The sequence below is a fragment of the Trachypithecus francoisi genome, unplaced genomic scaffold (genome assembly GCF_009764315.1).
Source record: "Trachypithecus francoisi isolate TF-2019V2 unplaced genomic scaffold, Tfra_2.0 Contig01676, whole genome shotgun sequence".
Taxonomy (NCBI): domain Eukaryota; kingdom Metazoa; phylum Chordata; class Mammalia; order Primates; family Cercopithecidae; genus Trachypithecus; species Trachypithecus francoisi.
The window spans coordinates 929,374-1,148,344 of NW_022681448.1; the positions used below are offsets into that span (position 1 = coordinate 929,374).

Below are 218,971 nucleotides of genomic sequence, written 5' to 3' on the forward strand. Positions count from 1 at the left end.
GCAGTCGGCAGGGGGGCGCCAGAGAACCTTCTCTGTCCCCGACTTCGACTCGGGCGCGCGTCTTCGGGAGTCTGGGTGGAGGGGAGCGCTCCAGTGGGCTTCCTCTCGCCCCAAACCACGCTGCTTAGGACGAGCCGCGCCATCCCAAGCCCTGCATCGGCTCGGGGAAGCGAAAGGCGAGTGTCTCACTCCACCGTCCGCAGCCCGCCGCGGAGCTGGGAGGGCCGGGCACTGGATGCTTGCTGGGCGCCCGGGGGCCGCAGCCGCTCCTTCTTGCTCTGCCCCGCGGGGCCGCACGTGGAAGCCTGAGCTCCGTTGCGCGGGCTCGGGTTTCTGCTAGCCGCCGGAGGCCTTCGCGCCCAGCGGGAGTCAGGGACAAAGAAACCCTCCTCCGGGGGCCGCCAGGGGCCCTGCCGGGCCCGCCCGAGAGACTGGAGGCGGCGCGCTCTGCACCCGGACAGCCTGCCTGCGCCCGGATCTCCAGTGGCGGCGGGCGCGGAGTGCGGCGCCCCCCAACACACACACACACACACTCGCCCACAGCCCTCCCGCGGGGCCCCCCTTCCCTCCCCCTGCTCCTCTTTGTTCACATTGTCTTAGAAACGGCCCGACTCTCGGGTCAAGATGGTGAAAGTTGCCGAGACTTGAGCGCAGCTCCAGACTGCGGGGCGTGCAACTGAGAAGCGAAGTCGAAAGCAGAGACTGAACCCCTGCGGCGGGGAAGCGAATCAAAACCTCTTTATGGGGGAGAAGTCGGACCCGCCTTAGTAGTCAGCTAAAGGCTGGAGATGCATAACTGGGGTTGGCCCTACTCCGGACGGGAGGGCTTCGCCTGAAGACGAAACGGAGCGATGAATTTGCAGATTTCGGGGGCGCTGGAGGTGCCAGCGACCTGGAGCGACCTTCCCCTGCCCTCCGGGGAGGAAGGCGTGCTCCGGCCCGGGCGAGGAGGAAGGAGAGAAGAGCGAGGTGGTCCTCCCCTCTTCCTTTCCCACCCCCCTTTGCCGCAGTCCAGGGTCATTGGGTGTCCGGGGCTGACTCGGTGCGTCTTGCTTACGTGTTTCTGAAGCATGAGAGCCCTGCCCCGTGGTATTCACAGCAGTCACATCCGCGGTGGCACAGAGCGGGCTTTAACGTTAACTGCTCGGCAGCAAATACAAGAAGCTGGGTAGGAAGTGTCACTTCTCCTAAACCACCCGAGTCGCTCGCATTAATCTCCCAGGCAGCCAGCAGCGATGGGTACAGCAGGGGCGTTCCTCGACCGGTTGGGTACAATACGCCGGGATGGTTACTTAGTGGGGGGAAAAACGATGGAAGAAACAGAGACAGGCCCAGAGAGAGACAGGGAGACGCTTCATAAGAAGAGAAACGAACAGCACGTGGACATTGGACATTTCCAGTGAAGGCAAGACTGGGACCATTTCCACCAGCTGTCTCCAGCCACATTCTTTCGGTCTGAATTTAGATTGTCATCCAATGAGCAAAGACCATTTCCGCTTCCGAATCCTGCAGCGTGTGACTGTCGCTTTAAAAAGCGTTGCAGCAGTGGGAGAGAGGGCGAAGTAGCTGATGGAGCACTTTCCCAGGTTGAGCAGCCTCCCCCACTGCAGTTGGCTTGATCCACATTTCATCCGCATCCCTAACTCCAGCTGCAAGAAGCTTTTGCTGCTTCCTCTCCCCTTTGCTTTCCCCATCAGATTTCTCTTGCTTGGTTTTGCTGGCTGGTTTGGTCTGGTTGTTTTTCTTATTATAGTAAGAGAAACAAGGTGCTTCCTTGCACTGGCCACATCACATTTTTCCTGTACTCACTCCACAAGCTAGGCCTGACATCCTCAAGGTACCTTCACAGCTCTGGCAAAACCATGAGCTCTCATGTCCAGTACTATGAGTATGTTTTACAAGTCTTCTTCAGTGAGTATACAGATGTTAGTATTCAAAGAAGACTGAGGCCTTGCCTTCTAGAGACACGTGGTGTAATTGGGTTAATAACTCCTGCCTGGAAAGACTGTTGTTAGGAGTAAAAGGAAAAAAAAACGCACACAAAACAAGCAGCACATAATAGACCCTCAAGACATAGTCGCTATCATTACACTATTCCTTATATAGTTCCCCCATGGATTATTACCCCCATGGGGGTATTCAGCAAACACTGTTATTGCTTTTAATCCCAAAGCTCCCTGAGGCTCTCTCTTCTCAAAACGTTTTAACTCCTCTTACTTTCCTTTCTTGCCCTTCCCTGTGTTTTCTATCATGTTTGTCATCTGTCTTTTCTGTTGTCAATTTAGTACTTAGGCCCCAATGGGAATAAATGGCAAGAGGGCTGTGAACAGGAATGAGCACTAGAATGGGAGTCCGCAAATCTGAAACACATCATCTGGCCCTCTGCCTACTCCCTGTTTGGCTACGGGCCCTCTCCTCACGGGTCCCAGCTCTGCTAGGAAGACTGGTTCATGTAGGTTAAAGTGGCCTATCGGCTATAAAGTCCCATGCAAATTGGAAGTGGCCCTTTGGAAAACATCCACCTTCCCCGCTATGTTCATTAGTTTGTCTTCCTTCAGTTTCCCTGGACCCCAGACACAAATCAGTACAGAGTCATCTCATTCCTTCTCTACAATAAAGGTGTCACTGGGCCTCTGCCCTTCCATCTGTATCCTTCCTTCTCCTCCTCCCCACCCCACCACCCTTCATTCTACTTACAGGCTTTTGTTTAGGAGCTGTAATGAGCATGGGATGGAGGGTAGTGGTTTGGGAAGGCTGAAGTCTCTTTCCAGTGTGACCCCAGGAACTAGGTTTGAGCTTCATGGTAAGAGGATAGAACCCTTGCAGCCACCATTTATTGACCACTTACTGTGTTTCCAACACACTGCTAAGTGCTTTTGTGTTTTATCTCCTTAATATTAAAAACTGTCCTATGAGGTATTACTTTATCCCATATTATAGATGAGGAAACTGTGGCTTACAGAAATTAAGTAGCATGCCTATTGCCTCAGTGCTAATAAATGGTGGAGTCAAGTTCATAGACGTCAGACCTTCATTGTGTAACACTGCCCTCAATTATAACAGGCATATACTTTTAAATTTTTTAATAGTATGTCTTCTCAAAATACACAGAAATAAATGATAGTAATATATACTTGTATATATCAACAACCAGTTACACTGAGTGTATATAAACAACTAGTTAGAAGACAAAATGAAGGAAGGAAAAGACCCCCAGTTACAATATGTTTTTTAAAAAGGAAAGTGAAGGAAGGAAGGAAGGAAAGGAGAGAGAAGATCCCTAGGCATAGAATTAACAAGAAGCAGCAACTGGGTAGGAAGTGTCACTTCCTATCTATATGAAGATCTATGTGAAGAAAAAAAATTTTATTTTTGAGATGAGGTATCTCTATGTTGCTCAGGCTGGTCTCTAATTCCTGGGCTCAAGAGATCCTCCCACCTTGGCCTCCCAAAGTGCTGGGATTACAGGCATAAGTCACTGCTCCCGACCAAGAAATACATATGTATGTTTTTTTGGTTTTGTTTGTTTGTTTGTTTGGAGACAGAGTCTCACTCTATCGCTCAGGCTGAAGTGCAGTGGCCCGATCTCAGCTCACTGCAACCTCCGCCTCCAGAGTTCAAGTGATTCTCCTATCTCAGCCTCCCAAGTAGCTAGGATTACAGGCATGTGCCACCACGCCTGGCTAATTTTTGTATTTTTAGTAGAGATGGGGTTTGGCTGTGTTGGCCAGGCTGGTCTTGAACTCCTGACCTCAGGTGATCCACCAGCCTTGGCCTCCTAAAGTTCTGGGATTACAGGCATAATAAGCCGCCGCGCCCGGCCTGACCAAGAAATATTTTAAGATATTTCTTGGAATACAAAAGATGCCCTGAACAAATTGAAAGGCATATCATATTCTTAGATAGAAAAATTCTATTTCATAAATATATAATCCTTCCTAAATTAATCTAAAAACAATAACAATAAAAATGTCATATTGTTTAAATTAGATACACTGATGCTACAGGTGATATGGAAAAATAAAACTGACAAGAAATTTTTTTTTTTTTTTTTTTTTTTTTTTGAGACGGAGTCTTGCTCTGCCACCCAGGCTGGAGTGCAGTGGCCGGCTCTCAGCTCACTGCAAGCTCCGCCTCCCGGGTTCACGCCATTCTCCTGTCTCAGCCTCCCGAGTAGCTGGGACTACAGGCGCCCGCCTCGTCGCCCGGCTAGTTTTTTGTAATTTTTAGTAGAGACGGGGTTTCACCGTATTAGCCAGGATGGTCTCGATCTCCTGACCTCGTGATCCGCCCATCTCGGCCTCCCAAAGTGCTGGGATTACAGGCTTGAGCCACCGCGCCCGGCCAAGAAATTTTTTTAACAAGAGAAATTAAGGGGTAACTAGCCATACAATATTTTTAAATATTTTTTAAAGCTATAATAATTAGAACAGAGTATCATATGAATTATTTATATTAGCCTATGAATAAACAGATAAAGCAAGAACAGAATAGAAATTATAAAGATAGATCCAAATACATATTGGAATTTTATATATGATCATCAACTAATGGGGAAAATAATGAACTATGAGTAAATGGTTTGAAACAACAGAATAAACAAATAACACAAGTAGTATTTACTCTTCATACTTTACATGAGGATAAAACCCAAATGCAAATATTTTAAATGTAAAAAATAAAACTATAACAAGTCCTAAAGGAAGCAATGGAAGAATTTCCTTATGATCTGAATTGTGAAGGCCTTTTTAAATGTATCATAGAATCCAAGTGCCTAAAAGAGAATATTGATAAATGCAACCACACACAAAACATTTTTTAACTGCATGGGAGAAAAACGAATTCAAAAGATAAATGATGAAATGGAAAAATGCATCTCATATAAATGACTCATTTTTCTAATATATAAAAAGCTAGCTGGCATGATGGCTCATGGCTGTAATCCCAACACTTTAGGAGGCAGAGGCATGAGGATCACTTGAGGCCAGGAGTTTGAGGCCAGCCTGGGCAGCATAGCAAGACCCTGTCTCTACAAAAACTTAAAGAATTAGCTGGGTGTGGTGGCACACACCTGTAGTCCCAGCCACTTGGGAGGCTGAGGTGGGAGGATTTCTTGAGACCAGGAGGTCAGGGCTGCAATGAGCTGTGATCATGCCACTGCACTCCAGTTTGAGTGATAGAGGGAGACCATATCTCAAATATATATGTGTGTGTGTATCTGTGTCTGTGCGTGTGTGAGTGCATACATTATTTTTATATGTGCATTCATCTGACCCTCTTTATATAAAGCTCCTACAAATCAATAAGAAAAGTTGGTGTCTGATCCAACATGTTAAGTGCTTGGAAGTCATCATTCCCATGCATACAAGGAAGAAGCTGAATAAACTGAAAATCAAGAACGCTTCTTAGATCCATCAAGAATTAAGGTCATAGGAAAACTGCTGCCCTGAAAACTGGAAAGGCAGACAGGCAGATACAGAGAATCACAGCTTACCAGAGCAGAAACAGAAGAGTAGGAGCCCACAGCCGGAGCTGCTATCAGTAGGAACACTTCAAACTGTAATTGCTGGAGGCTCATTGCGACAAGCTTGAAAATTAAGAATTCATCGAAAAACTCTCCTATGAGTTTTCTTACAGGAGTCCCCACACTTTCCTGAGTTTTACCTTCAGGAACCCTACCAGGTTCTCCCTGTGAAGATCTGAGAAAAATCCTCTTCTACTTCCCTCAAGAAGAGGGGAAAAGTGACTATTTCGAAATATGCCCAGGGTTCTCTCTTCTTAGCAAGGCCTGCCCTCAAGGAAAACTATTTGAGCAGAGCCTAACCAACCTGGGGAAGGGGAAATACACAACTCCAGCCCCTTCTAGCCTTAAACGTGGAGATAGAGAAATACCCAGCCCAGGCTCACTAACAGACTGCGCCCTAATCATAGTAATCTAGAACACATCTCCTCCAAACCTTATCACTACATCACTACAGCTAAACTACACTACACTAGAACTAAAAGAACTGCAAGACTCAGACACTAGGAATCTCTAGGGAATCCCAAAGACAACAGGGCAGACTGAAACAAGGGCATCAGAGGACATATTAGCCTCTGACACCTACAGTTACAGCAAAGAGTAAACACAGCCTAACCCCTAGCCTGGTAAATATAAAACCTCACACTAAACGCCTATCTACCTCAGTCACTTTTATTCAATATATTATGTCTAGCTTTCAACAAAAAATTACAAGACATGCTAAAAGGCAAAAAAGTACAGTCTGAAGAGACAAAACAAGCAAGAACTAGACTCAAAAATGAGAACAGAGATTTTGGAATTATCACACTGAAAACTTAACAATGATTAATTTGCTAAAGTCTCTAATGGAAAAAGTGGGCAATATGCAAGAATAGGTAGGGAAGGTCAACAGAGAGATGGAAACTAAAGAATCTAAAAGAAGTGGTAGAAATGGAAATGACTATGACAGAAATGAAGAATGCCTTTGATGAGATTGTCGGTAAACTGGACAAAGCTGAATAAGTGATGAGGTGATTAGGGAGCTTGAAGATATGTCAACAGAAACTTCTCAAGCTAAAATCCAAAGACTTTTTTAAAGATTGAAAAAATAGATCAGAATATGAAAGAACTGTGATATAATTATAAAAAGTATAAATATTCTAATGAGTATGCCAGAAAGAAAAGAAAAATAAATGGAAGAAAATTGGAAGTAATGATAGTTGAGAATTTTTCAAAAGTAATTATAGACTACAAACCATCAGCTAGGAAGCTCAGTGACCACTAAGCAGGATGAATACGAAAAAAATGTACACCCGGGCATATATTCAAACTGCAGACAGTCAAAAATAGAATATCTTGAAAGAAGCTAAGGTGGAGCGGGGGAGTGGGGGACACCTTTACTACTGCTATGGTTTGGATGTGGTTTGTCTCCACCAAAACTCATGTTGAAATTTAATTGCCAATGTCAACAGTATTGAGAGGTAATAGGGCCTTTAAGAGGTGAGTCGGCCGGGCGCGGTGGCTCAAGCCTGTAATCCCAGCACTTTGGGAGGCCGAGATGGGCGGATCACGAGGTCAGGAGATCGAGACCATCCTGGCTAACACGGTGAAACCCCGTCTCTACTAAAAAATACAAAAAAAAAAAACTAGCCGGGCGAGGTGGCGGGCGCCTATGGTCCCAGCTACTCGGGAGGCTGAGGCAGGAGAATGGCGTAAACCCGGGAAGCGGAGCTTGCAGTGAGCTGAGATCCGGCCACTGCACTCCAGCCTGGGCGACAGAGCGAGACTCTGTCTCAAAAAAAAAAAAAAAAAAAAAAGAGGTGAGTCACAGGGACTTCGCCCTCACCAAGGGATTAACGCAGTTCTCATGGGACTGGGTTAGTTCTCTCAAGAGTAGGTTGTTATAAAGTGGGTCGGCCCACTTCGTCTTTCTCTTTGCATGCACCTGCCTCCCCCTTCACTTCTCCACCATGTATGATGCAGCGTGTGGCCCACACCAGAAGGTGACCAAATTTAGCTGCCCAACCTCCAAAATTATAAACTAAACGTTTTCCTTTGTAAAGTACTCAGTCTGTGGTATTCTGCTGCAGCAACAGAAAATGAACTAAGACAGAAAATTGGTAACAACATTGGGGTTGATGCTGTAACAAATGCCTGGAAACGTGAAAGCAGCTCTAGAACCAGGTAATGGGTAGTGTCTAGAATTTGAAGGAGTCGGCTAGAAAGACCCTACACTGTAGCAGAGCATTGAGGGAGATTCTAGTGAGGGATGGGAAGAAGACAACGACTAGGGAAAGTCTGGAACTTCTTAGAGATTACTTAAGTGGTTGTGACCAGAATTCTGATAGAAGTATGGACAGTTCCTTAGCCTCCGCCATGACGACCGCGTCCACCTCGCAGGTGCGCCAGAACTACCACCAGGACTCAGAGGCCGCCATCAACCGCCAGATCAACCTGGAGCTCTACGCTTCCTACGTTTACCTGTCCATGTCTTACTACGTTCACCGCGATGATGTGGCTTTGAAGAACTTTGCCAAATACTTTCTTCACCCATCTCATGAGGAAAGGGAACATGCCGAGAAACTGATGAAGCTGCAGAACCAACGAGGTGACCGAATCTTCCTTCAGGGTATCAAGAAACCAGACTATGACGACTGGGAGAGCGGGCTGAATGCGATGGAGTGTGCTTTACATTTGGAAAAAAATGTGAATCAGTCACTACTGGAACTGCACAAACTGGCCACTGACAAAAATGACCCCCATTTGTGTGACTTCATTGAGACACATTACCTGAATGAGCAGGTGAAAGCCATCAAAGAATTGGGTGACCGTGTGACCAACTTGCGCAAGATGGGAGCACCCGAATCTGGCTTGGCAGAGTATCTCTTTGACAAGCACACCCTGGGAGACAGTGATAATGAAAGCTAAGCCTCAGGCTAATTTCCCCAGAGCCATGAGGTGACTTCCCTGGTCACCAAGGCAGTGCATGCATGTTGGGGTTTCCTTTACCTTTTCTGTAAGTTGTACCAAAACATCCACTTAAGTTCTTTGATTTGTACCATTCCTTCAAATAAAGAAATTTGGTACCCAGGAAAAAAAAAGAAAAAAAAAGTATGGACAGGAAGAACCATTCTGATGAGGGCTCAGATGGAAACGAGGAACAACTATTGGAACCTGGAATAAAGGCGTCCTTGTTATTCAGTTGCAAAGAACTTGGCTGCATTGTGTTTGTGCCCTAGGGCTTTAGGGAAGGCGGAATTTAAGAGAGACAACTAGAATACCTGGTGGAAGAAAAAGCTAAGCAGGAAAGTGCTCAAGACCCTGCATGGTTCCTTCTGGCCACTTACAGTGAGTTACAGGAGCAGCAGGAAGCAGAGTGGAAAGATTTGGAAAATTTACAGTGTGGCCATGTAGGGAGAAAAAGTCAGTACAAAGATGCAGCCAGACAATTGTTTGCTACAGAGATTAGCACAGACAGAAAGAAGCCAGGTTTTGTTCATCAGGACAATGGACGAATGGTCCTGAAGGCATTATAAAGATCTTGGAGGCTGCTCCTCTCATCACGGACTCAGAACCTTAGGGCCTTGAGGGCACCTAATCACTTCTAGACAGCCTTGCTGCCTAGGGCCACCTCCAGACTCCCGTTCCCCACATCCCAGGGAAGCAGTCCTTGCTTCCCACGTGACCTCAGGTGCAATTCGGGCCACTGCTCAAGAGGGCACACACCATAAGCCTTGGTGGTGTCCATGTGGTGCTAACTCTGCAGGTGTGCAGAATAGAAGAGCTTTGGAGGCATGGTTTTCTCCACCTAGATCTCAGAAGATGTCACAGAAAGCCCACGGGACCAGCAGAAACTTGCCACAGAGGTAGAGCTGCCACAGAGTCCCCACCATGTCAATGCCTAGTGGAACCATGGGAGTGGGGCTGCCACTGGGACCCCAGAACTGTGGAACCACCAGCAGCATGCGACACCTGCCTGAGATAGTTAGAGGCACTGGGAGAATGGCCACATAGTCTGTACCCAGCAGTCTGCCTGAAGCCTCAGGAGTTTACCCCAACCTGTATGTCCAAGAGGTGACATATGGTGTGAACGACTATTCTGGAGCTTTAAAAATTTCATGTCTTCCCTGCTGGATTTGGGGCTTGCTTGGGGCCTGTTACTCCCTTCTTCCTGCCTACCTCTTCCTTTTACAATGGGAATGCCTGTCTCACCATTATAGTTTGGAAGTAGATAATTTGTTTAGATTTTACAGGCTCATAGCTGGAAGCAGTTTGCCTTAGTCTCAGATGAGACTTTGGACTTTTGAGTTAATGCTGGAACACATTAAGATTTATGGTACTACTGAGGTGGAATGATTGTATTTTGCACGTGAGAAGTATGTGAGTTTTGGGGGTCTAGGGGCAGAATACTATGGTTGTGGTTTTTCCCCTCTAAAATTAATGCTGAAATTAAATTCCCAATATAACAGTACTGAGAGGTCATGGAGCCATTAAGAGATGTTTGAGTCATGGGGGCTCTGCCCTCATGAAGGGATTAATGCAGTTCTCAAAAGACTGCATTAGTTCATTCAAGAGCAGGTTGTTACAAAGCAGGTCAGTTGGCTTCATCTTTCTCTTTGCATGAAGCCCTCATCAGAGACTGACCAGATCTAGATGCCCAATCTTGGACCTCCCAGCCTCCAGAATCATGAGCTAAATAAACCTATTTTGTTTATAAATGACTCCGTCTCAGGTATTCTGTGACAGCAAAAGAAAGTGGACCCCTATATAAGAACAAGGGTAAGAATTACATCAGACTTATCCTCAGAAACCATGCAAGCAAGAAGAGAGTGGAATGAAATACTTATAGTGTTGAAAGAAAAATATATCAACAATAGAATAGAATAATCCGTTTACAGAAAAGGAAATGCAAACGTTTCTTAGACATTAACAACTATGCTTAACTCTGTTCATAATAAAAGAAATGCAAAATAAAATCATGTCAGTATACCATTTTTAGTCTGTAAATTTGACAAATATTAAAAAGTTATATAAAACAATGTGTGTTAGAGTTTGGGAAATCAGGCACTCTCATATATTACTAATGGAGATTAAATTGACACAGTCTTTATGAAGGGGCACTTTGGTAAAATCTGTTAAAATTCCAGGTACATGGACCCTTGGACTCAGCAATTTCTCTTCTAGAGTTTACCTTATATATGTCTATGCATGCATGTGCTGAAGAGTCCACACTGTGACACTCTATGCAGTAGTGAAAGATTGCAAACAGCTGTGTGTCCATCCAGAATGACTAAGTGAATTACAGTAAACCTATAAAATAGAATCTAATGTAGCTTGTTAAAAGAAAAAACAGGGAAGCTTTTTGGATACTGGTAGGCACTAATTGTCAAAGAATATTAAGGAAAAAAATACAATCCAGAACAGTGTATATGACATGCCTTATTTGTGTCCTAAGGAGAAACCTTTTATATTTACACATATCAGTAATATCTCCAAAAATATATACAAGAAACAATTACAACAGCATTGGCTACCTTTGGAAAAGAAAATTGCATAGCCGGGGGACAAGGGGTGGGACGGAGAATTTTCACGAATACACTTTATTGAATGTGTTATTTACAAAAATAATACAGTTTAACTTTTCACTATAATTACATATTCCTGTCTGAAAGGCATGGAAGTACCGTGCCTGATGCAAAGATCTTGTAAGCAACTGCAGAAAACGTCATAATTAGGGACCACTTTCGCCCGACATACCCTAGGTGTGCGCGCATGGAGACATTTCCAAAAATGTGAAATAGACAAACTCATCCGGCCTTTGGGGAGCTTGGCAAGGTCTGCTACTTTCCCGCTTTCCACTGTAACTCTTGTCTTTCCTTAGCCATGTCTGGCTTTTTTCCTGGTCGTTTTACTTTCCAGCCTCTCTCTATTTCTCCTGTCATAAAAGATGGCTGACAAAGCCCTGGGATTTTCTTCACTTGCCACTGTCCCCATATTACATCACATTGCTGGTTCAAACTGCCCCATCTCCCTCTCCGAGGCCAGCCTCATGGCCAGGAAAGCTGCCTGGCTTCCCGATGTGGCCACCTCCTCTTCATCTGCCTCTTCATTTCCATTGCACTTCACTCTTCTTTTAGTCTCACTCGAGCATAACCCATTTTAACTTTTCCTACCTTCATAATATAGATGGGGCATAAATAATATTAACAACAACAATTATATTTATCAAGCATACACTGTGTAAAAGAACTTCAAATATTTCATTTAACTTCATTACACTACAAGCTCAACAGTGTTATCTCTGTTAGTTAAAGTTGAGGACACTGGGGCTTTTTGAGAGGTTAAGATGCTTGACCAAAGTCACACAGCTAGGAAGTAATGGGCAGGATTCTAACACAGACCTTTCAACACCACAGCCTGGGTTCTCTGTTACTTAGTCCACTGGAATGTAAGAATGAGCTAAAACAGTTTTTTAAATCTATTACATAGCTAGCTTCCAATGAACGTGTGAGCGGAGAAGACCGTCTCCCTTTTTTGCAAAGTCATCTTTAATATTTACTTCTTTCGGCCAGGCACAGTGGCTCATGCCTGTAATCCCAGCACTTTGGAAGGCCGAGGTGGGCAGATCACAAGGTCAGGAGATGGAGACCATCCTGGCTAACACAGTGAAACGCTGTCTCTACTAAAAAAATACAGAAAATTAGCCGGGCGTGGTGGCGGACGCCTGTAGTCCTAGCTACTTGGGAGGCTGAGGCAGGAGAATGGCATGAACCTGGGAGGCAGAGCTTGCAGTGAGCTGAGATCGCACCAGCCTGGGCGACAGAGCTAGACTCCGTCTCAAAAAAATATATAAATATTTTTATATTTATATATATGTATATATTTTATATATTATATATTATATATAATATATATTTTATATTTTATATATTTTATATTATATATTTTTTATATATTTATATATATATATATTTGATCTCCTGAAATTAATGTCCAACTACGTACATCCACGGTCAGTTCTCAACCTACTCAATTGACCTCTCAGCAGAATTTGGCAGACTTAATCACTCTCTTGGCTTTCATATGCTTTTTGTTTCATCTGTCATCTACAGCAGATGAACACATTCTAGGTTTTCCTCCTACATCACAGATCTTTTTTTCCATTTCCTTGGCTGCATCTTCTCAATATCCAGCATTTGGAGTATCCAGCAGCTCTGTTTTCAGAGTTCTTCCTTTCCCTATACTCACTTCCCAGATTTCATCTACTCCCAAAGCTTCACATGCCATCCACTCACTGGGGTTTCCCACACTACATCTCCAGCCTTCCCTACTCCAGTGTTTACCCAGCTGCTTCCCTGGCATCTCCACTCCATATTCTAGGAGACCTGCAAAACCCAACAATACACACCTGGAGCACTTGCGGCTCCCTAGCCGCAACCTGGGCTGCAGGTGTTGACTGTCTCAGCAAACAGCACTGCATCCACGTAGCCACCCATCCAAACCCTAACAGTTCTGCTTCCAAAGAAGATCCAAAATCCAACCACGTTCTGCCATCTGCTCTGATCCCATGGTGGCTCTAGCCACCAGCATCTCCCCCTTTGGATTACCGCAATGACTTCCTCACAGTCTCCCTGGATAGGCGTCAAACCCACATGCCACACAAGATAAGCCCAGTCGCGTCGCTGTTACCCTCATACCGATTGCCTACAAGAGCATTCACTAGCTGACTCCACTTCCCGCCATTATTCCGTCTCCTACCACCGTCTCACGTGTTCACACTGCTCCTGCCATCATTCCGTCTCCTACCACCGTCTCACGTGTTCACACTGCTCCTGCAAGATGGGTCTCCTCGTTTTTTCTCAAGGTCTGGCACGTTCCCATCTGCTGGCAGACCTACTGGGGGATTGCTTTTCCCTCGACTGTCCATGCCTTGTTCCCTGGCTTCAGTAAGCTCTCTATGGAATTGTGACTGCTCAGAGAGGTTTGCTTTGGTCACTGTAAAATAACCCTTCACCTATCACCCACTATCACTATTTTCCTTCATATTATTATTATAATATATTTAATTATAATGATTATATATTTAACTAGTTATAATAATTATTACTGGCTGACATATTTACAATGATAAGACAGGCAAGGACCTCGCTGTTGTGGAGCTTACATTCTGTGGAGAGAAAGAGGCAATAAACAAGTCAACAGGATAATTCTAGATAGTACTGAGTGCTATTAGGAAAACAGTGCTGTGGAAGGGGCTGGAGCTCTGCTTTCTAGGGCTTTCCAAGAAGATGACACTTAACTTGAGACTTGAATGACAAAAAGGATCTGGGTTTGCTAAGATTTGAGTACAGTCGTTCACCCTTATCCCAGGTTTCACTTTCTGCAGTTTCCATCACCCACTATCATCTGAAGTCTGAAAACATTAAATGGAAAAATCTAGAAATAAACAATTCATGAGTTTTAAATTGCACACACGATTCTGAGTAGCACGATGAACTCTTGTGCTGTCCTGCTCCATTCCACCTGAGACATGAGTCATCCCTTTGCCCAGCAGATGCACGCTATATACACTCCCCACCCATTAGTCACTCGTAGCCGTCTTGGTTATCAGAAAACATGTAGTATATGTAGGGTCCGGTACTACCCACGGGGTCAGGCATCCACTGGGGGTCTTGAAACGTATGTCCCATGGATAACGGGGGGAACCTTTGTAAAGGGAATTCCAGTGGAGGGATTACTGAGCACAAAGGCCATGAGGCAGGAATGAGCTTGAAATGATTGAAGCATAGAAAGAAACAGCCGTGGCAGAATAAGTGAGGAGCCCAGTCGTGTGAAATGAGTCGGAGACAGACATGGACCTTATCTCGTAGTGCCATATAAGCCTAGCTCGGGAGTTGAGTGTTATTCTAAGCATGATGAGCAATGCTTGTGATGGATAACGATTCCCTTGAAAGAATCCACAGGCTGCACAATGCAGTTTCTTCACTTTTCAAACAGAACAAATGCTAAGTAAGCAGTGTTGGATAAAAATTATGAAATCCTCTGCCTGGGACTTGAGTAACTCTCATTAGAATCACAGTCTTTACCTTTCCTCACTAATTATCCTTTTCCAAACCCCTATCTCCCTCCCAACACCCCCCACACACACCTGGTTCCTCTGCTTCTACTTCTCTCCAACTTAAACCTAATTTATACTCCGACTCTCACTGAGTTATCTGTCTATATTCTCTTCTTCTCCATTTGTTTCCAACTCTTCCCTTTGTTATCCTCATTAATGAGGATACTAAGTTTAATGGAGCATTGGTCTGCTTTACTTCTTATAGTCCTATGCTTTTTTGTGATTCAATGAATAATTACCAAGTTACCATTTTTATAGGAAGTATGACCTTAACACGTAAGACATAGGAAGCATTGAAAAACTATAAAAGTATAAATTATGTTGATATGGTTTGGCTGTGTCCCCACCCAAGTCTCATCTTGAATTGCAGCTCCCATAATCCTCATTCATTATGGGAGGGACCCAGCAGGAGGTAATGGAATCATGGGGGCAGGTTTTTCCCATGCTATTCTCATCATAGTGAATAAGTCTCATGAGATGTGATGGTTTTATAAAGGGCAGTTCCCTGGCACACGCTCTCTTGCCTGCCACCATGTAAGATGTGCCTTTACTTCTCCTTCACCTTCCACCATGATTGTGAGGCCACCTCTCCAGCCATGGGGAACTGTGACTCCATTAAGCCTCCTTTTCTTTATAAATTATCCAATCTCAGGTATTTCCTCATAGCAGTATGAAAATGGACTAATACAATATTAAGAATAAAATAATATTAGATGTGACTTAAATGTGTAGAAGTCATATATCAAATATGATGAAGGATGAGTAAAAAAGAAAAATGGCAAAAAGAAAATTATTAAAGAAGAGCATATAACTCCTATTATCTCTCTGCCAACAAAAATTTCATGTCATTAAATAATTGCCTTTATAATTAGATCAGAATTTCTTTAGAATAGGAGAAAATATCCAGAAAAAATTTTCTGAGCACATACTTTGGATAAGACATTGTGATAGAGTTTGTTTGGGACATGCATACAATATATAAAACATGGTCCTGAATCGCAACTTTTGTTATGGCTTGTATTTACTTATATTTGTGCTTTATTTTATTCCATCTTGAATTTCCCTATTTTCATCTGGAATCATTTTTTTTTTCTATTTAAAAAATTATTTGTGGTTTTTCTTTTAGTGTGAGACCTACCAGTCACAAATTCCCTCCAGTTTTGTTAGTCTGAAATGTGTTCATTTAGCCTTTTAAGGACATTTTCACCAGGAATAGAATTCTTGGTTGACAGTTATTTTACTTTACCATTTTAAAGTTGTCATCTTACTGTCTTTAACTTCTGTATCTTTGGATGAGATGTCAGCTGCAAGTCTTATTGTTGTTACTTTGCAGATGATGTGTCTTTTATCTCTGGATGCTTTTAAGATTTTTCTTTTTTAGTATTTAATTTTTCAGCAGGTTTAATGTGTTGTCCCTAGATAAAATTTCTTTGTGTTTACTCTCCTAGGAGTTTTCTGAGCTTCTTAAATCTATAATTAATGTCCTCTCAATTTGGAAAATTTTAATCATGTTTTTTAATATTGCTTCCCTATTTTCTCTCTTCTCTTTTTCTGGGACTATAATTATGTGTATGTGGGACCTTTTTTTTTCTATTAGTTTTTCTCACTGTGCTTCAGTTGGGACTTCAGTTTGTGTATTTTCTATTGACCTGTCTTCCAATTCACTAACCTTAGTCTCTACTCTGTCCCTTCTGCTATTAAACCAATTCACATAGCTCTTAATTTCAGATATTGGCTTTTTTCAATTCTAGACTGTCCATTTGAATTTTTAATAGATTCTCATTCTCTGGTGAAATTTTCCATATTTTCATCTGTTGTTTCCATCTCTCTCTTTCTTTTCTTGAACAATTATTTTAAAAGTTCCTATCTACTAATTCTAATAGTTTTATCATGCGGTCTGGTTCTGCTGTCTTTTTTGTCTCTTTATTATCATTCACATTTTCTCGTCCTGTTGCATATCTATCTATTGTTAATTGTATGCCAGGCACTGTGCATAAAAGTGGAGCCACCAAACCGTGTTATATTCCACCAGAGAACGTGTTGTGTTTTGTTTTTTCCTTCTTTTAGACAGACTGGGTAGAGGCTGTGCACCTTAATCCAGTCAGGAATTCAGTTGAGGTGTGGCGTGGTTACAGTTTTCGCAAGACTTCATAGATCTTTGGTTCCTAACCTGTCCCTTGGGTATACCCCTCTCAGACCTTTGATGGAGAGTCTGGTGGGTATCAGTTCCCTCAATCATGAAAGATTGTGAGAAATCTATCTCTATCCTTCAGAGGTTTTCAGACAAGCTCACCAGTCTCCTGGGCCCAGAAAATTTCAACATCTGGCAAAGGTCTTAATGGGGAAAACAGTCATGTGCTTAAACCAGGCTCTACCCCTCTAGATGCTTCTTGTTTCTTAAGAGCATAAGCCTGTGGGAAGTTTCATTTTACTTTAGACATTTTCAGACTCACTCCTCGGTATCCTGTAAAGTCCAAGAACTCAGCGAATATCTTGTGAAGAAAATCAGTTCTGAGTTTGAACCACTCCAGGTTTCCAATTCATCACACTAGCCTCATGTTGGTTAAAGCATTGCTGGTTTGTCTTTCCTTCACGAGGACCCTCTGCCTGAACCAAGTCCAATCCTCATCCTGTGTCCAGAATCAACAAATGGCCCTCGGGCCAAAAAAAACTGTCAATCATCAGCTTACCTTGGAAGGGTTTACCCCGTCTGTAATTTTAGCTCATCTAGTACTCGTTTCTTCCACAACTCTCTGAGGTTTCAAAAAATATGATTTTTGTAATTTCTCCAGTTTTTTCTAGTTTTTGCAGTAGGACCAGCTATAATCTATCCAAAAGTAGTAGTCTCATATTTTATTTCTGAAAATGAGAAAATTATTATATCAGGTATTCTACCCTATATTTCATAGTGTTTTATAGTTTTCAAAGGTCTTGCACATTCACTATCTCAATAAAACCTTTTACTAAGTCTGTGATGTAGGTAAACCAGGGTATCCGAGTCAGCAGGGAGCCTCTGAAGTCACACTACCTGAGCACAACTGTCCATGTGAAAGGCAAGGAAGGCTTTTCCAGATTCTTCTGAGGCCTAGCTTGTCTACACTCTGTCTAATTTAAGGACATACACATAAATAGAAGAAATTCACCAGGCCAAAATCTTCAACAAAGTTGCTTTTTGGTTTTTTGCTTGTTTGAGACAGAGTCTTGCGCTGTCGCCCAGGCTGGAGTGAGTGGTGCGAGCTCAGCTCACTGCAAGCTCCGCCCCCCGGGTTCACGCCATTCTCCTGCCTCAGCCTCCTGAGTAGCTGGGACCACAGGTGCCCGCCACTACGCCCGGCTAATTTTTTGTATTTTTATTAGAGACGGGATTTCATCATGTTAGCCAGGATGGTCTCGGTCTTCTGACCTCGTGATCCATCTGCCTTGGCCTCCCAAAGTGCTGGGATTACAAGCGTGAGCCACCGCGCCCGGCCCAGAGTTGCACTTACTAGTCATTGTTTGTAAGACTGCATGAATGCAGATTCAAGCTGAGATTTAAACTTACTCCCGAATCATTTTCGTAGATCTTGGTGAAGGCAAGTTCAAAACATTTATGAAACAATCACCTCAGGCAGCATTTTCCACTGGGTTGCTGACTGGAGAGAACAGGAAATCAAAAATAGCATTCCAAATTTTTCTAAGGCTAAAATTGTACCCTATATGAACCTTTTGGCATGTTAACTCTATGACTTATCCTGGTGTGCAGACTCACCTCTTAACATCTGTCCTGGCTTCTCAGTATTACATAGAACTGAGAGGATGTGTTTTTGCTTACTACCTCTCTAGAGAGCCTTACCAAGCTGATGTTTCAAAGAAGTGGAATGGAAAACATCCTTGTATATCTTCTAGATAGCTTTTGTAATCCAGCAAAGCTCCTTTCATTGTACAGGGTAGTTGCTACTCAGCTGAGCTAGTCTTTGGCATAGTGGTCAACAAGCCTTATGTATTGTCCTCTGAAGGAGGGCCAGAATGTCTCAATGCTCAAAACTTCTCCACCAGCACTAGCACAAATTTTTAAAAATCAGAAGGGAGAGGAGAGTGAATCTTGTTCATGAACTAGCCAGACCCAGAAGACACACAGTTAATTTCAAGTTGTATATAAGCCTTTACTTAAGAATAATTGAATAGCATGGATATCAAGAAAAGTAGGAAAATATGGCCACTCTTGCAATACACAGGAGCTACTTGAGGACAAAGGAAGTGAAACTGTGTTTAAAAATGCCAATAATGGTAATCCTTCCTTCTCTGCAGTGCTATAATCTGATCAGGTACATATTTTAATTATCACCCATATTTGGGATTGTTGACTTTCGTGTTTGTTTCAACATGTTGAATACACAGTGAAAAGACAATGAAAATGTCTTAGTATTTCTAAGCAGAACCAAACAGGGAGAGAAATCTGTATTTTGTATCACTGCTCACCTGAAACATAAGAACTCCCCCGATGGTGCTCAATATTAATCTTTGAACATTTCCTTAACAATAGCCAAAATGTATGTATTCATTCATTTACTTTATTTTGCATCCTTCCATTTGGATTACATGACCCTGTAGTACTTTTTATGTTGGCTTCAAATATGTACCTGATTATGTGGATTTCAAATGGTATAATTACCAGTGACTGGCTGCAAGCCTACAGATTCCATGGCTTTATCCTCAGTAAAAGTTATTGAAATACAAACTAAATTTGAAAACACTGGGGCCAGGCGCGGTGGCTCACGCTTATAATCCCAGCACTTTGGGAGGCCAAGGCAGGCAGATCACGAGGTCAGGAAATCGAACCATCCTGGCTAACACGGTGAAACCCCATCTCTACTAAAAATACAAAAAAAGTATCCAGGTGCGGTGGCGGCGCCTGTAGTCCCAGCTGCTGGGGAGGCTGAGGCAGGAGAATGGCGGGAACCCGGGAGGCGGAGCTTGCAGTGAGCCGAGGTGGCGCCACTGCACTCCACGGGCGACACAGCGAGACTCTGTCTCAAAAAAAAAAGAAAGAAAGAAAGAAAAAACATAACGTAAAATTAGCAAAAAGAGACAGTACAGCAAGGCAGAAGAAGCAAATTCTTCAGAAGTTCTCCCATCCAGCAGATTGAGGGAGCTCTTTTATCATTCCAAGACCAATTTCCTCATCTGCACACTGGGGATGGTAGTAACGCTCACCACATACTTGTTTTGAGGATAAGAAGAGAAAGACCATGTGAAATGCATAGTTCAGTGTATGGCATCCAAACTGCTCAATAAGCCTGCGTCGTGTGTGTGTGTGTGTGTGTGTGTGTGTGTGTGTCAGAGTCTCGCTCTCATCGCCTAGGCTGGAGTGCAATGCTGCGATCTCAGCTCACTGCAACCCCCGCCTCCTGGGTTCAAGCAATTCTCCTGCCTCAGCCTCCTGAGTAGCTGGGATTACAGGCACTCACCATCACGCCCAGCTAATTTTTTTACTTTTAGTAGAGACGGGGTTTTTACTATATTAGCCAGGCTGGTCTCGAACTCCTGACCTCAGATGATCTGCCCCCTCGGCCTAGCTACATCTTATTAATGAGCATAAACTAATTTTCTCTAAACAGTAAAGATATTCTCAACAGGAAAAAACAAAAGAGTGATTATATGACAACTAATAACGAGGGGGAAAGCAGGGGAAAAGTGTAAGTGCAGTATGATTACCACTGTTCAAAAATAAATGCATAATAAGGTAGGGGTTCAGGAGGGAAATCTGAAGGAAATACCCCAAAATACTGGCACTAGTGATGTCAGGATCATGAATTTACTGGTGTTTTTGCTTTGTTTTCCAGAGTTTCAGCTGTGTGATTCTATTTTTATTTTTATATATATATTTTTTAGCTGTGTGATTCTATTACTTAAATAACAAAATACACATATATATTTACACACATATTCTATACATATATTCAATACTATATATGAAATACACATATATGAAATACAATATATGTGTATATGTGTGTATTTCATTATTTAAGTAATAGAATCATTTAATAGAATCACACTACTGAAACTCTGGAAAACAGGGCAAAATAGAACAGAAACATGGGACTTTATATATATGTATATATATACACATATATATAAAGCTAAATAATGCCTTTTTAAAACAAATTACCTACTTCCTAGCAGAAACATTCAAGATAGTTTTATATGCTCCAGAGCTGTTTGCAATTATTGCTAACAATGATTTCATTCAATCCATCATTTATTGACAGCCATACACAAGCCTCCAGGAGGAAACAAAATAAATGAGATAAAGTCCTGTCCTCATCATGTCCCTTGATAATACAATGGTGGTGGTTCTCCCATTGTAAATCAGCGTGAGCATTAAGGGTCACTGTATCAGTCAGGATGCCACCAGGGAAACAGAGAACGAGGAAGAAGGAGGGGGCTGGGGCTGAGGAGGAAGAGAGAGAGCGGAAAAGGAGAAGAAAGGAGAAGGAGAGGGAGGGAGATTTTTTACAAGAAATTAATTGGCTTACCCAAATCTGTAGGGCAGGCCTGCAGGCTGGCAGTTCTGGGACAGAAGCTAACCCTGCAGTCCACAGGCGGAATTTCTCCTTCCTCAGGAAAACCTTGGTTCTATTTTTAAAGTCTTTCAACTGATTTGATGAAGCTCACCCAGATTATCTAGGATCCTCTCTCTTTTTTTTTTTTTTTTTTTTTTGAGGCGGAGTCTCGCTCTGTCGCCCGGACTGGAGTGCAGTGGCCGGATCTCAGCTCACTGCAAGCTCCGCCTCCCGGGTTTACGCCATTCTCCTGCCTCAGCCTCCCGAGTAGCTGGGACTACAGGCGCCGCCACCTCGCCCGGCTCGTTTTTGTATTTTTTTAGTAGAGACGGGGTTTCACCGTGTTAGCCAGGATGGTCTCGATCGATCTCCTGACCTTGTGATCCGCCCGTCTCGGCCTCCCAAAGTGCTGGGATTACAGGCTTGAGCCACCGCGCCTGGCCGATCCTCTCTCTTAAAGTCAAACGAACACGCATCTCTATCTGGGCAGATGCGATCAACATCTACAATCAGTTGACTTTACATCATTAGTTCTGAGGTTGAGACACCCTAGTCTGCACCATCCTAGCAGTTCTGCCATAAATTTCAGTTTCGGTCCTCAAGAAACAGGTCTGTAAAGAAAATAAACTTGTTGGCCGGGCGCGGTGGCTCATGCCTGTAATCCCAGCACTTTTGGAGGCCAAGGCCGGCGGATCACGAGGTCAGGAGTTCGAGACCATCCTGGCTAAGACTAAAAATGCAAAAAACTAGCCGGACGAGGTGGCGGCGCCTGTAGTCCCAGCTACTCGGGAGGCTGAGGCAGGAGAATGGCGTGAACCCTGGAAGTGGAGCTTGCAGTGAGCTGACATCCGGCCACTGCACTCCAGCCTGGGCCACAGAGCGAGACTCCATCTCAAAAAAGAAAAGAAAAGAAACTTCTTAAATTTTCTTAACTTTTAGTTTGCTGGCTTTGCTGAAAGTGCCTTTGTGTCAAAGTTTTGAATGATTTTGGAAGGGTCAGAGGAAGAAAATGTGTCCTTTTTAAAAACAGGTGAAAATACTAATTTCCTGAATTAGTGAAAGTTATTGTTACTGCCTATAGTAGAACTATTAAAACTTTAAATACAATCACATGTATAACGTGTCTACCAACCTGCCATTAATTAGTTTATTAAGAAACATAGTTTATGTTATTAATTTTTTTTTTTTTTTTTTTTTTGAGACGGAGTCTCGCTCTGTCGCCCAGGCTGGAGTGCAGTGGCCAGATCTCAGCTCACTGCAAGCTCCGCCTCCCGGGTTTACGCCATTCTCCTGCCTCAGCCTCCCGAGTAGCTGGGACTACAGGCGCCCGCCACCTCGCCCGGCTAGTTTTTTGTATTTTTAGTAGAGACGGGGTTTCACCGTGTTAGCCAGGATGGTCTCGATCTCCTGACCTCGTGATCCACCCGCCTCCGCCTCCCAAGGTGCTGGGATTACAGGCGTGAGCTACTGCGCCCAGCCTATGTTATTAATTTTTAAAGTTACATATCTCCAGAGATTTATTCAATTTCACTTAACATTTTTGATTTGAACTTACACATTAAACACCATTTGCTCATTTCAAAATCTCTTTTGTCTCAACAGAGGAATAACAGGAATTTTTTAGATTATAACAGTAGCATCCTCATGCCCTATGTATCTAATTTACAGTGAACACAGCACATGTTTTCTAACAATCCAATATGTTTGTTGTTTGAGAGAAAAAAAGGCTGAAAATACACTGAAAAGCATGTGTATGATATTAGAATTCCCCACAGAAACAGAATCAATAGGAGATATATAAAGATATATATATATATATAAAGCTAGAGAGTTTTTTTAAAAAGAACTGGTTCACATGATTATGCAGACTGGCAAGTCCAAGATCTGCAGAGCAGACGTCCCACTTCAAGTCCAAAGTCCAGAAGCTTCTGTAGAACCAGGAAGGGGCCATGTCTCAGCCAAAGGCCATCAGGCCCCCAATTCGGCCACACAGATATATTATAAATGATTGCTTTTTAGTGGGTTAGAAGATTGTTTAGTGCCATGGAAAGGTTTCTTAAATACTATGGACCAGGTCTCTGCAATCATAGACGTGAATGTTTATAGTACCTTAAGATATAACTCATCCCAGCCTATAAATTTGAACCCAGTTAGAGTGCTTAGGTCCTCACTTACTAAACCCATAAAATAGAATCATATGGCCAGAAGGAAACTTTATGATCATCTCATCCAAATCCCCCCTAAGAGTGACTTAAGGAACACCAAGGCAGTGCTTTCAATTTATCTTAAATTATTGATGGAACCTTGATTCCAGACACTTTTAAAGTAATAAGTATTTAAATATGAAACCGGGATCTGATGCTGACCACAAAATGAATAGGGAAAGTACAGACCTGTGTTGGTAAATAATGTTCCACTGTTGCTATTTTTTCTGAAAGTCAAGATGGCATAGGGAGACCAGTCGACACTCTGTAAGAGACTGTTGTTAGCATCCAAAGGAAACTCCAGGAGTAGGTCTTACTCCTGACTGTACCTCAGGACTATGTGTGGAGTGACATAAAATTACATTGCATGGGACCCGTGTCAGACTTACTGCTGGGATTTCCCTCCCCTTCAGTAGAGAATGCTAATTGAGAATTCACTCAAACTTTTGGCTTGCTTTAGTTAGACGTGCCAAAGCAAAAAGCAGAAAAAAATAACACTGGACATGCAAATTACAATTTTTTAAAGGCCTACAATTTCAAAAGCAGTGTTTTCAGAACTACTTTTCTCCACCTGTAAAATAAAGTTTTTATCAGAGAAAGTCTTATAAAGTCACTTCTGAAGATAATCACCAAAAAGTAAAAATACAGAGTAATGATTTTAAGTTTATCTGTGTCTGGGACCAACCTTTCAGAATTTGGTTAGAAACTTAGAATACATCTATCTGTTCACAATACTCACATGTCTAAATGCCACCCTGTTGGAGTTTAAAGCTCTGATATTGACAAAAACATTCTTCCTGTACCATGTGGTATGCATGAACTGCAACAAACTCCAAAGAAACACTGGCTCTTATTGCCAGGATGTGACTTTTAATTATGAATCTGAAAAAAATGTGGCACATATACACCACGAAATACTATGCAGCCATAAAAAAGGATGAGTTCATGTCCTTTGTAGGGACATGGATGAAGCTGGAAACCATCATTCTGAGCAAACAATCCCGAGGACAGAAAACCAAACACCGCATGTTCTCACTCATAGATGGGAACTGAACAATGAGAATACTTGGACACAGGGCGGGGAACATCACACACCAGGGTCTGTGATGGGGTAGGGGGAGGGATAAGAACTGCTCCTGGGGGGGCGGAGCAAGATGGCCGAATAGGAACAGCTCCAGTCTCCAACTCCCAGCGCGAGCGACACAGAAGACCGGTGATTTCTGCATTTTCAACTGAGGTACTGGGGTCATCTCTCTAGGGAGTGCCGGACAATCGGTGCTGGTCAGCTGCTGCAGCCTGACCAGAGTGAGCTGAAGCAGGGCGAGGCATCGCCTCACCTGGAAGCAAGGGGGAAGGAAATCCCTTTTCCTAGCCAGGGGAACTGAGACACACACCACCTGGAAAATCGGGTAACTCCCACCCCAATACTGCGCTTTAAGGAAACAGGCACACCAGGAGATATATCCCACACCTGGCCGGGAGGGTCCCACGCCCACGGAGCCTCCCTCACTGCTAACACAGCCGTCTGCGGCGATCTATCCGCAAGGCAGCAGCGAGGCTGGGGGAGGGGCGCCCGCCATTGCTGAGGCTTAAGTAGGTAAACAAAGCCGCTGGGAAGCTCGAACTGGGTGGAGCTCACAGCAGCTCAAGGAAGCCTGCCTGTCTCTGTAGACTCTACCGCTGCGGACAGCGCACAGCTGCAGTCCATTAGGGGAAAGAGCGGGGCCGCTGCAGACCCGAACGACTCTGTCTGACAGCTTTGGGGAGAGCCGTGGATCTCCTAACGCGGAGGTTGAGATCTGAGAACGGACAGACTGCCTGCTCAGGTGGGTCCCTGACCCCTGAGTAGCCTAGCTGGGAGACATCCCCCACTAGGGGCAGTCTGATACCCCACACCTCACAGGGTGGCGTCACCCCTGAGAGGAAACTTCCAAAGAAAGAATCAGACAGGTACACTCGCTGTTCAGCAATATTCTATCTTCGGCAACCTCTGCTGCTGATACCCAGGCAAACAGGGTCTGGAGTGGACCTCAAGCAATCTCCAACAGACCAACAGACAGTCCTTCTGACTGTCAGACGGAAAACTATCAAACAGGAAGGACACCTATACCAAAACCCCATCAGTACGTCACCATCATCAAAGTCCAGAGACAGATAAAACCACAAAGATGGGGAAGAAGCAGGGCAGAAAAGCTGGAAATTCAAAAAATAAGAGCGCATCTCCCCCTGCAAAGGAGCGCAGCCCATCGCCAGCAACGGATCAAAGCTGGTCAGAGAATGACTTTGACGAGATGAGAGAAGAAGGCTTCAGTCCATCAAACCTCTCAGAGCTAAAGGAGGAATTACGTACCCAGCGCAAAGAAACTAAAAATCTTGAAAAAAAAGTGGAAGAATTGACAGCTAGATTAATTAATGCAGAGAAGATCATAAACGAAATGACAGAGATGAAAACCATGACACGAGAAATACGTGACAAATGCACAAGCTTCGGTAACCGACTCGATCAACTGGAAGAAAGAGTATCAGCGATTGAGGATCAAATGAATGAAATGAAGCGAGAAGAGAAACCAAAAGAAAAAAGAAGAAAAAGAAATGAACAAAGCCTGCAAGAAGTATGGGATTATGTAAAAAGACCAAATCTACGTCTGATTGGGGTGCCTGAAAGTGAGGGGGAAAATGGAACCAAGTTGGAAAACACTCTTCAGGATATCATCCAGGAGAACTTCCCCAACCTAGTAGGGCAGGCCAACATTCAAATTCAGGAAATACAGAGAACGCCACAAAGATACTCCTCCAGAAGAGCAACTCCAAGACACATAATTGCCAGATTCACCAAAGTTGAAATGAAGGAAAAAATCTTAAGGGCAGCCAGAGAGAAAGGTCGGGTTACCCACAAAGGGAAGCCCATCAGAATAACAGCAGACCTCTCGGCAGAAACTCTACAAGCCAGAAGAGAGTGGGGGCCAATATTCAACGTTCTTAAAGAAAAGAATTTTCAACCGAGAATTTCATATCCAGCCAAACTAAGCTTCATCAGTGAAGGAGAAATAAAATCCTTTACAGATAAGCAAATGCTTAGAGATTTTGTCACCACCAGGCCTGCCTTACAAGAGACCCTGAAGGAAGCCCTAAACATGGAAAGGAACAACCGGTACCAGCCATTGCAAAAACATGCCAAAATGTAAAGACCATCGAGGCTAGGAAGAAACTGCATCAACTAACGAGCAAAATAACCAGTTAATATCATAATGACAGGATCAAGTTCACACATAACAATATTAACCTTAAATGTCAATGGACTAAATGCTCCAATTAAAAGACACAGACTGGCAAACTGGATAAAGAGTCAAGACCCATCAGTCTGCTGTATTCAGGAGACCCATCTCACATGCAGAGACATACATAGGCTCAAAATAAAGGGATGGAGGAAGATCTACCAAGCAAATGGAGAACAAAAAAAAGCAGGGGTTGCAATCCTAGTCTCTGATAAAACAGACTTTAAACCATCAAAGATCAAAAGAGACAAAGAAGGCCATTACATAATGGTAAAGGGATCAATTCAACAGGAAGAGCTAACTCTCCTAAATATATATGCACCCAATACAGGAGCACCCAGATTCATAAAGCAAGTCCTTAGAGACCTACAAAGAGACTTAGACTCCCATACAATAATAATGGGAGACTTCAACACTCCACTGTCAACATTAGACAGATCAACGAGACAGAAAGTTAACAAGGATATCCAGGAATTGAACTCATCTCTGCACCAAGCGGACCTAATAGACATCTATAGAACTCTCCACCCCAAATCAACAGAATATACATTCTTCTCAGCACCACATCGCACTTATTCAAAATTGACCACATAATTGGAAGTAAAGCACTCCTCAGCAAATGTACAAGAACAGAAATTATAACAAACTGTCTCTCAGACCACAGTGCAATCAAACTAGAACTCAGGACTAAGAAACTCAATCAAAACCGCTCAACTACATGGAAACTGAACAACCTGCTCCTGAATGACTACTGGGTACATAACGAAATGAAAGCAGAAATAAAGATGTTCTTTGAAACCAATGAGAACAAAGATACAACATACCAGAATCTCTGGGACACATTTAAAGCAGTGTGTAGAGGGAATTTATAGCACTAAATGCCCACAAGAGAAAGCAGGAGAGATCTAAAATTGACACTCTAACATCACAATTAAAAGAACTAGAGAGGCAAGAGCAAACACATTCAAAAGCTAGCAGAAGGCAAGAAATAACTAAGATCAGAGCAGAACTGAAGGAGATAGAGACACAAAAAACCCTCCAAAAAATCAATGAATCCAGGAGTTGGTTTTTTGAAAAGATAAACAAAATTGACAGACCGCTAGCTAGACTAATAAAGAAGAAAAGAGAGAAGAATCAAATAGACGCAATAAAAAATGATAAAGGGGATATCACCACCGACCCCACAGAAATACAAACAACCATCAGAGAATACTATAAATGCCTCTACGCAAATCAACTAGAAAATCTAGAAGAAATGGATAATTTCCTGGACACTTACACTCTCCAAGACTAAACCAGGAAGAAGTTGAATCCCTGAATAGACCAATAGCAGGCTCTGAAATTGAGGCAACAATTAATAGCCTACCCACCAAAAAAAGTCCAGGACCAGATGGATTCACAGCTGAATTCTACCAGAGGTACAAGGAGGAGCTGGTACCATTCCTTCTGAAACTATTTCAATCAATAGAAAAAGAGGGAATCCTCCCTAACTCTTTTTATGAGGCCAACATCATCCTGATACCAAAGCCTGGCAGAGACACAACAAAAAAAGAGAATTTTAGACCAATATCCCTGATGAACATCGATGCAAAAATCCTCAATAAAATACTGGCAAACCGGATTCAGCAGCACATCAAAAAGCTTATCCACCATGATCAAGTGGGCTTCATCCCTGGGATGCAAGGCTGGTTCAACATTCGCAAATCAATAAACGTAATCCAGCATATAAACAGAACCAAAGACAAGAACCACATGATTATCTCAATAGATGCAGAAAAGGCTTTTGACAAAATTCAACAGCCCTTTATGCTAAAAACGCTCAATAAATTGGTATTGATGGAACGTACCTCAAAATAATAAGAGCTATTTATGACAAACCCACAGCTAATATCATACTGAATGGGCAAAAACTGGAAAAATTCCCTTTGAAAACTGGCACAAGACAGGGATGCCCTCTCTCACCACTCCTATTCAACATAGTGTTGGAAGTTCTGGCTAGGGCAATCAGGCAAGAGAAAGAAATCAAGGGTATCCAGTTAGGAAAAGAAGAAGTCAAATTGTCCCTGTTTGCAGATGACATGATTGTATATTTAGAAAACCCCATCGTCTCAGCCCAAAATCTCCTTAAGCTGATAAGCAACTTCAGCAAAGTCTCAGGATACAAAATTAATGTGCAAAAATCACAAGCATTCTTATACACCAGTAACAGACAAGCAGAGAGCCAAATCAGGAATGAACTTCCATTCACAATTGCTTCAAAGAGAATAAAATACCTAGGAATCCAGCTTACAAGGGATGTAAAGGACCTCTTCAAGGAGAACTACAAACCACTGCTCAGTGAAATCAAAGAGGACACAAACAAATGGAAGAACATACCATGCTCATGGATAGGAAGAATCAATATCGTGAAAATGGCCATACTGCCAAGGTGATTTATAGATTCAATGCCATCCCCATCAAGCTACCAATGACTTTCTTCACAGAATTGGAAAAAACGCTTTAAAGTTCATATGGAACCAAAAAAGAGCCCGCATTGCCAAGACAATCCTAAGTCAAAAGGACAAAGCTGGAGGCGTCACGCTACCTGACTTCAAACTATACTACAAGGCTACAGTAACCAAAACAGCATGGTACTGGTACCACAACAGATATAGACCAATGGAACAGAACAGAGTCCTCAGAAATAATACCACACATCTACAGCCATCTGATCTTTGACAAACCTGACAGAAACAAGAAATGGGGAAAGGATTCCCTATTTAATAAATGGTGCTGGGAAAATTGGCTAGCCATAAGTAGAAAGCTGAAACTGGATCCTTTCCTTACCCCTTATACGAAAATTAATTCAAGATGGATTAGAGACTTAAATGTTAGACCTAATACCATAAAAACCCTAGAAGAAAATCTAGGTAGTACCATTCAGGACATAGGCATGGGCAAGGACTTCATGTCTAAAACACCAAAAGCAACGGCAGCAAAAGCAAAAATTGACACATGGGATCTAATTAAACTAAAGAGCTTTTGCACAGCTAAAGAAACTACCATCAGAGTGAACAGGCAACCTACAGAATGGGAAAAAATTTTTGCAACCTACTCATCTGACAAAGGGCTAATATCCAGAATCTACAAAGAACTCAAACAAATATACAAGAAAAAAACAAACAACCCCATCAAAAAGTGGGGAAAGGATATGAACAGACATTTCTCAAAAGAAGACATCCATACAGCCAACAGACACATGAAAAAATGCTCATCATCACTCGCCATCAGAGAAATGCAAATCAAAACCACAATGAGATACCATCTCACACCAGTTAGAATGGCAATCATTAAGAAGTCAGGAAACAACAGGTGTTGGAGAGGATGTGGAGAAATAGGAACACTTTTACACTGTTGGTGGGATTGTAAACTAGTTCAACCATTATGGAAAACAGTATGGCGATTCCTCAAGGATCTAGAACTAGATGTACCATATGACCCAGCCATCCCACTACTGGGTATATACCCAAAGGATTATAAATTACTCTACTACAAAGACACATGCACACGTATGTTATTGCGGCACTATTCACAATAGCAAAGACTTGGAATCAACCCAAATGTCCATCTGTGACAGACTGGATTAAGAAAATGTGGCACATATACACCATGGAATACTATGCAGCCATAAAAAAGGATGAGTTTGCATCCTTTGTAGGGACATGGATGCAGCTGGAAACCATCATTCTTAGCAAACTATCACAAGAAGAGAAAACCAAACACCGCATGTTCTCACTCATAGGTGGGAACTGAACAATGAGATCACTTGGACTCGGGAAGGGGAACATCACACACTGGGGCCTATCATGGGGAGGGGGGAGGAGGGAGGGATTGCATTGGGTAGTTATACATGATATAAACGTCATGCACATGTACCCTAGAACTTAAAGTATAATAAAAAAAAAAAAAAAAAGAACTGCTCCTACTGGTGTAAATGTAAATGATGAGTTAATGGGTGCAGCAGCACACCAACATGGCACATGTATACATATGTAACAAACCTGCATGTTGCACACATATACCTTAGAACTTAAAGTAGAATAAAAATAAAGAAATAATAAACAAAATTATGAATCTGTTACTTTGGTACTGAGAAATGAGGACAGTACAAACTCCAACAGAACCATTATAAGAAGAATGACTACAAAATGCATTAAGATCATTAGACAAAAGGTGCCACATAAAGACAAACTCTGAAGCCACAGCATTATTACAACTATAGTAACCAATATAATCAGAAAATTTTTCTTTCGTTTTGCAAAATCAGTTACTGAAATGTTTTCTCTATTGAAAAAGTTGATGAATTCATTATTCTTAAGCATAATTCAATAATTTATCAAACACCCTCTTTCCCACAGTAAACAGCCTCCTATAACGAACTGGCTGCCAAATGAGGATGCTGCTACTGAACCACTCTCTGTGGACAGAGCGTTCCAGAGCTTTACCTGGAAATCACGTGGGATCCTTGTTTAAATGCATGTTCCTAAGATCAACCCCATAGAGATTCCAATTCAACATCTCTGGGCGGGGTCGGGGGTAGCGGGGAGCCAAACATCTGCATTTTTTTCTTTTTTTTTTTTTTGAGACGGAGTCTCGCTCTGTCGCCCGGGCTGGAGTGCAGTGGCCGGATCTCAGCTCACGGCAAGCTCCGCCTCCCGGGTTTACGCCATTCTCCTGCCTCAGCCTCCTGAGTAGCTGGGACTACAGGCGCCGCCACCTCGCCCGGCTCGTTTTTTTGTATTTTTTTAGTAGAGACGGGGTTTCACTGGGTTAGCCAGGATGGTCTCGATCTCCTGACCTCGTGATCCGCCCGTCTCGGCCTCCCAAAGTGCTGGGATTACAGGCTTGAGCCACTGCGCCCCGCCAACATCTGCATTTTTAATGCATACCCTAAGTGATTCTGAGTGGTGATCAGGAAACGCACATTTGGAGAGACTCTGCTACACATTGTAGCCTTTGACTCGTTTCACCTGTTGTGATTTTTGCTGATTGACTTGCATTCTCTTACCTGGCTTCCTTCTTAACCTAGTGGTTCAAAAACTTGGCTGAGTGTTGGAATCGTGTGAGAGCCAGACCTCACCCTCAAAGATCCTGAGTAAATTAGTCCAGGAGGACCCTACCTCCATGAATTTTTGTAAAGCTCCCCAGGTGTCAGTCCAGTTTGAGAACGCCATCAGTAGTCTGCAAACCAGCTGCAACTGGCCCCCGGCACACTCTGCCAGCCTCACCACCAAGTTGTGAATACCTAAGCCAACTGTTAGGGTGCCCAGGGCCAAGACCCTAACTTCAGGGGACAACGAAAATCACAGAGATTACAGACCTTCATGCTAAACAGAGAGTGGCCTTTCTGAACTGAGGCCTCCCTCCCTGGACACAATCCCAGAGAGGCCCTTTGGGGACACTGCTCTTTACTCTCCACCAAAAGAAATCCAAGCCCAGTCAAATAAGAAGGCTTTCAGTCAGAGAAAACAGGATTTTTCCACTACTAAAGGAGGGTCCCGCTCCCTCATGAGAACTGTTCTGCTTTAGCTAGCCAAAAGCAAATAAAGAAATAATAAATACTTAAGTATTTATTTATTAAATTATATCTATTACTAAATATTTATTTATTAGATATTTAATAAATGCTTAAGATATTTATTTATATATTTATTCTTGGCTACGAAAATGGAAGTTTTCATAAGTCTGAGGGACCCTCCTTATCTAGGAATATATACATATTTGTGTGTATATATACACAGACACACACAAAATACATAGGGTATTGCAAAAGTAATGCAAGCTTGTTTTAAAACACTCAACTCAGAAGTGTAGGAAGTAAAATTAAACAACCCCTCCCATCCTCTCAAAGGCACACACTAGTACTTGGTGCAGATGCTCCCAGAACTTTTTTGAAGTACCAACATATATGAATAGCATTGTTCCTTTTACTAGGAACAAAGCATACATATTGATCTTCAGCATGATTTTTAAAAATTAATACTATGCCCTGGATATCCTCCTCAGTCAGAACCTGCGGGCTTGTCTCATTCTTTGTTAATGGCCACTTCATTCTCCATAGTATCCATGTACCACGATTTAAGAACTTCTGCTACTGGTGGATTTCTGGATTGTCCACAGTTTTTCAGTCTTCCAGGCAATGCCCTAATGAACATCCTTAAAAACAGTTCCCTCCTGAAGTGAACACCCCTCTATGCACAGCTGCAGGGAACGGGGCTTGGAGAAGACAAAAGATATGCCCTGGAGTTGAGCTGAAAGGCCTGCCCCAAATGACGGCTCCTTTAGCATAGTTCTTGGTCTTACAGTTCTCCTTGAGGAGGCTTTCCTTGGCACTTTGTAGAATTCAGCTCAGACCCATAAACCTGGACTGAGTGCCTCCTAAGTGCTCAGCCCCGTGCTAGATGCTAGGGATCCAAACTATGTGGGACGTGGTCTCTGCCCTCAAGAAGCTCTGCCATAAAGCCAGGTGTCAAGTCCCAATCTAGTAATAGAAACAACTGCAAAGGGAGAGCCAAGGTGGGCAAAACGGCCTCACCAGCCCCGATCTGAACCTCTGCTCACTTACTAATTATGCTCCCAGAATAACCCAGCTGCTATCTCAATACCTGCCTAACTTTCAAGAGATGACATCACTCTAAGAACATCTCGAACATTTCTCCTGTGGGAGATATGTTGACTCTACATCTTGCAAAAACCAATAAATTATATATCACACCCCCATATATACATTATGTGTGTGCATACAACACACTAGAAGTGATAAATCAGCCTTGTGCATGGATGTTACAGTACTCATTACTGCAGACAGAAAAAACTTTTCCCTCTCCCGTATAATCCCATTCATCTACCTACAAGTTAGACACAAAATTTATTTGTTCTCTAGATGCACAGAACTATGTATGGTTTACTATTTTGTATGTATCTCTCCGAAACAATGATTCAGTATGAATTTATGGTCGATAAGTTTACAGCTGTTTTAAGTTTTTAATATAGAATAAATAAAGCTTAAAGATTCTTCATGGGCTGGGCACAGTGACTCATGCCTGTAATCCTAGCAGTTTGGGAGGCCGAGGCGGGTAGATTACCTGAGGTTGGGAGTTCAAGACCAGCCTGGCCAACATGGTGAAACCCCATCTCTACTAAAAATACAAAAAAGTAGCCGAATGCAGTGGCACACACCTGTAATCCCATCTACTCGGGAGGCTGAGGCAGGAGAGTCACTTGAACCCAGGAGGCGGAGGTGGTGGTGAGCAGAGGTTGCACCACTGCACTCCAGCCTGGGCTAGAATGAAGCAAGACTTCCTCTCAGAAAAAAAAAAAAAACAAGATTCTTCATGACTGTGAGGAAGGTGCCCAGATATTTGATCAAACATTATGTGTGAGTATGTTTGTGGGGATGTTTCTGGATGAGCTTAGCATCTGAATGAGTGAACTGAGTAAAGCAGATGGCCCTCCCTTATGTGGTCTCATCCAATTTATCGAAGGCCTGAGTAGAATACAAAGGCTGAGGAAGAAAGAATTCTCTCTGTCTGCCTGCCTGCCTACAAGTTGAGACACTGGTCTTCTCCTCAGGACTCAGACATGGACACCATCACTTTTCTTGGCTCTCGGGCCTTCAGACTCAGACTGGAGCTACACCTCAGTCTCTCCTGGGTCTCCAGCTTTTTTTGCCAACTGCAGGTCTTGGGGCTTATGGGCCTCCATGATCAAATGAGCCAGCTCACTGGAGCAAATGCTGTCTTTATATGCATATGTTTCTGTTTCTCTGGAGAACCCAGACCTCTGCCAGTTTCAGGAAGACGACATATAATCTAGCTCTTGTTTTTCCTTGCACCGACATTGCATGCTAGTTCCCATGGCTGCTCTTCCACATCTTCAAGTTTAGATTTCTTTCCTAGCATTTGGCCTGGTTCATTCTGTACTATCCTCCAATGGAGATGGTCGCCAAGATAATGATTCTGCAGATATGTGAATACCATCAATAAGTCTCATTCTAACTGTGTCTTCCCAAGCTGAGTAACACTGATCTCCTTATTTCCTTTTCATTTTCCTCACCTTCCATCCTTACACTGTATGTTAGATTTCCTCCAAACTCTCTGTTCAGTACAATTAGCTTCCCAATGCCCACCCAAGTGTAACTCTGTCCTGTTTGCTGATGGATCCAAGTCTTAAGAAAGAGGGCTGGTCCGTATAAAGCACTCAGTGATGATTTGTTGTCTGGCTAAATGAATCTCCCTGTCTCTCCCTTCTATGGCCTGGGTCTGATTATATCTGACAAGTGTACCAGTTAAGGTTATGTGCCAAAAAATTAAGTTCTCCCCTCCTGATCATGATTGTACTGGTTATCAGGATGTTTGATTAGACCTTACAGCCATCTGCTTGAAATAAGGGGAGAAGTTTTTAAGTTTTTTTTTTTTTTTTTGAGACGGAGTCTCGCTCTGTCGCCCAGACTGGAGTGCAGTGGCGTGATCTTGGCTCACGGCAAGCTCCACCTCCCAGGTTTATGCCATTCTCCTGCCTCAGCCTCCCGAGTAGCTGGGACTACAGGCGCCGCCACCACACCAGGCTAATTTTTGTATTTTTAGTAGAGACGGGGTTTCACCGTGTTAGCCAGAATGATCTCGATCTCCTGACCTCCTGATCCGCCCGCCTGGGCCTCCCAAAGTGCTGGGATTACAGCCGTGAGCCACCGCACCCGGCCTTACATTCTATAAAATTATTTTTGTGACCTATAATGCCAAATAGTATGTCTACCTTCCAAACAGACATACTATTGGAAAGTATCTACTTTCCAAAGTTCTATCACTCACTCAAGGCATTTTATATTCTTCAGCCTTGATGTTACAGCATTAACTTTGCCTTCACTCACGTTTCATTTCTGGTTTCTAAAAAGCAATGCAGTGTTTTTGTGCCAAGTTCCAGCTGTGCAATTATTGATAAGTATGCGTACTGTTTGGCATTACAGGTCAATGAATATTGACTTGGAGTAGAAACCAGTTGTGGAACAAAAGGCTAACGCTAACATTTTTCTTTTCCTTTGTGGGTGATTATTTTCTGTTCAACTTTTGTTATAGAGTACTGAGATTTCTATAAGAATCTCCTTGGCTTGGAAAAGCTGGGGTAGATTGACTCTCCGATAAACTGAAAACTACCTTCTTCATTTCTTTATGCTAAGGAGTTTTGCTGTTTTTCCTTAGACGATGCAAAAAGGAGAGAAAAACTTAAAAAGAGGAACCTGAGAAACTATGAAGGCTCCATTAGACCTTGGCAGAGGCCCAAGGAGACCACCAAGCTTGCCCCTAAATGCACAGTGTCTAATAAAAATGCAATGATTATTATTATTATACATTTATTGAGCAGCAAAAATGCACTAAATTAAAAAATACATGCACTGTGTTTTTTATATCTCCTGATGGGTATGTAGAGACTGCAGCTGTTTGTTTTCCTCAGTCACTGGCACGTCGTCCTCACAGTCCTGTGGCTGCCAGGGGTCACCATTCTGCTCACGTGCCTGAGGTGTTCTGTGGACCAAAAACTGCACCTAACGCCATCACCTCACGTCGGTACCCGTAAATTATGGATCAGTCCCATTCTAGGGATTGAGTCAGTGTGGGACAAGGAGGTTTATCAAGCCCATTGGATCTTTCTCTATTTCTCCAAAGGAAAGGATTCAGTTGAGCTTTCAAAGTTGAGGAATTTGCTTCTTAACCCAAAGATCACGTGCACACGTGACGTCCTGTGCTACCCCTACTTCTGATTTAGAATCAGCGCAGGTAACCACTGCTGTCTTAAGCAAATCTCCATTCTATTTGGAGAACAACAACAAAAAATTGGCTCCTTGGGGAATTTTAAAACTCCCTCAATAACCATTACTTTACAAGCACATTATGAACTCTTAGGCAAAGTGTTTAAAAAACACATCAAATGTTTAACCAATAGGAAACCATACTTGTATCTCAAACCAGAAATAGCTGCTTTGTGAATTGTTTGCCATCTCTAAACTCTGCAATGAAAAGAGTAAAATTCAGTCCATAGAAAGCTCTTCTTTTAAACACCATGAGGTCTGCTGTTTCTCTTTGCACCTCCTCCTCTTTAAAGCCACAAGTCACTGAAATGACTCAAACCAAAGTTGAGAATGACTGTTGCAGGACCCAGCTTGCCTGGACATTATTACCACAGCACACCTAAGGCCAGTCGCTTGGAAGCTCCCCTCCCTTTTTGCACCTACAATTATTTTCATGCACAAATAACAGAAGTGAAGTTGGTCATTTGGGAGCTGAATTCAGCACTGGCTCCTCATTCTGACTGAGTAAGGGATGATCTGGAGAAATCATATTCCATGAGCAGTTTTTGTGTCTGCATGCTACAGTTGAGACAAATGCTTAACCCTAAAAATGCCAATCACTCCCTTTTAAAACTTAGTACACTAGACCTATTTGTGATTTTATCCCGTCCTTCATGCTCTCTTTTCTAAGATGATAAAGCAACAGCTATCATATGTACACAAATCCAAAAAATCTAAACCACATCCACACTTTCTCATTTTTCTTTTTCTGAACAAAAGTAACCAGACCTGAGTCAGTCAATGATGCTCAAGGAAAGAAAATTATTACGGTGGGAAAGATCTAGCTTATCTTTGAGCCCACCTAGTTGTTGTCTTAAGTTTTGTTTTCTTATATTAAAAATATTTTGCAACTTGGCCAGGAGCAGTGGCTCATGCCTGTAATCCCAGCACTTTGGGAAGCCAAGGCAGGCAGATTATTTGAGGTCAGGAGTTGGAGACCAGCCTGGCCAACATGGTAAAACTCAGTCTCCACCAAAAAAAAATGCAAAAACTAGCCAAACACAGTGGTACACACCTGTAGTTTCAGTTACTCGGGAGGCTGAGGCAAGAGAATCCCTTGAACCTGGCAGGTGGAAGTTCCAGTGAGCCGAGATTGTGCCACTGTACTCCAGCCTGGGTGACAGAGAGAGACCTTGCCTCAAAAAAAAAAAAAAAAAAAAAAAATATATATATATATACACACACACACACACAATACATATTTTGTAGCTCATTCAATACCTATATCTTTCTACACAGAAGATATAGTCTCTATATGTGTCCATAGTATGTCAAATTTAGCAATGTATTAAATTTAGTAAAAATAAGTTAATCACGTCATTTAGAGAAAGGATTCCCATGACTAAAAATTCAGTGGTTCTTCTCAGGGCTAAGACCCGGGTGAGGCGAGCAAGGTGCCTCTGCTGCAAAATTTGAGAGGCCCTCCCTCCCTCTTGGGAGCTGGACCTGCCCCGGCATGACCCCGAGAGAGAGAGCACATGAGGTGCTTACGTTTTGCATGTGGGGTGCCCCACTCTGGTCCCACAAGTTCATTTCCTTCTGGGGTCCAGTCAATGCTGCCATGATCGGGCAAGTCTGGTTATTCTAACAGATGAGGCAAAGCCAACGGTATCCTCATAGCCACCGGGAGTCGTCCTGTGGCCTGAAGGTACAAGGCTCTCCTGGGCAAGGACAGGCAGCACCAGTTTTTGTCACTCTTGTGTTATTAAAACCTGTGATAGTAGCCTGGTTCAATTATCCTAAATAGCATTGAACAGCTCTTACCGCTAGAGTGAATCCAGCCTTCCTTATGGACTCGCATCAGGAGAACCCCCTTCTGTCTTTCGCCCCTCGCTTTCCCCTTCTGAAGTGCCGGCGTTTGTCAACGTGAAATCAGAGGCTGGGTCAGGCAGATGGTTCTGCCTGTGACTTACTGCTCCACACTTGTGGAATGGAATGCCTGAAATCAGCAAGGGGCTAGCTTTGCAGAAGACGGGTTTTGCGAGAAAGCATGGTTCCTTTTTCACTCGCTATTCCAACTTCGTTTTTGCAAATGGGAACAGGTGCGTGTCGCATGAAACGTGTTTGGCTTCCTCAGGAGCTCCTCAACCTCCAGGAGAGGTGAAAACCGCTTCTAGCCAACAACGCAGAAGTGCCAGTCACTGAATGGACATTGTTGCAGGCCTGTTGTTGATCAGTGAGATTAGTCTCTAACTGATGCACACGGGTCTCATTGAAAAGGTTATTCTGTAATTGTTGCCATTAGCGAGGCTAGCATGAGGCAGTTGCCTAAAACTTCCTGGAGGGACTCACTGGAGGCTCCAGCAGCCGGGTTCACTCATGTAGAACAGCAGGAGCTGCGCTAATTTCCACTCTCCCATCCATTACCCAGAGAAGCAGCTCATTAGAGGTCCTCCCCTCTCAACTCCAATTACCCTGGGATAATGACAAAACACGGAGCACAGTAGAAACTCTGAGCGCTCCACAGCCATTCCTCTCATTCATGATGTCTGTTGATTACATCCACAGAAATAAACTCCAGACCCCAAAATCTTCGCACAGCCAAGCTTGTGGACATAATCAGCCATGTGAACCCCTGGTCACATTCATTTGAAGGCTGAGCATTTTCATCTACACAGGAGACTTTTAGGGGAAATGCTTCACATAATAGCATAGCACAGAAAGTTTTGTTTTGTTTTGTTTTTCCAAGTCTTCTTCCTCTCACAAGGAAAGAAACTCTCACAGCAAGATGAAGCAAAATCATTAGTCTCAAAAGTCTTAATATTGTATTTCTAACCTTTGTGGAAAACTGCAGAGAATGTAAACGCTAACCTGGATATTCCTTCTCCCAAAGTCCTATTAGCTCAGCAGCAAAAAGACTGGGGGGGTGTGTGGACAGGGGGGAAAGGCTGGGAGACAGAAAGAATTATTTCCCAGAAAAGTATAAAATTGCAAGAATCTCAAAAAATTGCATCTCCCTTGGCCAATGAATCAGACCACCAGACATAACAGAGCCCTGGGCTGCAGGGCCTGACTTTCGCACACTTTTGTTCAATGTCGTTAAAATTTCACTTCTGCTTTTATGCTCTTATCTGCTTAGTTCATTATTTATGTTGCAATTCACACTAAGTTCAAAAGCTACCACTTTTTGATTTTCAGATGTCTTCATCCTTACCGGTGTCCACCTCATCCCCAGGCCTAGCTCTGGGACAGACACCCCCTTTCTTATTTCTGGATGGGATCTGAGAAACTGTCATGATACTTGTCTGAACTTGTTAGTGGTAATGTCTCCACAGTGCTGCAATAAGCAAATGTATCATTCAATTGTCTCACTATTTTAAGTGAAGCAACCAGTTGCTTTCTGTGTTATGTAAATATTCTTTCAAATATGCAGAAGCATATTTTGGAGGGGGCTATTTTACTGACAGATCTTTTTCATCGGCACTAATGAACAAGATATTTTTACAGATAATCTAAATAGCATAGAGTTCATGTATTATAAGGACACTGTTAAAAGAAGCAGTGCTAACCACATATCCCAAAGTCCTGACGGGAAAAAAAACTATAACTGTTTGGAATGTAATAAAACCGTCAAATTTTTACACGAAATCAGCTCTGCAAACAGCAAAACTTAAGTCACTCTTGTGTTTATTCTCTGCCAGTATTAAAACATGAATTATTGCTTCCAGATACAAAATAAAAACAAAGAAGAGAGGCGCCCTCTTGTGGAGAAAACCAACACTACCACTTCAAAATTGCTAGCTTTCTCCAATTCAGACCATGCCCCCAAATCATGTGTTCATTTTTAAAGGCACTCGCCTTCCTAATTATTGCTCAAGTGAATAGCTGTGCTACTAAGCAAAGGATTCGTAGTTTCATTTGCTCTGCAATCAGAGGCCTGGCCTCCCAAATTCTAGTTCTTGGGTTAACGTAGCTGACCCACCTGTGAGTTACCATAACCCCATGACCTCACCAAGGGCCTATATACATTGTGCCTCCTTTACTGGAACTTCCGTCAACACCTGGGGCCAGCCTGGCCAGGGCAGTGACTCTTGAGGGTATCACTTCAGGTTCTGCCCCTATGGGGACATACTGGCGCCTTCTTACTACATGTCTGATGAACTGGTCTTTCTCTGTGTTGTACATTAATTTTATCTTCATTATAAACCTGCTATCAATAAATCTTGCAGTCATTGTCCTAAGAGCAATAATTGTGCTGTTCTTATGTTTCGAGAACAAGCTAGAGCGAGCAGTGTTTCATAGCATTTATTATGATTGACCAAAATTGCTGAGCTATTTCTGTCTCTCCTTAGATGACGAGACTGGAAAGGCAGAGACCTTTCCCTCCTTTGACTTCCCACCGTCAGGGCCTTGCATGGTTTCTGGCATACAGTGGGTGCTTAATAAGTAGGTGTAGTGCAAATAAATCCCATTTCCCTATCCAAATTTGATTTGCTGAAAGCAGTAGCCAAGACAGCCACATAGGTAGTAACGTGCACAAGGGAGCAGCAGTGCAAAGAGGAACTGTGGCTGAGGTGCCCAGCTCTGCTTTGCAAACCAGGGACTGCAGGGGAGAGAGGACGGAAAGGCCAGGGTGGCTGAACTTCTGAAGCCGAAGTATGACACATCCACCTCACTCTGCCGCACCCACACTTCAGTGGGATCAGGCTCCCCTGGAGGGCTTGTTAAATGCAGGGTGCTGGGCTCCACCCCAAAGGCTGTGAGTCAGGGGCTCTGGCGTCAAGCCCAGAATGTACATCTCTACCAAGTTTCCAGGTGATGCTCTTGGTCTGCAGAGCACACTTTGAAAACCACTGATGTAAAGCAGTGCTTGATTCACACCCCGACTGCAAATAAGGAACACCTGGAGACTTCTGAAAATGTGGGTCGGCCACACCACGTCCAAGACAACTGAAATCTCTGTCAGGGAGACTCAGGTGGCAGTCATCATCAACTCCACCCCCACCCCACCTGGCAGAAGACTATAGCCAGCAAGTCTTGGCCAAGGTCCAGGGCTCTGTGTATATGTTATTCGTTTTGGGGACAGAAACATACAATAACATGTCACTTGACTGCCAAGATTTCCCCTACATTGTCTCATTTGCACCTCAAACAATCCTGGGAGGAAAGGAAAGCAAAAAATTTAGCTCAATTTTAGAGAAAAAGAATGAATAAATGGCAGCCCTTGGACTTAAGTCAGATGATTGCTTTTAAAATACCACCTTTAGAGTGAAGTAAACTTGGAATCGAGGTCAGGGTCCAGCTAGGGAACCAGAAGCCTCTTGGAGAATTTAATCAACAGTTTGGCTACAGAGGGGATGGAAGAGCTGAGCAAAGCAATGCAGGGATTAGCAACACCAGGAAACTGCCACCAGCCTAAAGAAAACGAGGAGGGGTGAGTGGCCTCCACAGTCACCTGTTGCAGCAGGACCCCGATGAGCCTAGCAAAGCCATGGCAGAGGGAGAATGAAAGGGAGAGATTCACTGGCTTCTCCCTTCCTGCCAAGCTCCAACCAGTGTCTCCTTTTAACCCAGCCAATGCAGAAGCCGCCTGACCTGGCGCTTGGGAAATGCAGCCGGGCAGGCTCAGCAGAACTGTGAGGATCCTAGCACAATCAGGCCCAAAGCTGGCCACACGGACTTGAATCTCAGGTCTGCCCAGGTAAATTGGGTAACCTTGGACAAGTTACCTGACCTCTCAGAAATGGAATTCTTCACTCCATAAAATGGAGATTGTATCTAGATTGAATAATTGACCCTAGTATGTCGCTGGCGCTGAGCAGGTGCCTTGTAAACATTAGTTTCCCTCTCTTCTCCCTGCTCCTCTGCTACCAAAGCTGTTGGTCTTCTCTCTATCCCACAACTAAGAAACCACTGGAAATGATGGACCCACACTCCAGCGATCTCTATGCTACTTCCACAGTGAGAGCTGAGCCTTTCCCAAGGGGCATGGCTGATCCTGCTGAGTAACCGTGGATGTCATTAAATCCCAGAGCTGCTGTTGCTGTCACAGGGGAGCTAGAACAGGACTACAGAATGGTAGCTACCATTAACTACAATAGACAGCATCTGCTAGGGTGCTTATACTAGGGCAATGGTCCATGGAAGAACCTTCTTACAACACAGCCCAGAGAAGCGATGCCTCTGGTGAATAAATTGACACAAAAGTGTGAGGTACAGACTGGCCCCAAAAATATTGTTACCAGGCCATCAGGTTGGTGACCACAAGCTATGGAGCCAATCTCCCAAAGTCTTCCAACAGAATACCCAGGAGGTAAAACGTTTCCTGAAGACATTTTCAGGCACATGTAGGGCATTTATTTTTGTATCACTATTTATCATCAATAAAAGCAGTGATCGGCCGGGCGCGGCGGCTCACGCCTGTAATCCCAGCACTTTGGGAGTCTGAGGCGGGCGGATCACGAGGTCAGGAGATCGAGACCATCCTGGCTAACACGGTGAAACCCCGTCGCTACTAAAAAAAAATACAAAAAACTAGCCGGGCGAGGTGGTGGCGCCTGTACTCCCAGCTACTCGGGAGGCTGAGGCAGGAGAATGGCGGGAACCCGGGAGGCGGAGCTTGCAGTGAGCTGAGATCGTGCCACTGCACTCCAGCCTGGGCGACAGAGCAAGACTCCGTATTGAAAAAATAAATAAAATAAAATGAAATAAAATAAAATAAAATAAAAAAGCAGTAGACTCACCTTCTTGTCACTTTCCCATTTAAAGTAACTGGATGCACATTTTACAAGAATTAATTAGTAAAGATAGGTAAGAAAAAAGAAAGTGTTGGAGGTAGGAAATGTAGCTTCATGATTTTTTGGTAAGAAGTAAACAAGACTTTCATCATTAACATCTAACATGCTAGGCTTTGTTTTTATTAGTCTATCTTAGAGAATGCTAACTTATTGAAGCCTAACAACAATTGGAGTTTTTTTTTTTTTTTTTTTTTTTTTTTTTTTTTTTGAGACGGAGTCTCGCTCTGTCGCCCAGGCTGGAGTGCAGTGGCCGGATCTCAGCTCACTGCAAGCTCTGCCTCCCGGGTTTATGCCATTCTCCTGCCTCAGCCTCCCGAGTAGCTGGGACTACAGGCGCCCGCCACCTCGCCCGGCTAGTTTTTTGTATTTTTTAGTAGAGACGGGGTTTCACTGTGTTAGCCAGGATGGTCTCGATCTCCTGACCTCGTGATCCGCCCGTCTCGGCCTCCCAAAGTGCTGGGATTACAGGCTTGAGCCACCGCGCCCGGCCAACAATTGGAGTTTTTTTAAAAAAAGTAAAATCTTCACTTAGAAGAAAGTGCGTAACTAGGCGTCAGTAGATCTAGGTTTTATTGCTGGATCCACTGCAAAAAATTTGAGTCTCTGGGTTCGTTTTATTTCCTTTTTAAAAGTAAAGTTAATAAATAATCTCAAAGATTTCTCCCAGATCTACAATTATACAATTCCTTTAAAATTGGAGAAGAAATTTCAAATTTCAAATGTTACCTATTATCCTACTGAAAATTCATTAGTTGGGGTGGGAGGTTAGTTTTAAAAAGAGCGATATATCAATAGTGTAGTTCAATGACTTTCTCCCTGAGAAGTAGCACAACACTGAGTTGAAAAGGAAGACTGAGCATGGCACGGTGGCTCGTGTCTACAATCCCAGCACTTTGGGAGGCTGAGGCAGGTAGATCACCTAAGGTCGGGAGTTCGAGACCAGCCTGGCCAACATAGTGAAACCCCGTCTCTACTAAAAAATACAAAAATTAGTCAGGTGAGGTGACACACTCCTGTAATCCCAGCTACGTGGGAAGCTGAGGCAGGAGAATCACTTGAACCCAGGAGGCAGAGGTTGCAGTGAGCCAAGATTGTGCCACTACACTCCAGCCTGGGTGACAAAGCAGCAAGACTCCGTCTCAAAAAAAAAAAAAAAAGAGGCCAGGTGAGGTCGCCCACACCTGTAATCCCAGAACTTTGGGGGGCTGAGCCAGGCAGATCACCTGAGGTCAGGAGTTTGAGACCAGCCTGGACAACATAGTGAAACCCCATCTCTACTAAAAATACAAAAATTAGCCAGGCAAGGTGGCACATGCCTGTAATCCCAGCTACATGGGAGGCTGAGGCAGGAGAATTGCCTGAACACGGGAGGTGGAGTTTGCAGTGAGCCAAGACCGTGCCATTGCACTCCAGCCTGGGCGACAGAACTCACCTAACTTCTTCAAGCCACCGTCCTCAGCAGTCAAACACGGTGACTTCCTCCTAGGGCTTTCGGATCAGTCAGTGAGCCCAAATATGTCGGGCACTGTATCAGTGCAAGGCATGAGGTATCGCTCATGTTAGCTTTCATTATACTACAGTGAACTGCCAACAAAAACCTTTTCCTTTTAGTTGGTCGTTATTTAAGAAATCTGCAGAATCCTATACCGTAATTTACTTTGGGAAAGAATATCTTAAAAATTTGGTGTCGATTTTACTAAAAAGTAAAATTAACTTCTAGAAAAGTCAAACGTTCATATAAATGCACACCATGAAAAACACAAGTCTTTCTCTCTTGTAGTTAGTACGAATGTTAGAATAGTCATACCTTTTCCTCTATTCAGATAGCATCTCTTTTCCCAAAGAATTTGATGTATTTTTCGTATTTTATTTAAGTATCTTGACTAGAGGATATAATCCCAGTTAAAATATGATGTGCTCGGTGGGCACGGTGGCTCACACCTGTAATCCTAGCACTTCGGGAGGCTGAGCCGGGTGGATCACCTGAGTTCGAGACCAGCCTGGCCAACATGGCGAAGCCCTGTTTCTACTAAAAATACAAAAATTAGCCAGGCATGGTGGCAGGCACCTGTAATCCCAGCTACTTGGGAGGCTGAGGCAGGAGAATCTCTTGAACCTGGGAGGCGGAGGTTGCAGTGAGCTGAGATCCCGCTGTTGCACTCTAGCCTGGGAAACAAGAGAGAAACTTCATCTCAAAAAAAAAAAACCACGATATGCTTTGTTGGAAACAATAATTATGATGTAGTTTTACAATCTTAAACTTTACTGAGGGAAAATTTGTATATACTTTGTCATCTTCAATATTATTTTTTAAAGCATCACATTTTAAGATAGACTTTACTATTAATTATTATTATTATTAACAATAATAATACTAATTATAATCATTAGCCCTTGGCAGCTACTCAGACAAAGAAACTAGAGACTCAATAAGCTACTTTGAGCTTAGCATTTTTCTGCAACATGTAATTTTAAAATACTGAAAATAGATTTAAACACTAGTCACTCTATATTTGCTTCCTTAATAGTGTTGTGACATAATAGATTTCTTTCCTGTTTAAGTTGTTGCTTCCAGCTGCATCAGGGCAATTTTTCAAAACTCTGTAACTCACATTAGACTTAGACACAGAGACCCTAATAAGCCTTACTAGAGTTTGGAGTAAAATGTATCAATTAACTTTGTTAATCTTGATGTGTTTTATTGTGCTTCTTAATTTAGCTTATTTCAGAGCCTAGGGAAAAATACATATAAACTTCTATCACAACATGTTTTCTTAAACCAATAAAAGAAGTAAAATGATTAATCACCTTAACAAAAATTAAAAAGAACTAATTCCACGGATAGACATCCTTGATGCTCTGGAAGTAATGATCTCACCTGAGCACCACTGTTGATACTTACCTGAGAGGAATCTGAAAATGCTCAAAGGATAGTGGTGAATTATACATTTTTCCAAAAATCATTTACCTTTCCCAATTTGGTTTAATCCATGTTTTTTTGTTTTTTTGTTTTCTTTTTTGAGACGCTCTGTTGTCCAGGCTGGAGTGCAGTGGTGTGATCTCAGCTCACTGCAAGCTCCGCCTCCTAGGTTCACGCCATTCTCTTGCCTCAGCTTCCCCAGTAGCTGGGACTACAGGCGCCAGCTACTCTATTTTTAGTAGAGACGGGGTTTCACCGTGTTAGCCAGGATGGTCTCGATCTGCTGACCTTGTGATCCACCTGCCTCGGCCTCCCAAAGTGCTGGGATTACAGGCGTGAGCCACCGTGCCCGGCCTGTTTAATCCCGGTGTGTGATGCTCCCCTTCCCAAGTCCAAGTGATCTCATTGTTCAGTTCCCACCTATGAGTGAGAACATGCAGTGTTTGGTTTTCTCTTCTTGTGATAGTTTGCTAAGAATGATGGTTTCCAGCTGCATCCATGTCCCTACAAAGGACGCAAACTCATCCTTTTTTATGGCTGCATAGTATTCCATGGTGTATATGTGCCACATTTTCTTAATCCAGTCTGTCACTGATGGACATTTGGGTTGATTCCAAGTCTTTGCTATTGTGAATAGTGCCGCAATAAACATACGTGTGCATGTGTCTTTGTAGTAGAATAATTTATAATCCTTTGGGTATATACCCAGTAGTGGGATGGCTGGGTCATATGGTACATCTAGCTCTAGATCCTTGAGGAATTGCCATACTTTTTTCATAATGGTTGAACTAGTTTACAATCCCACCAACAGTATAAAAGTGTTCCTATTTCTCCACATGCTCTCCAACACCTGTGTTTCCTGACTTCTTTTTTTTTTTTTTTTTTTTTTTTTTGAGGACGGAGTCTCGCTCTGTCACCCAGGCTGGAATGCAGTGGCCGGATCTCAGCTCACTGCAAGCTCCGCCTCCCGGGTTTACACCATTCTCCTGCCTCAGCCTCCCGAGTAGCTGGGACTACAGGCGCCCACCACCTCGCCCGGCTAGTTTTTTGTATTTTTTTAGTAGAGACGGGGTTTCACTATGTTAGCCAGGATGGTCTCGATCTCCTGACCTCGTGATCCGCCCGTCTCGGCTGTTTCCTGACTTCTTAATGATTGCCATTCTAACTGGTGTGAGATGGTATCTCATTGTGGTTTTGATTTGCATTTCTCTGATGGTGAGTGATGATGAGCATTTTTTCATGTGTCTGTGGCTGTATGAATGTCTTCTTTTGAGAAATGTCTGTTCATATCCTTTCCCCACTTTTGGATGGGGTTGTTTGTTTTTTTTCTTGTATATTTGTTTGAGTTCTTTGTAGATTCTGGATATTAGCCCTTTGTCAGATGAGTAGGTTGCAAAAATTTTCTCCCATTCTGTAGGTTGCCTGTTCACTCTGATGGTAGTTTCTTTTGCTGTGCAGAAGCTCTTTAGTTTAATTAGATCCCATTTGTCAATTTTGGCTTTTGCTGCCGTTGCTTTTGGTGTTTTAGACATGAAGTCCTTGCCCATGCCTATGTCCTGAATGGTACTACCTAGATTTTCTTCTAGGGTTTTTATGGTATTAGGTCTAAGATTTAAGTCTCTAATCCATCTTGAATTAATTTTCGTATAAGGGTAAGGAAAGGATCCAGTTTCAGCTTTCTACTTATGGCTAGCCAATTTTCCCAGCACCATTTATTAAATAGGGAATCCTTTCCCCATTTCTTGTTTCTGTCAGGTTTGTCAAAGATCAGATGGCTGTAGATGTGTGGTATTATTTCTGAGGACTCTGTTCTGTTCCATTGGTCTATATCTCTGTTTTGGTACCAGTACCATGCTCTTTTGGTTACTGTAGCCTTGTAGTATAGTTTGAAGTCAGGTACGTGATGCCTCCAGCTTTGTTCTTTTGACTTAGGATTGTCTTGGCAATGCGGGCTCTTTTTGGTTCCATATGAACTTTAAAGCAGTTTTTTCCAATTCTGAAGAAACTCATTGGTAGCTTGATGGGGATGGCATTAAATCTATAAATAACCTTGAGCAGTATGGCCATTTTCACGATATTGATTCTTCCTATCCATGAGCATGGTATGTTCTTCCATTTGTTTGTGTCCTCTTTGATTTCACTGAGCAGTGGTTTGTAGTTCTCCTTGAAGAGGTCCTTTACATCCCTTGTAATTGGATTCCTAGGTATTTTATTCTCTTTGAAGCAATTGTGAATGGAAGTTCATTCCTGATTGGCTCTCTGTTTGTCTGTTACTGGTGTATAAGAATGCTTGTGATTTTTGCACATTAATTTTGTATCCTGAGACTTTGCTGAAGTTGCTTATCAGCTTAAGGAGATTTTGGGCTGAGACAATGGGGTTTTCTAAATATACAATCATGTCATCTGCAAACAGGACAATTTGACTTCTTCTTTTCCTAACTGGATACCCTTTATTTCTTTCTCTTGCCTGATTGTCCTAGCCAGAACTTCCAACACTATGTTGAATAGGAGTGGTGAGAGAGGGCATCCCTGTCTTGTGCCAGTTTTCAAAGGGAATTTTTCCAGTTTTTGCCCATTCAGTATGATATTGGCTGTGGGTTTGTCATAAATAGCTCTTATTATTTTGAGGTACGTTCCATCAATACCGAATTTATTGAGCATTTTTAGCATGAAGGGCTGTTGAATTTTGTCAAAAGCCTTTTCTGCATCTATTGAGATAATCATGTGGTTCTTGTCTTTGGTTCTGTTTATATGCTGGATTACATTTATTGATTTGCGAATGTTGAACCAGCCTTGCATCCCAGGGATGAAGCCCACTTGATCATGGTGGATAAGCTTTTTCATGTGCTGCTGAATCCGGTTTGCCAGTATTTTATTGAGGATTTTTGCATCGATGTTCATCAGGGATATTGGTCTAAAATTTTCTTTTTTTGTTGTGTCTCTGCCAGGCTTTGGTATCAGGATGATATTGGCCTCATACTATGAGTTAGGGAGGATTCCCTCTTTTTCTGTTGATTGGAATAGTTTCAGAAGGAATGGCACCAGCTCCTCCTTGTACCTCTGGTAGAATTCAGCTGTGAATCCATCTGGTCCTGGACTTTTTTGGGTTGGTAGGCTATTAATTATTGCCTCAATTTCAGAGCCTGCTATTGGTCTATTTGGGGATTCAACTTCTTCCTGGTTTAGTCTTGGAAGAGTGTAAGTGTCCAGGAAATTATCCATTTCTTCTAGATGTTCTAGTTGATTTGCGTAGAGGTGTTTATAGTATTATCTGATGGTAGTTTGTATTTCTGTGGGGTCAGTGGTGATATCCCCTTTATCATTTTTTATTGCGTCTATTTGATTCTTCTCTCTTTTCTTCTTAGTCTTGCTAGCGGTCTGTCAATTTTGTTGATTTTTTCAAAAAACCAACTCCTGGATTCATTGATTTTTTGGAGGGTTTTTGTGTCTCTATCTCCTTCAGTTCTGCTCTGATCTAGTTATTTCTTGCCTTCTGCTAGCTTTTGAATGTGTTTGCTCTTGCTTCTCCAGTTCTTTTAATTGTGATGTTAGAGTGTCAATTTTAGATCTTTCCAGCTTTCTCTTGTGGGCATTTAGTGCTATAAATTTCCCTCTACACACTGCTTTAAATGTGTCCCAGAGATTCTGGTATGTTGTATCTTTGTTCTCATTGGTTTCAAAGAACATCTTTATTTCTGCCTTCATTTCGTTATGTACCCAGTAGTCATTCAGTAGCAGGTTGTTCAGTTTCCAGGTAGTTGAGCGGTTTTGATTGAGTTTGTTGGTCCTGAGTTCTAGTTTGATTGCACTGTGGTCTGAGAGACAGTTTGTTATAATTTCTGTTCTTTTACATTTGCTAAGGAGTGCTTTACTTCCAATTATGTGGTCAGTTTTGGAATAAGTGTGATGTGGTGCTGAGAAGAATGTATATTCTGTTGGTTTGGGGTGGAGAGTTCTATAGATGTCTATTAGGTCCGCTTGGTGCAGAGATGAGTTCAATTCCTGGATATCCTTGTTAACTTTCTGTCTCGTTGATCTGTCTAATGTTGACAGTGGAGTGTTGAAGTCTCATTATTATTGTATGGGAGTCTAAGTCTCTTTGTAAGTCTCTAAGGACTTGCTTTATGAATTTGGGTGCTCCTGTATTGGGTGCATATATATTTAGGATAGTTAGCTCTTCCTGTTGAATTGATCCCTTTACCATTATGTAATGGCCTTCTTTGTCTCTTTTGATCTTTGATGGTTTAAAGTCTATTTTATCACAGACTAGGATTGCAACTCCTGCTTTTTTTTGTTCTCCATTTGCTTGGTAGATCTTCCTCCATCCCTTTATTTTGAGCCTATGTATGTCTCTGCATGTAAGATGGGTCTCCTGAATACAGCAGACTGATGGGTCTTGACTCTTTATCCAGTTTGCCAGTCTGTGTCTTTTAATTGGAGCATTTAGTCCATTGACATTTAAGGTTAATATTGTTATGTGTGAACTTGATCCTGCCATTATGATATTAACTGGTTATTTTGCTCGTTATTTGATGCAGTTTCTTCCTGGCCTCGATGGTCTTTACGTTTTGGCATGTTTTTGCAATGGCTGGTACCGGTTGTTCCTTTCCATGTTTAGGGCTTCCTTCAGGGTCTCTTGTAAGGCAGGCCTGGTGGTGACAAAATCTCTAAGCATTTGCTTATCTGTAAAGGATTTTACTTGTCCTTCACTTATGAAGCTTAGTTTGGCTGGATATGAAATTCTGGGTTTAAAATTCTTTTCTTTGAGAATGTTGAATATTGGTCCCCACTCTCTTCTGGCTTGTAGAGTTTCTGCCGAGAGGTCTGCTGTTATTCTGATGGGCTTCCCTTTGTGGGTAACCCGACCTTTCTCTCTGGCTGCCCTTAAGATTTTTTCCTTCATTTCAACTTTGGTGAATCTGGCAATTATGTGTCTTGGAGTCGCTCTTCTCGAGGAGTATCTTTGTGGCGTTCTCTGTATTTCCTGAATTTGAATGTTGGCCTGCCCTGCTAGGTTGGGGAAGTTCTCCTGGATGATATCCTGAAGAGTGTTTTCCAACTTGGTTCCATTTTCCCCCTCACTTTCAGGCACCCCAATCAGATGTAGATTTGGTCTTTTTACATAATCCCATACTTCTTGCAGGCTTTGTTCATTTCTTTTTCTTCTTTTTTCTTTTGGTTTCTCTTCTCACTTCATTTCATTCATTTGATCCTCAATCACTGATACTCTTTCTTCCAGTTGATCGAGTCGGTTACTGAAGCTTGTGCATTTGTCACGTATTTCTCGTGTCATGGTTTGCATCTCTGTCATTTCGTTTATGACCTTCTCTGCATTAATTATTCTAGCTATCAATTCTTCCACTCTTTTTTCAAGATTTTTAGTTTCTTTGCGCTGGGTACGTAGTTCCTCCTTTAGCTCTAAGAAGTTTGATGGACTGAAGCCTTCTTCTCTCATCTTGTCAAAGTCATTCTCGGACCAGCTATGATCCATTGCTGGCGATGAGCTGCGCTCCTTTGCAGGGGGAGATGCGCTCTTATTTTTTGAATTTCCAGCTTTTCTGCCCTGCTTCTCCCCCATCTTCGTGGTTTTATCTGCCTCTGGTCTTTGATGATGGTGACGTACTGATGGGGTTTTGGTATAGGTGTTCTTCCTGTTTGATAGTTTTCCTACTAATAGTCAGGACCCTCAGCTGTAGGTCTGTTGGAGATTGCTTGAGGTCCACTCCAGACCCTGTTTGCCTGGGTATCAGCAGCAGAGGTTGCAGAAGATAGAATATTGCTGAACAGCGAGTGTACCTGTCTGATTCTTACTTTGGAAGCTTCCTCTCAGGGGTGTACTCCACCCTGTGAGGTGTGGGGTGTCAGACTGCCCCTAGTGGGGGATGTCTCCCAGTTAGGCTACTCAGGGGTCAGGGACCCACTTGAGCAGGCAGTCTGTCCCTTCTCAGATCTCAACCTCCGTGTTGGGAGATCCACTGCTCTCTTCAAAGCTGTCAGGCAGAGTCGTTTGCGTCTGCATAGGTTTCTGCTGCTTTTTTTGTTGTTGTTATTTAGCTGTGCCCTGTCCCCAGAGGTGGAGTCTACAGAGACAGGCAGGTTTCCTTGAGCTGCTGTGAGCTCCACCCAGTTCGAGCTTCCCAGCGGCTTTGTTTACCTACTTAAGCCTCAGCAATGGCAGGCGCCCCTCCCCCAGCCTCGCTGCTGCCTTGCGGTTAGATCGCAGACTGCTGTGCTAGCTATGAGGGAGGCTCTGTGGCTGTGGGACCCTCCCAGCCAGGTGTGGGTATAATCTCCTGGTGTGCCCGTTTGCTTAAAGCGCAGTATTGGGGTGGGAATTACCCGATTTGCCAGGTGTTGTGTGTCTCAGTTCCCCTGGCTAGGAAAAGGGATTCCCTTCCCCATTGCGCTTCCCAGGTGAGGCAATGCCTCGCCCTGCTTCAGCTCTCGCTGGTCAGGCTGCAGCAGCTGACCAGCACCAATTGTCCGGCACTCCCTAGTAAGATGACCCCAGTACCTCAGTTGAAAATGCAGAAATCACCGGTCTCCTGTGTCGCTCGCGCTGGGAGTTGGAGACTGGAGCTGTTCCTATTCGGCCATCTAAAAAAATTTTTTTTAATTAGTATTTAAAAGGCAAGAGGGAAGGGGTAAAAGCATAGGAAAAGCTAGACAAATAGAAAGTACCAAGTGAGATTATTGAAACAAAATGAAATATATCTATAATCCCAATAAAAGTGGGCCAAATTTTCCAATAAAAAACAGGCAAAAACCAGCCATATGCAACTCACAAAAATCAGACCTAAAACATCTGGACTATGGAAAATTTAAAAGCAAAGATACAGAAAAAGAAATTCCAAATCACTGCAATTCTAAAACGTATGTATTTCAAAGTGTATCAAGCAAGTGTTGCTAGAGCTGCAGGAAGAAACTGAGAAATTACCATCATAAGCTGGGGACCAAGGGGAGTTCAACACATCTTTCTCAAACAAACAGAAAAGCCAAGTCAAGGAAACAAACAATAAAAACGGGCAACTATAGCTACAGAGAATTCAAACAACACAACGAGCAAACTTGACTTATTGAACATATTCAGAGCACAGCCAATAATTAGAAAATGTACATTCTTCTCAAGCACAAATGAGAAAGTTACAGAAAGTAAAATAAAGCAAGTCTCTATATTTTAAAGAAATATCACACTGGCCACATTCTCTGAACTTGAGAAACATAGTAAAAAAAGATAAACCAAAGTCTATATTTGGAATCTTTAAACCTTGAAAAGGGGGTAAAAGAAGATATTGTAATGGAAAATTTTGAGTATGTGTAAATGAATGCTAGAAATACTATATTTGAAAACTTGTAAGAATATAGCAAAAATCGGTACTTCACAAAAATTTTAAGACATATGCTTTTATATTAGAAAAGAATAAAGACTAGAATTTAGGTGTGCCCTTAAGAAGCTAATAATAAATAAATAAAAAGAAAGTCAAAAGAAGGAAACAATCAAGAGAAGTACAAACATTCAATCAATATAAAAACAAAAAGGTTAACAAAGAATCGATGCCCTAAGCACGTCCAATTAAATTAGTGGCTCTCAAACTTTACCTTGCAATAGAATCACCTGGAGTGCTTCTTAAAGCAAGGATTGCTTGGCCGTATCCCTAAAATTCTGATTCAGCAGGTCCAGGACAGGTCCAAGATTCTGCATTGCTACCAAACACCCAGGTGATGCTGATGCTGCTGTCCAAAGACCACACTTTAAGAACCACCAATCTAAGTTAGTGTTATGAATAACATAAATAACCGTAAAACTACTTTCAGTTCTAGTTAAAGAAGACAGATTGCACACATGCATTTATCTTCTCTCTTTTCTGATACTCTGTTAAAATGCAAACCTAAGTAATAATGAGATCAGGAGAGACACATCAGGAGGTGAGAAATTACAAAATTCTGGAAGAAAGCAGTTGGAATAGTGGTAGCAGAAGTGCACAACGAAGAAAAACGCAGGTTTCTTACAGATAATAAGGATACTGAATTACTCCTGACAGAACCCCAGACAGGATCAGAATCCATCTAAGATGTGTGACTAAGAAGGATTCAAGGATTGGGGAAGGCAGAGAAAATAGAGCAAAAAATTAACAGTGAAATACTCAAGAACGGAATTTGGCTTCAAATATCTTAGCATCTACTTAGAGAGAGATATATACAAGTAAACTCAGGCAAGCTGGGTAATTAGGAATGTTAGGAGTGATTTTATGAAAAAAAAATAATTTGACCTAATATTTAAAACCACCGTATGTTATATAGGTAGTGTATCTTTCTTAAAGTTATTTTTTAATGCTTCACCTTCCAAAGTATTTTGTATAATTCATGAGTATTAAGGTTAGGTTACAAAACTTATTGAACTGCTAAGGAGAATTACTAATTTTAAGTATTTCATTAAAAAATTATGATTTGAGATTTAATCATAGCTTCCATAGGCAAGCAAGAAAAGCAGATAATAGAAGAAATATTTTATTAGCAAAAGATATTGAAGTAATGTGCATATATTCAAAGCAACATATTTTTATTCCAAAGACCATAAAGTCCAAAAACCACCTCAGCCATTCTATACCCCTGTAGATGTTTGGCATTAGGAAAGATTCAAAATAAATTTGTCAACCTATAACTAGAAGGGAAAAATTTAAAGAATTAACTTTAAAGTATTCATAATAAGATACCTAGTTGTACTTGGGTGTTTATATTTCCTTAATTCTTGCTCTAAATCATATATCATCCTTATACAAAATGTCATACAACAGTGGAGGAACATTTAAAATATCCCTCCCTTGCATTTCACAAAATAAAGGAGACTCAGAGGTATTAAATTAATCCATTGATTGTTGTGTTCTTATTTCAAGAAAGATTTTAGCTTAAAGAGAAAATGTAGAAGCAATTAGATTTTTACAAAGTGATGTACAATTAAATTTAGCTTATTTAAAAAGAAACCTTTGTGTAGTGAAGGTTGGCACCACTTCGGTGATAAATACCTAAATTGCATTAATTTCTTGAGAAAGAATTAATAAAAGGGTGGGGCACAGTGGCTCACACCTGTAATGCCAGCACTTTGGGAGGCCAATGCAGGCGGATCCCTTGAGGTCAGGAGTTAGAGACCAGCCTGGCCAACATGGTGAAACCCTGTCTCCACTAAAAACACAATAAAATTTGGCCGGGTGCGGTGGCTCAAGCCTGTAATCCCAGCACTTTGGGAGGCCGAGACGGGCGGATCACGAGGTCAGGAGATCGAGACCATCCTGGCTAACACTGTGAAACCCTGTCTCTACTAAAAATACAAAAAACTAGCTGGGCGAGGTGGCGGGCACCTGTAGTCCCAGCTACTCGGGAGGCTGAGGCAGGAGAATGGCGGGAATGCGGGAGGCGGAGCTTGCAGTGAGCTGAGATCCGGCCACTGCACTCCAGTCCCGGCGACAGAGTGAGACTCCGTCTCAAAAAAAAAAAAAAAAAAATTAGCTGGGTGGCAGGTGCCTGTAACCCCAGCTACTGGGGAGGCTGAAGCAGGACAACTGCTTGAACCCAGGAGATGGAGATTGCAGTGAGCCAAGATTGGGCCACTGCACTCCAGCCTAGGTGACAGAGCAAGACTCCATCTCAAAAACAAAGAAAAAGAAAAAGAAAAAATTAATAAAAGTAAATTTTCGCGTGTGCTAGTTTTGCAAATGCAAAACTGTAAGTGACAAGAAATGTTGCATAATTGTAATCAATGCTTCATCTTCATGAGTTTTTTTCTCCCCTGAGGACATTTTCTTAGTCATCTACGTGATCAGCACACTTTTTATACGTGTTAGGAAAAAATAAGCAGAAAGTACGTAACACTTTTTTTTTTTGAAGTTTCAAAGTACTGGGGCATTTGATTATCATCCTATTTCTACCCTTCTTGCTTTTTCTTCCCCACTCTCTCTTGCAGCTTCTACTGCCAGCGTTGCAGTGGGACACAGGTTCAACCACTGGTGTCCTCTACCCTTCAGAATTTATTTTCAGAAATCAGATAGATTTTCTGGTTAGACATTTCCCAAGAAAGCTTGTTTTGCTTTTCATTTTTCTCAATAAAAGACCAAACTACCTCATGTATTTGGGCACTTAGGTCCATAGTTTGAAACGCTTACCCACTGTAGTACAACTCTTACTTCACATGGCTCCCCAACATACCAGTTCATCAGAATTGAATTCATTGCTTTCGAGCATTTTGAGTATTTTCTATTTCTCGCCTATCTCTTGGTATTTCTGTTGGGTTGAATACAGATGAGATGCTTGTGTGCTGGTGCCACCTATTGTTAGCAAAGTGGATGTATGATGCTTGCTAACGAGACTACACATTGAACTAATATGAACGCTAAGACCACAAAATGGCAAAACGAGGGAACCACGATCTTATTTTTAAGCTATTATAAAAGCACTATTGGAGTAGAGAAAGATACTAAGTAGTTATATTTTATCTTTATTTAATATTTACAAACACTGGCTGGGCATGGTGGCTCACACCTGTAATTCCAGCCCTTTGGAAGGCCAAGACAGCAGGATCACTGGAGCCCAGCAGTTTGAGACCAACCACGGCAATACAGCAAGACCTCCTCATGATTACACCGAAAAACTTATTTATAAAATGTTTTTAAAAAGATTTACTAAGGCTGTTTTCAGTTTTTTCCATTTGTACTTGGACTAATTGTAATAGTGAGCATATATACATATTTCAAACACAGAAAAGCAATTAAAATTCAAATAGGCCTGGCATGGTGGCTTGCGCCTGTAATCCCAGCACTTTGAGAGGCTGAAGCAGACGGATTGTAAGATCAGAAAATCGAGACCATCCTGGCTAACACGGTGAAACCCCTTCTCTACTAAACATATAAAAAAAAAATCAGTTGGGTGAGGTGGTGGGCGCCTGTAGTTCCAGCTACTCAGGTGGCTGGGACGGGAGAATGGCGTGAATCCGAGAAGGGGAGCTTATAGTGAGCCGTAGTGTGTCCAGAGTTTGTTCCTTCAGATGTTCAGATGTGTTCGGAGTTTCTTCATTTTAGTGGGTTGGTAGGTTCAGTGGTCTTGCTGATTTCAGAAGTGAAGCTGCAGACCTTCACGGTGAGTGTTATAGCTCATAAGTACAGCAGCAAAATCTACTGCAAAGAGCGAAAGAACAAAACTTCTTCAGCCCAGAAGGTGACCCGGGAAGTTGCCACTGCTAGTTTGGGCAGCCTGCTTTTACTACCTTATCCGACCCCACCCACATCCTGCTGATGGGTCCATTTCACAGAGAGCTGATTGGCCCGTTTGGACAGGGTGGTGATTGGTATGTTTACAAACTTGAGCTAGACACAGAGCACTGATTGGTGCATTTACAATCCTTCAGCTAGACATAAAAGTTCCCCAAGTCCCCACCAGACTGAGGAGCCCAGCTAGCTTCACATCATGGATCCTGTGCTTGGGCTGCAGGCACAGCTGCCCGCCAGTCCCACGCTGCGTGCCTGCACTTAGCCCTTGGTGGCGCCGGTCCGGGAGGCTGGGGCTGCACGGGAGCGAGGAGGGGGCTCAGGTTCGGAGCACTGCCCCACAGGGAGGCGGCTGAGCCCCGGCGAGAATTCCAGCGAGGCGCCGGCGGGCAGGCAGTGCTGGAGGACCCAGCACACCCTCAGCAGCGGCTGGCCCGGGTGCTAAGCCCTTCACTGCTGGGAGCTGCAGCCCTGCCACTCTGAGTGTGGGCCCGCAGAGCCTGCGCCCACCCGCAGCAGCCCTGGTTCCTGCCCACGCTTCTCCCTCCACACCTCCCTGTAAGCAGAGGGAGCCAGCTCCTGCTTCGGCCAGCCCAGAGAGGGGCTCCCACAGTGCAGTGGCAGGCTGAAGGGCTCCTCCAGCGCCACCAGAGTAGACACCGATACCCAGGAGGTGCCGAGAGCAAGGGCTGCTAGCATGTTGTCACCCTCTCAGTGCTACTCACAGCAGGGTGGAAAGTTGAAGGCAAAGCAGACACATGCAAAAGGGGAAATGCACTTTCAAAGATACCGTTTAACAATAAATCTTCTCTTTATGGCCCCTTTCAAAATTTAAACAAAATAAAACCACCATTAAAACATGTTTTCATTCTTACTGTTCACACCCAGGAACTGAAAACGTTAAAAGTTTAGAAAATAAGAATTGGCCGGGTGCAGTGGCTCAAGCCTGTAATTCCAGCACTTTGGGAGGCTGAGGCAGGCAGATTCCGAGGTCAAAAGATCATGACCATCCTGGCCAACACGGTGAAACCCCGTCTCTACTAAAAATACAAAAATTAGCTGGGTGTGGTGGGAGCTGCCCATAGTCCTAGCTACTCAGGTGGCTGAGGCTGGAGCATCACTTAAACCCGGAAGGCATAGCTTTCAGTGAGCCCAAATTGCACCACTGCACTCCAAGCCTGGGCAACAGAGCAAGACTCCATCTCAAAAAAACAGAAATAAACAAACAAACAAAAAAACAACTTCAGATACCACTAGACCAAAATGAAGTTGTCACTATCCCTTCTTCACCCCATCTCTTCTCCTTTCATAAAGCTGCTCCTCTGTGGGCTCTTCCTCGTTCATGGCAATGCAATGCCAAGATTCTAATTGCTCCGTGTTTTCCCTCATCTTCAACATCCTATCACCTGCCAGGATCTTTTGATTCCACCTCTACCTTATGCCTCCAGCCTCCCCATTCACCACATCCTCTGCTCCTGTCCTCAGTCAGCTCTTCATTTCTGGACTCTTAGACCATTTCAACAGCCTTCTAAGTGATCTCCTAACCCTCCAATTAGAAACTTCGGTGATTCGCCACTAAACATAGAATTCAAAGCAAAACGCTTCACTCTTGGATCTTTAAACTTCTTTTCAGCCTTATTTTGCATGAAGCTTCTCTGGAACCACACTCAACAGTTGTTGGTGTTCTCCCAGAATATAGTCTATTGTGTCCTGCCTCAGCAACCTTGCTCAAGTAGCTCTAGTGGTGACGTCTTTTGAGGAAGGTCTACTACTGGTGTACTTGCCACTTTTGAATTCCCAACACAAACTCTATTACCTCTTCTAAGAGCACTCCCAGTCATAATTAATCCCTTCTTTCTCAAATACACCCCAAACACTTTGAACCTTTATTGCAGCATTTATCCCATTTTACCTTATATAAGAGTTGTTTATATGTATCTTTCTCCCAAAACTGCAGACTTCTTGAAAGCAGGGACTGTCTTATTTATTTCTGTATCATCCACTCATGGTAGCAAAATCCTTTCTTCATAGTGGGCACATTATATATATTTGTAATAGGAATGACCAAAAGTCTCATTGAAATCAGGGTAGATTAACCAATAATATGAGCCAACCCTTTAAGAAATGTTAAGAGATGTCCTTCCTGTTTTCTTAATTTGTTTCTATGTCTATATATTGATTAATAAGATACTGTACATTGCTATCAGGTGCTCTGAAAATGAGTAAGACAGGATGGAAGATTTAAGAAAACTGGCTCAAGCAAACCTTGGTTGACATCAGGCACAAAGAACTTTACAAACCTGCTCTACAGTTTGTCCTCAAAATGCTGCATTCGAGTTGTTTTGTTCATAGACTATGAAATTTCATAAAGTACTGATAATCAAATGGGGAAATGTAAATGTCCTTTGGAAGTTCTTTGATCACATCATACATTTCTTCCTTGCTTTGGGGGTCAAAGAACGAGGATGACAGAGAGACTGAATGGAAAATGGAATGGTGAGGGCAGAGAAAGCAGCAGCAAGTGGTAGGAAAAAGTGGAGGGAGAAAATAAAAGGCACAAAAAGCAACTTAAAAGGGACAGAAGTGATTTATGACCCATTTGCTGTCGAGCGTGCTCATCACTCTGCCCTCTGGTCCCAGACTGTCTTTGATCTTCCTCACGGCTCATCCCATCTGCTGCCTGGAGGAGCTGGAAGGACCAAGGGTCAGAGTAATGTTATTTCTCCTCTTGTTAAACCTCACGCTCTCCTCTCTCTGCTGTCCTGCTTCCTTACTACTTGTATCAGGGCTGGAATCAATGACCTGCATGTATAGTCTGTGTATATATATTTGAGGGAACTGTCATGGGTTGAACTGTGTCCTCCAAAAACATATGCTCAAGTTATAACCCCTGGTACCAGTGATGTCATCCAGTTTGCTGATGCAATCAAGCCAAGATGAGGTCGTACTGAATTAAAATGGACCTTAATCCAGCGATTGGCATTTTTTTTTTTAATTTTTTTTAATCTTTTTCTTTTTTTAATTTCAACTTACATGTTAGATACAGGAGGCCACGTGCAGCTTTTTTACATGCGTATATTGCACCCACATAGTGATGATAGTACCCAATAGGTAGTTTTTCAACCCACGCCTCCCTGCCTCCCATCTGGTGGTCTACAGTGCCTGTCGTTCCCATGTTTATGTCCATGTGTGCTAAATGTTTAGCTCCCACTTATAAGTGAGAACATGTGGTATTTGGTTTTCTGTTCCTGTGCTGATTCACTTACAATTATAGCCTCCAGCTTCATTCAGCGACGGGTATCTTTTTAAGAGAAAGGAGAAGGAGACTGGGCACAGACACACAGAGAAGGCAGCCCTGCGGTGAGGGAGGCAGGGACTGGAGCGATGCAGCTGCAGGCCAGGCGAGAGTCAAGGAGGGCCAGTAACCTGCAGAGCTGGGAAGAGGCAGGGAGGTAAGCGTCCCTCGAGCCCTGCTGACACTTTGACTTCAGACTTCTGGCCTACAGCACTGTGAGACAATACATACCTGTCACTTTAAGCCCCCCGGGGTGCAGTGATTTGTATGGCAACTCCAGGAAACTGATACAGGGACTTAAGGATGTTGAGTAATCAACGAGATCTTAGACCAGAGCATAAAGCTATAAAAGTTTCTCAGCTCCTGAAATAGATGTTAATCCATTTGGCCCAGATCTCTAAACAATGTGGTTTGCTCTACTTAGAACATATTTTGTAATATTAAGTTCGGGCTTTGCAATTTCATTTTATTAATGTTTAAAATCTCAACCAGAACAATGAAGCTGTCACTGAAGAAGAAAATAGAAGAGTCAGCAAATGTCTGGTATCTAGTAGGTGTTTAATAAAAATACTTGTTGAATGAATGAATGGAAACAATTATCAGAAAATGTCATAAGACATAAAAGCAGAACCTCTGATCCTGATCCCTGAGCACCAGAGTAAGATTTCACAGGCTGAGCTGAGTAACTAAAGAGCTGGTGTCTACCACAGGCGGAGCCACAAAATCTAAGAGTACAGCACCCACCATAAAAGGTATATAAAGTAGAGTAGACTACAGCATTGCAGAAAGCACTATATGCTCAGGTGGATAGAATGTTTTCCTGAGAGGCTGGATTCTAGGACGAATTGGTGGGGTAATGTGGTGTGTACCCACTGCTCATAGAAAATACGAGTCAAAAATATGGGTTATAATGTGAACAAGTAATGTTTCATCTTTCTTTGTTTTTCCCCTGTACTTTACCTTTTCATCATTTGAGTGTTGCCTTTCTTTCTTTCTTTTGAGACAGAGTGTCCCTCTGTTGTCCAGATTGGAGTAGAGTGGCGTGATCTCCAGCCTCAGCCTCCCAAGTAGCTGGGATTACAGGTGTGCACCACCAAGCCCAGCTAATTTTTTTGTATTTTTAGTAGAGACAGGGTTTCACCATGTTGCCCAGGCTGGTCTTGAACTCCAGAGTTCAAAGTAACCCACCTGCTTTGGCCTCCCAAAGTGCTGCGATTATAGGTGTGAGCCACCGCACCCAGCAGTAAGTTGCCTTTCAATAGACAGAAGATGTATTGATTGTCAGAGGCTCTGAGGTACTGAGCCATTCATTATCCCTGGCTGACCATGAGAATCTCTCCCTCCCCTGTACACAAAGACCCTTACTGCCCAGTCTAAACCTGCCCATTCCATTAGCTTCCTACTCCAGTTTACATGCTGTCATGAGAGCAATCACTGCCTAAACATTCTTCAGAACTTCCAGCCACCACTCAAATCAAGCTTTCATCCTTTCTATCTCCCTGAGTAGCAGTAGAACTTTCTGTGATGATAGAAATGTTCTGTATCTGTGCCGTCCAGTGCAGTAGGCACTGGCCACATGTGGTCATTGATCACTTAAAACGTAGCTAGTGAGACTACTGAACTTGATTTAACCTTTCTATTTAATTTTAATGAATTAGAATTTAAAAAGCCACGAGTGGCTAGTGCCTACTATACTGGACGGTGCAGCTCTTAACTATTTTTGAGGAAACCCCAGTCTTTTTCATTGCTTCCTTACCCTCAGACTCGGGTCTAACCAGAGACAGTTCACAACCATTCATCTACAGACACTCTGTCCACTGGCCTTGAAATCTGCAGACTCTCCCAGGCATCAAAGAGATTGCCTGCCTCTATGCTGTCTCTGAAGTGGCAAATACTTGGGGAGTTAATGAAGTTGCAAAGAAACCCACAACCCAGTCATTTGGATAATCCATTGCTGAAAGGAATTCTATCACAAGAATGAATTAACCAGGCTCCACCTGGAATTTTCATCTGATATTTCCAGTGATCTATGATCACGTCAGTCAGGTGGCATTTATTAACAGGGGTTTTCTACACACCCTGTAAAAAGTGAAAAAGGTATTGACTGGGAGGGGCTTCCATCTAATTGGGAAAAAATCCATCATTCACAAAGAAATAATTTACATGTAAGAATCAGATGTTTAGGATATATTTAAGTCATCTTACTTTTGCTTATTTGTTTTGTCTCCTACTGTATATGTCACCTGCCTAAGGTGAAAACCATGCCTTTCCTAGAGCATATAGACTCTTCCATTTCCTCCATTCTCAGTCTAAACTTTTGCTACTTGAAGTGGTCCTCAGACCAGCAGCATCAGAAACTCTTCAGAGCTTCTTAGAAATGCCAGCTCTACTTTATTCCTACAGAACCTGAAATTACATTTGAACACGGTGCCCAAGTTATTTTGCTTGCATGTTACAGTATTGAAAAGCACTAATCTAGTCAGAATTTTCCACACTGATTCCAGTAAATATCTGTGCTTATTAGAAAGATAGTAATAGGCTGATCTTCAGCTGTATTGTATTTTATGGAATGTTTTAGTTATTTGTAAAAAGCTCATCAGTTAGCTAATTAGTTGTAACTTGAATTTGAAAAGTAGTATGTTGTTGTGGGAAGGGTGCTAAATTGATATGAGGAAACCTGGATTTTCTGTTTTTGACTCTATTTTTGTTCAGTTTCAGTTATTTTGGTTTTAATTACTATTCATTTAAATATATAAAATGAGGTTTTTCTACTAGTTGCTCCCAAACTGGGCTTCGCAGCTCTTTAGAATTTTACAAAACAGGAATGATAAGACCTCAAACAACTTTCTGTGTATGAAAAAAGCCTGACATTGGAATTCTGCCTTTAAGCATGATAAGGTTACCCAGAATTTGCACTTTAGCTACCACATCTTCCTTGCTGCCCCAGATTAAAGTCAAGATTTAAGCTGTCTCAGACATGTGAGAAGTTCTCTCATTTTTAAAGACTTCCAGAATTCACATGGAACTGATATTTAACAGTCTTGAGTGTAAATGAACCTAAACCCCTCAATCTTTAAGCTGTCTTTTCAGCCTGTGTCCTTGCAGTCAGCGGAAGTTAGGGACGGCAAGTCACCCTTTTCTGAAAAGAGCCTTTTATATAGACCTTACCAGGGATTAGTTGTCAGCTCCGGGCCAGACCCTCCAGGAATGGTACACAGGCTCGTTGTTGGGGGATGTCATGAAAGGAGGAAGTAAAAGATGACAAAGGACAAAAGTATTCACTGCACAGTATTGCCTAGGGTCAAAGGCCTTTCCAGTCAAATACAAACAAAAAAGATGGACACGTTTTTTTCCTTTGCTCACACTTTTGTTTGGCTTATTTCTTTCTTGGCCTTTACTTTCAATGTGAAGCCTTTTTTTCTTTTCTTTTCTTTTTTTTTTTTCTTTTTTTTCTGTTTGGTTTCAGCGACTCCATACAGTCACTCTTTTGTAAAATCGAAAGCAGATCTATCCCCGACAGGGATTCCTGAAAATTTTCCAGTCCCTGAATGTTCTAGGGACATAGTAAAGGTTATATTTAGATGATGCCACACTACTTTTCAGAGAAAATGTGATTTTCCTTTAAGGGTTTGCTTCCACATCTCCCACCTACACCAAATACACTTTCAAGTTAATAAAAGCTCTACCTGCTGAGGCAGCAAATCAGGCTATAATTAAAAGGGAAGAAACATTTTACACAAGAAAGCGTGTGGTTTGGTTTAAGCATAAATATGAAAAAAAGGCATGAAAGCTGGTAACAAGATATAATTTGTATTCATGGTTTTTATTTATTGAACAAACTGTTAGAAGAAAACTTGTTTTAACTATTAACTTACTATATTCTAATACATCTTTAATGTTTCACATAGCTACTGCATTGGAGCTTGTAAAAATAACTTCAAATTCCAATGTCAAGTGGAGCATAAGATTTGGTTTCATTTTCAAAATTGCTTTGCTGAGAAATATATCCTAAAAAGCAATTCTCATTTTACTTCCTTACAGCTCCAACAGCTGCAGGACGAATTATAAAATGTATTTAACCCAATCTGAAAGTTAGAATTTTGATCTCTGAAGAAAGTATTTTTGAAGAGTCTTACACATGCCAGAAAAAGATTTAGAACTTTGATAAGGCTTCAGAGAGCTACCTTCTCTTTTTTCCTTTTTTTTTTTCCCCAAGAATGCTTCAGATCTATACTATACGATTTAATACTGTATTATACATGGATGAGTAGTACTTCACTTTATTCTTGAATTTTTCATCCTTCTGGGCACATCGTATTACCATGGACAAAAAGATATTTTAGACAAACAAATTCAAATGAGCATTTATTTGTTCTCAAATAAGCAAGTGTTACACCCATACATATACATCAGCATATATATTTATGTTTTCTGAATATTCATTCAGAATGATTATGCGTTCAAACACTGTGTATCCTTCTGAAGCTGCAGACAGCTCTTTGAGGAGTGGCTGGTTAATAAGGACCCAGAGCCATGGTGATTTTTCAAAGCCTGTCCCAGGGGAACATCACAAATCTCCAGGGAAGGATGGAAATGGTTTACAACACCTTCTGCATGGACTGGTTGCCTTTAGGATGCAGAGCTGCCTTCCTATCCAATACTGGCAGCCTTAAGATAGGACTAATGCCATGTCCTTATCTGCCCTTACAGTGCTGTGTCATTCATCATTGCCATCATCTTTGGAAAAAAGTCACAATACAGTGTGACAGTATGTGTTTCTCTGCAGCTATGATAATTTTGGTATTTGCACTAGGGGAAAATATACTTAGACAATCCTTATAATAAAAAACGTCCCATATGCACATGTGCTATCTCACTACTTTTCTCCTTTTACTTTATTAAAAGATTTTTAATGAAATTTGTGAGCACTATGTTCTGCCTAAATAATATCTTAGGTTATTATGCTTTTCAATATATACATTTGAATGACAAATTAAATGTTTCTTACAAAATGATTGCAATACATTCTGAGATCCTTTGAACTGAAATACAGAAAATATGTAACAAAAGATGTGTGTACCATCTAAATACAGCTATAGATTTGTTTCTGCTCTCTAATTGTTTAGTATCATAATGTCCCCTTTCCTAAGTTCTCCTGTTCCATTAATCTCATCTAATTCCTTTTTAAATTTAACACTTTAAATCAACACATATACCAATATCTTTATTAATCAATCAACCAATAAATACTTCTTAAAAATTATGAGGAGAGCTACAAAAATCTAGAAAACATGTTGCAAACTATCAAGCAGATAATATCATAACTGAAAAATATGATAATCCAAAAATTATTGGCCGGGCGCGGTGGCTCACACCTATAATCCCAGAACTTTGGGAGGCCGAGGTGGGTGATCACCTGAGGTCAGGAGTTCAAGATCAGCCTGACCAACATGGTGAAACCCTGTCTCTACTAAAAATACAAAAAACTATCTCAGCATGGTGGCAGGTACCTGTAATCCCAGCTACTCGGGAGGCTGAGGCAGGAGAATTGCTTGAACCCAGGAGGCAGAGGTTGCAGTGAGCCGAGATCCCCCCATTGTACTCCAGCCTGGGCAACAAGCACAAGACTCCATCTCAAAAAAATAAATACATAAAATAAAATGATAAAAGTCTACATATTTTAAAATATCTTTATATCACTTTCTTTACCAAAATAATTTGAGCCATTTGAATAAACAGCTAAAAAGGATTTGTTTGTATTTTTTAGCAAGAAATTGTGGTGTTGCAGGAAAACAAAGGAAGTCAGAACAATGCAGATCGGAAAGCCTACACAATTACTAGACATAAGCCACAGAGTCAGCACTGAGAAAAACATGATCAATTACAAGACGCAGTGTCTAAAAGAGCAGGCTGGGTAAAAGGTGAGGGGTCTTTTATTATCACTAGAACTAAGAGAAACCTCCCCTATTGATTCTTGTCAGGGGATACAGTATGGCTTACTGAGCTACAGCCTCAACAACAGTCTTTTAATAATGTAATATTGAGTTTCATTTTGCTGTACAATGTTCTTCAAAGTGATGGCAATGATAGACAGTAAATAACTGAGAGTTGCATTGGAGAATTTACATAGGGAATATTAATAGACAGTCAGTCAAGGTAATCCAGGCCAGCTGCTGTAACAACCAACCAAAAAAACCTCAGTCTCTTAACACAAGAAAGTCAGTGAAATGTAGATTGTGTTTCTCTCCAGCAGCTCTCCGTCAACAAGTGACCTACCCTAGCTATCCCTGCTGGCATGCATGGCCTCTAAGAGCTCTGCAGAAGACGAAGAGGCAGGACATGGAGGAAGGTACATTGGCTCTTAGCTACTTAGGCTCAGAATGGACACAGTCAGCTCTCCTCACATGCCCTTGGCCACAGTGTGAGAACATGGCCACACCTCACTGCAAGGGAAGCTGGGAAATATATCTTCCGTGTGCCCCAGAAAAAAATAAATAAAATGAGATTTGGTGAATGTGTAACATTGCCTCTGCCACAAGAGAATGCCAGGCTGAGGAGATTGGATGTCATGTAAAATGCACTAGCCTGGGGTTCTTAAAGGGGAGTGTCAGACCACATGGTATAAACTAATGTTATGAGAATAAAATATTAAAGTTTCTACGCACTGTTAATTTTAATTCAACAGCAACATATGTATATTATATATTTTATGTATGTGTATATATATATATGTTAAGAACTATAGGCTGGGCGCAGTGGTTCATGCCTGTAATTCCAGCACTTTGGGAGGCTAAAGCGGGTGGATCGCCTAAGGTCAGGAGTTTGAGACCAGCCTAGCCAACATGATGAAATTCTGTCTCTACCAAAAATACAAAAATTACCTGGGTGTGGTGGCGGATGCCTGTAATCCCAGCTACTCCGGAGGCTGAGGCAGGAGAATCGCTTGAACCTGGGAGGCAGAGGTTGCAGTGAGCCAAGATCGAGCACTGCACTCTAGCCTGGGCGACAAGAGCGAAACTCCATCTAAAAAAAAAAAAAGAACTATATCTATATATATTATATAGGCCCTAAGTAAGAAGGCCTCATGTCATGATATGCAAGACAAAAGAGTGTAAGTTCTGTGACTTGAAGCATTCATGAGAGATGTCCCTACTTGACCGTGAACTTTCAATAAATTGTCAGGGGTTGCAGTTTCTGTGCACCCAGTTAGGTGGATTTACTGGTTATATTATCTAGTGTTAATGAAAATAAGCCTGGTAAGAATGGATACCCGGAATTTTTTTTTTTCTTTTGAGACAGAGTTTCACTCTTGTTGCCCAGGCTGTAGTGCAATGGCGAGATCTTGGCTCACTGCAACCTCCACCTCCCAGGTTCCAGCGATTCTCCTGCCTCAGCCTCCCGAGTAGCTGGGATTACAGGCACCTGCCACCATGCCCGGCTAATTTTTTGTGTTTTTAATAGAGACAGGGTTTCACGATGTTGGCCAGGCTGGTCTTGAACTCCTGATCTCAGGTGATCCGCTCGCCTCGGCCTCCCAAAGCGACGGGATTACAGACATGAGTCATCGTGCCTGGTTACTATCTGGCTTTAAAAGAGTCCTGCGAAAACTCCACAGACGGATGATGCTAAAACATTAAAATGCCAGTGAACAAAGACAAACTAGCAGGGCTCATGCTTCTGCTCTCCAGCTTTATTATAAGATAGAAACAACTATCCAATCAGACAAAATCAGCCCCCAAAAAAGGTAATTATCAAGACAGTTATTTGAAAAAAATGATTTATATCCACTATCATTAGTAATGAACCTCATCCTAAATGTACATCAGGAGTGAAGGTCCAGACCTACACTGTAAGCGTTATAGCTCTTAAAGGTGGCACGTGGAGTTGCTTGTTCATCCTGGTGGATTCCTACTCTGGCTGATTTCAGGAGTGAACCTGCAGAGCTTCCAGGTAAGTGTTACAGCTCATAAAGGTGGTGTGGACCCTAAAACTGAGCAGCAGCAAGCTTTATTGCAAACAGCAAAGGAACAAATCTTCCACAACCTGAAGAGAATCCAACCTGCCCGCTGCTCCAGGTATGGGGGAGGCCTGCTTTTATTCCCTTATTTGGCCCCACCCACATCCTGCTGATTGGTCCATTTTACAGAGTGCTGATTGGTCCGTTTTACAGAGTGCTGATTGGTGCGTTTACAAACCTTTAGCTAGACACAGAGCACTGATTGGTGTGTTTACAATCCTTTAGCTAGACTTAAAAGTTCCCCAAGTCCTCACCCAACCCAGGAGCCCAGCCAGCCTCACCTCTCACAAGGACTATGACTGGGGCTGACCCGCTCCAGTGCCCAGCGCCCACTCTCGGGGTCCTGGTGGGTCCTGGTGCTTCCTCATCACACACCCCACCAGGGGTTCTGGCACAGGTCCGCAGGTCGGGGAGTGGCCCAGCCCTGCCAGCCAAGAGCCCACAGGGCTCAGGCACCCCAGGGGGTCAGGCGACTTCTTGGGCCTGGCGCCCACCCTCAGAGACCCTGGGTGGGAACAGATCACATCTCCTGCGCATTCTGTGGCTGTCTCCTGGAAGACAGACCTCCATTGTCACTCCTTCCCCCAAGCAGCTCAGAAGGCCCTTCGCTCTACCAGGCTAGCGCTTCTACCTACGGAAGCCCCCAGGCTGAGGTGCCCCCAAACTAGGTACAGCTCTGTGCGGACCCCACTGTCCCGGGGTCTGGGCTCCACATGTGAAGGCCCCACAGATGGCAGGAGCTCCTGTGAGACAGCTCTTTGTCTCTGCCAAACATGTCCTGGCCCGTAGATCTCTGCCCTCATTTGAAGCACTCCCGGCAAACTCTCAACACCCAAAGGTTGCCATGAAGTCCTCACAACTGGAAGAGTTCACTGTGGCTGTGGCCAGAGGAAGTGATGAGGCGAATGAATCAAAGCTGTGGTATCACCTGCCTGCAGGCCAAGCAGGTGGCAGCGATCGCCAACACTCCCCGCCACCAGTCTGCTTGTGTGCCAGGTGCAGGCCTGCCCACCTGGGAGTTCCCTATCACACCTGGCTCCACCCTCCTTGCCAGGTCTCCACTGTCTTTAGCTGGAGACCTATATAAGGTCATTGTCTGTCTGTGAGAGCCGCTGAATGGTGACCATCTCAGTGTATTTTTCCGAGTCTCGGAAGCACAAAAGAAACTCGGGGCAACCCAGTCAACTGGAGAAAGAAGTTTGGAGAAAAGCCAGATCCTGCTGCCAGATGCCCAGCCTCCTGTCCTGCTGATGGCCTCTGGGTGGTGGTGCTGACACCACGTGTTCACACCATGCCATAGACTAAAGACAGCTAACTAGCAGACTGGCTTTGGCGAAAAGGAATGAATGATGAAATTGAAATTTTTATTTGGGTTTTTAAGAAACAAATAAAAATGTCAAAGCATTTGCATTTACTCAGTGGCTTGGTCTTCTGCACAGTTAAGGACAGGCTATGACATTCTGGATGTCTCAGTGCACAAGAATACATATCACAGACTTGAACATTTCTGCGGAAATCTTGCGATCAAGGAACATTTCATGAAATTATTTAGATCTTGTTCCTTGCTCCTCTGGACATGCTGTCTTTCTTAATTCTTCTCTGTCACCATCTTTGATGTGTGTGAGATGTACATTTTACAGCTGAGAAGGAGCAAAGGAAAGAAAGTGTGAATTGTCTCCTTTGGTGGGCTACACCAAACTTTGGAGATATTATAACGGACTTGAAAATACCAATTAAAAATCTTTTTTTGCAACCTCAAATGTTGTGCTGTCACTAATTTTCATAAGTGTACTTTATGACAACACAGACCTCTCTCTCTCTCTGAGATGTGGAAGTGTTACACAACACTCGTACAACAGACTTCTTAATCTTCTTTCTGTTGGTGTCTCCCCAACCTCCTAGCATTTTAAGCAATTTACACTACTTTTTTTTTCAGTAAATGTTTGTGTCCATTGGATTATAAGCGTTATTAAGAAATACAAAAAGAAAATATTGGTGTTGGGTTTCCTTTTTATCAGCGCTCATCTTTTAAAAGTACATAATGAGCTGGGCACAGTGACTTGTGTCTGTACACCCAGCCCTTTGGGAGACCGAGGAGGGAGGATCACTTAAGGCCAAGAGTTAGAGACCAGCCTGATCAACATGGTGAAACCCCATCTCTACAAAAAATACAAAAATTAACCTGGCATAGTGGCGCACGCCTGTAATCCCAGCTACTCAGGAGGCAGATGCACAAGAACTGCTTGAACCTTGGAGGCAGAGGTTGCAGTGAGTTGATATCACGCCGCTACACTCCAGCCTGGACAACATAGTAAGACTCTGTCTCAAACACACACACAGAAAACAAAAATAAAAATACATAATAAAGTACATAGAATAAAATTGTATGAGCCTAGGGGCTATGCCAACATAATCTAATTGAGGGAAAAGGAGAAGGTGGCGATGAACTAAGACTGGCCATGAGTCAGTAATTGTGGAAGTCCAGCTCTATGTACATGGAAACTCATCATTTTAGTCTCTCTAATTTTATATATATATGAATTTTTCATAAGAAAAAGCTAAAAAAAGACAAGTATCATGGTTTCATTACCTCAACTAATAGTACAGTCACTCCTTCCATTCAGATTAATATATTTTTGTGAGGTACCTGTTTGAGCTATGACAGTCATCAAAAACTAATGTATAAATTAACTCAACATAATACCAGACCTTGTATCTCATAAAACCTAAATCAGCATTTTCCAAATTAATGAAGCCAATTTAATCACATAGATCTCACTAAAATACTAACAGTTTTAGAACAAAACATTCATTGCATCTTTAATAATAAAAATATAATTTTATTTTGTAAATACTAGTTCACCTTTACATCACCATTTACATTCTTACTATGTGGCTTTTAACATTTAGTTGTAAACGTGTAGATTTAAGAAATAAACATACATAAATGGGGGGTTACATACCTTTCAAAGTTTTCAGCATAGAGGGCACAGGCCAATGTGTGAGGGCACAGCCCATGCCCGGGAAGCTGTACCCTATTTGTCCTTGCTGTCGCCAACGTGTGATCCCACGCCTGGCACACATTTCACACTCGATACCGTTTGTCAACTAAGGAGAAAAAAAGACACTTTGGAGTGGCATACAATAAGAATTTTAGAAGTGTAAAAATAAACTGAAACCCAACTCCTCCTTTTCCAACAGGGAGACAGAGGCTTAGGAAGGGTCAATCACAGAGCTAATGGATGTATGGTGAAAGAAATGTTTTAGGAAGATTGATCCAACATAGACCTGTGGGATGCTTCAGAGAAGAAAAACACGAAGCAAAGGCACACGTTAAGAGATGGCCACAATCATTACAGCGCAAGGTAGTGGGAGCTGCACTGGGAGGGAGGGAAGGTAATGAGATGCAGAGGAGGATCTGAAAGACACACAAAACACTCCTCTGCGCACTGCTTTCTCACTGTCAGTAAGATTTCACTTTAACCTATTTCCACACATGCTGGTATCAATCATGATACCCAGATATTTTTACTCATGGCCCCAAACTGCACAAAAAGACATAATTAGCAGTTCTTTTGACTCATCTGGGGCCTCTGAGAGTGATTCATACCCTCTGCTACACAATTATCCACCATAAATATAGTTCGACCTCTGTCTATTCCAAGCAATGGTTCTTTATAATGTCCATTCATATGCTTTTTACTTCATCCCTATAGGAGTCCCACCTCTTTAACTATTCTTTTGAGATCTCCCATATTTTTTCTCCTCCACCTAAGATAATCTGTCTCAGTGCACATTATTCTGGAATAGAGCAGTAAACAATCTTTCAGAATCCAATACCAATTTTTGTTTTTCTCTCCCACACGTGCTAAGATCAAAGATGTGTTTGAGTTAATAATTTCTCTTAAAATGGAAATACGAAGGAGTAAATATCTTCAGTGAGAAAAACTAGTTGACCTCTTTTGTTCAAGACCAGTAACCCAGAGGGAATCGAAGTTTTGATTGTCAGTAAAAAGGCAAATAATTTGAAGAAGCGTGTGGATAGTGGCTAAGAAAGGCCAGGATAAAGTCTGGGCAAGCAGAAGAAATACACTGGTGAGACATCTGAGATTCAGAAGATGAGCTCAGCCTCAAGGTGGGTGGGGACGCTGGAATGGGTGGGGGGGAAGCAAGAATACCCCAGTGACAAATGTACAGAGGGACAAGGGGGCTGCCGACTGTTCATAGACTGGAGATCATTGTGTGGCCCCTGCCTGGCCCCCAGGACACTCCAAGCCAGTCCCCAGCTAGCCCTTCTGCTCTAAGCCTGTCAGCACACACTGTATGCAGCCTTCCCCAGGCTCTCACCTTGCCTCAGACTCCAGCAAGTTCCAGATCAAGTCTTCTCTCTTCCCTAGACGCTTTTCTGCCTGTGCCAGCCCACCACACCCTTGCCTCTCTGTACAGTACAACCATCAGAGACAATTGTTTTGAAATCCAAGCCTAGCCTCTCCAGTGAAAATAAAGCTCCTTAAGAGCAGGTTTTCTGACATACCACTTTTGTTCTTCCTTCAGAAAAAAGAGCAGGAGTAAATGAATTAAGAATGATACTTTAAAACAATCAATATTTCCATCCTGTTTTTGTCCAGCTATTTAAAACAGCATACAATGTACAGCTTTAGAAGCAGCCTCTTATTTGAGGGTTGGTTTATAAACTGCATGGTTGAAAATACATCCCAGCCCAGGACTTTACAGCTGATGATCAAGAAATGAACAAAGCTGGAGCCCAAAAAGACCAATATAGTCAATGTGCTTAGACAAATCTCAGCAGCTGCCAAGGAAGATTTCATACTTAGAATGGTTATTCGACTAGACATTAGTTCTATTATAAGAATTTGTTTCCTCTGCATAAGAAAAGTTTGAATACATTAAATAAGTGAGAGTTCTAGATGCCTGGGCACATAATGAAAGTTTTAAAAATAACTAATTACACTGTTTTCCAAGTGGATTCAAAGATTTTCAGCAAAATAAAAAGAAGCTTTTGTTTTTAAAATAAAGTACACCAAAGGAATAATAGACTTCTGTATTTCGGATGTGGCCAAAGCATAGAAATACGAACCCCAGAGTTTCATTGGTGCCATTTATTTATTCACTTATATACTCCCTCATTGAATGTCTATTATATGCTGGGCATTGTGCTAGGTGCTAGAGAAGCAGGGAAAAGGAAGATATCTCACCCACAAGGATGTCAAATTGTGGGAGAAAGACATTGTTCTCAAATATGCGAGATGTTTTAATAGGAATCTAAACTTATCTTGGGCTTGAGGCAATAACTGAGTAATAGATGCCAGGTTTCATTAAATACCTAGAGGAACTGTGTGAATTAGGCAGTTAGAATTATACAAGTAAAGACCGTGGTTTCTGGAAATCAAGAATAAGCTATAAGATAAGACATTCAGGGTGTCCAAACATATCCTAGAAGTCCTATAATCACCAGGAAACAAGCTAGATGTCGATAGTCCAGAAAAGCAGGACATGTGCCAAGAGCTACCAGAGTCAGCAGAGGTGAAAGACAGTCCAGAGCTTGACAAAGTAAGGCTAGATTCGAAAAAGCACGGAAGTCTCGGGTTAAGATGGGCCAGTGATCTAGAATCATGGACATTCAGTCAAGCTCATTTGTGTTCACAGGGCAGAAGTAAACCAAACCTTGACCACAGTAAACGCACATCTGTCATTAGCCTACCATGTGCCAGGCATTTGGCTAGTCCCTTTATATAAAATATCTCATTTAGCTCCCACACCCCAAACTGTAAGAGGGTTGTTCACAGATGAGAAAACTGAGACTCAAAGAGATTAAATACCTTACCCTAAATAGCAGTGATCTGGCCGGGCGCAGTGGCTCAAGCCTGTAATCCCAGCACTTTGGGAGGCCGAGACGGGCGGATCACGAGGTCAGGAAATCGAGACCATCCTGGCGAACACGGTGAAACCCCGTCTCTACTAAAAAAAACACAAAAAATTAGCCGGGCGAGGTGGCGGCGCTTGTAGTCCCAGCTACTCGGGAGGCTGAGACAGGAGAATGGCGTAAACCCCGGAGGCAGAGCTTGCAGTGAGCTGAGATCTGGCCACTGCACTCCATCCCCGGCGACAGAGCGAGACTCCGTCTCAAAAAAAAAAAAAAAAAAAAGCAGTGATCACCTGCCAAATCGTGAGTTATTTACCAATGAGAAAATGGAGACTCAGAAAGATTAAATAATTTGCCCCAAACCACAGTGATCATCCTGGTAGAGCTAGGATTGAAACCTTGAGGTCTGGCTCACAAGTCTGTGAAGTGAGGCTCATCTCTCTACTTCCTGCCTGGGAAGGCACACTGAAAGTGAGTCCAGAAGCTGAGGGAAAAGTGAGGAACCTCTGACTGCAGATTAATTTAGACAAGCCAGCTAAGAGAAAGGGAGCAAGGATTAAGGGCAGATAATAACAAAGTGATCCACGGGACTTCCATTGAATGATCAAATTAGATTTCATGTGACAGGTTTTTGTTTTTGTTTCTTGAAGTTGTGTTTTGTGCAAAGTTTCAAGACAGCAGTGATTATGTGATTAGGTGTCTTGGCCCCTTTGATGCTGGCTCCGTTACTGCATGCCCAACTAAAGCTTCTAATAGCTGGGGACATTTCAGAGGCTGAACAAAGAGTTTATTAAAGAGAGTTACTCAGGAAAAGTGAAGACCAAAGAATGGAAGATTGGGGGCTGTTAAATAAAACCAAGTAGTTTGCCTCAGCTACACCACTTATCACCAATGGAACAGCCAGGACTAAGCCTGCACCAGGGAAAACCTCTGGGTCCCTGCTGACGGAGACATGGGGCTGGTGTGCGGCTGTCTCCATGACTTTTAGTTCTAGGTAGGATAAGAGCTACTATCAAACCCTTTGTTGAAACTGAATTTAAATTCAATATTAGCAAATAGTGAGTGACTGAAATAAAGAGAATGCCTTGTCTGAGAGTTCTTTTAGCAGAAATTAAAGAATAGTCAAGACCATGAGCATAGGAAGACATGAACACAGATGCACAAGAGGCTATTTCAAAAAACGTTTGACAGTTTCACAAGATGAAAAAATGAAAAGGAGAAACTTGCCCACACAACCGAGGGCACTATCTTGTTTTGGACTAGGAAGCCATATTATACTGTCTTCATACTCTTCCTATCATCCCATCCCCACAGCCTTGGAAGGCAGCCCGGGAACCGAAGGCCACCTCTTGCGGTTCCGAGCGTCGCCTCAGCAGCCGCACCCACGGCGCACGCTCGGTAGGCGGGGCTGAAGCCTGTCAAATGTCGCGAGAGTTCCCAGCGGCAGGCGGTGGCGTCAGGAGAGAAGCGCCGTGTAGCTGCGCTTCCGCAAAGATGGCGGCGGCTGCGGGGAGCTGCGCTCGGCTGGCGGCCTGGGGCGGAAGACTGCGACGGGGGCTCGCTGCCAGCCGACGGGCTGTGCCGAGTCCCGGCCCCTTGGCTGCGGCAGTGGCCGGCGCGGCCCTGGCAGGAACAGGAGCGGCCTGGCACCACAGCCGCGTGAATGTCGCGGCGGGCGATGGCAGCCTCACAGTCTCAGCACAGGTACGGGACGAACTCCTGCTAGCCCCAGTCAAGCTCCTCCCTCCCCTGACGCCCTTTGGCGGGGAGTGGTTTGGCGCTGGGCGGCTGTCCCGGAGCCGTGGGTGGGGGTGCCGCTGCGGGTCGGGGCGCGCTGCGACTGGTGGGACTCGCTCCTTCCGGGACTGGCCCCCGCCCTGAGCCCCCGAGGGCCTTCGAGGCCGGTGACGGGAGATTCCGCCTCCCTTGGGAGAACCCCGCGGACGCTGAACACCACAACCCACAAACTGGCCGCACTACTTTCGTGGTGATGAGTGTGGGCGTGTCTTAATTCAAGCCTCGTAATTCAGAATCTCACTGCGCCTCGCCCCTTCCTCCCTCTCTGGTCTCTGAAGTGGCATTCACATCCACAGGTGTTTTGCGTCCAGTTACCCCGCTGGGATATACCTTTGTTAACTTTTTAAGTTTTACGACCTCTTCTTTGCATAGCATGATGAAGTTCTGTCGATTGCTTTTTTAGGTCACGAAAGTGTCAGCCATAAAAATTAACCAGTTGATTTCCAGATTTTATTATCAACTTTAAGGAACATTATTGCGTGATTATAAACCTTAATATCTTAGTGGACCATTATAAGTTCTAAGCAAAAATTGCTCCTAAAATCTCCATCTATTAAAAGATAAGAGTCGGCCGGGCGCAGTGGCACACGCCTTTAACCGCAGGACTTTGGGAGTCCGAGGCGGGTGGATCACCTGGGGTCAGGAGTTCGAGACCAGCGTGCCAACATGGTGAAACCGCCCCCCCCCCCCCCGTCTCTATTAAAACTACAAAAAAATTAGCTGGGAATGGTGGCGGGAGGCTGAAGTGGGAGAACCGCTTGAGCCTGGGAGGCGGAGGTTGTAGTGAGCTGAGATCAACCCATTGCACTCCAGCCAGAGCTACAAGAGCGAAACTCCATCTCAAAAAAAAAAAAAAAACAAAACAGACTCAAGTTCCCTGATTCAAGATAAATAATGTAACGCATTTGAAAATTTGAATGAGTAGTACTTTAAAATTTTTGTAGACGTAATAAGTGTTTACATACGAGCTTTTCTGAAAATTGAAAGTAGTGTTTTATTATTTTTTTTAGATTTACATTATGCCTTTCTAGCGAAAAACTCAAGGAACATTCAGATACAACAAAAAAGAGAGGAAAGAAGGCCTTGTGAATTAAAATTAAGTATTGGCAAGTGATATTCCTTATTTGTATTAATAACACAAATTATAATATAAATTATATTAATATAATGTAAACATAATAGATATAATGGAAAGGGCTATCATCTAGTGTTTTTATAGCATTTTTGTGAATCTTGTACCAAGGAGTTCAGTGTATTCATCGTTAGTTCTCTCTCTCCCCTTGATTCATTCTGTTTTTAAGACCCTTAGGTTAATCTTCTGTGGAGTATCACTTTAACCACACAGTGTACCCTTCTTCAGAAGCCATTAGTGTCTCATTTTGCTGACAGTAAAATGCACTTTTTTTTTTTTTTTTTTTTTTTCCTGAAACCGAGCCTCCTCTCTCTGTCACCAGGCTGAAGTGCAGTGGCGGGATCCCGGCTCACTGCAACCTCTTGACTCCCCGGTTCAAGTGATTCTCCTGCCTCAGTCTCGCGAGTAGCTAGGATTACAGGCATACGCCACCACGTCCAGCTGTTTTTTTTTGTTGTTTTTTTGTATTTTTAATAGCGCCGGGGTTTCACCATGTTGGCCAGGATGGTCTCGATTGCCTGACCTCGTGATCCGCCCGCCTTGGCCTCCCAAAGTGTTGGGATTACAGGCGTGAACCACAGCGCCCGGCCAAAATGCACATATTAAAACTTTGTCCTTCAGAGCCCTTTGAGTTACACTCTGACCTGACACTACTCAGGCACCGTCCCACTAAAGTGATTCACTCACTATCCCTAGAACAAGATTTAAATACCCGTCACCCCCCAGCAGCAATTTGTAGACTCTTGATTTCACTTATCCATCTAACTGGTTTTTTTCCGGCCCACTTCTAGTCTTCTTTTAAATCCCTAGCGTGACTCTGAAAACTTCACACTAGTGTAGTTATATTGGACTCTGTTCCCAACTCTCAGTTCTCCTTCCCTGCAGCTTTGTTAAGTCTAATCTTAGCTATAGTAATACAGAAACCATTTTATTATCAATTGTTTAATAAAGTCTGTTGGCATAGCATTTGCCTGATCTACTGTTGGACTGAGACAGTGGTTCTCATCGTTCTGCCACCACGGTAGACATTCCTTTCAGCATCAGTGGCTGAATACAGGAAGGATTGAGAGGACCTGTAGCTTGAAAACTTTGCCTTCACCTCAGTGATTTTGATACATTTCCCTAAGAGGTGGGCCTGTTAATTCTCCTCTACCACCACGACTTTGGGGACAGGTGTGCATAGTTGAGCTAGATAAATACTAGAATTTTGACTTGTGATGAATCTTCCATCGCCATCCAATTTTGTGCATTAATACAGTTATGTTGGTATGCCAAGTTGGTAAAGTCTTCCTAGTGGCCCTATAATGATAGTGAATACGTCTGGCCCGGCCCAGTGGCTCACGCCTGTAATCCCAGCACTTTTGGAGGCTGAGGCGGGCTGATCACGAGGTCAGGAGATCGAGACCATCCTGGCCAATAGAGTGAAACCCCATCTCTACTAAAAAAACAAAAAAGTAGCCGGGCGTGGCGGTGGGCACCTGTATTCCCAGCTGCTCGGGAGGCTGAGGCAAGAGAATGGCATGAACTCGGGAGGTGGAGCTTGCAGTGAGTTGAGATCACGCCACTGCACTCCAGCCTGGGCAACAGAGCGAGACTCCGACTCAAAAAAAAAAAAATAATAATAATAATAGTGAATATGTCCTTCATTTTCAGTCATTTTACTAAGTGCTTTTTTCCAATAAAAATATAAATTTATATTAATGAAGTCCTACACTTTTCTAGTTCCCATTGTGACCAACAGCTTGCATTTTTGAGGGTCAATCAGGAATTAAGGGTAGAGTTTCATGTCATGAAACAGTAGATAAATTGGAACCTTCCTTTTTTCTTTACTTTCTTCCTTTCACAAGTATTGAAATCTTACTCGGTCCTAGGCAATATGCCAGGAGCAGGGATTGGAGATACAGTGTATGTGCTTACAGTTTAATGGGGAGGGGCAGTTTTAATACAGTGTGATCAACGCTGTGGTCGGCTTAAATACTGGGTGCTGTGGAAGCGTAGTGGAAGAGTATTTCACACAGTCTTGCTTTCCTGAAGGAATTATGTGTAGGTTGACACCTGGAGGGTGGTTGCGAGTTTGCTAGGCAAAGAGAAGGGGAAGAGTTTTGCTGGCAAAGGAAATAGCTTTACAGAGGTCTGAAAGTAAGAGTTGGACTCAGCAGAGTAAGAGCTGCGAAAGATGGGGTTCAAAACTGGGTTTGAGCAGTGGCTGGGAATCAGATCATTGAGTGTCCCATAGGCCATGTGACAGGAATTTTTATCTTGAGGACAGCAGGAAGCCGTTGCAGGATTTCTGAACCCTCATGGAGCCCCATATGTCCATGCGTAGAATTTAGGGGATCTGTGAACTTAGAAAAAATATTACATTTTTGTTTTCATTGACAAAATTTCATTGACAAAAATTTTGTTTCATTTTTGTTTTCATAAATTGTTTAATGTTTTCATCAATTCATTTAATGAATGTAGGCAACAAGCTATAGTGATATTACAGTAACTGCTTTTGTCATCAACAGAAACTCAGATATTTTCCTACTATATTAGAGTTGTTATGAGTATTTCAGAGTATCACTTCTTCAAAATGAAAGCACTTTTTAAAACTGCCACCATATCAGTTTAATGCGTAAATAAGTCCATGTAATACTATATCACAAATTTGTTTGTGACCTTTGGAAAGAGTATTGGGACTTTAGTTAAAGACAGTGAATTGAAAATTAGATTTAGGGAGCTGTTGTAGTAATTCAGGAGAGAGTTGATGATAGCTAAATTAGTGGATGAATTTAAAATACATTTAGAAGATAAATTAGTAAAAACTCTGAATTGCAAGTCTATGTATTGTATTGTTACACCTGGCCAACAAAATAGTGCCTCCAACAAAGAAATTCTTAGTGGAACTTGTTTTAAATCATGTCAGCCCATCAGTTATTTCTATGTAAACTGCTGCTTTTGAAACAATATTTGAAAACTTTTTTAAGCTTTTAGTATTACTCCCATTACAATGTTATATTTGATTCAAACAGGTAAAATCAGAAACCATAGGAGGAGATAGATTTATTCTCTTGTTCCAGTCCATTCTGCTATAAAAGGATAGCTGCATTCTTAAGCCTTGATACATTTTATGAAATTATAAAAAGTTACTTCAATGGAGAAAGGAGGTTTAGGAACAAGAGAGTTTTAGAGTTGCAAGGGTAAAAGTATTTCTTTCCTGTAGGAATTTAAATAATAAGTGTTACGGCAGTGGTCCTCAACCTTTTTGGCACCAGGGACTAGTTACATGGAAGACAATTTTTCCACTGACGGAGATGGGGGTGGTTGCGGGATGTAACAGCTGCACCTCAGATCATCAGGCATTAGTTAGATTCTCGTAGGAGTGCAGCTCACAATAGGTTTTGCGCTCCTGTCAGAATCTAATGCTGCTGATCTGACAGGAGGTGGAGCTCATGCGGTAAGCTCTTTTCACCCACCACTCACCTTTTGTTGTGTGGTCTGGTTCCTAACAGACCATGGACTCTTACTGGTCCATGGCCCATGGGTTGGGGACCCCTGTGTTGTGGTTACTATTGTATTTTGTTATTAGAAGCTAGAATCATATATTGGCAAATCCAAACTGATTAAAACAAACCTCCATTTCACTAAGTAGATATTCAACAGTAGATGATCAGACTAAAAGTAAAGCTTTCTGAATCATTGCTTCTTTTTTTTTTTTTTTGGAGATGGAATCTTGCTCAGTCACTCAGGCTGGAATGCAGTGGCACATCTCAGCTCACTACAACCTCCACCTCCCAGGTTCAAGCAATTCTCCTGTCTCAGCGTCCCGAGTAGCTGGGACTACAGGTGCGTGACACCACGCCCAGCTAATTTTTGTATTTTTAGTAGAGATGGGGTTTCACCATATTGGTCAGGCTGGTCTTGAACTCTTCACCTCAGTTGATCCATCCGCCTCAGCTTCCCAAAGTGCTGGGATTACAGGCGTGAACCACCGCACCTGGCACTATTACTATTTTAAGTCATTGTAATAATGCCCAAAACTGGGGAAGAAAAGTAAAAACAGCAGAGCCAAAGTAAAATATAATATAGTTCGCAGTTGACAACAGTGATGTTTTATTTGTTATTATTCACTTGTTAATTGCATGAATATTGCATTTACTCCCTAAATTTTCTTTCCAAATTATGCATAGTATTGGTTACTTTAGGTTTTTTTGACTTCATAACAGATTTTTGTTGTTGCTGTTTGCTTTTCAATAGAAAATTTTTCCACTATTTGAAAAGTAAAATTATTTTGCATAACATTGTCTATAATGCTGTATTTTTTATTCTAAATAAATACAAATTCTTTATACAAATTCATTGATATTTTCTTGGATATGTTTATTTACATTCATATTTATAAATCCATAAAACTCTCCTCTGTTATAATTTTATTTTTTCTTTCATAGTGCTTATCGCTCTTTGGAATTCTTTTTATTATTATTATTTTTTTTTTTTTTTTGAGACGGAGTCTCGCTCTGTCGCCCAGGCTGGAGCACGCGATCTCGCTTGGCTCACTGCAAGTTCCACCTCCCAGGTTCATGCCATTCTCCTGCCTCAGCCTCCTGAGTGGCTGGGACTACAGGTGCTGGCCACCACGTCCAGCTATTTTTTTGTATTTTTAGTAGAGACGGGGTTTCACTATGTTAGCCAGGATGGTCTTGATCTCCTGATCTTGTGATCTGCCCATCTTGGTCCCCCAAAGTGCTGGGATTATAGGTGTGAGCCACCGCGCCTGACCCTGAAATTTTTTTATATACTTGTTTATTTTGTCTTCCCTTGCTAGAATGGCCTCTTGTCTTTTTCATCTCTATTCTTAGTACCTAGAATAATCACAGTCACATAATGGCACATTGTAAATGTTTAGGGTGAATGAACTGAAATGCATTAGATAACAAAGTGACCTTCTCTAACTTTGGTTTGATTGGCGTTTATAGAAATATTAGACAACCAATATCTAGAATGGTTAGAATCAGCTAAGTGACTAACTGTCCCAGATATATTCAGTTATACACTTAGAGCCATGGAGACATGTCATGCCATATTCCCATTAGAAAACAAAAGTAAATAAGAGACTTTGCTCTTACCTGCTATGTCCCAAGGGCCTAGAAAAAAGTCTGGCACATAGTAGGTGCAGTAAATATTTATTGAATGGGTGAATTAATTGATGACATCTATAATGTTTTAATAATAGATATACCTTTGTCTCTGAAGTTTAAAGATGGGTCCATTTAACCTGTTACTACATATAAGATTGCATTTTTAATATATATTATTAACATTTATATTTCTCTTTATATAGTAAGCTTTTGTCCTTTGCTATCACATTAAAATATCAAATATTCATTTTAGAATTTAAGTAAGATTATATTTTCATTTCAGTTATTGAGATGCTTCAACTGGTAAACCTGAAGCCAATTAAATTAGTTTTAAATTTGGAAAATAATCCCGACATGGCAAAAACCAACTATATTAATAAACTATTTTTACATCTTAGTTAAGTGCATGTTACACATTTTACACCAACTGAAGATATCACAAGCTCTGTATCTTAACAATTGGCTGAAAATCCTGTTAGCAAGAGAATGGCTTTGGTTTACATACTCTGTGTTTGAGGTAGAGAGTAAGCCCAGTAAGAACCTGAATGTGAGGCCGGGCGCAGTGGCTCATGCCTGTAATCCCAGCATTTTGGGAGGCCAAGGCAGGTGTATCACTTGAGGTCAGGGGCTGGAGACCAGCCTGGCCAACATGACAAAACCCCATCTCTACCAAAAATACAAAAATCAGCCAGGCATGGTGGTGTGTGCCTGTAGTCCCAGTTACTTGGAAGGCTGAGGCAGGAGAATCGCTTGAACCCTGGAGGTGGAGGTTGCAGTGAGCCAAGATTGCACCACTGCACTGTAGCCTGGGTGACAGAGCCAGACTCCGTCTCAAAAAAAAAGAACCTGAATGTGGTTGACTTAGGCTTCAGGGTGAGAGAAAGCTGCTTTGCATAATACAAGCAGAAGAATTTGGAGCATATAAGGAAATGTGGGGGGAAGTGAGTACTGAGAGAGGAGATGGAGGGAGAAGGAAGGACAGGATTGGAAAGGCAACAGTCCTAAGATCTCTGTAGTCTTAAGAAACTCTGTAGTCTTAAGATGTCCCCTTCTTTCATCCCATCATAAGCAAAGTCTAGCAAATGCACAAGTGCTTGAATAGAGTTGCACAAGGCTCCCGTGGTTTGAAACAGAAGTAGCACTGGATGAAGTGATAATCAAAAGAGGAGACATGGAGAATGTAAGTACCTCCACTGCCCCAGTTCTTAGCAACACTCCTGGAAGGATTTTGAATATTCCTAGATTGTAAAATTGAAGGTAGGATTGATCTCTATCAGAGTCCAATAAGGAGACAGAAATCAAACCAGTAATTTGAAGAAGGAAATTTAATGTAAAAAAGTAGTAGAAGGTAATTGACTACTAAGGGAGTAATACTTACAGAGGTCCAGAAGTAGCAGGTGTCAAAAAGTAGCTACTGCCTCTAGGCTGAAGAAGAGTGGACCGTGAAGGAACTAAAGACTTAGGAGAAGTATCCTCCTCCACCCCAAAGCGGAGATTCAGCCTTTTTCAAGAGGCTATGCCTATCACAAGAGTATAAAGCCTGCTGCAGCTGAAGAAGCTTGTCAGATGGCACAGGCCGCAGCTAGTCTGTAGAAGGAGCCTGCCATTGGTGGAAGGGGTGAGTGGGCTGGGCTGGAACTAGTGTACAGTATTGACCTGCTGGGTGGGAGAGTGTGGCCTGAGGGCCTGGCTTGGAGCTACTGCAGAGGTGGTGCCGTGGAGCAGCTCGTAGCTGCGGCCTGGTGGGTTGTGTGTGACCTAAGGGCCCCTGGAGCTGCCATGGAAACTGTTCATTAAAGCTGTTTGGAAGCCACCCACCAGTGGGTCCTGAAGGTGCAGCTGAAGTCAGTATACCTGCCCACCAGAACTAATTGGAAGTGGTTGTGGCTGGTCTGTGAGGGCCTTTGGGCTCCAGTTCTGAATAATGAAAGGTGAACTGAGACGTGAGAGGAAAGTGCCTTTTTGCCTCTGCTGTCTTGCAGTGTCACTCCCATGCCCTCTATGGACAGAGTTATCCCAGCTGGTAAAGGAGAAGAGTTTACAGAGTCCAGCTCTAGTATCACCAAGCAAAGAAGTGTGGATTTTAGCTGGGAGACAATAAATTGATAACCAGTATACAGTTCTGGAGAGTTTCACCCAGGTTTCAAGAAGCAGGGTTTCCATTTCTTCTAGATTTTCTAGATTATTTGTGTAGAGGTGTTTATAGTATTTTCTGGTGGTAGTTTGTATCATTCTGTGGGGTCAGTGGTGATATCCCCTTTATCATTTTTTTATTGTGTCTATTTGATTCTTCTCTCCCTTCTTTATTAGTCTAGCTAGCGGTCTATCTATATTGTTAATTTTTTTTTTCAAAACACCAGCTCCTGGATTTGTTGATTTTTTTTTTTTTTTGGAGGATTTTCTTGTCTTTATCTCCTTTAACTCTTCTCTGATTTAGTTATTTCTTGTCGTCTGCTAACTTTTGAATCAGTTTGCTCTTGTCTCTCTAGCTCTTTTAATTCTGATGTTAGGGTGTCGATTTGAGATTTTTCTAGCTTTCTGATGTGGGCATTTAGTGCTATAAATTTCCCCCTTAACATTGCCTTAGCTGTGTCCCAGAAATATCTCTTTGTTCTCATTGGTTTCAAATAACTTGTTGATTTCTGCCTTAATTTCATTATTTACCCAGGAGTCATTCAATTTCCATGAAATTGTGGGGTTTTGAGTGAGTTTCTTAATCCTGAATTCTAATTTGATTGCACTGTGGTCTGAGACACTGTTGTGATTTCAGTTCTTTTGCATTTCCTGAGGAGTGTTTTACTTCCGATTAGGTGATCAATTCTAGCATAAGTGCTATGTGGCTCTGAAAAGAATGTATATTCTGTTGATTTGGGGTAGATTCTGTAGACATCTACTAGGTCCACTTGATCCAGAGCAGAGTTCAAGTCTTGAATATCCATGTTAATTTTCTATCTCATTGATCTGTCCAATACTGACAGTGGGGTGTTAAACGTCCCCCACTAATGTGGTGTGTGAGTCCAAGTCTGTTCTCTTTGAAGGTCTCTAAGAACTTGTTTTATGCATCTGAGTGCGGTAGGTATATAGGTATTGGTGCCTATATATTTAGAATAGCTCTTGTTGTTGAATTGTTCCCTTGACCGTTATGTAATGCCCTTCTTTATCTTTTTTGTCTTTGTTGATTTAAAGTCTGTTTTGTCAGAGACTAGGATTGCAACCCCTGCTTTTTTTTGCTTTCCATTTGCTTGGTAAATTTTCCTCCATCCCTTTATTTTGAGCCTGTATGTGTCTTTGCATGTCTCCTGAATACAGCACACCAATGAGTCTTGACTCTTTATCCAATTTGCCAGTCTCTGTCTTTTTATTGGGGCATTTAGCCCATTTACATTTAAGGTTAGTATTGTTACGTGTGAATTTGATCCTATCATCATGATGCTATTTAGTTATTTTGCACACTAGTTGATGCAGTTTCTTTGTAGTGTCATTGACCTTTATATTTTCATGTGTTTTTGCAGTGGCTGTTATCAGTTCTTCTCTTCCATATTTATTGCTTCTTTTCGTTTGTTTTGTGTTTTGTGTCTTTTGAGACAAGAGTCTCGCCTTGTTGCCAGGCTAGAGTGCAGTGGCGCAATCTTGACTCAATGCAACCTCCACCTCCAGGGTTCAAGCAGTCCTCCTGCCTCAGCCTCCTGAGTAGCTGGGACTACCAGCGTGTGCCACCACATCTAGCTAATTTTTTGTATTTTTAGTAGACAGAGGGTTTCACCATGTTGGCCAGGATGGTCTCGATTTGTTGACCTTGGGATCCGCCTGCCTTGGCCTCCCAAATGCTGGGATTACAGGCGTGAGCCACCACTCCTGGCCAATTATTATTTTCTAATCTTTTAGCGTTTTCAGTTCCTGGGTGTGAAGAATAAGAAATAGAAACATGTTTTAATGGATGTTTTATTTTGTTTAAATTTTGAAAGTGGCCACAAAGAGAAGATTTATTTTTAAACAATATATGTGATATCATGCTTCTTTTAGGAGATCTTGCAGGGCAGGCCTGGTGGTAACGAAATCACTCAACATTTGCTTGTCTGGAAAGGATTTTATTTCTCCTTCGCTTATGGAGCTTACTTTGGCCGAATATGGAATTCTGGGTTGAAAATTATTTTAAGAATGTTGAATATTGTCCCTCAGTCTCTTCTGGCTTGTAGAGTTTCTGCTGAGAGTTCCACGGATAGTCTGATGGGCTTCCCTTTGCAGGTGACTTCGCCTTTCTCTCTGGCTGCCCTTAGCAGTTTTTCCTTCATTTCTACCTTGTAGAATCTGATGATTATGTGTCGTGGGGTTGGTTGATCTTCTCATGGAGTATCTTAATGGTGTTCTCTGTATTTCCTGAATCTGCATGTTGACCTGTCTTGCTAGTGTTAAATATAAAGTTTTGGTGCTGCAAAAGAAATAGCGCTCAAATATAAAATTTTCTTTTAATTCTCAGCAAGGCAAGGTACTTCTATAGAAGGGTGTGCTCTTCTTACAGATGGAGCAATGGTGAGCGCACACTTGGACAAGGGAGGGGAAGGGGTTCTTATCCCTGAGGCATGTGGCGCCTGCTGCTGTGTTGTTCCCCTGTTGGCTAGGGTTAGACCGCACAGGCTAAACTAATTTCAGTTGGTTAATTTAAAGAAAGTGACGGGGTGAGTGGTTTGGCGGGAAGAGTAGTTATGGCAGAGCAGGTAATGAGAATCATGAGTCAGGGTGGAGTAGGTAATTGGAATGAGTCAGGGTAGAGCAGGTAATCGGATTGAGTCAGGGTGGAACGGGTAATCGAAAAAGGTTGCTTTATGAGGAACTTCAGTTTAAAAGTAGAAGTCAAAGAATTAAACATACATATCAATTCTTTGAAAAGAAATTTAGAACTCATATCTACCAGCCCCTCCCCTTATATTTCCTCACAGCTTTCTTTTCAAACTTTTTTAACATGTCTTGGCTTAGTTGTTTTGCTTGATTTTCCAAAAGAAGAAGCTTTGCTGGATAAGGTGGAGGATAGTTAAGGGAGGTTTTAGTAAATGCCGTTTTTTATGAGCCTCTGCATCAACCTACAGATGCATGGTGTGACACAGCACCTGACAAGAATAAGTACACCCATTCATGGCTGTGGGGGAAGTAAGAATTGAGGCTATCATTCCTTTCCATTTACGAAACCACTTTTCTAGCCATCCCGTAAAAGGGTCATTTACCCCGAGTTGCTGGCTAACTCATTGGACAGAGCAGTCAGACCTTGCAATGCCTTTGTTATAGTTCCATTAGGGGCAGTGTTGTGTGGGATGAAGGTGTAACGTTGAGTTTTAATCATGATGCAAACTCCTCCTCTTTTTGCTGATATCATGTCTAAGGCTATCTGATTTTCCGAAGCCATCTGGCTAGTAGCCCTTAATTGTTCAGCTATTCCTTTAATAGCATTTTTAGTGTAGTTAATAAATTGCTGTTGGTTGTAGTAGATGTGGGTTATCTAATCTACATTTTTATTGTTACCTATCAAATAGTGACGTAAACCCTGCAGCTATTTGATTTTGGGCTTTAAATTGATCTGGAATTCCCTATGGGATTCTCATTGTGTCCAAATAGATCTGAGAGTCTAAAGACCCATAAGGGGCTTCTCTTGCTTTACGATGTCTTATTTTTCCTTCCTCTGGTTGATGAAATGCCAGGGTGAAAGGGATAGCCAGCTGGACTAAAGCACAAGTGCCACTCCAGTTATTCAGCAGAGTGCCCAGTAAAGGTCCACCACAGTTCCACCACACATCCGCTCAGGGATGAACAAGGGCTGACTGATTGATAAGCTCTTGAAAATTCTTCAGCTCACGGCATCCCTTCAGGTCTCCAAGGAATGCTAAGTTTCCTCCCTGTCATGAGAGACACGAAATGAACTTAGTGTTGGGAGATGGAAGCTGGAGGGCCCTTGGGGGCTCAACCGCAGGGTGTCGGACTTCGGGATATAGCAGAGAGAGAGCTTGGCATGACTTATTACTCCTGGCTGTAGAATCCTGGAAAAGAACTACCATGCAGCCCACACCTGGTCCACTGGAGGACCACCTTAGTGGAAAGGGGACAATTTGGGCCTCTGACCTGCCATGTGCACAAGCATAACAATTGCTTTTGTTTAACGTGTGGATGGAATATTTGATCCATTCCAATCAGACATTTGTATCTTGGTATCCGGTTTTAATTGCCAAAGTTTGTTTTAAGTCTTTAACTTCTGTGATCCTCTAGTAAAATGAATGTATGGTTTTAGGAAATTACAAAAACCGGTTGGGGCAGTCCATCCTTGCTCTTTAGTGGTCCACAAAACGTTGGACCAACTACGGCATAAAAGCTCTACATCGGGGGGCAAGACTCCTGTTTGACACTGGGGTCTGTATTGAAATGCTGAATTTGATATTATTTACTTCATAAAATTTAAGTTGGATGTCTTTTATGTTCAGAGAAAGCAGAATGCCTCCACCTGTGCAGTTCAAAGTCTGACTTCTTTGAATCTATCAAAAAAGAAAAATCAAGATTCAGTATTCACTGAAATTTCATTTACTTTAAGTGCACATTTAGTGTTCAGTATCTTACAACTACCATTCTAAAGTACTTATACCTAAGTATTTAGATTTTATTCATCATTTTACTAATAGTATAGTCTTTAATTCATGATAGGTACTAATAAATAACTGTTAAGTGAATAAGTGAGTGGATGAATGAATGTTAAGAGTGTCCAGCTAAAGCTGTGCTTAAAATGGCTACATTCAGTTCAAAATCAGCATGCTTTTCCTCCGATCTACAATCCATTCATATTGTTCCCATACCTACTTGCATTTGCAGTTTTAAAGCATTTTCACCTATCACTGAGCAGTGGCTACTCTCTAGAATGTTCCTTAATTTAGGTTTGATTGATGTTTCCTCATGATTCTTGCACTTTTTTCACAAATGCCACTAAAGCCGTGCTGTGCTCTTTTCAACGCGTCGTATTAGGAGGTACACAAATCAGATTTCTACTGGTGATAATTACAGTTACTTTTATCATTTGGTAAGAAGACATCTGCCAGGTTTCTTCATTAAAAATTTAATAAGTACTTTAGGCTCATTAATAAGTATTTTGAGGGGAGATAATTTTGTGGCTTCATAAGGCTTTGTCCTCTCCAGTGTTTACTCATTTATTCATTGATTTATATATACGGACTCATGGATTCCCATTTTACTCAGAGTTTCCATTGACTTTGATACTCAGTCGCTCCATATGTAACCAGTCTCCTGAAAGCCGGTGCTTTGAATACTTGGTTCTCTCCTCCCCTCGTCCCTGGCAAAGGGGAGGAAGGAAGAGAGGGTGCAGCCAAGTCTTGCTTAAGCCATCTGAGAGAGGAGAGCTTTTAGCTTTGATGTACGAAATGGCAGTGAATTTTCCTAGGATATAGTAGATTATACTCTCTGAAATGTCAGACAAATAATGTTAATAATGTTAATAATGGGAAAGGGAAGAGGATGCCTGGAAGAGCAGCTTCTAGGAAAATAAAATTAGCATCTTTTCTCACCAACTTTAATGCGTCATTTTTATATACTATATTTAAATGTTTGTAGATATATGCTGACCTTGGTACTGGAAAGATTTAAAGTGACTTAGAAAAATGCTGCTGCAAGTTAGAATTTTTAAATGGAGAGAAAAATGAGAGTAAGAAACATAAGCCATAAAGAAGACTAAAATAGATGCTGTAACACACCAGGTGTGTTGGCTCCTGCCTATCATCCCAGTGCTTTGGAGGCTGAGGCGGGAGGATTCCTTGACCAGGAGTTTGAGGCCAGCCTGGGCAATACAGCAAGACCTCGTCTCTACAAAAAAATAGGAAAAAAAATGGCCAGAATTGGTGGTGCCCGTCTGTAGTCCCAGCTCTTTGGGAGGCTAAGGTGGAAGGATATCTTGAGCCTGGGAGCCTGAGGCTACAATGAACCATGATCACACCACTACAATCCAGCCTGGATGGCGGAGCAAGACCCTATCTTTAAAACAAACAAACAAACAAAAGACACAAGTAGAAAAGTTGGATTTTCATAGCAGCAAGGATATTTTTTCCGTTGCAACAGGAATGAAAACAGAGGGTATGGTAAATCCTAGAAGCTGATTATAGACTAATTCCACATTTTCCTTCTGGTCAAAAAAGGCTTAAAAAAAAAAAACTGATGTTGAACTGCTCTGAAAAATAAAGAAGTAGATTCAGGGATCTGTAATTGTCAGAGGGATCTGTAATTGTCAGAGGGATGTGTAATCTGCTACTGGAGCGGGTAACCCAGATGGTTAGGAGGAGAGGGAATAGTTTACAAAGCTGTGAAACGGAACCATGAGAGCTGAGATGCAACAATTTTGATGAATATAGGACCAATTGCCACAGACTTCTAATGGCTTCCTTCTAGTGAGTCAGCTAATTGGGGTTTTTTAATGTTGCTGTAAAGTATTATCTAAAAAATGTTTTTTCATAAACCTTGGTATTTGACTTTAATACAAGTAATATATTGGGCATTAAATTTAAAAATTGTTAAAATTCTAAAATGAGAATACCAGGTGGTTTGCTTTTGGTATTATATAAATTCATATTTTGAACTCATTTTTTATTTTGTGAGTACAATCTGACTAAAAGAGATGGTTACAAATTTTAAATAAAAGCAAGAAATGTGGACCATTATGTTTAAATAAGCAAAACTATATTATAACTTAGAAAGTGAATTTGCAGTTTCATTAGATGTAGAATCTCTTTTTCTATTGCATGTCAGTGAATATTTTAAACACTCAATGTAGTTAATAAGATGAATCTATTTTAATTTGCTCTAAGAGCCATAATCATAAAATTAAATTGGCTTTCTTTTATTTCAAGCTGTCTGACCATAGATTTGTGGTGATTATTTTTGTGAAAAAGAAAAAAAAATATGCTAATAGGACATTAACAGTAGGTAAAACTGGAACTTATTGGAGTATACCGTTAGTATATTTGTGTGCAGTGCATTGGTTTAATAACAGTACATGTAAAATTGATACGCCAAGAGCAGTAAACTTTATAGCAACATGCAGAAGTTTAATAACCGTGAAACATTGTAATCCCAATGAAGACTAAAGCTTTCTTGCAACAGTAAAGGAAGAACGCAAAGAAGTTTTTATACTTTATTGCCTCAGGTAAAAAATATCTGTAGAAACAGGTAAGTGATGACAAAGCTTTGATGTTAATAAACCCAAATGGAAGTCAAAAATCAAAGTGTGTAAATGGCTACATTATGAAAAGAGAGATGACAAAGTTATACCCTGTAATTAGATGTAATTTGTGCTTTTGGCATAGCTGTTTGTCCTGCATGAATGAGAGGTTGTCTTACTTTCCTTCCTTGTATAATAGGACAGTAGTTAACGATCCTGCTGTAAATCTGTGGAGTGACTTTTCTGGGGGAAAGAACAACAAATTGTAATATCAAAGCAAAGTATATTTAACCTTTTCTTTTGCATTTATATTGTTTAGTGGAATCCAAGTAAATATTACTGTTTGTTCTTGTTCTATAAACCATGTGTTTTAGTAGCTAATATATACAAATTCTGCTTCTGTTACTGTGAATTTTGGAGTTTTATTAATTACAACAGTGCATAAACATACCAAAAGCCACTAATAGTAGCAGTATATGAATCTAAATGTTTTATTTATAGTTTAAAAATCAGTAAATATTTGGTAGAGTAAATTAGTAGTAAATATATTCTCTCAATAACTTTTCATAAATAACATTATTAAATGTTTCAGAGTATAAGTAATTTCAATATAAAAATAATATTTAATGAATCATATTTTTTAAGTATAGCCTGGCCTTAAAATCCTCATAGACATCTGTGAAACCTACATAGATATGTGGTTCCATAGATAGTTCCATAGATATTTCTAAGGAAATAAGGTGTTATAAAATCTTAAATGTATCCACATGGATATCATTTGTTTTGTGTGTTATGTACTAGAAACTTGATACCTTAAGATCGCAGGCATCTTTGTCCTCAGTCCCTCATCACTTAGCTGTATGTACCCTGCTCACTGCCACCTCCGCCTCCCAAGCCATTCTCCTGCCTCTCAGCCTCCCAAATAGCTGGGACTACAGATGCCCGCCACCACGCCCGGCTAATTTTCTGTATTTTTAGTAGAGATAGAGTTTCACCGTGTTAGCCAGGGTGGTCTCTGTCTCCTGACCTCATGATCCACCTGCCTCGGCCTCCCAAGGCAGTGATTACAGGCGTGAGCCACCACTCCTGGCCAATGCAAACCATGTTTAAAATTAGGCAAGATGAACCTTAAATATGAAAGCACAATGTGTTTCCACAAACTGTTCCAGATATTTCAAAGGAAAATATGGATAATGCAGCATATCTACTGTTTGGAATTACGTCATTTTTCTCATTCACTAGTATATACAATTAGACGATTATATAGAGTAAGAAGCTATAAATGGGTTGATTTCTGCATTTCTTTTTTTTTTTTTTTTTTTTTTTTTTTGAGACGGAGTCTCGCTCTGTCGCCCAGGCTGGAGTGCTGTGGCCGGATCTCGGCTCACTGCAAGCTCCGCCTCCCGGGTTCACGCCATTCTCCTGCCTCAGCCTCCCGAGCAGCTGGGACTACAGGCGCCCACCACCTCGCCTGGCTAGTTTTTTGTATTTTTTAGTAGAGACGGGGTTTCACCGTGTTAGCCAGGATGGTCTCGATCTCCTGACCTCGTGATCCACCCGACTCGGCCTCCCAAAGTGCTGGGATTACAGGCTTGAGCCACCGCGCCCGGCCGATTTCTGCATTTCTTGAACGTCAGGAGATTAAGTCACACTGTTGAGTGTTTTACGGACAAAACCTTTTTCATTTTAACTTGGTCATAATTGCCCAATTAAGAAACCAGCTCGAATCAGCACATTTTCAGTATAGCTCTGCCTCCATTCAGACCCAGTCCTGGGAAGTTCTGGAATGCTTGGAATGCTCCAGGATTGAATTCCAGGTCAGAGAACTGCTCTTTCGGTGATGGTGGTAGTACTGCTTTGACTGTTGCTTTAGCGGGAGCCTGGTGAATGGAGCTGTGACTGCCCTACTGCAAAGAAAAAACAGGAAACAGCTGAGCACTTCCCAAAGGCTCGTTTAATTATCGGATGATAACTGATCCAGCTGCCTACATATGTTGACGTATATATGGAAGACTTATCTGTCCTAGTAGTTCCTAATCTCAGACATACGAAGTGTAAGATACTTCAATGGCAAGCCAGAAAATAATGATTATGAGGAAGCATTGGGGTTTAACCAGGAAGCCATTGCAATACCAAGAGGACAATCAGTAGCGTATGTAGTAGTGTATGTTACAGAGACACACTTTCAATTGTTAAACCTAAGACTGATCACTTTTTATCAGTGATTGAAGCATGTTTATTTATTTAATACTGCAACTTTTTTTTGTTTTGTTTTCTACTTATAGAGACAAGGTCTCGCTCTGTCACCCAGGCCGGAGGACAGTGTTGCGATCATAGCTCAAGGCAAACTCCTAGACCCATGTAGGCCTCCCTCCTCAGTCTCTTGAGTAGCTAGGACAGGCATGAATGAGCTAGTCCAGCCTTTTTGTTTTTAAACTAGTACTTTGTATTTCATTAGTAGACTTGACCATTAGGCAGTGCTTAAATCCATCTTAAATTATAGTCGTGAAAAGGTTGCTTCCTGAAACCCTGAAGAAATTGTTATCAATGAAGTTGCGGTGCCGCAAAAGAAACAGCACTCGAAAATAAACTTTTCTTTTTAATTCTCAGCGAGTCAATGTACTTCTCTAGAAGAGCGCGCCCTTACAGACAGAGCAGTGGTGAGCGCACCTGGACAAAGGAGGGAAAGGGGTTCTTATCCCTGACGCATGTGGCCCTGCTGCTGTGTTCTTCCCCTGTTGGCTAGGGTGAGACCGCACAGGCTCAACTAATTCCCACTGGCTAATTTAAAGAGAGTTACGGGGTGAGTGCTTTAGTGGGAAAAATGCTTATGGCAGAGCAGGAAATTGGAATGAGTCAAGGTGGAGCAGGTAACTGGAATGAGTCAGGGTGGAGCAGGTAATCGAAAAAGGTTGCTTTAGAAAGAAGTTAAGTTTAAAAGTAGAAAGCAAATAATTGAACGTATATACTGATTCTTTGAAGAGAAATTTAGAACTCATATCTAACAAAATAATAATATGATTACTGAAATTCTTGGCTATATATCAGGAAGGGGGCTAGAACTGTTGCTTGTTTCTCAATTCTTTTTAAAAAATTACTTACGTTGACTTTTTTTCTTATTGAAATACGTGTATATTATAGAAAAATTAGGGAAAAAGTCAAAAGGAAACTTGTAAAAACCATCCTTTTCCTATGATGACTTGAGAAGACTAGTTACTGTTAAAGTTTTGGCTGTGGTATCTTGAGTAGATAGATTTTTTATTAGAAATAAAGCTATTGGTGCTGAAGCTGAGAAATGATTATTGTAGTTCCACATCATTAGAGGGAAAGTGAGCTGTCCAGGCCCTTTCGGAGACTAGCCCTTGCCCCTGTCTCCTTGCTCTCCAGTCTCTTGTCACCCATATTTCTCTTCAGTTGTTTCTCTACTAAAAGCTATAAGTATTGATCATACTTAATGTGATGGCTGCTTTCTTATGTAGAGCAGGGAAGACACCCCGCAGTGGCTTTGGTGCCACATCCAGGAAAAGGTATAGTGAAAACAAAACTCGGAATTATGCAGATACGCATGTAAGGTTTTGTTAAAGACCAAGCTTTTATTCCAAAATTTTGTGTAGCAATGATTTCTTGTAGTTCTTTGCTTTATTCGTGCTAGATAGCAGTTGTGTGTATTCTTTATTTTAATTAATCTGCTTTAGCTGGTGACATTTTTAGATGACCTGGAATTAATAGATTTTACATTTCATACTTAGTCATGTTGGGGAAGCTCTTTTCATTTAAATTTTAAAAGAAACCTTTACTGCTAGATATCAAAAAGGGATTGAGTCAAATATTCATCTCAGCTGTTTAAACTTCATTAACTATATACATTATTCTAACATGTGCATACTTAAAATAGGGAAATTTTATTTTACTAATCATTGTATTTTACCATTTAGCATTCATCTTTGTCATTTTTCCTGAACTTTGAATCGGGTGTGAATCTGATTATGTGTTAAGTTACATACGCTCTTTCCCAAAAAAATGCACATGCATGTTTCACACAGATTTCAGGGAGTTACGAACCCCAGAAGTGTGATTATGTCATGTAAGGTTAAGAACCTCTGCTATAGGCAGAGCAGTGGCTCACACCTGTAATCCCAGCGTTTTGGGAGGCCAAGGTGGGTGGATCACTTGAGGCCAGGAGTTCGAGACCAACCTGGTCAACATGGTGAAACCCTGTCTGTACTAAAAATACAAAAGTTAGCCTGGTGTGGTGGTGCATTCCTGTAATCCCAGCTACTCAAGAGGCTGAGGCACAGGAATTGCTTGAACCCAGGAGGTGGAGGTTGCAGAACCTCTGCTCTAAATTTTCAGGTTACATCCTTGTCCCTTCCTGGTTCTTAATATTTATCCTTCACATTATAAAATGTTTCAAAGGCTAGATCTAAAATTATTTTCCACTTCACTGCTTTGATTATGTCATTGTATTGCTCTGACTTTTACATGCTGTTACCTTCAGATCAGGAACTGATGATGTTTGCCTCTTGCTCTTTACCAGTTCATCTCTTTTGTTCTGACTCTGTACATCTAACCCAGTTGGCCCTGTTTTACTAGCTTATCCTGTTTACACCCTTATAAATGGATCAGACACCTTTGTTGCCACTAGCCTTCATTTTTCAAGGGAGCTTCTTCAGGTTTATTGGTCCTCCAGCCTGTAAGTGAGTTGGGGTCTTCAAGTTCTCACAGCCTGAGGAGTCTACCCATAATTTCAGGAATACTGGTAATAATATTTGTTACTTACATGAAGTTTTATAAAGTTATAAGTTAAGAGACTATGTAAACAATAGCCCATACATATTTAGAAACTAATTTTAGACTAAAGAGGGTGACAAAATTCATTCAAGTTTTCAAATATTTAAGAGTTACTCTTTTGTACTTCACAAGCAATTCAAGTTTGGAGATTTAGGTTGCCTGGATCATTGTAGAATATCAGGCCCTGTCTGTTCTAGTCTACAAATATCTGCTCCACTCTCTTCCCAAGATCTAACTAGGATTATTCTTGATTATAAAGACACAGGAGTAGATTCGCCAATAAGTTTTAAAAGGGAAAGATTACCCAAATGTTAGTTCTGTCCATGCCTACCCTTAAAAGTATGTATGTAACAGCTTATAAACTACAAGTTTTCACTGGTTTTGTTTCTCCTGTAAGATTCCAAAATTCTTGGGGATCAAGGTAAAGATTTTTCTTTAACCTGCACCAAAGAACCTTGTATTTGCTATGGACCTCACTGCTGCCTGGGCAAATGCTAACAATTTTACATAGTATATGATTCGCTGGCATAATTTTATCCTGCTTCCTGTGCTTGAGGTTAAGATGTAGCACTCACATTTCTCCATTTGACACCAACTGTTGTAAAAGAAAAATGGGTAGAGGCGGTTGAAGGGAAAAGTGACCCTGATTCTAGTAGTGGTGGCAATTGAAGTAGTAAAGTGAGAAATGGTTTTCTACGTATTTAGTAGTAGTTTTACTTTAGTTATGCTTGGTGCTACTGTAAAGCAAAACAGAAAAATAACGAAAAAACTCCACAAAACTTGTTTGGTTTTTCAGTTGTTATACTGCAGATTCTGCAATGACATTTTTTAGAATCTTCACTGTTAAAGTATCCTCAGATATTACTGAGAGTATGGATTTTTTTTTTCAGTTAATGATGTATTTTATTGGATCATATATTTAATGTATCTGTTTTTTGAGACCATGGATATCTTATGAAATGTTTCAAAAAGAATAAGGTGAAAGTGGAAAGGGAGACTTTGGCAAATTTGTTCTAGATCTTCAATGATTTGCTCTATATTTGTTCATAACTGATATAAAACAGAGCTTTGAGCTGGGCGCGGTGGCTCACGCCTGTAATCCCAGCACTTTGGGAGGCTGAGGCCGGTGGATCGCCTGAGGTCAGGAGTTCAAGACCAGCCTGGCCAACATAGTGAAACCCGTTCTCTATTAAAAATACAAAAAATTAGCTGGGCGTGGTGGCGGGAGCCTGTAATCCCAGCTACTCAGGAGGCTGAGGCAGGAGAATCTCCTGAACCTGTGAGGCGAAGGTCTCAGTGAGCCAAGATTGGACCATTGCACTCCAATCTGGGCAACAAGAATGAAACTCCATCTCAAAACACAAAAAAAGCAGAGCTTTGCTTAAATGATACATTAATTTGCCAGAATATTATATAATCATATCTGTATTACTTTATTTTTGTATTGTGCAATTTATATGTTTATTTACTGGTGATTTAATTTATAAACATGAACAGAAATATGAATTGCATGTGTCTTAGTACCTTTGCTAGTAAACTACCTGTTTTGATATAATATCTGGCTCATTCTCTGCTGACTTCCTGTAAGTATATTTTATTAGCAGAATTTTATCTTAGAAATATTTCATTACAGTCTGTCAATGTACTCCAAGATGAAGCTGCAAAACTCCACTAAAACCTTAACCAACCATGGTATAAGGCCTGAAATCCATCAAGTCATTCATTCAGATTTACAGAAGGAGAATGTGAAGCAGCTGGTGTAATCCAGTTTCAGAGCACTCTGTTTCTAAGATTCCATGATTTCTATGCTAAGCAAAAATTAAGGCTGTATCCTTTGGTACAGTTAACACTGCCACCACCTGTCAATGGCTTTACCTCTTTCCTCTTGTTACAAAGGCATTTTTAAAATCTAAAGTAATTAGCAGTATACAGTCATTTACAGTTAAAGGGAAACAAAGGGCCCCTGCTTGTGTGTATCTTTAGTGAGGGTGCACATAGCAGAGCATATACCTGGCTATCTAAAGATATTTTAATAAATTATTAATAAGGCTTTAAAATACATCAGCAAAACCCACTTTTGCATATTGGTTCACAGACTAAAAAAAATTTTTTTTTGAAATGGGATCTCAGTCTGTCACCTAGACTGGAGTCCAGTAGCACAATCATGGCTCCCTGGCTCACTGCAGTCTCGACCTCCCAGGCTCAAGTGATCCTCCCACTCCAGCCTCCTAAGTAGCTGGGACCACGGGCATGTGCTACCATGCCTGAGTTAATTTTTTAAATTTTTTGTAGAGATGAGGTCTCCTTGTGTTCCCTAGACTAGTCTCAAACTCCTGGGCTCAAGTAGTCTTCCTGCCTCAGCCTCCCAGAGTCCTGGGATTACAGGCATAGGCCACCAAGCCCAGCTCTAAAATTATTATTACTCTATTATTATTATTATTATTATTATTATTATTTTTTGAGACGGAGTCTCACTCTCTCACTCAGGCTGTAGTGCAATGGCACGATCTCGGCTCACTGCAACCTCCGCCTCCCAGGTTCAAGCCATTCTCCTGCCTCAACCTCCCGAGTAGCTGAGATTACAGGTGCCACCACCATGCCCTGCTAATTTTTTGTATTTTTAGTAGAGATGGGGTTTCACTGTGTTGGGCAGGCTGGTCTCGAACTCCTGACCTCGTTATCCACCCGCCTCGGCCTCCCAAAGTGCTGGGATTACAGGCATGAGCCACCGTGCCTGGAAACCCAGCTCTAAAATTATTTTTTAAGGACACGTTTTGAGTTTGGAATTGATTCCCATTCATAAAAACCCATGAATGTTACCATGTTAGCCATGCACTAGGCACTGGAGATACAGAATAAAAAAAGATACTTTATATTCTTGAGGACTTCAATGTAGTAAACAGGCAATTTCAGTGAAGGGTTACTAGAGCTTTGATAAAAACTTACTGAGGGTTCTATATGCCCACAAGGGAGGACACCTAACCCAAAATAGGTACTTCTGGAAGAACTCTTAGAGGAGATAACTACTGGAGTTTTTTTTCTTTTAATTTATTTATTTTATTTTATTTTTTTAGAGACAAAATCTGTCACCCAGGCTGGAGTGCAGTAGCACAATTATAGCTCCTGGTTACCTTGAACTTGTGAGCTCAAGTGATCCTCCTAACTCAGCCTCCTCGGTAGCTAGGACTATAGGTGTGTGCCAGCACATCTGGTAGTTTTTTTGTTTGTTTGTTTGTTTTTTGAGACAGAGTCTCGCTGTGTCATCCAGGCTGAAATGCAATGGCATGATCCTGGCTCACTGCAACCTCTGTCTCCTGGGTTCAAGAGATTCTGCCTCCTCAGCCTCCCGAGTAGCTGGGATTACAGGTGCACACCACCACACCCAGCTAATTTTTTGTATTTTTGTAGAGACAGGGTTTTACCACGTTGGCCACTGGTCTTGAGCGCCTGACTTTGTGATCCACCCGCCTCGGCCTCCCAAAGTGCTGAGATTACAGGTGTGAGCCACCACGCCCGGCCTCATCTGGGTAATTTTTTTATTTGTTAAATTTTTGTAGAAACAGGGTCTTGCTATGTTGCCCAGGCTGGTCTACAACTCCTGGCCTGAGCTGATCCTTTTCCCTCAGCCTCTCAAAGTCCTGGGATTATAGACATGAGCCACCAAGCCCAGCCCAAAATTAACTGTTAACAAGTAAGTTAGCCAAATTTAACAGGGAGCTATATTACATGCTTAGCTTTGTAAGGTGTTTAATTAGTCAGAGGCAAGTAAATGATTATTTAATCTGTCTTTTGGAAAGGTTTACTGAAGTTAATATTTAAGTCAGTCAAGTGACTACTGAAGCTCTAAGGACACCCCAGCAAGTCAAATCTGTTTTAGGAAAATCTTGTTAACAGTGATCAATACTGAGATTTACATTGAAGAGAGCTAGTACAATATTTATTTTACACACATTTTGTTTTGTTTTCTGAATTGTACAAAGACCAATTCAGAAAAAATACTATCAGTGGAATTTTTTTTAAAAGAAATATAATTTTTTAAGTAAGAAATTCGCAAATCTGCTGAATTCAAACCTTCGTTATTCCATTTACCTGAAAGTTTTAAAATTTTTTGTTCAATTTTTGTTTTGGATAAAATTTCTGTTTGTAGAGCAAAACTCTGTCTCAAAAAAAATCTATTTGTATGCAATCAACATACATTGCAGGGCTTTATAAAAAATAATTCCAGTATTTAAGCAAATTTTGTATAGGGTTGAGGTGGGGCATGAGAGATCTGATGATAGGCAAACTGCTGTCAGTCATGTTCAGCCATGAGCTTTAAGAACCCTCACTGTCAGTTTCCTATAAGCTGGGGAAGCACATGGAGGTGACAGCCATTTGCTGAGTACTGGGATATGGAAGTCTGAATGGGTCACAGAAAATGTGGGAGCAGGGCAAAATACTATATGAATGAATCACTTTTCTACTGCAGTCACAAACTGTAAAATACAGCTACAGACTGCAGCTGTTCCCCAAGAAGGGCTAGAAGGAAGAAGAGAGGGATCCTTTAATCCATCTCCTCTTTGCTTCATACTGTGTCATATATTATAGGATATAATATCCTAAATGTTGTTATCCCTAGTGGTAGCCTCTGTTTATGACTCAGCCCCCCGACAGCACCACTTACTTGAAGGTCTCAGTTTCCAGGAAACCTTTTTGCATGGGTACATAAGATTACTGAAATTAGAGCTCATATCACAGAAGTTCCTTGTTACTGCTCTGCATCTACTTCTCAGCTGCCCAGAAAAGAGAGACCACAGTCAAGATAAATCAAGATACCAGACCTGTTGCTAATTTTCTATTCAGATTTAATTATATAACATTGAAAAATGTTAGTCTGGTGCATATCTCATTGTGAAAAGTAAGAAATGAAAATGTCATGGTTAAGAAATAATGTGTGAAAAATACTTAAATTTTATCCTTGTGGAACATACACATTTGCTAAATGCGTGTTGTTCCTTTCATACTTCTGCTCTAACATCACCTGTTATGCCTTCCCCTCTAGGGAGTGAGTGCCTCCACCCACCATTTTGTTTCTGTAAGATGTCTGGTCATGGGAGACAGGTTTATTAAATAAGGTGATAAGGTTGAGTAGTTGTAGAAAGAGTTCACAAGTAGTATTTTACCTTCTCCTGTGGAGGAAAATAAATTCAATTCTTAAGAAAAATTTAGTTGTAGTTGCCATAAATGAGATTGATGATACCTTGGTGGGAATATTGAGATTTTAAATTAAGGTCTTTTTTTTTTTTTTGAGACAGCGTCTCATTCTTTCACTAAGGCTGGAGTGCAGTGGTGCGATCTCGGCTCACTGGAGCCTTGACCTCCGAGGCTCAAGCGATCCGCCCACCTCCACCTCAGCCTCCGAAGTAGCTGGGACCACACGTGTGAGCCCGCATGACCAGCTAATTTGTGTGTTTTTTTGTAGATACTATGTTTTGCCATGTTGCCCAGGCTGGTCTCGAACTCTTGGGCTCAAGGGATCCTCCTACCTTGGCCTCCCAACATGCTGGGATTACAGGCATGAGCCATCCTACCCGGCCTAGTCTTTTTTTTTTTTAATTCAAAACCTAGTTTAAGCTTTTTTAGTTTAAACTTTTTGTTTCGAACAGAAACAGAAATATATGTAGTTATGGTGTACCTCTTGGAAGGTAGTTATGGAAGAAGCAAAAATGAGTACTCTGTTCAGTTACTTAATCAGGAAAGAGAAAGCACTGGAAGGGAAGATGCTTGTTTCTTTACTCATCAGCATCCCTGACAGTGGCCACTCTTCTCCAGATAGAAATCTATGGGGTTAAAAAAAAAATTATGTGTGTCTGTGTGTCTGTGTGTGTAAGCATATGCCATTTCATCTTACCATCCTCATCTAAAACAAGCCATGCTAGCTTTCTTCCAGTCTCTGGGACAAAGTCTAGACTAGACCATCATAGATCAGACGATATTTCAGAAGCCAGAGAGAGTAGTTCCCAGAGCTTCCAGGTTTCCCAGGAATGACAGTTGTCTCATTGGCTGTCATTTTGTAGAATGTATTGTGAGGAATAGCTTATGCAGTGAATATTTTTAATTTAGTCTGGCAGTATTTTGTTTCATATACAATAAAATCTCCCTAATTTAGAACAAAATGGAAAAGTTGTGTCTAATGAAATGAAAATTTCTGATTGTAAACGTTTCTTTAAGAAGGTGAGATAGTCATCCAGTTACACCACAGAAAGTTCAAAGACAACAGAGCAATTTTATATTTTATCCAGATTATTACAAATTCCAAAATAAGAGCCCCAAATGAATAGGTCTCACTATATTTTGGCTAATGCCGTGTATATATATTGAAAGCTATAGGGAAGGCCCTTTCTTCTTTTCCCACTTTCTTCCTGAGAAATGTGGAGACCAAAGAATGTTAAACAAAGAACAGAGAACTAACTTTTTCCAATAAGTCACTTCATGGATAAAAAGTAGAGACAGAGTGGTGAAGCACCTGTTGCTTTAAAGGCAATAAACTAGTGAAATGTTTTAACAGAAGTCATCAGCTTTCAAAGATCTCTTTTATCCAGTTCACATCACTCATTGCTCTTAATTCCTTTGTCACATTTTTTACTGTATTACAAGTAATCCTTGAAATCCATGGAGCATTTTATATCTAACTAGAACCATGTGGATGGTTCTCATGTGTTCAGTATAGCCCCAAATCCCAGCATTTCTTCTGCTCCTCTTTTTCCATATATTTAGTAGTAGATGCAGGTTTGAGAAGCACATCATGGCAATAGAAGGAATCCATCCCTTCACTCCCACCACTTTCCACCTCAGAAGACTCTAAGTTGCATCTGGGGTAGGGATAGGATGGCAGCCACCAACAGGCCCTCAGCAGCTCTTTGATCTCCACCACTGCATTCCATACCCTTCCTCTCTTCCTGACCAGCTAGTTCCTCAGGCAGCTGCTTCTCCTGCCAGTCCGTCGGTTATTTATATGTAACTGTATACACTGCCAACCGAATAGGTTTGTAGAAGCAACTTAGGAAATCTCTTTCAGATAAAGGTTAAAGTTAATATTTTTTATTCCACTGCTTTTATTTCTCCACATAATATATGAAGGCAATGTGTGCCTTTTCAGAATAATCTTAATTATGTCTAATCCTCCACTGTGTGTGTTTTTTTTTAATAACTCCTTGGACAACAGTTTTTAAACGGTTGAATCCAGCAATCAAGGCATTATGGTTCTAACTTTATTTACATTTTCTGAGAAACTAAAATGGATCAGTTTCCCCTGAGGTTCTCTAGAATTGTTCATACTTAGTATGCTTAAACATAAGGTGGCAGCAGGCCGGGCGCGGTGGCTCACGCCTGTAATCCCAGCACTTTGGGTGGCCAAGGCGGGGGGATCACGAGGTCAGGAGATCCAGACCATCCTGGCTGACACGGTGAAACCCGGTCTCTACTAAAAATACAAAAACTAGCCGGGCGAGGTAGCGGGCGCCTGTAGTCCCAGCTACTCGGGAGGCTGAGGCAGGAGAATGGCGGGAACCCGGGAGGCGGAGCTTGCAGTGAACCGAGATCGCGCCACTCACTCCAGCCTGGGTGACAGAGCGAGACTCCGTCTCAAAAAATAAAAAATAAATAAATAAGGTGGCAGCAAATAGAGTAGCAAATTCAAGTCTTGGTTTCAATAAAGTGTATTTTCCATTATATGTTTTATTTATTTATTTTTTGAGACAGAGTCTCGCTCTGTCGCCCGGGCCGGAGTGAGTGGCGCCATCTCGGCTCACTACAAGCTCCGCCTCCCGGGTTCCCGCCATTCTCCTGCCTCAGCCTCCCGAGTAGCTGGGACTACAGGCGCCGCCACCTCGCCCGGCTAGTTTTTTGTATTTTTTAGTAGAGACGGGGTTTCACCGTGTTAGCCAGGATGGTCTTGATCTCCTGACCTTGTGATCCTCCTGCCTCGGCCTCCCAAAGTGCTGGGATTACAGGCGTGAGCCACCGCGCCCAGCCTATTTGATTTTTTTTTTTTTAATAGCCCACATTTCTGATGTTTTATGTAAGGGACTTGCTATGCATGATGTGGGGGAGCACATAACTGCATGGTAGCCCTAAGAACAATGAAGTCGTTCAGAATTCTGTCTTCTAGTTCCGTTATACCATGCTATTCTCTGAAGGAAGAAACTGGTTTTTAATACTAGTGTTGTCTTACAGTTTGGTTGAAATTTTCAGTATCCAGAAGATCATCTAGAACAAACTTAAAGTGAGAGGTTAGGAACTCACTTCAGCATGCCTGTGTTTACTTCTTTTTGGTTTTCGTGGGGTTTTTTTGTCAAGTAGCAGGAGAAGGAGGGAGGTTTTAAGAACTTCCATTTACTGTTTCTTATCCATTTGTCATAGTAACCTTTTCATTGAGTTAACACTCTCAGGAGGGTACATTGTACTTTTTTATTTTTATTTTTTTAAGAAAACTGTCATAGAGAAAAGGACCTTCCCAGATTTTATTTCCAAGTAGATTCTTAATCTTTTTTATTACTTGGTAGCTCCAACTCAAAGAATCCAAGTGGATTCTTATATAAATTGAGAGTAAAAATCAAAATCCAAAGAAAAAAAATCTTAAAAATTGGCTTATGCAGCAGTTTCTATAATAAATACCTGGAGATTTCAGCTCCCTCTGGTGCTGATAACGTCTGTAACCTTGAAACAATCCTCAATACTTAACAAGGATTTTAGACATGAGCGGCAACATTTTTATGGAAATTTGCATTTTTTTGTTTTTTGAGGCAGAGTCTCACTGTCGCCCGGGCTGCAGTACAGTGGTGCGATCTCGGCTCACTGCAAGCTCCGCCTCCCGGGTTCCCGCCATTCTCCTGCCGTAGCCTCCCGAGTAGCTGGGGCCACAGGCGCCGCCACCACGCCCCGCTAATTTTTTTGTATTTTTATTAAGAGACGGGGTTTCACCATGTTAGCCAGGATGGTCTGGATCTCCTGACCTCGTGATCCGTCCGCCTCGCCCTCCCAAAGTGCTGGGATTACAGGCGTGAGAGCCACCGCACCCAGCCAAGCAATTTACATCTTAAATAAATTGCTTAAAATTATGGTTTGCCTTATGATACTGAGAGGTGAGGCCAGCTGGGCTTCTGGGTCGTGTGGGGACTTGGAAAACTTTTCTGTTTAACTGGAGGGTTGTAAATGCACGCATCAGTGCTCTGTGTCTAGCTAGAGGGATTGTAAATGCACCATACGGCACTCTGTAAAATGGACCAATGAGCAGGACATGGGTGGGCCCAAATAAGGGAATGAAAGCTGGCCGCTGGAGCCAGCAGCAGCAGCCCTTTGGGATCGCATTCAAGGCCGTGGAAGCTTTGTTCTTTAGCTCTTCATAATCAATCTTGCTGCTGTTCATTTTTTGGGTCCCCACCAACTTTAAGAGCTGTAACACTCACCACAAGGGTCGAGGGTCGGGGGCTTCATTCCTGAAGTCAGTGAGACTCCGAACCCACCAGGAGGAGCAAACAGCTCTTCCGGCGCCATCTTTAAGAGCTGTAACACTCAACTCGAGGTCCGCTGCGTGACAGAGAACCCACCAGAAGGAATAAATTCCAGACACAATACTTTTTATCTTTGTAAGGAATTGACTTAGTCCTAGGAGATAATAGTCCAGTTTCTTTTGACACCCTGAAATCCCTAAACTTGTATGTCAGCATACTGAATTGTTACTCATATCGATGCGTTTCCTGAAATTGGTACCTCATTATGACTACGACTAAACTAGTGGTAAGCTCTTTGAAAAGTGTGTGTTAACAGAAAGGTGAAAACATTTGCATCCTGTAGTCTAATTTTATTTGACAGTTAACAGTGTTTGAAAACCCCAAACTGTCTACCTTTATTTTTCTGAAAGAGAATACGTTTCCACTGACAGCTCTGTTTTCAGTTTATGTAGATAGAGCCCTAGTATTTTTATATAACATAGGTTCTATGAAGTACTTTGAATATATAGTAAAATCAGACAGTAATGTTGAATTTATATGGCATCAGGTGGAGTATGAGGCACGTAGTATATGTGAATCTTCCAGGTAGCTAAAATTACCTGTGTAAGCAAGAAAACATTTGTTTTTTATTATTTACATTAAAAACAGCTAGAATGTATTTCATATTTTTCTACATTCTAATATTCTCTAATAATAAATTACTCATGGACAGAAGATCATCACCATGTATAGACCTGGGGCTGTTGATTGCATGTAATAACATTTATTGGGCCCAGGAAATTGCAGCTACGTCTATTATAAAGAAAAATTTGAAATCCCAGAACCCCCAAACTTAAGCCTGGAGGCTGAATCATGCAACAGAATACTCTAGCAAGGTCCTCCTGGAAAGGAAAAAAGCCTTAGGCATGTGGGAAGGCTACCCCACAGACTATTCATAAGGAAATTCTTTGCTAGCCTCCCATAAACAGGGGCATGCCAATTATAACTTTAGATGTACAGTCTAAGTCTAGCTCCTAAAACTAAAGTCTGTTAGATTCCACACTGATAATGTCGACTGCAAATGTATCTCCCCAGGGGAAGAACAAAGAGAGAACTACTACTGCCTTTGTCTCCACTCACCTTACCTTCTGTAAAATATAGATTCACTGGGCACTAACCGAAGTCTCACAGGAATGTAACCATTTGCCTTACCCTTACCTGCCCCTCTTCCTACATGCCTTCCCCCATTTTAAGGAAATGTATAAATGTATAAATACAAAAACTCCTGAAAACCTCCAGAACAACAGCCACAGATGTGTTTGTAGCTTATGTTTTTCCCGGACACAGCCTACAGCTGGCTTAATAAACCTCAATGATGAAAGCTTATGCTGCAGTCACTCATTTCACTTGTCACTGTTTTGTATTATTTTTGTCTCCTGCCTTACCGTCAGGCTGTTAGGTCTGCCTTCTGCCATTAGCGTACTTTAATCTAGCACTTATAATTTAATGTTTTTAATATGGCAGGGTTTTGAAACTAACCAAGTTTATTAGATTGATAGGTAGATTAAGAGTGCTGAATCATGGTATCAAATATCCAATTCTAAATTTCCATATAGGCTCCAGTGTCTTACATATATGGTGGCTATTTTATAGATTAAAAAAAGAAAATGTCAAAATTCATGATGACCTTTGCAGTATTGTATGGCTGCTGTTACTTTCCTCTGTCCATTTTTTGTCACATACCTCATAGATCATCTGCATCATGAATCTGGCTCCCCAAATGTCAGAGCCAACTTTAGCACTTTAGCATAGCTTACTCTACTATTGTTCCCAGTCTTGGCAAACTCCTGCTTATCCTTTAAGATCCAGTTTAAATATCTCCTACTCTGTAATGCCTTCCTTTTTTTTTTCTTTTGAGATGGAGTCTTGCTCTGTTGCTCAGGCTGGAGTGCAATGTCGTGATCTCGGCTTACTGCAAGCTCCGCCTCCCAGGTTCAAGTGATTCTCCTGCCTCAACCTCATGAGTAACTAGGGTTACCGGCGCATGCCACCACACCCAGATAACTTTTGTATTTTTAGTAGAGACGTAGTTTCACCTTAAGTCTACAAGGCAGTTTATTGGCTCTCTGCCTTCTCATAGAATTTATGTATAGTTCTCCTAGAGCGTTTGTTAAAATTATCTATCATAATACTAATAGCTAACCTTCTAGAACATTTAATGTGTACTGGGCACTATGCTGAGTTTTATGTGTATTATTTCATTGAAGGCTCATTAAAAAAAACAACTTTGAGATAGATACTGTTGTTTTTTGCATTTCACAGATCAACTGGGGTAATGTTGCCCAAGTGACAGAGCTAGAATTTAAATCTAGGCAGTTTGAGTCCCCTTTACTCATTTTTCACATGAGTCAGGTGAGGTGCAGAGAGATAATTTGTCCAAGGTCACATACCTAGTGACATAACTAGAATTGGAATCCCAAGCAGTTTGGTTGCAGAGCCAGTACTTTTAACTGTGTATTTGCTATCTAATACTTCCCTTTGTAAACTCCTTAAGAGGGGAGACTTCATAGTATCTGTCTATATATTCCCAGAACAGTGACACAACAGTTTCTTAAATGTTTGAGAATGAATTAATGAACTTTTTCATTGCCTACTATGTAAACAATATTAAGCTAGGTATTTGTATTTGTACTGTTATTAGATGTAATTTTTTTTCTTTCTTTTTTTTTTTTTTTTTTTGGAAGGAGTCTGGCTCTGTCGCCCAGGCTGGAGTACAGTGGTGCGATCTCAATCTCGGCTCACTGCAAACTTCGCCTCCCGGGTTCACGCCATTCTGCCTCAGCCTCCCGAGTAGCTGGGACTACAGCCTCCTGCCACCACGCCCGGCTAATTTTTTTGTATTTTTGGTAGAGACGGGTTTTCACCGTGTTAGCCAGGATGATCTCGATCTCCTGACCTCGTGATCTGCCCGTCTCGGCCTCCCAAAGTGCTGGGATTACAGGCGTGAGCCACCGTGCCCAGCCTAATTCTGATTTTTAAAAAAATTTTAATTTCTATTCTTTTTATAGAGACAGAGGCTCACTACATTGCTCAGGCTGGTCTCAAATAACTTTGATATCTTGACATTTATTATACCTCCTGATCTTCCCCATCCAAACTGATGTGCTAACTGTACTTACTTAAGTCTACAAGCCATTTTCTTTGCCTTAGCTCAGTTTACCAAGCCTAACCTACCACGAATATGCCACAGTGAAAAAGAGACAACAGAGGTTAAATGAGTGCCCAAAGCAACATGGGTTGTTCAGGGAATATGAAAATAGCAGCAACAAAAACAAACAAAAGCATCCTGAAACCTAAGAGGAAAGAGAAACAAAACTGGGAAAAGAGAGAGCACGCATGTATGTTGTCAGGAAAACCACACAGATAGAAGGAAGGAAGAGGTGACGAAAGAAAGGAGAACACAGAGTTAAGAAATAGTTTACATTTTCTGCCAAAGGCTTGTTGTAAACTATGTTTTTAGTTGTTCAGGGTTACTAATAAGGGATAATTTGGCATGCATTACCTTAGGCTATAAATTAGCAGCATTTGGACATTAGCCACTTGTTCCCAGCATTTATCTGAAGTAGTTAATAAGCAAACTAGTTAACCAAACATGGTATGGAACTCAAAAGACCTGACTTCTGGTCCTTTGCACAGAAGTGTTGGACTAGATGATCTCTAAGTCCCTGGTAACTCTTAAAATTCTATGTCGCATGTCGGTTATAGTCCCAATATGTATAAGGCACCAGGCCAAATGCTTTCCACAGTACAGTGAAACAAAGATGAAATTTATGCTTCAAGAGTTTAGTTGAAAAAATAGACAAAAAACAGACAACTTGTTTTTTATTACAGTGCATTCGTGGAAATGATATAATAAGGCACCTTTTTTCTTCTTGGGAACAATATTGTGGTTATTACATTCTTGACCATTAAATCTATCCAGTAAGTCTGAGATTTGATCAGAATTGTTGTAAAAATGAAGTAAAGCAAGCTAAGCCTGACAGATGAATAGAAGGTTAAAAATGGCATTGGCAAATTAATCTTCCAAATTCTATGAAATAAGCATAAATATAGAATGCACATTGATTATATTAGTGATCCTTTAAAATGTACTTTTAAAATTCTACTACTGTATAATAAAGATGACCTAAAAAAAAATCCATGTTGGTTCATCAACTTGGAATTAGAAAGGCTCTGGTAATTTCAGAACAATACTTTTTTTTTTTTTTTCCTTACGTAAATTTTGTTGTAGCAAAGAAACACATTCAGTGTATCCTACTTACTTTAAATTTGATTGAACTAGAGAAGTAACACCTACCATTTAGGAAGTGGACAACAGTTAGCCCAGGAACTAAAGGGTGACTCATTCTAGTTCTGTTCTTGGTTACTTTTCTCTGAAGTTTAGCTTAAATCCTATTCTTTTCAGAAAAACTTTCTCAACTACCATTACCCACACTGCTTTTTCTATTTTCCTAATTTATATTATTCTAACAGGAGGTAGTATAGGATCGTGGTTGAGACAGTGGGGTTGATGTCATACTGCCTATGCTATCACTTACAATCTAGGCAAGCTGGTTACCTTTCACAAGCCTTAAGTGTTTCGGGTGTTTTTGGTTTTTGGTTTTTGGGTTTTTTTTTGGTAAAATGAGGATGACAAAAATGGTGTCTACTATTAAGGGCATTGTGGAGATTGAGTAAGAACAGGTATGTAAAGATACTAGCACCCTGCTGTGCATATACTACATACTTAATGAACGTTAGATACTATAATACAGAGTGTTATATATGAATATATCATCCTACAGTACATTATAATACTACAGAGTCGCCCCCTTGATTCTTATGTGTTCTGCCTCTTCCTAGAGTCTCCTCAAATTAGTAGATGCTCAATTCAGTGTTTTCTTCAGAAAAGGTGGGGCTTAGGATGAAGAGAAAGATTCTGATAGTAGGAGATGGTGACTTGGGGGCTTCCTCTGCATATTTCATAAGGGAAATGGGAGGATTACAGTCTGCCGTGGTGATGATCTCCAGATGATAGTTTTGTACTCTATAGGCAGAGTATGAGAGGTAGTAGAGAGGATTAGGAAAAGGAAAGACATTATTGGTGCCAACAGTGGGAGTTGAAAGGTTTGTGAGTAGTAGAATAGGTTTATTTAGACTATGGAGTAGCCGGAAGGAAAACCTACATGCCAAAATGAAGTGGGGAGATGTTGATAGGGTTGTTGGAAGGTTTTATACCTCACTGTGTACTGGTAGAGGCATGGCAGTCGGACAGATTCAGAGGTCATTTTTATGTAAGTGACCTTCTAAATTCATGGTCTGCAATTCAGTGACGGCCTCAAGCTTGGAAATGAACCTCTGGAAGAAAGCGAGCTTTAGTTTCAATTCCTCTACCTTTTCTTGTTCACTACCGTGGATATTTACCCAAAATTCAAAGGAATGACAGTTCAATCAACCTTTCAACTCAGTAAGGTGGCACTTCCCTGAGTAACTGACTCAAGCCCTTCAAAAATGTTATCCTGTGAGTTACAGGCATATATAAGCATGTAAAAATGGTAACCATAAGATAGAGGAGTCTGTGGGGTCTAATCCTCCTAGAAGAAAACAAAAACAAAAACGGAATTTCTTTGAAAATAGTTTTCATGTCTTGCTGTAAGAGAGTGGGAGGTTAGTGTTTTTACTTTTTGATGAGATTTGATATTAGGATCAGGAAAGAGTAAGATTACTGCAAGGTAAAGGACAATCAGAAGAAACAGAGTTGATGGCTTGTCTTGTTATGGGACCAGTAGAGGACAGGCATAAATGAATAACTGACCTTTTTTAGTTGGTTGAGGTTTGGAAAGAAGAGCTTATTTTTACAAAAAGAATTAAGTTGTTGGTTGAAAACATACATATTATTTTTTACCAGCCATGAACAACTTAGTTATGAGGAAGTTTAAAAGAGCCAACATTCATTTAGAGATGTGAGAACATACTTTTTTTCTGTATAGACTATTGAACTTTTAATCTTGTAATATACTATATATTAACATTAGTAAAGCAGATATAAAAATTCTCTAAACTCACAGCGTACGTGCCCATGTTCACCTTCTTTCAGTTCTCTAACATATGCTGTATTCTTCCTCATATCTAGGACTTGGTGAATGCCATGACATTTACTGAGAATACTCTTACCCACCCTCTCATCCTCATCTCAGCCATATACTTGTAAATTCGTTGCCAGAACGCTTAGTACTTTCTGATAGGAATTAGTTTATCTACCACTGTTTTCCTACAGATATTTAATAACAATTTGTTAAATAAAATGGTATATCTATTGTTACGTATAGATATTTATATTTTACTATGTGTGTATGTAAGTATATTTGCCTCACATATAAAATGTTCAGAAAGTATCAATAAAATTTAGTTTTCTGATTACTGGGATGGTAAGTGTGGACTTATGTAATTAAAACATTCCCCTTGAGTTATTTTTGTAGTAGTCACTTAAGGAAAAAGAGAAGGAAAGGCAAAGGGGAGGTAAGGGTACAGATCATTACAATATTATTGATATTCTCTACATGTGCAATATTCTGGTAGGCACTGACAACACAAAAGATGTGTAAAACTAGCTGCTCAAGGAAGCCTATTGTCTAATTAAGAGAGAAAATTAATACTGGTCAGAGAACTGAAATCAGCCAAAAAGAAGGGCTTTGAACAGCTTTGAATTTGGAGAGATTTAAGCAACTGGAATTCATGTTTTTCCCATTTCAATTCAGATCGGCAGTCACTGAACATTGCCTGTGTGTCAGGGAGAATTATAGAATCAGTATTAAGTGTGAAAAGTAGGTGATATGTCCAGGAAGGATACTGTCATCCAGGTTAGAGCAGTGCATCAGGAAAGCAATCCAGGATGAAAGCCTGCTATTGGATTTCACAGATGATATGTTCTTGTATCAAGGTTCGTGCATTGACATAGGTGCCTGTTAACTGCTGTGTCATCTTCCTCCAGTCTCCCTAGTTCACCATGCCCAGTCATGTGTAGGGAGGATATTGTGGTTGTTAAGAGATTAAAACCCTTTGAGTCAGACCTAGCTTTTTAGCCTGCCTCTGTCATTTACTTTTCAGTTTCTGTACCTACTGCTGTATCTACTGTTCAGAGTTATTGTGAGGATTAACTAAATAATCTATGTGAATACTTAATTAGTATAGTGCCTAATACATAGAAAGTGCTCAGTGAAAAGTTCTTTATAAAGATTTCAGTACTGTCTTCATTAGCATTTAGTCAGGGTCTAAGTCCTGCTGCCTGAAGCGCAGACTCTTCCACTATATTCCTATATATTCCACAATATTTTACCCATCCTTCTTCTTCTGGCTCTTTCTACCCATTGTTCTCTCACATTTCTGAAAGCAAAGCTATTTATCTAATAGGATGTATTTTATCTTTTTGAAAGCACAACTTTACATATTCTGTTGCCTTCCTGACTTTCTTCTGCCACTTTCTTTCCTCAGTCACTCTGGTAACGTTGGCCTTTCTGCTGTTCCTCGACCACACCAAACTTGTTCCCACCTCATGGACTTTGTGCTTGCTTAGAATGCTTTTCTTCCAGAGACCCCCCCCCAGGACACACTGACTCCACTTCGTTTAGTCTTTCTAAATGTTACCTCTTTAGAAAGACCTTCTCTGACTATCGTAAGGTATTACCACCTTATCCCTTTCTTATCCTGCTTTATATTTCTTTGTAGTACTTCTTACTTTTTTACATTATTTTATACATTTATTCTTTAATTGCCATTCTCCCTTTTTGGAATGTCACTTCCCACAAGTTAGTCTAATTCACTGTTGTATCTTCAGTGCAAAGTAGGCACTCAGTTAATATTTGTTAAATGAATGATTTTGAAAGTTTGGAGATTGTCAGATCCAGGCGTGAAAATTGCTTTTTAAAGATTGTCCTAGAAGTGACTGGGAATAACACTGAAAAAAATCTTAAATTGCAATTTGTTTTTCTTTTAGAAAAATGTTGAACATGGACTAATGGGGAAACTGTCTCTTCGTAAGCAGCGCTTCATGCAGTTTTCCTCACTTGAACATGGAGGAGAATATTATATGACACCACGGGACTTCCTCTTCTCGGTGATGTTTGAGCAAATGGAACGTGAGTTGGGTCTTTTTTTAATTAAAAAAAATCTAACTTCAGAGCTGAAAAACCTGTTTTTCAGGATTGATAACAGCTTTTCTTCATTTTAATTATCATCTTTGTACCATGCATTTGCTTATTTAGACTTTTCATTTCTTGTGACACTACTTATACTTTTATATTTATCTTGAAATAGTTGTTTTGTATATAGGTTTCTCTAAAGAGACAGGAAAAATAGTTTAAATTTTAATTGCCACTAAATATGTCATTAGTAATTACTTTATCCATGTTTTAAATTGGGCCAAAAAAAAAAATGAAACTAGATTTGAGAAGTTAGGAGAGCAGTCATAATGTCACAGATAGAAAATCCTGAAAAAAATGAGAAACAAGTTGAAAAACTATAATTACATAATTTTATTTAATAAGCAGCCAACTTACATTTGTTTCAGAATTCAGAAATTCTTAGTTTTATTATCTAAACTAGTCCTCACTTTGCATAGAGTGGATTTGGCCCCATCCTCTGTGCCCGTGTTGAAGAAGTAGTCTATGAAAACTTGTTGGCTTTCTGACACCTTCCTAAATGTACTGGAATACTCGCTATAAATATGCAGCAGCTGAAATGGGTGAGAGCAAGGTGAGCAGTCATAGTATAGATTGAATTCAAAAAGGCTGAGAGAACTTGGGGCAGCATTATAAACATTGAGGGATGACGAACAAAAACAAAATGAGTGATCATGGTGTATTCTAGGGACAGTAAATTCAGTAATCACTGGAATGAAAGGATTACTCTGAGCAGTAGTGAGGGATGAAATTGAAAAACAGATAAGGTCCGGATTATCCAGAAAACTTCAGTGACCCTTTCCAACCACCAGATGAATGGCATTTGGCAGGGATGAATGGCATTGAAGGTTTGTGAGCAGAAAATACGGTGCTAAAAATATGTTTAGGGTTTTGTTTGTTTGAGACGGAGTGTTGCTCTCTCTCCCAGGCTGGAGTGCAGTGGCACTATCTCGGCTCACTGCAACCTCTGCCTCCCAGGTTCAAGCAATTCTCCTGCCTCAGCCTCCTGAGTAACTGGGATTACAGGTGCCCGCCACCATGCCTGGCTAATTTTCGTTTTTGTTTTTTGTTGTTTGTTTTTTGAGACGGAGTCTTGCTCTGTCACCCAGACTGGAGTGCAGTGGTGCGATCTTGGCTCACTGCAACCTCCACCTCTCGGGTTCAAGCAGTTCTCCTGCCTCAGCCTCCCAAGTAGCTGGGATTACAGGCGTGTGCCACCACGCCCAGCTAATTTTTTGTATTTTTTAGTAGAGACGGGGTTTTACCGTGTTTGCCAGGATGGTCTCAAATCTCCTGACCTCGTGATCCGCCCTCCCCGGCCTCCCAAAGTGCTGGGATCACAGGTGTGAGCCACCGCACCTGGCCTTGTATTTTTAGTAGAGACGGAGTTTCACCATGTTGGCCAAGCTGGTCTCAACCTCCTCACCTCAGGTGATCCGCCCCCCTTGGCCTCCCAACATGCTGAGATTGCAGGCATGAGCCACCTCGCCCAGCCTAGGTTATTTTATTACAGCTTTTTTGCAGGGAAGTTTGTGTATATTAGAAACCTTAAAGATATTTACCCACATTAATGCAGTAAGTTCATAATATAAGTAGTCAAAGATATGCAAAAAGATTTCTCTTAAAAAGTAGTTTAGCCTCTGACATGTGAAACACTTGGACATCATGAATTCCTGTTAGATTCATCAGAGAATTGAGGTCACACTTGAGCTGGAAACTGAAGGCAAGCAGGTCCATAGAGTCAGCTTACTGCCAACAGACACCAATAAGAACCCACCACTGGAGCCGGCTTAGGTAGGAATATTTGAAGGGTAATTAATTGCTGGAGTCTCAGTGTGAACTAGCTTGGGAGGTAACAACTACTGAAGAACCAGCCACAGAGAAGCCCATACGCTTTTGTGATTTTTACCTTGCGAAACTCTGCCAGGTTCTCACAGTGAAGATCTAAGAAAAATGCTCTCCCCTCTCCATCACTGGGAGGGAAAAGTAGCCATTTTTAGACACTCCCAGAGTATTTCCTTCTCCTCAAGAAAGGCCAGCACAGAAAAGAAACTTTTTTACTGGAGCCCAGCCAACTTAGGGGAATGGAAATTCCCAAATCTAGCCCCCTCTGGCCTTCTTGTCTCACCATAGGGAGCAGAAAAACAAAAAAACTGAGAACCGCTTTTGAAGGGTGCATCTCTTCACAGTCACACAGTCTGACTAAGAGACTGACAGCTGATCATAGGACTGTGCAATACCTGCCTCCCTTTTCACCTCACCACCACGTCGACAGAGCAGGCCCCCGTACAATAATAAGGCAGGACTGAAAGAACTTACCTCTTAGATTTTATTTAAGGAGAGAAAAGACAACAGGAAAGAGAAAAAAAAAAGGTACCAGAGGAAATTTTAGCCTCTGTCACCTACAACGACAACAAACAGTAAACACAACCAATTCCTACCCAGGTAAACATAAAAGGCCAGTCTACCTCAGTAACTTTTACCAAATGCATCATGCCTGACTTAGAACCAAAAGGCATGTTAAAAAGAAAAAGCACAATCTGGAAAGACAAAGCAAACATCAGTATCAGATTTATATATAGCAGATATTTGGAATTATCAGACCAGGAATTAAAATAACATTAATATGCTAAGGGCTCCAATGGAAAAAGTGCACAGCACTTAATGTAATGTAAACAGAGGCAGAGAAATTCTTAGAACAAACTAAAAGGAAATGCTCAAAATCAAAAATAGTGTTACAGAAATGAAGAATGCCTTTGAAATTAGCCAGGTGTGTTGGCACACACCTATAGTCCTGGCTACTTCGGAGGCTGAGGATCAGTTGAGCCCAGAAGTTTGAGGCTACAGCAAACTATGATTGCACCACTGCACTCCAGCCTGGGTGACAGAGCAATACCCTGACTCAAAAAAAAAATGCATTTGTTGGGCCCATCAGTGTAATGGATCTGGCAGAGAAAAGAATCAGTGAGCTTGAAAATATGTCAGTAGAAAATCCCCGACTTGAAAAGCAAAGAGGACCAAAAAGACTGAGAAAAACAGAATATTCAAAAACCGTGAGTCAGTTACAAACGGTATAACATATAAGTAACAGGAATGCCAGAAAAAAAAGAGGAAAAGAAATATTTGAAATAATAGTGACTGAAAATTTTCCAAAATTATTAACAAATGTCAAGCCATAGATTCAAGAAGTTTACAAAAACACCAAGCAGAATAAATACCAAGAAATGTCTAGTTATATCATATTCAAATTGCAGAAATTTTTTTTTCTTTTTTTTTCTTTTTTTTGAGACAAAGTCTCACTCTATCGCCCAGGCTGGAGTGCAGTGGAGCAATCTCGGCTCACTGCAAGCTCCGCCTCCCGGGTTCACGCCATTCTCCTGCCTCAGCCTTCCCAGTAGCTGGGACTGCAGGCATCCGCTACCACAGCTGGCTAATTTTTTTTATTTTTAGTAGAGACAGGGTTTCACTGTGGTAGCCAGGATGGTCTCAATCTCCTGACCTCGTGATCCGCCCGCCTCAGCCTCCCAAAGTGCTGGGATTACAGGCTTGAGCCACCGCACCTAGCTAGAAAAATTTTAAAGAACAAAAGAAAGAGAAAAAAATCTTGACAGAAGCGAAAGAAGAAAAACACCTTATCTGTAGAAAAACAATGGTAAGAATTATATCCTATTTCTTTTTAAGCAAGAAGAGTGTGGATAAATATTTAAAATTTTGAAAGAAAAATTTACCAATGTAGATTCTGGATCCAGTGAAAATTATCCTTCAAAAGTGAAAAAGAAATACATTCTCAGACAAACCAAATTTGAGAGAATTTGTCACCGGTAGATCTGACTTACAAGAAATGTTCAAAGAAACATTTCTTCTTTGTTTGAAGAAAGATGTTCTTCAAAAAGAAGAAAAATGATATATCAGGAACTTGGCATGAAGAAAGGAAGACAGTTAAGTTAGAAAAGGAATACATGAATATAAAACTAAATCACATTTAAAATACTGATATAATAGATAACAGTTTAATCAAAATAATAACACAATATTGGATGATCAAATTGTATGGATAAGTGAAATGTATGACAGCAATGGTATACGGAACAGGAGGGAGGAATTGGGAATACTTTTGTTATAAGATACTTGTACCACCCATGAAGTGGTATAGTGTTATTTGAAAGTGCACTTAAATTAGTTGCAAATGTATATTGCAAACTTCAGGACCACCACTAAAAAAAATATTTTTAATAAGTAGAATTGACATTCTAAGAGAGGAGAGAAAATCAAGTTATGTAAAATACTCAGCTAAAACCAGAGAAGGCAAAAAAAGAGTAGAAGACAAAAAAATGAAACAAAACTCAAGTGCAATAGTTAGATATGGTAGATATCAATTCAGATATATCAACAGTCAGTGTAGATACGTATTTTATGCATGTTGTTTATAAGAAACCCACTTTAAATGTAAAGATACAGATAGAATAATTGCCAACACTAATCAAAAGAAGGCTGGAGTAGCTATACTGGTTTCAGATAAACCAGATTTAAGAGTGAGGGAAATTATCAGGAATAGAAAGAGGCATTGCATAATGATTTTTTTAAATGGGTGAGTACTCCAGGAAGACATAACTATCTATAATGTATGTATACCTAACAACAGGGCATCAAAGCACATGAGGCAGAAACTGATGGAACTGCAAGGAGAAACAGGTGTGCTCTTGGATGCTGTCATACTTGGAGATTTCAAGAGCCTTCTGTCCTTCATTGACAGATTCAGCAGAAGGAAAACCAATAAGGATATACCTGAATAGAATAGCACCATCAATTAACTGGCTCTAATTGACACTTATAGGATATTTCATCTAATGATAGCAGAATATACATTCTGAAGCTAACCTGGAACCATTCACCAAGATAGACCAGATTTGGGGTCATAAAACACACTTAAAAAATTTACAAGAATAGGAGTCATGCAAAGTATGGTCTTAGACCACAGTAGACTTAAACTAGAAATCAGTAACAGAAAGATAGCTGAAACATCCCAAAATATTTGGAGATTAAATGACACATTTTAAAATAACACATGGGTCAAATAAGGAATCTGAAAAGAAATTTTAAAATGTTTTCAACCAATGAAAGTGACGCTGGCATCTTCAGAAGAGTATTTGGTACCTGGAAGAAAACCCTAGGCAAGAATGATTGAGATAACCTAGTGGAAAATGTAAAAACTTTTAGGACCAGTCAGAGAAAGAACAGTTTTGAATTGAATCAATGTAATATAGTCAGTGGGATAAGCTATATAGCTAACTGGAGTCTAGATGTTGTTACAGGTACTCAAATTGAAAATTTTTACAGAACATTCTGCTACTTAGATATTTCTACAAACATAATTGGGCCTGTTGGCCTAGTTCGTAACCCCTAATCTATAAATTGAGTGTAATTGCCATAATCCCAATGGGGTAGGTAAATGTGTGCTCACACATGTATGCACACGTGTGTGTGTATGTTCATGTTTTTTGACAAGCTGATTTGAAAACTTATATGGAAAAACACGGGGCCTGAATTAGCAAACACATTCTGAAAGAAGGAAAAAAATGGGGAAGTTACTCTTTCAAATAATGAGCGTTATCATAAAACCTCAGTAATCAAATGGCATTGGCATAGGGAGAGACAAACTGACCATTGGAACAGAATAAAGGGCCCAGAAGTGCAATGGAACTTTCATATATGAGAAAGGTGGCATTGTAAATCAGTGGAAAAAGAGGGACTGTTCAACGAATGGTACTAGTACAGTTAGATATGCATGTGGAAAACAAGCAAACATTTTTCAAAGATAATTTTAAAATCTGTCTCCTTAGGTTAGAGAAATCTTCCTTAAATAAGCCACAAAAAGCACTATCACAAAAGATTGATAAAATTCAACCATATTAAAATTAGAACTTCTTTTCTTAGAGAAATTGAAAAGGTAAACCAAAAACTTCCAAAATTTAAGACAATACTTAGGATATGTAGAAAACTACAAATCATAAGAAAAAGACAGTTTAAAAAAAAAAAAAAGGGACAGAAGTAATAAATAGGCATTCACAGAAGAGGAAATGTATACAAAAAATGAACATAAATATATTTACTCTTATTAGTGACTACAATAAGATATAATTTTGTACATATTAGATTAGCAACAATTAAGTTTGTTAATGACAGCGGTAGAAGAGAATGTAGATCAGTAAAGATTTTTATACCCTGTTAGTTGGGCATGCCAGTTGAAACTACTACTTTGGTCTGGGCACGGTGGCTCACCCCTGTAATCCCAGCACTTTGGGAGGCCAAGGCAGGTGGATCACCTGAGGTCAGGAGTTCAAGACCAGCCTGACCAACATGGAGAAACCCTGTCTCTACTAAAAGTTAGCCAGGTATGGTGGTGTGCATCTGTAGTCCCAGCTACTCAGGAGGCTGAAGCAGGAGAATCGCTCGAACCCAGAAGGTTGCCATGAGCCAAGATCCCACCACTGCACTTCAGCCTGGGCAACAGAGCAAGACTCTGTCCAAAAAAAAGAAAGAAAGAAAGAAACTACTACTTTGGAAAACAATTTACAACTGTTTTATAAAGTTAAACATTAGCATAACTTTCGATACACAAATCCCATTCCTATATATACTCTATATGCAACAAGAATATTTGCCCCTGTGCAGTGGGATATATGTATAAGAATGCTTATAGTAGCAGTGTGATATTAGCAAAAAAAGCTGGAAAGAACTCAACTGTCCATTAATAACAGACTGGATAAATAAACTGTGGTACAGTATATTCACACAACGGAATTTTACTGAGTAAAAGTGAACAAACTTAAACAATCGACTTTCATCATGGCAGCGTGAGTAACTCCATTGGCCCACTTCCCACTGAAACTGGTAAAAAATTTTAAGACCTTCCTTCAGAGTCTCTGGAAGTGGTCTTAGAGTCATACAGCACATTAAAAAACATCTGTTTAAGAAGATCTGTAAGAAAAGTGAGAGTCTAGGATGCTTGAACTAAGAACTCCCTCCCTACCCTGTCCCAGTTTGTTGAATGGAAACTTATTCCAAACTGGTGCAGCCAAGAACAGAGTGTTTCCTCTCTCCTCGGTACCCATTCAGAGGGCTTTCTTCCCAGAGAAACAGGATATCAGCATTTCTCATCCTGCCCCCAGCTACTTGTTGCTGAGGCTAGTTCTGGGGAGTGCAGCTGAGAAGTGGGAGCTCCCTTCTCCCACCCAGCCCTCACCTGTGAAATGGAAGCTCCACCTTGGGCTCCGTGCTACTAAGAATACTGGGACCCTGATTGCTCTTGTCTCAACTTGTAAGGCAGGTTCCACACTGAGAGAGGCAAGTCAAGAAGACCTGAAGTTACACCATTGGTCCCACTCCCAGCCCCAGAGCCCAGCCCACAGATTTTGTGGGGTGAGAAGTGGAGGGTGTGGGCAACAGGTAAAACAAATAGCTCCTTATCTCTTCCCAGAGAAACTGACTTCATCATCAACAGAAAACGCAGAAGTTCAAGCCTAAGAGCCACACTCAAAAACAAGCAGAGGTTGTGGTGAAAGGTAATTTGGAGGACACTGACAAATTCAATTAAGATAACAGGCTAAACTGTAGGTTGGCTGCTTTGCGGAAGAGAACTAGGGAAAGAGACAGCTGTAAGGAGCCCTCCTGGGGCCATTACAAATATTAAAAACTGACCATGGAAATTATTCCTTCAAAGGACCCCAAATTAGTAGAGCTTAACATCTTGGTATGGTCAAGAAAAAGGAAACTAGAGTGCTACCCAAATTACTGTCATCCCAGGGTGACTGAAGGCATACCCCAAACGGCCTCCCTGAGGAGCAGTGTCAGAGGCTTAACACTGGGGGCGATAGTCTTCATTAAAACAGTCCAGCTTGGCACTAAACTAAGAGCAAATAAGCAAATAGCAGTAACAGCCCCAGGGAGCGGGGAATTGTTAGTAGTCCTCAGAGTTGCTACAGTGTATTATCTGAAATGTGAGTTTTTATAACAAAATATTGTGAAATATGCAAAGAAACAGGAATATATGGCCCTACTGGACAAAAGCAGGTAACAGAAACTGCTTGTGATTGCAACCAGATATCAGATATACCAGAAAAAGACTTCAGAATAGCCATTGTAAATACATTCAAAGAACTAAAGTAAACCATGATTAAAGATTATAATGTTTCCACTTTTATTATTCATTGGAATGCAATTAAACTATCAGAAGGCATTTAGCTAAATCAAGAATTCAGTAATTTTGCAGGCCAAATAATACATCCTTTATGCATATGCTGTACTTCATCTTCATTTTTCATCATGGATAAGAATAATCTTGGTTGCATTCCTACAGATCATGATGAACAGCAAAATAAGGAAAAACAGGGCCAACCCACTGACCCATGATCTCCATGAAGAAACAGAAAGATACAAAACAATCTAAGATTTATTAGATCCTAAACTGATTTTTACCTGGTATTTATCTTTTTGGATTTTTTGTAAATAATATGCTTTATTAATAGTAGTTAATGAGGCTTATGTAAACCATCTCCCCATGCTCCTTTCAAGTAGACACTCATTCTTCCTGGTTCCATGGTAGGCTTGAGGGAAATCAGTGTCATCCTCAGTCCTCCATTGTGCACTCTAAAAACCATCAAATGTGCTGCTTTGAGACCTAGCTTATCTAGCCAGAATGCCATTTCCCTTCTTACATTCTTTTCTGCTGAATTTCTTTAGCCTTATAGTTCTTTAGTTCTCATTTCCAGTGGCCTTCATTCTTACTCACTTTCCATGTCCATTACCTGGAATTGCTCCAGTTTTAAAATCTCAAATTGCAGAATCCCATTCTCTGGCAACAACTTGCTGTTGTCCCCACCTTACCTATTGTCTAATATCCAATGCACCTATTCTCAGATTTAATAAAAGCTTCTAGTCTCAACTATCCCATTATTCCCAAGCTCTCCACTATTCCAGGGTATTTTTCCTCCCCTGTAGCTACAGGTTTGTCATTTTGTCACTGTTTAATAACTGCTTGCAAATATCTTTCCCCTTTGTTGTTCTTGTCGGACTTAGCCTGCTATCAGCTTTGGGAGAAAATCATGTGATTGTGTAGACCGGAGCCACTAATTTCATAGTCTTCACCTTCACCTAGAGTTTTCAAATCGTTTTACACATGAATTAGCTTTCTCCTATTTCCTTCGTCAGCTCTTCTCAACTCTTGCTTCTTTTTTCAGACTTTTTATCACATCCTTTTTTCACATTTATAATATTATTTCACCTATTTTTAACTGAGCATATTAAGGCCGTAAGCTGGGGAGTTCCTCAGATCACCCCTTCCTGCCCAAGAACTTGCCTGCATGCTTTCTAGCCATTTAAACTGCAGGTCGTGCTCCTGCCCTGCTCAGGCTGATCCCTCCGCCCCTCCTCTAATTCCGTCACTTTTTCTCCCCACTGTCTCATTCTTTAAAACTTCCAAATAGTCTCATGTCTTCACTATCCTGAAAACTCCCTAGACATTAGAGATGTAAATTTAAGAATCTTCAATATATACATACTATTTAAAGCTAAAATACTGGATGAGATCTCAAAAATGAGTTCAGGTAGAAAAGATAAGTCAAAGAACGGAGTGGTGAGTTACACCAATGCTTGGAGGTGGAGGGATGAGGAAAACCAGAGAAGGACCAGCTAAAAGTAGGAAGAAAACCAGGAAAGCAGAGTGTTGTGAAATTTAAGTAAAGAAAGCATTTCGGCCGGGCGCGGTGGCTCACACCTGTAATCCCAGCACTTTGGGAGGCCGAGGTGGGCGGATCACGAGGTCAGGAGTTCGAGACCATCCTGGCTAACACGGTGAAACCCCGTCTCTACTAAAAATACAAAAAAATAGCCGGGCGAGGTGGCGGCGCCTGTAGTCCCGGCTACTCTGGAGGCTGAGGCAGGAGAATGGCGTGAACCCGGGAGGCGGAGCCTGCAGTGAGCCGAGATCGCGCCACTCACTCCAGCCTGGGCGACAGAGCAAGACTCCGTCTCAAAAAAAAAAAAAAGAAAGCATTTGAAGGACGGAGTAATCAACTATGAAAGATGCTGTTGCGAAGCCAAGTCAGATGAGGACTAAGAATTGACCATTGGATTTGGCAATATGTGGGTTACTGGTGACCTTTATAAGAATAGTTTTGGTGCATTGTTGTAAACACGAAAACCTGAGTAGAGTGAGTTTAGGAAAAAAAATGGGGAAAACAAAAAATAAACCCCAGAGTGGCTTGCCGTAAAGAGAAAGAGAGCGATGAAGCAGTAGATGGAGGCGGAAATGCGATTAAGAGGATCTTTTAATGTGTGTTGGTAGATGAGACAGGAAAACGTGGCAGTGCAGGAAGAAGGAAGAATTTCTAAAACAAAGTCCTTGTGAAGACCAGAGGGAAAAGAGTGTGAGAGCACAGTGGAAGCTTGAATTAGGTAGGAGCACAGAGTTCCTTCTTGATAGTGGGAGAAAAGGCATACACACCACATGACAGCTAATGGGAGCTAGTCAAGTTGTTTATCATCTTTCTTTTTTTCTCAGTGAATTAGGAAGCCAGGTCATCAGCTGAGAGTGAAGAGGGGGGAAGGTATTGAGGTTTGCAGAAATAGCCTTATAAAACAGTGAGAGAGTTGATGAATTGAGAAAAACCGTATGATCGACAGTCGCCTTATTAAAGTCCCCACTTGAGGTTATTAATTTTGAAGTTAAGTCTATTAATATGCTTGCTTTGGCAGCACGTATACCAAAATTGGAAAAATACAGAGATGATTAGCATGGCCCCTGTGCAAGGATGACACGTAAATTCATGAAGCATTCCATCTATTTTTTAAAATGCATTAAAAAAAATAAGTCTGTTTAGCATGATTGTGGTGGTTCTTTTTCTCCACTGTGTTCAACTGTAAAAGTGCTAGGATGGAATAGGCAGAGAGTTGGATCTAGCCAGCATTGGGGTTAGCCAGGACCATATGACAAGGTGAAAGAGAGGCAAAAGGGAGTCAGCGTGTACACAAGGGAACAGGTCTGATGGTTGCCCGTGGAAGCTGAGCCAGGTGGCATGTTAGGACATGAGCAGGTGAGAAATAGTGAAAAGGTCGTAGATTCAAATAGATTGTAGGGCCCAATGAGATCAAAGGATAGTTGGAGTCCACACACATAAGTGAAGAACAAAAGAAGAATAAGCATTATTGTATAGTTGAGAGTACAGGTCCTAGAATAGGACAGAAAGTGAGTTTGAGTACTGGCTCCACCACTTAGTAGTATTGTGTCTGTGGGCAAAGTTATATAAGCTCTTAGCCTCAGTTTCCTCATCAGTAAAATGGGAATGCTAATAGTACCTACCTCAAAGTTTTGTTGTTTGTTTTGCTTTGTTTAAGAGATAGGGTCTTGGCCAGGCGCGGTGGCTCAAGCCTGTAATCCCAGCACTTTGGGAGGCCGAGACGGGCGGATCATGAAGTCAGGAGATCGAGACCATCCTGGCTAACCCAGTGAAACCCCGTCTCTACTAAAAAATACAAAAAAACTAGCCGGGCGCAGTGGCGGGCACCTGTAGTCCCAGCTACTCGGGAGGCTGAGGCAGGAGAATGGCGGGAACCCGGGAGGCGGAGCTTGCAGTGAGCTGAGATCGGCCACTGCACTTCAGCCTGGGCGACAGCGAGACTCTGTCTCAAAAAAAAAAAAAAAAGAGAGAGATAGAGTCTTGCTCTATAGTCCAGGCTGGGGTGCAGTAGTGTGATCATAGCTCCCTGCAGCCTCAACCTCCTGGGTTGGAGCAATCCCCGCATCTCAGTCTCCAAAGTAGCTGGGACTACAGGCACATGCCACTGTGCTCAGCTAATTTTTTAATTTTTGTAGAGACAGAGGTTTTGCTTGGTTGCTCAGGCTGGTCTTGAACTCTTGACTTCAAGTGATCCTCCCATCTTGGCCTCCCAAAGCATTGGATTATTCGTGTGAGCCACCGTACCTGGCAGTAAGTATTTTTAAGTGTAATTCAGCCTAAGTTGAAACTGAAAACTGAAAATTAATAAATTTTTGTAGCTTTGGAATACCAAAAGTGCCTGGAATGAGATGATAGAGTGGATTTTGCCTTAAGTCTTTACTAAGTTAAAGCAAGCAGATATTTGTAGCTCTTGTGTGTGCAGCTAGACCTTACAGTCATTGTCGGTAATAATATTTAAGGGAAAACTAAAACGGTGCTACCCCTACCCTTTAAAAATATCTATTCTACCACCTGTTAGACCATGATTTTAGCTTAAATTCCCTGAAGGTTTTTTCACACGTCCACGAGCCTGAGGTCACAACTTAAACATCTGTTAACGTCTTCATAACTAGTCAAGGGTAAGCAAAAATGGGTCACAGAACAGATGCCACTATTAAAGTCCCACTTGAGGTTATTATTATAAAGTTAAAGTAAGTTTGTTCGGCATAGTTGTGGTTGTATTTGTCCACCATGTTCAGTTGCGCGGTTGCTGGGCTGGGAAGAGAGAAGTAAGGCCTTGAGGAAGAGGCCACAGAAGTGTTGCCCTGGGCTGGTTCTGGCTGTTTCGTACTCCAGTATATGGTATGCCCTTATTGAACTTACAATGTGAGATATTTTTGCGAATAAATACGTAAAGAATAAACAGACAAATGAACAGCCAACTCAGACAGCCAAATTCAGATTAACCAGTTGATTGCTCTGAAAGGGTTATAATTAGGGTGACCATAGAATGTATTATGGTGCACATGCCAGAGTTGCTCATGTGACCCCATATCTTTGCAAATTTATCTGGACTTTGAAATTCCACAAATGAATCTTAAATTTGAAAATTAATTGCAGTTGAACTGTGTAGTTTTTGTCTTTGCCACCATGGACTGTAGCTTAATCTGATTTGGGGCTCATCTCTTAATCTCTCTGAGATTGATTACTGCTCCCTAAAACTGAGTATCAATTATCTAATGTGATAATGGAATTTCACAGACTTGCCTGACAGTAAATTCACTTATTTAAAAACTCTCAAGCTTGTCGGCAGGGCGCAGTGGCCCACGCCTGTAATCCCAGCACTTTGGGAGGCGAAGGTGGGTGGATCACGAGGTCAGGAGATCGAGACCATCCTGACGGTGAAACCCCGTCTCTACTAAAAATACAGAAAAAAAAAAAAAAAAATTAGCCAAATGTGGTGATGGGCGCCTGTAGTCGCAGCTACTCAGGAGGCTGAGGCAGGAGAATGGTGTAAGCCAGGAGGCGGAGCTTGCAGTGAGCCAGGATGGTGCCATTGCACTCCAGCCTGGGCCACAGAGCGAGACTCTGGCTCAAGAAAAAAAAAAAAAAAAATCTCAAGCTTGTCTTCTCTCCTCCCCCACCCTGGGAAATTGTTATTCAGAAGGTCTGAGATACGGTGATAGAATCTTTGTATAACCTTCCCACTTTCTATCTGCTTATCTCTCTTAGATTCCTGTTGCTTAGCAAGCACCCTCTGAGTGATTGTTTTGATCAAACAAGTTTGAGAAACATTTATAACCTATGTGAAGGTGTCTTGGGATGCCAGGTGTCAATTGTGGTAAAGGCTGGCATATTGGAGTCCAACAGGACCTGGTCCTCTTTCCACAGCTTCACTAGCCCCGTTGTAACCTTGGGTAAACTACCTGACCTGACCTGTTTCCAAATCTATAAAATAATAGTGTCTACCATATAGTGTTGTTGGGATGATTAAATTAGAGAATGTGAGAAGACCTGTAGCTGCTATAGGTTAAAATTAATAATTCTCCATTAAAAGGGTACAATTTTAAAAGATTAAAACCTTCTATCCACAAAATCTGTGTTCAGATCTTAACCACACTCATCAGGTAAACATTAGCAGCTACATATTTTAGATTAAGCAATAACACTTTTTTGTAATAAAACCTATGTTCATGTTAGAAACTAAGACGTTACAAAGTATAGAGCAGAAAATAAAGTCAACCAGATTGTCACCACCGTTCAGAAATAACCAACATTAGCACATTTCTTTTTACAAATTTGAGACCATGCTTTATATGCTGTTTTTATACCCTAACTTTTTCTGTATAATGGATCATGAGTTATTTTCCTTGTCAATAAATATTTTTTCTAAAATACTGTTTTTGCGACTGCACAACACTATTTTATTAATATGCCATAATGTATTTAATTGATTCCCTAGTGGTAGAACATTTGTGTATAATTTTTTTACTTTTATAAATAATGCTGTAGTGAATATACTTTTTCATGTATCTTTGACTCTTTTTCCTTGATGATCTTATCCACATCGGTGATTGATCTGTTCCCTGAACACTGATTTTCATACCTGTATCTCCAGATCAGACCTCTCACCTGACCACGAGACCCATAATATTCCTTGTTTCTTGAACATCTCTGAGAAGTACCAGAGGCATCTCAGGTAAAGAACTCTATATGCACTGCAGATGCTCTGTCCCCACCCCACCCCACCCCCAAGTACACATAGACACCTGTGCCTACCCCATCCGCAGTTCTTCTGTTAACTGCATCAGGATCTGTCTTACTTGACATCGTATTCCCAACCTAGCACAGTGCCTGGCACAGATGTTAGATAGATTCATAAATACATCAATCAGTACAGAATCTTACATAATGAAATGATGAGTTAGAATCCATACATTTCTTTAAATTTTTATTTGATTTACCCTATGTAACAGGTACTGTGTTAGGCCTTGGGGATATAATGGCGAATAAAACATACTGTTATTACATTAACAGAATTCATGATGATAGTGTAAGAGTTTCAGTAATAGACTAAAGTCTGATAACATTTCAGCAGAGAGATCAGTGAGGGCTGGAATAATCAGATATTTCACAGAGGATATGAGAAGCATGGATAGATTTTCCCTAGGTAAAGCAGGAAAAGGGAGAATATGCCATGTGAGGAGATACATCATTAAGATGCTGTAGCATTTGTATTTTCAAAATTGAAAATCTATTTCTGGTCTCACATGTTCATCCAGAATCTTATCATTCCCTATTCAAAAGTGGAGCCTTTGTCCCTCCCCTTGTAACTTTGTGGCTGCCTCAACTCATAGAACATGTGCGATAGAGACACTGTGAGACTTCTAAGACTAGGCAATAAAAGGCAGTAAGTTGGCCGGGCGCGGTGGCTCAAGTCTGTAATCCCAGCACTTTGGGAGGCCGAGGCGGGTGGATCACGAGGTCAGGAGATCGAGACCCTCCTGGCTAACACAGTGAAACCCGTCTCTACTAAAAATACAAAAAACTAGCCGGGCGCGGTGGCGGGTGCCTGCAGTCCCAGCTACTCGGAGGCTGAGGCAGGAGAATGGCGTGAACCCGGGAGGCGGAGCTTGCAGTGAGCTGAGATCCGGCCACTGCACTCCAGCCTGGGCAACACAGCGAGACTCCGCTCTCAAAAAAAAAAAAAAAGGCAGTAAGTACATAAAGCCAGTTGCCAATATTCTTAATGATGAAAGATTGAATACTTTGCCCCTAAGATCAGTAACTAGGCAAGGCTGTCCATTTTTACTACTTGTCTTCAACATTGTGCTGGAAGGTCTAGCCAATGCGAAAAGGGAAGAAAAAGAAATGAGACCTACACATTTAAAAGGGAGAAATAAAGCTGTCTTTGTTTATGCACAGGATGATGACCTATGTAGAACATGCCAAAGAATCAATATTAAAGCTCTTGGAGCTAATAGTAAGTGTATCAGGGTCACAGGATAGAGCAGCACTATATAAAAATCAATTGCATTTTTTTATACTAGCAATCTCAGATGTATCATGCTGAGTTTTTGCGAGCCTCTAGCTATCCTTAACACCTTCCCCGTACACTCTAGCAAATTACCCGACCACCTAGCTCCAGAGAAAATAGAAATCATTAGATAGGAACCACCTCAGCCTGCTCTGCCAAAACTACTAGCCTTGGCACTTAGCTTCTCCTGCCTTCTCATCACAATAGAGGAGACTGGCAGGACCTGCCGGCTGGTCCTAGAACATTACAACACATACCCATCTCAGAACCTACACATAGGATGTGTGTAATGCTTTTAACCTCACTTTTCTGAGCTATTTCATACACTTAAGATCTTAGCTTAAGCAACTCATTTGGAGAAGCTTTCCCTTACCTCCCCCTCCCCCACGTTACATAATCTCTTAGCTGCTGTATTTCCCTTTTAGATCATTTTTAAACGAAATAATTTGTTGTGTATGATGCTGTTATTATTTCACAACGCTTGAGGTTGCAAAAAAAAAAAAAAAAGTCTTTTCATCCCTTGCAAAATGAATGTATTTGAAGACCATACTTTGGAAATTGGCAAGGAAGCCAGTTTTAGGCATTTTAGGGAATAACCATTTGTCTCCCTTTAGAAAAAATACAACCAGAGACCATCTTTGCATTCACTGTTTAAATATTCCAGCAAACATAAACAAGCCATATACTTTGTTGAAGGAAAATAGCACCACTGAATTTGTCCTCTTTTTTTCTTCAATTACCACTTAACATGTTTTATTTATTGATTTTTATTTTTTTCATTGACCCATAATTGTACATAGTTACAGGGTACATAGTGATGTTGCAATACATGTAACGTGTAGTGATCATATCAGGGTGATTAGTATATGCATCTCAAACATTTATCATTTCTTTGTGTTGAGAACATTCAGTTTCCTCCTTCTAGATCTTTGAAACTATGTATTACTGCTAACTGTAGTCATCCTACAGTGGTATATAGAACAGTAGAACTTTGCCCTCCAGTCTCATTGTAATTTTGTACCTTTAACAAATCTCTTCCTATCCCACTCTTCCTCCCACTCTTCCTAACTTACCCTAGTATATTCTGTCCTCCTTTCTACTTCTATGAGATCAACTTTTTTTTGTTTAAATGGAGTTTCGCTGTTGCTGGAGTGCAGTGGTGTGGTCTCGGCTCACTGCAACCTCTGTCTCCCGGGTTTAAGTTATTCTCCTTCGTCAGCCTTCAGAGTAGCTGGGATTACAGGCGCTCACCACAACACCCATCAATTTTTGTATTTTTTAGTAGAGATGGAGTTTCACCATGTTGGTCAGGCTGGTCTTGAACTCCTTACCCCAGGTGATCCGTCCGCCTCGGCCTCCCAAAGTGCTGAGATTATAGGCGTGAGCCATTGCACCAAGCTGAGATAAACTTTTTTTTTTTTTTTTTTGAGACGGAGTCTCGCTCTGCCGCCCAGGCTGGTGTGCAGTGGCCGGATCTCAGCTCACTGCAAGCTCCGCCTCCCGGGTTCACGCCATTCTCCTGCCTCAGCCTCCCGAGTAGCTGGGACTACAGGCGCCCGCCACCTCGTCCGGCTAGTTTTTTGTATTTTTTTTTTAGTAGAGACGGGGTTTCACCGTGTTCGCCAGGATGGTCTCGATTTCCTGACCTCGTGATCCGCCCGTCTCGGCCTCCCAAAGTGCTGGGATTACAGGCTTGAGCCACCGCGCCCGGCCGAGATAAACTTTTTTTTAGCTTCCACATATCAGTGAGAATATTGGGTGTTTAACTTTTGATTCTTGGCTTGATTTCACTTAGCATAATGTCCTCCAGTTCCATCTGTGTTGCTGTTAATGACAGGATTTCATTTTTTTAATGGCTGACTAGTATTCCACTGTATGCATGTACCACATTTTCATTATCGGTTCTTCATCTGTCGTTGGACCCTTAGGTTGATTCCATGTCTTGGCTGTTGTGAATAGTGCTGCAGTAAGCATGCTGGGGAGATGCAGACGCCTCTTTGATATATTGATTGTTTTTTCCTTTGGGTGAATGCCCTGTGGTGGGGTTGCTGGATCATATGGTAATTCTATATTTAGTTTTGTGAGGAACTCCAAACTGTTGTCCATAGTAGTATATGTTCTAGTTTACATTCTCACCAGCAGTGTATTAGAGTTCCTTTCCTGACCGGTACAGTGGCTCACGACTGTAATCCCAGCACTTTGGGAGGCTGAGGTGAGAGGATTGCTTGAGTTCAGGAATTTGAAACCAACCTGGACGACATAGCAAGACCTCATTGCTATTAAAAATCAAAAAATTAGCCAGGCCTGGTGGTGCATATCCATAGTCCCAGCCAGTTGGGAGGTTGAGCAAGAGGATTACTTGAGCCCAGGAAGTTGAGGATTCAGTGAGCTATGACCATGCCCCTGCACTGTAGCCTGGGAAACAGAGCAAGACCCTGTCTCAAAAAAGAATTCCTTGTCTCTGCGTCCTTGCGAGAGTTTATTTTTTTGTCTTTTTGATAATAGCCATCCTAACTGGGATGAGCCGATACCTCATTATAGTTTTGATTTGCATTTCCCTGATGATCAGTGATGTTGAGCGTAATTTTTTTTTCCCATGTGTTTATTGGTCGTTTTGTATGTGTTCTTTTTTGAAGTGTCTATTCAGGCTCTTTGCCTATTTTTAATTGAAGTATTTTGTGATTTTTTTGCTGTTGAGATGTTTGCACTTGTACATTCTAGATGTGAATCCCCTGTCAAATGAATAGTTTTGCAGATATTTTCTCCCATTCTATAGGTTGTCTTTTTACCCTTGTTTGTTTCCTTTGCTGTACAGAAGCATTTTCGTTTGGTATCATCTCACTAATATATTTTTTGCTTTTGTTGCCTGTGCTTTTGAGGTCTTATTCATAAAATCGTTTCCCAAACCAATGTCTGAAGTATCTCACCTGTTTTCTTATAGTGGTTTTGTAGTGTCAGGTCTTACATTTAGGTCTTTGATCCATTTTGAGTTGGTTTTTATATAAGGTGAGAGGGTTAGATCCAGTTTCATTCTTCTGCATGTGCATATCTAGCTTTCCCAGTACCATTTATTGAAGAGACTGTTCTTACCCCAGCTTAGGTTCTTGGTACTTTTAACTAAAATCAGTTGGCTGTAGATACATCATGTATTTCTAGGTTCTCTGTTCTGTTGGTCTGTGTTTCTGTTTTTATGCCATACCATGCTGTTTTTTGGTTACTACAGCTTTGTAGTATATTTGGAAGTCTGGTAGTTTGATGCCTCCAGCTTTGTTCCTTTTGCTGAGGATTGTCGTGGCTATTTAGGGTCTTTTATGGTTTTGTATAAGTTTTAGGATTTTTTTTTCTGCTTCGGTGAAGAGTGTCATTATTTTGGGAAGGATTACATCGGATCTGTCGATTGCTTTGGGTAGTGTGGTCCTTTTAACAATATTAATTCTCTGATCCACGAGCAGGGGATGTTTTTCCATTTGTCTGTATCCTCCTCAGTTTCTTTCATCAGTGTTTTTAGTTATTTTTGTGAAGGTTTTCACCTCCTCAGTTAAATTTATTCCCAGTTGTTGTGTGTGTGTGTGTGTGTGTGTGTGTGTGTTTGTACCTATTGCAAATGGGATTCCCTTCTTGATTTCTTAGTTCTTTGCTTGCATATAGAAAATGCTATTGATTTTTCTGTGTTGATTTTATATCTGCAACTTTACTGGATTCATTTATTCTAAGAGTTTTTTTGGTAGAGTCTTTAGGTTTTTCTGTATATAAGATCATGTTGTCTGCAAATAGGAACAGTTTGACTTCTTCCTTTCCAATTTGGATGCCCTTTATTTTTCTTTGTCTTGCCTAATTTCTCCGACTAGGACTTCCAGTTCTATGTTGAATAGAAGGGGTGAGAATGAGCATCCTTGTCTCATTTCAGTTCTTAGAAGAAAAGCTGAGGGCTTTTAGTGTGATGTTAGCTGTGACACCACTTTATTAGTGATATGAGGAAGGTTAGTTTTGCTAATGCATCATTTTCTGCCTTGGTTTCCATTATAGCTGTGACTGAATAAAAGCATTTATTAGAGTATAATCAGCTCTGTCTTAGGTTGATTCTAATATTGATATCAAGTTGTCACATATATTTATGAAAAAGTTATAAAATGAAGGAAATGTGTCTATTGTCTAACTTTTATGTATTAGAAGACTACTGACCTCTACAAAATGAAATTAAGTTATATAGTACTGGTATTGTTTTTGTAATTATGATTATCAAATAACTTTATTTTGGCCAGAAGCATATTTATTTGATCTGTAAGAACACTTAATGTGTATAAATGCAGGTTTACTATTTTAAGTATTAAAAGGTCTGCTTACCTATAACAGGATATGCTGTATCTGGATTTTACTTCATAAATCCTTTGTAAATAGTGAAAACCACATGGTGGAATCTCTACTATAGGTGGAATCCTTTTAAAACATTTTACTTCCTGAGCCAAAATTCCGTCCTGGTGCTTCAAGATCTATGCCGCCTCCTGCAAAAAAAAAAAAAAAAAAAAAAAAAAACCCAATGTGTTTTTCTTGTTTTCATATTCATACAATGAAACATTACAACCTCAACTCTAGATCTATCTTTTTTCCTGTGTTTTCTGTTATTTTCATATATAAGTGTGTGAATACATATAAAATAGCTATGAAAATAATGCGACTGAATTTTTTATTTATGTGAATGTGGAAATAGCCAAAGAAAGAGAGACAGGAGTGCCCCCCTACGCCACATTGAAAAAAACAAACTGAAACAAAAACAGAAGGAAAAATTAGATTTGCCAGATGGGTTTTATCCTTAAATAGAAAAATATTGTCCAGAAATACTTAGGTGTATTTAATACGGCCTTGCCTTGTTACTGCTGTCAGGAGAAATAAGGTCATGGCTCCTGCTGTGCACGTCAGACCACGGACCTCTTATTTTGCTGCTCAGCCTATGAACAAGTAGTATAGAGTAAGCAGCCTGGGTGAGACAACTGTCTACCAAGAAAACCCTACCAGAGTGTTCTGGATTTGAAACACCACAACTTCTCATAATACTCAGTGAAAGGTGCATTAAACTGAAAAGAAAGAGGAAGCAGGAGAGAACAGGTGTTCACTCCTAGTATCTCTGCCTTGTCTTTTTTTTTTTAATCTAAAAATGAATTTTTTGTAGGAGAATAGTAGCTTCTAAACTTTTCACCAAAAAGTTAATTTCTTCATTGTTTTCTAATTATTTATTCCATTTGAATTTAAAAAATTTGAAAAGATGCTTTTACAACTTAAACTACATTAAGTATCTGTTTCTCATTTTTTGATGATCAAATTTTTGTATACATATCAAATAGAACTTGTAATCTACATGAAATAATGAAAAGCAGCAAAACTCCTCTATAATCGTGCCATGCATAATTATTCAGTTTTGTTAAGTGTTGAAAGTAGGCCGCAGGTTCTTTTTACTACTATCATGGAATTCAAAGAGTCTAACACCTGTTTTTGAAAAATCTATATGAGATATGAAAATAAATCCTTCAATGCCCATGTGGTTACCTAATTCCTCTTGCCAATTTGTTTTACATGTAAAGTGGGGATATAATAATTTATCCAAAAGACAGGGACCTGGATGAGAAGACATTGTGAAATCTTTTCTGATTTGTTTATTCAACAAATATTTAAATGTTTAACACTGAACTACATAAAAGTAAGACAGGTATGAAATCTGCCTCCATGGATTTAATAATTTACTTTTTATCTGTAGTTCTGGTGTTATATTATTCAATTAGTCCGTGACTTTATTGCGGTATTTCACTCACATAGTATTGAATTGTATTGGCTTAGCTGTTTGGCAGCCAGACCTCTAGTGGAGGGAAGCAATCATTACCTTCTTTACTCACTCAGTTTCAAGTAGAAGGATTTTTTTTTTAAACGATTTTTGAAAGACCAAAAAGGAATCTAACCTTCAAACAGATAACACCCCTTAGAAATAATCTGATTTCTGAGAAACTCTTAGACACCATCCATTTTGCTACCTTAAATTCTTGGTCCTCGTCTGCCTTCAAAATGTCAGTCATTGCTTTCTGGAATACTTTAAGTTGGATGTAAGGATTAATTCCCTTTTTAAAAACAGATAAAATTGTCTAAAAATAAAAGGGCATATGGTAATGAATATTTGTGGCATAACTTGAGGAAAAGCAGAGAAATAATGATCAGTTTGTTTTTTAAGTTAATTGACTATGTAAAGATAAGTAAATACATGTATTACACAGTTTTTTGGAGTTCATTATCAGCATTATAGGACTACATATTATATACACATTCACTCACTTAGATTTGTACAATACATGGTAATTTTTATCTGTTTGATTATCTGATACTACAACACCACCTAACAGTAGAATCTGGGCTCTTTGGCTGGCACATAATAGTTTCTCCAGTGAAAAAATTACCCCAAAATATCAACACCTAAGCTTATGAACATAGTCATAGATGTTTCTAAAAAGTATGTAGTCATATTCACAACTAATGTTTTGATTAATAATGTAAAAATAAAATCCTGACAGTTTACTAATTCCAAATAATAGAATTTGCCCTTGTAGATTTATCGTCCAAATTAAACAACCCAAACTACAGAAAAGGCACATCTAAAAGCACTCTTTTTTAATGTGCCACCTGAATTTTCACAGACCATGTAATTGTACTGAAGGAACTTCATAGACAAGATAATTTTGAGAGCAGTAAGTAAAGTTAGTGCTGTACATTGCTTACATAAGAGACAAAAATGAAACATTTTTCAGTTTTGTTCTAGATGTTTAAAATGACTTGAGGCTATCATCAGAATAAGTCCTGAAAAAACAGAAACAATGTAATGGCTTTAGAATTATGGTGGATATTAGGAAAATGATGTCGGCAGTAAAGAGGGTGGCTGAAAACCTGGAAGCATTTTGAATCTCTGTTATCCAATAGGAAATTATTAAAAGTTAACTACTTTAGAATGGATGGTTATGTTGGCTAGACTTTTACATTTGACTGGAGAGTTATAAGCCTAAGAGGACTTTCCAGAGTTCAGAAAAAGGAAGCTTTCTAAATCATGAGTGTTTTTTCCTAAATCAATGAAAGTAAAAAGAGAGTGATTTTAATAATCACATGAAGAAATTATGTTTGACGAGAATTAATAATATGATTCAGACAACTAGGATAACTCATAAATGGTTATATATGATTTCATATGTATGAAATAGGGTGAGTGAAATTGAAAGTGGATCTTGTGTGAAACTATAGTGTCTTTGTATTTAGTCTTAGAATTCTCTGACTCATAATTATGGCTTAAGAATATTAGCTAAAATCACAAGCCTTTGCTTTTTAAATAAATATTTAGTTGTTTTGTCTTTTAAATAATTTTCTTTCTTAGTGCAAGCTGAGTTTTACCAAAGAATATGGATACTAAACAATGTTTCTTCTTTGTTGTAGGTAAAACTTCAGTCAGGAAGTTGACAAAAAAGGTAAGCAACATGTGGGAGGGGGCAGAGTTTGTTTTTGGTAAGATAGAAAAGGAACGTTTGGCCGGGTACGGTGGCTCACACCTGTAATCCCAGTACTTTGGGAGGGCAAGGCGGGCGGATCGCGAGGTCAGGAGATCACCATCCTGGCTAACATGGTGAAACCTTGTCTCTACTAAAAATACACACAAAAAAATTAGCTGGGCGTGGAGGCGGGCGTCTGTAGTCCCAGCTACAAAGAAAATGAACTTTTAGAAGTTAAATTTTAATATGTGTATTCAAAGGACATCGAGGATACACTATCAGGAATCCAAACAGCTGGCTGTGGATCAACTTTTTTCAGAGACCTTGGCGATAAAGGTAATTTTGATTTCTGTTAAATTTTTAGTTGTGTGTTTTATTTAACTGAAGTATTATTAAGGAATTAAGGTATGAGATTTGCACCATGTTATAGGGGTGTTTTTAAAACATAATAACATAGTAAGTAGGAGGTAACTTTGTCAAAGTCTTTGAGCAATTACAGATAAATTACTATCAATGTTAATTAAAGCCTGGAGAGGGTATGAGGCAGAGTATCTAAAATAAAACATGAGAAGCCTGCACGGGCATCCAGAGGAGCACCACCACTTAAGAGAGGGGACGGAAAGAAATGGTGGCAGAGTCGTCAGAGAGGCGGAGGAACGCCAGGGAAGTGTTATCACAGAAGCCAAGCAGAGAAAATGTTAAAGAAAAAAGGAACGTGTCAAATGTGAAAACCACGTAAACTTAGGGAGTTGAGTGAGCTAAGGACTGAGAAGTATCCGCTGTACTTAGCAGCTGGAAGTGTTTTACATTTTAACAGGTACAGTGGTGCTTTGTTATCCACGGGGTATTGGTTCCAGGGCCCCCCCTTGGATACCAAAATCCGAGAATGCTCAAGACCCTCATATAAAATGGCATCATATTTGTGTATAGCCTACAAACATCCTCCCATGTAGTTCAAATCGTCTCTAGATTACTTATAATACAATGTAAATGCTATGTATATAGTTGTTATGTTCTGTAACTCTGTTTTTTTATTTGTAGTGGTGTGGGTTGTTTTGGGGTGTTTTGTTTTTTTCTGAGACAAGGTCTTGCTCTGTTGCTGGGTTGGAGTGCAGTGTCACAGTCATAGCTCACGACAGCATCAAACTCTGGGGCTCAAGCACTCCTGCTGCTGCAGCCTGCTGGGACTACAGGTGTGCACCACCATACACGGCTAATTTTTTACATTTTAGTATAGACGGGGGTCTCACTATGTTGCTCAGGCTGGCCTCAAACTCCTGGACTCAAGCAGTCCTCCTGACTTGGCCATTGAAAGTGATGGGATTACAGGCATGAGCCACCACACCAGACCTATTAATATTTTTGATCCATGGTTGGTTGAATGCATGGATGCGGAGGGCCAACTACTATACAGGTGAGTGATGGGATGAGATCTAAAGCCAAGTTGGAGAACACTGAGAAGTGATGGGAGAGATGAGAAAAGTAAACACAGACGTCTTGAGAGACGTGGTCATGAACAGAGGAGTTAGAGGGTAGTAGCTAAGGATAGAGAACAAAGGCCAAGAGAATCTTGGTTTATTGTAAGTGGTGAGCATGTTTCTTGTTGATGAGAAGGAGAGGTGGAAAATACAAAGGAAGTATGAATAGGACAAAATCCTGGAAAATAGGGAAGAAGGGATTGTCTTCAGAACAGGAGTGGAAGGATCAGCATTCCACAGGGAGGATGTCTTTCCTATTGTATCAGGAGAAAGAGATGAACAAATGAGCATTTTATGCAGACATTTGCAAATTACTGGCAAGCAAATGAGGGCAGTGTTTTGGAGTAGCCTTGATTTTCTTTATAAAATAGGATTTAGGGCCCAGTGCGGTGGCTCACACCTGTAATCCCAGCACTTTGGGAGGCCAGAGTTCGAGACCAGCCTGGCCAACATGGTGAAGCCCTGTCTCTACTAAAAACACAAAAAATTAGCCAGGCATGGTGGCAGGTGCCTGTAATCCCAGCTACTCAGGAGGCTGAGGCAGGAGAATCGCTTGAACCTGGGAGGCAGAGGTTGCAGTGAGCTGAGATTGTGCCATTGCACTCCAGCCTATGCAACAAGAGTGAAACTCCGTCTCAAAAAAAAAAAAAAATTGGATATAGTAGGGCTGAGCTTTATGGAGAAAGAAGGTTTGAAGTAGCTTCTGGGATATGGAAAAAGAACTGGTGAGAGAAACAGAAGGACTTCTGGGAATCCTTCAGGGACTAAAAGAGAACGTACATTATGGAAGAACAGAGTCATTGATCAGTGTGGTTGTGGAATAGAATAGATGGACAGTTAGGATTTGCTAGGCAGAGGAATGGAGGAAGTCATGGCCTAGGGAGTTAACAATGTTAGGAGCAAGAGAGGTTTTAACTAATGAGCCATGGAGTCTAAGCAGAGACAATAGAGAAGAAAGTAAAATCGGAAGAAAAATTTAAAAAGAAAATAGGAAAGTCAAGAGGGGAAAAAAAAATCCCATTTCATGATAAACTCCAGGAAGAAGAAAAAGCCTGCAGAGAAAGCTGCCAGTGAGGTTGAAAACGGATGTGGATGCCCAAGAGCAGAAAGGAACTATGGTCATAAAGTAGGTGTCTGAATTTACAGTTTCTCAGCTGAAGAACTTGTAGGTGATTTCAGGGTTCAGGGAGTGATCGTAGAAATAGGTATTTAAAATAGAAGTAGTTGGCGTAGTTAATTTAGTGAAAGTTATCAAGGACCTGAGAGATGGACCACTCTATTTTATAAGTGTAGAAAAAGTGTTCCCCTGAGGTAGGTGATAAGTTAATTATTCTTTCCTGTTGTCTAAAGAAGGAATTGGAGAATTAAGAAACAAATGTGGTTTCTAAATCAGTGGTTTATAACCTTTCATTGAATGCGGCAGAGCTTTCATAGTTATCTCAAGAGATTTACAACATTCTCAAATCAACATTAATTTTACGGCTGAGTGCGTTAGCTCACACCTGTAATCCCAGCACTTTGCGAGGCCAAAGCAAGAGGATAGCTTGAGCCCAGGAGTTTAAGACCAGTCTGGGCAGTGTAGCAAGTCTCCATCTCTACAAACAATGTAAAAGAAAAATTAGGCCGGGCGCGGTGGCTCAAGCCTGTAATCCCAGCACTTTGGGAGGCCGAGACGGGCGGATCACAAGGTCAGGAGATCGAGACCATCCTGGCGAACACGGTGAAACCCCGTCTCTACTAAAAAAAAATACAAAAAACTAGCCGGGTGAGGTGGCGGGCACCTGTAGTCCCAGCCACTCGGGAGGCTGAGGCAGGAGAATGGCGTGAAACCGCGAGGCGGAGCTTGCAGTGAGCTGAGATCCGGCCACTGCACTCCAGCCTGGGCGACAGAGCGAGACTCCGTCTCAAAAAAAAAAAAAAAAAAAAAAAAAGAAAAATTAGCCAGGTGTGGTGATGCACACCTGTAGTCCCAGCTCCTTGGGAGGGTGAGGTGAGAGGACCGCTTGAGCTCGGGAGGTTGAGGTTGCAATTGCAGTGAGCTGTGTGTGGTCACGTGGGCAACAGAGCAAGACCGTGTCTCAAAAAAAAAAAAATTAGTTTTAAATTGAGAATAAGTTTATCACATAACACTCCATGGAAAAGAAAAATATGACAAAGATATAACTCCATAAAATCAATATTAATCATTTATTGTTTATTTTTGATAAATATCTATTTCTGCACATTCCTCAGTGTATCAATATTTAGTGGACTTTCATTATATTCTACGAGTATTAGTTCCTTTTTTTTTTTTTTTTTTTTTTTTTGAGGCGGAGTCTCGCTCTGTCTCCCGGACTGGAGTGCAGTGGCCGGATCTCAGCTCACTGCAAGCTCCGCCTCCCGGGTTTACGCCATTCTCCTGCCTCAGCCTCCCGAGTAGCTGGGACTACAGGCGCCCGCCACCTCGCCCAGCTAGTTTTTGTATTTTTAGTAGAGACGGGGTTTCACCGTGTTAGCCAGGATGGTCTCGATCTCCTGACCTCGTGATCCACCCGTCTCGGCCTCCCAAAGTGCTGGGATTACAGGCTTGAGCCACCGCGCCCGGCCGTGAGTATTAGTTCCTTATACTAAACTGTCTACTTATCTTTACACCCACTTCACCCCACCCCTTACCAATTCCTTCCAGTCCTAGCACCAGAACATCCCTATATACTTTGAGGTTAACAAGCTCCTAAATTTTTTATAGTGGGAATTTACTGGAATGTAGTATATGGTTAGTGAACAAAAGTGCGTATTTTGAAGTTGACAGACTTAAATTCAAATTTTTCCTAGTTTTATTACCTGAGGAAATTACTTAATCTCTTTCATCCTCACTTTCATCACCTTTTAAAATAAGATAGTAATGCCTTCCTTATGGGATTGTTGAAAGAATTTAATAAAATAAGATGTTTTAAACATTTATGGTATCTGGTACGTAGCCTTAAAAAATATTAAGAACATGAGTTTTAAGCCTGGTTTAGATTCGTAGCTCTATTAGTTAGCTGTGTAACCTCGGGCAAGTTGGTTTTAGTTTTCTTACTATGTGTCTGGTACATTTTAAGTTTATAATTGGTAATATTGCTATATGTTTTTTGTAAGATTTAATATTAACTGGGCCTTAGCCTCTTGTTAAGGAGTTTGTAAATAAATGGTATTTTAAAAATCAAAGTTAATAAATATCTTGTAAGGTTTTACTTTAGGAAATTACTAATTTGGCATTTTAAAGTAGATTTTAAGCAAAATGTTTAAAGTTCAAGTACCAATATTTAGATCAGAGCTTTTTCCATGATGTAGACTTTTCTGGAAGCATTTTGAGACTTTTAAGAAAGATGTTTACCAGTTGCGAAAACTCAGATAATCTCTGTGGATATAAACTGAACTATCTTATGATTATATGATGTTTTTTTTCCTGAAGTAAGGAAGGCTGAGGAGGGTTTTATAATAGTTTTGACTAAGGGCAGAATATGAGAACCAGAGTAGATTAATTCAGCTTTTGTGTAAAACTGTACATAAATATAATGTGATTTTAGAAATTCTATTAAAAACTGTTTTCAAGAAAAATGCATAAAATAAAAACTGAAAAGAGAAAATTTAAATCATCTTAAGAAAAAAAAATGGAGAGATAAGAGATTAATCTTTGAAAACTGAAAAGAGAAACCCATTTCAAGACCTTAGAAGCATACTGTGCTTCTGAAAAGAAGCAACTGTACAGCTTCATGTTCCAGACTCCTGGTAGCGCCTCAAGTGCTGCCTATGACCTTTATATGGAATACCATACTCCTGCTACCTGCTAAACAGCTTCCCGCTTCTCAGCTACCCTACTCTATAAAGTCATCTGTGAAACTAGTGAACAGAGTCTTATGCTTCCTCATTTTTTGTATTTTGTTATACTGTACTCTCTGGTTTCTAATCTTTCTTAATTAAACCATAAGTTCTCAAAGTGGAAAAATATGTGTGGTTATTTTTATATCCCCAGTTGCTTGGTATGTTGTCTAAAAACATTCTCTGACACGTAATAGATGCTCATCTAAAATTAACTACGTGCTAATTACAAATTATCCTGATCTATTTCAGTGAGTCCCTTGAGTTTTTGCTATATAGTTTTAGCCTTTCTGTGTATTGAAAGTATGAAGACTACATGTTTTTTAAAATATTTCTCAGTTAAAACTTTCAATAATTTATGTTGGTCTTCTTCCCAATTAGTATTAATTGGGGCCAGGCATGGGGGCTCATGCCTGTAACCCCAGCACTTCGGGAGGCCAAGGCAGGAGGATCACTTGAGCCCAGAAGTTCAAGACCAACCTAGGCAGCATAGGGAGACCCCCATCTCCACAACACATATAAACATTAGCTGCACATGGTGGCTCACGCCTGTAATACCCTCTACTCGGGAGGCTGAGGTCGGAGAGAATCACTTGATCCTAAGAGGTTGGCTTCAGTGAACCATGATTGTACTGCTATACTCCAGCCTGGGTGACAGAGTAAGACCTTGTCTCAAATAAAAGAAAAGAGAAAAATATTTAAAAATTTTAAAAGGATTAATTGGTATTATTTTGTCAACAAAATTAGATCCATTTTGTAGTACTGCTTTCATACATTTTAGAAACAATGCATCAACTCTTTTTTTTTTTTTTGAGACAGAGTCTGATGCCCAGGCTAGAGCGCAGTGGCGCGATCTCAGCTCACCGCAACCTCCGCCTCCTGGGTTCAAGTAATTTTCATGCCTCAGCCTCCTCTTTATCAAATATCTGAATAAAAACATGAAATTATCTAATTTTTATTTCTTCTTTATCAAAATACTTCATTTGGATGTGAATTATTTCTAAGATATACTAGAAGAAAGTTCTCCCTCCTAATGAGCAGTGTTTTGTCAGCTTAATAGTTACTGACCTGCAACTGTAGTAGGTTATTTTTTCTTTTCCCGAGCTAGATATTTTTTAAAATTAGGGCTATTTCATATATTACCATATTTAATGTGGTATACAGTTATTTCAAAGTGTATTAGTCACAAAATGCAGTCACTTAATTGAAGAAAAATCTGATTGTGGCAGTATTAAACACAAATAGAATTTTTAAAATTGCACTGCCTTACTGTTGATTACAAAAATATATATCTAAAGTCATTCTATACTCAGAATCATGAAGATAATTATTAAAATTAATTGAATTCATTGTGAAGTATATTCTATACACCGTGGAATTTAATAAACTTTTTAAGGCATTTTTTTCTTTACATAAAGGAAAAAAGAACTCACCTCCAAATCTGCTGTTGCTTCTGCATCTTACAGCTGCATCTGTCTTGTCTGTCTTCGCTCTCTTTATGGAAGATCTAGTGCTTGCAACATAAGTCCAAGTCTCTGTATTTGCTCTAGGCCTCTTTTCTTGCCCTTTCAAGACCTTTTGACTTTGATATTTTTCCCTATTTTACTACATCACCAGTCTGTTTCTCTGTACCTTATTCCTACCTTATGTAAACTTAAAAGTATGTCCCATTTTTTAGGAGAAAAAATTTTTCCTTTACCCCCATATCTCCCCGGTGTGTTGTGTTCACTTCCTAAGCTCTCATTCATTCTTCAGCTCACATCAGCCTGGTACCCACCCCACCATGGACACTTTTGTCGTGATCACCAGTGAACTCCTTGGTTCAATGAGGACATTTTGTAGTCCCAGCTTACGTGACCCCAGCAGTATTTGATACGTAATCTACATCAGAACAGCCCCTCGTTTTGGCTTCTATGACCCCAGACTTTGTTGTGTTGCTTTTCTCTCCATCCTGGTTGTTTCCTCTCTGTCTCTTTTGACGAAATTCAACAAGAACCACCTAAGCTGGGGAAGCAAATGAGATCATTCTAGTGGGGTGAGTTTGAAGGAAGGGGCCCACTGGTCAGTCCTGAAAGATCACTGAGAAATTCTCTGTCTCGTGGGAGATAATGAAGATTTGAATGAGATTTAACAAACTTTGGAGAAAATTGTGAGAGTACTTGGCAAATGAAAAGTATTTTTTTTGTTGTTGTTGACAAGTAATATTTTTGAGGCATAAGTATGAAAAGAGTTGGAATTTCAAAGAGCAGTAAGCAAACCTTTTATTTTCTTGGTATGAAGAAGATAGCAAATTATAGTCGAGATTATATGAAATGGGTTAATGGAAGTTTTTGAAAGTGACAATGAGATTTGAAGACAAGGTAGAAAGTTATTGCAGTTTAATTACAGTTTTGATTCTTCAGATAGAAGGAAAACCTGCAGATGTTCTTTAGTCTCTTCTTGAAATTGAGATCAGTGTTCTCTTCATTCAGCCTCTACGTACAGGGGCAAGATTTGTAGAGCAGTTTTTCATATTGGCAGAGGAAGACTTGGGAGGGCTGCTCATCCCTCCTGCTAGTCTGCATCAGAGAATCCTGTTAGATTGTAGTCACTTCTGGAAGTCAGGGCTCTGGTCTCCAGAAGGATTGTAGTATTTCTTTACCAACTTTGCTGCTTCTGTGCGGTAAGAAAGAAAAAATAGGTACTTGTTTTCAGAGGATACTGAGAAAGAATATCAGTAACTTCTTTTTTTTGTTTGTTTTTGTTTTTAGATACAACTATAATTTTATTACAAAACCATTATTTTGGCATTAGTTGGTTACAGTGGTGGCAAGATAATGTGAGTGTGCAGACCAGCTCTGATGGAACCACTATATTCCCTGTTTACTGAACCAAACTTCAGCTACCTCATATCCATTACATACAAATGACCTACAGTTATTACTGCTACAAATCTTGACGCGTGTACCACTGAGAGAGGAGTTGATGCTAAGGGATTAGATTACATATTCATAAGACTACAAAAGTTCCCTTATGGGACTTTTTCTTCCTCCTCCCATCCAATGACTTTGCTTTAGAAGAATCACATTACTTAGAGCTAGTCTGAATAGCAGCAGCACCCAAGGAGCATCAGTTCTTGTTAAAAAGCAACACCTGTGTGATGCACTTTTACACCACAGGCAAAGGGAAGGATCACTCTCGTTTTAAACTCCTGCAGAGTCCCTTAATAAAAAATAAAAGCATTCCATCAGGTTCTTCTGGATGGTGTTATTGCTGTACATTTGTTGGTGAGTCATTTTCTGTGCTGTGTTTGCTTTGAGGGGATCTCCCAATGTATCTCCAATATTCTTTTTTTATAGGGTCCTTTTCTTGAGCTAGGATTTCACGTAACTCTAATGCTTTATTAAGAATGTTTTCCTTGTCACACTGTCTTTCTAGCATGTCTTCATAGATATCCACAAGAAAGGCAATTAGGTAGGGGGAACTATGACTTGGTTGTAAATCAACTAATTGATCTAACAGATTAGGATACTTGGAAAGACCACGATCCTGCAAAATCCCTTTCAAATAGTTCCGTGCACTTTCATTGTGTGGTAGTTTAATCATTTCCAGAGTGTGTATTTGTCATGATAAATGATCTGGACCACAGGATTGGGGCCATCATTCTGCAACACTGAATCTGTATCACCCCATTCTGCTCTGTCACTGTACAGAACATCAGAGGGTGAGTCCAGGCCCAGAAACCCGTCGTCCATGGGGGACACCACGGCTTCCCTGGCCTCGGCCGCCATCTCTTCCTCGTGCTGCAGCTGGGGCAGGGGCTGCTCTGGCTGCCCGGGCTCGCCACCTTGCACAGCCTCCCCGATTCCCTCAGTGGCTGCCCCAGCAACTTCTTTTTATTTTTATTTTTTTAACTTTCAGAGAGAGAGACATAGTAGATAATCTTTCTAACTGTCAAGGAGATAAATTCATCAGCCTTCACACGCATTTTTCTCGTTAGATAATTTTCTTTCTTTGTTACTTACATAGCTGGAGTACTATTTATGTTCTCAGAATGAACAAGAGCATTAATGATACATTTCCAGGATTTTTTTTTTTCTTTGGAAGGAGAATTAAGACCCAGTATTTCCGATGACTGGGAGAAAGACCTTAGTGATGAACTGTCAGGAAAATAAATAGGAAGGATTTTCCCCCCTTAGGCAAAGTCCATGAAGATGTTTATGCGATAAATAGAGGAATGAGCATGATGAGAGGGGAAGGGGTGAGGGAAGGAGGCTTTAAGAGGAACCAGAAACAGTAAATGGCTGATAGAGAATATAGGATAGAGATAGAGATATATAGATAGAGAATAGATAGGATAGAGAATATAGATAGCGTTCATTACGAAGTCAAAGGTAAGTTTTTAAAATGTACATACAGTGGCTGTGGGAGGAAAATCAGCTTACATTCCTACATTCATAAAGGACTGGCAGGGAAATCAGGACTGTAAGATGTAGCTTAAGGATGACAAGAAAATTAAGCAATTGGCAGGTAAAAGATGAGGCAGAACTGGAGAGTTACAGAATTAGGAAGAGTTGGAAGTATCATGAAAGGGCAAGGTGTAAGATCTGCTCTCTCACCATTCATCTAAATGCTGGCCACCCTTAACTTAGACTCTGAGACCCCACTCTGATTGGGGTCTCAACGCTGATCCTTCCCCTTCTCCATCCCTCCAACACATCTACTGTACCGCATTCTAGCTGGAAGAAGAGTGTCCCTAATTGGGAGAAGCCTTCTTCACAGGCTGAATATAGAGAGAGTCTCCCAGCTCCTGTGTAGCTTGTGGTTTATGAGCTGCTTTAAAACCTGCTTCATCTGTAAAATAGAGATGATAATATCTACTTCCAGGTTACAGTGACTTACGTGAAACTTCTGACACAGTGCCTGAGATCGTGTCAACAAAAGATCTCTTATTAGGCAAATCTTTGTGGCACAAGTCCTCTTGATTTCTCTGAAACCACACTGTCCCAGTCTCTCTGTCGTTGGCCTTCTTCCACCTCCTGCGTATTAAACATTGGCACTTCATAGGATTTTGTCCTTCACTTACTACTCTTCTTCAGCCTCCTTGGTTTTAGCGTTCATGAGATGACTCCTAAATCTCTTTCAGTGCCTCCAGCCCAGGCTACACTCTTGAGCCTCAGCCGTTTGTGTATATACAAACCAGCTGCCAGACACCTGCTTATGGATCTCTCTCAGTTACCTTGGATTCAGAATATGCCAAACTGCACTCACCATCTTCCCCCTAAACCAACACTTCCTGTATTCTTGATCTCATTTGGTAGTAACAGCTTTCATCCAACTCACCCAAACCCAAGAAATAGCTTAGAGCCCTTTCTCTCTGTCTTTGCCTGTCCCACCCTTCATATTCAATCAAACACAAAGTCTTTCCAATTTTACCTAAGTATTTATCTAATTCATCTTCTCTTCTCCCTACCTCTAGAGAATAGGAAACAGATCAAGTAACTTTGTCACTTAATAAATAAAATCTAACTTCCTTAGTTTGGTGTATATAAGCCCTTTGTGGCCTGTGCCCTGCACAAGCTTCCCTGCTGTCGTCTCTTGCCATTCTACACAGTGTGCCATGTCTGTTCACGCTTTCATGCTTTTGCACACACTGTTCTCTTTGCCTGTGCCGTTCTCTCTCTTCCCTCTACTCGGACTCACCACCTTCTCCCAGCCTTCTGCTCACTGGAGAATTAGCCCAAGCTTCACTTCTTATGGGAATCGTTTTTAACTTCTTCAGTAGAAAGAATTGTTTCCTCCCCTGCATTCTCATCATTCTTTATATATTCTTTCTCGCCACATTTTATTATAGTTGCTGGTTTATGTGTCATCTGCTAACTTCTTAGAATATAAATTCCTTGAGGAAAAAGGCCTTTTCCTTGTAAACGTGTGAGGTCTAAGCACAATAGTTAGTACATGGTATTTGTTGAATAAATTGTTTTTGACTAAACAAATAAACAGAGAACAATAGAATTGTTTATTAAATTGTGAGGAAGCCCAGTACAGTGGAAGGGCTGAAACTTTTGTATATCTTGTCTATAATGTTGATTGTGATCTGATACTATAGGAAAAAAGTGTTTATTAGTGCAATAGGGAAACGTCTTGAGGAAAGACTACAGTTACTTTTTAGTTCTCTGAAATACATGAGTTGACGTGTACATTTCTAACTTAAAGAAAAAACTCATGTACATATTTATTTTATAAGAGATTCAGAAGATAGACTTTTTAAAGGTATACTTCACTGTTGCTGTTAATAGTGGTTTGAAGAAAAACAATGTAAAACTTAGTTAAACTTGGGACCCTTTGAAATATTCCATTTTACACCGTATAAGAACTATCAAAATTTATACCCTATCATAACTAGCAAAAGGTAGTACATTCTTAAAATAAGAAAATAATTTACCAACGTGTATTATTATAAGGAAGAATAAGTCATAAATTATTATATATTTTTTAAACTGAGCATAATTTTAATACCATCCTCAAAAATATACTGAATATAAATTATGAGATATGTTGTAAGATATAAATACATTTTTACAATAGATGGGATAATCCAATCTCTTTGGAAAATAGGATTCACAAAATTGTACTTATACAATACAGCAGATCGTATTTTAGAATGGTTCCATCTTAATATTTCTAGATGAGCACTGTAACTGACAGAATTTATTCATCTGAGGTGTGATGATTGGGCTTTCACACTCGTGAGTGAGATGCGCCTCCCGCAAACCTTGTTACAAGGGCAACACATTGGTTGTCTGACGTGAAGAGGGGAAAAATCAGAACTTACTCATTTCTTCTAGTGCCCCTCTTAAGAGATTCTTTAACAAACTTTTGAACATAAATTATTTAAAATACTGTCCTAATACAGTTTTGAATCATTGCCATTTAACAGCATTTACTTTGCAATTAGATATAACAAATATATATTAAGCTGTTTCTCCTGTCAATATTTTCATGTGTCAGTTTTCTTTAAAAACATTTTCGGCCGGGCGTGATGGCTCAAGCCTGTCATCCCAGTACTTTGGGAGGCCGAGACGGGCGGATCACGAGGTCAGGAGATCGAGACCATCCTGGCTAACACGGTGAAACCCCGTCTCTACTAAAAATACGAAAAACTAGCCGGGCGAGGTGGCGGGCGCCTATAGTCCCAGCTACTCGGGAGGCTGAGGCAGGAGAATGGCGTGAACCCGGGAGGCGGAGCTTGCAGTGAGCTGAGATCCGGCCACTGCACTCCAGCCTGGGTGACAGAGCGAGCCTCCGTCTCAAAAAAAAACATTTTCAGAGGGCAAATGCCTAGAATACTGTTGTAGAACTACCTTGTTTATTTATAACCCACCTTGAGAGTGAAAGGTACTGTTTTTATCCTGTCTCAACTCTGATTATTCAAGCTTTTAAGTCAGTATTTCCAAGAAGGACACTGGAATTGTCTTTTTCAAAAAGTTCTGCTTGCATAAAGGACCTGTACCTGTGTCAGAAGAAAAGCAAGGTCTCCTTTTGGCAACAAGCCCAGTGGAGTCTAGAGGTTTGGCCATTTTTTTCACATTGCCATATTCCTTTGAAAATGAGAAAAATCCTTAAGACTGCCAGAGAATGAAATACTTTGATCTTTCAGCTGACATTAGAGCACTTCTCCCAGGTACAAGATATGACAAAACACAGTTAATTTATTCTCCTTTTGTAGAAGGTCTAAATAGTTTAAAGCAAAAGAAAATCTGAAAATGTGTTATAGTCTTTTTATTAAAGAAAAGTACACCTGCTCCAAAATAGACACAACAAGTTGGTAATTCAGTAAAAGGAAGCCATTGAAAACATTTAAAGTATTTACTTATAGTTAAAACATGGAATCATCTAATATACCATTTTTGCCTTCCTTGCTCTGAACTACCTTTGGCCCTGAGTCCTTCCTTTATTTGCTTGGGAGCCATTAGGGTATGGTGCCCTGCATAGAAGGGTAAATACATTCCCAATGTCATCACCCTCTGCAGGTCTTTATTCTTCCTGTCTGAACTACCATAGTAGTTTTTTTCCCATTGCTGCTTCCACATGAGCGTTATTTCAGCCAATCACTTTGCAGTTTTCATATTCAGCTTCATCTATCTTAAATAGGTTTCCTATTTATACCACATCCACTTAATTAAAATTTTTACCAATCATTCGAAGATTACTGTTAGAATTACTTCTTCTGTGGCACCTTTGATCATCTAAACTCTGGAAATGCTTGCACATTTTTCTAAACTCTTATAACTCTTACTATTCGTATCTCTCTATGGTATCTAGTATTTTCTGTAAACATCTGCGTTTTGGCCTCCTGATGGAAGTATACACCATCTGTGAAGAATTCTTGTCAAAACCAAACTTGAATCTTAAAACACATCTGGATTTAAGTACGTTTATAGAAAATACAGAAGGTAGAGGAACATGTGAAATGATACCAAGGACATACATAGTCATCAGAATTTTATAGACTGTTGGAAATTTTATAGGACAAATGACTTTTTCAACAATTAAATTGAAAGGTAGGGGCAAAAAAGACAAGGGAGAAAACCTATATATTAAGAGAGACATAAGAGACAGGAACGCCGAGCACAGTGGCTCACACCTGCAGTCCCAGCACTTTGGGTGCAGTCCCAGCACTTTGGGAGGCCAAGGCAGGAGGATCACTTGAGCCCAGGAGTTTGACACCAGCCAGGGCAACATAGGAAGACCCTGTCTCTGCAAAAAAAAAAAAAATTGTATTTTAATTAGCTGGACATGGTGGCACATGCCTGTGGTCCCAGCTACTCAGGAGGCTGAGAGGTGGGAGAATCACTTGAACCTGGGAGGTTGAGGCTGCAGTGAGCCATTACTGTGCCACTACACTCTAGCCCGGGCAACAGAGTGAGACTTAGTTCAAAAAAAAAAAAAAAGAAAGGCCGGGCGCGGTGGCTCAAGCCTGTAATCCCAGCACTTTGGGAGGCCGAGACGGGCGGATCACGAGGTCAGGAGATCGAGACCATCCTGGCTAACACGGTGAAACCCCGTCTCTACTAAAAAATACAAAAAACTAGCCGGGCGTGGTGGCGGGCGCCTGTAGTCCCAGCTACTCGGGAGGCTGAGACAGGAGAATGGCGTGAACCCGGGAGGCGGAGCTTGCAGTGAGCTGAGATCCGGCCTCTGCACTCCAGCCCCGGCGACAGAGCAAGACTCCGTCTCAAAATAATAATAATAATAATAATAAATAAATTAGACTACATCAAAATTAAGAACATTTGTGAATCGAAGAACACTGTCAAGAGAGTGAAAAAAAGATCCACAAATGGGAGAAAATATTTTCAAATTGTATACATATGTATTATAAGGGATAATAACCAGGATATATAAAGAACTACACAAAACTTTTTTAATGGGAAAAGGACTCAAATAGAAATTTCTCAGAATAAGATATACCCATGGCTAATAAGCACATGAAAAGATACTCAACATCACTGATCATCAGGGAAATGCAAAGCAAAGCCACAATGAGATCGTACATTGCATTCATTAGGTTGGCAGCTTAAAAAAAAAAAAAAACAGAAAACACAAGTGTTGAGGATGTGGAAAAATTTAGTAGAAATTTGTATTTCCACAGCTGCTGTGGAAAAGGTAGGGTGATTCCTCAAAAATTAAACAGCATTGGCCGGGCGCGGTGGCTCACGCCTGTAATCCCAGCACTTTGGGAGGCCGAGGTGGGCAGATCACGAGGTCAGGAGATCGAGACCATCCTGGCTAACACAGTGAAACCCCGTCTCTACTAAAAATACAAAAAACTAGCCGGGCGAGGTGGCGGCGCCTGTAGTCCCAGCTACTCGGGAGGCTGAGGCAGGAGAATGGCGGGAACCCGGGAGGCGGAGCTTGCAGTGAGCCAAGATTGTGCCACTGCCCTCCAGCCTGGGCAACAGAGCCAGACTCTGTCTCAAAAAAAAAACCAGCATTACCGTATGATGCAGCAGTTCTGCTTCTGCTTCTGGGTATATACCCAAAAGAAATGAAAGCAGGGGCTCACACAAATATTTGTACACCAATATTTGTAGCTGCATTATTCACAGTAGCCACATGGTAGAAACACCCGAAGTGTCCATCAGCAGTTGAACGGATAAACAAAATGTGGTACATACGTGCAATGGAATATTATTCAGCCTTAAAAAGGAAGGAAATTCTGACACATGCTACAGTATGAATGAACCTTTAAAACATTATGCCAAGTGAAAAAAGTCACAAAAGGACAAATATCGTATAATTCATCTCATATGAGGTACCTAGATAGAATAGGCAGCTTCGCAGAGACAGAAGGTAGAATAGAGTTTACAGGGGCTGGGGCAGGAACGGGTGGTGGGATTCAGGAGTTAACGTTTAATGTGTACAGTTCTTCTGTTTAGCATGATGAAAAATTTCTGATGATGGTTGTACAACAGTGTGAATGTACTTAATGCTACCAAATTTAATAATGGTTTAAGTGCTGAATTGTTTATGTTATGTTTATTTTACCACAATATTTAAAAACAGGTGATTTAAGAGACCTCCTTACCAAGTGCAATGTAAGGACTTTTCTTTGGATGCTCATCTGAATACACCTGAAAACTTGTCTAAAACAGGAAAATTGATAATGCTGATTTGAATTTGAAAATGTTAAGGAATTATTGATACTTTTTTAGGTGTGGTGACTGTTTGACAGGGAGGTTTTTTTAGATACACAGGCTGAATTTTTTACTATGAAATGATACGTGTATGTGGGTTTTGTTTCACAATAATCCAGTGGGAGGTAGGGAATGAAAAGGAATATAGATAAAGCAAGACCTGCCATGAGTTGACAATTATTGGCGCTGAGTTTCGTTGTGTTATTTAGTATAATTATATATAATTCATATTATTGTCTGTGTTGTTGCATATGATTCAGGTTTTCCATGACTAAAAAAGTGTTTTTGGCCGGGCGCGGTGGCTCAAGCCTGTAATCCCAGCACTTTGGGAGGCCGAGACAGGCGGATCACGAGGTCAGGAGATCGAGACCATCCTGGCTAACACGGTGAAACCCCGTCTCTACTAAAAAATACAAAAAAAAAAAACTAGCCGGACGACGTGGCGGCGCCTGTAGTCCCAGCTACCCGGGAGGCTGAGGCAGGAGAATGGCGTGAACCCGGGAGGCGGAGCTTGCAGTGAGCCGAGATCCGGCCACAGCACTCCAGCCTGGGTGACAGAGCGAGACTGCGTCTCAAAAAAAAAAAAAAAAAAAAAGTGTTTTTAATTGTTAATTGTGCATTTTGCTATTATACCAATCTTTTGATCCGGAGGGAACAATTGTTGTTTAGCTTATCAGGAAGCCATGGTTTTTGAGATATCGTCTCTATATTTAATGTAATTTTTTTCATTGTAAGCAACCTAAAACCTGACACAACATACTTGAGCGAGCAAGAAAGTTTAGTGACTAGACACAGTTAGCTTCAAACCCAACTTCATCTAGGGCTCAAACATCACCATCTTCATTTTCCGACCTGGCAGGTAAAGACTGGCTACATTCTCGTGCTCTAAATAGTGGCCTCTGGCAGTTCCAGGCACTGTCTCCATTGCCTCATATTCCTGAGAATAACATTCTCACATCACCAAAGCCCAGCACAAAATAAAAATGGGAAAGTCAGTTATCAGCATTTGCATCAGAAATCCTGCTGTACCACTCTGAGTGGCCCAACTTAGATGTGAGCCCATCCCTGAACCGGTCCCTGGAACCAGACTAGTGCAACCTGCTTATTAGCTTGGGCCTGAGCTACTTGCCCATCCCTGCATCAGTTCCACAGAAATGCAGTGATTGGCTTTAGCCAATTAGCATTTACTTGCAGAGGCAAAGGTAGGGTCATCCTACCCAAACTGCATATTTGAGACTGTCTAAGAATGATTTTCCAAAGGAAAAATAAAGTAACTGCTACAAAGAACTAATTACTACATTTTAAATAATGTAATTTGACTCTCAGTATATCCAAGTCTCTGTTATTCTACTGAATTTATAAATTTGCTTCACTTGAGATGCTGTGAATAGTAAAAATTTAATTAGAAGTTACGTAAAGTGCCATGTAAATAAAACTTGTCGTGGATGTTATTTGCAAGCCAGCTTCCATTCCTTTTCTGTGTTAGTCAATGTTCTCCACAGAAACAGAACCAATAGGAGATACAGATAGATTCGCTGTGAAGAATTGGCTCATGCAATTATGGAGGTACAGAAGTACTGTGATCTGCCATCTGCAAGCTGTAGACCCAGAAAAGCTGGTGGTGTAATTCAGTCCTCGTTTGGTGGCCTGAGAACGAGGGGAGCCAGTGGTGTCAACCCCAGTCTGAGGGTAGAAGATAAAATGTCCCAGCTCAAGAAGTGAGGCAGAAAAAAAGGGTGAAATTCTCCTTCCTCTGCTTTTTGTTCAGCAGAGTGGATAATGCTCACCCTCACTGGGGAGGACAGGACAGCCTGCTTTACCAAGTCTACCTATTTAAATGCTCATCTCACAGACACACCCAGAAACCGTGTTTGATCTGGCTGCTCAGGATGTTCAGTCTGACACAGTCAAACTGACACTTAACACCAATCGTCACAACCTCCTTACTAGTAACAGTACCTGATGAACCATACTTTCTTTTTTTAAGTATTAGGACTCTACTTCAACTATTATAAAAATTTTCCACTGTATCAAAGAGAGGTAATTTCAAGTAAAATTATTTTTTTATTCGGTGAAAGTTCAATGTTAATGTCTCTGTATATTCTAAAGCTTATTTTCTGGTATGTTTTTATTTTATCTCTTTCAGGGCTAATTTCATATACTGAGTATCTTTTCTTGCTTACAATCCTCACTAGTAAGTATCCCACAGTTTTTCTCAGAGATCATGTGAAATTCTCTGTTCTTACCAAACAGGATTTTAAAAGTTTGGTATTTATGTCTTTATCATTAAAAACATTGATACCTTAGTTTCTGTGTCTTCAAAATGATAATGTTGGATTAGGTTATCCCTGTGGGTCTCTTCTACCTCCTGTGCACTGTAGCAGCCCATTGCTTTGTCTCTTTAATAGGAAGTTTGTTGGACAAGAGAATCATAGTGGTAGTCTTGGCTTTAAAAATGCTTATCTGACATTATACAAAATACCTAACCAGTACTCTTCAAAATGTGGAGGTCATGGAAAACAAGGAGAGACTGAGACACTGATACAGATTAGAGAAGACTCAGGAGACATGACAGATAAATACAACATGGTATCTTATATTTAATCCTGGAAGAGGAAAACAGCATTAGTGAAAAAACATGAAACCCAGATAAAGTCGATAGTGTAGTTCATAATGCGGTGCCATGTTAATTTATGAGTCTTTATAGATGTACTGTGGTTATGTAAGTGTTAACATTAGAGGAAGACCAGGTGTGGTAGCTCACCCCAGCACTTTAGCTTGAGCCCAGGAGTTTGAGACCAGCTTGGGCAACATGGTAAAACCCCATCTCTACAAAAAAATTTAAAAATTTGCAAGGTGTGATGGTGCACACCTGTAGTCCCAACTGCTTGTTGGGGCTGAGGTGGGAAGATTGCTTGAGCCCAGGAGGTTGAGGCTGCAGTGAGCTGTGATCACGCTACTGCACTCCAGCCTGGTGACAGAGTGAGACCCTGTCTCAAAAAAAAAAGAAGAAAAGAAAAATTAGAGGAAGCTGAGGAAAGAGTATATGGGGACTCTCTGGACTCTTTGTACTATTTTACAAGATTTCTGTAAGTCTAAAATGATTGCAAAATACATTGTTGTTGTTTTTTAAGTACTCTGAGAAAGGGAAATAAAAAGTAATCATTAATTTGAAAACCAATATACTGTAAGAATATAGAAAAGCCCCTACTAGAGCTAAAGAAATAAATTAAGCCTACAAACTAATTTTGCACTGAAAGGCAGAACACTTACTGGCAGAGCAGCAGCACCTATGGAAAGGGTGTTGGAAAAGGCAGGGAACAAAGCCATAACACCAAATATCAGCCTTTGGAATTGTTATAAGAAATCATTATTTTTCTGAGTAGGCACTTACTCATACAGTTTCTGCTAGTTTATGTCAAATTTGAAGATCTCTCTATCTTGAAATAACTTGCTTTTCATCAACATTTAAGTATTCATTTTTCACTTCACTGCAGAACCCCATTCTGGATTTCATGTTGCTTTTAAAATGCTGGATACAGATGGTAATGAGATGATTGAGAAAAGGGAATTTTTTAAGGTAAGTAGATGCTAACTATTTTAGGTTTATTGTAAAATACCTGGATGTTTGTGTGATGATTTTACATTTCCATTAAAATCCAAATTGTATTCATTGTTTGCATATGAACTATCAGGAAATTATTTGGACATTCAAAAATACTAAATTTTCTGTAATACAGCCGTGAAGACACCAATAAGTGAAGTGTATAAGATTCCAAAAAGAGAAGTAAGCTGAAGTATCTGTTTTTTAGGGTTCTATTTTTATGATTTCAGCAAATAATATGGTAAGAGTTCCATAGGATATATATATTTTAAAGAATATGTGTTGAAGGTATGCTAAAATACTAAAAATTATTAAAGAAATACAAAAATAATATAATAAAAACTTAAGCCTTCATAAAGAATTGGAAAAAGTGAAAATGCCACAGTAGTTATAAATTGGTACAAATTTTCCAGGAATTAGCTCTAAGGCTAATATTTGAAGAGCTGAAAATGTGTTTAAATGGTATTTTCTAAGATGTAACTCTAGAACACCCAACAAGTAAATTTCACTCTGTTCCCAAAAATTTGGTGATAATACAAAAAAATAAAAATAAAAAATACCTCAATGCACGTCAACAGTTTGATATGTGCCAGTTAGGGTTAAGTGTCTTTAATCTTTTGCAGTGCTTTATGGAGAAAAGAAAACATAGATAAATATATAGTATAGTGCTTAGCACATACTAGCTATCATTGATGAATTAATGAGTGCTTATGTAAATAACAAATTAGGCATGTACATAAATGGCTTATGACATTTTTTTAAAAGCCTTTGTGATATGAAGCAAATGAACCTCGTACATTGCTGGTGGGAATAAAATGATACACAAATGTTAGAAAACAAAACCTGGCAGCTTCTTTTAAAGTAAAATATATCCTTGGCATATGACCTAGCAATTCCACTCTTATTTAGTCAAGGAAAACGTATTCACCCAAGACCTGTATATTAATATGCATAGTTGCTTTATTCTTGATAGCCAAAACTAGAAACAACTGAAATGTTCATCAAGTGAGTGGATAAACAAATAGGATCCATACAATAGAATACTTAACAGTAAAAAGGAACAAACCACTGATAAATGCAGCAACATGGACGAGTACATACTGTATGTTTATATCTATTTGAAGTTTCAGAAAAGGGGACTTGCCTAATAAAAGCAGATCACTGGTTGCCTGAGGCCAGGAGGGAGTGAGGAATTGACTGCAAAGAAAAACGAGAGAACTTTTGGAGTACTGGAAATATTTTAGATCTTCTTTGGAGTGGTGGTTACATTGGTATATAAATTTGTCAAAACTCATCCAGTGCATGATCTTGAAAGCAAAAAATGCATTTTAAAGGGGTACATTTGTCGGGCGCAGTGGCTCACGTCTATAATCCCAGCACTTTGGGGCGCCAAGGCAGGTGGATCACGAGGTCAGGAGATCGAGACCATCCTGGCTAACACGGTGAAACCCCGTCTCTAATAAAAATACAAAAATGTAGCCGGGCGTGGTGGCGGCGCCTGTAGTCCCAGCTACTCGGGAGGCTGAGGCAGGAGAATGGCGTGAACCCGGGATGTAGAGCTTGCAGTGAGCTGAGATCCGGCCACTGTACTCCAACCTGGACAACAGAGCGAGACTCCGACTCAAAGAGGGGGGGTTCATTTTACTGTATGCAAATTGATTCAAAATCCATCTTGTTCTAGAGCCCGTGCTCTTTCCTCAGTGTCAGCCCTCCTCATTTGAAGAATTCTTAGGAGACGTGAGTTGAGAAAGATCCTGACTCTGAGCTTGGAAATGTTGGGCTTGAGTAATTGAATGGACATTCCTACAGATAGACAAGTATAGCAAGCAACTGGAGATAAGTAATGTGGCCAGGATTGGGGAACATCCTCATAGGGGGATAATTATGTCCTGAAAGTATAAGACCCCAAAGGGGAAGAATATAGAGTGAAAAGGGATAAGACCAGAGACTTGGGGGAGCAGTGTTTCGTTTACGAGGTCAAACTGAGGTTGAGAAGCCAAAGAATGCACCAGAGAAGGAGCAGAACAGTGAGCAGAATACCAGAGAGTGCAGGATAATGGAGTCTGAGGAAGACAAGAGCAACTGGAGAGGGAGTGTTCAAAGACACCGCACTCGGGGCCAGGCACGGTGGCTCATGCCTGTAATCCCAGCACTTGGGGAGGCTGAGGCGGGCAGATCACCTGAGGTCAGCAGTTTAAGACCAGCCTGACCAACATGGAGAAATCCCATCTCTACTAAAAATACAAAAAATTAGCCGGGCATGGTGGTGCATGCCTATAATCCCAGCCACTCAGGAGGCTGAGACAGGAGAATCGCTTGAACCCAGGAAGCGGAGGTTGCGGTAAGCCAAGATCACGCCATCACACTCCAGCCTGGGCTACAGGAGCGAAACTCTGTCTCAAAAATAATAATAAAAGGCCGGGCGCGGTGGCTCAAGCCTGTAATCCCAGCACTTTGGGAGGCCGAGACGGGCGGATCATGAGGTCAGGAGATCGAGACCATCCTGGCTAACACGGTGAAACCCCGTCTCTACTAAAAATACAAAAACTAGCCGGGCGAGGTGGCGGGCGCCTGTAGTCCCAGCTACTCGGGAGGCTGAGGCAGGAGAATGGCGTAAACCTGGGAGACGGAGCTTGCAGTGAGCTGAGATCCGGCCACTGCACTCCAGTCCGGGCGACAGAGCGAGACTCCGCCTCAAAAAAAAATAATAATAAAAATAATAATAATAATAATAATAATAAAAATAGTAAAAAAAAATAAAGACACCAAACTCTTAACAATAAAAACTGGGCAGCTAGTTGGGGACTGAGTAGAGAGCCCCTGAAATTGTGTAGGTCAGTAGGAACCATTACAGAGCAGTTTCAAAAGAGTCGTGGGGACCGACACCACAGAGCAAAAGGCTGAAGAGGAGTGAATAGAACTTCAAAACTGGTAGCAGTAGATAAAAATATTCATTTGAGATATTTGAGGACTTAATCAAATACCTCAAATAAATATTTGAAGGAAACATGTTTGCACAAGTAGGACCTGAAATACCAGTGCCATAAGTCACAAGGTACCATGCAGTTACTTCTCTCTACCTTGAAGACAAGCAATGGATAGATTTAAAACTATTGTGATTCATAGGGGGTAATTTGTATGAAAAGGCCATGTACCTAAATCAGTGAAATTCTGTTAGGTTAGCCAAGCCGTGAGGATTTGCACTTACCGTAATCCTCTCCGACCTGGGAGGATTTTATTTCTGTTTTTATTCCTGGGAGTCACAAGGCACACAGAGCCAAATCTTGGGAGTACTGGACCCACTGTACACACATCCAAGAATAGGAAAGCTGGAGGCGATTTTATAAAGTGGGCGTAGCGTTGCCCCCGGTAATAATAGTGGGCGTCATACTCATCAGCACCAAAGTGTTGATACACTGTGGTAATGTTTAGTGATGTGTGGCCAGATAACAAAGTCTGCAGACAAAGGAGATCCTGAGCATGAAACTGAACGTGAAAAAAGGCAATAGAAGACATATTGTTGTTGTTTTCACGGGGCTACATTGATGTGCCTTTTACTGTACAGTCCTTATTGTACCTACAGCCTCTACACCTGAAATTGTTATGCATACCTACTTTAAAATCCTTTCTGATACATTTTTTCACGCAATAGCTTAGCATGCTGAATTTATGGAACAATTTCTGAATACCACAGATGTCTCCATAAATGTTGGAAAATTGTTTTATGATCACCTCATGAATTAAGAAAATATCAGAAAGAATATGTAAAGATACATCATTGATTTTGTTTTTAAGTGTATAAAGGTCACTATTGTAAACATGAAAGAAGATTCTTTGTGCTCATCGTAGAAATGAACCACTAAACTTGATTACCCATAGAGCTGATACAGCATGTCATTAAAAAAAAAAAAAAGCATTGAAGAGGAAAAACTACGTTTACATTAGTTATTTGAATAGTTATTTCACTTCCATGGTCTTTGTATTAGTAAACCTAAGTATGTAGCGTGCGTGCGTGTGTGTGTGTGTGTGTGTGTGTGTGTGTAGACGGAGCCTTGCTCCGTCACCCAGGCTGGAGTGGTGCAGTGGCACAATCTCGGCTCACTGCACCCTCCATCTTCCGGATTCAAGCGATTCTCCTGCCTCAGCCTCCCGAGTAGCTGGGATTACAGGCATGTGCCACTGTGTCCCGCTCATTTTTTGTATTTTTAGTACAGACAGGGTTTCAGCATGTTGGCCAGGCTGGTCTCGAACTCCTGACCTCAGGTGACCATCCATGTCGGCCTCCCAAAGTGCTGGGATTGCAGGCTTGAGCCACTGTGCCTGGCTGTATGTAGCGTCTTCTATTTGAAATTTTCTTCAAAGAACCAAATAGTTCTTTTCACATCAAAAAAGCGTATTTTAAAAGCAGGGATTTATCTTAGCTTATCTAAATGTTTTCTTAGTAGACTTTATTTATTGCTCTCCCCACCATATATGTACTAGAAAAGTAATGAGAATCACTTTAATACCTAAAATATAAATGCAACAAAGTGATTTGAGTCGCAAATGTAAAAGTAATAATGAAGTATGGTAATAAAAGGCTTGTGAAGATGTCCTAAAATACAGATTGCCTCACTTTGTTACTTTTGTGTTTTGTGAATATTCATGTTTCATTAGCATTCAAATCTGAAAACTGTTAGTAAGTGTATTGCTTACTTCTTTATCCCAAGAACTCATAAAGTAGCAACTGTCTGTGTGAGCTGTTCTCTGTCAGCTAATAATAAAAAATACCAACCGTGATCAAAGCCAGTAATGGTTAATCCATTTAATCTTTACCTTGATCAATGGTACATGTGCTTATGTGGGATACATGGCAGGGTTTTAGTGCAGTCTCTCTAAATAGTAGATTAATGACAGATCTGTTTCCTAGTATCGGTTGCTCTTAGGTGGTCCTTTTATTTCACATTGCTTTCATATTGGTGGGAAGGACTGCACACTTAATGTAGTAGCATTATAGTTTTGTCATGCTAAATATACCTGCTAGAGTTATTTTTAAATAAATGTAGATACCTTTTACATGAGTTATCAGCGAAATGCAAGTTAAAACCACAACGACATATGACTACGCTTAAGAGAATGACCAAAATTAAAAAGACTGTTCACATCAAATGCTGGTGAGGACGTGAAGGAACCAGAATTCACTTTGGAAAATAGTTTGGCAGTTTCTTATAAAGTTAAACAGATCTGTTATCCAAAAAAAGTTAAAACTCACATCCACAAAATTGAGTTGTAAAAGATGTTTGTGGCATTTTGATTCACAATAGTCAAAAACTGGAGCCATGAAAACATCTATCAACAGATGAATGAATAAATAGTGCTGTATTCATAAAATGTAATAAAACGCAACAATAAATGGCAACAGACTACTGACAGGCAAACAACATGGGTGAATCTGAAGAACATTATGCTGAGTGAAAGAAGGCGGATACAAAAGAATACATACTGTTTAATTTGATTTATTTCAGTTTCTAAACTAGGAGAAACTAATTTAGGTGGGGAAAACAGAACTGTCTCTGTGGGAACAAGAATAAAAGAGAAACCAGGATTGACTGGGAAGAGACACAAAGAAACTTTGTCAAAATTGTATGGCTGATATTTGTACATTTTAATATATGTAATTTTTCCTGAAGAGCTGTAAATAATAATTGGGAGGGGGACAGGGAGCAGGCAGAGGTACAGATGAGCCAGGAATGGCAGAATACTGATAATTATTGAAGATAAATAATGTTTATATGGTGACATTGTAGAATTATGTTCATTTGACTTATGTTTGAAATTTTCCGTAATAAAAATTTTTAAGAGGTTCCAGGGGAATAAGCACAGGGAGAAATGTTTGGATATTGAACTTGGCATTATTTGATTGTCAACTTTTAAAATAAAAGGCAAAATAGATATAAAGCTTTTTAACTTTTTTCCCTAAAATAAATAAGTAGGGGAAAGGGGGGCATTGAAAACTGGCTGAGAGATTTAGAGAACTAGAAATAAACCACTTGCCTAAAACAAACATAATAGAAATAGCTAAATTCAAAATAATTAATATGGAATTAATTGCAGCAGTTTTCAAACTGTTAAATAGCCTAGAAAAAAATGGATAGAGATTTGTCTCCTAATTGATTTGAATCCATAGTTTGGGATTTTGTCTACATCTGATTCTTTTAAAATGCTTTCTTTTTTAAATTTGCTTTCCATATGAGGATTGATACAAATGATTCTGAAAGGCAGGTAGGTTTTTTAATGTACTCAATTTCAAAGTACTATTTACAATATCCTAATTAGTAGAAATGTAAGTCTTTAAATTATTTTAATGTTTTTTAAATGCATAAAGGGAAAAGGAAGACTATGTGTATGAAATAAATAGCTTTTTAAAAATTATAGGCCGGGCGCAGTGGCTCATACCTGTAATCCCAGCACTTTGGGAGGCTGAGGCGGGTGGATCACGAGGTCAGGAGATCGAAACCATCCTGGCTAACATGGTGAAACCCTGTCTCTACTAAAAATACAAAAAAATTAGCTGGGCGTGGTGGCAGGTGCCTGTAGTCCCAGCTACTCAGGAGGCTGAGGCAGGAGAATGGCGTGAACCCAGGAGGCGGAGCTTGCAGTGAGCAGAGATCATGCCACTGCACTCCAGCCTGGGTGACAGAGCGAGACTCTGTCTCAAAAGAAAAAAAAAAACCTGTTTGCTTGAAAATGTTGCCATAAACTAGTGATACAACTAATTATGAATAAAAATTCTCTTGAAAGGACAGCATAATCTTGAAGTTCTTATAGAGTGCTGCCTAAGAACATGTATCTATTAAATAAGCTAGCTTTCTTAGTAGAAAATTGTAGTAATAATACTGTTAATACTTTTGTTATCTCTTTTGTCCTTTGATTCTTACATTGTCTAAGAGAAAAAGATAATAGGAGTTATGATTAGAAAGAATTTAAGTCAATATTTAGCAAACAACTAGTATATATTTTATAACAACAACAAGTTGGCATCTGTTTTTTAGGTTGTTTTGAAAAATCTGGTAGGCACACATGTAAACTCATGTTTGCAATCTTTATAGCTGCAGAAGATCATAAGTAAACAAGATGACATGATGACAGTGAAAACTAATGAAACTGGATCTCAGGTATGTACAGATGATTTCCAAACAATTGATATTTATAATAGCTACTCTATTCTGTTTGTTCAGATATTCCCAATAGTTACCAATAGATTTGGTATCAGCAATTTAATTTTTTTAATAGTCATGCACCACATAACTTTACAGTCAACAGCAGTCTGCATATACATGGTGGTCTGAACAATAGGCTGTACTGTATAGCAGAAGTGTGTAGTGGGGTATGCCATCGAGGTTTGTGTAAGTACACTCTGATGTTCGCACAGTGACAATCACTGAACAATGCATTTCTCAGCAATACATGACTGTTTTAAATATATGTGCTCTATTTACATGTTCCTGAACTCAGGTGGTGCACAGGAATGTGTAGGTAGAACAGAATTTCCCTCCCAGTCACACAGTTCTCCTCCCTGGGCAATTATTGCTTTCAGTTTCTTGTGTATTCTTCAGAGAGATTTTTATGCATATATAAGTATACATGCAAATAAGTAGATACATCTATATTATTTTTTCTGGTTTTTTTTTTTTTTTTTTTTTTTTTTTTTGAGACGGAGTCTCACTCTGTCGCCGGGGCTGGAGTGCAGTGGCCGGATCTCAGCTCACTGCAAGCTCCGCCTCCCGGGTTCACGCTATTCTCCTGCCTCAGCCTCCCGAGTAGCTGGGACTACAGGCGCCCGCCACCTCGCCCGGCTAGTTTTTTGTATTTTTTAGTAGAGACGGGGTTTCACCGTGTTAGCCAGGATGGTCTCGATCTCCTGACCTCGTGATCCGCCCGTCTCGGCCTCCCAAAGTGGGATTACAGGCTTGAGCCACTGCGCCCGGCCTATTTTTTCTGTTTTAATATAAGCGGTAACATACTATGCATTGTTCCATACTCTTCTTTTTTAAGTTAATATATGTAAAAATGTCTTTTTTTTTTTTTTTTTGATACAGAGTCTCACTCAGTCTCCCAGGCTAGAGTGCAGTGGCGCAATCTTGGCTCACTGCAACCTCCACCTTCCCAGTTCAAGCGATTCTCCTGCCTCTGCCTCCCAAGAAGCTGGAATTGCAGGTGCATGCCACCCACCCACACCCAGCTAATTTTTTGTATTTAGTAGAGACGGGGTTTCACCATGTTGGTCAGGCTGGTCTCAAACTCCTGACCTCACGTGATCTGCCCACCTCAGCCTCCCAAATTGGTGGGATTACAGGTGTGAGCTACTGTGCCCCACCCGTACTTTTTTTAAAAGCACTCATTAAAACAAATAGGGCAGGGAGGTGGGCATTGAACTTGGTAAAGAGCATCTACAAAAAACCTACAGCTAAACTTACTTATTGATGAAAGACCGAATTATTTTCTGCTAACATCAGGAGCAAGGCAAGGGTGTTCATTCTTGCTACTCTTGTGCAATACAGTGTTGAAAGTTCTAGCCACTTCAATAAGGCAAGACAAGGAAATAAAAGGCCTACTGACTGGAAAGTTAGAAATGAAACAGTCTGTTTTCATAGATGGCATTGTCTCTGTAGAAACTCCCAAGGAATCTGCAAAAAAATCACAAAACAAAACTTCTAGAACTAATAATTGATTTTAGGAAGGTCACCAGGTACAAGAAAAATGTAGAAAAATCAGTCACATGTGTATATACTATCAGTCAACACCGGGGACACTAAAATTTTAAATATAATACCATTTACAATTTTCAAAAACTAATGAAATCTCTTCAGCAAATGTTGCTGGTACAACTGGATATCTATGTGTAAAAGAATAAAGTTGGATTCCTATCTCACACCATATATAAAAATTAATTCAAATGGATGTAAGAGTTAAACTTACAGAACTCTTAGAAGAAAACATAAGAACAAAGCTTCATGGCATTGGATTTGGCAACAGTTTCTCAGATAATGATTTCTAAAATCACAAGCGACAGAAGAAAAAGTACATATATTGGATTTCATCAAAATTAAAAATTTGTCACTTTGGGAGGCTGAGGGGCAGATCACGAGATCAGGAGATTGAGACCATCCTGGCTAACATGGTGAAACCCTGTCTCTACTAAAAATACAAAAAATTAGTCGGGCCTGGTGGGGGGCACCTGTAGTCCCAACTACTCAGGAGACTGAGGCAGGAGAATGGTGTGAACCCAGGAGGCGGAGCTCGCAGGGAGCCTAAATCAAGCCACTGCACTCCAGCCTGGGTGACAGAGTGAGACTCCATCTCAAAAAAAAAAAAAAATTAAAAATTTGTGTTCATCAGAGGACACAGTCAAGAGTGTGAAAAGACAACATAATGGAAGAAGATACTTGCAAATCACATATCTAATAAGGGTCTACTATCAGTATATATAAAGAACTCTTCTTACGGTTCAACAACAAAGTGATTAACAACCCAATTAAAAACGGGACAAAGGACTTCCAATATTTCTCCAAAGAAAATAGGCAAAAACAAGCACATAAGAGGGTACTCAGCACCTTTAACCATTAGTGCAGTGCAAATTAAAACCATAGAGAGATATACAACCTTCCAAATGACTAAAAACAAACCACTGACACACTGGATGGTTGCAAGGATGCAGAGAAACTGAATCACTCATTGCTAGTGGGAATGTAAAACCACCACTCTGGAAAATGTGATTGTGCTCCTGGGATTGTACCCCAGAGAGATTAAAACCTATGTTCGTACATAAATATTCTTAGCAGCTCAATTTGGCAGCATCCAGCCCAAACTGGAAACAATCTAGGTATCTTTTGGTGAATAAACTGTGGGACTCCATTACCATGAAATACTGCTCTGCAATAAGAAGAAACACAATTGATACGGCAAAAGATACAGCAACCTGAATGAGTCTCCAGAGAATTATGCTGAGGAAAAAAAAAAAGCCAGTACTTAAAAGTTACAAACTGTATGGTTCTATTTATATAACACGTTTGAAATGACAACATTATGGAAATGGAGAGTCATTAATAGTTGTCAGAGGGTGGGAGTTACAAACTGATTAAAAGTTACAAACGGTATGATTTTATATAACATATTTGAAATGACATTATGGAAATGGAGAATTCATTAATAGTTGTCAGAGGGTGGGAGCTGCAGGAAAGCCGATGTGGCTGTAAAAGCAACCTGAGGGATCCTTGTGGTGAAGGAATGTTCTGTATGTTGACTGTGAAGTTGTGATATTTTACCATAGTTGTGTAAGATGCCTCCATTGGAGGATCCTGAGTAAAGGCAGAGGATCTTTTTGTATTGTTTCTTACTTAGCATTGCGTGTGTGAAATCTGTAGTTACCTCAACATAAAAAGGTAGTTTCTTTAAAGGTCTCGTGAGGAGTACTCATTTGTTCCTTGGGTTATCAGTTCTTCTAGACTGGGTTTTTGTGCCTTTTGCCTGATTTGTTGTTTTGCTATTTCTTGCTACAGTGTCTTTGTGTAGTTGTCATGCCTTATATTTTCCTCATGCTCATGCTCTATCCAGAGCCTCTCTGCCCTGGTAGAGCACGAATGAGAGTCTCCTTAATACTCTTCCCACCCTATCTAGAACTAATTTATCTTTTCCCCTGAGCTGCAGGTGATGCATTTGGTCCACCATTTTGTATACTAAAGGAGAGAAGGGAGTTCCGTGGTCTAAATGTAACCCTTACTAGAGCACCTAGACTCCACTGTCTCTCTGTGATTCTATTAAAATGTCCCAGACCACAGCCCACTCCACCCTCCAAGGTGTATCCCATTCTGATTATTCCCTCAGTTTAACATAGTGCCCTGCAAGATAGAAGCCCTTGAAGCCCTTCTTCACTCTGCTCAAGTCCCACCAAGCTCCAGGGAGGACCTTCTTCTGAAGAGTTTGCCATGACTTGTCTCAGGGTTGTCTTCTCACCCTGTTAATCTACTTATCACAGAATTCAAGGTGTTGATGAATTCCTCCTAAGGCAGTAATCTGACATCCCCCTTCTACTTCTGAGAAGCAGGGTTGGGGGTGGTGGTAGGATTAGGAGACACGCTAGACTGTCCCACACCTGAGTCAAGTGTTTCTCTGACTGCTCTTTTTCAAAATTCGTGGCTTAACCTTGTACCTGCTTTTGTTACTTGGTTGCCAATGGTTTTTTTGTTTGTTTTTTAGCAGTTTTGTTGTTTTTGTTATTTTATTAAAGAATTAAGAATGTGTTGGCCGGGCGCGGTAGCTCAAGCCTGTAATCCCAGCACTTTGGGAGGCCGAGACGGGCGGATCACGAGGTCAGGAGATCGAGACCATCCTGGCTAACACGGTGAAATCCCGTCTCTACTAAAAAATACAAAAAAAACTAGCCGGGCAAGGTGGCGGGCGCCTGTAGTCCCAGCTACTCGGGAGGCTGAGGCAGGAGAATGGCATAAACCCGGGAGGCGGAGCTTGCAGTGAGCTGAGATCTGGCCACTACACTCCAGTCCGGGCGACAGAGCGAGACTCCGCCTCAAAAAAAAAAAAAAAAAAAAGAATGTGCGAATCTGCCTCACTTACTACGTTTAATGGAATTCTCACCTGTTAATTTTATAATTAGGAAAAGCGTTTTGTTTCTTGTATTTTGTATTCTTCAGAGATTTTTATGCATATATAAGTATACATGTAAATAAATAGATACATCTGTGTTATTTTTTCTATGCTTATATGTTTTAATATAAGCCGTAACATGCTATACATTGTTCCACACTCTTCTTCTTTAAGTTAATATATGTAAAAATGTCTTTTTTTTTTTTTTTGGAGACAGAGCCTCACTCAGTCTCCCAGGCTAGAGTGCAGTGCGCTCTGAAGAATACAAAAAAAAAGCAAAGTATTTTGCAAGTATTTCCAACATTCAACAAAAGCTCAAAGACTTTCTTGCTTTAACTCTCTCAGTCCTGCTTCATTAGTAAAGGCCTAGAGATCATATTTTGAATTAACATTTATTTCACTATTCTAAACTTACTTTTTGGCCTGATCTAAGATCTTGTCTCATGCTGAAGTCCACCTTGAGTATTTTAGCCCTTACTGCTTCTTGCCTACTTAGCAACAATGGTTATGGAGTGTTATGCAAAATAACAGAAGGAATGGCTTTATCCCTCTTTTACAGCTTTTGTTGTTGGTGTTGTTGTAAGAAGAATCCTTTCTGGATATTATTCTAAGAGTTCCACTCTACAGATTCTATTTTTCTTATTTATAATTATTTTAAATTATTGTAATTTTTTAATAGGAAGCAACAGTGAAAGAACCTGAAATTAACACAACTCTTCAGATGCATTTCTTTGGAAAAAGAGGACAAAGAAAACTTCATTATAAAGAATTTCGAAGGTAAATGCAAATATTTACATTCATTTAGGGAAATTTTATGGGTAAGAAATAAAGAGAAACAGAATATATTCATTTCCCAGAACTGCAGATCATAAAACTAAAATACTGTTTGTGGATTTTGTGGATCTGTATAGTATTTATCTCTGAGAACTAAACCTATGAAATAGAAACTAAAATTAGTATGCACAAAATATTCTAACTTATAGAAAATAATATTTGTTTCATAGAATACAGTAATTCTTTTTAGTAACTTATTGTCTGCAACAAAGAACCATGCCCCTAGCAATCAGTTGTTCTTTAGGCAAAACAAACCAACCCAACTTAAAACAACAACCATTTGTCATTTTCATGAGTCTTTGAGTTGGTTGGGCAGTTCTCCTGATTGGAACAGGATTGACTGATCTTGGCTATACTCTTGCATTTGCAGTCTGCTGATGGGTTCGCTGGCTGCTGGCTTTTCTAAGATGGTCTCAACTGGGACACTGCAGCTCTGCTTCATGTAGTCTCTCATTCTCTAGCACAAGGGTTGGCAAACATTTTCTGCAAAGGCCTAAAGAGTAAAATATGGTCTCTGTCACAACCATGCAACTCCATGGTTGCAGTGTGAGAGCAGCCATAAACAGTACATTAACAAATAGACATGACATGTTCCAGTAAAGCTTTATACTAACATTAGTTTTAAGTACTTATTTAACCTCCCTAAGCTCATTTCTTTATCTAAAAAGTGGACATGACAATGCTTACCTTATATGATTATTGTAAACATTAAAATACAGTGTCCTGTCTACCATCTTCCCAATGATAATAATTCCATGCACAGTGAGACAGTGTGCTTCCCTGTGCTTCTCCACTAACCACAGTCTTAAAACAAATATCACAAAGCAGTACAGAATAGTGGGGAAAAACACTGACTTGGGAGGCAGGAGACCTGCATCTTATTCAGCTGAATCTAGTTGAATAAAGATTTATTGAATGTGGTATATGCTATTGTGTGTCAAATTACCCCTCAAACATTAGGGATAGTACCTTCTGGAAACTAGTAAACAGGCAGAAAAACATGTAAACACATTGTAGTCAGTGCTTTCTTCGATAAATAGGGTATCTGGGTAGCACGGAGATCACTTAGTGTGCCCTGTGGTGAAGGCTGGGACTCGGTGATCAGGGAAGGCTTTCTGGAAGAAACACAAAGCTGAATCCTGACAAACTAGCACGGATTAACAGGCAAAAGTGGTTTGGGCAGGGAGGCATTTGAGGGAATGGTAACACAGCAGGAGCAAAGACGCAGAGGCGTGAAAGTGTGTGGTTTGTAAAGGGAATGAGAAGCAGTAGAGTTGATAAAGCAGTAAGCGTAAGGTGAGAACGGAGGCTGGGAAGTACGTGCTTACCTGTGTGATGGTTTTATACACTATAAGATAGAGGTAGCTTGTTGATTAACTCAGTGATGAGAGGCCCTGAAGAAGGCTACGTGAAGGATATTTGGTCAGATGTGCTCATCACTCTGGCAGCAGAATAAAGGATAGGTTTTATGAGAAAGAAGACCATTCAGATATTCCAGAAAAGAAGAGCATTGGGCTGGGCACGGTGGCTCACGCCTGTAACCCCAGCACTTTGGGAGGCCGAGGCAGCGTATCACGAGGTCAGGAGATGAGACCATCCTGGCTAACATGGTGACAGCCCGTCTCTACTAAAAATACAAAAAAATTAGCTGGGCATAGTGGTGGTTACCTGTAGACCCAGCTACTCGGGAGGCTGAGGCAGGAGAAGACGTGAACCCAGGAGGCAGAGCTTGCAGTGAGCCGAGATTGCGCCACTGCACTCCAGCCTGGGCGAAGGAGCGAAACTCTTTGTTTCAAAAAAAAAAAAAAGAAAAGAAAAGAAAGAAGAGCCTTGAACTAGTGTAGTGGCAATAAGGATTTTGAAGTGGAAAAGATTTCCAGACACAGTTAGGAGATAAAATTGTAGGGCTCAGTGATTAATTAGATTTAAGGAATGAAGAAGAATGCATGAAAATCCAAGTGCCTCCTGCACTTCAGCCTGGGTGACACAGTGAGACTGTCAAAAAAAAAAAAAGAGAGAGAAAGAAAGAGAAAAGAACATTAAATCTGGCCCCGTGCAGTGGCTCGTGCCTGTATCCCAGCACTTTGGGAGGCCGAGGCGGGCAGATCACGAAGTCAGGAGTTCAAGGCCAGCCTGGCCAACGTGGTGCAACCCCATCTCTACTAAAAATGCAAAAATTAGCCGGGTGAGGTGGCAGGCACCTGTAATCCCAACTACTTGGGAGGCTGAGTTAGGAGAAGTGCTTGAACCCAGGTAGCAGAGGTTGCAGTGAGCCGAGATTGCACCACTGCACTCCAGCCTGGGCAATAGAGTGAGACTCTGTCTCAAAAAAAAAAAAAAAACAACGAAATCTAAGTTTCTGAATTATATCCTAATCCCACTAGTTCCAGTTTACCTGATAGCTACACTGAGTCAATTAAGCTCTGTAGAACAATTTTTTTCAACAAAATTTTAAACCGTACCTCTTCCTGTATATTTAAAATACCCCTCTCTCAATGTTTTTTAAAGTTCCAAAAATATCATAATTTAAAACAAGGAAAGCTATTATCATAATACTGATATTATCATATTACTGATAATTTTTCAAACTATATTCACAGCGATACTAATATATCACTCCTCTTTACTTTACGATTCCCTAACTAGTTAACTTTTAAGGTTGTTTCTCACCTTACTTTTCTTCAATGGGAATGATTTTATTTCAAATTCTTACTTTACTGTTTTTTAAATTAGTTCTTCTATAAATTATGGGCCCTGTGAAATTTGTCATACCGTCACGCAGTTTTTTAAATCCAATTAAATTAACAAAAACTTTAAACATGAAAATTTTCAGGAGCTTTCTTAGATATTGCAAAGTGTCCCTAAAGTTAAAATTGTAATTATACTAGGCTGGAATTTATGGCAATCATAAGATATCTTTTACATTTTGCTAAGTCATAAAATAACAGAAAATGGCTTCTAATAATATTTCCAAAAGCTTGCACCAACGTACTAGCCAAATTAATCATTGATATTCCACATTTTTTCGTATGTATTATTTAGAGCTTATACTTTTGTGTTTCTGGGAGTATAATGTTATAACATGTTTAACTGATGAAGGAGGCAAAGGCTGAAAATACAGGAGTGACAGGAAATTGCTAGAGGAGAAGAAGTACAGGAATATAGATGGGATTCAGAGTGCAGCATGGACAGGAAAAGGGACTCCCTGTCCGTTGTGAAAGGAGGGAGAGGGTGGGGAAAAGGATGCATGTGGATGTTGTTACAATTTTTAGTGACAATAAGAAAATGAATGAATTTATTAAACAATGATTTCTAGTTTCTGTAGGAAGCAGGGGCAAAGTCATATGCTGAGGATAAACAGAAAAGAGTGTGAAAATGAAATAGCCTCTATGTAAAATCAAGAAGACACATTTCCAGGCTAGCAGAAGAGTGTCTGTAAGGGTCAAGGACCCAGTTGAAAATGTGCGGCCGGGCGCGGTGGCTCAAGCCTGTAATCCCAGCACTTTGGGAGGCCGAGACGGGCGGATCATGAGGTCAGGAGATCGAGACCCTCCTGGCTAATACAGTGAAACCCCGTCTCTACTAAAAATACAACAACTAGCCGGGCGAGGTGGCGGCGCCTGTAGTCCCAGCTACTCGGGAGGCTGAGGCAGGAGAATGGCGTGAACCCGGGAGGCGGAGCTTGCAGTGAGCTGAGATCCGGCCACTGCACTCCAGCCTGGGCGACAGAGCGAGACTCCGCCTCAAAAAAAAAAAAAAAAAAAAAAAAAAAAAAAAAAAAAAAGAAAATGTGCACCATGAGTTTGTGCAAATACCACTATATACAGTTAGTTATAGTATGGTTTTCTTTAAGCCATACTTGAAGAAGGCCTTTTACAGCCCATTAGAGCTGAGGTTGTGGGTGAGAAAGTGGAAAGCCGTTAAGAGCGGAGTCGGGAGCTGGGCGCCGCGGCTCACACCTGTAATCCCAGCACTTTGGGAGGCCAAGGCAGACAGATTGCTTGAGCCCAGGACTTCGACAGCAGCATGGGCAACATGGCGCAACCTCATCTTTACAAAAGAGATGGGTGTGGTGGTGTGCACCCATCAGCCAAGTTACTTAGGAGGCTGAGGTGGGGAGGATCACCAGAGTCCAGGGAGGTCAAGGCTGCAGTGAGTTGTGATCACACCACTGCACTCCAGCCTGGGCAACAGTGAGACCCTGTCTTTAAAAAAAAAAAAAAAGAGGCCGGGCGCGGTGGCTCAAGCCTGTAATCCCAGCACTTTGGGAGGCCGAGACGGGCGGATCACGAGGTCAGGAGATCGAGACCATCCTGGCTAACACGGTGAAACCCCGTCTGTACTAAAAAGTGCAAAAAACTAGCCGGGCGAGGTGACGGACGCCTGTAGTCCCAGCTACTCGGGAGGCTGAGGCAGGAGAATGGCGTAAACCTGGGAGGCGGAGCTTGCAGTGAGCTGAGATCCGGCCACTGCACTCCAGCCTGGGCGACAGAGCAAGACTCCGTCTCAAAAAAAAAGAAAGAAAAAGTGAAGTCTGGGCATGAAGAATGAAAATGAAAAAGATAGTTACATCTCATCCTCAGTACATCTCATCCTCAGTACATCTCCTCCTCAGTACCATCACAGCAACGGGCAGGTGTTTACATGGTGCATGGCATCTTTCTAAGTATTTTCCGTATGTATTATCTCACCTGTCCTTACAAGGTGAGGTTAGTGTCCTCTCTTTATAACTAGAATCTGATGAGGTTAAGGGACTTGATACAGGATCACATACTTTAGAAACTGAAGAGGTGAGATTCAGGTTTCTCATGAAAGGTTTAAGTGATCATGTGGTTTCTGAAAGAGTTCCACAGTTCCCTGGTAGGTGGTGGGTGCATTGAATGGGCTTTCAAGTACCAGACTAGGTTACCAGACGGACAGTCATATTCGGTAGATACTACCACGGATCAAGAGAAGCTCGTCAGTTGAAGAAAAATTTGTCATTTGTTTTCTGTTTTTTCACTTATACAACTAATCAAAAAGATTTCCCAGATGAAATATCACTTAACCATTTAAGTAAAAACCACAGTGTAATTTAATTCTGTCTCCCAGAATTTTGGTGTGCTTTTATTTTTATGAAAGCAGCAGGGCCGGGCGCGGTGGCTCAAGCCTGTAATCCCAGCACTTTGGGAGGCCGAGACGGGCGGATCACGAGGTCAGGAAATCGAGACCATCCTGGCTAACACGGTGAAACCCCGTCTCTACTAAAAAAATACAAAAAATTAGCCAGGCGAGGTGGCGGACGCCTGCAGTCCCAGCTACTGGGGAGGCTGAGGCAGGAGAATGGCGTGAACCCAGGAGGCGGAGCTTGCAGTGAGCTGAGATCGCGCCACCGCACTCCAGCCTGGGGGACAGAGCGAGACTCTGTCTCAAAAAAAAAAAAAAAAAAAAAAGGAAGCAGCAGATAATTTAAATTGTGAAAATTGAGTTTTCTATCAACCTACGTATTGTTCTGGGGGAAAGCATTGACTCTTGGGCTGCTCAGGCAGCTCCTGAGGGCATTTTCCCGCTCTGCATCAGTGCTTTTTGATTTTGTTGTGTTTTTCCAGTCTTTTTTACTCTTCTCTCTTACTGTCTTTGGTGGTTTTTCTTCTGCATTTCTTTTCTCTTCTTTTAAGCTCCATGATTAGCCTTAAACATAGTGACCAGAAATAATCCCTGAGTTTATTTCTAGTCTGGCACACTTGACCTCATTTTTTATTCCAATGAATTTTTTAAACTGAAAATAAACCTGTGACTTAAGATATATAATGGTTAGAGGGAAGAAAATTGGCCTCAATTCTTCTCGTCAGGAAAAATTGGGGAGGATATTGATACTGATGTACTTTTTAGGACTGGGATTGTTAAAAGTTCTGAAATACCAGTTATTAGTTGAGGATTTCTGAGTTTCATGAAGCGTTTTTATAAATTCAGAGGTGTCTAGAAGCAGTGGTGTGCTAGTAAATATGTTTAACAATCATTGTCTCAGGAAGAACAGCCTTGATTTGTAATGTTTGCCAATTAGTAGTATAAATAAATGCCAATGTCAAGCTCCCCAGCATGAAGCAGAGATGGGAAGACATGCACGAAAGACTCACAGCCGGTACACACCACTCCAGTACACCACTGCCTAAACAATTCCAATAAGGAAAAACAGATCTCTCCCATTGCTTCCAATTAACCCACTGATTTATAAAGTATGTCATTTGTTCGCAATGTGTCTGGCAGCCTTATCTACTATAAATTTTCCAATTCATATATGCATGTTCAGATCATGTTCCAGGCTTTCATGTTATAACAAGATAATATGATTTTAGGCTTAAAGGGAAAAGATTATCATCATAACTGGACTTATATTCATTAAAAGTAGATAATTAGGTAAGATTAAAGTAGCTTAATCCAGACAATGTATAGTTTAACAGCAATTAAGTTTATAATATTTCAGCCTCTGGTAGAGGCTCGGATAGAGCCTGAAGAAAAAGCAAAGGAAGGGAACAAGTTAGAGATGTTTTTATACCTTATCTTCTGCTTGCCTAATTCAGTGTACATTCATTTGCAAGTAAAGCATACATTTAACAGTTCTAATAAGAATCAGTGGAATGTCATGACAGTATACAGGGCAGGAAAACTCAACAAAATAAAAAGCAAAGTATATCAGTAAAATATTTTATTGATCTATTAGTCCAAACTCGAAGTGCTTCACATTTTAGATAAAGTTCTGCTTTGACCCAGAAAGAAACATGGCATTGATGAATCCGTGTATTCAGTACGTTCAGAAAATGTTTTAAGTAACAAACTCTTGCCTACCATGTAGACAGAAGTCTAAGATCAAACTCCTCCTTCATGCTTTTAAGATTTATGGGATAAATATAGAACTTCAAGCAAGTAATTTTTTAAGTGATGATTTTTCTCCCACTGAACTGGAATGTCCCTCTTCTATCAACCAATGTATTTTTTTTTTTTTGAGATGGAGTCTCGCTCTATAGCCCAGGCTGGAGTGCAGTGGCCGGATCTCAGCTCACTGCAAGCTCCGCCTCCCGGGTTCACGCCATTCTCCTGCCTCAGCCTCCCGAGTAGCTGGGACTACAGGCGCCCGCCACCTCGCCCGGCTAGTTTTTTGTATTTTTTAGTAGAGACGGGGTTTCACCGTGTTAGCCAGGATGGTCTGATCTCCTGACCTCGTGATCCGCCCGCCTCGGCCTCCCAAAGTACTGGGATTACAGGCTTGAGCCACCGCGCCCGGCCAATGTATATTTTCATTTGAATTTGACATGACAGATAGTACCAATCTTTTAACGTGTAGAAAAGTGAATAAAGGGATCTGCAACATATTAAAATTTGTGGAGATGATAATACTTTTCACATGATTTAGGTTATAAATAAAGTGCAACATTTCTGGGTTCTTGTTCAAAGAAGATATATTTTAATCTGATATCTTTTCAACTTGTTCCTTTCCTGGGAAGCCATTGATGACAGTTTGATCAAAGTGCCATGTTGTTTTTATAAGAAAGGAATGTTGAGTCATATTGACATATATTATTGTCAAAAAGGATTGTGTTTTTAGATAGAGTAAGCTTTTGATGCCAAGCCATTGATTACACTGATTAACTTTGGTATTTGAAAAATATTAGGCTGGGCGCGGTGGCTCAAGCCTGTAATCCCAGCACTTTGGGAGGCCGAGACGGGCGGATCACGAGGTCAGGAGATCAAGACCATCCTGGCTAACATGGTGAAACCCCGTCTCTACTAAAAAATACAAAAAAAAAAAAAAACTAGCTGGGCGAGGTGGCGGCGCCTGTAGTCCCAGCTACTCGGGAGGCTGAGGCAGGAGAATGGCGTGAACCCGGGAGGCGGAGCTTGGAGTGAGCTGAGATCCGGCCACTGCACTCCAGCCTGGGCGACAGAGCGAGACTCCGTCTCAAAAAAAAAAAAAAAAAGAAAAAGAAAAATATTAGGAAGTAGTAATTATGATTAACATTCTAAAAGCCGTGTCCCACCTCAATTTTAAATTTATCTGATTATTGATAATTTTTCTGTATTGGAAAAAAACTAGTTTCCATGGAATAGTATTTTCTCTGGATGTATCAAAGCAACATTTTACATATTTTTTTAAGTCTTTAGGTTTATCAAAATGTAGGTTGTCAGGTATGACTTATACAAACAAATTGAGTATAGTGAGTTACTGATGGAAGCCAGTGTTGGACTTAATCAATTTCTCTGCATCCTCCCTCTCCCCACAATCCTTGCACAGCACTAATGCTTCATCCTGCTCACTATCAGGAGACCTTCACTCAGTAGGTAATAGTGAAGGTACTTTGCCAACCCATTTACAATATTTAAGGTTGAATGCCACTAGTTACTTTACTAATTTCATATTTTAACATTTAGATTTATGGAAAATTTACAAACAGAGATTCAAGAAATGGAATTCCTTCAGTTTTCTAAAGGTTTGAGTTTCATGAGGAAAGAAGACTTTGCAGAGTGGCTACTTTTTTTCACTAACACTGAAAATAAAGATATTTATTGGAAAAATGTGAGAGAGAAGTTGTCAGCAGGAGAGGTTGGTATACCTTTTTATTATTGCATGTGATAAAGATGAAATAATAAGTTAGACATAAATAAATAAATAAATAAATAGATTTATTTATAAATTTATAAATTACATAATTTACATAAATTACATAAATTACATAAATAAACTTCTGAATTAACCAAGACTGTGCTACTCTCGATGGTATAATCAACTTGAGGAATGTTCTCTACATGCTCTTTTCCTGTGAAGGAAAACTACTGCCTAAGACAGAATCAGTCTAGCAATTACAAGTTTTCTATTTCCAGTAAAGTCAAGAATAAGACAAGTATCACCACTATTATTTAATATCATTCTGGAAATCTTAACCAGTCCAAATTAACAAGATTAATTAAAAGAGTATAAAAATGTGAAAGGGGGTAGTAGTTGTCTTTGTTTTTATCTGATGCAATTATATGCCTAGAGAACCCAAGAGAATCCAGTAGAAAAATTGGAAACAATAAGAATTCAATAAAGTACCTGTTATGATGCTAATATATAAGAAGCAGCAGCTCTCCTATATACAAATTACAAGTAGAAAATGTAATGACATGCATATGTGTGTGTATATAAATATGAGATGTATGAAATTATGATTGCCAAGCTATTAATAATTATTCATGTACAGTAGTGAGGTTTCAAGTGATTTTTACTTTCTTTCTTTATACCTTTATGTATTATTCCAAAAAAATGTTTGCAGTGAACATATATTTTACATAACTTTTTTTTTTTTTTTTTTTTTTTTTTTTGTGACGGAGTCTCGCTCAATCGCCGGGGCTGGAGTGCAGTGGCCGGATCTCAGCTCACTGCAAGCTCCGCCTCCCGGGTTCACGCCATTCTCCTGCCTCAGCCTCCCCAGTAGCTGGGACTACAGGCGCCGCCACCTCGCCCGGCTAGATTTTTGTACTTTTTTAGTAGAGATGGGGTTTCACCATGTTAGCCAGGATGGTCTCGATGTCCTGACCTCGTGATCCGCCCATCTCGGCCTCCCAAAGTGCTGGGATTACAGGCTTGAGCCACCGCGCCCAGCTTATATAACTTTTTAAAAAGTTACTTCTGTTGTAAGAAAAAAGAAAATGCAATAGAAGAACCCAGTTATAATTGCAAGAAAAATATATAACAATTAGAAATAAATGTAACAAAAAAGAAGAAAACTTAATAGCCTTGATAGATATAAAAAGAAAACTTATCTAATTATAAGACATCCCCTATTATTGAATAGAAAGTCTTAGAATTATAAGTACAACAATTCTGTCTTCAGTTAGTCTATAAGTGTAATGGTTATATTAGAACAGCCCGAGTTTACTGCAGTTAGAAATTAACCCTGAAATCTCCCTGGCTGACACTGAGTTTCTTAGTCATGCCACATTTCCATTGTGGGCTGATAGGAGTCTCTGTCTGCATAGAGGTCTAGTCCCATTCAGGGTCTGGAGGCTGTGCCATCTTGGAGTTTCATCATCTGGAAGAAGTACCACGCTCAGAGGCTGTGGCAGGAAAAGAAGGAGGGAGTCACAATCGAGCAACTAAATATTTTGGCCTGGAAACATCACCTGACACTTGGCAGTTGACCAGACTAATCACATAACCCCACCTGAATGCAGGGAGGCCAGGAACTCCAGTCTTTCATATCTGCAGGCATCAGAATAGAGCCAGATACTGGGGAACACTCGTGGGTTTCAATAAAAATACCACTGAATTCTTCGGAAGAAACTAGACAAGCTATAAAACTTTATATGATCACACCTGTAATACCAGCACTTTGCGAGGCCAAGGCGGGCAGATCATGAGGTCAGGAGATCGAGACCATCCTGGTTAACATGATGAAACCACATCTCTACTAAAAATACAAAAAATTAGCCAGGCGTGGTGGCAGGCGCCTGTAGTCCCATGTATTCCAGAGGCTGAGCAGGAGAATGGCATGAACGCGAGATTGGGCCACTGCACTCCAGCCCGGGTGACAGTGCGAGACTCCATGTCAAAAAAAACAAAACAAAAAAACTTTATATGAAAAGAATGTCAACATATTAAAATATATTATCAAACCTTGGTAACTAAAACAGTTTGTTACTGACAATGAATTTGACAGACTCCAGGAATAGACTTAAGCATATGGGAAATTTAGTATTTATGAAATAGTATTTTAAATTAGTTGAGTAAAATAATTATTAATAGGTGCCGTGGCTCAAGGTGCCGTGGCTCAAGCCTGTAATCCCAGCACTTTGGGAGGCCGAGACGGGCGGATCACTAGGTCAGGAGATCGAGACCATCCTGGCTAACACGGTGAAACCCCGTCTCTACTAAAAATACAAAAAACTAGCCTGGCAAGGTGGCGGCGCCTGTAGTCCCAGCTACTCGGGAGGCTGAGGCAGGAGAATGGCGTAAACCCGGGAGGCGGAGCTTGCAGTGAGCTGAGATCTGGCCACTGCACTCCAGCCTGGGTGACAGAGCGAGACTCCGTCTCAAAAAAAAAAAAAAAAAGAATTATTAATAAATGGCATTAGGATAATTCACTGACCATCTGAGGGAGAAAATGAACATAAATCTCTATACCATTCATTACTCTAAAATAAATTTTGGATGAATCAAAAAATGTTGAAGAAAAAAAATCAGACTGAGTAAGTGTAGAATATAACATGGAAACAATGTTTCATCTTACGTTATATACCTTTCTAAGCAAAACCCAAAACCTTTCAAAGAAAACTTGATGAAATACCTAAAAATTAAAATTCTGTTGCCTCACCTCATCCCCTGCAAAAATTATAATCAGAGTCAAAAGAAAAAGTTACCAACATGAGGAAGGGGGAGATATTGATATGTAAAGACCAGTTTTCTTAATTTATAATGGGATCTTTAAAAATCAGTAGGGATTGGCTGGGCATGGTTGCTCGTTCCTGTAATCCCAGCACTTTGTGGGCCAAGGAGGTGGCCCTCTCGAGGTCAGGAGTTCGAGACTAGCCAGGCCAACATGGTGAAACCCAATCTCCACCAAAAAATACAAAAAAAAGTAGCCGGCCATGGTGCCACACACCTGTAGTCCCAGCTACTCAGGAGGCTGAGGCAGGAGAATTGGATGAACCTGGGAGACAAAGGTTGCAGTGAGCCAAGATGACGCCTGGGCAACAGAGTAAGATTGTCTCAAAAAAAAAAAAAAAACAGTAGGTATCAAGAACTACTTGGCCGGGCGCGGTGGCTCAAGCCTGTAATCCCAGCACTTTGGGAGGCTGAGACGGGCGGATCACGAGGTCAGGAGATCGAGACCATCCTGGCTAACACGGTGAAACCCCGTCTCTACTAAAAATACAAAAACTAGCCGGGCGAGGCGGCGGGCGCCTGTAGTCCCAGCTACTCGGGAGGCTGAGGCAGCAGAATGGCGTAAACCCGGGAGGCGGAGCTTGCAGTGAGCTGAGATCCGGCCACTGCACTCCAGTCCGGGCGACAGAGCGAGACTCCGCCTCAAAAAAAAAAAAAAAAAGAACTACTCCTCCTGAGTATCCAGAACTGTTCCTCCTGAGGAACAGTGCTGTCCACATTTTAAAATGGTCTGAGATTTTTTTCCCTATTTAATATATCACGAGAACCTGAAAATCAACATGTGAATAACTATAAAGTGTCTGAAATTTTATCCCTTTGCAAGTTAGCCTGCACAGTTTCATGGATGCTTGCAGAAGATACAAGACTATTGAGTCAGACACAAAGAATGTTATAATGTAGCAACAACATGAGCAACATACTTGTGTCAGTTCCCCCTAGCCTCCCAAGCCCCATGGACATGAAGCTGAGAGGCCCAGGTAGATGCTGCCCACACAGCAGATTCACATCAGGCTGAGGACTCTCATCTTAGTGATCTCAATGTTTTGTTATGGGCAGTAAACAAGCCTTCCTGAGCTTTGCTGCAGTGGGTGGCATTGTGTATTCATGATACTGGACAGTCAGCAAAGCTGTCCTATGCTCCTGAGGAACAGTGCTGTCCACTATACAAACAATTCTCCTGCCTCAGCCTCCTGAGTAGCTGGGATTACAGGAACACGCCACCATGCCTCGCTAATTTTGGTATGTTTAGTAGAGATGGGTTTCACTGTGTTGGCCAGGCTGGTCTCGAACTCCCAGCCTCAGGTGATCCGCCTCGGCCTCCCAAAGTGCTGGGATTACAGGCGTGAAATCCTTGAAGATATAATCTGAAACAAAAATGCAGTTGGTGCCTCTGATGTACAGAAACGTGAGACCCAGCTGGGCGCGGTGACTCACGCCTGTAATCCCAGCACTTTGGAAGGCCGAGGTGGGCAAATCATGAGGTCAGGAGACTGAGACCATCTTGGCTAACACAGTGAAACTCCATCTCTACCAAAAATACAAAAAATTAGCCGGACGTCGTGGCGGGCGCCTGTAGTCCCAGCTACTCGGGAGGCTGAGGCAGGAGAATGGCGTGAACCCAGGAGGTGAAGCTTGCAGTGAGCCAAGATTGCACCACTGCACTCCAGCCTGGGCTACAGAGCAAGACTCCGTCTCAAAAAAAGGAAAAAAAAAAAAAAGAAACGTGAGACTCATGGAGAATGGTCTCCCACAATAAGAAGTTACCTAACAACCCATTAGAAATTTGGGCAAAGGACATAAGCAGGAAACAATAAGAGAAATCCTCAAATGACTAATAAGCATGTGAAAAATGTTTTACTTCATTCACAAAGACATACAAATTCAGGCCGGGCCTATGGCTCACACCTGGAATTCCAGCACTTTGGGAGGCCGAGGCACGTGGATCACCTGAGGCCGGGAGTTTGAGACTAGCCTGGCCAACATGGTGAAACCCCGTCTCTTCTAAAAATACAAAAATTAGCGGGGTGTGGTGGCACATGCCTATAATCACAGTTGCTTGGGAGGCTGAGGCAGAAGAATCCCTTGAATCAGGGAGGCAGAGGTTCTGGTGAGCCAAGATCACGCCACTGCACTCCAGGCTGGGCGACAGAGCAAGACTCCGTAAGACATACAAATTCAAATATTAATAAAATACCATTTTTCATCTATCAGAAAAGCAGACATCAGAAAAGTTACACCCAGTGCCTACTTTGAGGTCATGATAGAAGCAACCACTCTTTTATTTGTCCCGATAAATACACTGGTTTTTTTCTTTTTTCTTTTTTTCCTCTCTGCCTATCATCTTGTAATATACTGTTAAGAAAGTAAAGCAAGGTACAGAAATACGTGAAGAGATTGTTCCCATTGAGTAAAACGAGATGTGTATGTACATGTATATACTTTAATAAGAATAGAATATTAGCCAGGCGTGGTGGCTCACACCTATAATCCCAGCACTTTGGGAGGCTGAGGCAAGTGAATCACTTGAGGTCAGGAGTTTGAGACCAACCTGACCAATACAGTGAAACCCCGTCTCTACTAAAAATACAAAAATCAGCCAGACGTGGTGGCATGCACCTGTAGTCCCAGCTACTCGCGACGCTGAGACAAGAGAATTGCTTGAACCTGGGAGGCGGAGGTTGCAGTGAGCCAAGATCGCGCCATTGCACTCCAGCCTGGGTGACAGAGCGAGACTCCGTCTCAAAAAAAAGAAATTTCTGGATGGAGACACAAAGAATTGGTAACTCATGTCTGGGGAATGAAACTGGGAATCAGAGTGGAAGAACTTTTCATCATTTATCCTTCATGTTGTTTGAATTTTTTTTTTTTTTTTTTTTTTTTTTTTTTTTTGAGACGGAGTCTTGCTCTGTCACCCAGGCTGGAGTGCAGTGGCCGGATCTCGGCTCACTGCAAGCTCCGCCTCCCGGGTTCATGCCATTCTCCCGCCTCAGCCTCCGGAGTAGCTGGGACTACAGGCGCCCGCCACCTCGCCCGGCTAGTTTTTTGTATTTTTTGTAGAGACGGGGTTTCACCGTGTTAGCCAGGATGGTCTCGATCTCCTGACCTCGTGATCCACCCGTCTCGGCCTCCCAAAGTGCTGGGATTACAGGCTTGAGCCACCGCGCCCGGCCGTTGTTTGAATTTTTAACCATGTGCACATACTACTTTTTCAAAAACTTTATTGAAATGTTTAAAAATAAAAATATCATGAAGTCACAAAAGCTCTAAACCAGTGAAGACTACACATTACAGAGGGCGTGATCCTGAACATCCCTACAAAGAGAAACTTTTTTTTTCAGGTGGGGAAGAATTTACTTTCTTTTTTTGTTTTTTTTTTTTTTTTTTTGAGACAGTCTCACTCTGTCCCCCAGGCTGGAGTGTGGTGGCGCGATCTCAGCTCGCTGCCAGCTCCGCCTCCCGGGTTCACGCCTCCCGGGTTCACACCATGCATGCCCCATTTATTTGTAAGTGCGCTGATTGAAGTCAGATGGACCAAGGTTGAGATCCTGATTGTTCCAGTTAGTAGACCTTGGCAAACTACATAACCCCTGAAGTGTTACCTAAGACTTAGAGAGGCTAAGGTCATACATGTTATAAAGGGCAGAACCAGAATTTCAGCCTAAGTCCATCTAACTCCAAAACCCAGTGCTCTTAGTGCTGTGTCCATTAATAAAACTTAGCAGAAGTGGACCACTTAACAGAGTATGGTAGTCTCTTCAAGCTGCCACCCCAAAACACCACAGGCTAGGCAACTTATACAATAAATTGATTTCTCACAGTTCTGGAGGCCAGGAGTCCAAGATCAAGACACCAGCAGAGCCCGTTTCGGGTGAGGCCTCTTGCCCGGCCTGCACACGTCGCCTTCTCACTGTGGCCTTTGCGTGGCCATTTCTTTGTGCACACAGAGAGAAAGGGTTGTCTCTTCCTCTTAGAACGGCACTAGTCTTTACGGTAGAAAAGAAGGTTCACAGTTAACATTTATAACATTATTTAATGTATTTACAAAATTGTAATAAAAACTCTTACTTTATTAGAGCATTAGTTTGGATGAATTCAAGTCATTTTGCCATTTTACAACCCAGTTGGAAGACTTTGCTATTGCCATGCAAATGTTCAGTTTAGCTCATCGTCCTGTCAGACTAGGTAAGTTATATGAAAAACCATGTGATTTTTATCATCTATAAACAGTTTTAGTATATTCTCCAACTAAATACTACCAATCAAGGAACAAATTATAAGTAAAAATAATTGATTGACCTTTTAATTCAGTTTGATTATTCTAGATTTAGAATACCAGTACTCGGCCGGGCGCGGTGGCTCAAGCCTGTAATCCCAGCACTTTGGGAGGCCGAGACGGGCGGATCACGAGGTCAGGAGATCGAGACCATCCTGGCTAACACGGTGAAACCCCGTGTCTACTAAAAATACAAAAACTAGCCGGGCGAGGTGGCGGGCGCCTGTAGTCTCAGCTACTCGGGAGGCTGAGGCAGGAGAATGGCATGAACCTGGGAGGCGGAGCTTGCAGTGAGCTGAGATCTGGCCGCTGCACTCCAGTCCCGGCGACAGAGTGAGACTCCGCCTCAAAAAAAAAAAAAAAAAAAAAAAAAAAAAAAGAATACCAGTACTCCAATTTAATGGTTACTTTTTTTTTTGTCTTTTTTTTTTTTTCCCTTTTTGTGGAGAACGGGGTCTCGCTGTATTACCCAGGCAGGTCTCGAACTCCTGGGCTCAAGCTATCCTCCCGCCTCTGCCTCCCTGAGAGCTGGGATTACAGGCGTGAGCCACCGCGCCCGGCAGTGGTTACTTTCTATACTTTTATTTTCTCATTCTCCTAAAAAGAAGAAGGCCGGAGGCCGGGCGCGGTGGCTCAAGCCTGTAATCCCAGCACTTTGGGAGGCCGAGACGGGCGGATCACGAGGTCAGGAGATCGAGACCATCCTGGCTAACACGGTGAAACCCCCGTCTCTACTAAAAATACAAAAACTAGCCGGGCGAGGTGGCGGGCGTCTGTAGTCCCAGCTACTCAGGAGGCTGAGGCAGGAGAATGGCGTAAACCCGGGAGGCGGAGCTTGCAGTGAGCTGAGATCCGGCCACTGCACTCCAGCCTGGGTGACAGAGCAAGACTCTGCCTCAAAAAAAAAAAAAAAAAAAAAAAAAAAGAAGAAGGCCGGGCGTGGTGGCTCATGCCTGTAATCCCAGCAGTTTGGGAGGCTGAGGTGGGCGGATCACAAGGTCAGGAGTTCAAGATCAACCTGGCCAACATGGTGAAACCCCCGTCTCTACTAAAAATACAAAAATTAGCCAGGCGTGGTGGTGGACGCCTGTAATCCCAGCTACTTGGGAGGCTGAGGCATGAGAATCGCTTGAACCCACGAGACGGAGGTTGCAGTGAACCAAGATGGCACCATTGCACTCCAACCTGGGCAATGAGCAAGACTTCGTCTCAAAAAAAACAAAAAAGAAGGAAGAAATATTTTAATATATGTCTAGAGCACTGATTAAATTATAGCTGACTTATGATGCAGTGATTCTCATGACATTCCTCAACTTATGATTTGAATACTTTCTTCATGGGTATTTTTGTTTTTGTTTTACTTCCCAAATAATAAAAATTTGGATTTGCTTTTACTTCTCAAATAATGAAAATTTAGATTAATTTCACTTAGACTATTTCACATAGTTGATAAGTTGTTTTATATGTGTTTGTTTTTTAGCCGAGTTTAAGAGAGCTGTGAAAGTAGCAACAGGACAAGAACTCTCAAACAATATTTTGGACACCGTCTTCAAGATCTTTGATTTGGACGGTGATGAATGTCTTAGTCATGAAGAGTTTCTTGGGGTGTTAAAAAACAGAATGCATCGAGGTTTATGGGTAACAGATTTTTTTACATGATGTTTACATTATATATCATTAACTGAATGATATTAAACCTAGAATTTTGGCACTTGTACAGTCTTTAAATGGAGTTTTCATCACTTACAAAAAGATTATAAGCTGTAACTGAAATACAGAAATATATTTTATGTATGAGATTAGACATCTTTGCTTTTTAAAAAATAATCTGAATCTAATAAGAAATCACCATTTAAAGTTACCATGAGCTAACATTGCACCACTGCACTCTAGCCTGTGCAACAGAGCAAGCCCTTGTCTCTAAAAAAAAAAAAAAAACAATTTTTAAAAAAGGAAATTACTATTCAGAAATGTAGCCTAGCTGGACATGGTGGCGGACATCTGTAATCCCAGCACATTGTGGGAGGCTGAGCCAGGTGGATCACTTGAGGCCAAAAGTTCGAGACCAGCTTGGGTTGCATCACGAGACTCTGTTTCTACAAAAAAAAGGGGGAAAAATAATCATAGCCTAGGGTTTGACTAACTACATATAATTTGTAATTAGATATATGTAAATTTGAATCCCAGCTCAACTGTTTATTAACTGCCTAATCTTGCAAAGCCACTTAATTTTTTTTAGTCTTAGATTCTTTATCCATACCATGAGGAAACTAATGTACCAGAAAGCATTATTGTGAGAATTTAATGTAAAATACTTAGTATAGTGGCTGAGATTATGAAGTAAATGTCACTATTAGCATTATTCACTCAAAGTCACATGTGAGTCTGTACTTGTGGGACAAAACAAATTCAGATTTTTGTTCAGATTAGAATGTGCTAGAAGCACTCTCAGAAAGGAAGTCGGCCAGGGGAAGACTAGGGTCCAAAGAGAATCTACATGGTTGGTAGGTAGGCAAGAAGAAAGGAAGGAGAGAGAGAGAGAGTATGGTACTATTCATGAAAATAAAGCTATTTACAACTTAGAAAAGCAATTCCATTTCCTGCAACAAACATAACAGGGAAAAATAATAAATATGATTTTCATTAGCAAACGTATTAATATTTTATAAGCTTATCAGTTATCCAACACCCCATAAATGTATTCCTGGAAAGTAAGCCAGTCTTTACAGTTCACAATTGAATGTACCTGGGAGTCTCTTTGCCCTTTCTCAGAAGACATTAAAAAGAAAAGCTGTGAATCAGTCATAGGAAAAAGAATATATATAATCTGGAGTAGAATTTTGCTTCCACTTGGCTAATTTTCATCAATGCTGTGCTCCTGTGGTCACCCGGATCCAAGTATTTCCAAACCTTGACCTTTTCATTTTGTTGAGAGAAGTAGTAATCCACATGTATTTTTAGCTAACAAAACAGTTACATGAATTAGATTATTTCTTGAAGCTTTTCATCAAATATTTTGTGACCTATATTTTTTTTAATTTTAGCCAATGTTAAAGCTTTAGGCTTATAATTGTATTCCACATAGCTAAATAAAGTTCACCAGAAAAAAAGGGAAAGATTATAAAACATTATAAAAGGAAAACATTATAATTAAATTTTAAAGCCAGTATGTGAGAGAAGATGGCCCAAAGTCTTCATTACCCTCTTAGAGAAGAAACTCCATTAATGCGTGCTGAGTCTGGTTCCACTCCCTAGTTACTTTTAGCGTAGTCACATTCACTTTTTGTCTTTCACCCTCATTTTACAATTCTATTGTGATCATGTTTTACAACATAATTCATCCTCAACTACTTTTGGAGGAATGTGCGAAGGAAATAAGCAGTAATGTAAAGTACACATGAAATCATGTTTAACGGCCGGGCGCGGTGGCTCAAGCCTGTAATCCCAGCACTTTGGGAGGCCGAGACGGGCGGATCACGAGGTCAGGAGATCGAGACCATCCTGGCTAATACGGTGAAACCCCGTCTCTACTAAAAATACAAAAACTAGCCGGGCGAGGTGGCAGGCGCCTGTAGTCCCAGCTACTTGGGAGGCTGAGGCAGGAGAATGGCGGAAACTCAGGAGGCGGAGCTTGCAGTGAGCTGAGATCTGGCCACTGCACTCCAGTCCGGGCGACAGAGCGAGACTCCGCCTCAAAAAAAAAAAAAAAAAAAAAAAAAGAAATCATGTTTAACCTTGAAGACAGTGATTCTTGATTTTTACTTTTGGTTAACAGGTGCCACAACATCAGAGTATACAAGAATACTGGAAGTGTGTGAAGAAAGAAAGCATTAAAGGAGTAAAAGAAGTCTGGAAACAAGCCGGAAAAGGTCTTTTTTAATAAAAGATATAATAGTATGGCAATTATATTGTTCCAAATGTCAAAATCTGTGATATTTGGAAGTACTAGCTGTTTATCTTCCTAAGTGTTCATAGATATTCTTTGTGATATAAGCATGTCTTGTACTTGCTTTCTGATTCATAATTTTATTAAAGAACTTAGTAGAAAGAAAAGTAAGTATAAAAATAGATACTGGATTCTGTCAAAAGGCCTAGATTTGAAATAGTGTTTTGTACTTCGGTAAGATGGAAAGCTTAGTGATTCACTGATTTCTTGGACACTCTAATAATATACTTTCTGGAAGGATAAAACAAATACATACGGGAAAAAGTACTTGAGACCAAGGCCAGCATCAGTTCCAGACATCCTCATGTTCCTAATAGGCTAAATGAAGTTAACAACTTACTTGAGATTTTTCTCATCTGTACCTTATATATCTCATACATTTATTGTGTATTTTATGTCAGTAGCTTAGCTGTTTATTGTCTTTAAAATAACATGTAAATTTCAATGTTCTATCTGGAAGCAGAATAAAATATTTACATAGATACAAAAAATACTGAGGTGCTTTTTATTTTACATGTGTTTTTAAAACTACTTTAAAAAATTGTAAATACTCTCATCCCTTGCCAACTGTAGAGACAATGGAAAAGAAACCTCAGTGGCCACACACAACAAGGAAGATACACTTTGCAAAAATTGTTTGGAAAAGGCACAAATAGGAATGGGTCCAGCCCACAACAAGCAAAAACAAGCAATCCCTGAGGAGTAGAATTAGATTCCAGAGTTACTACAATATAATGCTCAGAATAACCAGTTCTCAACAAAAAAATTATAAAACATGTAAAGCAACAGGAAAATATGATCCATTCACAGGATATGAAGAATTTCACAGAAACCATACCTAAAGAAGACCAGACTTTGGAATTATTAGTCAAAGATGTTAAATCAATTGTTGTAAGTATGTTCAATATGTTTTCTAAAGGAAACCATGAATAAACACTAACAGAAATCAGAAAAACAATGTCTGAACAAAATGAAAATATAAATAAAGAGACAGAAATTATAAAAAGGAGCCAAGGCGGGGCGCGGTGGCTCAAGCCTGTAATCCCAGTACTTTGGGAGGCCGAGACGGGTGGATCATGAGGTCAGGAGATCGAGACCATCCTGGCTAACATGGTGAAACCCCGTCTCTACTAAAAATACAAAAAATTAGCCGGGCGTGGTGGCGGGTGCCTGTAGTCCCAGCTACTTGGGAGGCTGAGGCAGGAGAATGGCGTGAACCCGGGAGGCGGAGCTTGCAGTGAGCTGAGATCCGGCCACTGCACTCCATCCTGGGCGACAGAGCGAGACTCCGTCTCAAAAAAAAAAAAAAAAAGAAGTGACTCATGTGGCCGGGTGCAGTGGCTCACGCCTGTAATCCCAGCACTTTAGGAGGCCAAGGCAGGTGGATCATGAGGTCAGGAGATTGAGACCATCCTGGCTAACACAGTGAAACCCCGTCTCTACTGACAAAAAATTAGCCAGGCATGGTGGCAGGCGCCTGTAGTCCCAGCTTCTTGGGAGGCTGAGGCAGGAGAATGGCCAGAACCTGGGAGGCAGAACTTGCAGTGAGCCAAGATCGCACCATTGCACTCTAGTCTGGGCGACAGAGTGAGACTCCGTGTCAAAAAAAAAAAAAATGGCTCATGCATGTGTAAGAGACCTTCAATAAGAATGACAGTTTCTCTCCCACCAGAAACCATGGAGGCCAAAAGGCACTGGATGACGTATTTAAATTCTTGAAAGAAAAAGACTGTCAACCAAGAACTCTATATACACAGCAAAACTATCCTTCAAGAATGAAGGAGAAATTAAGATATATCCAGATTTAAAAGACTGAGTCTTATTACCAGTATCTGTCCTACAAGAAATGCTAAAAGGGAGTGCTTCAGGCTGAAAGGACAATAGACAGTAATTCAAAGACAGAAGAAAAAAATACTACTAAAGGTAACTTCATAAGTATATATAAAAACCACTGGGCCACAAATATGTGGAAATTAACAACACAACCAATGCCTCAAAGAAAAGGGAAATGAGAACGTATTTATTGAGACAAATAAAAATAAAAACACAACAGCAAAACTATGAGATGCAGTGAAAGCAGGGCTAAGAGGGAAATTTTTTTTTTATTTTTGAGACAAAGTCTCGCTCTTGTCCCCCAGGCTGGAGTGCAATGGCGTGATCTTGGCTCACTGCAACCTCCGCCTCCCAGGTTCAAGCAATTCTCCTGCCTCAGCCTCCCGAGTAGCTGGGATTACAGTCACCTGCCACCACGCCTGGCTAGTTTTTGTATTTTTAGTAGAGACGGGGTTTCACCATGTTGGCCAGGCTGGTCTCGAACTCCTGACCTCAGGTGATCCGCCCGCCTTGGCCTCCCAAAGTGCTGGGATTACAGGCCTAAGCCACCACACCCAGCCTTAAGAGAGAAATTAATAGCTGTAAATGTTTACATTTAAAAATAACAATAATCTCAAATTAACAACTTAACTTTACACCTTAAGGAACCAAAAAAAAAGGAAATCCAAAGATAGAAGGAAAGAAATAAAGAAAACCTAAACTGTGGTTTCATGTATTGACAAAGGCTCCTTATGGACAAGTTTGAGAGTTAAAAACTCCAGGCTGGGTGCAGTGGCTCACGCTTGTAATCCCGGAACTTTGGGAAGCCAAGGTGGGTGGATCACCTGAGGTGGGGAGTTCAAGACCAGCCTGATCAACATGGAGAAACCTCGTCTCTACTAAAAGTACAAAATTAGGCGTGGTGGCACATGTCTGTAATCCCAGCTATTTGGGAGGCTGAGGCAGAAGAATCGCTTGAACCTGGGAGGCGGAGGTTGCGGTTAGCAGAGATTGTGCCATTGCACGCCAGCCTGGGCAACAAGAGCGACAAAAAAAAAATCCAGAAGGCCCCAACATGGTAGCTCACGCCTGTAATCCCAGCACTTTGGGCAGCTGAGGCGCGAGTATCACTTGAGGTCAGGAGTTCAAAACCAGCCTGGCCAACATGGGGAAACACCCCGTCTCTACTAAAAATACAGAAATTGGCTGGGTGTGATGGCTTATGCCTGTAATCCCAGCTACTCAGGAGGCCGAGGCAGGAAAATCTCTTGAACCTATGAGGTAGACGTTGCAGTGAGCCGAGATCACACCACTGCACTCCAGCCTGGGTGCCAGAGTGAAACTCCGTCTCAGAAAAAAACAAAGTGAACAACAACAACAAAACTCTACAGGAAGCCATGCTTGGTGTATGAACCTATAGCCCCAGCTACTCAGGAGGCTGATGTGGGACGGTCCCTTAGGCCTTGGCATTCAAGGCTGCAGTGTGCTTTGATAGTACCTGTGATAGCTACTGCACCCTAGCCAGGGCAATATAGCAAGAGCCAATCTCTAAAAAAAAATAATAAATAAAAGACCAGGCGTGATGGTTCATGCCTCTAATCCCAGCACTTGGGAGGCCGAGGTGGACAGATCAGTTGAGGCTGGGAGTTCGAGACCAGCCTATTAAATTAATGGTAAACACCAAACCACAGATCCAGGAAGCTCAGAGAACACCAAACAGAACAAATACCATAAAATCTATGCTCAGGCATATTATATTCAAGCTTCAGAAAATCCAAGACAATGGGGAACTCTTGAAAAAAGCCAGAGGGGAGAGAAATAACCTCTAGGGGAACAAGCTTAAGAATAAATTACATTGAATAGTTGCAGAGAGCTGAAATCAAACCACTGCTCTCCAGCCTGGGTGACAGAGCCAGAGTCTGTCAAAAAAAAAAAAGGAAAGAGAAAAAAAAGAGACAGAAAGAGAAAGAAGGAAAAGAAAAGAAAGAGGATTATAAAGTACCTGTATACCCTTGAAGTGGTATAGTGTTATTTGAAGGAGGACGTGAACCCCCGTCTCTACGAAAAATTAAAAATAAAATAGCCAGGCATAGTGATGCATACCTACAGCCCTAGTCACCCAAGAGGCTGAGGCCGGAGGATCGCTTGAGCCCAGGAGTTTAAGGCTGCAGTGAGCTATGATTGCACTACTGCACTCCAGCCTGGGTGACAGAAACCCTGTCCCCTCCACCTCCCCTCACCAAAAAAAAAAAAAAAAAAAAAAAAAAAAAACCTGGGTTAGTTTTAAGTTTATATTGCAAACTCGAGGGCAACCACCAAAACAGTAAGTAACTTATTTTCAAAGGTTCCCATAATAATAAAATACAAACCATCACCAAGGTCTCAAGGTTCTTCCTGCCCCTGCCCGTGACTCTCCCAACCTCACCTTCTCTCCTTCCCCTTCTTGCTCAACCACTATGGCCATCTTGTTACCCCTGGAACCCCTCAAGCTCTCTCCTGCCTCAAAGTCTTTGCCTTGCTATTCACCTGGCCTATAATCTTCCAACGCTGGGTGTTTCACAGGACTCACCCCTCTACATCATTCAGGTCTTGACTCAGTTATCCTTAATGAAAAAGACCATCACGCACACACTTCTGGTGTTTCAAGAGGCCTGAGCCAGCCAAGTCCGCTCCCTCCCTGAAGAAGGGGTCCAAGAAGGCGGTGACCAAGGCCCAGAAGGATGGCAAGAAGCGCGAGCACAGCCGCAAGGAGAGCTACTCTGTGTATGTGTACAAGGTGTTGAAGCAGCTTCACCCCGACACCCACATCTCTTCCAAGGCCATTCGTTAGTGACATCGTTGAGTGCATCACGGGCGAGGCTTCCCGCCTGGCGCATTACAACAAGCGCTCCATCATCACCTCCAGGGAGATCCAGTCGGCTGTGTGCCTGCTGCTGCCCCGCGAGCTGGCCAAGCACGCCGTGTCCGAGAGCACCAAGGCCGTCACCAACTACACCAGCTCCAGGTAAACTTGCCAAGAGGAGACAACAGCCTTTAGATATATCTTTTCCAACAGTCGTCACTGCTGGACAGTGCTTTATCTTACAAATCAATGAAAATGAGTGATCCTAGAAGAAGATAAACGGATGTATTTTAAACAATCAAGGAAGGACCAATATACACCTGGCTAAGAAAAATTAGCTCTTTTTTTCTGGGTATGAAACAATTAAAATGTTCTTCATAGAAATTTATAAAAAGACAAAAAATAACTCCTGGTATTGCCTATTCTTTTTATATGTATATCATGTATATTCATATTCATATATACATATATCTCACCATGTATCTCATATATGTAAAATAAATTTAGGTGTCATGCTATATATATTTAGATAACAATATGCTTAGAAACAATTTTTAATGGATGCATAATTTATGAATATATTGATATGTAATTACTACTTCATCATTGACTATTTCAATTGATTCCCATTTCTATGCATCATACAGCTCACACATCTTTGTACATAAATCTTTGTTCAAATATTGTTTCCTAAGTATAGACTACATGAAGTGGAAATACTAAATCAAAAGTGAAAAACATTTTCTAAGGTCCTTGACATACACATTGCCAAATTGCTATTCAGGATCATGCCAATTTATAATCCCAACAGAATATGGAAATTCCTGTTTTATAACACTCATATTTACAATAAATTTTTAAAAGCATTGTTAACCTAATAGTCTGCCAAAAAGAAAAAATTTGAAATTACATTTCCTTATTTTAATTAATGACTCTTATTAGTGAGGTCATTTTCCCATGTTTTTTTTTTTTAGCCATGACCCTATAAGAAATAAACTGTGCTGCAAAATGATAAACATGATTTCAATCATTTCATGGGAAGGCACTATATAAAGAATAATACCTTAGGTTAAGGCCAAATAAATCATATTTATTAGGTAACTCTTCTGCAGAGGACTCTGAAGGGTTAATAAACTGCATTTAGCTGCATGTAACTGAAACTACTTTTACCTACATTGTCTCTTACAAACATTGTAACTACTCTTCAAGAAAGTGTTTACTATGGATTGAATTGTCTCCCCATCCCCCCAAATTCATATACTGAAGCCCAAAACCCCAATATGACTATATTCCTAGACAGGACTTGTAAGAGGTAATTAAGGTTAAATGAGGCCATTAGAATGAGTTCCTAATTAGATAGGATCGGTGGCCTTATAAGAAGGGGGAGATTCTGTACTTGGTCCTCCAAATTAAATAATTTATTTAAAAAAAAAAGGAAGAGAGCTCTGCACACATACTGAGGAAAGGCTATGTGAGCTCACAGTGAGAAGGTAGCACTTACAAGAAAACTAACACTAGGAGATATAAAACTAAACTTGTCCAAGGTCACAAAAACCAGAAACAAGTGAGGTGGGAAGTTGACCTTGTTCTCCTCAATCCAAGGCCAGGACTCCTCCACTCCACATGTAGATAGTCAACAGCCAAGTGTCCCCAGAGTCAGCATTAGACCAAGATGTCTCACCAGGAGACAAATGCCTCATCTTGAATAAATATGTCCTAACATATTTATTGTTTACCCATGGAAAACATTGAACCTCAGGAGAAACAAAATGCAAATTATGTACAAAACTATGTTTAGTACCTGACAGTGATATAAAGCTTAATGATATCCTTACAGTCTTGGAGGGGTTTGTGTATGTGGTGAAACAGGTGCTCACACACTGCTGATAGACTGTAAACTGGTCTTAGAGAGAAAAATAAATAAACTGGAAGGAGAAAAAAAAAGACCATGACAAACCAATCCCCACTGTGCTCCACCCTCTTTCCCTATGTTGTTTTTCTTACTAGAATTTGATCAACTTAAAGTGTGTATACACACATATATATGTATATGTTTATATCTGCTTATCCTATTACAATGTAAGTTCCATAAAAGCAGGATTTTTTTTTTTCCTTTTTAGAGATAGGATCTCACTATGTTGTCCAGGCTAGTCCAGACCTCCTGGGCTCAAGCAATCCTCCTGGCTCAGCTTCCCGAGTAGCTGGGACTATAGCAGGAATTTTTCTTTATTCACCATTGTGTTCTTGAAACTTGAAGCCGGGCGCGGTGGCTCAAGCCTGTAATCCCAGCACTTTGGGAGGCTGAGACGGGCGGATCACGAGGTCAGGAGATCGAGACCATCCTGGCGAACACGGTGAAACCCCGTCTCTACTAAAATACAAAAACTAGCCGGGCGAGGCGGCGGGCGCCTGTAGTCCCAGCTACTCGGGAGGCTGAGGCAGGAGAATGGCGTAAACCCGGGAGGCGGAGCTTGCAGTGAGCTGAGATCCGGCCACTGCACTCCAGTCTGGGCAACAGAGCGAGACTCCGCCTCAAAAAAAAAAAAAAAAAAAAAAAAAAAAAAAAAAAAAAAAAAAAAGAAACTTGAAACAACACCTGTCATAGAGTAGATGTCCAATAAATATTTTTGAATCCATGAACAAATAAATCACAAAGAGCATTGAGTCAGTAATGCAAGCATAGAAAAGAGGCCACAGAAACAAGCAATGCAGTGGTCATCCAAGAGCTTTCCAAATAAAGGGAGCCCTAGCAACGAAGCATTCTCCTTTCATGACAGATCTATTTCTATTTAAAGATGAGCACATTAGATTAGCAGAGCCTGTTGCTGTTAATCACATTATTATGTTAGTACACCTTGTTCTGATTTTATGGTCTCCGAGCAACCTTCTGATAATCTGGTTTCTGTATCATCTGCTTACAGGGAAGGAATACTCTTTGGTACTCCAGTCTTTCCTGGCCAAGCTGGGACCTTGATACAGGTTTCTCCGTATGTAATCAGTACGACTCTTGGACAGAAACAACAGAAAGCCATCTTGAAATGGGTTAGACAAAAGAGGAGTTGATAGGAAGGGTCTACAGGAGTGTCACAGGGTCAAACCTGGGGAGGTCAGGGGAGCAGCTGGGATGTAGGAAAACTCCAACTGAGAACCTGAAGCCCTCAGAACTCTCACCAGGCTTTTCTCTACTTCTGTTTGGGTGCCAATTTCATTCTCTTTCACTGCATGTACAGCAGAGAAATTCTAACTCTGCTCTCCCTAAGAGTCAAAAATCCCTGGGAAAGGGGCTGATTGGCTGCCCTGTCTGAATCAGGTTCTATTCCAGACCAATCCACTGCAGCAGGAGGGCAGGGTCTATACCAACATGGCAGCTGCCATGCCCCCGCACTGTTGGAGGGTAGCAGGGAAGGAGCATTTTCTAAAAGATGGGGGTGACTACTACCAGAAGGCAGCAAGGGTGCTGGGCGGACACAGTGGATTGTTCTAAGCTGTGCAATTCTATAGGCTAAGACCAGTTTAGGAGACTCCAGGGGACTGCAGGGCAAATTACACTCAAACACTAGAGGATCAGGGTGAAAGTCACAAATAAGTTTCAGGAGAACCTTTTTTTTTTTTTTTTTTTTTTTTTAGACTGGAGTGTGCCGTGATGTGATCTCGGCTAACTGCAACCTCTGCCTCCCAGGTTCAAGCGAATCTCCTGCCTCACCCTCCCAAGTAGCTGGGACTACAGGCACACGCCACCACACCCAGCTAATTTTTGCATTTTTAGAAGAGGCGGGGTTTCACCATGTTGGCCAAGTTGGTCTCAAACTCCTGGCCTCAAGTGACCCACCCACCTCAGCCTCCCAAAGTGCTGGGTGGGATTACAGACATGAGCCACCATGGCCAACCAGGAGAACTTTCAAATTGGCTGCCTGGCTCCAAGAAATCGACCTACTTATCCCTTTATAGCCAATACATTTGATAGCATGCAATAAATTAAGAGCTATGTACATGGTTTTAATTCAAGTCATAGTATTTTGCCTTTTCTCTGCCTGGGGCATGTTTTCCTTTTATTGTGGGCCAAGAGGTAAGACGGTAGGGATTTAAGTAAGCAGAGAGGAATCTTCTAGACCTTCAGCTACCAGCCTTTTGAGTCCTAGGTTTTCATTTTCTGATCCCATAAGTGATATTCCTGCCACCCCTCACCTCTGTCCCAGTGATACATCAGTAAGGAACAAGAAGAAGAAAAAGCAGTGCCCACGTTGCCAGGCTCGTGCCTTAAACAGTTCTCTAGATTCCTACGTCTCTGCCAACATCGTGCCAAAGAAGATCCAACATCAAGTGTACATGTTGAACAGCTGAACCCAACTCGAGCCAGTCAGGGAGAGAAGGTTCCATGGTCAGAGGAGGCACTCCTGACCCCAGTGGGCATCCCCTGTGATCTGTTCAACTTCACGTGCTCTCACCTCTGCCTTGGAAGTGGCAGGTATTTAATTCTAAATTGTAGCAGTTAATGAACTGTTAAAGACATTTTCCTGATATTTCTGAGGGAGGACAAGGCAGACTCTTTTAAGCACACAGATCCGTAGACGGAGGCAGCAGAGGAAAAGTGAGACTCTAAATTTTCTTTAATGGAAACTGCATATCTTCAAAAGCTGGAGTGCAAACTGACACTAATATCACATCGATGCCATAGGATAAATGAGACAAAATGATGAAATGCAGGGAGAAAACTCGTACTGAGAAAAATTAAAAGAATTCTCAAATCACTTGTAGCATTAGTTGATTTAAAGTGAAAGCATTCAATACAAATGTTCCACAAGGTGGCAGCCTTGCTCTTCCAAAAATTTTTTTGTCTGCCTTGCATACACCAAGCATGACTTTCGCTTTCTTTCCTTCCTTCCTTTTCTCTTTTTTCTTTTCTTTATCTCACTCTCTTTCTCCTCCTTCATTTGTCTTCCTTTCCTTTCTCTCTCTCTATTTATTTATTTATTTGTTTATTTATTTTTGGGACAAAGTCTCAGTCTGTCGCCCAGCCTGGAGTGCAGTGGCACCATCTAGCCTCACTGCAACCTCTGACTCCCGGTTAAAGCAATTCTCCTGAGTAGCTGGGATTACAGGCACCTGCCACCACTCCCAGCTAATTTTTGTATTTTTAGTAGAAATGAGGTTTCGCCATGTTGGCCAAGCTGGTCTTGAACTCCTGTTGCCCACCTCGGCCTCCCACAGTGCTGGGATTACAGGCGTGAGCTACCATGCCCAGCCCACACATGATCTTTAACAGAAAAACTAACCATATAATAAAGAAGATATACAGAAAATTACAGAATATGTCAGAGATGGCTTGCTTAATGAAGGAGAAACATTGTGAGAGGCTTTGGACTGACATGACTCAGCTAAATATTGACCACCTCAGAGAAATGAGCACTTTACCACATTTACCATTAGCAGGTGCTGTTTGTGTTTGCTTACGTTCGGCCAGGAAGGAAATTAATGTTTGGAATGTCTATGCAACATCTTGTTACTAACCAGGTTATCTCTTAAGCATCATCAATGTCAAATCTTTATTGAAACCTGCTCTATTCAAAGCATTCTGCTAGGTGATAGTCTTCTTTCTAGGAGAGTTCTCTTGCCAAGATGATGAAATGGGAGAAAATACTGTGCTTATAGTACTTACCACACTTGGACTTGTAGAATATTTAAACATTCAATAGTGGGTGAAAATATATTAATAACTCCTGTTTGCTTTGCAGAATGTCGTGAGAGCTCTTCCCCAAAATTTTATGATCCAAAAAGAATTAAAGGAATGTTCATTGTAGCATCATTTCAAATAAAAATTAAGAAACAACATAAATATCTAGCACTGGCCGGGCGCGGTGGCTCACGCCTGTAATCCCAGCACTTTGGGAGGCCGAGGCGGGTGGATCACGAGGTCAGGAGATCGAGACCATCCTGGCTAACACGGTGAATCCCCATCTCTACTAAAAATACAAAATTAGCCGGGCGAGGTGGCGGCGCATGTACTCCCAGCTACTCCGGAGGCTGAGGCAGGAGAATGGCGTGAACCCGGGAGGCGGAGCTTGCAGTGAGCCAAGATCGCGCCACTGCACTCCAGCCTGGGCGACAGAGCGACACTCCGTCTCAAAAAATTAAAAAAAAAAAAAAAATCCAGCACCCTGAAAATGGACAAATTGTGCTATAATTGTACAATGAAATTCTAGGCAGCTGTGAAAATGGCGAATGAGTAAATTAAGTAACTAAGGATGCTAAGCTGTTGTCTCTCTTTTCCATCCCCTGGCTTGCACACATACTTGGCTTTGTAATGATGGGGCAGGTCCCAGACCCTGAAAACCCGGTTCCCTTTGCTTGCTGGCGGCGTGCTAGGCTCTGCCGATAGGGGGCAGTAGAGGGAGCCAGCAAGCCCGGGGGAGGGAAAGGGGCTGGTTCCTCTGTGCCCGGTCAGTGTTATTTGTGTCTGCACTCAGCGTTCATTCTGGCAGCGGTTAGTACCAGTCTCCGTTTTTATTTTTTTTTTTAATGTTTTGTTTTGCACTCCCAGAACCAGCCACATTGTGTCCTCTCCCCGCTCCCGCCACCCGCCCATTCACTGGCACCAGGCGGCCCCTGGGCACGGCAGGCCTTTCCTTCCAGTTTCTGGATTTTAATCCCCCAGCCTCTTCTCTTAGTGCCCTGGCCGAGGGAGTGGTAGCTGCTTCCAGCATTTACTTTCTTCTTTGCTTCTTCACTCCTCTAACACCTGTTTAACCAGCTCCTTCTATTAATTTTTTTCTGTTAAGCACCCCTTCCCCAGTCCTTAAAAAAAAAAAAATCTATTGAAATACTTAATGTGATCCCAGCACTTTGGGAGGCCGAGACGGGCGGATCACGAGGTCAGGAGATCGAGACCATCCTGGCTAACACGGTGAAACCCCGTCTCTACTAAAAATACAAAAAACTAGCCGGGCGAGGTGGTGGCGCCTGTAGTCCCAGCTACTTGGGAGGCTGAGGCAGGGGAATGGCGTGAACCCGGGAGGCGGAGCTTGCAGTGAGCTGAGATCTGGCCACTGCACTCCAGCCTGGGTGACAGAGTGAGACTCCGTCTCAAAAAAAAAAAAAAAAAAAAAAAAGAAATACTTAATGTGGATCCTAACTCATACAACGACCATGTGCCAGGAACTGCAGATATATAACATAGGTAGATAAGGAGGTAGAGGCATAGCAGACATGCATATATACATTAGAATATTTCTATATACATATGTATTAGATATAAAATGCAAATATATACACATATAAGTACATGTGTATGGCTTACATGAACTATATTTAGACCTATGTGTCCCTATATATAAAATTTCCTGCCGGACGTGGTGGCTCACGCCTGTAACCCCAGCACTTTGGGAGGCCAAGGCAGGTGGATCACCTGACGTCAGGAGTTCGAGACCAGCCTAACCAATATGTTGAAACCCTGTCTCTACTAAAAAAACACACACACACACACACACACAAATTAGCTGGGTAGCGTGGTGGTAGGTGCCTGTAGTCCCAGCTACTCGGGAGGTTGAGACAGGAGAATTAATTGCACCCAGGAGGCAGAGGTTACGGTGAGCCAAGTTCGTGTGGCTGCACTCCAGCGTGGGTGACAGAGCGAGACTCTGTTGCAAAACCAACAACAACAACAACAAACAAAGAATTTCCCCTAATCCTCACAATAAATGCTATGAGAAAGATACTATTATTCCTATTATACAGGAGGAGAAACTGACTCTCAGGGAGATTAGTTAATTTCTACAATGCATAGCTAAGAAGTGGTAAGGCTGGGATTTGAATACAGATATCCCCGACTCCACAGTCTATACCTTTCCCATATGCCTTAAAGTTGTTTAGACCTCGATTCAATCTAACCTTAACTGTGTTCTGCCATATAACTCACTCCTTAGGCTAATCCACAACTGTCTTCTTACCTAATAGTGTAAGTAAATATAGCACTATTCTAATAAGTACTAGAGAATGTAATCACCATAATACAAGACTGCTTCTGCGATTGAAGTTATGGGGAGGTTGAGAAAACTGTAGGAAAAACATGGACATTTCTAACACCAAATTACTTGTCATTCATTCATTCAGTTAATATAATATAGTGCCTATTATGTGCCTGTGTGCCAGACTCACAATGATAAAATAGAACTAGTCCTTCCTTTAAAAACTTTCTGGTCTAAGGAAAGTGACAGTCTTTAATTAAATAAACATAGGAGAAATACCTAACTATATCACCCAGAGACTTAATATAGACGGGGTATTTGACTACAAAGGCTGTTCTAAATGCAGCCCTCTACCCCCCCCCACACACACACTCAAGAGCTTGGCATCTGCCCCTCTCAATGTCTAGGACAGCTGTTTACTCTGATTTTGTTTACCAGGAACTCATCAGTTCTCAGTCCAAAGTGATGTAAGAGAGATATCACAGTAATAGAGAAAATAGAGATAGTGCAGCTACATAATGTTTTCTAAAAACCTGCTTTTCTGGTCATTTCACAACTTGCCTCCCATGTGACTTGTGACATTAATCAATGTTTTCAGTGGCAGCCTCTTAGCCCAGACTTTTCCTGTAGCCTAAATACAATCAACAACATATACCTGGACTGATCAGAGAACAATGGCCAGGAAGGCTTGTGAGGGACAAACTTCAAGAAATGCAGAAACAGAAAACCTAACCAAACCGGAAGCTCGTATGGTAATCAGGGCTGAGAATCTATTTATCAACCCACCATGACAGCTAAATCTCTAAGCTCCCTTTTAGCTGCCTTTTGTAGTCAGGAAACAGATCATCAGACAACCCTGCAGCAAAGAAAAACAAGAAGACCTCGAGGAGTCAAGATCCACTGAGGGATACTAAAAGTTAGTGGGGAAACTTCACAGAGAAGCAGGATTTCTGCAGAGCCTCAAAAGGCCTCCTCCCTATGGACTTATTAATGATTGCACACATTCTTTGATATTCCTCTCTCAGGCAGTGGAATCTCTTTTGTTTTGGTTTTTGAGATGGAGTCTCATTCTGTTGCCTAGGCTGGAGTGCAGTGGTGCCATCTTGGCTCACTGCAACCTCTGCCTCCCAAGTTCAAGCAATCTTGTGGCTCAGCCTCTCAAGTAGCTGGGATTACAGGAACATGACACCATGCCAGCTAATTTTTGTTTTTTTTTTTTTTTTTTTTTTTTTTTTTTTTGAGGCGGAGTCTCGCTCTGTCGCCCAGGCTGGAGTGCAGTGGCCGGATCTCAGCTCACTGCAAGCTCCGCCTCCCGGGTTTACGCCATTCTCCTGCCTCAGCCTCCCGAGTAGCTGGGACTACAGGCGCCCGCCACCTCGCCCGGCTAGTTTTTGTATTTTTAGTAGAGACGGGGTTTCACTGTATTAGCCAGGAGGGTCTCGATCTCCTGACCTCGTGATCCGCCCGTCTCGGCCTCCCAAAGTGCTGGGATTACAGGCTTGAGCCACCGCGCCCGGCCAATTTTTGTATTTTTAGTAGAGATCGGGTTTCGCCATGTTGGCCAGGCTGGTCTTGAACTTCTGACCTCAAGTGATCCGCCCGCCTCAGCCTCCCAAAGGGCTGGGATTACAGGTGTGAGCCACCGTGCCCAGCCAGGAAATTGAATCTAATTCCTCTCTTTTTGAGTGTGGCTGGACTGAATGACTGTTTTCTAATGATTAGTGTAGGAAAAAGGAAAAAATGATAACTTTACATGGAGACAACATCTTAACCAAGTGAGCAAGGTTAGCATCACTGTAAAAAGTCACACTGATGATCAAATACATCTTGAAGCGACGACACGGGAAAGGCATGTCACCTCTCTGGTTTTCTTCTCAAAAATCTATAACCCATTTGTTCAGACTTAATTTTTTAAAAATCCATAATCCCGGCCGGGCTCAGTGGCTCAAGCCTGTAATCCCAGCACTTTGGGAGGCCAAGACGGGCGGATCACGACGTCAGGAGATCGAGACCATCCTGGCTAACACGGTGAAACCCCGTCTCTACTAAAAACTACAAAAAACTAGCCGGGCGAGGTGGCGGGGCCTGTAGTCCCAGCTACTCAGGAGGCTGAGGCAGGAGAATGGTGTAAACCCGGGAGGCGGAGCTTGCAGTGAGCTGAGATCCGGCCACTGCACTCCAGCCTGGGCCACAGAGCGAGACTCCGTCTCAAAAAAAAAAAAAAAAAAATCCATAATCCCAGGCTAGTCATGAGAAAACAACAGATACACCCAAATTAAGGGACATTCTACAAAATACCTGACCAGTATTTTCTTGTTCCTTTTTTCAGGAGTCTGTCTAGTCCACAAAGACTCTAGCTCCTGTGCAAGTCCTAGTGCTGTGCTAGGCTTACAGCCAGTGGCCCTGGAGGACACTCAGTCTAGTGAGACACCAGCCAGGGCAGCTAAGGGAGTGGTTGCATCACTCCTCCCCTAACCCCAGGCAGCACAGCTTGCAGCTCCAAAAGAGACCCCTTTCTTCCACTTGAAGAGATGAGAGGGAAAAATAAAGAGAACTTTGTTTTTGTAACCTGGATATAAGCTTAGCCTCAGTAGGATAGAGCACAGGGCAGAGCCGTGAGGCCCCACCTCCCAGATGACATTTCTAGACACACCATGGGCTGGAAAGAAACTCACTGATTTGAAGGAAAGGACCCAGTCCTGACAGGGTTCATCACCTGCTGACTAAAGAGCCCTTGGGCCCTGAATAATCAGTAGCAGTAACCAGGTAATACACACCATGGGCCTTGTGTGAGACTTGAGACATGCTGGCTTCAGGTGTGACCTGCATATTCAAAGGCTACAATAAGAGACTCCTTTTGCTTGAGAAAAGGAGAGGGAAGCGTGCAGCTTAGACACCAGCTCGGTCAGTGGGGGAGAGCACCATGTGGGATTCTTGGGTCCTCACTTCCAGGCCTTGGCTCTTAGATGGCATCTCCGGACATACCCTGGGTCAGACGGGAGCCCGCTGTCCTGAAGGGTGAATCCCAGGCTTGGCAGCATTCACCATAAGCTAAATGGCCCGTGGGCCTTAACTGAACATCAGTGGTGCACTGAGAGCACTCCCTGTGGGCCTGTGGTGGGGGTAGACATGGGGAGAGACTCCTCTGCCTGGGGAAAGGGAGGGGGAAAGAGGGGGAAAACTTTGTCTTGTGGTTTTAGCCACAGTAGAATAGAGTGCCAGGTAAATTGCTAAGGTTTTCGACTCCAGGCCCTGACTCCTGGATAGCACCTCTAGACCCAGCCAGAGTCTAGGGGAACTCACTGCCTTGAAGAGAAGGACATGAGACTGACTGGCTGACTTTACTACCTGCTAACTGTAAAGCCCTAGGGCCTTGAGCAAACGTAGGGGGTAGCCAGGTAGTGATGACATCAGGCCTTGGGCAAGACCCAGTGGTGTGCTGGCTTCAGGTCTGATCCAGCACAGACCCAGTGATTGTAGCCACAGGGGTGCTTGTGTTACCACTTCCCCAGCTCCAAGGAGCTCAGCACAAAGAGAGAAACTCCATCTGTTTGGGAGAAAATAAGGGAAGAGAACAAGAGTCTCTATCTGGCAATCCAGAGAATTTTTGTGGATCGTATCCAAGACCATCAAGGTGATAGCCCTTCAAGTTTGTAAGAACCACAGTGTTACTGGGCTTAGGGTGCCTCCTAATGCAGGTACAGCCGCAGTGACCAAAAACTTCGATCACAACACTTAAGTCCCTTCAAACCGAAAAGCCTTTCCAACAAGGCCAGGTACAAACAAGCGCAGACTGCGCAGACTACAAAAAACACCTAACACTTCAACGCCCAGACGCCAACAAACATCGCAAGTGTCAAGATCATCCAGGAAAACATGACCTCACCAAATGAACTAAATAGGGCACCAGGGGCCGGTCCTGGGGAGACAGAGATATGTGACCTTTCAGACAGAATTCAAATTGCCTTGTTTGAGGAAACTCAAAGAAATTCAAAATGACATAGAGAAGGAAGTCAGAATCCTAGCAAATATGTTTAACAAAGAAAATTGAAATAATTAAAAAGAATTAAGCAGAAATTCTGGAGTTGAAAAATGCAACGGACATGTTAAAGGATGCATCAGAATCTCTTGATAGCAGAATTGATTAAGCAGAAGAATTAGCTTGAGGACACACTATTTGAAAATACAGTCAGAGGAGACAAAAGAAAAATACAAAAAAAAAAACAATAAAAAAAGAATGAAGCACACCTGTAAGATCTAGAACCTAGCCTCGAAGGGAAAGTCTAAGTGTTTTTGACCTTAAAGAGGAGGTAGAGGGAAAAATAGGAGTAGAAAGTTTATTCAGAAGGATAACAACAGAGAACTTCCCAAACCTAGAGGAGGATATCAATATTCCAGAACAAGAAGGCTATAGAACACCAAGCAGATTTGGCTCCAGGCATTTAATAATCAAACTCCCCAAAGTCAAGGACAGACAAAGAAAGGATCCTAAAAGCAGCAAGAGAAAAGAAACAACATAAAATGGAGCCCCAGTGCTACTGCAGACTTTTCAGTGGAAACGTCTCAGGCCAGGGGAGAGTGGCGTGACATATTTAATGCTGAAGGAGAAAAATTTTTACCCTAGGATGGCATAGCTGGTGAAAATATCCTCCAAACATGAAGGAGAAATACAGACTTTCCCAGACAAACAAAAGCTGAAAGATTTCATCAACACCAGACCTTCCGAGAAGAAATGCTAAAGGGAATTCTTCAATCTGAAAAAAAAAAGGATTTGCCCGGGCACGGTGGCTCACGCCTGTCATTCCAGCACTTTGGGAGGCTGAGACAGGCGGATCACAAGGTCAGGAGATCGAGACCATCCTGGCTAACACGGTGAAACCCTGTCTCTACTAAAAAATACAAAAGAAACTAGCTGGGCGAGGTGGCGGGCACCTGTAGTCCCAGCTACTTGGGAGGCTGAGGCAGGAGAATGGCGTAAACCCGGGAGGCGGAGCTTGCAGTGAGCTGAGATCCGGCCACTGCACTCCAGCCCGGGCGACAGAGCAAGACTCCGTCTCAAAAAAAAAAAAAAGGATTTGTTTATTTTGTATTTTATTTTATTTTTTTTGAGATGGAGTCTCACCTTGTTGCCCAGGCTGGAGTGCAGTGGCACGATCTCACCTCACTTCAAGCTCTGCCTCCTGGGTTCACTCCATTCTCCTGCCTTAATCTCCCAAGTAGCTAGGACTACAGGCATCTGCAACCACGCCTGGCTAATTTTTTGTATTTTTAATAGAGACGGGGTTTCACCATGTTAGCCAGGATGGTCTCAATCTCCTGACCTTGTGATCCACCCGCCTCAGCCTCCCAAAGTGCTGGGATTACAGGCGTGAGCCACTAAGCCCGGCCAAAAAAGGATGTTAATGAGCAATAAGAAATTATTTGAATGTACAAAACTCAGTTAATAGTAACACAGGAAAACACGGAAGAGTATAACACTGTAATTCTGGTGTGTAAAGTACTTATATCCTAAGTAGAAAGATGAAAAGATAAACAGATCAAAAATAATAACTACAACAACTTTTCAATACATAGTATAATAAGATATAAATACAAACAACAAAAAGTTAACAAGGGGGTGAACTTACAGAGTTGTTATTAGTTTTCTTTTTGCTTGTTTGCTAGTTTACACAGTCAGTGTTCAGTTGTCATCAGTTTAAAATAATGACATAGGATATTATTTGCAAGTCTTATGGTAACCGCCAATCTAGAAATATACAAAGGATATACAAAAAATAAAAAGCAAGAAATTAAAACATATCACCAGAGAAAATCACCTTCACTAAAAGGAAGACAAGAAGGGAGAAAAGAAGAAAGAAAAGGCCAGAAAACAAATTAATCTAATGGCAGCAGTAAATCCTTACTTATCAATAATAATATTAATTAAACATGAATGGACTAAATTCTCCAATGAAAAGACATAGAGTGGCTGAATGGATTAAAAAACAAGACCCAACAATCTGCTGCCTACAAGAAATACACTTTGGCCGGGCGCGGTGGCTCAAGCCTGTAATCCCAGCACTTTGGGAGGCCGAGACGGGCGGATCACGAGGTCAGGAGATCGAAACCATCCTGGCTAACACGGTGAAACCCCGTCTCTCCTAAAAATAGAAAAAACTAGCCGGGCGAGGTGGCGGGCGCCTGTAGTCCCAGCTACTCCGGAGGCTGAGGCAGGAGAATGGCGTAAACCCGGGAGGCGGAGCTTGCAGTGAGCTGAGATCCGGCCACTGCACTCCAGTCCGGGCGACAGAGCAAGACTCCGTCTCAAAAAAAAAAAAAAAAAAAAAAGAGATTTATAAGGTCATTATATAATGATAATGGGGTCACTTCAGCAAGAGGACATAACAATTGTACATATGTATGCACTCAACACTGGAGCAACCAGATATACAACGCAAATATTATTGGAGATAGATAGATCCCAATACAATAGTAGCTGGAGACTTTAATGCCCAACTTTCAGCGTTGGACAGACCATCGAGACAGAAAATTAACAAAGAAGGCCAGGCATGGTGGCTTACGCCTGTAATCCTAGCACTTTGGGAAGTCAAGGTAGGTGGATTGCTTGAGCTCAAGAGTTTGGGACCAGCTGGGCAACATGGCGAAACCTGATCTCTACAAAAAAAAAAAAAAATGAAAATTAGCTGGGTGTGGTTGCATGTGCCTGTAGTCCCAGTTACTCAGGAGACTGAGGTGGGAGGATTGCTTGAACCCAGGAGGCAGAGGTTGCAGTGAGCTCACACCACTGCACTCCAGCCTGGGCAACAGAGCCAGACCCTGTCTCAAAAAAAAAAAAGGGAACAAAGAAACATCAGATTTAATCACATTATAGCACAAATGGACATGATAGATGTTTACAGAACATTTCACCTGATGACTACACAATACATATTCTTCTTCTCAGCACGTGGATCATTATCAAGGATAGCCCATATGTTAGGACACAAAACAGGTCTAAAAATATTCAAAAAATGGAAATAATATCAAGTATCTTCTTTGACCACAGTGGAATAAGACTAGAAACTGGCTGGGCGTGGTGGCTCATGCCTGTAATCCCAGCACTTTGGGAGGCCGAGACGGGCGGATCACGAGGTCAGGAGATCGAGACCATCCTGGCTAACATGGTGAAACCCCGTCTCTACTAAAAAAATACAAAAAACTAGCCGGGCGAGGTGGTGGCGCCTGTAGTCCCAGGTACTCGGGAGGCTGAGGCAGGAGAATGGCGTGAACCCGGGAGGCGGAGCTTGCAGTGAGCTGAGATCCAGCCACTGCACTCCAGCCTGGGTGACAGAGCGAGACTCCATCTCAAAAAAAAAAAAAAATTATTTCCTTTAGATTAAAGTCATAACTCTTCCTAGAAATAGAGGAGGAAATACTTCCAACTCATTCTATGAGGCCAGTATTACCCTGATACTAAAACGAGACAAAGATACATCAAAAGAAGAAAACTACAGGCTAATCTCTGATGAACATTGATGCAAAAATTCTCAACAAAATACAGCAAACCAAATTCAACAACACATTAAAAACATCAGGCCAGGTGTGGTGGCTTAAAGCTGGGTGCAGTGGCTCATGCCTGTAATCCCAGCAGTTTGGGAGGCTGAGGTGTGGGAATCACCTGAGCTCAGGAGTTCAAGACCCACCTGGCCAACATGGTGAAACCCCATCTCTACTAAAAATACAACAATTAGCCAGGCTTGGAGGTGGGTGCCTTTATTCCCAGCTCAGGAGGCTGAGGTAGGAAAATCACTTGAACCCAAGAGGCTGAGGTTGCAGTGAGCTGAGATATTGCCATTGCACTCCAGCCTGGGCAACAAGCACAAAACTCCATCTCAAAAAAAAAAACAACATAATTCATCACGACCAAGTAGGATTTATCCCAGGTATGTAAGGATGGTTCAGCATACGCAAATCAATCAATGTGATACATCATATCAACAGAATGAAGGGTGAAAACCATTTAATCATTTCAATTGATGCTAAAAAATCAATTGACAAAATGCAACATCCCTTCCTTATAAAAACCCTCAAACAACTGGGTATAGAAGGAACAGACCTCTAGCCAGGTGTTGTGGCTCACACCTGTAATCTCTGCACTTTAGGAGGCTAAGGTGGGTGAATCATTTTGAGCTCAGGAGTTAGAGATCAGTTTGGGCAATGTGACAAAACCCCATCTCTACAAAAAATACAAAAATTGGCTGGGTGTTGGTGGCTCATGCCTGTAGTCCCAGCTACTCAGGAGGCTAAGGTTGGAGAATTGCTTGCACCTGGGAAGTGAGGGTTGCAGTGAGCTGAGATCATGCTATTGCACTCCAATCTGGGTTACAGAGTGAGACCTTGTCTCAAAAAGAAAAAAAAAAGGAACATACCTCAACATAATAAAAGCTGTATGTGACAGACCCCCTAGCTAGTATCACACTGAATGGGGAAAAACTGAAAGCCTTTTTTCTTTTTTTTTTTTTTTTTTTTTTTTTTTTTTTGAGACGGAGTCTCGCTCTGTCGCCCAGGCTGGAGTGCAGTGGCCGGATCTCAGCTCACTGCAAGCTCCGCCTCCCGGTTTACGCCATTCTCCTGCCTCAGCCTCCCGAGTAGCTGGGACTACAGGCGCCCGCCATCTCGCCCGGCTAATTTTTTGTATATTTTAGTAGAGACGGGGTTTCACCGTGTTAGCCAGGATGGTCTCGATCTCCTGACCTCGTGATCCGCCCGTCTCGGCCTCCCAAAGTGCTGGGATTACAGGCTTGAGCCACCGCGCCCGGCCGAAAGCCTTTTTTCTAAGATCTGGAACATGACATGGATGCCCACTCTCACCACTGCTATTCAACAAAATACTGAAATTCCAGCTACAGCAATCAAAAGAAAGAAAAAAAGGCAATCAGATTGGAAAGGAAGAAGTCAAATTATCCCTGTTTGCAAATGGTATTATCTTATATTTGGAAAAACTCCACCAAAAAACTATTCGAACTGATAAATTCAGTAAAGTTGCAGGATACAAAATCAACATACAAAAATCAGTAGCATTTCTATATGCCAACAGTGAACAATCTGGAAATCAAAAAAAGTAATCTCATTTACACTGAGCCATGATTGTACCACTGCACTCCAGCCTGGGTGACAGAGTGAGACTCTGTCTCAAAAAAAAGAAAAAGGAAAAAATAAAATTAGCCAGGCATGATGGCGAGTGCCTGTAATCCCAGCTACTCGGGAAGCTGAGGCAGGAGAATCGCTTGAACCTGGGAGGCAGAGGTTACAGTGAGCCAAGATCCTGCCACTGCACTCTGGCCTGGGCGACAGAGTGAGACTCTGTCTCAAAAAAAAAGAAAAAAAAAGAAAAAGAAAAAAATAAAAGATTATAATTGAATTGTTTGTAACACCAAAGATGAATGCTTGAGGAGATGGATGCCTCATTTACCCTGATGTGATTATTACACATTGTATGCTTATATCAAAATATCGTATATATTCCATAAATAGATACACATACTATGTACCCACAAAAATTAAAAGTTAAAAAAAAAAAATCATGAGATCTATAAATTTGGAGAGAAGAGCTGCATTTCCTATAAAGGGTTAGCCGGGCGCGGTGGCTCAAGCCTGTAATCCCAGCACTTTGGGAGGCTGAGACGGGCGGATCACGAGGTCAGGAGATCGAGACCATCCTGGCTAACATGGTGAAACCCCGTCTCTACTAAAAAATAGAAAAAAAAACTAGCTGGGTGTGGTGGCGGGCGCCTGTAGTCCCAGCTACTCGGGAGGCTGAGGCAGGAGAATGGCATAAACTCGGGAGGCGGAGCTTGCAGTGAGCTGAGATCGGCCACTGCACTCCAGCCTGGGCGACACAGTGAGACTCCATCTCAAAAAAAAAAAAAAAAAAAAAAAGGGTTGCAGCCTGCAGGTGGTCAACCTGACAGGCTGGGAAACTCATCCTCTCACAGAGACAAAAAGCAGGCACTTCAGAGAAAACGGGGAGAGGCTGTGATCTGTGCCCAATGAGATTAGCTATATATACATATTCAGTAAGTTACAGGATAGTCTTACAAATATCTGTGAGGGAGGCCTAATGCATGCAGACTGGATAAACATATATGTTATATGTGACCCATGTTCACCTTGAAGTGGAACCTTAGTATTTCAGACGAGATCAAGCGCATTCAGGGTGGTACGGCCGTGGACAAAGCCTAACTATTTCAAGGCATTACAGTCAGGCCCTCTACATTGAAAAGTGAGGCAGGGATGCAAAGGCATTCAGTGCACAGCCTCTGTGAACCGGCCAGAGCCAGTCCATGGTCGGTGGTCTCTTGCCAGGAGAAAGTTACTGAAATCAGTCTCTTGTCCAGTCAAAGCTGTAGGCACAGCGGGTGGAAAGAGGGCGTAGGGGCCAGTTGGGCAGGTGTGGAGGTCAGAGGAGTAATTGTTTCAATATTGCTTATCTCCAGGCCAGTGCTTGTGTAGCTGCTAGAGAAAACAAGCAAACAAGCAAAAACTCCTGTGGCAGTTAGAGCATAACGTAGTCTGTAAGTGTAGGGGTTCACCACTTAACCCTTGCCTGGCATGGTCTTGTTTCTAATTTGGTATCTTACTGCCACAAAGACTCCATTCTGTCAGTCTTATGATCTCTAGTTTACCATTAATGCTGATCAGTTGTGTTTAATCCACAAAAGGGAGGGGCTGTAACGAGGCATGTGACCCTACCATCCCATCATGGCGAGGTACTGTTTTTAAGGTTTCTGTGGGGTCCTCTCGGCCAAGAGGGGAGTCTAGTCAGTCAGGTTGCAGGGGGCGTATTTTTATTTCTTAACCCTCAGTAGAAAGCCAGGTCTGAGAGAGGGGTGGGGAATCTGGGGTGTGGAGGAAGGGGCCAACATTTTGCGGGCAGAGCTCCTGGATGGAACAGCATGACCTGTGCAAACATGTGCTGAGGTTCACAGAGAAAGAGAGCCTTGGGGCAGGCTGTCTAGAAGGAAGGGCTATGGAGATGAGGTGGGGCAGGAAGGCAGCTGAGCTGCAGGGCCTGCAAAGCCTTCGTTAATGCCTCGTCATTCAGACCGTTCGAGTGTATGAAGCAGATTTAATTTTCTAAAGGCTCACTCTGTGGACTGCAGGCAAATGGAAAACAAAGAAAGAGCCAAAGCTGCACAAGAGCAAACAGTTTCTCTCCGTGTTCCCGAGTGCTTGGCACAAAGAAGGTTATCAGAACAGTTTTGTTTCTGGGCAAGCACAGGAATGAAAAAGTGTTTACTGAAGGCTGGAGGAGGGCAGTGGTGTGTCGGGGCAGCAGAGGGGAGGCTGTGAGCTCATCCAGGTGAGAGTTGAGGGCAGAACACACACGGAAGAAGGTTAAAGGAGTGAGCAAACTGGGTTTCCAGTCACAGGTAATGCCTCTGCTTCCCGAACCGGCTCCACGTCCCTTCTTCCTCATCCCACCCTAAACCTGCTCCTTTTCCTTCTCTCCCTCCCCAGAGCATCACTAAAGAGTGTGGACTTGCAATTTTCCCTAACTCACTTGCTCCTAAAGCATGCCGTGGCCCTTCTGAAGTTCTCAAAGAATATTTTGATAGTTGGTAGTGTAGAGGAGAAAAGATTTCTCACCCAGTGCACATTTCATAGCTGAGGCACCTGTCCTAAAAGACAGATTAGCAAGAGAAAAACATACACATTTATTTAAGATTTGTGTGACACAGGAGCCTTCAGAAATGAAGACCTAAAAAACAGGACAAACTGTGTTTTTTTATGGACAGTCATGTAGAAGTATGATTGGAGGACAGATAGCAACAAAATAGGGGGGAATTAGCAAGGCCAGTTTGGTTCCAGTTGCTGGCATCTCTGTGCCTTGAAGGGTATACTTTCAGGTATAGGGAGGGGCCTCCCTAATGAGGCTGCTCTGGCCTACTTCAGAGAATTCCTCTAGGGCCTGCTTTAGGAGGGAAGGATGGGCATGTTCCCTCAAATGCCAACGTGCCATATATTGGGGTAACATGTCCTGAACCCCATCAGTAGAAAGACAAAAACATGGTTTTATGTTTCTTTTTTGTTTTTATTTTTTGAGACAGAGTCTCACTCTGTCGCCCAGACTGGAGTGCAGTGGCGCGATCACTTGCAAGCTCCACCCCCTGGGTTCAAGCAGTTCTCCTGCCTCAGCCTCCCAAGTAGCTGGGATTACAGGCGCCCAGCTAATTTTTTGTATTTTTAGTAGAGACGGGGTTTTGCCATGTCGGCCAGGCTGCTCTTGAACTCCTGACCTCAGGTGATCCACCCGCCTCAGCCTCCCAAAATGCTGGGACTACAGGTGTGAACCACCGCGCCCGGCCTATGTTTTCTAACATATTCCAGCCCACCCCTCTGCCACTTGGCTGGGTTGACATATTCAAAGGGCAGCACAGTAAGATTCAGCCCCCACTGCAGCAGGAAGCAAGACTGAGGACCTTGTGTGCCAAATCCCTCTTCCACAATGTCCACATTGGAATTTTATTCTGTCTATTAAGTTTTAAATTTGACAGCAATATTTTCTTATTTCAAAGACTTGTAATTATTATTTTTCAAATCTACCTGTTGTTTTTTGTTTGTTTGTTTGTTTTCTTAGAGTTCCGCTCTGTCGCCCAGGCTGGAGTACAGTGGTGCAATCTCAGCTTACTGCAACCTCTGCCTCCCAGGTTCAAGCAATTCTCCTGCCTCAGCCTCCTGAGTAACTGGGATGACAGGTGCCCGCCACCATGCTCAGCTAAGTCTTGTAGTTTTAGTAGAGACGGGGTGTCACCATCTTGGCCAGGCTGGTCTTGAACTCCTGACCTCGTGATCCACCCACCTCGGCCTCCCAAAGTGCTGGGATTATAGGCATGAACCACTGCGCCCAGCCAAATCTACCTGTTCGTTTCCCATTTTTGTCTGCTATTTTGTTTCAAAATTTTGTGCACTTCAGATGGAAGTTACTCCTTCATTTACCTCTTTGTACATGCATGCTGAATACTGTTTTTAAAAGTCTTCATCAGCCTTCTTCATATAATTAATTTTATTTTGAGTGAATTCTAGTTCTGATTGTTGATTTTTATTTGCATCCTTTTTCACTATTAGATCTCTTCATGTGTTTTGAAATTGTGGTTTAATTTTGAACTAGTGAATTGTTTGTATTTTCTTCTTCACTCTTTCCAGATTTATATGTACGTGGTTTCCATAAACCCTGTCCAATCATTTCATAGCTGCCTCTACTTGCCCTCATTCTTCCCCAGCTCTTAGTCCGGAACTAGAACTCAAAATGGTATTTTGAGGTTCCTGGATGGTGGTTATAACAGGGAAACCACAGATCTTGTCCCCAGGCTAGTTGGCAACTTGGTTTATTTCCAGGTTAGGGAGTTGCATGGTGTCCTCCAGTCTCCATGAAAAGCCATTATCCTAGAGATCAGTCAGCACAATTCTCCTTTGTTAGAGAATGGAGAGGGATAGAGGTGGGGGATGAGGGTTTGAGGCTGACTTTGTCTTTTATTTTTTATCTACCATTGCTATGTTTTGGAGTAGAGTGGGTACATCAAAGCTGCTCTGAAGTCCTAAGTAGCTTTCTTTCTTTTTTTTTTTTCAGTAGAGATGAGGTTTTACCATGTTGGACAGGCTGATCTCAAATTCCTGACCTGGTGATCTGCCCACTGTGGCCTCCCAAAGTGCTGGGACCACAGGCGTGAGCCATCGTGCCCAGCCCTAAGTAGCTTTCTTATCAACTTCTCCACTGCCACAAATCAAGGTCAGGCCACCATCATCTCTTGCCTCTATGACTGCGACAGCCTCCCAGCTGGTCTCCTTGCCTCTAGACTTTCCTCCCTCCAATCCGTTCTTCCTACCACAGTCAGAGCGATTGTTATAAAATGTAATTCTGCTCACGTCACTACACTGCCTAAAGTATTTAAATGATTCCCTGTTGTCAAAAACAGTAGCAAAGATGGAGTGAAATCACAAGCCCAACATGGAAATGGAAGGAAGGGGTTTAAGACACTGGTTCCAATTGCTCACAAGCAAAAGAACATTAATTCATGTCTGTAACCATTTACGACAGAAAGAGTCCAAAATAATAAAAATGTTATTACCTCCTCAAAAATGTGTCTGTCCTCATTGTACAAGGACATAGATCAGAAATATTCTCTAGATCCCACATAAATCTCCTTAGAATATGTGGCAGTCATTTAGAAATCAGAAACTGGCTGGGCACGGTGGCTCACGCCTGTAATACCAGCACTCCAGGTAGCTGAGATGGGCAGATCACGAGGTCAGGAGATCGAGCCCATCCTAGCCAACATAGTGAAAAGCCATTTCTACTAAAAATACAAAAAATTAGCTGGGCGTGGTTGTGCCTGCCTGTAATCCCAGCTACTCGGGAGGCTGAGGCAGGAGAATCGCTTGAACCAAGGAGTCGGAGGTTGCAGGGAGCTGAGATCGCGACACTGCACTCCAGCCTGGCGACAAAGCGAGACTCTGTCTCAAAAAGAAGAAAAAAGAAATCACAAACTAATGTGATCTAGTTGGCAACGCCAGAAGTTAGGAGTAACTGAGTAACAATAGAAAACTTTAAATATTCATTCAACAATTTCTTACTAAATATTTCCTACTGCAAGTCACTGTGGATGTGCAAGAAACACTTTCTACCTTCCAGAACCTTACAAGGTAGTAGGCAAGATCACACATTTCTTTTTTTTTTTTTTTTTTTTTTTTTTTTTTTTTTGAGACAGAGTCTGGCTCTGCCGCCCAGGCTGGAGTGCAGTGGCCGGATCTCAGCTCACTGCAAGCTCCGCCTCCCAGGTTCACGCCATTCTCCTGCCTCAGCCTCCCGAGTAACTGGGACTACAGGCGCCCGCCACCTCGCCCGGCTAATTTTTTTGTATTTTTTAGTCGAGACGGGGTTTCACCGTGTTAGCCAGGATGGTCTCGATCTCCTGACCTTGTGATCCGCCCGTCTCGGCCTCCCAAAGTGCTGGGATTACAGGCTTGAGCCACCGCGCCCGGCCAAGATCACACATTTCAATGAGTATCAAAACTACTGGCTGAGCGAGGTGGCTTAGGCCTGTAATCCCAGCACTTTGGGAGGCCGAGGCAGGCAAATCACTTGACTCCAAGAGTTCGAGACCAGCCTGGCCAACATGGCGAAACCCCATCTCTACTAAAAATACAAAATACTGGCCGGGCGTAGTGGCTCAAGCCTGTAATCCCAGCACTTTGGGAGGCTGAGACGGGTGGATCACAAGGTCAGGAGATCGAGATCATCCTGGCGAACACGTTGAAACCCCGTCTCTACTAAAAAATACAAAAAACTAGCCGGGCGAGGTGGCGGGTGCCTGTAGTCCCAGCTACTCGGGAGGCTGAGGCAGGAGAATGGCATAAACCCGGGAGGCGGAGATTGTAGTGAGCTGAGATTCGGCCACTGCACTCCAGCCTGGGTGGCAGAGCGAGACTCCGTCTCAAAAAACAAAACAAAACAAAACAAAACAAAATACAGGCTGCACGTGGTGGTGCACGCCTGTAATCCCAGCTACTGCGGAGCCTGAGACACGAGAATCACTTGAAGCTGGGAGGTAGAGGTTGTGGTGAGCCAAGATCATGTGACAGCATTCCAACCTGGGTGACAGAGCAAGACTCTACCTTAAAAAAAAAAAAAAAAAAAGGAATGTGGCCTTATTTGGAAGCCGGCCTGTTGTAGATGTAATTAGTTAAGATGAGGCAATACTAGAGTAGGGTAGGCCCTTAACCCAATATAAAAGGAGAGACAGGAAAGGAGAATTCCACCTGAGGATAGCAGTAGCTATTGGAGTGATGCCACTGCCACTGCAGGCCCAGGGAGGCCATGACTAATGGCCACCACCAAAGGCTAGGAAGAAGCAAAGAAGAATTCTCCCCTACAAGTTTCAGAGGGCATAGGACTGTGTTAGGCCGTTCTTGCACTGATATAAAGGAATACCTGAGACTAGGTAATTTATAAAGAAAAGCGGATTAATTGGCCCACAACTCTCCAGGCTGTACAGAAAGTATGGGGACAGCACATGCTTCTGGTGAGGCCTCAAGAAATTTCCAATCATGGCAGAAGGCAAAGGGGAGTGAGCGTGACACATGGCATGGCAAGAGAGAGAGTGGGGGAAGGGTCAGGCTCTTTTAAACAACCAGATCTCATATGAACTACTAGAGTTCATATGATGGCACTAAACCATTCATGAAGGATCCACCCTCATGATCCAGTACCTTCCACCAGGTCCCACGTCCAACATTGGGATCACTTTTCCACATGGGATGTGGAGGGGACACACATCCAAACCATATCCAATATCCTTGCCAACACCTTGATTTGGGACACCTACCCGCCTAAACTGTGAGACAACAGATTTCCATTATGCCCCAGTTTTGTGGTACTTTGTTATAGTCACCCTAGAAAACGAATGTGACAGTTTTACAGCTAGGTTATAAACAAAATGTCATGAAAGCTCATTTCTAACAGCCCTGGGGCTTGTAAGGGACATGGCTTTGTGCTGAGCTCTAGCAGCATGATTTTGGTAGGTAGAGATGACATAGAGGAGAAAGCGCTTTATGTTCTTCCATTTCCATCTGAATTGTATGTTGAGGTCTAACCCTCCCAAGCAGCCTCTCTGGAAAACTAGTTGAACCTGAACCACTTGAATGCCCTGAACCTACTGTCGACTAGGCCACTAACTGATACGATTTTGAAGGCAGAACATCGGGGATAACAGCATCTTTTATACATGCTCTATTACTCAAGCAGCAGCGTGCAGTGATTCAATGATTACTCGCTTTTACTACATTTCTCTGACACTGCAAAGGGAGAAGTCTTCTTCATGGAGACATTAGTGAGCAGTAGCTAATTGAAAGCTCAGTGTAGCCAGGTGTGGTGGCTCATACCTCTAATCTCAGCACTACTTTGGGAGGTGGAGGCGGAGAGGGGTTGGGATTCCTTGAGCCTTGGAGTTCAGGGCCAGCATGGCAACAGGGCGAAACCTAGTTTTTACACAAAATACAAACATTAGCTG

At 41.4% G+C, this 218,971-nt stretch overlaps 2 protein-coding genes, 1 non-coding gene and 2 pseudogenes across 7 annotated transcripts; all 5 read left to right on the plus strand.

The window, feature by feature from the left end:
* Positions 1–7,860: 7,860 nt before the first annotated feature.
* On the plus strand, positions 7,861–8,601 carry LOC117074974 (ferritin heavy chain-like). Its single transcript, XM_033196941.1, has one exon. The coding sequence runs from the start codon at positions 7,877–7,879 to the stop codon at positions 8,426–8,428; it is 552 nt and encodes a 183-aa protein (XP_033052832.1). The 5' UTR covers positions 7,861–7,876; the 3' UTR covers positions 8,429–8,601.
* A 67,466-nt stretch (positions 8,602–76,067) lies between these two features.
* On the plus strand, positions 76,068–189,799 carry MICU2 (mitochondrial calcium uptake 2). 5 transcript variants are annotated; one of them, XM_033196950.1, is made up of 12 exons: positions 76,068–76,337; positions 114,172–114,313; positions 137,564–137,595; positions 137,877–137,952; positions 155,760–155,807; positions 157,111–157,193; positions 164,306–164,371; positions 169,537–169,634; positions 178,098–178,269; positions 185,163–185,271; positions 186,843–187,000; positions 189,138–189,799. In XM_033196950.1, exons 1-12 carry the CDS (start codon positions 76,128–76,130, stop codon positions 189,240–189,242), a joined length of 1,299 nt encoding a protein of 432 aa, XP_033052841.1. In that variant the 5' UTR covers positions 76,068–76,127; the 3' UTR covers positions 189,243–189,799. The 5 variants fall into 5 exon arrangements, with proteins under 5 accessions (XP_033052841.1, XP_033052847.1, XP_033052874.1 ...); XM_033196983.1 differs by lacking the exon at positions 76,068–76,337 and adding an exon at positions 76,426–76,620; XM_033196974.1 differs by lacking the exon at positions 76,068–76,337 and adding an exon at positions 83,656–83,862.
* Positions 125,096–125,198, plus strand: LOC117075205. The gene has a single exon (XR_004433879.1). It is a non-coding gene; the product is annotated as a U6 spliceosomal RNA (small nuclear RNA).
* LOC117075211 lies at positions 149,627–149,722 on the plus strand (annotated as a pseudogene).
* Positions 189,800–193,731: 3,932 nt separating the features above from the next.
* LOC117074950 lies at positions 193,732–194,412 on the plus strand (annotated as a pseudogene).
* The last annotated feature ends 24,559 nt before the right edge of the window (positions 194,413–218,971 follow it).

Bases quoted from the DNA above. Each gene is read 5' to 3' on its own strand.
- LOC117074974 (XM_033196941.1), top strand. From the start codon at position 7,877: ATGACGACCGCGTCCACCTCGCAGGTGCGCCAGAACTACCACCAGGAC.
- MICU2 (XM_033196950.1), top strand. From the start codon at position 76,128: ATGGCGGCGGCTGCGGGGAGCTGCGCTCGGCTGGCGGCCTGGGGCGGA. The intron at 157,194-164,305 runs GTAAGTAGATGC...CAATCTTTATAG, and splicing joins AGAAAAGGGAATTTTTTAAG to CTGCAGAAGATCATAAGTAA. The intron at 178,270-185,162 runs GTTGGTATACCT...TTACTTTATTAG, and splicing joins AGAAGTTGTCAGCAGGAGAG to AGCATTAGTTTGGATGAATT.